Raw genomic sequence first — 288,358 nt, 5'->3', positions numbered from 1 at the left:
CATATCAATGTTTTTCTTGATGTTTTTCTCTCTCCCCTACCCCTCTTTCTCTCCCCCTTTCTTCCACTCTCTATTAAAAAAAAAAAATCAATAGAAAAATATCCTTGGGTGAGGATTAAAAAAATAAGATTAGGCATCTAAATCACTGAAACAGACCAAAGAGCCTGGCAATGGACTCACTCACAAATGGTCGACTGATTTTTGACAAAGGCACCAAGAAAGGTAATTTGGTGGGGAAAGAATAGCCTCTTCAACAAGTGATGTTGGAAAGTCTGGGTATCCACAGGGAAAGAAAGAAATCTTGACTCATACCTCACACCATACACAAAAATTATTTTGAAATGAATCATAGTCTAAATGTAAAAGCTAAAACTATATATATATAATTTCAAGAAGAAAAAAATAGGAGAAAACCTTTGTGAACAGGAAATACACAAAGATCCTTAGAACACACACAAAAAAAGCATAAACAATTAAAGAAGAAAACTGGTAAATTAGATTCCATCACATTTATGTTGCTAACAGTAAGAAGGAGGGGGTGTATAGGGAAAATCTTTCTATTAACTGAATTAGCACACACACAGGGTCTAAAGGATGTCTACCTTTGTCCTCAAGCTGCCTATTGGTCTTATCAAGGAGTGCTGCTCTCTTCTCTCCTTTCCCTACAGTACTCCTGGTCACTTATCAACCCCTCACTATGCCTCTTGTCCAGGATCTTCCTCAGCCTCTGGCTCAGGCTGAGTCATTCAGGTCTATCTGGTTTGCCCTGTGGTAGAGATTGGGGGTTGGGAATGGTAGTGAAGTGAAAAAGAGAAGGAACGCAGCCTTCCTGGTCCCACCTTAGTGGGGAACATATCAACACACCAACTTCTCAGGGCAGGACACTGAGAAATGGATTTGGTTTTCCCACTGCTTTTGCAAATGCCTCCTTCTACTGTCCTTAGGATAAGCCAAATTTCTTAGTACCACACCCACACCATGGGGAATGCATTCAAACTTCTGCTTGTTCTAAATCTGTCTTCCCCACAGTGGTTCTCAACCAGGGGAAGCAGCGCCCTCTGGAGGTACATGAAAACGTATGCTGGCATTATAGGCATCCTGCTTGGAAATGTATTGGGTCCCGGCCAGGGATGTTGCACAGCCAGCAATGAGCAGGACAGACCCACACAGTGAGGAACTGTCTGGTTTAAAATGTCAATAGCGCCTTCATTGAAAACACTGTGGATGCTGGGAGGCAGAGAGTGAGGCCTGTGACGTTCACAAGTATGTCCCCAACACCTAGCACAGGGCCTGGTACAAAGTGGAAGCTCCCTAAAAATACGTGGAGGGTGAAATAATGCATGTGTGAACGCAGTATTCTGTGGTACTAGCTCACAGGACTCAAGTGCTTTGAAAACCAGCATACTTTGAAAGCATACTTTGAAAACCAGGGTGTTAACTCATCAGTCAGAAACAGATTCAAAATCTGAAGAAAAAATATCCTCCCTTGCTAGACGTGAAATTTCTTTAGATGTAGGGGGAAAAAATTTCCTTTCTATCCCTGAGAAGATATTGAATCCTGCATCATCTCCCACTTAGGGATCTAAGTGAGGCTGAAGAATACAGTCAGAGTAAAAAACAAAACAAAACACAGAAATGCTCAGATATCACAAAGCAGCCAAAACCTTATGCACTTGAATCCTCCCTAATGACAGTGACCGTGAATGAAAATGGCAGGGCAAAATTTGCCAGAGCAGTTACATGGGCTTTCGAGAGGAAGTGAAGGGAGCTCTCAAGCCCATCTGACTAAGAGGAGAGCAGGCAACTAAGAGCTGAGCTCTAGATCAGAGGTCATGGGTTCAAACCTCAGCTTGACACCTAGTAGACACCTAGTAGACAAAGACTTTGGGTAAGTTGCCAAACTTCTCCATGCCTCAGTTTCTTCATCTATAAAACGAGGATGATGATACTTGCCCTAAAGGGTAAAGATTAAATGAGATGATGCAACTAAAGCACAAAGCATAGAACCTGGTACTAAATAAACACTTATCATTATTATTTGAAAAGCAACTCCAGACAAATTGCCAGTAATAAAAGCTACTGACCACTTGGGGAACAAGAATAGACACTCAGACATTTAACCCAAGGACACAAGCAGACAAACAGAACATCGTGTTCTTCGGAGACACGAATAAAGTAATTTTATTCTGCCTCTAAGTTATTTTGTTCCCTGGTTGAACAACACAGTGCTGTGACACATTAAATTATAATTGTGTTTCTATATTCTTCTGCTGATAAATATTTCATTTTTAGGCCTCTTTTGAAGGAGGGGGAAAAAAGGTCTTCCTAGCCAACTTATTCCTCACTCAAACTTGACAAATTCATTTTTATTCCTCCACCCTCATCATCCCAGGCCACTGCTGGCATCTTGCTGTACCAAGGATTAGATTTGTGTTTTATTCCAATAACTGAACATCAATAATCATGAAAATACTTGGCATCTGTTTTCTGTTGAAATGTGAAAGCTTCAGAGCAATATTTACAAAACCCACTTCCCCAACCACTACTCTCAGATTTAATTAAGTAACGGTAAAATATGACATTCCAAATCAGAGTTACAAGCTGTTCTTGGGCTGTGGCAGGCCAATCCTTTATGTTTTCAAATTTATGAGTATGCTACTTGAGAAACATCACTTACCCAGCTGATCCAACAAATGCTCTCTCCTCTCAATCACATGCAATACAGTTTGGGTTTTCCTGACTCAAATCCCAGTCAAAGCTCTTTTACACACGTTTTGGAGACTGGGAGTATTTCAATATGGGTAGTGTATAAACTGGGGCACATTCATGAGTTAATCACTTATTTAGTAAAGACAGTCTGGCATAAATAAATCAGAGCAGGAGCAGGAGCAAATTATTTTTTATAAGACTCAAGTCCCCATTCAGAAAGCTGAGAAAATTTTCCCTAGGAGAGCATGTGGACAGATAACAAATTTCACACATCCAATTACACAGCTACAGTATGCTATTTGAAGCAAACACACCATTAAATATTACTAGGTGAAGTAATATTTACACAAATAAAAAGGAAAATCACAATAGAGCCAAGAATTCAGCACGAGAAAGAATTTAATACAATCTTCCTTCTGTTCCCTTTACAGATCGGAAAGCTGAACAGAGGGGAGGCCAGATGCCATAAATCCATGTGCACAGCAGGAGGCAGAGCCAGGCCCAGGTTTTCTGAGCCTCACAGCTTTCTTACAGGGGGAAGTCATGTCTCTGGCCTGCTTAGGTACCCTTTCTAACTTTCTTAGAATGTTTCCAGTGGCTATTTTTAGTTAATTTAAATTAAATTAAATTTAGTCCTGGCCAGGTGGCTCAGTTGGTCGTAGTGTCATCCCGTACACTAAAAGGTTACAGGTTCGATTCCTGGTCAGAGCACATACTTAGGTTGCAGGTTTGATCCCTAGTCAGGGCATGTAAGGATGCTATCAACTGATGTTTCTTTCTCACATCAATGGTTTTCTCTCTCTTTCCTTACCTCTCTCTCTAAAATCAATAAAAGCATATCTTTGGATGAGGATTTTAAATAATTTAATTTGACTTAGTTTACAATTCAATCTAACTGGGGTGGTTCAATGGTTAAGCGTCTACCTATAAACCAGGAGGTCACGGTTTGATTCCTGTCAGAGCTCATGCCCAGCTTGTGGGTTTGATCCCAAGTGGGGGGAGTGCAGAAAGCACCCAATCAATGATTTTCTCTCATCATTGATGTTTCTATCTCTCTCCTTCTCCCTACCTCTCTGAAAGCAATAAAAATACAATCTTAAAAAAATATTTTTAATGAAACAAAATTAAAAATTCAGTCCCTCCGTAACATAGCCAAGAGTCCAACACGTATCTAGTGGCTACTGAATCACACAGCACAGATACATGAGCATTTCCATAATAGAAAGTCCTACTGGAAGTACTGGACACAATGCTGGGAAGCTTCCTTGTCTGGGCCCAAGAGCAGCAGAGGGCGGGGGTGCGGGGGAGGGGGGGGGGGGAGGAGAGAGAAGAACAAGAGAAAGGGGGCTAACACCCTTTCAAGCCCTCCCCAGACCCAGCCTCCAATAGTCTGTAGGACATTCAGCGTGTTCTGATGCCTCTTGGGATCCCAAGAGAAGTCTGAAAGTCCCTCTCTATTAAGTATCAACTAATGTCTGTATGGCTCTTTATAGTTCAAAAGTAATGTCATGGGGTTTCCTTTGATCCACATAACAACTGGTAAAACAAAGAGATCCCCATTTTACAACTGAGAAAAATAAGATTCAAAGAAGTAAGGTTTGCAGGGAAACCAAGATTCCAATGAAAAATTCGCACTTTAAAAATTGCCTTTCTTAACACCACCTTTTCTTCCTTTCTTATATACACATATGTCTCAGGCCTTCTTAAGGACACCGGTTGAGTCTTGCTTTATGTGTAGCCCAGGTGATATCTAGCAGTATTATCCTCACTCAATCAAATGGTCCTTAAAAACCTGGTTCTCACATCTCACTCGGTTCTCTAGTGGGGAGGTTGAGAGAACAAATCAAGTTCGAAGGAAACAAGACAAATATTTGGAATTGCACTTCTGAATGCTCAACTCCAGAAATATAGGAATTTTGTACAAATTCACTTCAGAGGATTGAAGTCCTTATTCTGACACAGGTGGTTATATATCATGATTGAGAAGGGGTTTTAAAGGCAGACAAGAGGCATTTGTCTTCATATGGCCATATTCTTAAGTTTCTAATGGTTTTCTAACACACATACATAGGATTCTATGGATATTCACAGTATCCCAAGAACATAATTTAAATCTCACCACATGTGAATGTAACCATTTAATTATAACCATAACTCTATGAAATGGGTACTATAATTAGTCCCTCACAGTTGAAGAAATTTAGGTTCTGAGACTTTAAGTAAATTTAAGTAAATCCTCCATCACCACAGTTCACAGGTGACAGTGTTGGGATATTTGAATATAATAAGTCTGTCTGACTCCAAACTCCTGACCATGCTAGTATTTTGACTCTCAACAAAATCTAAAATAGCCATTGTGGACTTATGTGATTTTGTTATGGAAAATAAGGACCTAAGACAAAAAAAAAAAAAAAAAAAAAAGCCTTCAAAACAGTTTTGAATAAGCTTCAATGTGGGCATATATATCATATTTTGAACATATTCCTATTCTGATCCCAGCATTTCTATTATCAACATTCATTTTTTAAGAAAGGCTGCCCTTTGTCTTTAGCAGAAGAACCCAGAGCCCTTTAGAGTCACAAAGACCAAAATAAACATGAAGCATTTAGGAATAAAACAACCAATAGTTCTGAGTCCTCTTCTTAGAAGAGTACATATTCATGACAAGTTATATTTCTAGATGAAATTGCTTTTTTACTCTAAGAATCTAGGACTCGCTTTCCAGCCAGCACCAAGCCATGGGTATCTCTCGGGACAACTGGCACAAGCGCAGTGAGAGCTAGGGCAAAAGAAAGCCCTACCACAAGAAGTGAAAATATGAGCTGGGACACCCTGCTGCAACACTAGGATTGGACCCCGCCGCATACACACAGTCTGAGTGCTGGGAGGCAACAAGAAGTACCGAGTCTTGAGGCTAGATATGGGCAACTTCTCCTGGGGCTCAGAGTGCTGTACACGCAAAACAGGGATTATTGATGGTTTCTATAATGCATCCAACAATGAACTGGTCCACACCAAGACCCCTGTGGAGAACTGTATCGTGCTCACTGACAGCACACCGTACTGACAGGGGTACAGTCCCACTGTGCACTGCCCTGGGCTGCAAGAAGGGGGCCAAGCTGACTCCTGAGGAGGAAGAGATTTTAAGCAAAAAAATATTTTTTTTTAAATTCTGAAGAAATACGATGAAAGGAAAAAGAATGCCAAAATCAGCAGTTTTCTCAAGGAGCAGTTCCAACAGGGCAAGCTTCTTGCATGCTTGCTTCAAGACCAAGCCAGTGTGGCCGAGCAGATGGCTATGTGCTCAAGGGCAAGGAGCTAGAGTTCTGAGGAAAATCAAGGCCCAGAAATCCCCTTCCCTCCTACCTTAGCTCAGGTAATAAAGGTGTTTATTCTAAACACACACACACACACACACACACAAAAAAAAAAAAAAAAAAAAAAAAAAAAACCCAAAAAACCTAAGACTCTTTAAAAAAAATTTATTATGGAAACTCTCAAATATTCATTAAAGAAGAGAGAAAAGTATTACACATCCTTATGAACCATTTTCAATAGATATCGGCTCACGGTCAATCTTGTTTCATCTAATCCCCCTACACTCATTTTGTTTGCTGGTATTTTAAAGTAAACCTCACATATCTATCACTACCCCTGTGAATAATTCAATAATACATCTTTAACAGATAAGGACACCTTTTTAAACATAATGGCAATGCCATATCACACGTAAACAAAATTACAGTAATCTCTTAACATCATCTGAAACCCAATCATACTCAAATTTCTCCAACTGTCCCAAATGTCTTTTTTCAGTTGGTTTATTCCCAATAGAATCCAACAAGATTCATACATTGCATTTGGTTCTTATGTACTTTAAGTCTCTTATTCTAGCACCACTCACAAAAATGAACACAAAACGAATTAAAACTTAAAGACCCAAAGCTGTAAAACTCCTAGGGGGAAAAAAATGTAAGGAAAAGCCTCCTGGACATTGGTCCTGGCAACCATTTTTTGCATATGACACCAAAAGTACAAACAGAAGCAAAAACAAGTGGGACTACACCAAACTTAACAGATTCTGCAAAGCAAAAGAAAAAAAAAATCAACAAAGTGAAAGGCAACGTACAGAATTGGAAAAAATATTTGCAGGCTATATGTCTGATAAGAGGTTAGTATCCAAAATATTGATATATAGTTGCAGGAATTCCTACATCTCAAGAACAATAAAACCCAGTTTTTAAAAGTGGGCAGAAGAACTGAATAAATATGTCTCCAAAGAAGACATACATATGGCCAATGGGTACATGAAAAAAATGCTCAACATCACGAACCATCAGAGAAATGCAAATGAAAATCACCATGAAGTATCATCTCACACCGGTTAAAACAGCTATCATAAAAATAAAAAATAAAAAATAAAAAGCCAAGAGATAAGTGTTGGCAAGGATGCAGAGAAAAGGGAACCTTTTGCACTGTTGGAATATTGGGAAATAGGTCTAAAGCTCTATACAAAATGCCTCACTTTCTGAGTTCTCTACCCTGCAAAGTTGAATAGGAGGCAAATATCCTAAGAATTTCAAAATGGTTTTGCTCTAGAGTTAAGATTTTGCTGTCATATTCAATATTACAATACTAGTGACCTGGCCCATGAAATCGTGCGGTCCCACCCACCCACCCATAGCTCCGCCCACCCATCCAATGCCCCGCCTTGACATCCTAACCTCTCCACCCAGAGCTTGAGCGAACCTGGCCCCATCCCCACCCCTTAGGCCTTCTCTGGTACCAGCTTCAAGCCCCGCCCTTGGTCCCATGAGTTGCCTCAGGCTGGTCCCGCCTCCTCTGGGTACCCCCCCCCCCCCCCACTTCTGCCCCAGAGCAACACAGCAGTTCTGCCCAGTCTTGGGGCCAGAGGAGAATGTGGAAGCCTCCAGCCTGCTGTGGAGGTCTGAGCTCCACTTCCTGGCAGCACGCACGCTGCACTCCTTCCTCTGGCAGGTGGGTGGCAGGCGTGCTGAGTGCAGGTGGGCAGTGAAGGACTGGTGAGGGGGCACTATGGGCTCTCACCCCTGCCCTCCCCATCATGGGATGGTCCCACCTCCTCCGGGCGCCTCCCCGCTTCCACCTCGCTTCCACCCTGTCTTCAGAATAACATGGTGGCTCCGCCCCACCAAGCATGCAGCCTCCTGCTGAATGGTTATTACCAGATGAGGGCATCATGACCATTAGCATATTAGCTCTTTATTATGTAGGATGTCCCATCAACACTACCTCGATATAACATATCACCAATAGGAACCATTCTCAAAAATTTCAGTACAAAAGCCATCTCAGGGAAGTGCTCTCAGGTTCCTATTACAAGTGACAACAAAAAAATTGAGAGAGAGAGAGAGAGAGAGAGAGAGAGAGAGAGAGAGAGAGAGAGAGAGAGAGAGAGAGAGAGAGAGAGAGAGAGAGAGAGAGAAATAGAGAGAAATCGCCAGGAGGAAAGTTTGCTTGCTCTAGAGAGAAAACTCTTATCTAGAGAAATTTCACTCTGATCACAGAGGGATGGGAAAAGTAGGTGAGAATGGAAACATTACCTAACCAAGTCATGATAGGACAATGGAAAGAAATGCAGACAGTCCTCACCTGTTGTTCAATGGTTAGAGCGTTGGCCCACACACCAAAGGGTCTTGGGTTCAATTTCTGGTCAAGGGTATGTATCTGGGTTGCAGGTTTGATCCCCTGCCAAGTTGAGATGCTTGCAGAAGGCAACCAATCATGTGTCTTTCACATTGATATTTCTCTCTCTCCCACCCAAATTCCCTCCCTTTCACATTCTCTAAAAATCAATGGGGAAAAAAATACCCTCAGGTGAGGATTAACAAAATAAAAAAAAAAAAGAAATTCAGATAGAGGGGCAATAGGATGAGTTTCTAGGGCCTAAGAGTCAGGCCCTTCCCTTTTCCTCATTCCATTATCTATACCCTTTAATCCCCCATTCCCGGTCCTGGGGCCCTGCCCAAATAGACCACCCCAAATGATTTGGTACATTCTACTAAGTTGTAGGCAGTGTTTGCAATACTCTTGGATGCACTCATAAAGAATAATATTGAGTGGGTCTTTGTGCCAGTTAATTTTCTAAAAGCTTTACATATATTATCTCAACTAATCCTCACAGCAAACCTATGTGATAAGTATTGATATTATCTGTCATTAACAGATTTAGAACCTGAGCTTAAAAAATTTTAAGTAACTAAAGTTGGGTTGAATTCATTGAACCATAACTATTCTTCACCCAACAGCCAGAGAGAACTTTATAAAATCTAGGATCCTTGTTGTGGCTCCCAAGGTCCCTGCCCACCTTCCTCCTCTCACCTCATTCCACTCTACCTCTTGCTCTCAATGCTCTGGCTCCACAGCATTTTCTCTTTCCCAAACTCCCTTCCTAGAAGGACCTAAAAAGGTAGGCAGGCCTCATATTGCCAAGGTCTTGCGTGTGCATATTATTCTTCAGGGATTAAGAACACCTGGAATATTCAGGGAGTAAGACATGAACAATAGTGTGCACTGGTGTTTCCCTGAAGCATTGAGATTTGTCTGGAGGAAGGCCAGAAAGGAGCAGGAGGAGAAGTTTTGAGAGGGACTTCGTGAGCTTCAGTTTAGCCTCACTACTCTTGATGGATATGATACACTGCTGCTAGTAGAGGTGGCACCCTATAGCAGTGAGAGAGGTGAGGACAGGAAGCTGAGACCAAGATGGGGTGGAAATTTTAAAAGAAAAGGACACAAAATAACGACCAACACCCAGCCCAAATTGCCTTTCCAGTCACAGCATCTTTTATGGCACACAAAGCTACCTCCTACTGATTATTTAGTGCTTAGGCCTGAGATAACAAGGATTCAGTGGTAAACAAAACAGTAAAGTAGTCCAACAACCTCATTTTAAAAATAAGAGTTGAGCCAAAACCGGTTTGGCTTAGTGGATAGAGCGTCAGTCTGCGGACTGAAAGGTCCCAGGTTCAATTCCGGTCAAGGGCACATCCCCGGCTGGGGGTGTGCAAGAGGCAGCTGGTCGATGTTTCTCTCTCATCGATGTTTCTAACTCTCTATCTCTCTCCCTTCCTCTCTGTAAAAAATCAATAAAATATATATTTTAAAATAAAAATAAAAAATAAGAGTTGAAATCCAGACTGAGCACCCTGTCAGAAGTCATACAGCTATGTAACAACTTACAGAAAACCCACACCCATTTTTGCAGGTCCCAACAGTTTTTGAGATGGCTATCAAGGTAATGTGATTATAAAGAAGAGGGTTGGGGGTGCCTGAGCTCTTGAACCCTGCTGCCAGGGCACAATTCCAACCATCCATAATGGCACAGGCAGGTGACATTTCTTTCCTAATCCACCTGGCATATGGTTATTCACTCCTCCACAAAATGACAAACCCCAGGAGGCTCTTGGAACTCCAGGAGTCCTCAGCTGCAGCTGCTCTGTCACACAAGTCACAACAGTATTGCTTTAGTGTACATCTTCTATTACAGGTGCTTTCAAATGTGGTACAAAACATTAGAGGTGGGAAAGGTGATCATCAGTGGGCAACTGACTTGATGATTTTTTAAAAATATTTTTTCATTGATTTTAGAGAGGGATAGTGTTAGAAACATCGACGAGAGATGAGAAACATTGATCAGCTGCCTCCTGCACACCCCCACCAGGGATGTGCCCGCAACTAAGAAACATGTCCCTGACCGGAATTGAACCTGGGATCCCTCAGTCTGCAGGCCGACGCTCTATCCACTGAGCCAAACTGGTTAGGGTGACTTGATGATTCTTTGCAGTTCCTTCTGCTCAGCAGTGGTGTGCCATGGGAGGCTGGAGTTAATTGCCAACTAAGGCACCTCTTCCCAACTACCCTTTCAGTGACAGAAGCTTGGTAGCATGAAGTCTGCCATGGAAGGAATATTTACAACATCGAAAATGGCAAATGCACCCTGGCCTGTGTGGTTCAGTGGGTTGGGTGTCATCCTGTGAACCAAAGGGTTGCTGGTTGATTTCAGGTCATGGCACTTGCCAGGAATGCAGGCTTGATCCCTGGTGGGGAACATGCAGGAGGCAGCTGATTGATGTTCTACTCTCACATAGAGAGTTTTTCTCTCTCCCTTCTTCTCTAAAAATCAATTTTTTAAAAATGGCAAATGCTACAAATTAGTGCCTTTATTTTTGAGAGCCATTCATTGAACATTGACTGGCATATCACTGGTGAACACAGTGCATCTGAGATTTTGGTCCTTAATTCTTTGTAGAATAAACAGCATTACATCCTACACAAATAGGCATTTACTGCTCTCAGAAAAGAATATTCTGCAGGCCTACCGGGCTTCAAGTTTTGTTTCTGTCTTCTAGAAAAAGCATTATCACTGTCACAATGGGCCCTGAATCTCATCCATTTCTGCATCCTCAAAGATTTCCCTCCAAAAATTAACCCCTCACACTTTCCTGGCATACTTTCAAAATACGGCCATTTCCAAATAGCACTCGCCATTTCCTTTTGATTTTATAAGACCTTCTCTCAATCCTACACTGTACTTCCCTCAGAGCCAAATCTTTTCAAATGTGCTTATATTCTCCAGCTCCCACCTACTCCTTACAACACCAAAGGCCTCTAAGGTCACAGAAGATAGCTCTGATGCAGTGACACTCCTACCTCTGTAACCCCCTTGGTAATCTGTGGCACCATTCATTGTGGTTTGCATTCTACCTCTATGTCTGCTCCTTCTCTGTGCCTGGGGCTCCCTCTCCTATCCTGATATACTAATGCAAATGCCCAGAAGCCCCACCCAACTGTCAATTATAGATACTTCTAGGAAATCGTGATACTGGGATATAAAGAAGGATGCCTTTTGCTCTGTAAATCTTATAAATTGTTTGACTGTTCCATAAAAATGTAGTACTTATATAATTTTAAAAATCAAGTGACCCAAAAAGCTTCATTCTGCTCTACAAAACTCTCACAGACCTCTAACGACACTGGCCAAGGGTTGTTAATTCTGATCTGCATGCTGCTGTCTCCTAAGTCTGTTCCAATTCAGGGGGCTCTAATAAGCTCCACCTCTGAGTACTCAAAAGAATAAAAGCCATCTCCACCCAGGTCATCCACTCACCTCAAACTAAGCACTTCACACCACACCTCCCCTATACCTGCTCCCATAAGGGCAGGGGAGGGCATCCTCAGCAGGAAAGCACAAATCAATCATGCAGATTTTATATTCCAACTAGTGGCCCAGTATACAGATTTGTGCACATTGAAAGGAAATTAATTAGAAGAAATATTTTAAGATCACTATTCGCCCTTTCTCTTTAATAGAAGTGTCAACCAAATTCACGATTGACAATGACAGATTGAAACACACAGGTGCAATTGGCACCAGCCAAGAGCTTTATATGTATCACGCATGCATGAGTCAACTTAGCCTTTTATATATATATTGTGTGTGTGTGTGTATATATATATATATATATATATATATATAATAAACTTGCTTAATTAGACCTGCTTTCTAATTTAGCTAAACTTTTTCCAGCCCAGTGAAGCAACCCAACCTCTCTTTCAGGTAATTGTCAGCAACAGAGCAGTAAATATCAACACAAAGTAGATTATTATTGTAGAGCATACAGGGAGAACAAAGGATAAGATATTTAATTGCAGCAGTGTTTGACTGCAGTGAGAAAACCTAAAGTCATTTTCAAGGTCCACCATTTCTTACTCCTTTTCAGTCAGGTCAAGTTTCTAAGCTTTCTAAGTATCTGTTTTCTAGCTAATGAAAAGAAAATAGGATTCCACCCAGTCTCCTATCTACCTACTCCAGGACTTCTGTGAGGATCAAATGAGATGAGGCACAGGAAAATGCTTCACAGACATTTGGTTAGTGTTTCCACCTGGCTATAAAGTGTGTTCCTGGGCTGAAGAAACTGCAAGGAGGCTAGTCGTCGCTAAGGAGAGAAAGCTGGGCTTTGCTGTGTGACATCATTACCCAAACAGAGGGAAGCACACTTAGCCTATTAGCCTTTTATATATATATATATATATATATATATATATATATATATATATATATATATATATATGTGTGTGTGTGTGTGTGTGTGTGTGTGTGTGTGTGTGTGTGTGTGTATGTGTGTGTGTGTATATATATGTATATATATATATATATATATATATATATATATATAGAGAGAGAGAGAGAGAGAGAGAGAGAGAGAGAGAGAGGCTCAGTGCACGAATTCGTGCATGGGTGGCATCTGGCCAGCCCAGCCCCAATTGAGGCAGATCAGGGCCAGGCCTGTTAGGAGAAGGAGGAGATGGTGGGAAGTTGGCCAGCCAGCCTGCCCCATCAGAGCCCAATCAGGGCCGGGGCAGCTGGGGGAGGGGCTGGGGGGGTAATTGCCTGGCAGGCCCCACCCCCAATTGGGGTGGGGGGACCGAATGAGGGAAGAGCTGGCTGTGGGGAGGGATTGTGGGTGGTCTCGCCTCCAAATGGGGTGGGGGAGTTGATAGGGGTCAGCAGCCAGGAGAGGGGCCATGGGAGACTGGCTGACCACCCCATCCCCAATTGGTGTGTATGGGGGGCCAATCGGGGGCAGAGCTAGCTGGGGAGAGAGGCCACAAGCCAATCAATGTGTTGGGGGGGGGGGGGGGGGAGCTGATCAGGGTTGAAGCCGGCCATGGAAAGGGACTGCGAGTGGTAAGCTGGTTGGTCCCACCCCGAATGGGGTGGGAGGGGGCTGATTGGAGGCCAGCAGCCTTGGGGAGGGGTCACGGGTGGTTGGCTGGCTGGCCGGCCCTGCCCCTGATGGGAGTGTGGGGGCTGATCATGGGCAGAGTTGGTTGGGAGAGGGGCCTCAGGTCTATGGGGTGGTAGGGTTCATCGAGGGTGGGGTTAGCCGGCCAACCTCCTGACCCCTCTCCCGGGCCAGCCCCGCCTCCTATTGGTATAGGGGGGAATCAAGAGCAGGGCCTGCTGTGGGAGGTTGGCCAGCCGGCCTCACCCCTTGATTGAAGGTAGGAGAGGCCAATCAGGGGTAGGGTGGCTGAGGGGAGGGGCCGAGGGAATTTGGCCAGCCAGCCCCACCTTGATTGAGCCGGTTCACTGGCCACAGTGGGCATCATATCAACCAGTCATTCTGGTCATTACTGCATACAGTTGCTGGCTATAGATAGATGATAGGTAGGTAAGTAGATAGGTAGATAGATAGATAGATAGATAGATAGATAGATAGATAGATAGATAGATAGATATAGATAGATATAGATATAGATATATATTCAACTAGTCACTGCTCTTGCTCCCCAAGACACACTTCTTTTAATTCATGCCCTAATTTTTCACCTAAATTAGGATAAAATCTAATTGGTCTCTGTGGGTGTAATCTCCAAACTGTTAGGAGCAAATATAGAATATTGGGGACCAGCTATGGTTATGGGAAATATTAATCATGCTCTATTAACGATGAGTGCCTTGCATTGGTTAAAGAAAGGACATTCTAACCTCACTGGCAGTTGACCCAGGGCTGTGGGAGTCAACCTTGGACCTGGGAGTCAACCTTGGAATGTGGTGCATTCTCATACAAGTGCCTATTATCATGGAAAGATTAACAACCTTGTTGCCCAAATAATGGAATCTCACCCCAACCCACATTGCCTATTCCCCATGTAATCTTTTTCCTACGCTATAAAAGCAGCTGGCTTACCGAAATCGGTTTGGTTCAGTGGATAGAGCGTCAGCCTGCGGATTGAAAGGTCCCGGGTTCGATTCTGGTCAAGGGCATGTACCTTGGCTGCAGGCACATCCCCAGTAGGGGGTGTGCAGGAGACAGCTGATCGATGTATCTCTCTCATTGATGTTTCTAACTCTCTATCCCTCTCTCTTCCTCTCTGTAAAAAAAAATATATATATATATTTTTTAAATAATTAAAAAAAATAAAAGCAGCTGGCTTATGTGGGGGCTGCAGAGCAGGTTTCTGTGAATGATCTGCTGCTCTCCCATACTGCCGGCATTATTGGAATAAATGCTCATATACGATTTCAACCCTGTCTCTGCTGAATTGGCTCAAGTAGTGAGAGGGAGCCCAGACCCAATGAATGTCCGGTTACAAAACTACAATCAGAAAATCTTACTACATATACAAGTTGAAACATATCCCTCTCCTAAGCCCCCTCTACAAATACAAATCATCATATTAAAATTTGCAACTGGTCACTTCAGCACTGAAGAAAAAATTCCAAAATTAAAAGACATTTCTGATCTTCTTCCACCAACAGTTCTCATATTCCAGTCATGCCTAATGACTTGATGTTCCCAGAATGTATTCCATTTTCACTTCATTTGTCAAAGGCCACCTGTGCTAAGTAGCTTTCTTGGCTTGGCTCCTTCTTCCTGAAGGCTGGGCCTGGGTGCCCTGTTTTCTCTGACACCTACCTAATCATGTCACTTACTACACTACTGTAATAGTCAACTTGTCAGTACGACAAGCTTCTAAGGACAAAATGTCTCATTTCTGTACCTGTACTGCCAGACATGGAGGGCGGGAGAAGGGAAAACACGACTGGATATTTGTAAACCTCCATCTTAAAAGTGACCTCAAAATAACTTCTGCTTCTTCCTCCAACCCTTCATCAAATATCTGTTATCCTGTGTAACCATTGTAGGCAGCAGAACAGCACCAGGTATCTGACCAGAAGTGGTCAGACTTATCCTGGGTTCAACAACCTCAGTACTTGGGTTCTTAGGAAAGAATTCAGAGCCAAGACCCAAATGATAAAAGAGCATTTATTTGGTAAGTCAGAGGTAGAACAAACAATTTCTAAAAGAAATGGACTTAGGAAACAAATTACAGAGGTAAAGGAAGGGCCCTTGGAGCAAACTGGGTCCTACATCCCAAGGGTTTTAAGGGTGGAAATTTTAGGGGAGGTTCCAGGGAAAGATCTCAATAGAATATTCAGCAATTTTCCAGGTGTGTCCTTTCAGGGTTGTGGTCTCCATTGATTGAATGGCTGGCACCAGGGCAGGGGTCATTATTCAATGCAGTGATCCTGAGGTCAGCCATGGGGTCACTGCTTTTCTGGACCTGGAGCTGGAATATTGCTGAGGCCTAGATATTATCTCTAGAGAGGAAAGGTCAGGGGTCCAAATCTCATGATCAGAGATATTCTAGGGGAAGAAAAGTCCCCATGGGGGTGAGGTCCCACCCTACAAGTGACCGTTGCTAGGCACTTGGGCTTTCCTGGTGATCTTCTGTACCTGGCCCATCATCCTTGCTCTGCTCATGTCTGTGTAACTACCTACCTTCCACATAACCCCTCACTAAATGAATGAATGTCTAGTCTCTTGAACACCTCTTGTGATATGGAAATCACTTATTCAACACTGACACCAACAAGGCCTCATGCTAAACACAAAGATTTCAATAGAAGGAGCTCATAGTTCAGTCAGTTGACAATTTATCTGACAAGATCAAGCCATGCTGTCATGTGGCTGGATGTTGCTGACTTTCAGATTCTCACAGGTCTCAGAAACACCAGGCAGAAAGAATGCTGCTAAAAAGTGAGTTTGGGAAGAAGAGCCCTGTACCCAGCAGGAGTAGGCATGTTGGCCTAAGGTTAATACCCAGGAGTTAACTGGCATCCAGATGGGCACATCCAACCAAACAAGAACCAAAGTCCACCAAGACTTCAATTCTAACTAGAAGTAATTTTATCAATGTTAAACACTTAATCTTTTAGAAAACAGCTCTTTTAAGAACAATGGAGTTGCAACATTTTCATATAGTTAACACAACTGGGAATTTTCCTCAATTTTTGCCTTAGCTTGTATCTTTTTTATTTGATGTTTTTATTTATTTCAGAAAGAGGAAGGAAGAGGGAGGGAGAAATACATACATTAATGAGAGGGGAAAATCTATTGGCTGCCTCCTGCATGTCCCCTACTGGGGATCTAGCCCAAAACCCAGGCATATGGCTTGACCTGGAACAAACCATGACTTCTGATACACAGGTTGACGCTTAACCACTGAGCCATAGCTTGTATCATCTATGTTTAAGCTCTAGAATTGCCATGTTGTCAAAAGGAAAAGTCTAATGGGACCATTTTTCTCTAATTCCAGGAGAGTCTAAAAGAACAGAGAAAATATGAGTAAAGTCAATTATTTTATTGAGCGTGATAAATTACTCAAATGTTAAATGGCTGTAGGCAAAGTAAAGAAACACATTAAAAGTCAGGTGTGTTGGTAAAGGAATCAGAGTACTAAAGGCTCTGCCCAACAAATATTCTGAATCCAGTGTTTCTCTATTTCTCCATGTCTCGATTTCTCATGGGTCACTTGCAATTCAAAAGATTCTGGAGACCAAATGAGATAGGATTCTTTTGGTTTATCAACCAAGAGTCTTCAGATCTTCTCTCAGCCAAGGTATCCAGTAATAATATAATTTATGTTTCAGATTCCTCTGGAGGATTTGAAAGTCTCTTTCGCATCGCATTGCCAAGCTCCCTGCTCTTGGTCCTCTTTTCCATGTACTGGAAAATAAAAGGAAGGGGGAGAAAAAAGTAGATTATATTACCATTTATATCAATTAAATAAAATATTTGCAGAATAAAAATGGTTTTGCTAACAAAGCTCTTGTCTTTTATTTCCCTGAATCTGAGATTGAAAACAGTGACTTTAGAGGCTATCTAGTACAAGTTCATTCACTACAGAACAGTATTCACATCCTAACAGATGCTTTAGTCTTTACTGAATTAATTTCCTCTCAAAATATGAATTCAGTAAATATTTAAGACAAATGGGTTTTGTCCCTATTCTCCAGAAACTCACAATCTAATTTCCAACCACTGGTTGAACACTTCTATTGTAGTTATAAGGAGCTTGCTATCTATTGTACTTAATTATTGTTCAAATAACTGTTCCCAAGTTTTTATGTTGAACCAGTAAATTATCCCGCTATCCTCATTTCTTCTTGCCTGTTACAGTCTTTCAAGTAACTGATTACAGATAACCCATTCACAATCTCTTTTGCAAGCTGAATACCACTGGTTTCTACAACTGTTCACAGAACATGGCTTCTGTTTTCTAATATCTTCTCTATAAAGCACCTTTTATGAAGTACTTTAATATCAATACTACTTAAAAAAAGTATCACAATCAGAATTAAATAAAGTGCTCTAGAAGTAGTCTGACAGATGTGAACTACAATGGGCCTACTAGTTATTATGACCTGAACACATTACATTTCTATAAATATTATCAAGGGTAACTGACTCACCTGGCCAGCGTGGCTCAGTGGTTAAGCGTCAACCTATGAACCAGGAGGTCACAGTTTGATTCCCAGTCAGGGCATATGCCTAGGTTGTGGATTCAATTCCCAGTAGGGGGCATGCAGGAGGCAGCTGATCAATGATTCATTGATGTTTCTATCTCTCTCTCCCTCTCCCTTCCTCTCTGAAATCAATAAACTATATATGTGTGTGTGTGTGTGTGTGTGTGTATATATATATATATATATTTTTTTTTAAGAGTAACTGGTACTTAGCAACCATATTATCCTATTGATTCATATAGAAACTTATAGTCAGCTGAATGTCCCAGGATTTTTTCATCATGAACAGTCATGAATCAAATCTCCCCAAATTCTGTTTCTGTAATCAGGTGGATCTAAATGCACTTTTAACCTTAAATGTTTTCAATCTAGTATTCTGATCTAGCTAGTAGGTTACAAATAACAGGACATACAGAGTGTAGCACTTTAAAAAGCATTTATTTAAAGCAGAGAAACTTGAATTTAAGTGTTCTTATATGTATATATGTAGAGGCTTATAATATACTACAGGCCCAGTCCATGAAAATTCATGCACTGAAAGGGGGGGCATCCCTCAGCCCAGCCTGCCCCCTTTCACAGTCCGGGAGTCCTCAGGGGCAGGAGGCAAACCAGTGATCAGAGGAAGGCGATACCCCCATCACACCTCTGCTGCTGCCACGTGTGGCAGCGCAAGCCTTGGCCAGCCCTGGTTAACTGAGCCTCGGGCAGCCCTGGGCAGCTGGCAACTGCCATCTGAGGCTTGTCTAGGCCCTGGGCTGGCCCTGGCCCTGGGCGGCTGGAGGGCTACGGGGACTAGGGGACTCTGGAGGCAGGCATGCGGAGCAGCCGGACCTCCCTGGTGGTAAGCCCAGCCGTGCCGTGTGCCTGCTGCCCTGACAGGTCTGAGGGGACTGGGTGCCGCCACCTTGTGGCTGAGGGTGCCAACATCTTTGAGGGCGTGGCAGTGATTAGCATAATCCCTCCTTATTGGCTGTGGGCAACGCTATCTTTGTGAGTGTGTGACAGTCAATTAGCATATTCCCTCCTTGTTAGATAGGATATACAAATACAGACATATTTTAAAGGTGAATGAAGAATACCTAGGCAGAGGGGAGAAAATTGAGTATATGTGAACTGTTGGACATCAAAATCTTTTAGGAAACAGAAATATGGAAAGAGGTCACAGAAACAAATGATTAGTGACAGAGTTAACCAAGACTTGATTGGATCCCCTCCCCTGACTCCTGGTGTGACTCAAGTAACCTCAAACATAAGGGGTTGGGTTAGATAACCTTTAAGAAGTTTTCTAAGTCCAAAGTTTTGATTGAAGGGTTCTAACATATCTCCTGGAGTGATAGTTTCAAACTTTTTTTCCTTTCCCATCAAAGGGCCTCTTCAAATTATAGATGAAACACCAGGTCCCTTTAATGAAAACCATTCCTTTTATCTGCCATAGATTAATTTTCCTCTTAACATTGTTAAGGGAAAAGTGTGTTTTATTGCTTTAAAAATTTTAAGGGTCCTGGCTGATGTGGCTCAGTGGTTGGGTGTCGACCTATGAACCAGGAGGTCACAGTTTGATGGGGAGCATGCTAGACTTTGGACTTGATCAAAAAAATATATAAAAATATATAAAAATACATTTAGGGGAGAAAAAAACTTCCAGAACATGGACAAATAGATATATGCTCTGAGAAAAATGCTTGATATTTTTAATCACATGTCTCTAACAATTAGGCTGAGAGAAGGGTCTTAAGAGTAAGTCTTCTGAAGATAATACTTTGTAGCAAATCAATAAAATAAGCATAGAGCAAATTATAATATAGTCTATATTAAAATATATGTTAAGATTATTGCCAAAGCGAGTCAAAATGGTTCCTGAATAAAAAAAGAGAGAAAAGGATGAATATAATGTTATTCACAAAACTCTACTGAATAACACAGATAGAATGGAAGGTCAATTAATCAAAAACCAAACAAAACACAAGTAAGAGGGACAAAAGAGAGCCTTCATTCTGTGCCACCACCTAGTGGTCAGCACACTCCCAAGGGGACAATTTGCAAATTAGCCTTTTATTGTAAGGCTAATGGGGGGGGGGGGGGGGGCGGCGCGGGGGATTTCAAAGATACAGAAAATTGGAAGGCAGATTTTTAGTAGTTATAGATTTTTAAAGGTTCTAGACATAAAATACCTGATGTTCGAGACAAAAATAATATTAAATTTATTTTCAAATATTTAAAATGCACTTTGCTTGGTTAGTAGTGCCTATAAAAATACAATGAATTAGGTATTTTGACTATGTGCCCAAATTCAAATCTTGGCCTAAAATTGGGTTCAGAAAATTTGTCTTTCCAAATAAGTCAAACTAGATCCCTATGGTTTATATATGCCATAATTATAAAGAAATTCAAAATTTTAAAGCTGTCAAGAGCCTAAGTCCAGCCTCACCATGTTATAAAGGAAACTGAGGTCCAGAGAGTTTTAGTTACCTGCTGTAGCCAAATGCTGACTGACATATCTTTTATTAAAAAACTAAATTATAGATCAAATTCCAATGAAGAGAATCCTCTTTTACCACTACATCTTTTTCTTTCAATTACAGTTTATATTCAATATTATTTTTTTATTAGTTTCAGGTATATAGCATAGACCAGTGTTTCCCAACCTTCTCTCATGATGAGAATCACCTGGTGGAGTTGTTAAAACACAGATTCCTGAATCCCAACTAAGAAGTGCTAAACTAGAATTTTTGGGAACATATAGGTAAAATTGCATACCTAACTTAGTGCTCTGTATATAAAATCTGTCTTAGAGCACTAGTTAAGTATACAATTTTACCTATATGTTCCCAAAAATTCTAGTTTAGCACTTCTTAGTTGGGATTCAGGAATCTGTGTTTTAACAACTCCACCAGGTGATTCTCATCATGAGAGAAGGTTGGGAAACACTGGCATAGACAATCATATAGCGTACAAAGGCAACTTCCTAAACTTTAAAATTCATCCAGAGGAATTACAAGGATTATAAAAAGGAGGTTGTTTCATTTATATGCATGCCAAACAACAGCAGTATTCTAAAATTGTCCCAGAAGAGGCTTCCATTTCTGCCCTAGGTTATAGATATACATATAAAGTCTATTTTACTATGTTATACTAAAATTGGGGGGGGAGGGGGAAGGGAGTTAATAACAGCGGTAATATATAATACTGTTTTAAAATGTTTTTTTCTATTGTTGAACGATTTCCATCCTTTTGACACTTTTCTTACCTCATTCTTCAAGCATTTTCTCATCTCCCGATCAAGGTCATTGCAATGACCAAAAAATTTCAGAATGCTGTGCTAAAAGGAAGAAAAGGGTTAAAATATTTCATCCCATAATAGGCTATGTTCTCTGGCACATAGAAATTAAATGCTTATTCTTAGCATTTAAATTCTATGGGTTTAATGTGTCACTTTGCTAATAATCAAATAATTAAATCCCAAGTATAAAATATACAAATAAACAAGTTTATCCTGGCCTTTCTTTAAAAAAGGGATAAATGCTCTAAGGTTTGAAACAAAAAACAAACTTTCCCTTGATAAACTGGAAGTCTATTTACTTGCCAAAATCTCAGTGACAGTATGTAAACAATTTTATTTCCTAATACCTCCTTCTTTAAAGGCATGTTAAAATCATATATAATCCATTCTCCATTACAGGGAGCAATGTCAAAGAGCAGTGTGGCCATATTAACACAATTTCCTTCACTAGCAAACACACTGTCATGTAGAAGAGCTACTAAATAAATGCTTGGTGCCAAAGTCATTTCCTCATTTGACTCCATTCAAAATGTTATCAAATCCAAAACACGGAACAGTTATTAGATGGCCTACATGGGCCACATAAATAAGTCACTAATTCACAATACATATAATGAAATCTATGTCTGAAGTTCAGTCTACTTGGTTTGAAAAGCAAAAATAAGTATCTCCTAGTGGGTTCAAGTCCTATAACTATTATCATGGCAAAAAGTATGTTCCAAAGCAGATTAAGATGAAGACTGAAGTCAAGAAGCTGAATTTTAGCAGGGCCATATCTAGTGTGCTTACATGTCATAATTTTTAAGGGTAGATTGGAGAACATGGTGATTTCCTATAATGCCATAAATAATAAGTACATCTTTTCCTTTTCTTTCTAATTAAGACTCTCATGAAAACCAGGCAACTCATAATTAGTAAGCTATGCCTCATGCTATTACTTTTTTTTCCTAATTCATTACCACTTTAAGTATGCTTTTCTGGTCCACATTGGAAAATGGTCAGTTTTTCTGGCAAGTATTTAAGATAGGCTAAGAGCTCCTACTGGCCACCTAATGACCTCTTCAGAATAAATATTTCCTGTGTATTTTACTTAAATACAAATAAGCAGGGACAATGCAGCTTCACACCCCTCTAGTCAAATAGAAATAACAGAAAGGATTAGACTTTTACAATGCAAGGCAATATTTCATAGTTCAGCTTATATTTATTCCATCCCATATACATACATCTTATTTTAAAAATCCAAGAAAAAAAACTAATTTATAATTTTGTTTTTACCTCAATATTAAGCCCAAATAAGAATTATACTCTTGTGACATTATGTGAAAAATCCAAAATGCCCAAGTGGAATTGGTAAAAGACATGTCCATGTACAATTGTCTTGTATACACATAGCATTTGCCTAATGTCTATTTCTAGAGAACTAAACCAGCTAAGTAACTGATTGAATAAGTAAATCAATCAGTCAATCAATCAATTTCTGGAAAACAATGTTCCAGGCACTAGAAGGATACAGTAGTAAGCAAGGTGAACCTGGGCCCTACTCTCATTGCACATAGTCAAAGGGAGGAGACAAATAATGAAGTGATTGTTATAAAGCAATGGTTTGTAAAGTATAGTCCAGGAATATCCAGGAGTTCCCAAGACCTTTCTAGGAGATGCATAAGGTAAAAACTATTTTCCTAATAATCAAAAATCTTATTTGTTTTGTTCACTTTTATTCTCTAACAAGGGTGCAGTGCAATTTTCCAGAGACTACAAGAAGTGTAACATCATCACAGATTGAATGTAGAAGCAGATATGAGAATCCAGCTCTATTCTACTAAGTCAGACATTAAAAAGAATTGTAAAAATGGAAAAGCAATGTCACTTTTTTTTAATTTCTAAATTAATTTGATATAGTCCATATAAACAAAGTTTTTGTGGTCCTTTGATAACAAAAGTGTTAAGGAGTCCTGAGAACAAAAAGTGTGAGAACAACTGCCATAAAGTAGGAAATGTATTATGTATGGTGTTATGGGAGTGCAGAGTGATTATCCCAAGAGAATCTAGGCCAGGAAAGAAGGAAGAGGAAATGATAAATTAATCTGAATAAAACCTAGAAGATAATAAGTGTGAAGTGAAGATTTCAAGAAAGGTTCTTAGTCAAGCAAAGGAAAAAGCAAGTGCAAAGGCTTATAAGACAGAAACATGTTCCAGTACAACTGCAGAAAGAACACACAGGAATGAGGGGGAGAATAGAGGAGCAGGACAGTGGTGAAGCCCACAAGATAAGTAGGGGCCAGTTTCATGAAAATCTTGCAACACAAACTAAGAAAGGAATATTTTATTCTACAGACAAAGGAAGCCTTTAAAGTGGAATAATGATTAAACTTAGATTTGAGAGATCACTCTAGATGCAACGTGGAAAGTGAATTAAGACAGAAAAGAATACAAAAGAGTCCAGGGACCACTCGGCCTCAGCAAAGACAACTTCGGAATTAACTGGTGTTAAGAATAGATATATACGTATATTTCAGTGGAACAGAACAGAGAGCCCAAGAAATAGACCCACTCACAAATGGTTGGCTGATTTTTACAAAGGCACCAAGAAAATTTAGTGGGGAAATAATAAATAAATAAATAAATAAGTTATGTTGGAATAATAGGGAAAGAAACTGACTCATACTTCACACCATACACAAAAATTAAAACATGATATAAATCACAAACCTAAATGTGAAACTTCCTCACACACAAAAAATAGAAAATCTTTGCAACCAGGAAATATATAAGACCCATAGAACATAAAAAAATACAAACAAAAGAAAAAACTGGTAAATTAGACTTCATCAAATTTACAAATTTCTCTCAGAAACACACTCAGGAAAATGAAAAAGGATGCTGCAGATGGAGAAAATATTCACAATACACTTATTAGACAAAAGATAAGTATGCTCAACAACAAAAGTAACTCTGGCAACTCAATAATTAGACAAAGAACTCAATTTTTTAAATACTGGTAGAAGATTTATATAAATGGCTAATCAGCAAAGGAAAAGATACTCAAAATCAATAGCCATTAGGGAAATATAATTTAAAACCAAAAGAGATAGTACTACCATGTGATAGTACATACAATGGCTAAAGTTAAGACTTACAATATCAATTATTGATTTAAATGAATGCCAAAAATAGTTTGCCTACTATTATCAACAAATTCTTTGAACCATTAAAAATACATGACTTCACAGGTCATGGATTTTACTTACTACCTTACTTTCAGTCTTAAAATTTTGCTCATTTAAATCACTTTTACTACTATTATAATTTGGTATGTCTATAGTTTAAAAATATCATGAGGAAAATAATGCATCATGCAAAGTTAAAAAATAACACAAATGACCCTTATAACTATCTCATGCATCAGATATATGGAAAAAGCTACATATTCAACATCTGTAAAAATATCAACTCAACTTAATGCATTCCAAAAATAGGTTTTCTATTTTGTTTTTAACCATGGAATTTTACTTACATTCCACTAACGAGTAAATTTGTCAAATTAGGCCAATCATAATTTAAATTAATATCTAATTATAAAAATGTTTCAATTTCCTTTAAACACAGAATGGTATACATCAAGGAACAGGAAATCTTAGATTAATTCCATTATAATCAGAAGAATCAGGGCTGAACATATTGTTCTAGTGCCCTGTAATTAGGAAAAGTATTTTATTGTAAGAATATGGATTCTAATTAATACATATCATTTCAAAAGATCTCTAACAAACTTTCATCCTTGATTTTTACTAATCATAAAAGAAAGTGTTTTATAAAAAAAAAATCATAGCATCAGTTGTTAGTCTTTACTAAGCTAAGACATTACTGTTCCCTTCCATTAGTGGATATAACATTTAAATTACATCAGTGTGTTGTACCTAAGCTTCATATGTACTTTAGGGTATTTTTTCTGAACTCTTACATTTTTGTGACATTCCTTAAGTAAGTTAATCAAGGCGTTGCATTCTTCAGTGTGCAAGTGTGGAGATAAGTCAGGATGCATCTTTAGGAGAAGGTGATGGAGGACAGCAGAGCAACCTGTGGATACAAGAGTGTCTTGAATGTCTGTGACTTTATTTGTTAATGTGACCTACAACTATTTTCACATTTTTAGTAAGAACCTTTATCAGAAAAGAATATTGACCTCAGGCAAATTATTAAACTTGAGCCTCAAGTTCCTTATCCAAAGGTTTAACAGATTCAGTAACTTATCAGTAGAGTTGAGAGAACATGCAGGTTCAGAAAAAAAGCAGGATTCCTCAATAGAACAGATCCTAGAAATAAGCACTCAAGCAGAAACAGCTTGCCTATGTTAATAAACCCCACATTCCAGAACTGATTACAACTCATTCTGTTCAGATGAAATTCTACCAATTAAAAAAACTGGCATATTAATCTTTTTAAAATGTGTATATATCTGAGAGTATTAAAGGGAAAATCAGTCATCTCACATTAGTGTGAATTTATATAGACTGCTTTCTTCCTAACATCTGGCTAGGAAAATCTAACTAAACAATGAAAAGAAACAACAAGCAGATGGGATATAATTTTTTTTAATTTAGTATATATACTCATAAAATGCTATTATTACAATGAAAACAAGAAGCTGAAATCTCTGAAATTGGTTTAACTGGTTCATTCACAAAAAAAATTAGCAGCAACAGTCAAAGGAAAAGCATTATATTGAGGTGTACTACAGTTATGTATCACTATATACCTATTGTCTTTTTTAAACCAATTCTTTTTAACTCGGGAAAGATTACAGAAAGGAAGAACCAATTAATTGTTTTAATCTTTTAAAAGTTCTAAGAAAGAAAACATAACAGAAAATTATGACCTTAGATTGGGCAAAGAGTTTTTACATACATAAAAAGCACAATCCATAAAAGAAAAAAACTCATCAAAATTAAAAAGTTTCTCAATTCGAAAACACCTTTAAGAAAATTAAAAAGCATGCCACAATTTAGATTCATCAACTGTAATAAACATATTAACTCTGATGGGGGATGTTGATAGTGAGGAAAGTTGTGTGTGGAGGCAAAAAGTATATGGGACCTCTCTACTTTTGCTCAATTTGGCTGCCAGCCTAAAACTCCTCTAAAAAATAAAATCTACTACAAGCCACAGACTAAGAAAAAATATTTGTAAATCATATAAGGAACTTATATCTAGAATAAAATAAAGAACGCTTACACACAATCCAATGTTTTAAATGGGTCCAATAATGGACAAAAGATTTGAATAGGTATTTCACTGAAGGTAGTATAGGACTAGTTAGTTAAGCACTTGAAAAGATGCTGAACACCATTCGTCATTAGGGAAAGGCAAATTAAAACCACAATGAGATATCACTATATATCTACCAAAATAACTACATCAAAAAGTCAGACAATACCAAGCACTGGTTAGAATGTGGGAAAAATGGATCTCATGCATTGCTCTGGAGAATGTAAAGCAGTACAGATAATTTGGAAGATAATTGGCAGTGTCTTAATAAGTTAAATGCAAACTAATCACATGACATGGAAATTACATTCCTAAGAATCTATTCAAAAGAAATTAAAACCCAATGTACAGAGTGGGGCAAAAGTAGGTTTACAGTTGTGAGTAACATGAAACACAGTTTATTCTTATACTATTTATTAATATATAACTGAAAACCTACTTTCGCCCCATCTTGTATATCCATACAAAGATATGTATGTGCATGTTCACAACATTATTTATAATAGCCAAGACTGGAAACAATCCAAATGTCCAATAACCAAGTAACTGGATAAACAAATATAGTATATTTACACAATAGAATGCTATTTCTCAATTAAAATAAATTAACTGACACAAGGGCCAACGTGGATGAACCTCAAAAGCACTAAGCTAAATGAAAAAAAAGCCAGACTGAAAACACTACACTGTTATGTCTAGTATCAGTTATCTGATTTCTGCTTCACTTATTTCTTCTCTCATCGATGTTTCTAACTCTCTATCACTCTCCCTTTCTCTCTGTAAAAAAAGTCAATAGAATATATCTTAAAAAAAAAAAAAGCACTATGTGCTAAGCACAAGTCTAATAACCCACCCAATAACTATAGGAAGTGCCTTTGAAAATTCAGTTGAATCTTAAGTAAATGCCTTTTTGTGGATCAAAATATACATTACCCACATTTCCATGGCAAAACTAAGCCCCAATTACAAAGTAAATAGCAGTTAATCTCTTATCACAACATATTTTTCCCACATTCAAAATAGAAAAGATATATCTTCCCAGGAGTTTGTGAATTAAATAAACTCAGAAAAACTACTATTTCCCAAATAGCCTTTTGGCTACAAGTTCAACAGGCACTAATTCTGGACCTAGTTTCCAAAGAAGTCAATATACTGGTAATATTATCCTGTATTATTAGAAATAAAGGGTCTGTCTACAACAAGAAAAAGAGTTACTCATCCTCTTATACTCATTCTCCTCAGCTATGTACAGAATATTTACAATTTGAATATTCCTGAGGAGAGTGCTCAGGATGGTGATGGTTCTGACACTGAATTTAAACAGAAAACCATGAGTGAAATTGGCAATATTTACCAATGTAGGGGAGTCCCCAACAGAGGAGACAGACTAAAGGTACAACTTGGTTAAGTTGGACAAACAATGGATTTGATGGAAGAAATCTTTTGAAAACAAAAATTGTGGACTCAGTTATTCACAAGTTATATAACTTTGTCTACTTGATATGAGACCTAAGTCTCTTCTTTCTTAAAAGGGAATCAACTCATAACCTATACCTCCGTGTTGTCATAAGGTTTAAAATGACATATACGAGACTCTCTGAAACAGTGAACAGTGTGTGTGACATATGTAAAGTATTATTTGTTTATCTGAAATGCCCTGTCACATAATAGAAAAGGTTAAACTGAATGTACTCTGAGGTGTTTCCAAGAACAGGACTATAAACCAAAAGGTGGAAATTACAGAGGCAGTCATCTTCATGGAGCTGTCCAACAATGAAGCTCTTGGTTATTGTCCAAACATGCCCAAAAGGGACTGGCTACATCAGTTAAGGATGCCATAGAGTATATTCTGGCATCACATTCTTAAGTTTCTTCTCAAATCTAAACTCACAATTAAATGACTTTAAGCCAATTCCAAAAACAAAATTTACACTCACATGACAAACACCTATTACTACTAAAATACAAAAAACAATTTCAAAAGGGTAGTGTCAAAGTACTTATGAACATCAGCTGCACCACTGGAATAAAGGGGAATGGAATATTCCTTTGTGATAAGCCTTCATGCATGGATGTTTGCAGTGACAAAGAGGGGGACTTCATTTAAAGAACAAAACCAGTCCCACTGGAATTTAGAGAACATTAGAAAGGTTAAACTTGTCACAGTTACAAAACTTCCCTCCCCATGCCAACTCCACCCACTTCCTTAACTTTAAACATTGATACCAAAATAGTCAGCTGAAATTTTAAAAATTGTTCAGCTGTGACAATTTGATGTTTTGATAACTTGCTAGTAGGCATATTAAAAAGCAATTTTAACTTTTATTTAGAGGTAACCTGGGCGGGCAGAAGCAGTAGGGTACTCTCACTGACAATATAAAAATTAGTCATATTATATGTACTCCTTTACCTTATTTTACCAAGACTTTTGAGGTAAAATATTCCTCATGAGTATTCTACGATAGAAGATTTTAACCACTAGATGGCACAATTTCAGGAAATAAACCAAGAGTAAAGCGATACATAACTAATAAAGAAAAGGGAGTAAGCCTCCTAATTACACCATTTAGCAGATCCATAATTACAAAGAGTTTGAAACCCCTTTATTTTAATGCCACTTTTGTTTTCTTTGGATTTTGCTATTGTGTGGCTGCACCAAAAATAAATTTACACTACAGTTGCAACTCCTAATGTCATTTTAAAACAAGCAGAAAGCAGGACCACAAGTCTCTGAAAAGACTGTTCTCCAGAAAAACCTGTAAACCAGTATTTAAAGATTTCTAAAACGTATTTTTTTAAAACCTCACATTTCAGGAGGAAAAAAAAAAAACTGGAATCAATTAAATTAGTACTTCTCCAACTATCATTTTAAATAATTCACCATATTTAGCAGAGGTAGCAGACATAGCAGATAACAGTAGACCACCTACCCTACCTATAATACTTATACCTATCACAGCTGTAAAGTGACCAAATCTAAACAAATGCTACTAAGTGACTGGGATGCCCAAAGTACAGACCGTGCCCCACTGCTACTGAGAGCAGCCCCTGGGCTGCAGGACCCCAACCTCCTCACATCCTCTCTTAAGGAATGGGTCAAGTTGTAGCTTCCCCTGAACACTTATCAGCACTTCCTAGAAGCTGAGCACTCTGCCTTGAATTTTCGGGGAGAAGTGGAGGTATTTAGTCCATACACCTCAAAGAACACACAGGCTAATGAGGGAATTATCCTTATACCTGCACATAGTAAACGCTCACTAACTGTCTGCTGAATGCTGAGATTAGGACTATCATAGATTTGAAAATTGGTTCAGACCTCAACCTTTCTTTAAGGATGAAAATAAGCTCATTTAAAATCAACTTAAACAAGTGCAAAGGCCTTGTATGTATAGGAAAGGAGAGACAAAGGGGGTCACAACAAAATTCCTTTACCAGCACAAACTTCTTTAATCCGTTTAAAAACTTAAGTAAAGATTTCCAGAACTCGGATTTACTTACAGCTCCTATTTGTGAAACCACAGGCACGGTCATCTTTAAACCCAAAAAAAGGGATATATAACATTCCTTGGGGGGAAAAAATGTACGGATGGGGAGTGTCTTACGGGACTGTCCCATCACAAGAAGGATCGGTGCCAACTTCACTGCAGCTGAGATGCGCCTTCACAGGCTTTTACCTTCTACATGCAAATTCTAAACTATTGCTATTCATCATCAATAGCAATGTATGGAGCGCTCACCGTGTCAAACACTGTGCTAAGGACTTCCCTTCTCACAGTCGATGCAATGGGTTTATACCCATTTTTCAGGCGTGGACGCCGAGGCTCAGGGAAGGGAGAAGTCCGCCCTGGGTCAGAAGGCTCCAGAGCGACGGGAGAGGCTGCCGGAGAGGGAAAGCTCGGGGCCATGCCTGCCCTCAGCTACTAGCAGGTCCTCAGCAAGAGCCCGCGGGCGGACAGCTCAGGACTCCCCTGCAGCCGCTCTGACAAAATCCCGGGCGCAAGGTGAGAAGGCCGCCCCGAGGAGCCGGCCTTCCAGGTCCCAACCTCCAAAGGCAACAGAAAGTCCCGACAGGACACGCGACACAGAGGGGCGCTCGAGAGCGGGGACAGGCGAGTGTCCCGCGGCCTCGCCGGGCGCCGCGGTCGGAGAGAGCGCGCTCTTCCGACTCCCCAAGACTCACCCGCCTCCTCGCGGCCACCCCAGAAGAGCTGCGGCGGAATTCACCGGCGAACACGCCTCACGCCAAGTTCGGCTGCCAGGGGCCCCGCTAGAGCCGGTTGGCTCTGCAAGAAGAACGCCCCTACTACACCCTCCACAGCTGACCCGCCGGGCCGGCCCCCGCCGCTCGCCACCTCTGAGGCGCATGCGCCGCCCGGCTTGGGCGGGCCCATTTGGGGAGGAATTGAAGGGGGAGCCAGCCCACAGAGGCACGGTAAATCCTAAAAATCAAGCTGAGCTAACAAGTCAGATGTCGTGGCTGAGTTTAACTTCATTTAAAACAATAGCCTCTGCTGAGAAAAATGCCGTGAGGGCTCGCTGAGTTTCACTTCTGCCGCTTCCCCCACGCGGGCCCCTCCCCTGGGGCTACAATCCAAATTTGCGCCCCCTCCCGAGGGGCGGGGCTTCTGGACGGCGGGAACTGCCATTGGTGGCTTTGAAGGCGCAGCGGGCGGGAATAGCTGAAAGAAGTGAGGCGGCTGGCGATGTGGACGGTAAGAGAGCCCCTAACGGCATGGAATCGGGCCGCAGGGGATGGGGGAGGCCTGAGATCCCACATCCCAAGCCTCTGAGGCAACTTTTTGTGACTGCCACAGGTCCCCAAGGCGAGGGACTGGCGCTTGCTCTCGACTGGAGGCCGAAGGGCTGGAACTACGGTTGGGGCTGGAAAGGGCTATGACGCTTGGTCGTGACCTCACATCCGCCCCTGTGGGGGGCGGGACTTACGAAGGTGTGCGTCATAGCTGAGCCGCTCCGAATGGTCACGTGATGGCCTGCTCGGCTAGCCCATCCTTAGATTGATGTTTTTGCCCAGTGTTGGGTGTTTTGATTTTTCGGTCTACCTTGGCTTCCATCCTCTTAGGTCCATGCAGCCTCCCGCGTTACTTCTTATGCTCCTTGTTGCAACTCTTCAGCGGTGCGGTTCTACAGGAAGATTACTTTAAAGGGCTGTGTTTTTTTTTTGTCGTGCGTTCACTCAACAAATATATCTTTGAGCACCTTCTCTAAGCCAGGCACTGAGCTGCATGCTAGGAAGTAAGAAATTAGGTCATCACAGGGAATCAGAGTTTACTCAAGAGTTTTCCAACTTTGTTAGATTAAGTGCGCTCGTTCTACCAAAATGCTTCAGAATGGCATTCAACAAACTTTACCCAAAATTTAGAATCTTCTGAAGTACTTGCAGAATCTCAAGCCCTACTTGGTGACAACCCTCCCCACCCCAGGTTAAAGCGAAAGGGCCCAGGAGTCTGTATTTTAATATGTGCGCTCGCGCTCGCGCCCTCTCCCTCTCCCTCTCCCTCCCCCTCTCCCCCTCTCCCCCTCTCCCCCTCTCCCCCTCTCCCCCTCTCCCCCTCCCTCTCTCCCTCTCTCCCTCTCTCCCATTGCTTTTGGCGTTTCATTGACTGTTGGACCCTAGTCCTTCCCAGGTTGTTTATCTCTTCAGCACACTGCTTAGGGGACGTAGTACTTCATTCCACAAGTGTTTGTCATTTAGGGTGATAGCCATGAATAAGACAAACATAGTTCCTACCCTAGTGGATATCCTACATAATCTTTGTTTAGAAGTCATGTTTTCTTGCCTTTTGTGTTATGTATTTTGAAAGAGAGAGAAAGATGCCCATTATGATCTCCAACTGAGGTAACAGTTGAAATCAGCTGTCATCCCTGGCCTATAGATTCTACTCTGAAAAAAGAGCTCAGATTCCCCCTTCTGTATGCCATTGTTTTAAGAGAGACACTGAATTATGTCGGGGAAGATCATTACCCTGTCTGTTGTGGAGGAAACTACACTCGATTTGGGGCTCAAAACCTTTTGAGCAGTTGGAAAACCTCACGTTCAGGCAAGAAGCAGGAAAAGTGAGGTAATGGCTCTATGTAATTGGCAGTGCATTAAAGGAGAAAGAGACCTCTTTCCTCTCCACTTCCAGCTCTTACTGTCTTGCTAGCTCAAAAAGCCAGCTGTTTATTCAGTTTCTTCCCTTAGAGTCTAATAATTAACCTTAAGATTTACATATTCTAGACAGAATTCTTGAGCTTTCGCTTTCTCCTCTGCCCCTACGAGTCTTTCCCATCTCAGGTAATAGCTTTTCTAGTCTTTCAGTTACCTTGGTATCTCCTACACCTTACATCTAATCCATAGGACTCTCTCTTAAAAGTGTATCCAGCCCTGACTGGTTTGGCTCAGTAGATAGAGGGTTGGACCATGGACTGAAAGGTCCCGGGTTCGATTCTGGCCAAGGGCATGTACCTTGGTTGCAGGCTCGATCCCCAGTGGGAGGCGTGCAGGAGGCAGCTGATTGATGTTTCTCTCTCATAGATGTTTCTAACTCTCTATCCCTCTCCCTTCCTCTCTGTTAAAAAAAAAAAAAATCAATACAAATATATTTTTTAAAAAGGTGTAAAGGTGTATTCAGAATCTGACCTTGGCTCACCACTTCTTTGGCCCACCATCATCTGTAACCTACATTATTGAGGTAGCTTCCTAGCTGGCCTCCTGCTTCCTCTGTCTCTCCTAGATTGCATTCTCAGTACAGTAGCCAAATTGATCTGGTAGAAAAACTAAGAGAGGGCATATTCTACCTCTTCTCAAAACCTTCAGCAGCTGGTTTCTGACAGTAAAGGCCATGATCTCTGACTTCACCTCTTCTTCTGTGCGCCTCTCTCTGTCCTCCCTGGAGGCCTCTTTTTCCTTGAAGGCCCCAAGGCTGTTCCCTCTGCCTAGAAAGCTCTTCCAATAACTGGCCACATGGCTCACTTTCCTCCAAGGATTGGTTCAAATGTCACCCTCTTTTGGAACCTACTCTGTCAACCCCCACCTCCACCTCACTCCCAGCCTGCTCCATTTTCACTAGTACAGGTTTCCTAACACTACTCCATTTGCTCTGAAGCATTTACCACTTTTTTTTTTTTATCCTCACCCAAGGACATGCTTAGAGAGAGGAAGGGAGAAAGAGAGAAAGAGAGACTGAGAGAGAGAAACATGGATCAGTTGCCCAACCAGGGATTGAACCAAAACCCAGGTAAATGCCCTGACTGGGAACCAAACTGGCAACCTTTTGGTGCAAAGGACGAAGCTCAACCAACTGAACCACCCTGGTTGGGCAGTGCTTACGTACTACTTCTAACACATTTTGTGATTTTCCTGTTGCCTGGCTCTCCCAAGTAGAAACAACACTCCACACTGGCAGGATTTGTGTCTTTTTGGTTAAGATGTATTTATGCTTAGTGCCTAGAAAAGTGTCTAGCATGCATAAGTGCTCCTTCATTTGTTACATGAATTAGTAAATGAATGAATGATTTCCATATTATTGCCATCAAAAGTTCACAAAATACTCTAGTCAAGAAAAGAGAGAGAACACTAATTTTTTAAAACTCTAAAACACTTTTAAATATACAGCTTAAGGAGAAAGTTATTAAGTCCTCTTGTGAAAACACTTTGCAGATTGCCTGAGAAACAGTAAATTAAACATTTGGGTCTTTGACCTACAAATCAAAATCTCAGGCTAAAAATATGATGTTTAAAAAAATTAACTATTAAGTTAAGCTTGTGCTGTTTTTGTTTTATTAAAGTGCCAAAGAAATGGATGAAATTGTTGCCGAGTTTGTCAAAAGGACCATCTTGAAAATCCCGATGGCTGAAATGACAACAATCCTGAAAGCCTGGGACTTTTTGTCTGAAAATCAACTGCAGACTATAAACTTCCGGAAGAGAAAGGAATCTCTTGTTCATGACTTGGTTATGCTTTGTGAGGTAACAATGTTCAAAATGATTAACTTGGAACTTTATGCTTTGTTTTTTTCTTTGTTCCCTTTGTCCAAAAGAGATTGAAGGCAGCTGCTAAGCTGTGAAGTGAGGAGGTTATGTTCTTCTCTGCCCCCTTATCTTCTATAGTGGAGACTACTATAGCAGAGAAGATACTAATTTTTAATTGGCTTTTCAACTTTCAAATCACTAAGAAAAAAGTGAATTCCATGAGAGAAACAAACCAGACAATCAATACAAGTAATGAGCAGTATTCTTTTTATACCTATCAGATTGTCAAAAATGAAAAGATAATAATACTCAGATGTGCTGGTCAAGTTGTGTAGAAAGAGACACTCTTTCACATGTATTTATTTATTTGCTTTTTGCTTTAAAAAGATTCCAGACTTTCAGAAAATTTGCTAGTACAAAGAATTCCCATATTTCAGTATACCTTTCCCTTAGTCATTTTTAAATAAATATACTTTATCACCCAGCAGTTCCATTTCTGGAAATTAATGTGGGTAAAATCATAAAAAAATAAATATATATAAATATAATTGATAAACATATGTATGTAGTTATAAATATGTAAATATATATAAATAAACGTTAACTAGCATTGTTTATAAAAACAAAAAATTGCAAACAAACAACTATACATAGAGATGATTATACTCCACATAAAATATTATTCAGCCATTAGAAAGAATAAATTAGAAGTTTGTGTGCACATTGAAAGAAACTATATGCTATGCATACATATAAATGTATAATGTATAGAATAGTGGTTCTCAGCTGGGATGAATTTTGTCTTCCGGAGGGTACAATGTCTGGAGAAATTTTTGATTGTCAAAACTATAGGAGTGGGGTGCTATTGGATTCCAGTGGTTAGAGACCAGGGCACTTCTTAATGTCTTACAACAGCTCTCCACAACATAGGATTATCTGACAGAAAACGTCAGTAGTGCCTAGTTAAGAAACCCTATTGTAGAGGAAGTTGAGAAAAACAAAAATTAAAAGTGATGAATGAAGAGTAGATTGTGGGAGAACAGGTGTGAGTACCTGTACTAAACATGAGTCAGAAGGTGTATTTGTTACTTAACAGGAGAGTGTAGATTGGAGACAAGCTGTGAGTAAAGTATTGAGAGGGTGCTCATAGTCTGTCCTAAGCAATTCTAAAATGTGCTGTGATTCTAGAGTAGAATCAAACCGATAGCCTTGTTTAATGAATATTTTACCTTTTCTTTCAGGAGAAGCATGCGAGTGTCAATGATGCTGCCCTTTTAGACATTATTTGTAAGTTCTAGTAATTTGTATTTATAGTGAACCAATACAGTTTCATCAGAGAGTCAATATTGTGTAGATAAGGGCTCAAGTTGACCTGGTGTGTAAAATCCCAGCTCTATCGCTTACCACTCCTGTGTCCTTTGCCAAGTCACATTGCCTTTCTGGGCCCCAGACTTCTACTAGTAAATAGAAACAATAATAGCACCTATTAATATAATAACATTATAATAATATAGCACAGAATCACTGTGAAGGTTAAATGTGCTTGAAAGGTTCTTAGCACAATGACTGGCATATATAAGTACATATTAATAGAATTGAAAATATATTTCTGAAAATTTGTTCTTATTATAGTAATTACATCTTGTAAGGGATGTAAGGATTAAAACTGACTGGACTTTGAACGTGGTGTGGTCTAGGGCAGCGGTCACCAACCTTTCAAACCTCAGGGATCACCGGTGGTCCATGGACCACCGGTTGGTGACCACTGGTCTAGGGGGACTGAGTGGGAGAAGCACACATGGCTCCAGGGATCTACAGGTGCAACTAGAAGGACAGTGGAGCCCTTTGCTAGTAAGATGGGAACACTAGAGGGGGAGCGAGTGTGTCACAAAGATCATGGGGTAGCCTGGGACGTGTTCTATTTGAGGAAATGTCTTCATGTGTTTAAGTCCTTGCCACTTACCATGAACTTTTGCGTGATATTTAATGGAATTATTACAACAAAAATTTTAATTTCTATTATTATAACAACCTTATTCAGAGATAAGTTAGCAGGCTATCTTAACTCTGAAATACAGAACCACGAAGAAAATACCAGAAAGGAACTAAAACACTTCAGATGCTGTCTTTTGGGCAGGCATCACATTGTGCCAGATTACACCTGTTTTAGACCAAGCTTAGGGAATCAAGAATTGTCAGGCCATTGCTATAAATGGGGTGAGAGAGAGATCTGGGGACAGCAGGCCCCAAATATAAAACAAAACAACAACAACAACAAAACAAAACAAAAAAAAAAACAACAACCACTAAACTGTAGGAAGGACAGGAAGTACAAAAAGCACAGTATAGGTTGGTGCCCTTGTGTGTTGGGGTCATCAGCCTTTTTTTTATGGGGTGCAGAGTACCTTGATCTTAGGTGCAAAGACACAGGGATGCAGATGGAGGTCAGAACAGGGACAGAGTAAAGGCGGGATGACAATGTGGTGGGACTGAACTTAATAACTTTCTAGGTCCATTTTTACTCCAAGACACTCCTAAGTTTATAATGTCTTCTATATCAAACATTCATTCATTCATCAGATATAATGTGGAGTGCCAGCCAGTGTCTAGATACTGAATACAACAGTGCACAAGACAAAGTCCTGTATTCCACAGGATTCTAGTTGGGGACACAAGCACTATACAAATGACCATCTAAATATATGATATGATATAGGATAATGATAAGTGCTATGAAGTAAACTAAAGCAGGGTGGGGTGGGTGGTCAGTTTGGGTACGGCGATCAGGGTAGGCCACTGCATAGGTGGCATTTTATTAGAGACTAGATGAAGTACAGGAGTGAAGTGTGCAACAAGCTAGAAGAAGACTGCTCCAGACAAAGGAACAGCCAGCTAATACACACACCATTTATGGGGAGCACACCATCCCTGGCATGCTCAATAAATGCTGCATTCTGTGTGGAAATAGAATAAATGATCTGACTTAAGAGTAAATGCTAAAGCTCTACTAGATTGAGTATTTCTTTATGATGTGTTTTATTTGTCTGGAGTTAATGTCATCCATGTAAAATTTATATTTGAATAAAAATGTATAACTGAATTGATAAATTACTATTTTCTCCACTTTCATGTTATTAAACATATGTATTCATAAGCACAGTACATAAAAGTTCTATGATATAATAGCAATAATTTCTTCCTTCCTCTCTCAGATACTCAATTTCATCAGCACCAGAAAATTTGGGATGTTTTTCAGATGACTAAAGAACCAGGTAAACATTTTAAAGTAAACATTTACGATAGCAGGCCAAAGGAGTTCATTGAGGGAAAAGTGGAACATATTTAATACTTTCAACAATGAAGATTTTTAAAAATAACTTGTCTAAAAAATAATAATAAAAAGTGAACATTTACATTTGATATTTTGGCTATTTAAAAATGAATAGCAGTATGTTCCTCTTAAATCACTTTTTTTTCAAAATGAGGTGATTATTACTCATTTATGGGAAAATGCAAAATATATTTCGCATTACTGTGTCAGAGTATCAGCAGCATCTCTGTGATTTAAATATTGCTCTTTGAGGTTATACAAATGCTTTGCCTCGGGGTCTTTGAAATATATTTATTGAAGACATTGCAGCTCCCTTAATTTTTTTTTTCACTTTGACAGGTGAAGATATTGACCTTTTTGATATGAAACAATTCAAAAGTTCATTTAAGAAAATTCTTCAGAGAGCCTTAAAAAATGTAAGATTAAAATCTTTCTGAACTTCAGTGAAATTTAATTCCATGCATCTGTGCTACTACCTTTTTTTATTTGTAAAAATTTCAATTAATAATATTCCATACTATTCTAGTCCATAACAAAAAAGAACTTATTCCATACTAATCTAGTTCATAATAAAAAAGAACTTTTTAATTATGCAAACTTTCCTTTCCGCTCACCTCTCTCTTTAAAAAAATTTTTTAATTGATTTTAGAGAGAGGACTGAAGATGGAGAGTGATATAGAAATATCAATGATGAGACAGAATCATTGATCGGCTGCCTCCTGCATGCCTCACACTGGGAATCAGCCCACAACCCGAACATGTGCTCTGACCCAGAATTGAACCGTGACCACCTGGTTCATAGGTCGACGCTCAACTGCTGAACCACATGGGCTGGGTTCCCCTCACCTCTCACTTCAAGGGCAAGTGCTTCTTTCTCAGTAGCAGCCCCATCCAATAGAACTCTGCAATGATGGGAATGTTGTATATCGTCACTGTCTAGTACACAAACCAATAGCCACAAGTGGCTACTGAGCACTGATATGTGGCTGGTGTGACTGAGTATCTAAAATGTTGACCTTATTTAACTTCATAAAATTTTACTTAAATAGCCATGGGTGCCTAGTGGCTCCTGTAATGGTCAATGGCACCCACAGAATCTTCCTGCCATTCCATTTCCACAAGCACCACCAATTGTGATAGGTTTGGACAATCTCTCCTTCATTCTCTTTCCACGTTATTCTGTCTTCGTCCTCACATATAAAAACATGCCAAAAAATCACATTTGCCATGCTAGGGCTGTCCTACTTAGAGTAGTAGTGTTCCCTCTTTTTTCATACACAATTCTTTGATCTTTCCATCTCTTTTCCTCATCCTTTGTAACTTGTCATTCTTTCTATGTATCCACTTGTCAGTGAACATATTTTCTCCTTTCTTATAATGACCCTTCTTCATGTGCTTTGAACCCATCTCCTACATCCTCATGGGGCCTACATCTTGGTTTCTCTCTATTCTTTCACATTCTCAACCCCTTCATCTACTGATGCCTACTCTAATGCTTATAAACATGCCCAAGTCCTCGCAAAAGTACATCTATTCTCCATGCTCATCCTTAATCATAAAACTCTTGGAAGGAAATATTTCTTGTCCCTTATGTAGGAGTCCCTTCATCACTATCCCTTCATGTTTCTCCAACAAAGCACTGACTTAACCTGAGTGAGAGAGCAGCCTGCAGGGGCACCTGTTCTGGTCTATGGCTCCAGGGCCCAGCTCTGCCCCCGCAAGGCAGGCCACCCGGAGTGATTCTGCCAGCAGCCACATGGGTTTTATTGTCCAGGGGGCCACTTGTCTGCAGATATGAGCCAGTCATATGAGTGTCTTGGTAATATGAGTTATATGCTGCCCTCCACCTGCCAACTCTTTGCCTTATTTCTTAGTTGTTCCAGAAGGATATTGCTCCCCTTCAAAGACCTCCCCAAAAAGTTGAACGGGTAATCCATCCTCACTGGTTTCATGATTAAGCCCCTTGCTCTCTGGCTACTGCCCTCAATGCCAGTTTAAAACTGAGTCGTTTTGTTTTATTTTTGTTGTTGTTTTTAGAGTGCATTAAAGCTTGGGACAGTGAACCAAGGAAGGGCTTCGAGTAGAAGCAGCAGGAGAGCCTAGACAGGCTGCTTTGGCTCACTGAAAAGTCAGAGAAAAAGGGGCCTTGGGGACAGGTTCAGGAGGTTAGCCCAGGATGGGCTGCCACTGCCCATTGCTCCCTTGGTTACAACTCTCTCAGGGTCCTTTAGAGTTTAAGAGCTGCATGCCTAAAAGGGAAGAAAAGTGGGGGTGTGCTCCCGGCAAGGAGAGTGCTGGGACTGAGTTTTGAAGGGCAGTGGTTCTCATAGTGTGATCCGAGACCAGCAGAATCAGCTTTGCCTGGGAATGTGGTAGACATGCAGCTACTTGGGCTCCATCCCAGACCTACAGACTCAGACACTGCGGGTGAGCCCAAGCCCTCTAGGCGATGCTGATGCCCGATGAATTTTGAGACCCTCCCTGTTGAAGGATACCAGTGATATTTATAACAAAATTCTGCAGCCTATTTGAACAGTCATACTGATTGCAAATACCTATGTGTGCTGGGCTCTGTTCTAAGCTCTTCCCAATTACTAAGTCATTGCATCCACCTAGGTGGGTTATGCAGCTGGAAATTGTAGAGCCAGGGTTTAAACCTGGGTGGGTAGCTTCCAAGCCAACCTCTTCATATCTACACTGGCAGGCTTTCTCAGCTTACTCTTTGCCAAGGTCCAGATGTTGGGGCTAAAAAGATGCACAACATCCATTTCTTGTCTCAAGGTCACACTCAGCCAGTTGAACCCTCTTGTTCTTGAACATCTGTCTTCTCCCGGTAGTCTTCCACTCATCCTAAACTCATGTGCCATCTTCATGATTCCTTTCCTTTACTTCTGCCCTTCACTAGAGCACCCCACAAGGTTTTTCATTCAGCCCTCCAACAATGGAGGGAATTTTGAAATTTGGGATTTCAAATACACTACAGGAATTTTCTTTAGTGGGAGAAAAGAGGGAGGTAGGAATAGAGTCGTTCATCATTTCCCTTTCAGAATCTAATTATTTTTCCCAACACTATTTGTTGACTAATTCAGCTTTTCCCACTGGTTTGTCATCATTGGAATCTTCAGATTCATTCATACTTTTACAGTCTATATTCTGCTCCTTGATCTGATTCTCCTCATGCTCTCCTGGATCCACTGCCTGCCTCCACAGGTGTCATCACCTGTACTCGACACTCCAGCCACACTGAACTAATCTTCTATGAGTTCTTGGATTTACCATAGGATGTTCCGTCTCCTTGGAACAACCTCCACCACCTGGCTTTTGCACAGCTTGTTGCTCCCTGTCCCTCTGACCTCCACTTAAATGGTGCTTCCCTGCCTGGACAGGTTGCTCCCCTGTCCTGTGCTACTATCACCATAATCTAACCATTTTCTGGTTTAACTGTTAGTTTTCCTCCCAACCTGTAGGCTCCCTGGCAGCAGAACTCTGACCATTCTGCTCCTCACTGATAAGAACAGCTGAATACTGGGGGAGCCCTGGCCAGTGTTGTTCAGTGGATAGAGCCCACGTACCAAAGGGCTGAGGGTTTAATTCCCAGTCAAGGGCATGTACTGGGTTGCACGTTCCATCCCCGGCCCTGGTTGGGTGAATGCAGGAGGCAACCAATTGATGTGTCTCTTTCACATTGAAGTTTCTCTCTCCCCTTTCCTATCCACTCTCACTTAAAAGAAAATTTTTTTTTAAATATCCTTGGGTGAGGATTAACAAATACTAGGAAATAAATGAATTGGGCATGTTCTGTGCAGACTCCCCTGTTCCTTTTATTGATATAGTTTTTTAAATATTGTAATAACTATTAAGGCAAGTCCACCTTGGCCCATCCCCAATAACTTTATCAAAAACATCCTGACCATTCTTCAAGATGAACCTTGATATCATAAAATCAGATTTATAAAACAAACAAAATCTTCAGCATTTTGAGTGGGGGAGGGGTCATCCATTTAATTTATAAATTAATTCAAGGATAATTGTGAGACAAAAGAAGGTATGTCTCCTTTTCCCCCCTCTTTTATGAATAAGTACTATTTTCTACCTTGTCCATAAGTTGTTATTTTTTACTAAATTATTTGAAAAATATTCTTTTTTTTTTTTTTTTAAATACTCTTACCATGAAATTATAAACTTTTCAGAGGTGAAAGGAGAGTCCTATCTGGCTGTGGCCCACACAGCATTGTTTTCTTTACAAAGACTTAATGGCAGAGTCCCTAGCCAGCCTTCCATAAATATTGTGGATTTATGGTTAAGACCCTCTTGGAACCAGCCTTTTTGTTAAGTTGAACATGACTGACTAACTTGTTTTTAAGAACCACTCTTGGCAACGTTCCCACACTACTTCACCCAAAACAAGAAACAGCCCAAGGGGCTTTTCTCTTGGCGCCAGTTCAGAATTTATCTGCTTCCTTTACAGTAGCCTCTCCTCATTCACCCGCCTAAATTAGACATACCTATTTTAGGCACCAGGAACTTCTGTTCTCTGAACCCCATGCCTCCTGCCCCCACCATTCCAGGAGAAAAGAGTCGAAAACGCTCATATTTCCTCCTACTTTAACGCCCACGTATTCCAGTTGTTAGATTTCTTCTCTTTTGATCACTGCCATTTTCCAAAAGCTTTTACCTCCTGAATGAACCTCAGATAGACTAGCAGGAGAGGCTGAGGGGAACAAAGGAGCTTTATTATGAGACATATCTGTACTATTTGTAAGGTCAGCTGGAGACTGATGTGCTGTGTACATGATGTTTTAGAAGAGAGGAGTGTACAAGTAAAGCTCCTGTGTCACCTTATCCATTGTTCCCCTGAGCTGGGTGACACGTCCTAACCACTTTTCTCAACTGACCAAGACTTCCAGCTGGTCTTCACTCTCCTCCTCATAACTTAGCCAGCGAATGGATAACCCCACTTTCCCAAAGGCTGATGGTGGTAATGTCATGCCAAGGAGCATCTCTTGGTTCTCAGGACTGAGGAGTGACTCACTTGCTGCTCTAGGACAGATATCTTAACTCTTATTGTGCCAAGGACCTCCTTTGGCTATTAGTAAAGCTTATAGACCACTTATCAGAAATGTTTTTAAATGCTATAAAATAAAAGACATAGAATTACAAGGGAAGCCAGTTATATTAACATACAGTTATTAAGGTATTAAAATACTAAATTGTGATATAGTACTGTATGTGTTTCTTTATTAACACAAATAGTCTTATGGTGGGTCTACAAACAACTAGTTTCAAAGTAGTAATGGGTGTAAATGATATTTTTGAGGCATCTACAATAATTGTAATGTGATAAAAAAAAATTGGAATTTCTGTGAACAACAAAGTAACTGGTTCTAAAGTTCTACTGTTTTGTTGCCTGCTTTCACAATTGAAGATGATAATTTTCAATTGAAATTAGTGCAAATAAAGATATAATCTCCACCACCACCACCACCAAGTTCATAGATTCCCTGAATTCTAACTATGGACTTCAGGTTAAGAATTCCTGTCCCTTGAGGGGGCAGAGGATGGGGTGGGAACCTGGTGGAGGGGGGAAGAAACGAGGAACCTGTGTAATAATATGAACAATAAAGATTGATTTAAAAAAAAAAAAAAAAAGAATTCCTGTCCTTGAATCAATTGGGTAGAAAAGCTGGTGTGAGAAGGCACAGGAACGCTAACTGGGGAGTGATGGACTGAGCCTGTGGTTTAGGGATTCAATCCAGGCCCAGAGAGAGAGAGAGAGAGAGAGAGAGAGAGAGGGAGGGAGGGAGGGGGAGGAAACTATTCAAACTTCTTGAAAAACTTACAAAAAAGATACAAACGAAATGTTTCTGTTATAAACATGTTTTCTTTCTTTATGCTTCTATATCATGTATAATAATCTGTTAAATATGTAGGAATTCTGTGTTGAATATTAAAGTTTATTATAATACTAGAGGCCCAGCACCCTCTCACAGACATCCCCCCTTAGGGGATGTCTGACTGCCAGCTTAGGCCCAGTCCTTGATCGGCTCTCGCCGTCCAGGACCCCTTGTTCCTTACCACTTACCTGCTTGGAGGCAGGAGAGGCTCCTTCCACCACTGCTGCGCTCACCAGCTGTGAGCTCAGCTTCTGGCTGAACAGCACAAGAGATGCCCTTTGGTGGTCAGTGCATTCCCACAGGGGAAGCGCCTCTCAGCCAGAAGCTGGGCTCACTGCTCCTTAGCATTGCCTCAGAGGCAGGAGAGGCTCCCGCCACCACTGTGATCACAAGCTATGAACCTGGCTTCTGGCTGAGCAGGGCTCCAGCTGGGGGAGCTCACTGACCACTTAGGGGCAGCTCCTGCATTAAGCGTCTGCCCCCTGGTGGTCATAGCGACCATTTGTTCTGCTGTTCAGTCTATTTGCATATTAGGGTTTTATTATGTAGCACTAGAGGCCCGGTGCATGAAATTGTGCATGGACAGTGTCCCTCAGCCCAGCCTGCACCCTCTGCAATCTGGGACATCCCTCTCACAATCTGGGACTGCTGGTTCCTAGCTGCTTCCTCACCTGCCTGCCTGCCTGATTATCCCTAACCACCTCTACCTGCTGACCTGATCACTGCCTAACTACCCTCCCTTGCCAGCCTCATAACCCACTACTACCCTACCCTACTGGCCTGATCTCCCCCCTAACTTCCCTCCCGTGCCAGCCTGATCACCCCCTAACTGCCCCTCCCCTGCCATCCTGATCACCCCCTGCTTGCTCCCCTATGCCGGCCTAATCGCCCCTAACCACCCGCCAACGTGGCTTTGTCCAGAAGGAAGTTGGACATCCAGAAGATGCCTGGTTGACCTGGTCTAATTGGCATATTACCCTTTTATTAGTATAGATTAGTATAGATGTTCAGTAGCTTGCAGGTGGTAGTCAGTAAATGACAGTTTACTAGAGGGTACATTCTCAGGTTAGCCAAACCACTTAGGATTGGTGACCTATCGATAGTTAAACTTGAGCATTATTAATCTGAGCTATCATTTGTGAAAAATGCTTTATCGTGGCTATAACAGGATGATAGCTATTGAGATATTTTCTTTGTAAAATAATATAGGTGTATATTTGGGCCCCACCTCTTCAGGTATCTGAGGATCTTGCTATAAGAATGTGAGATGGAACACCTGGAGGCCAGCTGTTCAGAATTATACTGATTCTCTGGGCATCTTTTTTTTTTTTTTTTTTCAGCCCATTGATTTTTTTTAAAAAAAAAAACCTTTTTTGGATCGTATATAGACCTTTATGAAAATTTTAATACGTGATGCAGCATGTCTCTCCAGAAAACATACACTTAGATTAAGGTGACCAGACATCCCGCTTTTGGCAGGACAGTCCCGATTTTTAACAATTTGTCCGGCGTCCCGAGACGTTTTAAAACAGTCCCAATTTTTGGGAAGAATCTTTTGGAAAGAATCTTTCCAAAAAAGTAGGAGAAAATACTGTGGAAGATTACAGTGACATCCTTCACCTCTAGATGCTACAAGATTTTACTTAGGAAACTTAAATTTTCTTTTTAATAAGGTATCAGTCACCTTCAGGGATACTGAGGAGAATGCAGTATGGATTCGAATTGCCTGGGGAACACAGTATAAAAAGCCAAACCAGTACAAACCTACTTACGTGGTGTACTATTCCCAGACTCCGTATGTCTTCATATCTTCTTCCAGGCTGAGGAGCAGCATTCCCCTTCTGGGTCAGGTATGGAACCAGTTACTACAGTATAACATTGTATTATCCTATTTCAGAGGTCTATGTAGGATTAAGCACTATATGTAAAATGCCACATGTAATTCTTGATTTCCTAAAATGAGGAAGTGTGGTTCTGTATATGGGAAAATGGTATAAGCATTGGTTCAGAGCTCATTGTCTTTTAATCTAAAAGTAATGCATATTTAATATTAAAAATTCAGTCAACACAGAGGTCTTTAAAGATCAGCCCTCAGTCTTTTAAAACTTCATATCCTTTTTCCCAATCCTATTTACCAAAATTATTACTGTTAACAGTTTTGTTATTTCCTTTCAGATGTTTCATTACTAAAAACAGAGTAGCATAGCATCTGTCATTTGCTTCTTTAACATTTCCATGTGTTTCCATATGATACACCTCACAACTTTCTTGTGACTGCATCATTTACCTATTAATGAACATCATTTTCATTTGTAATCATTTTTCTTACATTCTGTGCACAAGAAGGAGCCACTCCTCACAGCCTGCTTTTTGTTATTGCTCTGGCTTCCAAACATCTTTCCCCTGAATAAGCCATTCCTACACAGGCCTGGCAACTGCCGCTGTTTTCACTATATTAATATTCACATCCACAGTGGCACCTACGTTGGTGCCAGAGCTACCATTTAAGCTGGTTGTAGGTGAGCAGCTCCACCATCCAGACTCCATCAACCTTAGTAGAGTGAGCACTCCACAGTATGGAACTAAGAGCTACAGGATCCTAGTGGGCAGACTTGCTTGTCATTTAAATTCCTTGGCTGTTTACTGAAATGGCAGAAGGATTTCTACTGCTGCATGCTTCTACTTTCCTTTAACACAGCTCTGCTTCTTTATGTGCGGGATCTTTTCCTCCTTAATATATAGCCGTGGTTCATCCACTTACAACCAGGCTAGTCCACCCTGGCACAGCTAGTTTAAACACTGCCCCCCAAGCTAATGTTTATCTCCATTGTGAATCTTAAGGCAAACTTATCTCTATCCTCGAGTTCCAGGTAAATATTTTATTAATCCTGTTTCTGACTTCTAACTTGTTTTTCCAGATAATGGGAAGTTTTTATAAATTGCACTTAATGTATATTTTTTCTTCAGTATTTGTCCTAAAGCATACATATTTGCATTTTAGTGTGGCAGTATCATTGTAATATTAGATGATTGGTATTCTAAAATGGTAACATTTGAGTATTCATGTTTATTCCTGTCTGAACTTAATTTATTATAAGTCCTAACTTTAAATAAGAACACAGTTCTAAAAATGCTATAAAAGATTTTGCATTTATGAGAATTTTAATGCCATTAGCTTTTTTTTTTTCTCCTTTTTTTTTTTTTTTTTTTTTTTTTTTTTTTTTTTTTGTCTTTTAAAAAAGGTGAGTAACAGGACATGAGATTAAATTTTTTCTGGGTTTCTTTTCACTCTAAAGTAAAAAGTATTCACTTATTGCCACTCTTAATTTTACTTTTGACATGTATTGTAAATACAGGAATAGACACAGTAATCCTAATATTTTTCTAATTTTCACTTTAAGGCACTGACAGTTGCTAGCAAACACCATCGGATTGTGAAAATGGACTTCAGAAGCCGATATCTGGACTCTCTTAAGGCTATTGTGTTTAAACAGTATAATCAGGTGAGCCCATCAGTGACTGTTTAAAGTTAAGTCTCCGTTTTCTCTTTACAAGCCACTGACAGGTGGAAAAGTTCACCTGCAATAAAAGGAGATCCCTTCAGGTATTACTGAAGCAGAGAAAACTTTCAGTTAGTTTACAATAAAGAAAACAAAGTAATGAAATGCCTCACTATCACCTTTTTATAATCGTATTTTATGTTTTATACTGCTCATTAGTTATTGGAGTCTGTTAGATCCCAATTTCCAGATCAGCTATTCTAATTAGAGTTTATTTTCTCTTTAGAATAACTTAATGCCTGTTTAAGCTAATTACAAAAAAAGTAATTCTACTATTCTCTTCTATTATGCAAGAGAGAAGTAGAATTAATTTTTTGTCCCATCACTCCAGTAGGTGATACAGGGGTTAGAAGTAAAGGAAAAAGCATTGGTTTATTAATTCCCACAATGTATTTATTTGTTAAAATTATTTAAATGCATCGTTCCCTTTTAATTATAAGAATGGATCTGGCCGTAGTCACATGTTCAGTGTCATTTGCTCCTGTGCATGGTATCTGTGTGCTCATATGTTCAGACTCCTGTAGATGGGTCATTAATGCCCTATGTATATTTTTGAGCTCTTGATATATTACACAGGGTGGGACAAAAGTAGGTTTACAGTTGTTAACATGGAAAATAATACAATAATTAATAAATAACACAAGACTAAACTCTTGTGTTTTAATACAATTGTAAACCTATTTTTGCCCTACTCTATACTTATATATTTCATCTATTCTACATAGAAAGGAGTGATGGCTCTACAAGCCCTCTAAGGAAAACAAATTTAGCATAAAGAGGCTAGATAATGATTTTTCTCCCATAGCAGCCTCCTCCCCTCTTACCAGCCACATTCCCATCAAATTGCTATCAACTGTTCTGCTCTGACAGTTGCATTCTAAGGAAAATACACGTAGTCAAATACTTAATTATAAAAACAGTGACTTTAGTGGGGGAAGGTCAGAGAAGGGATTTGAGAAATTCAGACTTTTAGTAGGAAAATTATTTTTATAAAAAAACTCTCAGTGAGTTTCTTGTGGTTATAAAGACATAGCTTTATAATTAAATCTAAAACTTCACATTGCAAATTCTGCCCTGATTTTTCTAGCTTTTGTACTCACCACCTATTTCTTCCAGGTCCATTTTTATGATAACAAAGTATAGACAGAGCTCCTCAGGCAAAACAACTATGATGCTGGCCCTAGATGTCTCTGTCAATATCCTGTTCTAGGAGAAATGCTCCACTCGGCCTGGATATGGCCTTAAATCTCTTCTTGTTTGAAAAAATAAATACTATAAAATTTGAGCCCTGGCTGGTGTGGCTCATTGGTCATTGGCCCAAGCAACGAAGGGTCTCGGGTTCAATTCCCAGTCAGGGGCACATACCTAGGTTTCAGGTTTGTTCCTAGCCCCAGTCAGGGCGTGTACAGGAGGCAACCAATCGATGTGTTGCTTGCATGGGTGTTTCTTTCTCCTTTTCTGTTCCTTCTATTCTCTTTAAAAATCATTGAGGGTTGGGGGGAAATCCTTGGGTGAGGATTACAAAAAAATAGATAAAACTTGACATATTTTTATGTACTAAAACAAGTAATAGCTATACTTGAAGGTGTTAAAATCAGGAAAACATTAACTTTTTCTTTTTTCCCCCCCCTAGACTTTTGAAACTCACAACGCCTCTACACCTCTACAAGAAAGAAACCTTGAGCTAGATATAAACAGTATGTGTGTTTTAAAATAAAAACTGAAATTTGAAAGTATACTCTTAAAAATGAAAATTTTCCTATCTCTTAGCAATGAGTTGGCAATAAAATGAAATGGTACAGCCATTCTGAAACATTTTTATGGCTTTCCAATGGCATAGGAACTGCTATTGATTTCATGTTAAGTAGAGAGAGCAGAATAGAAAATTGTGTATATTTTATAATCCCAGTTTTAAAAATATACTTTTTATTCTCTGAAAAAGGGCTACACAGGAATATATAAAATGTTAACTGTACTTATTTCTGTATGGTAGAATTATGAGGGGCTTTTATTTTCTTTTTTATCAGTGCTTTCCAATTTTTCTACAGTAAAAAAATATTACAATCAAAAGAAGAACCAGTAAACATTATCTTTAAATTATACAAGCAAGTTGAAAGGTTAGGAATTAAAAGGGGATAATTTGGGGATGAAATATATTCCTAACAGCTCTTTTATTTGAAATCTTCCATCTATAGTGGATTCAAGGATCATTCATGAAAACATAATAGAAAAAGACAGAGTACAAAGAGTGACTCAAGAAATTTTCGGAGCCTATCCTCAACCAAGACTAGAATTTGCACAATATAAGGTAGGACATTGCTATAAACTGTCTACAGTTATCAATATTTTCTTAAGAGAACAAAACATCTAAGTGAACTGGTTCTAAGAAACTTTCTTATTCATTTGTCGCTTTTATTTTGTATAATCACTTTATGAGTTAAAATAGACTTCTCTATAATATTTAGTAAGTTCCTCTATTAATAAAGAAGACCTTTGGAAATTTTGAATTTACCTTTTTATTTCATCTTTCATATTAATTCCATTATATATAATTGGCTGTGATCTATATTTTTGAGGGGGAAAATTTCTAATCCATCCATACCTAGAACAATACTTACAATGCAGCGGGTGCTCATAAAGACTTGTTGAATAAAAGAGTGAATAAACAAGACATTATATAGTCCAGTTGGTATCACATGGAGAAAAAAACAGTAGCCTTGTTAGTTTTGTAAACCTAGCTCTTCTTAGAAGTGTACCACTGCCTACCAAGAAGACGATTGCCACCCTTACAAGAATTCAAGGTTTTGTCATGATCACTAATGTCATACTCATGCACATATAACACTCTCCTCCCCTTAAACATCTCATTAAAATTCTTTCTGCTTAGTGCGCCTACAGCTACAGGCCACACGCTTCAAATCTGCCGTAGATCTGCTCATTTAGGCATAATGCTTATTTGGTTTGTGTTTTTATTACGAATAGCTGATTAACACCTTTCAAGTTTGGTTTTCTGAATAGCAGGTTTTAATCCAATTCCTTTAGAAAGCTTGTACTGTGGGACACTGGTTCTCAAAGTGTCTTCGCTGGACCAGCGGTACCAGCATCACCTAGGAATAGATAAGAAATTCGGATTCTCGGCCCCACTTTAGTTCTACTGGATCAGAATTCCGGAGATGCCATCTGGTTTCACAAGCCCTCGAGCTAATTTTGCACGCTAAAGTTAGAGATCCACTGAAGGAGTATACAGAAGACTTAATCTACAAAATTTCCCTTTACATATATCTTAGAATGGCTCTATTCTATAAGTCAAGGTGCACATTGATGCATACCTGCCACTAATTTTTCCCCACTTCCTATTTTGAAAAATGTCAAACCTTCAGAAAACTTGCAAGAATATTACAGTGAATATCCACGCCCCTTTGCTTCAGTTCACCAATGGTAAACTTGCTTTCTTTCTTTATGCTGAACCATTTGAGTTAGTTGCAGGCATTACTCACTCTTCAGCTATTTCAACATACTGCCTCTAAACGCAAAGGATCGCTTTAAGTTTAAAAAAAAATTTGAAATTAGAATCTAAGAGCCAAGAACCTATTGAATTAGCAATACTTGGATATTTGATATTAAGTTTTTTTTTATGTGTGGTAATGTTAGGGGGTGAAAAGCATCCTTTTTAGGTGTTTTTAGATACATATTGAAATATTTACAGATGGAATACTATAATGTCCTGGGTTTGCTTCAGAATAATCCAATGTGGGTAGGCTGTAGGGAATGGGAAGAAAGGTAGTAAGTGAAAAAATACTGACCATAGTTGATTATTGTTTCAGCTCAGTGATATGCACATGGGACTCATTATACTGTGCACCTTACTTTTGTATGTTTTTTTTTTTAATCTTCCATAATGAGAAGTAAAGAAATCATGGTAGTGATTCAAAAGACATGCCATTTTTATATTGAAATAACAGGTTACCAAAGATAGTGCTAATTTTCCACTAAGAATGCAAAATATTCCCTAGCTGGTTTGGCTCGGTGGATAGATTGTTGGCATACAGACTGAAGGGTCCCAGACACGTGCCATGTTACAGACTCAATCCCCAGTAGGGGGCGTGCAAGAGGCAGCCAATATCTCTTATCATTGATGTTTCTATCTCCTCTCTTCCTCTCTGACATCAATAAAAATATATTTTTTTTAAAAAAAGAATGCAAAATAGAACACCTGTGGGTGAAACTGCCATCCAGAATCTCCTGTGTGTCAGGCACTGTGCACACTTAGCATTTTGTGTGTTCTATCGTTTGATATGCTGGTTGCCCTCTACATTTTCAGTTATCAAATTAATGCTTCTCTCATCCACTAATCCCTGTATTTCTTGATGATAATAATTAATGAAATGAGTAATCCATGCATTCCAACTGATATATTTAATAGTCATTTATTAAATATATTTGTTGACAGCTTGAAACGAAATTCAAAAGTGACTTAAATAGGGGCATCTTGGCAGAAAGAAAAGAACCTCTCCGGTGCCTAGTAAAGTTCTCTAGCCCGAATCTTCTGGAAGCATTGAAATCCTTAGCACCAGCAGGTAAGTAGTCAGTTTATTTTGCAAGCTAGAACAATTAACAGCATACTACATTGAAACCTCTCTTTGCTGACTAATTACCTCTGAGCTTTCTCATGACCAGTCTGGTATCCCATCATACTCTATATTGCATAGTCTGCTTCTGCAAATAATGGGGGTCCAGGATCTTGCCCATTTTTAAACTGACTCAAATCTTTACCCTGTGATTATTTTTATTGTCTCTTCTTTTTCTTTTTTTAATTTCAGGTATTGCAGATGCACCACTTTCTCCATTGCTCACTTGCATACCCCAAAAGAGAATGAATTATTTTAAAATTAAAGATAAATAAGACATACATGGTTTGTAAGCATCACATCTCCCTGACTGTATTTCATAAACATTTCACTTCATGGCTAGCTGTTTTAGACATGATCCCTTAATACTGACAATTTTAAAATGTTCAATATAATTGTTGGGAATGATTATTTCCTCTTCCACTGTGTGCTCCCTCTTTCTTGTATCCTGCAAAGCATAGCAGTTGTGGGTCTTTAAGTGTCAGGATGTCCTTTTTCTCACACCTGTCTCTCCTTTCCTAGAGAGGTCTGGTTCCAATTGCTGGTGTTTAGGAATTTTCTCTTAAGATTTGGATCACATAAAGAAATGCCAAGAAACTATACCCAATTCAAAACTTTATTGGAGAATCATAAACTTGGTATATTCAGAGGGTAGACTTGGGTCTATTAAGTTATTATTGCAGGAGGTAGTATATCAGATGATTTAATTACAATATATAAAATAATGGTTTCATTGTAAATATACTTTTCGTAATCTATTGTACATATGACATTCAAACTGACCAATTTTATACTGACTTGTGAATAAAGATATTTAAAAACTGATACATGTTACTTTTTTTTAAAATATATTTTATTGATTTTCCACAGAAAGGAAGGAAGAGGGACAGAGACCTAGAAACATCGATGAGAGAGAAACATTGACCAGCTGCCTCCTGCACACCCTCTACTGGGGATGTGCCCGCAGCCAATGTACATGCCCTTAACCGGAATCGAACCTGGGACCTTTCAGTCTGCAGACCAACCCTCTATCCACTGAGCCAAACCAGTTTCGGCCATAAGTTATTTTGATGAAATAAGAGGCTTATTGTAGAGATACATAAATACAATCAGAAAAAGGAGTTAAAGTATGCTTTATAATACAGTGGTATTTTCTACAGACTTTAGGTATTTTATGTGAAAAATATGTTTTTAGATTTAATTAGCAATAGCAAAGACATTTCGGTTATCTCAGAGTGAGGCACTGAGTCTGCAAGGACTTAAAGCTAATTTCCTTATGGATTACAGGGCAGGCACTTCTGCTCGGTGTCTGAATGGCTGTGTTAGGTCTGCACAGAGGTGCTGCATGTTCCTGGGTTGGCTTCTCACAGCTCACAGCCTTCCTTGGTGCTTGGCAAGGATGTGCAACTGAGACCGAATGAGAAGATGCTAATCATATTATCCAGTCTGTAGTGGAATCACCTGAGGCCCTCCCAGACAGAAGTACCTGCTTAAGGAAATGAGAATACAGGAAACTTACCTATTATGTGCTTGATGGTCCACATACACATACTGTGTTCAAATGTAGTCTTGAGAACAGATGGAGCAGTACATATACATCCAAGGACCTCTATAGTGAAGGTATTTACTGCCTAATGTAAAATTAGGGAAAAGAAATTGCTTCAGAATAATGCAGTGGGATTTTTGAATTTTTTCTAATTAGGAATTTATTTAATTTTACATTAGGTAGAATCTCTAAAAATGAATACTAGCTAAAATTAATCAAGCCCTTAAATATATGCAAACACTGCTAACTATTTTATATGCATTGTTTTATTTTCATAACAATCCTTTAAGGCAGGCAGCATTACTAGTCTTATCCTACTTAAGTGAATAACAAACCTTCATCTAGCAAATAAGTGGCTGAGCCCACATTACTAGTTAACTACAGGCAGTCAGACTTCAGAGCCTGTACTCTTAGACTCCACTCGAAAAAGAACAATAGTCCATGGATCCTGTCCCACACATAGATATGCGTGTTTTGTTTTTTGGGTTTTGTTTTTGTTTTTTTTTTGCCCCACGATACTTTTTAAACCATAGTTCCTTTGGTGGGCAGAATAATACCCCCTGTTCAAAGATGCCCTGGAATCTGTATATTACCTTACAAGCAAAGGGACTTTGCAAATGAGGAGAGTTCGTGAATGGGCCCAATGTAATTATTAGGGTACTCAAAAATGGAAGAGAAGAGAGCAAAAGGTGATATGACTACTGAAGAAATCAGAGTGACATGACGATTCAGCTCACCATTACTGACTTTGAGAAGCTGGAAGAGGCAAGTAAACAGCTACTTCCACAGAGCCTCCAGAAGAAATGCAGCCCTGCCAACTCCTCAATCCTAGTCTAATCTCCCGAACTCTAAGATAATGAAGAAAGAGAGAAGATGGGGAATATATAAGATGAGTCATTTTAGCTAAGCTACTAAAAATTAACATGAATTTGAGGCATGAAAGATTCCATTCTTGTTCCAACTAACCTGGGACCATAAACTTTTTTTTTTTAACCTTTCTAGTCCTGTGTCAATGCTTGGATTTACAAATGGACTTCTAGATAACCCTCTATCCCTAAAGGACTCACGTATACATCCACCTGATATCCGTTATCCAGATCAAAGGATGTGACCAAACCTCCTGGCATCCATCACCCCGCCTGCCCTGACACATGACTGATAATCATCCTGGGTCAGTTGTAAGGTTAAGAATGCAGGACTGATAATTCTCAAGAATGTACTTTTTATTATAAGAACTTAACTTTTCTTCCTGCTTTGGAACACATTTTTGCCTTGCTGTGTTCCCAGCTTGCAAACTCCAAGACCCTTGAATAAGTCCTTTCATTTATTTCCAGCCAATGCCTCCAGGCTCTTTGAGTTTCTTCAACAATAACAAATCTGTGTTTTAAGCCACTAGTTTGTGGATATTTGTTATTGCAGCATAGAACACTAATACATATGCTAATATATAAATGTTGAATGTTTTCACATAAATATATTGAAAAACAAATCCAGTGATATCAGAGATGCAGCTGCTCCCCTTTAAACAAAGATTTATTTCTCATTTCACTACAGTCCTTACCCCTTCCTTTTGTCTATACCTGACCTACTGGTCTCACCTACCAGACCTACCTAGTCCCTCTAGGTACTTAGGTTTTAGAACCCTGCCCTGAACTCTACTGTCTCCCAAATAGTAATGGAATCTTATCCTTTAAAATATAAGCAAGTAAACCCAGCCTCCCTAAAATGATTAGTTCTGCCAATTATAACGTCCTTTTGTTTGTATAATGTGACCTAGGGCTAATTAGTTACTTCTCTGCAAAACTTATAGTGCATACCCACTATGGCTGTTTTGAAGACACTAAATGACAAGTGCTTTCTCCAGTGTCTGGCACATGGTAAACAGTAAATGAAATACAGCTGTAATTAACATCTAGTTGTCTGTCCTGCTGTTGAACACTTGAGTTGTTTCTAATCTTTGGGAAGTAAAACTTCTGAACGCGTCACTTTTTCTTCTCCAATTATTGCCTGATGTCAAGTTTCTTGGAAGCACAAACAATACCCTCTACCTGTTCATAGGAATCCTAATGAAGTCTTGCAGTCCTCCCGCCTCACCTGGCAGCAGCTCCCCGCTGGCCTGCAGGGGGCGCCGCGTCCAGCTCAATCTGACCGGATGCTAATAAGCCTGGAGGCCCCGCCCCCTGCCGGAAGTGCAGTGTTAAGAGGCGGGGCCTGCGAGCTGGGTCCGACTGCTGTGCGGGAGCCATGGCGGCCTCTGAGGCGGCGGCGGCGGTGGGACCCGCGGCTCCGGCCTCGGGCGCCCCGGCCGTCCCGGCGGCCGCGAGGGGGGCCGCCGCCGCCGCCGCCGCCTCGGGCTTGTGGAGACCCCCCGGGCGGCTGAGGGGCAGCCGGCCTCGGCCCGCGGCGGCGAAGCAGCTGCCCGCGGGTCCGGCGCCGCCGGCCGGGGAGCTGATCCAGCCGTCGGTGAGCGAGCTGTCCCGGGCCGCGCAGACCAACATCCTGTGCACCGTGCGCGGGTGCGGCAAGATCCTGCCCAACAGCCCCGCGCTCAACATGCACCTGGTCAAGAGCCACCGCCTGCAGGTGAGCCCGCCGCCGCCCGCCCCACGGCGCCGCCCCAGGCCTGGCGCCCGCACGGCGCCGCGCTGGGGGCGTGGGCGCGGGTGCTGCTCCCCGGGGTCTGGAGGGCGCCGTGTGAGTCAGAGGGGGCTTCCGAGTACACAGGACGGGCCAGGCCGAGGGGGGCGTCCCGGCCGGGGAAGGAGGGAGCGAGGACGCGGGAACACGTACTGATAAGGAAATACTGTGTCATGCCGGTCGGACCCGCCGGGACTGCCGGCCTCTAACTTCGCAGCCCGGGCGTGGATCTCTCTCGGCAGTTCTCTCGGCAACTTGGTGTGAGGTACGGACCTCCCGGTCTCATTCCATCGATGAGAAACGGGTTACGGAACCCGAGTGGTGCTGGGATTTAAACCTAGTCTCCGGTCCCGGAGCCCGAGTGCTTCCCACCACGCCCACCGCGCCTCGGGGGGGTCCCGCCCGCGGGGAGAGGGAGCCGGCTGCAGGCCCGGCTCAGCGCCGCGGGGACCAGCTTGAGACCCGAGAGGAATGTCTCCCGTCTGAACATCCCTTCTACCCTATATAAAATATAATGCACATCTGTGGAAGGCTTCTTAAAAATCCAGATGATCAGCCGAAACCTGTTTGGCTCAGTGGATAGAGCATCGGCCTGCGGACTGAAAGATCCCCGATTCGATTCCGGTCAAGGGCATGTACCTTGGTTGCGGGCGCATCCCCAGTAGGGGGTGTGCAAGAGGCAGCTGATGGATGATTCTCTCTCATCGATGTTTCTAACTCTATCCCTCTCTCTTCCTCTCTATAAAAAACCAATAAGATATATTTTTTTTAAAAAAAAATCCAGATGTTCAGTCCCACCCAGACCTGTGAAATCATAATTTCTCAGTCATTATAATTGGAAGTTTCCTCCCACCACTTAGAGCCCTTCTTGGCCAACAGCGACATAATTTGAAACCTTCAGTCACTGAAAGCAGTTTTTGTGAGTATGTAGCTTTTGACAGTCTGAATTGGTTAAGGAGGAAGCTTAAATTACCTGGCATATTGCATGTTTCTCCTTGGAAACGTCCTTAGAATCAGGCTTCTGATAAGGATTTAACAGCAGAAAGTCTAATAGCTATGGCAGCTGTGTTGCCCATGAAGAGTAATCTTTTCATAGGCACCAACTGAACAGAAAAGCAGCTGCCTTCCCACAGGAGGACTAGGAACCCCGAATAGGAACCGTACAGGGAAGTGTGCTGAGGAAGACCCTGCAGGTGGGGCTATGATTCTCCTCCCAGGAGTGTGGGGTTTCGGCAAGAACACACGTGAAGTAACTCTGGGAATGGGCTTCTCTTTCATGCTAACTTTTAACTAAATCCTTCCTTTTCTTTTCATCGTATTTATTTTCCTTAACTGTATTTTAACTGGAGTGGATGAGTATACACTTGTAGGAATTCTACAGCCTAATCCCTTGGTTCTCTTTAGCTCATAGACCATCGCCATCACCCACCTTCATCCCACAGCTACGGCAGACTTTATATCTCTGAGCACAAGTAAAGCTGCCAGTCTAACGAGGACGTGTTGGCTGAACAGCACTCTAGGAAGCGCGTCTTAACGCTTTACATTGTTCTTTTCTTTGGAATTGCTGTCTGGAGCTCTACAACTCTCAAGACTTTACGCAGCATCTGTTTAGCATGAAGAGAGCACTTACTCTCCATGGTAGTGCTAGTATGTATATAATAGGTTTATTTCTAATTGTGTTTATAAGATGTAAAGTTCAGAATTGTAAAGATACCAATACAGAAGATATAATAGACCTAAGGAGGAAAAATATATTTCAGGAAAATACAAACTGACAGATCTTTACTTGGACTTCAGCCTTTCAGAGTATACATCTCCCTTGCTTAGAACACGTGTAATGTCATTCTTCAGTTCTAGTCAGATTCATTTTTCAGGTTTTTCTGAAGACAGCACTCGAGATCCCTTTCTAAATTAAAAGTGTTGAACAATAAAAATGGACTTTTCTGAGTTTCCTTCCAAAGTCACCAGGGAGACCTGTTTCAGTGGGAATTAAAGAAACCTCGCTGAGAACCATCATTGTGTTTTTTTTCCTTGTCAAACAGGCTCACTTTCTTGACTTATTCTGCCTTTCTAACCATGGTACAGCAGTCTCTGAACATCTGATGTCTTGGTGGAAGGGGAGGAGGTCCACTTTCTTTAATAAAAGTGACCTATGTGCCGAAACCAGTTTGGCTCAGTGGATAGAGTGTCAGCCTGCGGACTGAAAGGTCCCAGGTTCAGTTCCGGTCAAGGGCATGTACCTTGGTTGCGGGCATATCCCCAGTAGGAGATGTGCAAGAGGCAGCTGGTTGATGATTCTCTCTCATCGATGTTTCTAATTCTCTATCCCTCTCTCTTCCTCTCTGTAAAAAAATCAATAAAATATATATTTTTTAAAAGTGACCTATGTGACAAAATAACCATATCCATATGGTAATGCCTCAGAGAGGCAAGTCTGTATTCTTAGTCTGAATCCGTAATAGAGGAATTCAAACATTACTTTTGATACTTGATGTTCTCAAAGTATTGGGAGAAGGCCTGATAAGGGCTGATGGGAGTTCCCCAGGGTTTTAAAAGCAGTCTGTGTTTAGACCAGAGACTTCACTATCAGCCAAGTTCAGTTCTGAAGCTAATCTTGAGTATATTTGGTTGGCACTTTGCATAACATTTAGTGAAAAATGTCCCTTTCATTCTCTTGGTTGCAGCTACTTGCATATTTCTAGTTCCTCTCCTAATTTTTATTTTTTCAAAATATAATTTTTATTCCTTTCCCTGTTAGTTGCTGTATGGTTCCAGTTCTATTCTAATCTTTCTTCATAGGATACCCTGCCCCTAACCAAATATTCCTTAACATAAATGATTAACAAACCCTTCTGAAAGATGATGGATAAGAGTGGGATTGTAAGGTAAAGGGTACATGCTGCATTTTGGTTTTATGTGGGTTCTTAAGATATATGTCTATATTTCATATCCAATAAGAAAATATGGAAATATCCTAGTGCAGCCTTGCCGAGGGGGATCCATGCAGAAATGAAAACTGATGATTCAGTGAAAGGAATAATTAGAGTAAATGGACATTTCTTGATGGTTAAAAATTCTTTTATTCATTGTGATTGAAAGCAGTGAAAAGGACAGGAGAACCCTTAGAGAACTTTTTATCCAGCAACGTTTATATTTTTAAAACATGACTTAGAGGCCTGGCTGGTGTGGCTCAGTGGTTGACTCAGGAACCAAAAGGTCACTGGTTTGATTCCTGTCCAGGTCACATGCCTGAGTTGTGGGCTCAATCCCCAATAGGGGTGTGCAGGAGGCAGCCAATCAATGATTCTCATTATTTTTTCCCATTAGAAAATATTCACATCAAAGTTTCCGGAGATGTTAACAACTTGAGGTTTAGCAGTAAACTGGCTCATACTTGCACGTTCTCTCCTTTGTCACCTGAGAGAGCCATGACTGATGATACAGGTATCAGCATGAAAGGGTTGTTGAGAAACAAAATTTTGTTCAACAATTGAGACATTTTTTCATGAAAAATTTGGTCAAGAACTGAATTGTTCGAGATGGGAGACATTCAAGAACTGAGGTTTGACTTTGAAAACGTTTAGCCAAAATCTCAATCACATTTAATAATAAGGGATTATTAGGATTATGTACGAGTTAATGTATATAAAGTGCTTAGAAGAGTTCCTAACACTAGTAAAAGCTTTGTTAGTACTGGCCTGTATAATAATCATTAAATTTCAAACATAGTATGCTATATAAAAGTTATGTCAACTAGCTTTAGCTACTTTAGGGGCAGTGTGATAATCAGAGAAAGTCAGTGCTTTTTATCAGGAAGGCCAATATCATAGTCAAGGGAGGCTTTTTTAGGAGTTCATACTAAGACCCTGGGCATGAGAGAAAAGGGAAAGGAAGACTTAAGGATGATATAGAAATCTTGAGCCTGATAAACTGTAAATATACCACTTTGCAAGTAAGTGGCTTCAAGTTGTTGACTTGAAGAACCTGTAGAAAATTTTTACGAGTTTTTAAGAGTTTATGTGCCCCAAACAGAAGACATGTCTAGAAGCAAAATCTCAACAGAGAGAATGTTTTCCAGAATGACAAGTTTACAGTTGCTTTTATATATTTGGAATTAAGGAGGGAAGTAAAGAAGATTACATGAAAATGGGAGAATTTAAGGCAGGGAAATATTTATGATTAGATCTGAGGGATGAAAAGCAGCATTTTACAGGAATGTTAACCTACATGCACATAAATAATGCACAGGGCTTGCAAAGAGAAACTTCTAGGGAAGTGACAGACCTGAGGCACGACTATCCATGACCTGCCCAGTTAGGAATGTCTAATCAGATCACCCTGGGAAATTACTTTGTTAGATTTGTTACAGAACCCCTCTTTCATCCACAAAGGGAAGAAATTGTAGATTTAGAATGGATAAAGAAATAGATAGAATTTGAAACAACACGGTTTGAGCTGTAGTTCATACATCATAAAGTTTACCTAATTTAAGTGAATAATTCATTTATTTTAGCATTGTGCAACCATCACCACAATTCAGTTTTAGAATATTTTAATCTTTTAAATAAGATCCCTTGTTCCTGTCTTTAGTCATTCCTTGTTTTTACTCCCAGTCTGTTGTATTGATTTTTTTTTAAATAATTATTTAAAATAATTTTTCTTTTTCAGGATGGCATAGTAAATCCAACAATAAGAAAAGATTTGAAAACTGTACCAAAATTCTACTGTTGTCCAATTGAAGGATGCCCCAGAGGTCCTCACAGGCCATTTTCTCAATTTTATCTCGTAAAACAGGTATTTTACTTAAGTATACTTCTCTGAGGATGAAATGCAAATGGTATAAACCTAGTGTGCATTCTAATTACTTAACCAAACATAAGTAGAGAAATGAGCGGAAAATTGTGTGAGGATATCCACCTGAAAGTATTCCAGTTGGAAAAGGTGAGTAAGGTATAATGCACATGAAGGAGACGTGCCTTGTTCTGGAGGGAAAGATGTCCAGAAGTGGATTCAGAGAGAAAGAGAAAATGGTTAATTCAAAGAATGAGAACATGTGTACTTCGTATCTCTTGTGTGAATCTGTGCCTCCAAGGTTCGACAAGCAAAGGCACAAAGAAAGGAAATGTTCTCCCAAAGGAGTAAGATAAGGCAGAATTTCAGAAACGGCTATATTAAGGGGAGGAAGGGGGCCCAGCAACTGGGAAAGGAGGTGATTCAGGACTGGAAGAAATTGGCAGCTGAACTACTTCCCAGAGGGTTTGCTGGAGGGGGTCCTATAGAAAGTACTGCAGACTTCTTATTCTGCCTGCAGCACTTGTTTATAGATCAGAACCTAAATGCTGGGTACTACGGATTGTTTCCAAAACTGTCTCCACACTTTTCACAAAGTAGAAGTGCTAGGGAGAAGAGGTATATGATAAACTGCCAATTTGCCGGCTTCTATTTTCTTTGATTTGGACTGCTGTGTTTTATCGTGTAAAATCATTGTTAATTTGGGTATGTTGATGGTTTTTGAAATGTTTTGAGCAGTTGCAGTTTTTCATTCTGGTTCCTTTGTGTTCTTCCTAGCACTTTATGAAAATGCACGCTGAAAAGAAGCATAAATGTAGTAAGTGCAGCAATTCATATGGCACTAAATGGGACTTGAAGAGACATGCAGAGGATTGTGGCAAGACCTTCCAGTGCACATGTGGCTGTCCGTATGCAAGTAGAACTGCATTACAGTCCCACATCTACCGAACTGGCCATGAGATCCCTGCGGAGCACAGGTAAAGGGGAAGAAATGGTGGCCCCAAAGTCAATAGTTGTGGGAAGAGTTTCAAATGAAACTTCCTAGAAAACTGTTAGTGTAGGAAGAAAGGAAGAATAATGGGGAAAAGGTAAGACATGGAAGAAAGGAACTTTCAGAAATGGTAGCAGTACTAACAAAGGATCCATGTCTACTTAACCCAGTTCTTTCTTATTTCTGCCAACTCCTTTTGAGGGTCCCTTAACATGAAACTATACTTCATTTTATTTATTTACTTATTTATGCTCGCTCAAGGATTTATTCATTGATTCCAGAGAGAGGAAGGGAGAGAGAGAAACATCAATTGGTTGCCTCCTGTATGCACTCCAACTGGGGATTGAACCCACAACGTAACTATGTGCCCTGACTGGGAATCAAACCCTGCAACCTTTTGGTATACAGGAAGATACTCCAACCAGCTGAGCCATCCAGCCATGGCTATACTTCATCTTAAAGGCCAGATTTATATTTGGGGTAGCTTTGTATTTCTAAAGCTTCCTACTTTAGAAATGATAAAAGTTGCATTATTTAATCTGTTAGCATTCGTATGCTTGCAAATCTAATTTAAGTTCTAGTACTTAGAGCTGTGTCTCCCCTGCCCTCCACAAAAAAAGGTACGCTTTCTCCTTTCCTCTTTGCATATTCCTGAACTTCTGCCTGCCATACAGCAGGCTCAGTTCTCCAAGAGGTGTAAAAGAAGGGACTTCTCTTCACTGGGTTGATTCTGACCTCTTTTTACTCTATCATTTTCAGGGACCCACCTGTTAAGAAAAGAAAAATGGAAAGCTGCCTGCAAAACCAGAAGTTGTCCAATAAAACTGTTGAATCTTTGAGCAACCAACCAATCCCAAGACCAGACACTCAAAAATTAGAAACTTCAGAAATAAAGCTAGCTGCATCTTTTGAAGATTCTTGTGGCTCTAATGCCAGAAAGCAGACTCTTACAACAACTCCAAAATATCCTCAGAAATTGCTTTTACCAAAGCCCAAAGTGGCTTTGGTTAAACTACCTGTTATGCAGTTTTCTCCTATGCCTGTCTTTGTGCCTACAGCTGACTCCTCAGCCCAGCCTGTAGTGTTAGGTGTTGATCATCAGGGCTCTGCCTCCAGTGCTGTGCACTTACTACCCTTGTCAGTAGGAACTCTGATTCTTGGCCTTGATTCAGAAGCCTGCTCTCTTAAGGAGAGCCTTCCTCTTTCAAAGATTATAAATCCTGTTGCTGTTGAGCCGATTAGTACAGGTGTTCAAGTGAACTTGAGTAAAAATTCATCTAGTCCTTCACAAGAACTAGGGAATGCATGTCAAAAGAACAGCATTTCTTCAATCAATGTACAGACAGATCTGTCTTACGCCACACAACACTTTATACCTTCTGCACAGTGGGTCAGCCCTGATTCCTCTGTATCGTCTTGTTCTCAAACTGATTTGACTTTTGGTTCTCAAGTTTCCCTCCCCATTAGTGTTCATACTCAGACATTTTTGCCCAGTTCTAAAGTAACTTCATCTAGAGCTGCTCAGACTGATGCGTTTTTAGATGCCTCTTTCCAGGCAGGTGGAATCTCCAGAGAAACTCAAACCAGTGGAATGGGAAATCCAACAGATGACCGAGTACAAATGGACCAAGCTGTAATGTGCAGAGACATTTTTGAGGGTGTCCATTCATCGTACGGTATCACTACAGACAATATTATAAGCAGCAGCTTAGTAGGAGAGACTGTTACTCATGCTTTGTTACCTCAGAACCACTCTAAAGCTTTAAGTCAAGATACTGAGAAATCTGTACCAGTTATAAACTTTAGTGCACAGAACAGTATGCTTCCTTCACAGAACATGACAGATAATCAGACCCAAACTATGGATTTATTAAGTGATTTAGAAAACATCTTGTCTAGTAATCTGCCTGGTCAGACACTGGACAATCGTAGTCTTCTGTCTGACACGAACACTGGACCTGATAGCCAGCTCCCATCTGGTTCAACCCAGAATCCCACAATTGATTTTGATATCGAAGAGTTCTTTTCGGCCTCTAATATTCAGACTCAAACTGAAGAGAGTGGGCTTAGCAGCATGACCACTGAGCCGGTCTTAGAATCACTGGACATAGAGACCCAAACTGACTTCCTACTTGCAGACACCTCTGCCCAGCCCTACAGTTATAGGGGAAATTCTAATTTCTTAGGCCTTGAAATGTTTGACACACAGACACAGACAGATTTGAACTTCTTTTTAGACAGTAGTCCTCATCTGCCTCTGGGAAGTATTCTGAAACACTCCAGCTTTTCCATGAGTACTGATTCGTCTGACACCGAGACCCAAACTGAAGGGATCTCCGCTGCTAAAAACCTATCTGCTCTAGAAAGCAAGGTTCAGTTAAATAGTACGGAAACGCAGACCATGCATTCTGGCTTTGAAACCCTGGGGAGCTTGTTCTGCACCAGCAATGAAACGCAAACAGCAATGGATGACTTTCTTCTTGCCGATTTGGCCTGGAACACGATGGAATCTCAGTTCAGCTCTGTAGAAACCCAGACATGTGCAGAACCACACACAGTTTCCAACTTCTAAAAGTGAAGTCCATGTGGGAATGGCATTTACAATTTCCTTTATTTAAAAAATGGGGAGTGGAGACCACAGTATTAACTCTGTTGAATGTAGTTAATATGCAGTTCTTCCGTTCTTTGAGTTTCTTTGCCTTTTGTACTTGTAAACGTGTATAAATGTGAGTGTATTATAAAGTGAAGATGTTGATTTAAAATTGATTGTATTGTGTTGCCTTTCACAGCTAGTCTTTCCATCTTAAAAAAAAGGGTGGTGGGTGGGGAGGGACTTCACACTTTTAAAACCCTTCAAGTCATTTAGCTAAAGCCAAGCTTACCAGGTACCAGGGTACAGACTTTTCAAATCTCCAAAATATTTTAATCAAAGTATGACTTGCTTAAATCGCCTCTAAAATATTTTTGACAGTGCTTGTTAGAAATTCCTTTTCCTGATAGTAAGACCTAAAGAAATTTGATGCTGCACCATCAGGTTTAAGCACCTATGCATGAGTGGTTTGAGGCTCCTACTGTCTGTAGCTTCAGCTGCTTGACATATATATCTTTTCTGAATTGTAGACACAAAAGAAAACTACATCTGCCTTTAGCTTTTCAGACAGTTTTCATGTAGTCATTGTCATCCCTTCTCTACATGAACTATTATTGATACCAATGTAAGTGTACAGGCGTGTTGTAAAATTACTGCTTAAAGTAGTAGTGGCAAGTACTTAGTGTAAATAGTGATCCTTCTAATCGTGGAATCATGCCTATTAGCCCATACCAAGTGTGCCCTACAAACATCCCCCCATTCTCTACAGTAGGCCAGGGTGGTGCTCCAGAGCTGTTTGGCTCTTTGTCAAATTGCACAGGCTGCATCTGAGTTTTGTCACTCTAAACATTTATTAATTATATATATATATATATTGTGTGTGTGTATATATATATATATATATATATATATATATATATGACATTCCCCCTAAATTTCAATTCATAGCATCTTGAGAGAGAAGAGTGCAATCAACAATTACACTAGAATGGCTCTTCATCCACCTCTCATCTTTTCCTTGAACAAGGAAAGACATTGACTAGGAGGTATTATTTGTGCCTTGAGGATAGCAATTACATAATAGATCCAGCTTCTGTGTTTTGTTGCTTTATTTGTTTAGAAAAGGTAATACCAGACAGTCTTCAAAGAAAACTGAGTTGAAGACTGATTGCTTCAATAATCCTCTATTTTGAGATGGGAGCATGGTCAAGGATGCTTTGGGGATTTTCTATATTTAGGAGATCCTGAATTCTTGATTGTTGGCCAACTTTCAGGCAAATAAAAATCAGTGCAGCCTGTAGGTTTTCTAACTTCACCAAAAAAAAAAAAATGCTCTGTTCCTTCTGTGGCACATGCTTGTGCCGCTGAAAGTTAAATCCTCAAGATAAAACCTAAGGAGGGGACTAATAAGTTGTGTTGCTAATTCCTATTTCATAGAATTTTTGTTTGTCATGGTTAAAGAACATATCTTGAACTCCACCTGGTTTATAAATGTTTGCTTTGGTCACAGTTGCCTATGAATATGGATTTTGAAACAAAAACATAAGCCTTAATTAACATTTCATTGTTTTAGAATCATCTCTGCCTTAATGTTCAAACACCTATTTAAGTCCTAGTAAAGGAGAAATGCATGTTTGTTTATGGCTTTTGTAAATATAAATGCAATGATATATGGCTTTAAATTTTTTGTTTTGTTTTTGTGACAGTATTTGTTAATTCAGCCAATAGAGTTATTTATAGAAAATGGAGCATGTAATAGTTCATGTGTAAGTAAGCACTATTTCCCCAAAACTTCAGTTACCTGACTTGTTCTAAGAATTGTTTGTAAAAACTCAAATTTAGTGATTAAACAAAAGTAAGAATTCTTCCTTTTTTCTGTGAATTCTTCGACCTACTCATAATGTGACTTATGTTGTTGCCTTAATTTTTCAAAGTTGTTGTCTTCTGAAAGTCACATGATAAAATGATTGTGCCTAGTTATTTTCATTATTTTACTTATTATCATAAAAACATGCTAACAGTTTTCGTAATAGAAAATGAAAAGACACTCCATTCTAACGTTTCTATTTTGATGTAAAGTTTTTATTTTTATAAAACTATATAAGCTTTTGGAAAATTTATTTAAAGGAAATTACTTCACTTAATACATTTGCCAAATGTGACCATTTTATACTGTGACAACTTTTTGTAAATAATATAATTCTGGCTTAAGAGCAAAAAAAGGGTTAGAATATAAGTAGTTCTTTGCTTGGCCACTAATTTACAGGAAAATTAAATCACTGCTTTTAATTTCCTTGACATGAAATGTAAAGGTAGAAAAAAAATTTGTAGATTTACCTGAAAGGTTTGAAGCTACTTTTGATGGGAAGAAATGTATCAGTGCCAATCTAGTGAAGTTGTGTTATTTTATTTGTAGTGGCAAATGACAGGTTGATATTTACATGTCATCCTTTATGGCCTTAATTTTTAATCCTCACCAAAGGATATGTTTTTTCATTGATTCTAGAGGGAGGTAGGCAGAAAGAGAGAGAAACATCAATGGGAGAGAGAAACATCCATTGACTACCTTATGCACACATGTGTATGTGCCTTGACTGGAACAGGAACTAAACCCACAATGTTTCGGTGCACAGGATGGCGCCTTAACCACTGAACACACAGGCCAAAGCCTATGGCCTTAATTTTAGAATGTCTATCTTAATTCCAATAGAAAACCGAACCACTGAGCCTGTCATCTAATATTGACTGTGAAAAGAACTTACTGTCTAGTATTTCTAGATTAGTGCTTTTCAAATTTGTCCTCAGAAGGCTCAAGTAAATAGGGGGAGGGAGTGGATTTAGGGATGAAGCCTTTGAAGTCCCAAATATTATGCAGTTCATTTTCCTTATATTTCACAGTGTATGTGTGTGTTTTCTCATCTGAAGTGTGTTAATCTACCACTGATTAGATTTGACATGGGAAAAGACAGGTCTATCCTTGGTTTATACATAATCCAGCATCTAAAATACTTTGTTCAATGACATGAATTTTAATCCAGTTATTTAAGCAAGATGTTGGCTATTATAATGTTCTTTTTTTATTTTTATTTTATCATTTAAAGTATTAAAAATAGTAGTACATATGTATCCTTTTTTCCCCCATGACCTTCCCCCGGCCTCCACTACCCGCCCCCAGGCACATGCCCTCCCCCCCACCCCCAGTGTCTTGCACCCATTGGTTATGCTTATAATGCATGCATTCAAGTCCTTTGGTTGATTTCTTATCTCCCTCCCAACCCTCCCTAGCCTTCCTGCTGTAATTTGACAGTCTGTTCAATGCTTCTCTGCCTCTGTATATATCTTTTTGTTCATCAGGTTATAATGTTCTTTATTGTCCATAAATAAGTGAGATCATGTGGTACTTTTTTTTTCATTGACTGGCTTATTTCACTTAGTATAATGCTCTTCAGTTCCATCCATGCTGCTGCAAATGGTAAGAATACTTCCTTTTTTCCGCAGCATAGTATTCCATTGTGTAGATGTACCATAGTTTTCTAATCCACTCATCTGCTGATAGGCATTTAGTCTGTTTCCAAAGCTTAGCTATTGTAAATTGTGCTGCTATGAACGTAGGGGTGCATATATCCTTTCTGATTGGTGTTTCTGTTTTCATGTGATATATTCCTAGAAGTGGTATTACTGGGTCAAATGGCAGTTCCGTTTTTTAAAATTTTGAGGAAACGCCATACTGTTTTCCACAGTGACTGCACCAGTCTGCATTCCCACCAGCAGTGAAGGAGGGTTCCTTTTTTTCTGCATTCTCTCTAGCACATATCATTTATTGATTTATTGATGATAGTCATTCTGACAGGTGTGAGATGGTACCTCGTTGTTTTGATTTGCATCTCTCGGATGATTAGTGACTTTGAGCATGTTTTCATATGTCTCTTGGCTTTTTTAATGTCCTCTTTCAATAAGTGTCTATTTAGGACCTTTGCCCATTTTTTTTATTGGATTCTTTTCCTTTTGTTAAGTTGTATGAGTTCCCTGTAAATGTTGGAGATTAAACCTTTGTCAGAGATAACATTGGCAAATATGTTCTCCCACATAGTGGGCTTTTTTGTTGTTTTGTTGATGGTTTCTTTTGCTGTGCAGAAGCTTTTTTATTTTTATGTAATCCCATTTGTTTATTTTCTCCTTAGTCTCTCTTGTCCTAGGATCTGTGTCTGTAAAGATATTGCTACGACATATGTCTGCAATTTTGCTGCCTAGGAATAAACTTAAGGATGTAGGATTTTTATGGTTTCCTCTCTTACATTCAAGTCCTTTAGCCATTTTGAGTTTGTTTTTGTGTATGGTATAAGTTGGTGATCTAGTTTCATTTTTTTGCATGTATCTGACCAAATTTCCCAGCACCATTTATTAAAGAGACTGTTTTGACTCCATTGTATGCTCTTACCTCCTTTATCAAATGTTAATTAAGTATAATGGCTTGGGTCAATTATGGGTTCTCTATTCTGTTCCATTGGTCTCTATGTCTGTTCTTGTGCCAGTACCAGGTAGTTTTGAGAACGATGGCTTGGTAATATAGCTTGATATCTGGTATTATGATCCCTCCAACTTTGTTCTTCTTTCTCAGGATAGCTGTGGCTATTTGGGGTCTTTTTTTATTCCAGATGAATTTTTGGAGAGTTTGTTCTAGATCTTTGAAATATGCCATTGGTATTTTAATAGATATTGCATTGAATCTGTAGATTGCTTTAGGAAGTATGGACATTTTAATGATGTTGATTCTACCAATCCATGAACATGCTATGTTCTTCCATTTGTTTATGTCTTCCTCTATCTCTTTTTTCAATGTCCTGTAGTTTTCCGAATACAGGTCTTTTACATCCTTAGTTAAGTTTATTCCTAGGTATCTTTTTTTTGTGTGTGTGTGCAATAGTAAATGGAATTGTTGTTTTTTTTTGTTGTTGTTGTGTGTTTTTTTGTGTGTGTGTGTGTGTATGTGTGTTTTTTTTAATTTTATTTCTCTTTCTGTGAGTTCATTATTGGCATATAAGAAGGCCATAGATTTCTGGGTGTTAATTTTGTATTCGGTTACATTACCAAATTCATTTATTAGGTCTAGTAGTTTTTTTATTGAGTCTTTGGGGTTTTCTATGTATAGTATCATGGCATCTGCGATTAAGGACAGTTTTACTTCTTCTTTCCCATTTTGGATACCTTTTATTTCTTCTTGTCTGATCGCTATGGTTAGTACTTCTAGTACTATTATTATAATGTTCTTATGGCCTAGAAGATAGTCTGCTAAATACTATTGTTTTTCAATGTTTACATCCAAAGTATTCAGTCATGTGAACTGTATTTATTAGCAGATACACTGACACATTATTTACCTATCAAGAGAGGTAGGCTAAAGAGCAAATGCAGAGGATTCTTAAGTTGTCAGTGTTCTAAAACATTAATGAATGTGAGGGTACTCATTTAAAAACATGCATGTTTGATCTGGTTGGTGTTGCTCAGTAATTAGCATTGGCCCACATACCCAAGGGTCCAGGGTTCAATTCCCAGCCAAAGCAGGTACCTGGGTTGCAGGTTGGATCCCCAGCCCATGTTGGAGTGTGTGCAGGAGGCAAATAATATTGTCTCACATTTATGTTTCTCCCTCCCCCTTTCTCTCTCTTTCTCTCTCCCTCTTCCTCCCTTCCACTCTCTTTAAAAAGCAATGGGAAAAATATCCTTGGATGAGGATTAACAAATATATATATATGTTTGAAAGGAGCAAGTGCCCAAATGATGTGAATGAATAAAAGCATTTCCTATAATTCTTGAACTGGAAGAATACCAATATTCATTCAGTTCTTTCAACCAACTTTTCAAGAACTCCAAATTTTATCTTACTAATAAGTACATTTGTAATTTTATTCTAAATCCACAATTTCAAAAATAGTCAAGCATAGGAAAAACTATCGCCAAGGCTTTTCTATTAATTGTTGATACTTTACTCTCAAGCAAGTTAATTATTACAGAACATAAGGCTGGAAAAACAAATAACAAAATTGAAACAAGTGATTCTCTTTTTTAGCTTATCAGTAAAATTTCAGAAAATGAAAAAATTTTTGAAAAAATATATCTCCATGGCAACTTTGTCATTCTCAAAAGAATGTATGTTATCTCAATGTGAAAAACTTTTTTTCCCTAAAGGAGTGAGATTAATAACATGGTATGTGTCAGTTTGACCTGTTCCAGTCCTGGCATTTTTTTACTGCTTCTGCTTGCGGCTTTTTACTCTATGCTTTCTGATGATCCACTGCATTTTCCATGCCCTGGGTGAAATACTTGGTTTTATGATTGCATCTCAAACATGTTGCTGCTTAGGGCTGAATTTGATACTGATCCCTCTCCTACTTTATCTCATTTTTCCTGTGCTGTAACGAGAAATTTAGTGACTTCAAAAAAAATCTAGAGTTCATGCTTCATTAAAAATGTGGCAGAAGTCTGTGCATCTGAATTAACTTATCCCAAAAGAATATTTATCCTTAAAAAGAATATTTACCCTTAAAATGCTTCTCAAAAACTTTTCCCTATTTAAAAAGTGAGTCTTCAAAAATTAAGATTTTTATATTACCCTTTTGAGAAACCAAACTTTGGCAAGTTACACTTTAGGAATTATTTATTTTGTCTATTTCAGTTCATGATAATTTTTAATATATTTTATTGATTTTTTACAGAGAGGAAGAGAGAGGGCTAGAGAGTTAGAAACATCAATGAGAGAGAAACATCGATTAGCTGCCTCTTGCACACCCCCTACTGGGGATGTGCCTGCAACCAAGGTACATGCCCTTGGCCAGAATCGAACCCAGGACCTTTCAGTCCCCAGGCTGACACTCTATCCACTGAACCAAACCGGTTTCGGCAGTTCATGATAATTTTTGTTTAGCTATACTGAAGTCTGATATTGATGAATTATATAGAGATATAGTATCAATTTTTTCTCTTTTTCACTCTTTAGTTAAGATGTGGTATATTTTTAAACCACTTAAATCACTATTCTCTAACAAGGTATATATCTGACTAGTAGGTCTTCAGATTTACAGTTCTCTAAATAGCTACCATAATGACAATATCTCTCTAACATTCCATTTTCCTGAAATTACATTAGAGAAATCAGTCAAGGAGATCTGGGTGAATTGCCACAGAAATTGCACCTAGAGTATCAGGATCAGTGGTATTTGTCCCGAGTTAAATGTTTTATTCAGAGATTACGAATTTTCTTCACAGCATCATGCAGATTAGAACAAATGAAATTGCTAGCAGCCCTTTCACATTGAGGGCTTGGTTAATAGTCATAACCTTCCAGTGGTACTAAAAATAAGACTAGTTTATAGAATATTTTCAAGTTTTCTGTGTTTTTTGTTGTTTTTGTTTTTTGGTTTTTGTTTTTTTTTTTTAATAGATTTCAGAGATGAGGGAAGAGAGATAAAGAAACAACAATGTTGAGAGAGAATCATTGATTGGCTGCCACCTGCTTGCTCCCTGCTGGGGGTTGAGCCTGCAACCTGGGCATGTACCCTGATTGGGAATGAAACGGTGATCTCCTGGTTCTGGGTCAACATTCAACCACTGGGCTACACAGGCCAGGCAAAGTTTTAATAAGCAGATAAACAGGAAAGAAGTGTCTGAAGTTTGAACTGGGAGAAAAAGTCATTTTTATTTGTATTTGTGAAGTATCCATGTTTAAACAGAGATTTCCTAATAATGTGGCATTAAATGGAAATACATTAATAATGATGCATGTTCTCCTGAAAGAGCCAATAGCTCTTCCTGGTGATGCCTAATATGCCCTGTGTTGCTATGAGAGATTGTCTTAAGAGAAAAGCAGGCTTGTCCTCACCTTCTTTTGGAGGGGACCTGGGCAGGAGGCTCCAGAAGACCCTGAAGGACCAGAGGAGTACCTATGCTTCCCAGGATGAAGCAAGTAGATCTCCCACATTTCTTTCACCTCTGTGCCTAGGTTTCTGCATACTCTGTAAGTAAACTGTCAAAGAAGCTGCAAATGAAGGCTTGGTTTCTAGGATTATTAAATCCCTAAAGCAGTGGTTCTCAACTGGGCCAATTTTGCTCTCCTGGTACTTGGGAACATCTGGAGACATTCTTGGTGGTCATAACTGGCGTTAATATTGGCATCTGGTGGGTAGAGACCAGGCATGTTGCTGAGCATCCCACCATGCACAAAACTGCCCCCACCATAAAGAATTACCCAGCCCTGAATGCCAACAGTTCCAAGGTTGAAAACCCCCACCCTAGCAATAGGTCAGTTGGTGAGGTGGAACTTCAGGCATTGCAATAGATGCAATGTGAAGCTGGGCTCTTGGTTCTCTTAAGAAGCATGTTTTTGTTTGTTTGTTTGTTTGTTTGTTTAAGTATGTGTTATTAGAGAAGATTGAGTCCCCATAGTCTTATGTAAAAAAAAATTTTTTTTAATCTCTAGGATTTTTACTATCAGGAACTTTTGAAATACATAAATTGAAACTTGCTTAGATTTTTTTCTTTTAAATTTCATAGTACAAAGATCAGGATCCAGAGCAAACATCGCAAATCTGTGACAGAAGGAATTATTCAACATTTTGAGTCTCTTATAATGGTTGTAGGCAAGTTAATTAGGCTAAAATGACAGATGAGGATTAATTCCCTTGTTTCATAGGCCAGTGGTCGGCAAACTCATCTGTCAACAAAGCCAAATGTCAACAGTACAACGATTGAAATTTCTTTTGAGAGCCGAAAACCGACTTCTACACATGGGCCTTGAAGTTTCAACCTCACTGTAGGGGCGCACCCGCATGTGGTATTTTGTGGAAGAGCTTTGCTCAAGGGGCCAAATAGCCTCATGTAGCTCGTGAGTCGCATTTTGCCGACCAATGTCATAGGGCAAAGGCAGCAATGCCCAGTGGCAAAGCTGGAGTATTGAAAAAGAAAAAAAAGAAGAAAAAAAAAAGGGCCTCATTAGGTAGCTGAGTTGGTTAGAACATTGTCCCTTTACATGAAGGTTATAGGTTCAATCCCTGGTCAGAGCACTTATAAGATTCAACCAATGAATGCATAAATAAGTGAAACAATGAATCCATGTTTCTCTTTCTCTAAAAAAAATCAATAATAATAAAAAGCAAGTCTCCTAATGCTTCATTCTTAGCTCCTAGGACAAAAGGGAAGATGTTCTATTTTTACTTATTTCACTGGACACTGGAATTAAGAAGATGTACAGCAGCTTTAACCTGGGAGATTGAACTTGACAAGTAAGTTTTTTCTGTTAACACCTCAGCAGATGATACAAAATCAGTATGGGAAGCATGTACTCTACAGAGTGGTGATGTTTATTTTATTATTAATTTTTTAATTTTTTTATTGATTTCAGAGAGGAAGGGAGAAACATCAGTGATAAGAGAGAATGAATCATTGATCAGCTGCCTCCTGCATGCCTCCTACTTAGGATGGAGCCTGCAATCCAGGAATGAGCCCTGACTGGGAATCAAACCCGGGACCTCTTGGTCTATGGGACAATGCTCAATCCACTGAGCCACTACAGCCAGGCACCAGAATGCTGGTGTCTAGACTGGTGCAGGGAAAATTCAGGCAAAACAGGATGAAGAAAAGAATCAGGGAATGAAGATAGCCCATGGATTGATTAACAGGGTCCCAAGCAAAGAGCCTTAGTTCAACAAGTTACAAAGCTGAGTTGTGCGGACTATTAAAGATTGAAGACCCTTCAAGGTCCAAAAAACAACTCATTATGCCCACAGGATTTCTGTACAACTTTGAAGTCATTATCCACGAAGGGAAATAAATGATCCAGCTATTTTATATTTGATCTGATTAGTACATTCAGGGAAAACCACAAATATCTGTTGCTGTTCTAAATACCTCATCATCCTCACCACATCCTGTGTGTGAAATTGTTCCCATCTTACAGGAAGGAATGACATTCTCCAGCCCTCCTTCCTGCCTTATGTGGTATTTTCCACCCAGCGCTCCAACTGCCCCCCAGCTGGGAGACATATAGGAGCCTACCTGGCCTGATTAAACGCAATCTCTCTGATTGGATTCTCCTTGGGTTATAGAAGAAAATGATCCTGCACATGCATATGCTCAGGATAGAAAAGAGATAATGTTCCAAAGGAGGTTTGAACTTTTAGAAGCAACAATGCCTTGAAAACAAGTGAAATTGTTGTATCCTGTGACTAGCTAATAGATTAGCCTGGGCAGCAAGAGCATAACCTTGAGCCTCTCATGGCTTCCAGATAGCCCTAGCAGACAGCAGAAAAGTGTTCTCCGTGGGACCAGCATCTGCGTTGGTCTTTCCTCTGTCATGGCCACAGGGGTCTCTCTGTTTCTTCCTTTCCCACCTTGCTTCTCAGGAGCCCCTAGTCCAGATACCCCAAAAAAACCCAGATGTGAGGCCTCCAGCTGTGCAGTTTGGTCTGCTTGGCCAGCTAGGGGCACCCATGGGGAGATGGGCTGGGCTTCTGTGGTCTCTCTGGTTCCTGAGGCTCCTATACTTAGAGGGGGGGGGAGGGGGGAGGATTGAAAGCAAATTTGATTTTGGATTCAAATCACTTTATAGCATGATTTTTGAAGTATAGGTAAATTCCACAATAGAGGCAAAGTCCAGAATAAAAAGAGAGTAAAACTAAAAATTAGGGAAAGTATCCCTGAGTAGCCAAAGTCCTATGTTCTTGTCCAAATGTATGTAGCCAGGTCTAGAATCAGAATAGATTTAAAATCTCCCCCTTGTCCTTCAAGCATGTCACCCCTCATCTCTCTGTCAGGCTGATATTCTATCTGTCCAACATCTCCTGCCCCTCTGGCCCTTTCTTTGCCTCACCTAGACCCTCAGCAGCATTCCCAGACCTCAATCCAGCCTCACCCAATAGGTGACCTCAGGTCCTGTGTCGGATGCTACCACAATTCCGCTTCATGACTTTTAAGTTTACAAGAAAAATGGGAGTTTGTAAGGTTTAACTCACGAGACATCCAAAAATAATAGAATGAGGGATAAAACAGTGTGTTCTTCATACTTGGTTTGGAAAGAAATAAAGGAACCAAAACCTAATTGAGATCATCTCCTTGAGATAGTAAGAAGGCCATTGGGACCTGTGTTATAACATGCTTGACTCCTTATTTCCCCTGTGAGTTTTCTTAGTGACCTAGAATGCTGATGGATGGGGCCTGCATTCCAGTAAACATTTAGCCTTTATCTAGTCTTGGACATCAAAGACCAGTTTAGGTGTCCCAATTTTCTGAATAGAAATTGGGACAAGGTCTACAATGACTTTATCCACAGAGAAACAAACTAAACCTGGACCAATGCAAATAGTATCTCTAAAGGGAATTCATCAGGTACATGAATAATTGCCTAACAAAGGGATCCCAAAAGAACATTTCTATTTATTCACAGGGCAATGTTCTACTCAATATTTTGTTGACCAAATTAATTTGCCCCAAAAGAAGGATACTGTGAATCTTCAGTATATTAGCCCATTTTTTGTTCAGACTGGCCTTCCTGTAAACTCTAAATTATTTCTATACTAGGGGTCCAGTGCATGAATTCGTGCACCTTGAAAGGAACTGTGGGCCATGAGGCTGCGGTGGGCACATGAGTGGGTCTTGGCCCATCCTCTGCACCCCTGCCCAGCCCTTCCTATTGCACCCCCCCCCTCCCCAGTTCCCTATCTGCCAGCAGTCCTGCACCTGCTGCTGCTGTTCCCACGTTCTGATGGCACCTGCTGACACTCCTGGTGGTCAGCACACATCATAGCAACCAGTTGTTCAGTTGTCCCACTGTTTGGTCTATTTGCATATTAGCCTTTTATTATATAGGATAGGATGCTTACCCCGAAATCTGTAAAATTTATAATTCCATCTCATCAAAAGAATTTTTCATAAGAAAGAAATATTAAGTTGTAACTTATATCAATGTTTTTAAACTGCCTCAAGAACTCAAAAATAGTTGGGCCAGTGTGGTTCAGTTGTTTGAGCATTGTCTCATGCACTGAAAGGTTACCAGTTCAATTCCCAGTCAGGGCACATGCCCAAGTTGCAGGTTCTGTCCCTAGTTGGGTTGCATGCAAGAGGCAACTGATGGATGTTTCTCTCTCACATTAATGTTTCTTTGTCTCCCCTTTCACTCTCTCTGAAATCAATAAAAACATATATTTTTAAAAATATCTCAAAAGTAAATATATCTAGGCTAAGTAGGTTGGGCTCCATTGCTCACTCATGCTGGCCAATACCCTTCCCTCCCAAATACTTTGAACTCTTTTGCATATTGAACTTATTATTCTGCTGTTTGTAAAGGGGGCTTGAAAACCACTGACATTGGTGGGCAGGCTGCCATTGATAGATTGTCCTCACACAGTACCAGCTCCAACACCCCCACTGGCAAGAAACAGTGGGAAATCTGGGTCTTTCTTGATGATGGAATCCAGATGTTTCCTTCATTCAGGGAAGAAGGGATGGATGGAACCTACAAATTGCTTCTAGACTTTAAAGAAGTGTCCAACTTAAGTAGGCAAAATATATCTTTTAATGAATGCTGTACTATAACCATTCCTGCATTCTGGTGTTTAAAAAAAAAAAACACACACACACACAAAACACAAACAAACCAACAAAACAAAACCCTAAAGAGCAATTATGGAAAGCAGATGTTTACAAATGCAGTCATCAGGAATGGAAAGTACAGAGTTCAAGTACAACCTACTTAAAGGAAATTCAAACTGTAATTACAGAGCAGCTAAATGGTTATTCAGATTACGAAGAGTTATTTTCCCCCCAGAGCATTTCTCTACTTAGCACTGTCACTTGGCTTTTAAAATAGAACTCATTTACAAACAATGTTTAATTTATATACAACTTCAGGAAATATGCATGGGAGTAAAATGAGTGGGGAGAAGGATCAGAAAGGAAAATGTAACAGCCCCATCTGTGTCTGTCGGAAGTTGTAGAGTTCCCAAATATTGATGCAAAGTAAGGCAAGAGGAAGCCTGTGGGGTGACAATAATCACAGTGACCTTTCCCCCCCTCAAATAATGATTCTTAGCCTGTTTTCCAAGCAGATTTTTTAGAACTATGGCTAAAATTTCCCAGACACAGAGATTAGCAAGAGGCTACAATACAAAGATATATCACTTTGGACACGTGGGATACAATAAATATGGTAAAGTCATGGATTTATGTCATTTTGGACATAGAGGATACAACGGATATGGTATCCTCATGGATATAATGCAAGGATATATCACCTGAACACAAGTATAGTCATTTAGACACAGGTTGGAGTTTTTTATTCAAATAATGTTTCAAATCTTTGTTGCAAGAAAAAAAAAATGAGGCAACAGACAGATATCTTCCTGTTTTAAAATATCAGGAAACCCTGGCCAGTGTGGCTCAGTTGGTTGGGCATAGTCCCATGCACCGAAGGGTTGCCAGTTTGATTCCCAGTCAGGGCATATACCCAGGTTGCAGGCTCGATCCCTGTGGGGGGCGTGTGGGAGGCAGATCTGTTTCACTCGCACATGAATCTCTCTCTCTCCCTACAAAAATCAATTTTAAAATCTTTAAAAAAATCTTAAAATTACAAAGACAAGAAATAATTTGGTCCAAAAGAGGCCAGTACACTTAGCTTCAGGCACTGGGGTAGAGCAGAAAGAGCCCTTTCCAGTGGGTTCAAGGGTGATATTGGGGCATCACCAAGAGAGAGACCCTCTTCAGATTCCCCACCATCCACTTGGCTTCCAGTGGGAGAGAGATATAAAGCAAGCAGAGGCTGAGACTGGCATTACTAATTTGCATTTTATAAATGACTAAGCAACTGAAGCAGGTAACACATAAATATGGGTGTTTTGAGAATAAATCATATCCATACAATGAGTTTATTTCCTCTGGTTCTACTACCAAAAAAAAAAAAAAAAATGGACAGAGAAGAAGGCAAAAAGGGAGAGAAGAGGATGGAAAAGAAAAGGGGAAGGGAGGGGAGAGAAAGGAAGAAACCAGAAGAGAATGGGGTGGGGGCAGGGGAGAGAGAGGATGAATGAGTTTCCAAAGGTACTTAATTCCCAGGAAATTATATTGTGGCAATTCAGAGGAATCTGTGAGTGGAGACGGGAATACCAACTCTGCTCACTTTGAGGGATGGCAAGAAAGGTCTTGGGAACACATTGGTCTCCATTGGATGGGGCCTGTTTTCCTGCTTGGCTTCCTTGAAAATGCACTTTTGGGTGTTCATGGGAGGCCTCAGCTTCCTGGCTTTGAATTTGGCTTTGTAGCTTTGCCCTCTCTGTTTTTGCAAAAGCTGCACAGTGCTGAGACATTGAACACTATTGGGATTGGGAGGGCACATCAGGTTTTTCTTGGGCAGGAGGGACCAGTGCAGGCAGCCCAGCTCTGGATTGGCCAGCAGGGATGTCCCAACCCTTGGTGGAGGAGAAGGCTGCATGCAGTTGAACTTAAGGTGCTTGGCCAGCTCAAAGGGTCTCTTTCCATCTTTCCCTCCAACTATTTTCAATCCATATGCACAAGCCACACACTCATCCTTTTCCACACTCAGCACCTTCTCTTCTGGCAGCGAGAGAGAGCTCTTACTCTTCTTACCCTGAGCATACAAGCCATTTGGGGCTGAAGAATTCAGAGGAGGGAGAACTAAAAGGGCCTTGGATTTCAATGAGTTTGAGATGGAGGGACTTTGGTCAGTACTGCTGTTGGAGTCTTGGCCCCTAACAGTCCCGGGGACGGCACACTCTTCCATGCACCAAATAAACTCCTTTATTTGCAGACCTTTTTTATCTCCCTGACTGTGGGAGGGAAAGCACATCTTGCTAATATTCCTGGAGGCAGTGGTGGGGCAGCCAGTGGGGCCACCTCGATCGCCCTCTGAGCCTGCCTCAGCCAGAGCCCTTGACTCCAACTTTCCAGCCTCGGTCTCAGGCCCAGTCTCGGGGATCCCTTGGGAGAGACTGACACAGAGTAAGCAGCCTCTGACACTTTCTCCCACTTTCGCCTTTTTGCCTTTCTTTCTGGACAAAAGGCAAGCAGTTGGAGAAGTCTTTCCCCAGCCTCGAACCTGGAAATAAAGCAGTGTATTACTCTCAGCTGATTGGCCGCCCCAATTTTGGTCCCATTCCCATTTTGGACATTTGAACTAATATTTTTCTTTAAACAAATGTCTTTTTTTTTTTTTTAATCTTTCAATACCTATTTTAGCCTCATATACATAGTATTTTAAAATCTGAAATACGAGCAATAGGATTTTTAAAATACTAAGCAATAGGATCTGTAATTGCCTACCTTGATGTGATGACTATATATTTTTTCAGATCTACATTAAATAAAAATCAATTCAAAACTACTTGTCCTTGTCCCCCCACCAGGCTTTCTTGTCCTTCCAGGCTCTGTTTACCATACTCAGGAGACTGCTGCATGGGGGGTAGGGAGAGGTGGGGTGGGAGAGGTGGCTGGAGAGAGAGGATGAGCAGAGGCAGGTCCATGTCAACAGCCCTTGGATGTATATTTCAAAAGTTACCTTCAATAGTAAACTGAACCATCTAAACTTAGAAAGTTTTAAATTCGTAAATAGGACAGCCTATTGCCCTGACTTATCTGGCACAGGAACGTGTGTTTGGAAGGTTAGAACTGCGGTGGGGGCAGTCCAGCAGAGATAGCATTAGAGGAGGGCTCTTGAAGACACGATTCTCTCAACTGTCAGTGGACTTGGGTGAATCACTCTGCCTTGTCCTGCCATTAGTTTCCACATTTATAAAATAAACCGAGTAGTTGAGGGATTCTCAACCTTGGCACGACTAATGTTTGGGGCTTGTTACGAACTGTATGTTTGTGTTTCTCCTAAAGTCCCATGTTTAAACCCTAATCTCCAATGTGATAGTATTTGGAGGTGCAGCATTTTAGTGATTAGGATTAGATGAGGTCAAAAGGATGGGGGCCCTCATGATGGGATCAGTGTCCTAATACAAAAAGGAGGAGTCAAGGGATCTCTCTCTCTCTCTCTCTCTCTCTCTCTCTCTCTCTCTCTCTCTCTCTCTCTCTCTCTCTCTCTCTCTCTCTCTCTCTCTCTCTTCTGTACAGAACAAAGGTGGCCATGTGAGGAAAAACCAGGAAAAGGGCCCTCACCAAGAACCCAACCATGCTGACACCTGATCTTAAATGTCCACCCTCTACAACAGAAGAAATAACTGTCTATTGCTTAAGCCACCCTGTCTATGGTGCTCAGGTATTACAGCCTGAACCACACAGAGCTGGCTTATTCCTTGTCTGGGTGCTGTCTGGGGCTGGTAGGAGCAGCACTCCTGGCCTCCACCCATCAGAGGCCAGTAGCATCTCCTCCCCTCACCCCTTGTTGTGACATTACCAAGTGTCACCTGAAAAACAGTAGATCAAATTTCTTTTTCATTCTAAATTTAGGATGCTATTCTTGATTCTGAGAATACTTTACGGTTAAACCCACGGGGTTCTGAGTAGAATCACTGGGACAGAAATCTCAGGCCTCTTGGGGGAATTTAGTACAGTAGTTAAGGAACTCAGGTTCTCAAGTCCAGAAGAATTTGGCCACTGGCTGGGTGATCTTCAGCACATTATTTCACCCATTGGGTGCCTTAGTATCCTTGTCCAAAAGTAGGCTGTTCATAATACCTGCTACATAGGACTAATGTTAGGTTGAATGAAGCATTTAATACTGTAGTTGCACCAAAACTGGTTTGGCTCAGTGGATAGCTTAGTTGGTTAGTGTGTCATCCTGATATACCAAGGTTGTGGGTTCATCCCTAGTCAGGGCACATACAAGAATGAACCAAAAGCCCTGACCAGTTAGGCTCAGTGGATAGAGCATCAGCCTGCAGACTGAAGGGTCCCAGGTTCGATTCCAGTCAAGGACATGTACCTTGGTTATGGGCACATCCCCAGTAGGCAGTGTGCAGGAGGCAGCTGATAGATGTTTCTCTCTCATCGATGTTTCTAACTCTCTATCCTTCTCTCTTCCTCTCTGTAAAAAAAATCAATAAAATATAATTTAAAAAAAAAGAATGAACCAATGCCTGCATAAATGAGTGGAGCAACAAATTCATGTTTCTCTCTCCTTCTCTCTCTCTCTCTCTCTCTCTCTCTCTCTCTCTCTCTCTCTCTCTCTCTCTCTCCAATAAAAATTAAAAAAAAAAAACACACTTTATAAAACAACAACCAAAACACTATTGTGCAAGAGACCTAACTCAAGAAGATACTTACTGCTTCTTCCCATCCAGTTCCAATAACAAACTTTTTGGCTTTTTCATCTTGTTCAAACGTGATGTCACTGATATTGAGAAGACAACAAACATGATTCTTTTCCTTTCTTTCATCTGAATAAGTACACTTTAATTCAGTTTCTTCTGTGCTTGGAATTTCATTATTTTCACTATTTTCTAACTCCGTCTCATTTTTCTGACAGAGATCCATAACTGTGATTACTCTGATGGTTGCTTAAAGTTTTTAACATCTTCTTCCTGCAGTTTGAAATGTGGATTGAACTCAGTTTTAATTTTCTTTTTAAAGCATACTAGTAATCAGGTGATACATTTTCAACACATTCAGGAGTAGACTCAGAAGAAATATTACAAAACCATCCATTGCCAACTATTGACAATATAAAAGATAACTTTAATTATAGACTAATGGATTTAAAGATCAAAGTTGAGAGTGAAGACGAGAAGATGTTTAACAAGGCCCTATCCCTCATGATGGAGTACAGACTACAGTAAGCAATGTAGCGTCACTACCCTCCACTCCCAAAAGCCCAGATAATATTGTGCTAATAAGAGAACTGTAGTGGATGTGTGTGACTTATGCACACAGGCCTTCTCCTCTTTCTCTTCCCAACAACTATGGATATCAGCTTGGGGATCCTTAGGCTTCTGAGGAAACTGGTAGAGCATATGGTCTAAGCTAGTCAATCAGTTTACCCTCCTCCACCATATACGACTGGTATCTTTATTAAGAGGGGAAATTTGGACACAGACTTGCACAGAGGGAAGATAATATGAAGAGACACAGGGAGAAGATGGCCATCTACTAGCGAAGGAGAGTGGCCTGGACCAGATCCTTCCTCATAATCGCCAGAAGGAATCAGCCCTGCCAATACCTTGACTTTGGACGGTGAGCCTCTAGAACGGACAGGCTCTGTTTATGTCACCCAGTCTGTGGCCCTTTGGGGTGGCAGCCCTAGAGAACTAATACAGTAGATGATGGTGATAGTGTGATGGTGGTGGAAGTGATGACGATGATGATGTTATCCATTTTTAATTGATGCTTTTCCCAAGTTGAAAATGGGACTTGACATTTATAATCCAGTCAAAGGGTTAGAAAATTTATATCCTAATTTTGAGCACAGATTTGAGTGCCAAACAAAACTAGCTGTGTAAGGCTTAGATAAGTTACTTTTCTGGGTCTGTTTGCTCATATGAAAAGGGCATGATTACAACACTTTCCCACAGACAGATGTTCCTCCTGGGGTCTGCAAAAGCTGCATTGATGAACTCTTAATGCCTAAGCAGCTGAGTGCTAATGAACAGCCAGTGGAAGTCCTTGAGGAAGTCCTTGCTTGTAATGAAATAAAGTCCACTGGGGACCACACATCTTGCTTTCTATCACCCCTACATGATCCCTGCCAAAAACCCACATTTTTTTCCTTTTCTGTTGAAGTAGAGACAAGTAACTTCTTATAACAGTATCTGTTCAATTACCATTTCAGCTTATTTATTTAGGCTTAAAATGGCATTTAGATGGCAATAAAATTCCATTTACCAATGAAAGGTCAAATATCTCTGGACATCCTAATCTTTCCAGTATGACATCAGAGGAAATGAATGAGATCTGGAAGAAAAAACATATTACAAGTGACTAAAAACTAGAGGTGCTATTTTATTTACAAACAGCATGACAGAGGACCTGACAGGATGTGCAAACCAGCTGGATCCTCTCCTATTGTGAAATTCCACTTCAATCCCTGTCCAGGCCAAAGAAGCTCCTATAAATGCATTCTGACCTTGTTCTCTTCTAAACTACATATACATTTGAACCAGTAGAGATATTTTAAGCAAAAATAAACATTCTTCTTATTGATTCAAGCATTCTAGCACTACTTAATCAAGTAGATATTATTTAGGAGAGATTAAGTAGTGCTAGAATGCTTGAATCAATAAGAAGAATGTTTATTTTTGCTTAAAATATCTCTACTGACAAGGCGTTTACTATTTAGAGAATCTTCTCAAATGGCAAAGTAATTTACTGGTTTCCAAACTTAGCTGCACCTTGGAATCATCTGGGGAGCTTTATCCTATATAATAAAGAGGGAATATGCTAATTGACCCTCACACCATTACAAAGATGGCAATACCCACAGCCAATAAAGAGGGAGTATGCTAATTGACTAATGCCCTCAAAGATGGCGGTACTCACAGCCAATAAGGAGGGAATTTGCTAAATGACTGCCCCACCCTCAAAGATGGTGGTGCCCACAGCCAATGAGGAGGGACTATGCTAATTGATTGCCATGCCCTCAAAGATGGCAGCACCCACAGTCACAAAATGGCAGTTGCCCAACCTCCCAGAGCTGCCTGAGGCTCAGGTAACCAGGGCTGGCCGAGGTTTGCGCTGCTAGCAGTGGCAGCAGCAGAGGTGTGAAGGGGGCCCTGAACATGGGCCCCTAAAGGCTCTAGGACTGTGAGAGGGGGTGGGCTGGGCTGGGGAACTCCATTTCCAATGCATGAATTTTCATGTACTGGGCCTCTAGTATAAAATAAAAATGCCCAGACCCCACCCACAGAGATTCTGATTATAATTGGACTAGGCACAACTTGGCCATCAGGAATTTTTTTAATGTGAATTATTTTTAAAATATATTTTTGTTGATTTCAGAGAGAAAGGGAGAGCTAGGAAAAGAGAGATAGAAACATCAATGATAAGAGAGAATCGTTGATCAGATGCCCGCTGCACACCCTCTACCAGGTATGGAGCCAGTAACCCCAGGCATGTGCCCTGATCAGGAACTGAACTGTGACCTCCTGATTCCTAGATCAATGCTCAACCACTGAGCCATATCCAATCAGGCAGGATTTCTTAAATCACCTGAGATGATTCTAAAATCCAGCAAAATTGGAGAACTAGTGCTCTGTTAAAAAGCTCTTTCTTATATTGAACCAACACTGGTTTTCCTGCTTCGCTCCCTGGTCCTAGCTTTGCCCTCCAGAGCAAGGCTCTGTGCCCATTCTTGGATGAGGTAAAGAAAGTCTATGTTAGAGTCAGCCTTCAGACTGAAAGGTCCTGGGTTTAATTCCAGTCAAGGGCACATGCCCCAGTTGTGGGCTCCATCCCAAATATGGAGCATGCAGAAGGAAGCTGATCAATGATTCTCTGTCATCACTGACGTTTCTATCTCTCTCTCCCTCTCCCTTCCTCTCTGAAATCAACAAAAATATGTTTAGAAAGAAAAAAAGAAAGAAAGAAAGAAAGAAAGAAAGAAAGAAAGAAAGAAAGAAAGAAAGAAAGAAAGAAAGAGAGGGAGGGAGGGAGGGAGGGAGGGAGGGAGAGGGAGGGAGGGAGAGAAAAGAAAAGAAAGAAAAGAAAAGAAAAGAAAAGAAAGAAGAAGAAAGAAGAAAGAAAAGAAAGAAAGAAAGAAAGAAAGAAAGAAAGAAAGAAAACAAGCCAGCCTGGCCAGTGTCGTTCAGTGGTTGAGCATTGACCCATGAACCAAGAGGTCCGTGGTTCAGTTCCCAGTCAGGGCACATGCCCAGGATGCAGGCTCAATCCCCAGTAGGGGTATGCAGGAGGCAGCTGATCCATGTTTCTCTCTTATCCATGTTTCCATCTCTCTATCCTTCTCCCTTCCTCTCTCTCTAAAAAATAAATAAAAACATATCTTTAAAAATCAAAAGTCTATGCCTCTGAAGATGCTCAATGTGTTTTTTCAGAGAAGGGCCTGTATCTGAGTTACAAAGCAGTCTGCTACTACAAAAGATTGGTGGGAGTAATTACCCGGGGAACTTATATGTATACTAGAGGCTGATGCACGAAATTCGTGTAAGGGCCTTGGCCCTGGCCCTGGCCCTGGCCCCTGCCCACCACCATGGCCGGGGGCCTCTGCCACCTCTGCCATGGTCTCCACCCTTTGCGGTCTTGTCCAGAAGAAAGGAATTCCAGAAGGATGTCTAGTCTAATTAATATATTATGCTTTTATTATTATAGATATGCATAGCCCATGGACCCAGACAATGAAGTGGTGAAGGCCTGGGAGGGGCAGGGTCAGGGTGGCAGGGGTTAATGGGAAAAAATAAACAAACAAACAAATGAAGGGATATCTGTAATACTTTAAAAAAATAAGGATAATTAAAAAAAATTTTGAAATGTTCTCAAATCAAGACATCTGCATGCCTGAAAATTTTGCTTCTCACTTCCTGGCATTCCTCCCAAAAGCAACACATGACAATGCTGAAAATATCTGAAGACAGTTCTCACTTCTTCAGACAAGAATCTCAAATTCCCACATCTTAAGAATGCACAGCCAAAACCGGTTTGGCTCAGTGGATAGAGCGTTGGCCTGCGGACTGGAAGGTCCCAGGTTCTATGCCGGTCAAGGGCATGTACCTTGGTTGCGGGCACATCCCCAGTAGGTGTGCAGGAGGCAGCTGAATAGATGTTTCTAGCTCTCTATCCCTCTCCCTTCCTCTTTGTGAAAAATCAATAAAATATATTTAAAAAAAAGAAAAGAAAGAAAAGACTTGGCCACTATGGAAAAGAGTTCTGTGATTGATTACTGAAGTCTGTCAGGGAACAAATAAGGGCAGTGGTAGCACATTTGCCATTGCCTGTCTACATAGGCAGACTACAAATGTGTTAGCCTAGATTCCTACACCTGGTTGACACATTCCTAATCAATTAACAGTGGGTGTAATGTTGATGGGTCAGAAGTGAAAAGCCCACATGGTTTTTAAGTCAAAAGCAAGCAGTAATCTCTCAAAACTCCTTACCAGTTCCCTGGCTCTCCACCATGTCTCCACACCTACCCTCATCTTCCTAGAAGTTTTAGGTTTAAAGGAATCTTGAGTGCAGGTCAGAATTTCAGAGAGGGAAAGATGGGTTTCTGTCAGTTTCACTTGGAATTCTAAATGGATGTTCCTGTGGACCTTATCATTATGTGTTGAAGAAATCAATAAATAGAAACAGACATGGTGGGAGTTCTTTTTTTCTTTTTTGTTTTGTTAATCTTCACCTGAGGATATTTTTCCATTGAGATACTTTTTTGAGTGAAAGTGGAAGGGAGAGAGAGAAACATAGAAATATCAATTGATTGCCTCCCACATGAGCCTCAACCAGGGCCAGGGATCTGGGGATTGAGCCTGCAATCAACCTACCTTTGACTGGAATCAAAGCTGGGACCCTTCAGTCTACAGCTGATGTTCTAACCACTGAGAAAAACCAGCCAGGGCTAGTTAAGTTTCTTAGTACAGAGCTAAGCTTCACCTATATAAACTGGTCTTGAAGATTGGTCTGGGCATGCTGATCACTGTAATATAGTCTCTAAAGGAAACTGTCATTGGCACTTTCAATCTGATTTATAATTTTGAAACACAAATTTGTAAGGAGTTGAAATTTTGCCTCAAAGTTAAACATATACCCCACCCAATTAGAGTAAATTGTTTACACTTTTAAGAGTATAAATCTTATCTCCCTATGCTAATTACTTGTGCCTTATGTTTATTATGTGCGCATAGAGCACAGCAGCTTTGATTGTTCATAGGAGAGCAGTTCCTACAATGATCTGAGCTCGGATCAGACCATTTTTTATTCCCATCGCAGTCTCCACCTCTTCCATCTTTCCCATTCACTCAGTGCCTAGAACCGGGGATAAAGTGTGAAGCAATGCCCAGCTCTCATACAGCTTACAGTCTACCTGAAAATACAAGTCATCAAACACAGACCCCACCTGTCTCACCTCAAAGAAAGGCTCTTCTTCCCTTTAACAGTCCTTTAATGGTCGTTCCCTTCCCTCAGGAAACCCTACTTCTTCCAAGATCCTTCCTTCTTCCTCATCTACCTCCGCCCCTTCCAACAGCAGTTCCTACCCTGCCACACAAGACGCCTTCCTTCTCTTCTTTCAAGAAAGAGCTAACCACTCCAGCAAAACGTCCCCATTGGCCGCACCAAGCCCCACCCCTTCCTCAACTGGCTCCTCCCTGATAGGGACCCGCCCTTTCAATGGCCCCGCCCACTCCCACCCACACCAGTCCCCGCCCCTAACCCCAGTGATGATACCTCTCCCTTTTGCATCCCCGCCTCAGAGGGCAGCCGCTTCTCTTACTGGGCAGGGCTCCCGCTCTGCGGCGCGAGAAGTGGGATGGGGCCTTGCTCTCGGGGCGGGGAAGCGGCCAGGGAAGCGGCCGCGGCCACTCACACCCTCACATGTGGGGCCAGTGCGGTGGAAAGCCCCCCGGCAGCTTAGTCTTCGCCGGCGGCGGGCGAGGGCGACAGTTGCCCTGGGTTACGACGCACTGGAAGGGGGTGGTGGGCGGGCCCACGGGGGGGGGCGGTGTTCGTAGCGGAAGTGACGCAGGGTCCGTCTCGCGCAACAAACTGAGCGCGTGAGGCGACGCGCAACGCGGGCTGTCACTGTGAGCGCGTGCTCCCAGCAGGCTCCGCGCGGCCGCACGCCCTCCAGGGCGGGAGAAGCTGCCCCGACGCCTGGCCGGCTGCTCTAGCCGGAGGCGGCGGCGTGGCGTGGGTTTTACCTTAAACGCCAGCCAGGGAAGTAAGCGAGGGACTGGATGCCCGCAGGACCCCAAGGGCCCTTTCCACAGACTTCTTGCTCCGCAGAGACCCAGGGCCTCTCAGCAGACAGTCTAGCTTCGGGGCCGAATTTTTCTGAGGTGAGGCCGCCGTCCGTGTTCATGGCAGGATGGTTAGTAGCATCCAAAATGTCCTCAACTTTGCCAGCTGACCACTAGTCTCTCTTCCCCCAAGAGAACGTTGGTGCTAGGGCGATGAGGCCAAAAATGGAATAGTGCATTCCATTGGTACTTTAACTTTTCAGCGCCTGCATGGCAGTACAACCAACACTTACTGAACTTGTGTAGCAGTACAGCTCTGTGAAGTGGGCATGGGGAGATTTTATTATTTTTTTTAAACAAATTAAAAGGAGTCTCATGCCCTTACGTCAACTGAGGAACTCGTTGAAGACAATGCAAGGCTGTCCCTTATGCCATCCCACCTGTGGTGCACCTATGTCCAGGCATTAGGTGGTAGAGCATCGACCCAACTCAAGTTTGATTCTGGTTTTTAGAAAAGTGAATATTTCTGTCAAAAAATATTAGAATGTAAGTCCTTTAGAGCACTGGTTAAAAGGCATTTGGAAAAGTAGCTACTCCTGCCCTAGCTGGTTTGGTTCAGTGGCTGAAGGGTCCCGGGTTTGAGCCCAGTTAAGGTCACATGCCAAGTTGCAGGCTGGTCCCCAGTAGGGGGAGTGCAGAAGGCAGCTGATTAATGATTCTCTCTCATCATTGATGTTTCTAACTCTCCCTTCCCCTTCCTCTCTGAAATCAATAAAAAAAAAATATTCTTAAAGATAGCTACTCCTGCTTTTTTAAAAGTCCATGCAAAGACGATCTTATATAATGTCTTCAAATATCACAATATTCTATGATGTTAGAACAAAGTACTTTTATAGAATCTGACTTTTTAAGTTGATCATTTCTTTGCCTAAAATATACATATTTGGATCATTTGGCTTTCACAACCTGGAAGGAATGGTATGCCTGCACGCTTCTAAAAAGAATTGTAGACAAAACTCATACCCCATTGCAATTATTTTTTGTTAAAACATAAAAATGTATACTTAAATATAAATAGTAGCCAAAGATGTAATATGCAGAGCATTATGAAAGCATGCATTAAGTGCTACATTACTCATTTAAGAGTATTGAAAGAAATCTAAATTTAATGACAATCTGATACCTATCAAAATTTATTTTAAAATACATAAAATATGGAAATTTTTTTTTCTTTTTCTCCTTAAGTTCGTAATTTTATTCTGCTTCCTCCACAGAATTTTATTATAATATCCAGGTTTTTCATAGTTGTAAGCTTAGATACCTTGTTCATATGAAGATGCACATGAAAGCGGTTTTGTTATAGCAGTCTCTTAACTTTTTAAAAAACTCCTTTCCACACCAGAAATCACATGGTGATCAACAAGAAAAAAACTTAATAATCAGCTGACAGTTTGGTTGGGTCCTCCTTTAGTTCTATTGAAAACAGAAAATTTGAAAACATCTGTTTAGCAGAATGTTATCCACTCATTAAACCTACTTTCTCAATTTCTGGGAAGTATATAAGTCTTAACTAAGATTCACTAAATGATTAAACTTGATGGAAAGTACATTTTCTTAAGTACATGTGAAAGTTGGAAGATCTGATTACTGATTTCCTTCACACTCATCAGGCTTGAATGTTTTAAATGTACTAGTAATCACTAATGAAATCTAGCAGGTAAAAGCCTGCTAGCATGATTGAGTAGAACCTTAAGGGATGAGTGTGTTTGGCTAGTTGTTTATAAAAAGCTAATATAGATTGAATCAAGATATCAGCAGTTCTAGTACAGTATCTCAGAGTTGGCAAAGGGATGTTTCCAAAACAGAGAAAGATGGGGTCAGGAGGTATATGGAAACTATACCTTGTGCTCAATTTTGAGCCTAAATCTGCTCTTAAAAACTTGTCTATTTAGAGGGGAAAAATACTGATGAGGGTAGTCAGTACTAAAGCCATGTTGCAGGAAAAATATTTTAATCTTGATGTAAAGTGAGGGCCTTTTCTGAGGAAGGGAAATGTGTGATTGAATCTGAAATAATAGATTATAGAGCAATAATGAAGGCAGTTATAGTTAGCATGACCTTCTTTACATTTTATCAACGTGGCGCGTCTCCCCCCCCCCCCTCCCAAATTGGGGAAATTTAGAAAAATAAAAAATTTCTAATTTGCTGAGTTGATCTGAAATACCATCCTCATTTTCACGTTAGCATGCCTATGCAGAGCCCTCTAGTGGTTTTTCATTAAAAATACTGTCAACTAGCCCTAGACTTTTGGCTTAGTGGATGGAATGTCTGCCCAGGGACTAAAAGGTCCTGGGTTTGATTTTGGTCAAGGGCATGTACTGGGTTGCAGACAAGCTGGATCCCCACCCCTGGTTGGGGCGCCTGTGGAAGGCAACCAATCAATATGTTTCTCTCACATTGATATTTCTCTCTGTGTCTCTTCCCCCTCATTTCTATTCTCTGTAGAAATCAATGGGAAAATATCCTTGGGTGAAGATTAACAAACAAAAAATCCTGGGAGATGACATAAAAATCTTTCAGACTACAATCACTGATGTACTCTCACTTTAGAAAGGCCATTTCTGTTTTCCACCTTTAAAACATTCATACTCCCCCACCCCCCAGTTCCATTTAAGTATTTTTTAGTAGTAACATTTGCTTTAAAATAATTATAAAGAGGGAACCAGAAAATGTGAAAATCCTAACTATGACTGCACAACTTTTTAACAATCTCTTATTCTCTCCATCACCTTATCTGTAAAATGGTGGTAGCTATCTACCTCTGGTTATTATTGTGAGCATTAAAGAATATATGAGAGCACCTTCAAAACGGAAAAAATAAATTGTATATAATTACCCCTTTTTATTTCCAGATAGTCAAATTAATTCCCTGAATAATAATTACACAAATAGGAAGACAATTATGTGGGGTATCTTGGATAACTTCTTGCTAAGAGTGCAATGATACAACTCAACAGTGATATGGCCATTGGCACAGTCTTGGAAAGAATGGTTTGTCTGCTGAGGAACAGGAAAGATTTGTTATTTATCTCCCTTCTCCCTCTGGAATCTTATTTGCTGTTTATTCACCATCAGAAGGTATTAGTCAGAATACTTTCCTTTTCCTCTAGTAATAAGTAAAATGATGGAGGAGTCTGTGTGCTCTTGCTGTGTGAGTAGACATATATACCAGGTGTACCAATTAATAATGCAAATTTTGTAATTAAAGAAAACACGATAATTGCAAGAGAAACATCAAAAATGCTTTATTCAAAGTAATGTCCACCGCTAGCTACACATTTCCCCATCTTTCAGGTAATTTGTGGATAACATCCCAATAGAACTTTTCTTTGTTTTAAGGCAAACCATTCACAGACCCAATTTTCCACTTCTTTGTATGTTTTGAAGTGCTGCTCAGAAAGTGCATGTGCCATGGATTAGAACAAGTGGTAATCTGAAGGAGCAAGGTCTGGTGAATACAGAGTGGGTTAATAATTTCCAGGCAAGATCTTTTAATGTGTCTTTAACTGGTTTTGAAGTGTGTGATGGTGCGTCATCATGAAGCAATATTACTTTCCCATGTCTTCTGGAACATTCTGGTCCTTTCACGATCAAAGTGTGGTTCAAATTAATTATTTATTGTCGGTAGGAGATCAGTATTAACTGTTTCACCTGGTTTTAGAAGCTCATAATACACCACACCTTCCTGATCCCACCAAACGCAGAGCATTGTCTTCTTCCTGAAGCGATTTGGCCTTGCAAGTTGATGTTGATGGTTGACCTAGATCAACCCATGATTTTATGCATTTAGGATTCTCAAAATAATCCACTTTTCATCACCAGTCACAGTTCAATGCAAAAAAACTCTCTTTCGTGCCGTTGAAGCAACATTTTACTGATGACTTTTCGGTTTTCCATTTGTCTTTTGTTCAGTTGATGTGGCACCCATTTTCCTTCGTTTAAAATCTTTCCCATTGCTTATAAAACGATCGGAAATTGTTTGCTGAGTAATGTTAATCTTTTTGCAAGTCATTTTTGAGTTTGACATTCATCTTCATCCAATAAACACTTGTAATTGTTGGTCTTCAAACTTTTTCGGTTAACCTGGACGTTATTTTGTCTTTCACATAGAAATCATCACTTTTAAAGTGTTTAGACCAGTGTTCACAAGTATCTTGAGATGAAGCATGTTCACGATAAGCTTCCCAAAGTATTCAGAAGCACTTTTCTTCAAAATAATTAAAACTTCCTAAAAATGCTTTTTTTTGGCACAAAATTCAACATTTCTAAGCGTAAAAATATCTATGATGTTAACACCTTTAGCAAATTTGACATATGACGTTTTGAAGCTTGTTGTCAAAACAATAAAATAGCATACATATCAAATCGCATATGTATCAACATATGTGTAACTCCATCTATTGAAAAAAACCCTCATTATAAACTGGTACACCTAGTATTTATATTTACCTGTGTGTATATAATATCTCTCCCAGAAATATCCACATATTACAGTTGGCTGAATTAAAATATCATTTGGGACTAAATATGCTTACACTATAAAGCACATTCATTGTCTAAGTCAGTGTCTGAGCTTAAAAAGTTTCACTTCTATTCCGATTATGTAAGTGAAAACCTGAATGATTTAACCTTCTTAAGGATGTCATCCATGTGCCTTACTGATCAAGCTTTCATCTTTCCTTGTTTTTTCTCTTCTCTTTTCTAAGTTAGCATGACAGAAAAACAGTATCCAGTGATTTCTTTTTCATGATATTAAAGGTGACCAAAAGGTAATTAATATTATCAGACAATTAGATTTTTGCTTAAGAAAAATCACATTTATGAATGACTAAAAGGAAACATTTTCTTGGAACCTTTCATTGTTATGGCTTCAATTACCTTAAAACAAAAACTTTCAGTAAGTTAAAATTCACATCTTCACAAATACTGGCATAATCACAAAATGATATATTAACAGCAAAACAAAAAACATTAAGGAAGTTGAATGTTTTATTATTAAACTTTCTTATTTTCCTGCGAGGCTGCTACTTCAGGGTATAAAAATAGCACCAGCAAACTCAGTATATTGCTAGATTAAGACAGTGTTGTTCATCATCTGACATCATAACAACAACTTTTCTCTACTGCCTGTTATTTCCAATGGAAAGATCATTAAGTATTTTGACCCAAATCCAAAGACCAATGTAAGCAAGTTACAGTATTACATAGGCTTAAGATAACAATGTTATCCTTGAAACATATAATTTTTATTACTAGATTTTACCATAGATAATTTCAGAAATTCTGAATTTTATAACTGTAGCCTAGCCTAAAAACCATATGGTGTTATGGAAAGATGCACATTGTATTTATCTGCCATCATTAGATGGTTAAGGGGTATTTTCATCCAGTAGCATTGTTGTAGTTTCTTTTTTCATTGGAATTATTAAATCTTTTATCCACCACTAATTTAAGACAACTATGCTAGATAAGTTGTTTCAGACTACTTTATTTAGGTGGGTTCCATTTTCACTCCTCAATAGATTTTATGTATTTCTCATATGCTTCTTCACTCATTAGTTCATCTAGTTCTGAAGGGTTACTCAGTGTCATCTTGATCAGCCAACCTGCAACCAAAGAAAAGTATCTTATATTCCAAATTTCCTTTTTAAAGAGTTAAAGTAAATTCATTAAAAAATGTAAAATGGTTTTATTTTGAATTAGCTTATATTTAATATTATTTTTTATTTGTTTTAGATGCACAGCATAGTGGTTAGACAATCATATGCTTTATATAGGGAACTCGCCCCGATGTTTCAAGTACCCACCTTACATATACACAATTATTACAATATTATTAACGATATTTTCTATGTTGACTGTTTTGTAACCACTAATTAGTATTTCTTTTTCTCTTTACTTTCCCACCCAACTCTCCAAATGCCTCTCTTCATCAGTATGTTCCCTGTATCTATGAGTTGGTTTCTATTTGTTCACTTATTTTATTAGTTAATTCTACAATACATATAAGTAAAATCATATAGTATTTGTCTTTCTTTGCCTGACTTATTTCACTTAACATAATACCCTCTAGGTCCATCAATGCTGTCACAAATAATAAGATTTCTTTTCTTTTTTTTTAATGGCAGAGTAATGTATATGTGTACCACAGCTTTTTTATCCACTCATCTATTGATGGACACTTGTGTAAATAATGTACAATGAACATAGGGGTGCATATATTCTTTTGAATTAGTATTTTGGGTTTCTTCAGCTATATATCCAGAAGTGCAATTGTTGGGTCATAAGGTAGTTCCATTTTTAATTTTTTGAGGAACCTCTATACTGTTTTCCATGGTGGCTGCTCCAATCTGCATTCCCACAAACACTGCAATAGGATTCCCATTTCTCCACATCCTTACCAACACTTGTTTTAAAATAAATTCTTTAGTGCCTCAAAATTAATGTAGTACTATTTACCTCAGTGACCCATTTGTTCAAGGAATTTTAAGTTTTAGCATTTAGAATTAAATTAATATCCTTGTATATCATTATCGAAAAGATTAAAACTAGAATAGATTCCACTATAGTGGATTAAGAACTGTTAGATTGTAATTAGCATCAACAAATGACACTGAAGACTTTACATAGGCATCCAAGTATAAAGAGACCAGGTATATCTTTCATTAGCAAGAGGAACACCAACATTGTTTACTACTGATGTGAAGGACATAGAAAGTAGAGAGTTAGAAGGGCTTGGTGACAGGCAACAGAGAACTACAACCTAATCCTAATTTTACCATTTATGGATGTGTGACTTTAACAGATTATACCTGTCTGGCCCTTATTTCCTCTACAAAATGGAGAAAATTGTTGCTAGCCTACCTCACTGGGTAACTGTAAAGATGAATATGTGAGAAAACAGAAAGTTAATGAAATAAGTATTATTCTGTCATCACCTACATCATAATATAGATACTTTATGCTTAAAGAAGTAAATACTTTGCAAGTGTTTGCTACTGAGAACCCTGTAAAATAAGGATATGCTTTATTTTATCAACAAAGATCTTAATAAACATAACCTTAGATATTCAGCTAACCTGTGCTTTCTTTATTAAAAGCAGAACATCTCTATTTAGTACCAAAAAGTGCAAAGATACAGTCACAATCTGCTAAATTTTGCTTTTAACTCTAGATTAACAACTTACCGTCTTCATAACAAGATTTGTTGACAAGTCCTGGATTTTCTACAAGAGCTGTATTAATTTCAGTTACTTCACCTGACAGAGGAGAATAGAGTTCACTAGCAGCTTTCACACTTTCCAAAGCACCAAACTCATCTAAATTAAGAAAACATTAAATGTTAAAAGTTAATGACCTGAACATGCCAATATAGGAAATTTCAAGTACAATCATGATAAAATTCCAAGTATCTTTATTTAAAAATAAAATTGTAGATTTTGTCATGTTTGTATTATCTATGAGAAGGGTATCAAATATTCTCAATAAAGCAGACCTATTTCTTTTAGACAGAGTAAACAAATGGTGATGTATCCAAATACCAGAAGTGCTTGAGTTCACTAAAACTAAACCTTCTTTCAATTTACTATGGCTCAGAAAAAAATAAAAATAAAAATTCAGAATATTCCAGTAGCAGTAAAGTACCTCAGATCAATCTTTCTACAGATACACCAAAAAAACAAATATGTGAAGGATCTGTAGGATAATCAAAAGGAGAGTCAATGATTGGGGGAGAGGGGAGAGAAAGGGACCCAAACTGAGATCTTCTTTTATACAATGCATACACTGATAACACCACGCTATCCAAAGACCACAGTGTAATTAGAACACAAGTAGAAAACCAGTTTTATTTCTTTGAAGGATCAAAGGATGAAGTATGGGGCTGCCAATGTTGCTGGAAAATGAGGGTTTCCTAGAAAGATAGGAGGATGGAAAAGAGAAAAAGTAGTCAGCAGAAAGATCCCCAAATGACCCACAGATCCACCTGATGGAATTACCAGAGAACCTATAAATAGCTATTATGAGCATATTTAAAGGCTTTTTTAAAAAGATCATAATAAGTGAACATATGGAGGAATACTTATAAATAAATAGAAATTTTTAATTGGACTTTTTAGAACTGAAAGTAAACTATGTAAAATACAATATTCGCTCAATGGCATAAACAGCACACTGGATATAGTAAAACAAAGGATCAGTGAACGTGAAGAATGATAATCTGAAACTAACCAATCTAAAGTACAGTTTAAAAAAAAAAAAAAAAAAAGCTGGCTCTAGCAGGTTTGGCTCAGTGGATAAAGCGTCAGGCCTGCAGACTGAAGGGTCCAGGTCCCATTCCTATGAAGGGCATGTGCCCAGGTTGCAAGGTTGATCTCCAGTAGGGGTATGCAAGAGATAGCCAATTAATGATTCTCATCATTGATGTTTCAATCTCTCTCCCTCTATCTTCCTCTCTGAAATCAATAAAAATATATCCTTTAAAAAAGGCTGAAAAATTAATAGAGCCTTAGACACCTATAAGACAATATCCAGTGATTTGAAGTGAATGATGAGAATACATACCAAATATTTGGGATACTAGAGGCCCGGTGAATGAAATTCATACACGGTTAGGGCTCTAGACCTGGCCAATGATCAGGGCCAATCAGGGCCTTCCAGCTGCTGGCTGGGGCCTTCCTTCTGCACTGCCCCCTGGTGGTCAGTGTACATCATAGTGAGAGGTTGAACTTCTGATCAGTTGAACTCCCAAGGGGACAATTTGCATATTAGCTTTTTATTATATAGGATAGCTAAAATGGTGCTTAGGAGGAGATTAATGTCTTTAGCTTTTGTTTAAAAAGAACATCTTAACTATACAATCAGTCTGCAGGCAGAGGTGGGTCTCTGGAGGCTTTGAGTCTTTGCCTAATGAATTTGTCAGAAACAGCTTTATACACTGCTCTGCAATGAAGACTGGGAGGCGTAACAGATCTACCTAATACATAGTCACAAACCCAAACAGGCAGCCAAAATAGGGAGACAAAAAAAAGAAAGGAAAAAAAAGCTCCAAGTGAAAGAATAAGAGAATTCTCCAGAGGAAGAGCTAAATGAAATGGAGAAAATAAATTAGACATAGAGTTGAGAATAATGATGGCAAAGATGCTTAACAGCATGAGAAAACATATGAAGAATGACACAGCACTAGTAAAGAACAGGGAAGGAACACACAGTAGATTAGGGGAGGCCAAGGATTGGATCAGTAAATTAGAAGACAGTATAGAAAAAAAATCACTCAGAGAACCAAAAAAACAAAGAACAGGACAGCTGTGGGACAACATCATATGTAATTATATCCACATAATAAATATACCAGAAGGGGAAGAAAGGGAGCAAGGGATAGAGAATGTGTTTGAAAAAAAATAATGGTAGAAAACTTCCCTAAAATGGTGAAAGAAAAGATCATACAAGTTCAGGAAGCACAGAGTCCCAAACAAGAGGAACCCAAACAGGCCCATGCCCAGACACATCTTAATTAAAATGCCAAAAATTAAAGACAAAGAGAAAATCTTAAAGGCAGCAAGAGTAAAGCAACCATAAGGCTGTCAGATGTTTTCTCATCAGAAACTCTACAGGCCAGAAGGGAATGACATGAAGTATTCAAAGTAATGAAAAGCAAGGATTTGAAACCAAGTTCATTTCTGATCAAGGGCACATGCCTGGGTTGTGGGCTTGACCCCCAGTCGAGCAGAAGGCAGGTGATCAATGATTTTCTCTCATCATGGATGTTTCTATCTCATTCTCCCTCTTCCTTCCTCTCTGAAATCAATAAAAATACAATTTACAAAAATAGATGGTGAAATAAAGAGCTTCCCAGACAAAAAAAAGGCAAAAGGAGTTTATTACCACCAAACCAGCACTGCCTGAAATGCTAAAGGGCCTGCTTTAATAAGAAGAATAAAGACACAGTGAAACATAGGCATAAATAATTAAGATGGCAACAAATATATAAATACCCATCTATATATATATATGAGCTAAAGCGACTGTCTGACCAATAACTATTATGTGCAATGACCACCAGGGGGAAGAAGCTTCAACTGGTAGCTATGACACACACTGACCACATGGGGGCAGTCGCTCAATGCAAGAGCTGCTGAGCGACAGCAACTTTGCAGAGTGCCCTCTTGCACTCCAGAACCCCTTGGGGGATGTCAGACTTCCAATTTTGGCCCAATCCCTGCAGGCCAGGCTGAGGGACCACGCTCACTCCTCAGACACCCTTCCAGCCCCAGCACCATTCCAGGTGTCACCGGTGGGGAGGGGGCCTCAGGAGGTTGGCTCCAGGGCATGTCTGGCCCGTCTCACCCAATCCCCCTGCCGGCCACCTTCTAATTAATTTCTTTTCAATGTGCAAAAATCCATTCACCAGACCTCTAGTCAATAATAACCTTAATGTAAATGGATTAAATGCTCCAATAAAAAAACAGAGGATAGCTGAATGGATACAAAAACATGACCCAATTATGCTGCCTACAAGAGACCCACCTCAAAACAAAAACTCAGGATGAGAGTGAAGGAATGGAAATTTTCCATGCAAATGGAAACGAGCAAGCCACTACAAGAGACTATCTAAGTCACTACTTAAAACTAAAGGTATCAGTCCATCAAGAGGATTTAACCCTGATAAACATGCACCCAACATAGGAGCATCTAAATACTTAAACAAACAAACAAACAAACAAAAAAAAAACCTTCTGGAAGACTTTAAGGGAGATATCAACAGCAATATAGTAATAGTAGGGGACTTTCACATCCCAATGACTACTGGATAGATTTTTAGACAAAAAAAAATTAACAAGGAAATAGTAACTTTAAAGGATACACTGGATCAGATGGATTTAACTGACATTTATAGAATATTTCACCCCAAAACTGCAGAATATACACTCTACTCAAGTGCATATGGGTGATGCACATTCTCAAAGATAGACCATAGGACACAAAAAAAGTCTATACAAATTCAAGAAGATTGAAATCACATCAAGCATCTTCTCAGATCATAATGGAATGAAATTAGAAATCAACTACAGTAAAAACACTAAAAAACTTTCAAATATTGTACATGGAGGCTAACATTTATTAAACAATGAATGGGATACCAATGAGAGCAAGAAAGAAATTAAAAACTTCCTGGAAACAAATTAAAACGAACGTACAACAATGCAAAATTTCTGGGACATAACAAAAGCAGCCCTGAGAGGGAAGTTCATAGCATTCTAGGTCTATTTCAAAAAACAACAAAAATTAATAATAAACTATCTACAGCTTAAAGAATTAGAAAGAACAACCAGAAAAGCCCAGAGTAAGTAGAAGGAAGGAAATAATAAAGTTTAGAGCAGAAATAAATGGCATAGAGACTGGAAAAATAACAGAAAAGAACAATGAAACTAAGAGCTGGTTCTTTGAAAGGATATACAAGATTGATGTTACCTTTAGCCAGGCTCATCAAGAAACAGAGGACCCAAATAAGTAAAATCAGAAATGAAAGCAGTGAAGTAACAATTGGCACCAGAGAAATATTAATAGAAAGGATTGTAAGAAAATACTATGCGCCGAGACTGGTTTGGCTCAATGGATAGAGTGTCGGCTTGGGGACTGAAGGGTCCCGGGTTCGATTCCGGCCAAGGGCATGTACATGAGTTGCGGGCACATCCCCGGTAGGGGGTGTGCAGGAGGCAGCTGATCGATGATTCTCTCTCATCGATGTTTCTAACTCTGTATTCCTTTCTCTCTTCCTCTCTGTAAAAAATCAATAAAATATATTTTAAAAAAAAGAAAAGAAAATACTATGAACAACTATATGCCAACAAATTGGATGATATGGATGACATGGACAACTTCCCCAAAAAACAGTCTTCCAAAACCGAATCAGGAAGAATCAGAAAACGTGAAAAGGCCAATAACAACTGATGAATAGAAGCAGTAATCAGAACACTCCCAGCATGGCACAGTGGTTGAGCATCGACCTATGAACCGGGAGGTCACATTCCTGGGCTGCAGGCTCAATCCCCAGTAAAGGGCATGCAGGAGGCAGCTGATCAATGATTCTCTCTTATCCTTGATATTTCTATCTCTCTCCCTTCCTCTCTAAAACTAATAAAAAATATATTTTAAAAAACTTTTTCATGAAAAATAAATAAATGAAAAGGTAAAACCACAAGCTATGGCAAAATATTTACAAAATATATATCTGGTAAAGAATTTGTATCTAGAATATATAAAGAATGCCTAGCTCTGGCCAGTGTTGCTCAGTGGTTAGAATTGTTAAAGATCTCAGGTTCGATTCCTGGCTCCAATTGGGGCACATGCAGTAGGCTATCAAGTGATGTTTCTCTCACATCAATGCTTTTGTCTCTGCCTCTTTCTCTCCTTCCCACCCTCCCTCCCATTCTCTCTAAAATAAATGGAAAAATATCCTCCTATGAGGATAAACAAACAAACAAAAAGAATGCCTAAAAGTCAATAGTAAACACACACACACACACACACACAAAAAAAAAAACCAAACACCACGAATTGGTAAAAGACTTGACTAGAGATTTCACAAATAAAGATGTCAGTAAAGCCAAAACCGGTTTGGCTCAGTGGATAGAGCGTCGGCCTGCGGACTGAAAGGTACCAGGTTCGATTCCTGTCAAGGGCATGTATGTTGGTTGTGGGCATATCCCCAGTAGGGGGTGTGCAAGAGGCAGTTGATCGATGATTCTCTCATTGATGTTTCTAACTCTCTATCCCTCTCTCTTCCTCTCTGTAAAAAATCAATAAAATATATTAAAATAAAATAAAAAAGATGTTAGTAAAAAGCACAAAGTTGCTCAACGATAATGTTCCTAAGGAAATTCAAGTTTAAACCACAATAAGATCTATAGCTTCTGGAAAACTGAGTCTCATATTGTTGATGAGAATGTAAAATGGTACAAACACAGAAAACTGCTTGGCAGTTTCTTATTAAGTTAAACATATACCTACACTATGGGCCAGAAATACTACTCCTGTATGTACTTACCCAAGAGAAGTGAGGACATATATTCACAAAAAGAGACTTATACAAAACAGTTTATAGTAGCTTTATTCATAGCAACTCCCAACTAGAAATAACACAAAAATCCATCAACAGGAAAAAGGATAAAAATGTGGCTATTCATACAGTGAGTCACTCTTTAGCAACTAAAAATTGAACTACTGCCCAGCTGGAGTAGCTGAGTGGTTGAGCGTCAACCTTTGAACCAGAAGGTTACTATTCAATTCTCAGTCAGGGCACATGTCATGTTGAGGGTTTGATCCCCAGTGGGTGGTACATAGGTGGCAGCCAATCAGTGATTCTCTCTCATCATTGACGTTTCTCTCTCTCTCTCTCTCCCTTCCTCTCTGAAATCAATAAAAAAACAACAACAACTGATCAACATGAATGAATATCAAAAATCATGACATTGGATAAAAGAAATCAGACATAATACATACTGTGTGATTCCTTTTAAAAAGTTGAAGAATGGGCAAAACTTATCTATGGGGACATAAATTAGAAGAGGTTGTCTACTGAGAAGGGTTTCAATTGGGAAGATTCATGCAGTATGTCATTGGATTGTATACTTAAGATCTATGTATTTTCACTATATCAATTTAAAAATACATTTTGTAGAAAGTTTAAAGAAGGAATTTTTAAGTTTAAGGATATTACCAGCATATTTATATAAATTGAATTTTTAATGCACAAAAAGGCTCATGACACACACTATAAAGAGATGTTCAAAAAAATTTATGGTCTGCTTGAGTAGCAGAGTGGGTACACAATAAATAAAAGAAGTTGAGAAAATGAGAACTATGTGTTGATATATAGAAAAAAAAGATTATTAATCAAACTGAGGGTTTTATTATGACATCAGAAATGGTTTCTAGGGCCGAAACCGGTTTGGCTCAGTAGTAGAGCGTCGGTCTGCGGACTGAAAGGTCCCAGGTTCGATTCCGGTCAGGGGCATGTACATCGGTTTCGGGCATATCCCCGGTAGGGGGTGTGCAAGAGGCAGCTGGGCGATGTTTCTCTCTCATCGACGTTTCTAGCTCTCTATCTCTCTCCCTTCCTCTCTGTAAAAAAATCAATAAAAGATATTAAAAAAAAAAAAAGAAAAGAAATGGTTTCTAGGAAGATCTTCAAAAAGAGGGATATGACCAACCAGGATGTTGAGAGACAGGAAGCAGAAAAATATCGAACAAGATAAATGATGGGGAAAGTTTAAGCAGAAAAAAAGATGGCCAGTACTGTCAAAGATACTTACATTATGCTAGATTTCATTTAATCCTTATAACTCTATGAAATAGATATTATTATTATTACCCTAACTCACAGATGAGACCTAGATTATGTATGTTACTCAAAATCACACATCGATTATGTTGTGAGACCAGGCTTGAAAACCAGGTTCTGACCCCTTTTAGCTCATATGCTTTACTACCTCAAAGAAAAGCAGATTTTTTAAAAAATGTATATTTTATTGATGTTTTACAGAGAGGAAGAGAGAGGGATAGAGAGTTAGAAACACTGATCAGCTGCCTCCAGCACACCTCCCAGTGCCCGCAACCAAGGTACATGCCTTTGATCAGAATCGAACCTGGGACCCTTCAGTCCGCAGGCCGACGTTCTATCCACTGAGCCAAATTGGTTTTGGCGGAAAAGCAGATTTTACTTTTTAAACTTAGTAGGCCTCAATATGAATATGTGGAGTGGAGAGCAAAGAGACTAACACCCATTTCCCTCTACTTCTTCCTATCTTCAATTAAATGTCTAAAAATGCTCATTATTCTCTTTGCCATCATCCTTACAACTAGGAGTGGCAAATATAACTCACATCTGGCTAATGAGATGTAAGAGAATAAAAATGAAAGCCTGTCCGTCTCTTCCTGCCTTTGGACATTGTCATTTGAAAATGTGACAGTGTCTAAGATTTTGCTGCGATGTTGTGAACTGTGACACACAGAGGCAGAAAAAAATACTGAAAGAGGTCATGCCCTTCACTGAGCCACTCCACCAATCCTCTCTTCATCTATGTCCAGACTATTTGTATTAGTATAAGATATAAATTCTTAGCCCTGGTCTGTGTGGCTTTGTTGGTCCCACGCTCCAAAGGTTTCCAGTTCAACTCCCAGTCAGGGCACATGCCAAGGTTGCATGTTTGATCCTCAGTTAGTGGAGATGTGTGTATGGGAGGCAACCAATAGCTATTTCTCTCCCTCTCCCTTCCTCATTCTTTTAAATGTTCTGTTACTTGAATGAAAAGCACTCTTATTGATCCTGGGTGCATAAAAGTTATTCAAGCCCTGGCCAGTGGTGCATATGAGAGGCAACTGATAAATCTCTTTCTCTCTGTCTCTCTCTCCCTCCTCCCTCTTCTTTCCTCCTTCCCTCCCTCTTACCACCTACTATCCCCCTTCCTATCTCTCTGAAATCAGTAGAAATATCCTCTGGTGAGGATTTTTTTAAAAAGTTATTATTCAAGGTAAAGGTTAAAGAAAATTCATGGCATGAATGATGACAAACCAAGGTAAGAAAAATACTCACCTTGCTTGTTCAATTTTGTCCCAATTTCAGGCAGACTACAATAAACAACATCTCCCAAAGCTTCCTAAAAACAAACAAAAAAACTCTAAGAAATAAAATTAACCTCCTAATAAATAGGAGCAAGCCAAACACTGAATCCCCTGGAATTTCAGATAGTAGTACAAATTTTACATTTGATAGGCTATATTTTTTTGTGTTTTTTTTTTCCTTACAACCCTTTAAAACACAAAATTATTCTTAGCTCAGGACCTGCAAGTAAACAGGCCACTAGCTGGACTTCCCACAAGAGATCCACCTTAAAACAAATCGTATGTCCTCCAAAAGATTACAATCTCCTCTGAGAAGAATTACACTTTGCATTTTCTTTTACACAATATTTCAAATATGAGATCAGTGGGAATAGGGGAGTTAATAGAGAAATTGATAGGCTAAATAAAAGGTTTTCCTCTGCGTAATCTGTGCCAATCTAGGTTTTTCCCTCTTCATCTCCCCTGGCCATGTGTGTTTCACTGTATCCACAAAACACTATCAACACTCTACCCTTTTGCTGCTTCTTTTCTTAACTACCCCAATATGAAACACACACATTTCTTTCTTGAATAAGGATTGTTTCCGACCTTCCATTTTAAATGTTAACCTTTCAATATCTCTAACACTACCTACTCCCCTAACCAGATTGTTTTTTCACTTATTTCACTTATTGGTATTTCTCTATGGGCCTATAAAGGGCCCAAAATACTAAGGGCAGAATAAACAAATTTTAAAAGACAGAGCCAACCCAATTTAGGTAACAGAGGACTATTTTAACTATTTCGAGACAATCCAATACCTGTGCAAAATTGCTGATTCCCACTGTTCCAATACCATTTTCTGTTGTTATCCATTCATGTTTCTCTGTGAATTTACGCACTAAAATAGAAGACCAATATTTCAGAAAAGCAGTAGCATCACTTCTTATAATGCATTTTTTATATTAATGCTGTCAAAAGACAAAACTTTTCCAGTATTTGGTCTGACTTATTGACATTGCCTTTCAATAGTACATGCCCTGGAAGAAATGATCGCTACTAGATGGTACATCTTAACAGTGCTATCACTTAGACAAAGATAGCTTGATGTGAACACCTTACGCATCTTTTGGAGATTTGATTATCTGCTCTAACCTTACTTGGTCTAAATCAAGCACAAGAAATCTGAGGATATTTCAAATGTATCATTATCTACTAATTGATCTGTCTTGCGGAAAAGTCTGTCCTTCTGAAGACAGATTTGGAGTGATGAAGTTTTGGAATGATCACAGACTACTCATAAATTATTTAAGATAAAAAATAACGTGCCTTTTTAGAGTTGACCTATGACAGCTTCCCTGCAACTTGGTTGCTTGCAGGCAAAGTGGAATCTTATAGGAATGAAATTGACATAATAAATTACAACTTAAAAAAGTTCTTAAAATTCCATTTTAATGGAATTCAGGCCTGTGTGAAAGAAATAAGCTAACATCATTTAAAGAAGCAAACTATAAGAAAACTCAACAGTTACCTCAGAGCCTTGAACAGTTGGAAAATCAAGTTTTATTGATCTTTCATTGAACAGGTTAGCCCTTGGCTTTCTTTTTTTTTTTTAAATACATTTTTATTGATTTCAAAGAGGAAGGAAGAGGAAGAGAGAGATGGACCATTCGGTCCACAGGTTGATTCTCTATACACTGAGCCAAACCATTTAGGGCTTGGCTTTCTTTATGAGTTTCTCTTCAAAGATATGGTCGCCCTAGCTGGTTTGGCTCAGTGGATAGAGTGTTGGCCTGTGGACTGAAGGGTACTGTGTTCGATTCTGGTCAAGGACACATGTCAGGTTTGCAGGCTCGATCCCCAGTGTGGAGGGTGCAGAAAGCAGCCAATCAATGATTCTCTCTCATCCTCAATGTTTCAATCTTTCTATCCCTCTCCCTTCCTCTGGAAAATCAATTTAAAAAGTTTATTAAAAAAAAAAAAAAAGATATGGTCATATATTCAACAATTCCTGGAAGAAAGTCTGACCAAAATTTAAGAGATATGAAAAAAAATTATTTAGGGTTTAATGTTAAAAGTACTTGCTTTAAGAAATAAGTAATTTTTTTTAATATATATTTTATTGATTTTTCACAGAGAGGAAGGGAGAGAGACAGAGAGCCAGAAACGTCGATGAGAGAGAAACATCCACCAGCTGCCTCCTGCACACCCCCCACTGGGGATGTGCCCGCAACCAAGGTACATGCCCTTGACCGGAATCGAACCTGGGACCTTTCAGTCCGCAGACCGACGCTCTACAACTGAGCCAAACCGGCTTCGGCAAGAAATAAGTAATTTTTTAAAAAGTATATACTAACTTACATATATATTACTTTCCAAAATGAAGTATTTTTTCCAAAAATAATATATCAGAAGTGAATTGGGAAATGGTTCATTAATTCTAATATTATTTTAAAGTAAGCCATGCTGGTTCACTCTTCCCCTTACCCAAATACACCTCTGAAGTGCAACAGAATCTAAAAAAAGTATAGCTTATTCCTTTCTTTTCCCCTTAGCATTAAAAAACTTTTATTTTGTATTCTTCAGTGGGAAAAGTTGCAAAATCTGTGACAAAGGAATTTGCTTTGCTTTGTTCCACTTCAAATAACTGAATGCTTTTAGATCAATCTAATCCTTCTATTTAAAAGCTTAAGATTTGGCCTATTGATGTTGCTACCGTGTTTCCCAGAAAATAAGACATCCTCTGAAAATAAGACCTACTTACAGGTTTCTTTCTGAGTGAAATATAAGGCATCCCCCCCAAAACTAAGGCCCCCCTAGGCTAAACATGAGAGATTTGGTCCACTGATTCTGAAAGAAATGGAGTCACAAGAAATTCACGAGGAAATTCAGGAATTGGATTGTTATGATGATGTTCCAGAAGATGATGACATGATTGTCATTGAATAAATGAGTAAATTCTTGATACTGTAGGATTCAGTTTGTCTGGTTTGTGTTGACAACTATCTTACTACCGTACCGTATACAGGTAATAACTTTCCTTTATTTTTATTTAACAACAAATGTGTACTGTATTCTTCATGGAAAAATAAGACATCCCCTGAAAATAAGACCTAGCGCATCTTTGGGAACAAAAATTAATATAAGACACTGTCTTATTTTCGGGGAAACAGGGTAGGTAGGTAGAGCGTTGGCCCACTGATTGAAGGGTCTTGGGTTCGCTTCTCAGTTAAGGGCACGTACCTCAGTTGCAGGTTCAATACCTGGCCCCAGTAGGAGCTTGAGTTTGGGAGGCAGCCAATGGATGTCTCTTTCTCCCTGCCATCCCTTCCACTCTCTGTAATAGTCAATGGAAAAAATATCTTCATTCCTTCAGTGAGGATTTTTTTAAAAAGTTTAAGGTTTATACTTGATGTTCTGACTGCAACACTGTCCCCACCTTTCACTTTTTTCTTGAGTATTTCATAGTTCAGTTTGGAAGCTCTTTCCTGCCACAAGCCTAGTCTAGCCCTTTAAGACTGGGCTCCTGGGCCCATCCTGCACGTTCCTATAGCACTCTGCACTATTCTCCTCCCTCCATATCCCTAAACACATTCACAGAACATAACATACTACAGACATAAGCCCACTTACCAATTTTCCCCAGGAAGATAAATTATAAGTACAAAACAAGCAAGTACAGCGTTTATTTTATTTGTACTCTCATTTCTAAACAATTTAGTAAACTCTTAAAAGTTGGAGCTAAGACATTTTTAAAAATTTAAGTAAAAGGGATTTTAAGCAAAGTATCTAGTATGTAATTATTTGGCTACAACACTGAGTTCTCCCTATCATTCTCTTACAACCTTAGAACGGGTTGTTTAAAACTAACATACTTTTTAAAAGGCGAAAGATTTGTACGATCTGAAGAGAAACCAGAGTATAAAAAACTAACATACTTTTTAAAAGGCTGTAGAACTATAAATATGCCTTCTCTGAGACCATTGTCCTGGTTTTGGCCTTGCCATCTTACCTATTGTAAAGATAATCTTAAGATGGCTCTCACATTCAATTTAGTAACTTGAACAAGCAAAAGTTTAGAGGAAGAGGCAGCCGCATTGCGAAGCTAAATAAATGTGCCAACGTCCACTTGACTTTAAGTCCATTTAAGCCTTTTTTCTAGACCAGGCCATTTAGGTTCAATGATTAGTACAATTCTTTAACCCTTGGCACCACAGGAAAAAAGTGGACAGGAGATTATGTAAATAATTACTTTCTTACTGAGCTTTGAGCCTCACATAATTAGGTGTTTTGAGTAATCTAAGTAAGGTTTGTATTTCCCTTCTTTCAAAGTCACTAGGCAGACAAAATACATTAATATCGGTCCATTTTTTGCTTTTTGATCCTATGAACTAAAATGTAATAACATCAAGTACTTACTATGTGCCAGGCATTATGTACAACAGTTATATTACTATTATTTCACCCTCCTAACAACTCTGTGAAGTAAGACTATCATTTCCATTTTCCTGATGAGGGAAACTGACTCAAAGTTTTGCTTGCTATAACTAGTAAAAATCTAGATCCAGTGCTTTCACTTCAATAAGTGCTCTTGCTTTGCCTTTACTTAGAGTTCTCATTGATATGATCCGTGGAGCAAACTAAACGCCTATTATTTGTCTCCACTTTTAGGGTCCACAAGTGAGTGATAACCTAAGGTCACGAAGAAGCTTAGGGCCACTAGCCTGATTCTCCAGGAGCTAGCGGCAGACTCCCGGCCAGGACGGGGTGATCTAGCGGGCTCCAACACCCCGCACCCCCCCACCCCCACCCCCCTAACCTGCAGGACAAAGGCTGCGGCGTCGGCCGCGCCACTTAGGGAGGGGAGGAGGGGCTGCACAGTTAGAGATCCCAGCGATAAAATAAGTGCAAGTCGCTCGGCTCGACCCGTGAGATCAGCACCCGGAACTTGATGTAAGGATCAGGGCGGGGAAGGGAGGCGTCCCGGCTCAACCCCACCCCGAAGCAGCCCCGCTTAACCCACGTGCCCACTCGTGCTTACCCAACAGCAGACTGGGACCGGTGCGCAGCGTCCGGATGGCGCCCGCCCTCAGGCCCCAGGGCCGCGGCGGGCAGGGCGTAGCGGGCGCCCACGCGGCGCGCAGGCTGCAGGCCGCGGCCCGCACGGTCCGTGCGGCTCGGAGCGCCATGTTCGCTGGAGGACTCGCAGCGCAGCTCCAAGGCCGCCCCAGCGGGTGGAGGCGGGAGCAGGGGCAGCCCAGGAGCGAAGGTGGCCAGCACGCGGGGGCGGAGCCTGCAAGTGCAGGGGGCGGGGCCTGGAATTGCAGGGGGCGGGGTTTGGATAGGGTGACGCGCAGGGCGTGAACTTGCTGAAGGTCCTCTAGCCTGGAAGGGGCAGCAGGGGAGGGAAGAGTACAAGTGCGAAGGGGCGGGGACCAGCTGGGCCAGCTGCTGGGCTGTGGAGCGGGGACCACCCCAGCAGGCGTGGGGCTCCACCTCTGGACCTTGCTTCCAGGCGAGTTAAAGTGATAGATCAGCAAATCCCTTTTCCGCAACTCACGTGGGTCCTGGGCGCATAGGCGGGTTGTAGGCATCCCCTAACTGTTGGGCCCAAGAGACCCAGGGAATGCAGGGTACACCCAGTCCTGTTAAAGGATGCGGTCCTGCCCTCCTTATGGAGGTTGGAGGGCAGGCAGAGTTGAATTCAGACAAGTCCAAACAGAATCATTACAGGAGAAGATGGTTGTTGGGCATTGGCCAAGTGCTTGCTGACATAACTATAGTTTTTAAATCAAATTTATTGGAGTGACATTGGTTAATAAGGTCACATAGATTTCTAGGGTATCCTATATAATAAAAGGCTAATATGCAAATTGACTGGATGGCAAATGACTGGTTCCTATGATGTGCACTGACCACCAGGGGTCAGAAGCTCAATGCAGAAGCTGCCCCCTGGTGGTCAGTCTGCTCCCACAGGGGGAGCCCCTCAACCCAAAGCCCTGAGCCTCTCCAGCCTCCTCAGCAGCACTAAGGATGTTGGACATCCCCTGAGGGCTCCCAGGCTGCCAGAGGAGGCAGGCTGGCTGAGGGGACCTCCCTCCTCTATTCCCCCCCGCTCCCCACGAATTTCTAGTCACAGCTGTTTGTCAGCTGTGCCCAATCAGTTGCTCAGACTTGTGGTCAACACAACCCTTTTTCTTAAAGTCCTCAGTCCCTCCCCCACTGATCTGTGACCTCCCAGCCTGTCTGTTTTTGGAATTTCCTGGCAGCCTGCCCCCATTTCCAGGAATTTATTTGGTCGTGCTGGTATTCAGCCCTCCTGAATATCAAAGTCCATTGGCCTTCCAATGTCTCTTCTGCACTTTTATGCTAACTGCCCTTTGCTTTAGCCTCCGGCACATCATTGATGCTTCTATCTCTCTCTTCCTCTTTAAAATCATTAAAACATATATTTAAAATAAAATAAAATAAAACTTTCTTAAAATTTTAAACCCTGGCAAAATTGTCCAACTTATTTTACCAAAAGATCATATATCATTACTATTATTATAAAACAGTATTACACTATTCATTCAAAGTGACAAAAAATATTAAACAAACATACGTAGGCTAGTAAAACTTTAATTCCCCCAGTTAAGAAGATGGCTTTTTATTTATTTTTTTAAATATATTTTATTGATTTTTTACAGAGAGGAAGAGAGAGTGATAGAGCAAAACATCGATGAGAGAGAATCATCGACCAGCTGCCTCCTGCACACCCCCTACTGGGGACGTGTCTGCAACCAAGGTACATGCCCTTGACCGGAATCGAACCCGGGACCCTTCAGTCTGCAGGCCAACACTCTATCTATTGAGCCAAACTGGTTTCGGCAGAAGATGGCTTTTTAAAGTAATCTAGTGTTAACATAAGAAACATTCAAACCTGTAAATAATTTTTATTTGAGCCAAATTGTCAACAATTGCCAGGAAGCAAAATCTCAAAGCACTGAGGGTGATGCTCCTGAGAATGATGGTTTTTTCCATCTTGTTTTATACATTACAATCAGAAGAGAAGACTCCAAGGTCCTGGGGGCAAGGTTGACTCCCAGGTTGGCGTGGGGTGGGGCTACAACTCCCAGCCAGGTTAGAATGTGGTTAGAACTTTCCTCCCTTCTTTGAGCAGACTGGGGTGGTTTGTATGGATGGTGGCTTCCTCCTTTGGCTCCTGCAGCACCGGCACCTTGTCTCTTCTCTCCCTCCTTTCTCCCGCTCACACACCTTTTAAAATACCCAACCTTCGCTCGTGTCATCTAATTGTTCATATATGTGGAAATAATAACCATGTAAGCCCTCCTTTGTGATGGCAATTAGTTCTAATTAACGCAGTGGGCTCAAACTCATCTACATTTTAGGAAAAACAAAACAAAACAACAAAACAGGAAAATATTAAAAATACTGTACTGGGACTCTGTCCCCAGACATCCTGATTTAGTAGGCCTGGACATCAGGGTTGAATCATTCCCCTGAGTGATTCTGGTGAAGAGCTAGGCCTGAGAACCATTGGGTTAAAGGGAGACTATGAATTTGAAGCATATAATTTGGTCTTAAAAAGTACTTTTAAAATTTAGGACCTAACTACAAAATGGTTTATCTATTTCAACAAGTAAACAAAATTTGCAAGTTTCTGAAATAAACACAAACTTTGGTTATTTGACTAATCAAAATACAACGGAGGGTTTCCTATAATGCCAAACTTAACTATACTCAGGTTTCTATCAAAAGTGGCAGATTTCTTTTGTTTTCTGACACTCCATATAAAAAGAGTACTTTCTTGTTGTAAAATTGTTTTATTAATCATCTAAGCAAGAAACCAGTCTGTGTGGATGTAAAAACAAAACAAAACAAAACAAAAAAACATGTTTAGATAATTGTAAGGAATCATAAAGCATGGCTAGCGTGGGGACAGTGTTGGTACAACAGTCACACTGGCTGCCAATGATCTCAGTCACGTGCGACCTAAAACAGACTCACCATTTTCTCTTCCTAGAACTCAGGCTTTGTTCTCTAAGCACAACTAGACAGACTTTTAATGTAAAAGGCCAGATGGCACATATTTGAGGCCCTGTGGGCCAGTTTCCGTCCCAGTGACTTAACCTGGTTTAGCAGGAAAGCAGCCATAGATAACACATAAGGGGATGAATGAGGTGGTGTTCCAATAAACGTAACTTACAAAAGCAGGTGGAGGGCTGCATTTAGCTCCCGTGTCATCTTTTACAGACCCCTTCAAGAGCTAAACCATCTTTAAGTTTTTTAAATAACTGTTCTGCATAAGGTTTACAATCAACTTAAATAAAAATAAAAGTACTTTGATAATTTTTGAGCTCAAAGAATTCTATTGATACTGAGACATTTTTATGGACAGGGGCTTTTAGAGACAGTAGAGTTTTTGTCATATATTTGGTGTGGCAGGACTGAGCCCCAGTTATCCACACGGAAACCACTCATCACCCCACTTTCCGTTGGCTTTCTTCTCTCCCCCTGCACTTTCCTCTTCCCTACCAATGATCCCTATGATCCACCTCCCAAACCAACTATATATACCCAAACCCGCTGTGGGGAACACAGACTAAGAAATACATATAGGCTTTAAAGCTTTTGGTCAGAGGAAGCCTATCTGAAGATATAATAGTCTTTGGGCTGAAAATGAAAGAATAAGAGGACTTAGCCAGAGGAAAAGGTAGGGAAGAGGGATAAGCACATTCCAGCAGACTAGGTGGAATAGTCTGGGCAAAGGCCTGGGGTTGGGAGTGGGCACGGTGTCCCAGGAGCTATAGAATCCTGTGTCACTGGAACTCAGGGTACAAGGGGCTGAGAGACGTGACCTTCTATGGATGGAGCCACAGTGGAGAGTTTGATCCGAAGGGCCAATGAAAAAATTTTAAGTGTCGGGCAGAAGCTGGAGTGAGCTAAAATCTTGGAAAAATGTCCAAGGTGCAGTGTGGGGCTCATCAGAGGTTGCAAAGTTCCTTTTCAAGACTGTGTTGAGAACCAACCAAGTGGAAATATTGCTCATGGGTAATCTTGGCTGCCTACCCAAGATTTCTCTGATTAGAGCAAACACTTTCTGTTCCTTGAGGTAGGTGGTTTTCTTCTTCTCAATGTTGGCAGCCAGAGGTGGCTGGTAGATATCCTTTCTGCTGTTTCTTCGTACTTGGAACAGGGCAGAGGGGTCTGTGAAAGCAAGAACACAAGGATAGTTACCCCATGGGCAGTAGATTCAGGCTGTACATTTGCAACCAGGTACAGCTAGGATTCACAATTCCTCCCTTGTAGGAGCCATTACCCAACACTGCCCTCCATGCTCTACCCATGCTATTCCAGGGCCCAGAACTCCATTCTTTTTTCTTCATGTGGGGAATTGCCCTGGTACTGAAAATGAATACCTTTCCTCTTTGAAGATGGCATCTCACTCCTGGATGCCATCTTCCTTGCACTCCTGGAAAGATCCAAACACTTTCCTAAGATGGATCATAACACTTTCAAAAGGATGGAAGAATGAGGGTAAATAGTATTTCAAAGTCCTGTCATGTCTAATTCCAGTATCTTTTTTTTTTTTTAGACAACATTATTGAGATATAATTTTCATAAATTCACCCATTGGAAATCTACAATTCAATGATTTTAGTACATTTTAAACAATCCAATTTTAGAACATTTTCATCACTCTCGGAAGGATCTCTCATGTCCCATTGAAATCAGTCCTTACTCTCACTCTATTCCCACTCTCAGCCCCATTCATTTGCTTTCTGCCTCTATAGCTTTTCCTTTTCAAGATATTTCTTTTTTTCTTTTTTAATAAATTTTTATTGTTCATATTATTACAAATGTTCTTTTTCTCCCCCCCTCCATTGCTCTCCTCCACCAGGTTCCCACCCCACCCTCTGCCTTTTCCCCACCCCCCATTGTCCTCATCCATAGGTGCACAGTTTATGTTCAGTCTCTTCCCACATCCCCCTCTTCCCTTTTCCCCACCCCCCATTGTCCTCATCCATAGGTGCACAGTTTATGTTCAGTCTCTTCCCACATCCCCCTCTTCCCTTTTCCCCAAGAATTGTCAGTTCACTCCCCTTCCATACCTCTGATTCTATTATATTCAACAGTTAATATTGTTCATCAGATTTTTTCTTAATTTCCTTGGTTTTTAGATTCACTTGTTGACAGTTACGTATTTGTTGTTTATAATTTTTATCTTTATTTACTTTCTCTTCCTAAAGAACCCCCTTCAGCAATTCATATAATTCTGGTTTGGTGGTGATGAACTCCTTTAGCTTCTTTTTTATTAGTGAAGCTCTTTATCTGGCCTTCGATTCTGAGTGATAGCTTTGCTGGGTAGATTATCTTTGGCTGTAGGTTCTTACTATTCATCACCTTGAATATTTCTTGCCATTCCCGTCTGGCCTGCATGGTTTCTGTTGAGAAATCAGCTGACAACCGTATAGGTACTCCTTTATAGGTAACTACCTGCTTTGCTCTTGCTGCTTTTAATATTCTCTCTTTGTCTTTTGCTCTTGGAATTTTAATTATGATTTGTCTTGGTGTAGTCCTCTTTGGATTCCTTTTGTTTGGAGTTCTGTGTGCTTCCTGGACTTATAAGTCTAATTCTTTCACCAGGTAGGGGAAGTTTCCTGTCACTATTTCTTTCAGTATGTTTTCGATATCTTGCTCTCTCTCATCTTCTGGGACCCCCATAATTCTGATGTTGGTTCGCTTGAAGTTGTCCCAGAGGTTTCTTACGTTATCTTCAATTTTCTGGATTCTCTTGCATTCTAGCTTCTGCAGAGAAGTGTCTTCTGGCTCTTTATGTTCCAAATCTTTGACTTGATTCTTGCGATCTTCCATTCTGTTTTTAGGACTCTGTATAATATATTTTATTTCAGACAATGTATTCTTTATTTCTTATTGATCTTTTATCATTTCTTATTGATTCCTTATTAATTTTAGTTGATCCCTTTTCATATCCTCATAGGTCTTATCGACCTTTTCTAGGAAATTCTTGAAAAACCTTATAAGCGTAGATTTGAACTCTATATCCAGTCACTTTTTGTCCTCCATTTCTTTCGTTTGTGATCTATTTCATTGTCTCAGCATTTTCGCAGCTTCCCTGATGGGGCGGGGTTTCAGGATGGAGCCTACAGCCTTGGCTTCTGTCAGCCCCGCCCTATGCGGTTCCTGAGTCTCAGTAATCCCCAGGGTCTCAGAATCCCCAGTCTTCAGTACTCGTTGCAAGCACCTCTGAGAGAAAGGTGCCCTCGATTTTCGCCTGCTACCAAACAGTGTAGGCCAGGGGTCTGCAACCTTTAAGACATAAAGAGCCACTTGGACCTGTTTCCGAAGGAAACACCTGGGAGGGAGCCACAAAATCATTGCGACATTTAAAACAAATATAACACTGCATATATTGTTTCTTACCTTAATGCTATATACTGGATCGTGCAGTTAGCTGTCAATCTGATGAAAAAAAGGCCTTTTTCACTTAACAATGTAAAATATATTTTTGCAAATTAATAGCTAATTAAAATATTTAATTTACCTGGTTAATGGGATTTTTGCTCCTGAACCTCAGTGCACAGTGTCTGCACATCAGGGCTGTAAGACATTACCTTCATTTTCACACAGGCTTGCAAGTTGTCATCTGTGAGGCATGACCAATATAGTCATGTTGGAGAAGACCTGCTCACATACATATGTGGAGCTGAAGATCGACAGGACTCCAAATGCGTTCTTTTTCATGTTTATATAAGTGTTGGGGATGGCATTCCATGTTTCGAATACAAGTTTGTTCTGTTTGGGAAGGTTTTCAATATCACTCCATTTATGATTCTGAGCCAGAATGGCCTTCTGACGGGCAACATCCTCAATAGTAGCAGTCAAGCACTTGAACTTGGACACCCATATATCTTTGTCGGCTATATCGGCCAGTTCCATCTCAAGATCAGGTTGACTTACACCTGCAAATGCAGTCATATTCAATAGGGATGGATCAATCGCCAGGGGAGTGACAGGGAAGGATAATGTGGTTTTTTCCTCTCTGAACTCACAGAATCGTTCCCCAAACGAACTTTGCATTGTGGTGATTGCAGACTTCAAATATTCCAAATTTATCATATCATGACTTTGTTTGAACTCTCTCAAAGAGGGAAAGTGACAGTGTACCTCTCTGTAAATCTTTGACAAACACTGTCAACTTGTGCTCGAATGCCAAAACCTCCTCCAGCATGTGCAGGGTTGTGCCTCCTTTCCCCTGAAGGGTTGTATTTAGTGTGTTTAGATGTGCTGTCATGTCTACCAAAAAATGTAATTTTTCCAGCCACTCTGGTTGTTCCAGCTCAGCAAAGGTGAGCTCTTTGCTGGCCAGGAAAGTTTTTACTTCTTCCAAACATGCGACAAAGCGTTTTAGCACCTCACCTCTGGACAACCACTGGACCTTGTTGTGGAGCGGAGGTCAGAATATATGCTTTCCACCTCATCCAATAGCAAACGGAACTGGCAGTGGTTTAAACCCTCTGCCATTATCTTATTAACAATCTGAATGACCACATCCACCACTTTTGTGCATTCCGGGGGAAATGTTTGAGCACACAATACCTCTTGGTGCAGGATGCAATGAAATGACAGCAGCGTTATACCCAGAGCTTTCTGCAGTAGAGCCACAAAGCCTTTCTGTGCTCCTCTCATGCTCGGTGCCCCATCAGTAGCCACTGAGACCAGGTGGTTGGTGTTTATTTTTTCAGCACTTAAATAGTCCAGGACAGCCTTACAGATATCCTCACCCCTTGTTTGGTCTTTTAGTGGTATCAGCTCAATCAGTTCTTCCTGTGGCCCAAAAGAGATCACATATCAGCAGAACAGCGCTATTTGTACAATATCACCTTTATCTTTGGACTTATCACAGGCGATGGAGTACGCCACAGGTGAATTGATGTCTTGAATTTGCTGTTTGCTAATGTTTTCTGCCATTTTTAGGGTTCTGTCTTTGACAGTCTTCGCAGAAAGAGGCATGTCTTTAATTTTCTGCACAATTTCATTCTTGTTTTTGAAGTCCTTGTATAGATGTTCTGAAACCTTAATGAATGCTTCTTTTGTATACTCTCCATCTGTGAATGGATTCCCGTGCTTGACTATTTTCTGAGTGGCCACAAAACTAGCATATGTTGTGGAATTTGCAGACTTCACCCACTTCTTGAAATTATTTTTGCTCCTATCAACCTTCCTCATAAGTTCTGCAACGGCTTTTCATCTCTCATCTCCATCTGGATATTTTTCAGCAAAGGCTGTGTGTTTATTCTGGAAATGTCTTGCAACATTCAACTTTTTGTGGTTTGCAAATTTCTCACCACATATTAAGCATACTGATAAACCAGTCTCGTCAGTAGAGAAAGCAAATGATTCAGTCCATGTATCATTAAACACTCTGTTTTCTTCAGAAAATTTTCTCTTCTCGCCTTTATCCATGGCTGGCCTACTAGGGGGTCGAAAACAGGGACGTAATAAGAAATCACAAAATTAATCAGGGCCCCAGTGTACCATAAATCATAATCAGTGCCTGATGTAAATAATAATTAATAATGAGGGCCCAATGTCATCCTCATCATTATAAAAATAACTTTTTTGTCACTTTTTGGTAATAATTTCTTTTCCTGACCCCCTTAAGAAGCTCTCCTCATCATAAAAATATTTTTTCTCACCTTTTTACTATTATTTCTTTTCCCGAACCCCTCAGAATTACTCTTCCTCATCATAAAAATAATTTTTGTCACTTTTTTTTTTTATCATTTCTTTGTTTGACCCCCTCAGAATTACTCCTCCTCATAGAAATAAACATTAAATTAACAAGTCACCTTTAAAAAAAAATTCATCAGGCCCCCCAATATTCTATAAATTAAATTAAATTAATTAAATAAAAAATGTAAATAATAATTTTATTTATTTATTTATTTAAAAAATAATTTTTTATATAATAGCCACAAATTTCCTACAGTGTACACCTTACAAAAGGACCTGTCTCCCATGCTTAACCAACAACAAAAATTAGTATCTGTTAATTTTTTTTTTACCTGGCTGCTGTTTTTTCTCTTTCAGGCTCTTGTTCTCCACTCACTGTACAGGCCCGACTCCCAGTGACAATCACACTGCAAGCCCTCTCTTTCTCTTTCTTCAGTCCTCTCTGTCCTCTCTGTCTTCTTCTTTTTCCTTCTCCCTTTTTTTCTCTTTATTGCTTTTTTTCTTCTTATTATTTTTCAGTGTCCCCTCTGTCAGCACCTCTCTTTCCCCTTGCAGCAGTCTCCTCCTCCCCAGCACAGAGGTGCACGCTCAGCGTGCCCTCAGTGACATCACACGCTGTGATGTGAGGGAGGAGGCTGGGCTAGGACAGGGACGCTGTGGTTGCCTAGTGAGGCTAAGTCGCCGGCAACCTGTCACACAGAGTGCTGGCGGAGGTAAGTGATACAGCTCCCTCCCACCCCCCACTATCGGCCCTGCTGTCAGAGCCGCAGCAAAGCTTCAAAAGAGCTGCACGTAGGTTGCCGATACCTGGTCTAGGCTCTCCCCCAATGAGCCCGGAACTGGGGTTCAGTTCAGTTGGAAGTGGAGTTGGAGGTGGCGTTCAGAGCAGTCTGGAGCTTTTGTCTCCTTCCTGCCAGGGCAATCCCGCGGCACAGCCAACCGTCCCTTCTCTGCGCGCAATGTGCGCGCCTCCGGGACCTCCTTTCGCCACTCCCCCGCAGTTCCGCCTTACAGCCCAGCTCCCTATGGATGAGCCTGGGTCCCCGGGGTCTGGCCTAAAACTGGGGTTCAGAACAGTCGGAACTGGGGCCCAGCACAGTCAAAGCTTTTATCTCCTTCCCGCCAGGGAACACCAGCCAGGCACTCAGCCGCCCCTCCTCTCCTGCTCCGTCCTCTCAGCACCCACTGCGTGTCTCCATACCTTAGGCTTTTACAGCTCCTCCGCTCTTCCTTCTGGTTTTTTCCTTGCTTCTCATTGTAGAATTTCCAGTCAGTTGACTTTCCTGTAGTTCTGGGTAATGTCCATTTTATATTTTAGTTGTATTTTATTGAAATTGTTGTGTGCGGCTGCCACTAGGTGTTTACCTGTGTAGCCATCTTGGATTCTTCAAGATATTTCATATAAATGAAATCATATGTATATGTTTCTTGTATCTGGCATATTTCAGTTAGCATGTTTTGGAATTCATCCATGTTGTTGTATATATTAGTAGTTCGTTTATTTTTTTATTGTTAAGTAGTATTCCATTGAATGGATATATACTGCCTTTATTTTTCCATTCACCCATTGATGAATATTAAGATTGTTTCTAGTTTTGGCTAATATGAATAATGCTGCTATGAACATTCAAGTACAGGTGTTTATGTGGACATATATTTTCATTTCTCTTGGGTAGATTCTTAGGAGTGGCCAAATATCTTTTTGCTATTTTAAATGAAGCCTCTGTGAAAATTTGGGCACAGGTTCCTATGTGAATATAAGTCTTTGTTTCTCAGGGATAAATGCCTAAGAGTTCAATTGCTGACGCATATGATAAGTCTGTTTTTAGATTTTAAAGGAACTGCCAAACTGTTTTCCAGAGTAGCTGTATCATTTTATATTACCACCAGCAATGTATGAATGCTCCAGTTTCTCTTCATCCTTGTCAGCCTTTAGTTCTACCACTTTCTTTCACTTTAGCCATTTGGTAGGGGTGTATTAACCCAACTATTTAAAAAAAAAATCCATTCTCTTTGTTCACCATCACTGTCATCTCTTGTCCGGACCATTTTGATATTCTTCCTACTGGCCTCCCCACTTCCACTTTTAACATAATACCTCTATTTTCCAAGAGTAGCCACAGTAATTTTTCTAAAATCACAAATAGGCCATGCTGCTCTCCTATTTAAAACACTTTGAAACCCTCACATTGACCCAGATCCTACAAGGCCCTTGCATGACCTGCTCCCCACTCACCTCCCTGCCTTCATGTTGAACAATTCCCCACTTCCCCAATCCCAGATGATTCATCTACACTGTCAGCAATTGCTGTGAAATGATAAGCTGCATATCACCTCAGGGCCTTTGCACATTTCCAGTGTGTAATCCCTCCTTGGCCCCATCCTCTAGGAGCCAGCTTAGGTACCACCTCAGTGGAGAGGCCCGCAGTCTCTTATTCTCCCACACCTAGTTCTCATCACAATTCACACTTATATGTCTACTTGTGCATTTAATTATTTAATGTGTCTCTCCACATGGGCTGTTCATTGAGAGGGCAGAACCTGTTCCATCTTGTCAATACTGTGTTCTCTGGGTCTGGGGTGGGAGCAGAGATTGACTTCAAATGGGCAAGAGGTAATCTGGGGTGATGAAGCTTTTCTAAGTCTTAATTGTGGTGATGATTGCACAACTCTATAAATTACTATACATTACAAGTAGATTTCATATAAATTATGCTCCCAGGCCACCGCACTGTCTGGCACACAGCAAGCACTCCCTGAATAATTGCCAAAGGAATGACTTAATGAATATTTAATTAGTCTGGAGGGTGGCCTCTCCTTGAAGAAAAATTATTCTTGTCTTAGGAAGAAGATTTTAATGGACCTTTGGATTTTCAAAGCCAAAACCCTAATTTAGAATGGAAGAATACAGGCCCATATGGTTAAGAACAATACTACATACTGTTGTAGATACACGGACTTTTGTTAGTTCCTGTTTTATTTTCCCTGAAGTTCAAAGTAACTGCATGGACTATAAGAGCGTTGATTCTGTTCTGTTTGCTTTTTTAATTATTTTATTATCAGCACCTTCAGAAGTTTCTATTGGGAAGTGAGAAATCAGGATGGAGGAAAGAGTCTGGTCATGGGCTCCTCCAATATGGCTCATCTTGACTATGTTCTAGTAAAACTACAAAAATAGACATTGGGCTAGATTCAGGCCCCTGGCTATAAGTTAGAACTCTAACTTATAGCAATCTTTGCAGTCCATCCACATGCTTGTGTGTGTGTGTGTGTGTGTGTGTGTGTGTGTGTGTGTGTGTATGTTTCCATTCTAAAGACCAGGGAACTGAGCCTTGGAAAAGAAAACTGATTGATTGAAATTACAATCAAGGGTGAGGGCCAGAGAATGATGGCACAGAGCATGGCCCCAGAGGCGCCTCTAATGGCCAAGGAGTCATGCTTAGGTGTCGGATAGAAAGGCCCAGAAGAGAAGGAATAAAATTGCTCAAGTGACATTGGAGTCACTTATTCTGGATGGTTCACCAGTCAGGGGTAAAGAGCCGATGGGAAGCAAAAATCTAAGGCCTGGACCACTCACCCAGTGGTTGAGCTCTCTAGGGCTTTCTCAGCTTTGTCAGATTCCAGGCCCCTGCCTGCACCATTACCTAGGCTGGACAAGTGTTCCGGGAGAGAGGCCATAGGTTCCTCCTCTTCCTCCATGCTCTCTAAGGCCAGCGCAAAGAAGGCAGCAAACCCCATCACTTGGAAAATACCCAGGGTGAACACCAAACCCAAGTTGGAAACTATCAACTACTGGTCTGAGAGAGGGTAGGACTGGGGCCACTTTTATGTTCTTGTCTCAGGAGCCATACTCTGGATAAGTCGGGTAGGGACTACCCCATCCTCTGTAGAGAGGGCTCATGTTTATGAAGGGTGAGGGCCAGGGCTTGCATGCACCTGGCTCATACTCCAGTGTGTGGTGAGTTAAGCTTCCCTCCTTCCTTTCTTCCTGTATTAAGTGATTAGCCCTTATACTGTCTCTGATGTAAGGGTTCAGAACAGGCCTCTCCAGTAAGTTTCTTTGGCATGTGAATTATTTTGAGTTGAGGGAATCAAGGCCCTGCAAGCTCATGAGCAATTTTTACCTCTCTCTTAAGTAATTTAAATTAGGGACCTTGCCTATAGTAAGAGTTATTACAGTTTTTATGACATATTTGTAGGGAAGGGTAAACTTCTAATTGCTGAACACCTGCTACTATCATCCCAAGGTGATTCTTAGCTCAGAGTGCCATATATATCTCATTTTCCTTCTCTGTCTTTGAACCTCTCATGTATGTGGGTTCTCTGCTCCTTCATATATATCAGGTTCTCACTCATATGTGTGTATTAAATTTGTTAATCTGTCTCATGTAGATTTAACTATTAGACCAGCTGAATGAATCTTGAGGGTAGATGAAACTTTATTCCTCCCCAACAGTACCTACAGTACACAAGTATAATAGGATTCTGTGGTTTGGGAACAGAAAGGCCCAGGACTCTGTTCTTAAAATTCTCAGACTAGATTGGGGGAGGTGTCAGGAACTGTTGAAATCTTCTGACAAAGGCTGTTCATGACAAGGCAGAGGGCCAAAGGGAAGAAATGGAGGAGCAGATTTGGTGAGTCTCATAGGCCTAAAGATTCACTGAAAATGTCCCCTCCTTTCTTTAGCTTCCCCTAACTCACACACACAGTACTCCTACCACCTGATTTTTTTCCCAGGGAAAGCTGTGACCTCGAACTCCAGGCCTGGGCTCAATATTTCTTCTACTCTGACAGTAACTTTACATTTCAGAAATAGAATTGCATCTTCTAATAGTTGTACACATTAAATGACTTGGATGTTTTATCTGAAGGTCGAATTCCTGTAAATTGCTGGACTGTCTTATAATTAAAAGCATCTTAGAATTGAGGAAATTTGGTGATATTCCTATTTATATGTGTAGTCTAGGGCAGGATGCTTATGATCTAAACTGCTTCTTCTTTTTCTTTTCCTTCTTTTTTAGGGCTTTTATGATTTCACAGAGAGGAAAGGAGAGGGAGAGATAGAAACTTCAACGAGAGAGAATCATTGATCAGCTGCCTCCTGTACCTCTCTCCCCCCAACTAGAGATTAAGCCCGCAACCTAGGCATGTGCCATGACTAGAAATCAAACCATGACCTTTTGGTTCATAAGTTGACACCTAAAAATTGAACCACACTGGCTGGGTGACCTTACCTTCTTCTTCTTTTTAAAAATATCCTTTCTATGATATTTTATGTTTTTGTTAATCCTCACCTGAGGATATTTTTTCATTGATTTTTAGGATGAGTGGAAAAGAGGGAAAGACAGAGAGAAATATCGATGTGAGAGAAACATATTGATTGATTGGTTGCCTTCTGCATGAGCCCTGACAAGGGTCTGGACCAGGGAGGAACCTGCAACCAAGGTACATGCCCTTGACTGGAATTGAACCTGGTCTGCCGGCTGACGCTCTATCCACTGAACCATACCAGCTATGGCTGACCTTAACTTCTTAACTTCAGGTTTTCTCATCTACAAAATGGAGGCAAGATCCTTTCTGAGGGTGATTATGATGATGAAATGCCAGCATCTCAGTAAACCACTAAGCCTGGCCTAGAGTGAGTGGCCAAAAGCTTGGGTCATCATGGTACTCATCTTCATTATTGTTCCTGCCCTGGGACCTGCACAGAGGTGGTGTTCCATGCAGTTTTGTACATGTACACATACACACATTTATAAATGTTTACACACATGCATACATATACAAACCAGTAGGGGGTGTGCAGGAGGCAGCTGATCGAAGTTTCTCTCTCATCAAATGTTTCTAACTCTCTATCCCTCTCCCTTCCTCTCTGTAAAAAATCAATACAATATATTTAAACAAAAAGAAAGGTAAGCGTAAAAATTACATGAATAGAGGAATTTCTATGGATGTTAGTAGGCTAAGAAAGGCATTTCTATAAAGGCAAATAAGCTAACACAGTGCTGATAATTCTAAAGAATCTTTTTAATTTTCATGCCAATAACCATAATGTCTGCTTTCCTGTTTGCTTTGCAAACAGTTGCTTGGAATACAGTGTTGCTTTAGGCCTAACCCAAAGGTTATTTTGCCCTGTTTTAACATTCCAAAGGGTAGAGGAGTAGGATGTGCAAGGCGGTTCCTCTGGGATGGTACTCTGACTCCATTTTGAAGTGGTTCTGCTTGTATTATTTTTACAATATGTATACTGTATAGACTAGCCCTTTGAAGCAGGTACAAGATATAGAGAAAATTGAAGGTCTAAGAAGTCAGGGAGCTTGGCTAAGGTCAACAAGCTTGGCCAAGGTCACTCAGCTGATGAGGTAGAGTTAGATTTTAACTTGAACCTCAGTGGGTGGTGTCACCCTGATTATATCCACTTTCCATTATAGCTCCCTGAGATCAAGCAAGCCCCCTCAAGGCCTGCCCTGGTGGTGTGTCCTGGTGGGCTGGCTCCTGGTGGCTGCCACCAGCGGTGTGGTAGCCTTCTTCACCATGCTATATGGCTTGCACTATGGGAGGACCAGCTCTCTCAAGTGGCTCATCTCCTTGGCCATCTCCTTTGTAGAGAATGTGTTTGTGACCCAGCCCCTGAAGGTCAGGACCCCTTACTTTCTCTCCTGCCAGCTGCCTTGTCCTAACTTCAGCTGTTCCATCCTCCAGGGGCAGTGGGTAAGGGGGTTGGACTGGGAGACCTCCTGTCACATTTCCTAGTTCCGCTCCTTAGTGATCCGAGGTCGGATGTTTTGAAAGATCTGAACAATCAGGAGGTTGATGGGGAACATGAGGAGAGAGCTCTCCAGCCCAATCATCACTTCTTGCCAAGTGAATTCAATTTTACCTGAGACAGAGGAAGGAAAAAGTAAGTGGGAGAGTCTTTTCCTCTTCCAGGAGGTGGCAATGCAGTAAAGATTAAACTTGCCCAAGGAGGGATCTGGCCCTTAAGTGGCTCCTACGAGGTGACCTCTTAAGCCCTTGGGTTGTCCTGCTAGTAGGCACAACTTTGTTTACCTGGGATCTTGGGCCACACTGTGTAGTCTATGCTAACAGAGTGATTTATGGTGAGGACCTTGGCCACATGATATTTCCTCAACCTCTGGAGGAACTGGAGGATAAGGCTAGTCATGCAGGGGAGCAGCCATGTCTATGTGAACAAGTCCCAATAAAAACTTTGGACAGCAAGACTTGGATGAGCATTCTGGTTGCAATACTTTATGTGTTTTGTCACATGTCATTATCAGGAGGAATGAGCACTGTTCACAACTCCACTGGGAGGAAACAATTAGATGCTCCCGGTTGGTCTCTCTTGGACCCTGCACCATGTGCCTCTTCCCTTTCCTGGTCTTAATCTGTGTTGTTGTTGTTGTTGTTGTTGTTGTTTTTAAAAATATGTAATAAGTATGAGGATAATTGTACAGTATTTCTGACTTCTGTGAGTCCTTCAAGTGAATTATTGAAATTGAGATGGTTTGGAGAGCTCTGGAACTGGGTGGCATTTCTGGAGCAGTGATAGCTCATCTTTACCAGCCACTCATCTTCACCTGACTGCCAAGACAGTGGGAATTACCCAAATCCACTTTTTGCTCAGCTAGGTCCTTGGAAACACCCCAAAACATGATGCTGGTCAGCATGGTGCAGAGGAGCAGAGAAGCAGCAGGACACCCTCTGGACGTGGGTGAAGTTTCTCCGAGCTGAGCAGCTGAGGATGGAATACCAAACGTGTCTGTCCTGGAAGCCCAGGGAGGTCTTCATGAAGAACAGGTGGCTGTGGACAGGCAGGGAGAGAGGGACAGCCATTAAAGGAGATAGGATGGGAGAAGACTGGTCTCTTTGGAATAATATTGGGATGAGAAGGTGGGGTTTGTTTCTAAGATTTACCACCTATTTTTCGATTGTAAAAGAAATACATCTAAGTGGCAGCATCACTTAGAGTTAATGACGGGGACTCTGGACAGAGTGGGCTGGAATCCTAGACTGCCCTCCTACTAGTGTGACCTCAGGCAGGTCGCTTTACTCTTTGCATCTCAACTCACACATCTGTAAAATGAGGGTAATAACAGAACCTGCCTCACCAGATTGTCAAAAAGATTAAAAGTGATAATTCTTATAAAGCATTTGGCAAAGGAGCTGGCAATATGGTGAATGTTCATCAGTGTGAACAATTATTACTTTTATTATAATTTTAAGGTAATAACAGAACTATAATATTATTGGATTTGTTATAATTAGAGCACTAAAAGATAGCAGTTAAAATTCCAGGCTCTGAGTTCAGACTCAGTTTGAGAGACTTAAAATTGACACGTAGGATCTCTGAAAATGGTACCACATTCTTCTTAATTCATATTATTTCTCTGTGAATACAATGTAGTTTAACCACAGAAGCTCTCAAGGGCCCAGAGTGTGCAGAGCTGATAATCTCAGCTGGCTCCATTCTTATTGGTCAATGCCAGCACTCTCCAGGGTTGTGTAATACTTGGATGCCACCCTGGGGTATGTGGGTGGCTTGGACTCAGAGTAAAGGTGTATAAAGAAAGAGGTCAGTTGCCAACAACAGCAATTTTCCAAATGGTGGTTCTACTCATTCAACACATATTTGATGATCCTAGCGCTTTTGGGCCAGTGCTCCACTGAGCACCATGGATGCATGGACTAATGACACGCTCCTGCCTGTAGAAAGCACCTTGTCTAGTTTTTAGGCATCACATGTTTTGATAAAATTGGAGGATGGTATCTGCTCCTGCAATTGGGAACTTACTCTGAGCCACTCACTGTGCTAAGCCTTGTACCTGCATCATTTCATGGGACCTGCATAGGTCCCTTTTGAGGTAGGTACAATGAACAACTAAGTTTTCAGATGTGGAAGCTGCGACCTGGAGAGGTGAGGGACTTATTCAAGGTCATGCAGGAAGTCAATAGCAGGCATGTGGGACTTTGTGGTCCATCTCATGTCTTATTATACCTCTTTTTGGGTTTCAAGTCTCTCTAATTCAGACTTTTTCTCCCTTGGAGGCTGAGCTGCTGCTCACAGTAGCAGCTGGGAGGAAAAGTCACATTTCAGTAAATGCACTGGAAACAGACTTTAAAAATACAACAACAAACCTAACTCAAAAGACATTTAAGCCCTGGCCAGTATAGATCAGTAGTTAAAGTGTCAGCCTGTGTACCAAAGTGTCTCAGGTTTAATTCCTGGTCAAGGGCACGTACCTAGGTTGTGGGTTGATCCCTGGCCCTGGTCAGATACATGGGGGAGGCAACCAATTGATGAGTCTCTCTCACATGGATGTTTTTCTTTCTCTTCCCCATCCTTTTCTCCCTCTCACTCTCTCTCTCTAAAAAAAAGAGAGGGGTGGTGGTGGAGGGAAAGCAATGGGAAAATATTCTGGGGTGAGATTTTTTTTTTTTTAAAAAAAAGCCCTTTCAAGTACAGGTCACAAACCCAAGTGCTCAAGGGGCCCAGGTAGATGTAAATAAGTCAAATGAGTGAAGTGGGTTGGAAGTAGTGTAATAGGGAGTGTGAGGACTGTGGTAAACTGGAGAGCTTATGGTCCCTGTAAGAGGAAGGCTGAGATTCGCCTCCAGCACATTGGTGCCATGCAGGAATGCTGCTTCTGCATTCCCATACTTGCCATTTTTTTTGTGTGTGAAGTCTCTTGATTTTTAAATATTGGGAAGAGGCTTAATGTTCACTGATAAAGAGAATGGTTGAATGAGTTGTGGGTCATTCATTCTACGGAACATTATGCAGCTGATAAGGAAAGGTTTTACCTAAACATACTGTTGTATCGTTTTGAGTAACAACATTTTTAAAAGAGATAAGATAAACAACGTTTTATAGTGTTATATGTATGTGTACATTTTAATCTGCTTTTTGTGTTTGGAGAGAGATGTGGGAGGAAGAAAAAAAGCAAAGTGAAACAAATGCTGGTGTAAAAAAAAACATGTAGAAGCCCCAAATGAGCAGATACTGAGTCACCATTCAAATCAGTCTGTCCCCTTATAAAAATATTATTCTGTGACATTCATAAGGAAATACGCATAATTGTTTCAACCTTAACTATTTTCACCACTTTGAAGAAGTGTCCTTGAAGGGTCCTTGTCCCCCCAGGGCAGTGGTTCTCAACCTTTCTAATGCTGCGACCCTTTAATACAGTTCCTTATGTTGGGGTGACCCCCAACCATAAAATTATTTTTGTTGCTACTTCATAACTGTAATTTTGCTACTGTTATGAATTGTAATGTAAATATCTCTGTTTTCCAATGATCTTAGGCTCTACAGCAGTGGTTCTCAACCTGTGGGTAGCAAACTTACAGTTAAGAAGTAGCAACGAAAGTAATTTTATGGTCGGGGGTCACCACAACATGAGGAACTATATTAAAGGGTCGAGGCATTAGAAAGGTTGAGAGCCAATGCCCCAGAGCCTTTCATTCTCAACAAGAAAAACTGATTGGTCATTAATGTTACACACTCAAAGCTACCCAGGCCTGATAGCTGAAATGTGTTTTTATTTGGCTGCGCCTGGATTGTGATACTTGTTCCGTAGCAATGAAAGAAGAAAGTAAAGAGCATGTGCTTAAAAAGAGGGGGGGAAAGTACCTGAATTGTTTCCTGTCCTGCTCTGTGGCCACTGGAAATACTTTGTCAAGGACACAGTCTGCAACATCGATGGACAGCCACGAGTTGCAGAGGAAATACCACTTTCTGCCCATCGCCAGGTCATGCACCAACACCCAGCTCACGTACCTGGAGAAAGGACCCACACTTTTGAGGACAAGGTCTGGGGGGAAAAACTTTTTTGAACACCTTTGCAAACTTGAGCCCAAGAACAAGAGCTCCTGTAAAGAGAGATTTAAATTTTTTTTCTTCACTGTTCTCAATGCCTCGATCAAAATGCCCTGATCAGTAGGTGAATTTGGCCTAACATGGGGCGTTCAACTAGGGTAGAGAGCCAGCTGTTGAAGGCCGCCATGTTTTCACAGTTATGATGCTAGAAACCGTTAACCCCAACACAGGGCAGCAAGAACAAGGAAAGAGAGGTTATCTAAATGTGTGAATTCAGGGAGGTGCAGACACAAAATTTGAACCTCCCACAGGCTTCCTTCCACCCAGAGAATGAGCCTGCTATCTATCTTGGACTCGGGACTTTGCAAGTATCATCTAACCTGAGTTAGAAGAAATGAAATCATATCACCTCTGCTGTAATGTCAGATCCAACAGCAGCCAATTTCTCTGTTGCCTTACAACCAATAAGAATAGTAATAATATCAGTAGCCACTCCTTACTGAGCATTCACTGCCATAATGGAGACTAAACTAAGAAGTTCTTTTTTTTAAAAAAGATTTTTTTAAATTGATTTCAGAGAGAAAGGGAGAAGGAGAGAGGCAGAAACACCAATGATGAGAGAGAATCATTGATCGGCTGCCTCTTGCAGGAGATGGGGCCTGTAACCCCAGGCATGTGACTGACCAGGAATCAAACTGTGACCTCCAGGTTGATAGGTCGATGCTCAACCACTAAGCCATGCTGGCCAGCTAAATTAAGTTCTTTACATGCATTTTCTCCTTTCTGGGAGTCCAGTCCTGTCAGGCATGCCAGAGCCATGTCTGCTGAGGTCACACAGCCTGCTGGGGAGGCTGACATCCAGTGACTGGTGGATGCAGTGCCCGGGCATGATCAAGACCTAGGCATCTCAACACAAGTCAGGACAGCTCCAGAACTCCATGAAAGGTGGCAGGGAGCGAGGGGGTCAACCGAGCTGTTACTGGGTTGCATCAAAACTTCTCTCTCTGCTCATCCTGCTTCCTTCCCTTCCCAGAGGTGACCCCAGATACTCCTTAATAAACACCCTGCATGCTCAACTCCATCTCAGACTCTGCTTCATGGGAACCAACTACAACTGAAGCACTTAAAGTATTAATGTTTAATCCCTTAGGTAAATCAAAGGCAGCAACATAAATGCTGTGTTTTTCTAAAGCTGCTGGCTGCTGGTGGATAGTCAGGCTGGAAACCATTCATTTTGATCACTAGCTTTGACCTCAAACAGAGTGGGGAGGCGTCTTGGCCTTGAACTTGCCAGCTGTGTGACTTTGGGCAAGTCAATTGTCTTCCTTAAGCTTAGGTTTTCCTCCTGTAAAATGAGGATATTACCAGTACTTGTCCCTGAAGGTCATTTGAAGATGACCTTAGCTTAGTGCTCAGCAGCAGCTTCTTCTACCAGAGAATCAGCTCATTGTCCTCTTTTGGTCAGGATTTGTCTTCATGATTGGTATCTGTCCCCATTTTACAGATGCTGAAACAAAGAGCTAAATGATAGATTGATGCTTCAAAAGTGCTAAGGGTGGAACTAGAACCTATCAGAATATTTTTAAAAATCCCTTAGAGCCACAATATGGTTATCAAATGCTACAACAAATTATATATAAACAGAGTTTGTATCATTCACCAGATAAAACATTATTAGCTTAATAATACCAAGTTCATTTCCAATCTGACTACTTTGGGTCTTATTTAATAAAAAATGCATTTTGTACTTTTTATTTAAAAATATTTTCATTTATTTCAGAGAGGAAGGGAGAGGGAGAGAGAGATTGAAACAACAGTGATGAGAGAGAATCATTGGTCGGCTGCCTCCTGCACACCCCCTACTGGGGATTGAGCCCACAATCCGGTCATGTGCCCTTAATTGGAATCAAACCAAAGACCCTTCAGTCCGCAGGCCTTAGCTCTGTCCGCTGAGCCAAACCAGCTAGGGCTAAGGGATTTTAAAAGGAATGAATGTTAAGGTGATTAAGCAAAAAATAAAAATATTTTTAAAAGCTGTGATGAGCTGCTCAGATCTGTCAAGGGAAAACTTGTTACTCCAGTTGTTGAGGTGCTTTTGTCAGGGATGCAAGAGCCACCTCTGTTGAGGTCATGCACCCCTTGGGAAGGCCAACATCCAATGGCAGATTCATGTGGTGCCCAGGTGTGATCAAGACTTGGGCATCTCAACCCAATTCTGGAGAGCTCTGGAGTTCTCTCTGGATTGGTGGGGCAGTCAGTGGGCTGAAGTTCAGCTCAGCTTCTCCCTCTACTCATCTTGTCTCCTTCCCTGCTTTCCCATGGGCTGATAAACACTCTGCACGCTAAACTCCATCTCAGACTCTGCCTTGTGGGAATCAAACTACAGCTAAGCATTTAAAGTATTAACGTTTAATCTCTTGAGTGAATCAAAGATAGCAGTATAAACGCTGCAGCTATTTATCTTAAGTGCCATATCATCTTAACACCCAAGAGGTGTTGCTATGTGGGGAGAGGGCAGAGAATGGAAATGTTTCAGAGCTTTGTGCCTGCATACTAGCGTTCATTTATGTGCTCACTCACTCACAGATATTTATTGGAGGCTCACTATGTGTCAGACATGGAGCATATATTGGAAAAATAGTAAGAACTTTGTTGTAATTTCTTGCACAATGTGTTGTTTGATCTTGTTTCTATCCTCAGACCTGTCTTATTATCAGTGTTCAAGGTTTGAATTCTGCCTCCCAGGAGGGTGGCTTTTGACCAGTTAATTGTGTTCTGTGATCCCTGGTGGCCTCCTCTGTAAGATGATAGAGGTATTGTGCAGTAAAGGGTGAACTCAGCAAGCTTGGGTTTTCCAAACCCTGCACATTTTAAAGAAAGGACTGGCTCTTGTCTCGATCCTGAAAGATAATCTATAACTCCCCAGAAGATCCAGTATTATAAGTATGTCCTTGAATACCTGGGGCTATGGGCCACAGCCGGTAGTCTATGCTAAAAATGTGATTTATGGTGCAGGCTCTGAGCCATGCTGTATCAATTTGACCCTGGGCAGGAATGGGGTGGTTTGTTGGAGACTATATAAGGAAAGTCAGTCATGTGTGCACTCAATACCTATGTGACTGACCCCCAATTAAACCTTAGACCCCAAAGTTTAAGTGAGCTTTTCTTGATGGTAATACTTTCCTACGAGAATTAAATCTGTCCATACGATTCCATCGGGAAAGGGCAACTAGAAACTATCACCTGATCTCCCAGAGACCCCTTCCCTTTACTGATTTTAATCTGTATCCTTTCACTGTATACACATAATCATGAGTATAACAGCTTTTCTGAGGTTCTGTGAATCCTACTAGCAAATCATTGAACTTGAGGGTGGTCTTGGGGACGTATTTTCTTCTTAGGGCTATTGTATTAAATGGGGTAATGCCTAGCATAGAGTAAATCCTCAATAAATGATCAGATATGTACACAGATAATAATTTAATTTTAAAAATGTAAAAAAAAAAATGATCAGTATCATAATCCTGGTGATAATTTTATGAAAAGAACATTGTTACAGATAAAGAGGCTGGGGGCTGGCTTGCCTGAGACGATTACAGGGGTCAAGACCTAGATTTGCATCTAGCCTCTTGGTTCCCCATCTGGGCTCCATTCCCTGGAGCTCTTGCAAGGGTTCACACCTGCTTCTCCCTCCCATTCCCCAGGACCATACAATCTCACCTTGGCCTGATCCTGAGCATCCTTCCTCCTTGCCCAGATCGCCACCAGCATGTGGGCCACGAAGAGACAGCCCACAGTGGTGACAATGACTGGATTGTTTTTCAAAAGTGCCAAAGAGCTCTCTGGTCTGGCAGACATCAATGGCATTGGGCATCACCAAGAATGTGCTTCCAAAGAAGGTAAGATGGCTGCAGAGGCAGTGTGTTTGGGAGCCCATGGTTCATGGCCCCACCTGAAACCACAAAGAGGCCCTGGTAGCAATGTGGGTACATCCTTGAATGGCTCAAACCCAAGGGAAAGCAATGAGAAGTGGACACTCTCCTGGAGAGAGGCTAGGGAGCCTATGGGAAGACCAGTTTCAGGATTCTTTTGGTTTTTTTTTAATTTTAATTAAAAAATAATTTTACTAAAAAATAATTTTAAAATGAAGAGAACATTACCTTTAACAAACATCTTTGTATCCATCACTCTCAATGTGCAACTGTCCACCTTGTCAGTCTGCTTTGCCTTTTGTAGATAAGTATTGCAGGGCAAGCTGAAGTCCCTTCTGTCCCTCACCCTCCACAACCAACCATTTTCACACTTTGATGTGCATCATTCCAGTCCATTCTCTCACCTGATGCTCATTTATTGTACAGATATTTGTTGAATGTTAATACTAGGCCAGGCAGTGGGCTAGGTGCTGAGAGGACATCCAGGATGACCAATGCTGGGGACTTTCCTGCCTTTCAAACTGAACATCTTCAGTTGGCCATTTTACACTGAACAGCAAAGGAAGACCAAGACTGGGAGAACCATGCTAGGAAAAGGGAAGGGCAAATATTTCATTCTAAGCTGGTGTCTCAGCACCAGGAAAGTATTCCCTAAACTTGACCCCCCCCTCCTTAGCTCTAGGCACCTGGAGCCCTTGTCCCGGGCTTCTCTTTAGAAGGGCCCCATTCTAGCTGTCCTTGGGCTGTGCCCCTCTACACAGGATTAGGCATTGGGGCCAAGGAGACACTCCCACCACAGCACATACCACTCACCTAGGACTAGAGCAAGGCCGTGGGTGACCCTGAAAATAAGTCCTCCCTAAATTTTGCTCTCCTCGTGCCTCACTTGACTTCTCCTACCCTTTCACTTTTATTTTATTTTTTTTTAAATATATATTTTATTGATTTTGTACAGAGAGGAAGGGAGAGAGATACAGAGTTAGAAACATCGATGAGAGAGAGTCATCGATCAGCCGCCTCTTGCACACCCCCTACTGGGGATATGCCCGCAACCAAGGTACATGCCCTTGACCGGAATCGAACCCGGGACCTTTCAGTCCCCAAGCCGACGCTCTATCCATTGAGCCAAACCGGTTTCGGCGTACCCTTTCACTTTTAAACTGAGGCTTGGGGACCTGGAACCTCAGTATTCCTTGCTTCTAGGGCCCTCACTAACCTATTCCTCAGGATCATCAGCCTGAGTAGGCAGGGCATATGGGGGGAGCTTGGAACACTGACAATGAGGTTGGGGACAGGGAGACAGGAATGGGCGAGGTCTTAATGTGCTCTTAATGTGTACCCTGCACTTAGAAGCAAGCCTTCCCTAAAGCCCTCAACCAGTTTGAATTCCCCCCCCCAGGGCCATTTGGTGGGTAAAGAGGATTTAATTCAACCCCACAACCCAGAACCACCCTTTCATTTCAGAGTCCACCACAAGGTGAAGGAAGGAGGAAACAGGAAACACTGGCATGTGGAAAGTACTCTGCTCAATGCCTGGTAAAGAAGAACCTGCCATATCCCAAGCATGTCCCCTTTTCCTTAAGTGAGTCACCCAGCAAAGGCATGGCACCAACTGTTCATGGATGGATTTCACACGGGTCTTAGCCCCTTGTGTATTCTGTTGTTTTTCTTGCTGTTTCCCAATTCTGGCCAGACCATTTGGCATAGAGCTGTGAGGCTTATGGGAACACTTGGCACACCCAGAAGGGGTGGGGCTAGTTTCAGAGAAGAAACCCAAGCAGGTGCCAGTAACAAGACCATCTCAGTGCTGGGAGCCCTGGGGCCAGATCTGATTTATGTCTAAGATCTTTGCCCCTCTGGGTTTTTCACAAGACTCCCAGGGAGAGGAAGAAAAAGCCGCTTTCTCAACCTTTTCTAGCGTGAGGACCTCTTTGAAAATTTGAATTAATCTGTGCATCCCCTTGCAACAGTAGTTGTGCCTTTAGTATGGCTCTCAGACCCCTTCCAATATTTCTGCCTTTACTCCATGACAAGGTCTGTAGTTCATAGATTTGGAAACTTCTTTAGCTATTTAGAGGATTCATTGGTGGTTTTCCATGCAAACTTGATGATCCCATTTACTTATTTATGGTCCTCAATGACCTCGACATATCTGTATCTATCTATCTATCTATCTATCTATCTATCTATATCTATATCTATATCTATATCTATATCTATATCTATATATAATGAGCAGCAAGTACACAATATTGGGTACTTTTGGTCTATGACACACTTTCACATATGACTTTTGTACAACCACATTCATGTATGTATGCATTAGTAAATGTATATATATATTATTTTTATTGATTTCAGAGAGAAAGGGAGAGGGAGAGAGAGATAGAAACATCAATGATGAGAGAGAATCATTGATTGGCTGCCTCCTACATGCCCCACACTGGGGATCGGACCTGAAACCTAGGCATATGCCCTTGACCAGAATTGAACCTGAGACCCTTCATTCAGCAGGCCAACGTTCTATTCACAGAGCCAAACCAGCTAGGGCAGTAAGTGTATATTTTTAATAACACAATAAGCACCCAAACACCCACAACTCAAAAGCTAGGAATTTCAATAACTTACTTTTAGTGAAGTGCTCCTTTCCCAACCTGTTCTCATGCTTCTTCTCACCTACCCACCATACTGAATCCCATGTTCATTGTCTCCTGGATTTCTATTTTATGTACAGTTTTGTCTTTTCTATGTTCTGATTGGCTAACATAGCCATTTCTTTAATCTATGGAGCACTCACTGTGTGTCAGATACCACACTAAGTACTTTATACCCCTAATCTCATCTAGGTTCCCACCTCCAACTACAAGTATTTTTGTCTCATTTCCAGATGGGAAAGCTCAAAGAGGCGGTGACTCGTCCCAGGTCACCTTGCTAGAATTGATGAAGTGGGATTGGACCGAAGTCTGTCTAATGGTGGAGTCATTGCTGCCAGCCCTGACACTTTCTGAGCCTAGGGGCATCTGAGGGCAGCCTGTAGTAGCACTCTGCCAGCAACATGGCGATCAAACAGCCTCTAGAAGCAAGGACTCAAGATGTCACAACACAATCAGGGTATTGTTCATAAGGAACAAAGGCCTGTGCTGCAAGTGGGGGGACCTGCTGTGCCTTGGACATCTCAGTGCCCCTTCATCTCTTCCTGGTGCTCTGAGAACTCCCCGTGTGTGGCAGCTGGAAGCCAGGGAAGGAGTTGCCATGGCAGCAGAAAAGGACCTGGAAGGAGCTCACTCTAAGTTCCCTTCTGTGACTCTGTTGCAACCTCTTACACTACTGTAACTTGCGTCATTTGATATGGCATGTGCTATAGGTTTCTTGTCTGTGTCCTCTGCTAAACTGAAAGCTTACTGGTTTTTCTCACCATTATGTTTCACCAGTTGGCCAGGCACCTGGTAACTATTTGTAGAATAAATGAAATAAGGCACTTATGGTCTCGTAGGTGGAGACAGATAAATCTGAGCTAGAAATGGAGGCTGCTGTTCTTGGAAAAGGTATGGAGTGCTGTGGAAATCCAACAAAGGGAGACTCAGACATCTGAGAAGCTCCTTGAAGAAGGTGGCAGTGGTGGGAGATTGAAGGGTGAATAGGTATTGTAGGTAAGGAGGGCATACCAGGGAAGAGAATAGCATATACAATAGCTTAGAAGGGGGAAGGGGGATACTGATACCACAGCAATGGCATCAAAGACATTATCTGCTACCAACACACTTGCCTCCTTGGAAGCAGAGCTGAACTGACCTGAGACAGGGCTTTAATTGCAGTTAATAGAGCCATGTGCCATCGAGGGGCTTAGTGAGACTGGCCTGGGCTCCAGAGAAACTGCCTCATAACACTAAGGCTTATTCTCTGGAGGCAGACAGACCTGAGTTTGAGTCCCAGCTCTTCTACCTACTAGTTGAGAGATTCGAGGCTAGTTAGTTGAATTTCCTGAGCCTTTGTTTTACCATCTGTAGAATGTGAATACCAACTATCTTAGAAGGTTATTGTGAAGATTTGATGAGATAACACAAGAAAGCAGAAAACATAGTACCATGGCATAGAATAAAGGACTCCTTGGACATGACTCTCTGGCCTCTTTCGGCAACCAAGTCAGCAGGGCTTCCCAGCCATTTGTCCATTTGTTTGGTGATCATTTGTTCCTAACAGCGAGCAAAGCACATTGTTCCTGTCTCACGTGACTCCCAGTGCACTGAGGGTACAGACATGGTTCAGTGATCTGAGAGGATGTGAGCTACTACTCTGTTTAGTCCATGGAGGAGACGGGCCTGTGTGCTCTAAATGTTCACAGTAGGAAATCTGAGCTAAACAGGGCATTGAGAAGTTTCTGGAGGAAGTGACATTTCAGGTGGAATGTGATGGAGAAGTTAACTTTATTTATTATTTATTTATTTTAAATATATTTCATTGATTTTTTACAGAGAGTAAGGGAGAGGGACAGAGAGTTAGAAACATCTATGAGAGAGAAACACCGATCAGCTGCCTCCTGCACACACACACACACCCCTCCCCCCACTGGGGATGTGCCCACAACCAAGGTACATGCCCTTGACCGGAATTGAATCTGGGACCCCTCAGTCCTCAGGCCAATGCTTTATCCACTAAGCCAAACTGGTTTTGGCAGAAGTTGTTAACTTTATTGAATGGGGGTTCAGGGTATATTCCCAGGCACACATGGAAAGGCCTCAAGGAGGGGCTGATGGTATATCAGAGGCACTAAAACAGGACCCTAAATGAGCAGGACGCACCCCACCAAACTGTTCTGTCTTCTTCACTTCCTCCTCCTTACCTGGCACCCAGAATTATCCAAAGTTTCCTGGATGTCATCCTAAAGCACACAATGGGAAAGGAATGTGTTGATGCCAACTGTGAGGTCTCTGCTAGGGGTCAGCTCCAGGTCAGACTTGGGGATCACAGTCAGATAGTAGACACCTTCTCCAAAGTGCAGGTCTTCTGGGCTCAGGATTCATCTGCAGGAAATGGGGCTTAGGGTCACCCTGAAGCCTTGTGGAGACTTGGTTAACATCATAGAAAAGGGGGACTGAGGTAATTTGCCAGGAAAGCTGACCCTGATGGTCTCCCCAATGTGCTAGCAGTACCATCTCCTCCTGAGACCAGGAGCTTACATGAGGCACTCCCAGTTAGTGTGCAGGGCATGGCTGTCAAGTCAAACAGACAAAGGTTCAAATTCTCACTCTGTTCTTTTTGGATGTGTGACTTTGGACCAGTTGCTTAACCTCTCTGCTCTTACCTGGAAAGTGGAGATTTCAAAAGCCCCCGTTCCTGAAGGCTGTGAGGATTGCAATGAGGTCAGTTCTGTGAGTGCTTGTCAGCTTTTTTAGGGCATATAGTAAGTGCTCACCTAATAATGCTGAATAATAACAACAATAATAATTATTACACCAACAACAAAAATAAGCTCTTAATGTAGCAAGTTTTTTTTTTTCTTTCTTTCTTTTCTTTTTCCCCTTTGGCTTCTGATGCTCAAGTTTTGAGCTGGTCACACTTCCAGGAAGCAGCTTGAGAAACTGGTCTGATGATGTGACTTCCTGGAACAGCCATTGGTGGAAAGTGAGCTTTGGCATCGTAGCTGTAAGTCTTGGCAGCCCTGTGACTTGAGGAACCTTTGACCTGGGCTGGGGTGAGTTGTTAGCCACCCACTGTGGAGGTATGTGTCCCATGGCCTGGCTCAGTAGGGGAGAACTACTCACCTGGGCCAAGGGCATGAGCTCCTCACTGCGATGGGACACCTCTCTCAGCACCTTGACCAGCCCCTGCACCCTCTGCATGTCCCCCAGGGTGGTGGTGATTGCAGACAGCGACCCCAGCACATGCTCTCTGACCCTGGCACAGAGGGAAGAAGGTAAGGAGAGGAAATGTAATGGCTTGCTGAAACCATTTTAGAAAGATTTGGGGTCAGAGCAAGTGACCAGGCTCCTTTGGGGTTTTTCAAAGCCTATAGACCTTTGTTTTCCTAATAGGATATGTGGTAGACAGAATAATGGCTTCTCAAAGGTGTCCACATCCTAATCCCCAAAACCTGTGAATATGGCAAAAGGGACCAGCAAATCACTTTGGAGATTTAAGTTAAGGGTTCTGAGACGAATGTTCCAGATTAACCAGGTGAAACTAATGTCATCATAGTGGTCTTTGTAAGAGGGAGGGAGGGGGGTCAGAGGCAGAGGAGAGGATAGAGGAAGATGATAGAGGCAGAGGGTAGTGGGTGGGAGGGAGAGGGAGAAGGAGTGGGACAAGAAGAGGAGAAAGGAGGGGAGGAAGTAGGGGAAGGATTTGAAGGTTTGGGATAAACCCAGGAGTGTGCATTCTATATTAGTACCCCAGGTTATCCCAGTGTGGATGGTCTATGAGCCACTTTGAGAAATACTGAGTCAAAGGAATCCATCCAGAAGAAGAATTCTCGCCCTCAGTATTTATCTTTTTGATAATCTACATTGCCCTGTGCGTTGAGCTTGTTTTAACTAAAAAAGTGCTGAATCGTCCTGACAAGACATGCAGGCTGCACGACCCCAGGATGATCTGCTTGCACCGCAGGTGCTGTCTCATCTAACCTGCACCATACAATTAGGAGGCAGGTGATTTTAGTACACCTCCTTTACATGTGTGGAAACTGAGGCACAGAGAGGTTAAATCCCTTATTTGAGGCCTCCAAGCTAGAAAGCGGTGGTCGATGGGATTCACACCAGAGCCTGAGATTCTATATGTCAGGCTTCTGGGTTTGTCTTGGCTCATTTTCTGCAACAGACTGAATCCATGACAAGAGACTGAGGGAGGCCTTCCCACCTGTGACTCGGATGCCGCTGGCCTGGCCCCAGGCCTGCAGCAAGGAGCTGTTGAGCAGCAGGGTGGAGGTGTTGCCCTGGAGGAGGATTAAAGATCTCAGCCAAAATTCTCGGAGTCTACAGGCTGCCGGGAGGGGCTGGGTTTGAAAGAGAGCACAGTCCAGAGCCCCTGAGGTTACAGTCAGGCCAGTAGACCTCAGCAGGGCACTGGTTTCTGACCATGGGAGGCCTTTCAGATTTATTCTGATGGATGAGTAGCAGGCGCTGCGTGCTTCCTGCGGTCAACCCAGATGTGCAGTCTCCAGCCTGGTTAGGGTATTGTCCAAGGTCAAGTTCCCTAGAAGCACAGCCTGAGATAAGGATTCACCTGGTTTATTGAGGTTTATTGAGGGAGGGCTCTTAGGGAAAACCAGTAGGGGAGGGAGGGAAGCAGAATAGGGTGAAGAATGAAACTAGACAAATAAGTGGTCTCAGCCTCAGAGGGTGTCCAGCCTCAGCCTGATCCCACGGAGCTCTGGAGCACATAAGCTGCACAGTTACCAGCCACAGGGCTGGAGCACTAACAGCACCTGTGGTGGTGTTTCCCCATTGTTTTTGCTCCCAGGCACCCATGCTTTCTCTGACCAATGCCCTGGTTTTCCTTTGGGGAATGTGCCCCACCTCTTTATCCCCCTCCACCAGCTCTGAATGGAGTTGACCCACCCCAGCTTAGTCCTAGACGTATGAGAAGTCAAAGTGGGGAAACTTTCCCATTTTTGAGTGGTTGCCAGTGTCCTCACCTTCTCTAGTGGAGTGTCATCTAAATACCAGCTGGGGTTTAAGGTGCCAAGGCAAGAGGTTTTGAGTTTTATTATCAGGCCATCGGAGATCGCTGGGGTTGAATTCTGCTATAGCCTCATTCCAGGTCAAGCCCTATGAGCATGAGCCGTTTAACAGGTCCTTCCAGAATTGACCCCAGGAACACATTGCATGCTGGCTGATCCCTCTTCCTAGAATCCACATGCTCTCCATTGTGGCCAGCTCACCTTCACTCCTCTTCACAGAAGCTCTCTTTGGGTCTAGTTCTCTGTGCTGGCTGTCTGCTTTATAGAGGTAACAGCTCAGTGTCCTCATCTGCACTAGACAAAAGAGGAAACACATCACTAGTTTCTCTCATTTGACCCACAGCAAACCTGGGAATAAGATGCTATCAAACCCTTGAAGGGACGGAAGCTGAGAGGCTTTAAATACTGGCCAGAGGTCCCAGGGTCAATGATCCAGTCTGAGATCTTGCTGCCCCAAGGCCTACATTCTTAACTTAACACCCCCCTCTCCTGTATTCTCATAATCTCCTGGGCCCCTCTCCTGTAGCAGTTAGCACTGTGTGTTTTAATCATCAGCTTCCTTATCTGTCTTCCCTACTAAATGGAAGGACAGAGGCCTGGTCTATATTCTTATTTGTCTAGGCATCGATCCCAGGGCCTGGCTAGAGCAGGTACTGATAATGCAGTTGAACACATGGTGGACCTTTAGCACTGAGCCCACAGTGCAACTAAAGTTACTTACGTACCCAGTGATCATCCCAAGGGGAACTAGGCAGATTTGACAAGGTGTCTTCATTCCACACCTTGGCACGATTGCTTTGAGGTAGAGAGTGTGATGCTAACTGTGGAGAAGTGTCTTACAAACCAGCTGCTTTTTCTGCAGAGAGATAAAGGGGATGTGGAGGTCTAAGTGGAACCTAGTCAGTATGTGGATCATTTCACATATAAGAACTGAGACCATCTGGCATTGACTTGGAGCAGGGCTTACAGTGGTGGTCAAAACCAGACCTTAGACCCCATGTGATCTGACCTCTGTTCATTTCTTTGTTATCTCCTACATCCTTCCCCTCCTCCACATAGGCCTCAGAGCCCTCTAATCCATGCACCCACAAAGCTCTTGTTCTACTTTCCAACAGGTTCCCCCTTATATGTCACCTCTTAAGACTCCTTATCTGGGGTGGGAACACTGGGGAAAGGCCAATGGGGGGAAAGGAGACATATGTAATACTTTAAACAATAAAGAATTTTTTAAAGAAGTCCTTGTCTGATCACATTTGCTAGATTACCCTCTGTTAGTTGCTTTCATTGCACCCTATTGGTTCTAGTTAGACATATAAAAATTCCTAATTATATGTTAATTCGTTTGTTAATCTGACCCAGTAAGGTTCATGAAGGCAGGGATCATGTCTTTTTATTCACCATTGTATCTCCAGCCCCTGATACTAAGCCTTGAACATTGTAGATGCAAATTAAGTCTTTATTATTGAATAAATGCATGCATGAGCAATGTCAACAGCAGGGAGTCAAAGGCTTAGTCTTGCTATAAAAACCATCACACTACCTATGTATGCACTTTTATCATGGAATTGGGACCAACCAGTAGTACTTTAGTTATAATAGCTAATGAGAAAAGAGAGGCAGATCTAATCTCAAAATGTTAACTGAAGATGAAATATCACAGCTCTGTAAGAAGCAAGTCTATTTTCTGATATATATATTAAAAGAAATAAATTTGCCTTTGAGCACAGTCTTGGTTGCATCCCACAGATTTGGGTAGGTTGTATTGTAATTGTCACTTAGAAATATATTTAAGTTTCCTATGTGATTTTTTTCCTTTACCCATTAATATATTTTTAGAAGTGTGGTTTCAATTTCCAAGATGGCTAAAAGATATGTATGTATCATAGATATCTTACTATTAATTTATAACACAAAAAGAGAACATGCTTTGTTTAATTTCAATCCTTCTGAGTTTCTCTTTAAGCAGAAGAAATATCGGTGATTCCTAGTGTTTTGAAAAACCAGAACAAAATAAAACAAAAACCCAGAGTTCTTAGATATTTTTTTCTTGTGAGGTTAAGAGTTTTAAAAAAAATACTCATATTCTTTTCTTCAGTGTTTGTTCCACATGGTTCTTGGAGACTGGAAGGAGCTGTGAACACAATGGGAACAGGTGTCAGACTGGTGGTATTGATAAAGTTGCCAAAGAACAAAGTCACAAGGTATGCTGAAGATCCTGGGGAATCTGCCTGTCTTTGGAAATGGTTTAGGGATCATAGCAAAAATTCAGGTCATAGGGAAATGGTCAAAAGCAAACCATATGTTTGCCAGTGGGCTAAAGACACCTCTTTGGTAGTAAAGAAAGAGACATGTGAAAGGATGTGGCCAGCTGAAGGAGAGATGGCACCCAGCCCTGGAGCAGAGAGGCCCAGTCCGGGGCCTTGAGAGCCCAGAGAAGCTCTTACAGAGATGGTTGTAAATATGTTCTGGGTCCTGAGAACAAGGTCAGCCAGGACTAGGCCAGCCCCTCCAAGTGAGAGCCTTCCTGCCCTACCTGTTCCCTTGTCTTCCTTCTCATCTCCTTCATCACTGGAGTCATCCAAGTCTATTTTTCTTGTGGGGAGAAGACTGCTTACCATCTAAGACAGAGGTGGGGAACCTTTTTTACTGCCATTGGATATTTATAACATTATTTGTTGGCCATACAAAATTATCAACTTGAAAATTAGCCTGCTACCCTAGCTGGTTTGGCTCACTGCTAGAGTGAATTGAAGGGCCTGATGTTTGATTCTGATCAAGGGCATGTACCTGGGTTCCAGGCTTGATACCCAGTCCCAGTTGGGGTGCATATTGAGGCAATTAATCAATGTGTCTCTCTTATATAGATGTTTCTCTCTCTCTGTTTCTCACCCTCCCTTCCACTCTCTCTAAGAATCAATGGAAAAATATCTGCAGACAAGGATTAACAACAACAAAATTAGCCTGCTATCTTTGGTCAAACATTTGATTAGCTTACCCCTAATGCCTTGGCAGGGCCAGACCAAATGATTTTGCGGACCTTATATGGCCAGTGGGCTGGGTGTTATCCACCCCTGATCTAAGAGTAAGTCATAAAGTCACAGGACATGCTGAAATTTTATCTCTTATCCCCTGAGTAACTTTTATAGGAGACAAAAATTAATTTGCATTTAAATTATAGTCTATATATTATATATAGTTACCATCATCATTTCATTTCATTTTAGCTTCTTCCTGTTCCAAACTGGACTTTTGTTATCTGGCATAGTTCCAATGTTTTTCTTCTTGAATCCATTGTCCTTTCTGTCATCTCTTTTGCCAAATCCTTTGCTGACAGCATGGTAGGCCTACACCTGCCTAGTTATTACCCTCTATTTTGCACACATCTGAGACAGAGAGCAGAGGATGCTGTAGGGGTCCTGGGTGAGCTGGAGACTCTGGAACCTCATTACATTCCTGCCTGCTAACCTGACTACACTGCCCTCAAGGACTCTGTTCTTTTTATATTAAATGCAAATGTATGTGTGATCTCCTCCCCTAGCTGGTGCCAGCCAGTCTGTCCCCCAGCCAGTCAGTTGCCCTATCTCTATTCCAGTAAGAATTATGATACTTCTTCTCTTGTTCCTCTTCCCACTCTTCAGTTTTTACCTCACTTGCCCTTAAGGGTATGGGCTGCAGTTTCCCAAACACGTTATTTTCTAGAAATGATGGAAGAAATTGGAATACTCCTGCTCTTTCCCAATAGTTCTCAGTGAGGGTGATTTTGTTCCCCAGGGGACAGTTGGCTTTGTCTGGAGATGTTTTTGGTTGCCAAGACTTGGGAGGCTGGTGCTACTGGCATCTAAAGGATAGAAGCTAGAGATGCTACTAAATATCTTACAATGCAAAGAACAGCCTCCACAACAAAGAATGATACAGTCCAAAATATCAGAAGTGCCGAAGTTGAGAACCCCTGTGACAATATGCTGCACGAGGACAGATAATATCTGTCTCTGTCTTATTTGATGCTCTTAACCACCATGTTTGTGACCAAGATACCCTGGAAACTGGCTGAAAGGATCCTGGATTCTAGTTAGGAAGGGAAGAGGAGGGAGTTTTGGAAGGGGGCTACCAATCCCAAGTACCTTCAAGAGGAACTGTTACATGGTAAATCCAAGTTGGCTGCCCAAGGCTCTCTTCCTCATGGGAGAAGGATGCATTGAGTCCTGCTACCTCAAAGGTCAGCTTTTCTGGGATGCCATGAGCCACTGAGATGTTGACCAGTAGTTCCTGTCAAATGGCCTCAGAAGCCCAGGAGGCCTAAGCCCTGGCAGAGGTATCATGAAGTGGACTGTGATGTTTGTGGAGGGTGCAGAGGTGATGGTGTTGCTGGTGGCTCGGATCTCCAAGTGGTGCACCCCTGGGCCCATCTCCTGCTGGTCTGCTCTGTCCAGGGTGAGGTTGTAGGGAAGCAGGGCCCGCTGTGTGGTAAACTCAGCCAGGGTTATCTTATCTGATAGCACAGTATAAGTCATCTCCATTTCTAAGTGGGGCAAGAAACATTTAGGAATGTGATAACAACCATGTAGTTGATTATACTAAGATAGTTCAGACTCAAGCTCTGAAATGAGATTCTGACATGGATAACAGCATCTAATTTATTCTGATTGATCACAGTACCCATGAATATAGCTATAAAGACATAAGTAAGGATATACCCTGCCCCTGAATACTAACCGTGATTATCTCTGAGTATTGGATTCATGAGTTTTAGGTCCTCTCTGCTCATTTGTATATTCTACTTTATTTATACTATGCATGTGTTCCCTAAAAACTTAAAAGTTTGTAATAAAAGTATTAGATTATTTGTTAACATATTTTTGTAAGGAGGAAGGCTAAAAAGGGAAGGCTAAGGGTATAGCTGAGATATATGCATTAGGATTAGCCTTAAGTTTTGTTTCAGGAAGGGCAGGTGAAGCCATTTCCCTCTACTCCCACAGCTAACTGCCAGAAACCCTGTCCACAGGAAAACTCAGCTTGTTGACATCGCAATGGTACTCCCTTACAGGTTGGGGTTGGTTGTCCTTACTGAATGCTAAATATTGTGGTTGACTCTTAAAATAGGATATAAACCAACAAATTAGGATTATTTCCCAAAGAAATTAGGCTAGTGTGTTTCTTATTTGAGTGATGACAATGATAATGATAAAGATGACGATGACAAAGACCATGATGATGATGACGACGATGATGATAATTATGATGTAAGCCCTCAAGACAAGAGCAGGAATCCTGACTTTCAGGTTTACTGCTGCCTTTCCCATACCTGGCAAAGAGTATGCTCTCAGTTATATTTGTAGAATGCATAAATACATGAAGGATTATTTTAAGCTTCTCCAATTACACACAGCCACCGTCTTCAGCCAACAAACACACCATACAGAAAGGAGTCTCAAGGACCAGTACTGTATGTAAAGCTTGGTTAAAGTTCCTGTAAGTCGCTGCTCTGAATGAGGCTTCAGGTAGTGTGAAGTCACGTGAGGTCATGCCCTCACCTCTACAGCTCTGTGCTGCACAGTTTACATTAACAAGTCTCTATCTAGCTCTCACATTGGACCTGTGCCTTGAGAAAAGATGCTGGCTTTGGTGAGGATGGGTCTTAGTTGGGAGGGTCTCTACTGAGAGAAGGGGTGGTTTTCAAAATATTTAACATTGAAACTTGCATGAGTACGAACCGATTTGAATGAGTGTTCTGATAAATCAGAATGGATACTGTGACCAATCAGAATGGGTACTGTGACCAATCAGAATAGATGAGATTCTGTTACCAGTCACAATGAACACTGTGACCAATCAGAATGGATGCTATGACCAATCAGAATGGACATTATGACCAATGAGAAATGTTGCTATAACCAATCAGAATGGACACTTTGACTAATCAGAATGGACATAATTAGAATGGCCTCTGTGACCAATCAGAAAAGAAACTGTGACCAATGAGAATGGACACCAGTCACAACAGCTGCTATGGCTGTAGCAGAGTGTGCAGCCGAATATGAGCCCTGACTTGGGACAACATAATTGGACCAAATTGGTCAATTCTGGCTGCATTGAGATGGTCCTGGGCCCAGCTGGAAAGACTCACAGTCCTATTTAAATACCCCAGCAAGGAGCGTCTTATAAGTTCAATTCTTGAGACAGGACTATGGGCATGCAAAGAAGGACCTTCGGAAAGCTGGAAGCTCTCACTGGCTTAATAGTCTGAGACTTTGAACCTTTGATTCTGAACCTTTCCTCCATTTCTTCATCTGGAAAATGGAGATAATAATACTATACTGGGTGGGCCAGTAAATATAAAATACTTAGATCAGTTCCTGGCACACATGAGGTGCTAAACAAATGAGTAATTAAATAACTAACTGATAAGTGATTGCTGTTAGTATTTATTAAAACCTGGGAGTTGGATGGATAAATTTCGAGATATCAAGATTGCCTTGACCTTGACCATTTCTGCAGTTTCACCTCCATTGAGCTCTACCTGAATCCACATAGTATCCCCAAAGACAACCTGGCAGAGAGGGCTGGCTCCTTATTTGGACAAGCCAGAGCACCCAGTCACACTGAGACTCTTCATCTTGTCTTGAATTGTCACTTGCTTCTGAGCTGTCACATGCCACTCACTAGTTGTACACTCAGCAAACACAGTGAATTCCCCAGGTGATGTGAATTGATGGATCACTTGGCTGGACAAACTGTCTGAAACAGAAACGTTACCAGTGTTGGGAATATGCAAACACATGCATTCACACGTGTGTGCACAACTGCAGTCACCCACCCCACACCTTTTCTGCACTGCAAAGATAAACAGGTGAAGAAAAAGATGCTAAAAACTACATGCTCAGTGCTTGCAAAGGTGACAAGGAGACATCTTGGAGCAAATGAGAGTGGAAGAAATAGCACTGACCAACCAGGGAGTTGAATATTTAGCTACAAGTCAGTTTTCTGCCATTTATTTCTTCTGTGGCTCACATAAATCTCTTTTCTGGGTCTTCTTGCTTCATCTGTAAAATACTGTGCCCTCGCCTACTTTTCTGAGCCTTATTTCCCCCATCTGTGAAATGGGATTCAATTCCAAACATAAGAATTATGGGTTTGTTTTGCTTTTTCCCAAGGAGACTAATTAAAAATCTCGAAGATTGTCTGCAAAGATGCACATGACCTCCTTTCCTGACCATCTCCCCATCTTTTGTCACACTCCTCTAACTGTATGTTCACTGAGACCGCCTTTTCAGTTTCTAGAACATGCCACCTCTTGCTCATCCCAAGGCCTGCAAGTGTGCTGGTCTTTGCTCACACTGCTGTTCCTCCTTTGGTTCTCAGTTTGAACATTACTTCCTCAGGAAAGCCTTCCTTAGATTCCCTTTACTGCCGTAGCTTTGCTGCTTCTCCAAGTGATACTCATACCTTGTGTGCTTGCTTATTCTCTGTCATTCTTCTTTGCTAGGCTGTAAGCACAGTGTCTGTCTAGCTCTCTCTTATATACCTGGCACCTAGCACATAGTTAGTGCTTGAGAAGTTGTTGACAAATGAATATATTTGTGAAAAAGCTTAGAGAACAGTAACCTGATTCTTGGTGCCAGCCAAAATGGAGTAAGCCCACCATAGCATATTTTCCCTATTGATCACAACTACATACCTGGACAAAACTAAAAAAGAAACTACCTGAGGACTCAAAAGTAAAAAACAAACAAACAAAAAACAAAAAACAGAAATAGCAGGCAGATTGGCATTTCTCCCATGAAGATGGGAGTTTCCTGTTTTGTGTCTTTTTAAAAAATCTCCTTTATCTCTTGGCTTTGTCCCCAGAGTCATGGAACTGCACAGTGAGTGAATAAAACAAAAACCCCAAAAGAAATCTCCTCTGTTTAGCTAGAGAACCAAGAAAAGGGATCCAGCCAGTGAGCCTGAGAATCCAGAGGAAATGCCCATTTTTGTTTTGTGCTGTTTCTCTCTCTTTTTTAAATTTATCTTTTTTTGTGCTGCTTCTCTTTTATTTTCTTCTCCTGGCCCTGCACCAGGCTCTGCTCTCTTGAAGCTACACACACCATGTGGGGTGATGCAGACATCTAAAGCCCTACTAAAACATTCATAGCAGAAGAGAGACCACAGAGGAAAAAGTCTGTGAACCTAATGACAGAACAGGAGAAATCCAATCTGACGAACAGAGAAGAAAAAGATTGAAATTTTAAAATGAACAGAGCCTCAATAATCTGTGTAATAATACAAAAATGGAAAACGTGTCATTTGAGCACCACTGAGAAGGGAGATTGCTGTAGAAAAATGTATTTGAAGAAATAATAACTGAAAATTTCTCAAATGTGGAAAAATACATAGAGATTCAAAAAGCACCATGACTCCCTAAAAGGGAAAAACAAAACAAAACTCATTAAAACCATACCCACCCCTAGATGGCTTTGCTCAATGGTTAGAGTGTCAGCCTATGAACTGAAGGGTCCTGGGTTTAATTCCACTCAAGAGCACATGCTTGGGTTACAGGCTTGATCCCCAGTAGGGCACGTTCAGGAGGCAGCCAATCAAAGATTCTCATAATTGATGTTTCTATTTTTCTTTCCCTCTCCCTTACTCTCTGAAATCAATAAAGATATATTTTTAAACGAATAAAAATAAAACCATACCCACACACATAATAACCAAACTGCTTAAAATAAAAAATCTTAATATCAGCGTGAACATTACATATGGAGAAACTGATGATTTAAATGACTATAGCTTTCTCCTCAGAAACCATGGAAGTAAGAAGACAGTGAACAAAATCTTTAGAGTGTTGAAAGAAAAGAATTGTCAACACATAATTCTATATCCAGCAAAAATATCTTCTAGGAATTATAGCAAAATAAAGATATTCTCAGCAGTAAAGAAACTCTCTAAGAATTTATTGCCAGGAAATTGACTTAAAAGAAATGGTGAAGGAAAAATATCTTCAGTTGAGGATTAACAACAACAAAAAGTTTTTCCAGTTAAAGGGAAATTATACCAGGGAAACTTGGGACTTCAGGAATGAAGGGAGAGCACAAGGAATGGCCATCTTGGTAACTGCATAGACTTTTTTCCTCCTAAGTTCTTTATTATATGTATGATTGTTGAAAGGAGTTTCAATGTATGTAGTTGTCCTACATATGACAATTATAATGTAAACTTAGGCAAGGAAATGGACCTATATACTTGTAAGTCTTCAACATTTTACTTGAAGTGGTATAATAGCAACTCTAAGTAGACTGTGAAAGGTTAAACATGTATCCAGAAATTCCCAAAGTATCTACTAAAAAAAGTAATACAGAGAGATACAACAGAAAACAAAAACACACAAACACAATGGTAAGATATGTACACAGATAATAATTTAATTTAAAAAAAAGAAATTCAGGGAGCAAAAAACAAAACAAAACAAAACAAACAAACAACAACAACAAAAAACACACACACAAACAACCAGTAGTTAGGTTTAAATGGAATACTAAAAATATTCAGTAATCAAAAAGCAGTCAGGAAAGAAGAGGAACCAGGGGTGGGGAATAAACAGAGGGGGAAAACAGAAAACAAATACCAAAACAATAGATCTAAATTCAACTAAATCAATAATTACATTAATTGTAAATGCTCTAAACATACCATATGACATTAAAAACCCAAGATTCAGCCATATACTATCTATAAGATACCCACTATAAATATAATTATATAAATAGGTTAAAAAAAATAAAAGGATGGAAGAAAGATCTACCAGCCAACACTAATCAGAAGATTGCTGCAGTGGGCACTGTAAATATCAGATAATGCAGATTTTAGAACAAGAAAATGCTAACTCTTTGTGGATATGTGAAGGATGTTTTTTTTTTTTAAATATATTTTTTTGATTTTTTACAGAGAGGAAGGGAGAGAGATAGAGAGCTAGAAACGTCGATGAGAGAGAAACATCGACCAGTTGCCTCTTGCACACCCCCTACCAGGGATGTGCTGGCAACCAAGGTACATGCCCTTGACCGGAATCGAACCTGGGATCTTTCAGTCTGCAGACTGACGCTCTACCACTGAGCCAAACCGGTTTTGGCTGAAGGATGGTTTTGAATAACAAAATCCAGCCAGTTTTTCAGTGATCTGTCTGGAAAAGTTAAGTTTTAAAACTCTGGTACCAACTAAAATTGTCCAGGACTAAAAAGCAGAGAAATTGATTTTTTCTCTGATTTCTCTCCCAGTGGTCTCACCTAAAGGAGAACCTTACAAAGTGGTTGTAGAAACTGCTGCAGCATATGGAAGATATGCTTGGAATACAAAGAGATGGAGACAAAACTCAAAAATTCGTGTTATAACCCTATGGATTTGTGCAATTCCACTCTTATGTAAGCATAAACCCAACAGAAATGTGTCTGATGTGCACCAAAGACAAGCACTACTACAATGTTCATGGCTGCACAATTTATAATACTCCAAGTGGGAAATCACTCAAAATGCCTACCAGTGCTAGAATGGACAGGTAAATTGAGATATATTCACACAATGAGATGCTATCCAGCAATAAAAATAAAAATAAATCCTAATTATACACAACAGTAAGGATAAATATCAAAAAACACACTACTAAAGTGAAGTCAGACACAAAAGAGAATATACAATCTTTTATAAGATTTCATTTATATAAGTTTCAAATACAGGTCACACTATTCGATTATGTTAGAATCCTTGGAGGGCATGGTGGGGGCGGTTTCTGAGAGACTGGCCATGTTTTATTTCTTTTTAAAAAATATGTTTTATTGATATTTTACAGAGAGAAAGAAAGAGGGATAGAGAACTAGAAACATCAATGAGAGAGAAACATCAATCAGCTGCCTCCTGCACACCCCCTTCTGGGGATGTGCCCACAACCAAGGTACATGCCCTTGACCAGAATCGAAGCTGGGACCTTTCAGTCCGCAGGCTGATGCTCTCTCCACTGAGCCAAACCGGTTTCGACTGTTTCTTTAAAAAAAAAAAAAACAAACATATTTTACTGATTTTTTTATAAAGGGGAAGGGAGAGGGATAGAGAGTTAGAAACATCGATGAGAGAGAATCATCGATCAGCTGCCTCCTGCACACCCCCCATCAGGGATGTGCCCACAACCAAGATACATGCCCTTGACTGGAATCAAACCTGGGACCCTTGAGTCCACAGGCCGACACTCTATCCACTGAGCCAAACCGGTTTCGGCATATTTTGTTTCTGATCTAGGTGCTGGTTCATTGTGTAAAAATTAATTGTTCCATATCTTTTGGGGCATTTTCCTTTATATGTATTATTCTTTAATATAATGTTTAAAAATTGGTTCAAGACTCTGAGATTTGTATATACTGCTTTGATAGTTGATGTTAATGGGATGCAACTTAAAAAGAAAGTGAAGAAGAAAGCTCACATTTTTGGTCTTTTCTTATGATTCCCAATTGTCATTTTATTTATGTCACTCACAAATTGCCAGCCAGCTTGGTGGATGAGGCCATCTGACCAAATCGGGCAGTGGGATGGAATGGAAAGGGTAGGAAACTAGAAATGAGATCTCCAAGTGCTCCTAGGGTTACCTGTAAAGCCTAATGACTCAATTAACCTCTCTGAGCCTCAGTGACCTTGTCCATAAAATGAGGTAAGAGCTATTCCTGGCTGGGTTAAAAGTTCAAATGAGGCCATGGGCTGAATAAGTATCTGGCATGTAATCGTCTCATATATTGTAGCTTTTTGTAATATAATAGGATGACATTTATGCACTTAGCCTATTAAATAAAATTAGTACGGTATATACTTTCATGTAATACTAATATAATAGTAACAATTACCTGCTTTTTAGAATCAACTCTGTACCAGTTATTCTTTGTAGTCTCATTTACTACTTAAAGTTACCCAGTGAGTATTAGTTGACACTAGCAATACTAGTAATCACAGAGCTTTCAACTCCATGGCCAGAGATTCCTGTGTATCCTTTGTAGTGGATGTGGTGGTGTGTCACCCAGATTCCACCCTTCAAGACCGAGGCCTGCACCACCACCAACCCTGCCCAGCATCCTGGCGTGATAGCAGCTGAGGGCTCACAGCTGAACCACCTCCAGGAATTCTTAGCCAAAGTGAGCTGCCTGTCCCAAGGTGACATCCCCTCCCCAGGGACATCTTGAATCCAGTAGTTGTTCAATGTCAGTTGGGCCTGTGCTGATACTGCATTTTACCCAGCCCTGTTTTAGTATCCCCCAGGAAACCTGCACTCCAAATCAGAGCCTGTGTCCTGGTGCTTAGCCTGCATACGCTCCTAAAAACAATGTCTCTATACTGGCAGGTATCAAGGCTCTTCACCACTAGGCCTCTTCGAGTTCTCCATCTTTCATTTTCCCCACGTACCCCTGAACTCCCAGTATAGTGAGGTGCTCACAGCTACCCTCCAAATCCATGACTTCCCTTGCTCTACATTCTCTGCTCCTGCCTCCTATTTCTGGCCCCCCACCAAGGACTTCGGCTCTACAGTCCTTTCTGACCTGGCTTTCACAAAGTTCTCTCTTCTGTGCCTCCCAACAGCCTGTGTACATCCCAGTCACTCTCAGGCTTATCCTGGCTTCTGAATGATCCATTTCCAGGGACATCCCCCTCCAGACTTGGCCTTGTGGCTCTGAATAGACTAAGAAGAACGGCGATCCATGGATCTGTCAGTAGGTGGCGCTGAGTTACCTAATGCTAGACTTGGACAAATTTCACCTTATGCAAATTGTTCCATAAGGAACATAATTTCAGAAATGTAGAAAGTTTTCCATTGCAGAGAAACAAAACAGCCTGCCATGCAGATGTGCACAAGACATGGGGACTGCAAGGCGAGAAGGAGCTTCTCAAGGAGCAATTGTTTGACTTTCATTATGCCTTTTTTATTGGAGGCTGTATTCTCCCCATTGGCTCATGTTATTTCTCTACGATGGAAATGGAGCCTCCATTTTAAGCAGAAGTAGGAGTCTAAACAAACACATAAAAGAAAAACACAGTCTACACAAAATATGTGACTTAAAATTCATGCCATTTTTCATTGTAAATTCAGTTCTGAGGCTGCTAAGACTGATTAGAAAACACCAGATATATATTACCCAATCTTAAAAAATATAATAGAAGAAGGTGGATGAGTAGTTTCGAAGTCTAACAAGTCTTTAAAGAAGAGGAAATTTGAGTATTTGGGTGGAGTGATGGCAAAGAATATTATCATCTATTTCTTTTGAAAGGGGGAAAAAATGACAGTCGCTTTCACTTATAGTTAATGCCCAATGGATTGCAAATGTAAAGCATCACTCATTGTTGTTTGATTTAGATTATGAAAAAATCTAATCGCCCACAGAATTCAGAGAGTAGTATGACAAACACCCAGACTCTCTATCCAGAGTAGACAAATATTTGCATTTTATTCCATTTGCTCCAGTTTTTAACTAGTTTGTTTATTGCTAGAAGGTCCTTGTGCAACTGAAAGTCTTAACAGGGCTACAGACAGTGCATTTTGACTTATGCCAAATTCAAATCCTATAAAATGTGGGGATTAGGAATGTATAACTTAGCATTTGTTCTTTTATTGGTGAAATACTAGCAAATGGGGGAAAAAAACCTACAGAAAATACCATAGTATTTGTATTACTTAAACATTTTTTCCCTAAGCATCTTCATGTGTAATTCCTCATTTTACTCCAATTAAGGCAACCATCAATATAAATGTGACGCAAACTTTCTTACTTTATTGAAGTCTTTATTTCCAGTGCCATCACCTCTAATCTCAGAGTGGGCATTCCTTTTTATGTACCATTCCTGTGACCAACCTTAAAACAAAACAAAACAAAACTGATCCTGGATTCCTTCCTTTCTTTCATGTAGCTGAGCTGAGCTCCATTCAAGGCCAGACAGTCCTGGGATTCCACCATAGACAGTCACCTGTTACTGTTTGACACAATGTTTGGATTATAGTGGTTGTCCAATAAATGTTTAGTGGATGAAACAAAAGGTAAATACCTGGACACTTTGAACAGTGTCCAGGTGATCTGTAGGGTCTATGTAGATTTGTGTATTTTTCATGTAAATATTTCCTTTTTTTTTTCTTTCTTTATTCATTGTAGTTTTAGAGTAATGGAAAGGTCATAGACTTTATAGTAAAACCAATTTAATCCCCCTCCTGGCTGGGATATTACTATGGGATTTGGAGCTACTATGGGATAGTGCAAACATAATTTTATATTTAATCCTATAGGTTTGGAAATAGATATTGTAAGGAGTGTGACCGGAGGGTTATACAGTGGGTATTAGAAGCAGGAATTCAAATTCAGATTTTTCTGGTTTTACAACCTGTGTTCTTTTTATACCACCCATTTTAATTGTTATCTTGATTTGTTCCTTTTTCTGTCATATATATAGTATATATACTAGAGGCCTGGTGCACGAATTCATGCATGGATGGGGTCCAGCTGGCCTGCCCCAATGGGGGCCAATGGGAGCTGGGCTGGTGGAGGGGGTTCTGCAGGAGGTTTGCTAGCTGGCCCTGCTTCCAATTAGGGCCTGATCGAGGGCCAACCCAGCCAGAGGGGATCTACAGGAGGTTGACTGGCCCTACCCCTGATGGGGAGGCCGGTCAGAGGCAGGGCTGGCATGGGGGGCCGTGGAAGGTTGGCTGGCCACAGTGAGCATCACAGCGACTGGTTGTTCTAGTCATTCCTGTTGTTCTAGTGTTCCAGTTGCTGGCTTCATATATATGTGTGTGTGTATACATATACATACACACACACACACACACACACACACACACACACACACACACACACGGCTAACATGTAAAGTGTCTCCTTGGGAGTTGGATTGGGAGACTGGCAGTTTATCACTCACTGAGACATGCACTGACCACCAGGGGGCAGCATGGAATGAAGGAAGGCCCCAGCCAGCAACCTGAAGGCTTGATTGGCCCTGATTGACAGCCAGGCCTAGGGACCCTACCTGTGCCGGGCAGAGAGAGAGAGAGAGAGAGAAAGAGAGAGAGAGAGAGAGAGAGAGAGAGAGAGAGAGAGAGAGAGAGAGAGAGAGAGAGAGAGAGAGAGAGAGGGAGAGAGGGAGAGAGGGAGAGAGGGAGAGAGGGAGAGAGAGAGAGAGAGAGAGAGAGAGAGAGAGAGAGAGAGAGAGAGAGAGAGAAAGAGAATGTATAACAGTGAAGGAAACAGAAACCCAAGGCTGGGGATTATTTCTGGATCTGACATATTAGCAGTGCCTGGGATTAGAACCTCAGCCTTGGACACCACTGTGTTGGCACAAGGCCTGAGACCTCAAAGCATTGCTGAATTTGAGACTTGCACTCACTGAAGCAGCTTTGGGCTGTGGACAGGGCTGGTACCCTATTTGCCTCACTGCAACCAGTGCTTTTAGGAATGCTGGCACCCACGGGGCCAGAATTGGGGATTAGAAGAGAGGCGTTTGGGCCTCTGTGCTTTCCCAGGGAATCCATGTTGAACTGAGGTCCCTGTAAGGAGCCTCAGAATCCAAAGAGCACCTAGATTTTCTGAAACAGTCTGGGGCACCCTCCTGCTGGGGCATCGGAGCTTACCAGGTAGGACTTTGAAATACTATGAGTTTGGTCTAGCTACTATCAGGTTGGGGTGGTAACTGTTTCCTAGAGGATGTGTGTGTGTGAGTTGGGGGGGGGGGGGTAAACCGGGGGGGGGGGGGGTAGTGCTCTCAGGCCCAGATACTATGCACTGTATAACCCACCAGGGACCTCGGAGGCTGACCTCCGTTCAAGGCTCAACAGTCCTGGTTGCATCATGGTGTTGTGTGGCTTGGTCAACACCACTGTAACTTTGTTAAAACAAGATAATGATTATCTAGCTCAGCATCATTCAATACAAATAGTATGAGCCACATGTGTTTACATTTTTTAATAGCCACACTGAAAAAGGTAAGAAACAGGTGAAATTAACTTTAATGTATTTTCTTTAACCCAATATATCTAAAGTACTATCATTTTAATGTGTAATCAATGTAAAAATTATTAGTGAGAAAAAAATTTTAGTGAAATATTTACATTCTTTTTTTGGGGGTGAGGGGTAGGGGACTCAGTCTTAAAAATCCCATGTGTACTTTACATATATAGCATATCTTAACTGAGAACAGCCACATTTCAAGTGCTCAATAGCTCACATGGTGAGTGGCTGTAACACTAGACAGCACAGCTCTAGTGAGATTATGTGTGAAAGCAGCTTGGCTGGACTATTATTAATATTGTTACTATTATTTTTATAATCCTTGCCAATAAAAAGCATTCCCAGGTGAGCATCTTCTTTACACCGTTACTGACTCCTCAAACAGTGACCCTGGAGAGATTCTACATAGCACCAAGTCAAAAGGACCAGCTCTCCACGCCTGTTCATGTGGCTTCCATAATAAGAAATAGGTGAGCATTCATTTCTCCCACTTCCATATGTATGCCCCTTTGTTCTATGGCTCTGCCATTTCTTCCCTCAACAGGTATTGACTGTTTCTCTACCTGTTGAATCTGGGTGCGGCCATGAAACCTGCTTTGGGTTTAAAAAATGTGACACAAGTAGATTTGAAATATGCTTGCACATTGGGCCTTGCTCTCACTTTCTGCTAGGAACTCTTCTGCCTCCACCTGAATGAGCCTGGGCTGGCTGGCTTTAATGGGGGATGAGCAACACATACCCCTAACTTCGTGGTCAGCAAACTGTGGCTCAAGAGCCATATTCGGCTCTTTGGCCCCTTGAGTGTGGCTCTTCCACAAAATACCATGGCCTGGGCTAGTCTATTTTGAAGAAGTGGTGTTAGAAGAAGTTTAAGTTTAAAAAATGTGGCTCCAAAAAGAAATTTCAATTGTACTGTTGATATTTGGCTCTGTTGACTAATGAGTTTGCCAACCACTGCCATAACTGATAATATCCTGAATCAAGCCTCAGAGGTTTCTCCTCCGGGAGAGGGTGGGAGGGTTATAGGGATCAAAAGTGTGGCCATTCCCTGTGATAATGATATAGTGTAGGGAGAGAGGAGCCACATCAGGGAGATGGTGACATTATCAAAGATGAAACTCATTGGACCCTGTCAGCTGCAGGCCTGCAGGTGAAAACTCAAAGGGCCGGGTGCCATTGCAGAGAAAATTCCATGCTTAAAACTGACTCTCTCCTACCCACCTGTCCTGCATCTTTAGGGGAGACTTTTAAAGTTTTCAAAATTTTAGTTTTACTTTTTAAAGTTCTTTTGAATTTTATTTTTTGTTCTTAGGTAATATATGATTAATAATCTAAAATGTACAACCCCCTTCCACTGCCATACCTCAGCCCCACCTCCACCCCCATTCTGCTCTTCAGAGGCAACCACTGTTATCAATATCCCGTTTCACCTTCTAGAGATAGATATTCACAACCCGTACGTACTTTTCTATTTATACAAATGGTGCATACTACATTCATTATTTGACACCTTCCATTTTTTTTTCACTTAGTATATCTTGGAGGTTGTTCTATATAAATTCAGTTAGAGCTGCCCTGTTCTTTTTAATAACTACACAATGTACCTTAATTTATTTGCCAGGATTCTATTGATTGTCCAAATGCATTTTATAATGTTTAAAAAGAACAAAGGCTAAGCACCTTTAAGAAAAATCTACTTGGCTAAGGTGGCCGATGATTCATTGTAAGCCATTTAATGCACATTAAATTTTACAAAACCTTGAGCTTCCAAAGTTGGCATAGAGGATGGGGTGAAGGGAAGAATTTGCTGGGTCTTCACACAGCTCTGGGCTAATTTGTCCAGCATAATCTTTGTTTCTGTGCACAAATGGGAAGGGAAGAAAAAAAAAGACTGACTGCAAATAAAAAGTACTTTGAGGAGGTCTTGGTTCTCAGCTACCTGAGGAAAGTCACATGCAACTGGGCATAATCGGGGTGGGATGTCCGGATAAAGTCTCCTTTCACAAATCAGAAGCTGATAATGATCAGAACACACCGATTCACAATGGGAGAGGATATTTTAAACAAAGTTGGGGCAGAAAATCTGGACCACATAGTTGCTAGATCCAGCTTGCCCCCTGCTCCGAGCTACACATTTGTCCACTGACAGCAGCACCGGGCCTGGCAGATCAAAACCACCAAATGGAAGGTGTTGCCAAAACATGTGGCCTCTTTTCCCCAGAAATAGAATTGAGACACCTTTTGCTCACTGTTTATCTACCCAAGCATGTCCAGCAGGCTAATGTCTCTGGTAGAACGTGTCTTCCATGCCACCCTCCTATTTCGGTGCCCTCTCCTCCATGTTGCCCTCCCTTTTCCTAGACCCACGGGCCCTGCTCTCCTGGATAGCCCCTGGGAACCCCAACATTCACTGACTCATCTTTTCCCTTCAGAGCTCCTTGCATCATTATACACGCCCTTAATAGGAGTAGCTGTTCCGACTGATTAATGTGTTGGAAAATGGCATAATGTGGTTTCAGAGCCATAGGGGATACTGGCACCCTCATGCACTGTTAGCCGAAATATAAATCGATACAGCGATTTTGAAGGGTAATTGGGCAGTATCTATTAACATTTAAAGTGCACAGACTCCCCATGGACACAGACAATAATGTGGTGAAGGCCTGGGGAGGGGGTAGAAGTAGGAAAGAGATGGGTCAATGGGGGGAAGGTTAGGGTGGTCTTCGGTAATATTTTTAATAAGAAAGATAAAGTTAAAATAAAATAAAATGCACAGACCCTGTGACCCAGCATTTCCACTACTAGGGATCTCTCTTTTAAAAATAAGCCCAGGCACATGTCAAGATATATGCACAAGAATGTACAAGAAAGCACTGCAGAGTGATATGTAACAACAAAAGACCGGAAGCAACTTAAATGTTTATCAACAGGGTAACTGATTAAATACATTTTGACATAATCTTATACTAAGATATTATGGAGTTATTAAAAGAATAAGCTAGTGACTTGGAGAGATGTCCAGTATATATATACATACATATCCTATCTAATAAAAGGCTAATGCAAATTGACCATCACTCCAACACACAAGATGGCTGCCCCCATGTGGACATAAGATGGCTGCCACAAGATGACCAGTAGGGGAGGGCAGTTGGGAGGGACCAGGCCTGCAGAGGAGGGCAGATGGGGGTGATCAGGCCAGCAGGGGAGGGCAGTTAGAGGCAATCAGTCTGGCAGGGGAACAATTAGGCATCAATTAGGCTGGCAGGGGAGTGGTTAGGGAGTGATCAGGCTGGCAAGCAGAAGTGGTTAGGGGCAATCAGGAAGGTAGGTAGATGAGCAGTTGGGAGCCAGCAGTCCTGGATTGTGAGAGGGATGTCCGACTGCCCATTTAGGCCTGAATAGGCCTAAATGGGCAGTCGGACATCCCTCAAGGGGTCCCAGATTAGAGAGGGTGCAGGCAGCTTGAGAATTTCCTTCTAACAAGCTCCCAAGTAATGTTAACACTGCTGGCCCAGGAACCCCACTTTGAGAACCACTGGTGCAGTAGCATCTAGTCAAATGGCCTAAAGTGAATCGTTGCCAGGGGGCAAAGGCAGCTCAGAGGCAGAATTAATCTAATTTTGTAAAAACAGGTCCTAGAGAAATTCTCCCATGTGAACAAGAGATGCCACCAGAAACACTTGTTTAGCATTATTCACAATACCAAGGATTAAGACCCAACCCATACACTCTTAACAGAGAAAGAGACAAATTCTGGCACATACAATAGATGAAACAGATAAGCTAATATAGCATGTATCAAGATGGATAATACTTTGAATAAAAAAATAAAATAAAGAAGGAAAAGAGAAAAAAAGCACTTCACAGAATGACATAGGATATGATACAATTTTTATAAACACTAAAACCTGCAAAGCAATACTACATGTTGCTTACAGTTGCACACATAGAAGGCAACAATACAAAACCATCCATGCTATTAACAAGTGCTGACTTTATGACAGGAGCAGACCAGGGAGGGCTTCACAGAAGTGTTGGCTATATATCCGATGTTGGGTTTGATTCCTTCATGATGGAATTTTAAACAAATATAATTTGACAATGTTGGGCAGTGGGTCTGTGGATGTTCATTGAAGTATTTTTTTTTTATTCTTGTCTATGTATTTCAAGTATTTTTTTAAAAATTTAAAATTAAATTAAAAAAGAAAAGTGATGTTTCTTGCACTCAAGCTGGGTGGGAAGCAAAAGTGAAGGGATGAGCCGAGACCGGTTTGGTGCAGTGGATAGAGCGTCTGTCTGCGGACTAAAAGGTCCCGGGTTCGATTCCGGGCAAGGGCATGTACCTTGGTTGCGGGCACATCTCCAGTAGGGGGTGTGTAAGAGGCAGCTGATCGATGATTCTCTCTCATCAATGTTTCTAACTCTCTATCCCTCTCTCTTCCTCTCTGTGAAAAATCAATAAAATATATTATATATATAAAAAAAAGTGAAGGGATGAGTTGTAGCTCCCTTGCTTCCCAGCTCAGTGCTGTGGCAGACTGGCTAGTTTTCCCAATGGTGGAGGCTCAGGTCATAATATATGAGGATTGGTGGAGCCTTCTAGATACCAGGAACTGCCCTGAGCTCACAGGCAGAGCTGTGGAACCCTTAGGCCCTACCTGCAGCTTCGTCCTTGACACTGACCCAGCTGCATTCCTCTTCCAGGTCCAAGGGGCTTCCAGGGTCTGCCGCCCCGTAGAAAGCATCCTGAATCTGAATGATTTCCCCCAAGCCACAATGCATGGTGGCATTGTGATCCTTGCAGGCCAGACTCTAGCTGACACCTGTACAAAGGTAAGGTGATACATAGGAGGCCTATGGTCATGGATAGGCAAGTGCCTGGTTGATTGGAAGTGGAAGAGTCTTGGGGGTAAGGATTGTGAACTGCAAGGACACAGCAGAAGCAGACTCATCAGGGGTGAGAGTAACTCGGAGCCAGACTGCCCAAGGGCAGGTCCAGCCTAGCCACCCAGTGGCTGTGTGACCTCTGCAAATTACTCAGTTTCTCTATGCCTCCTCTGTGTAGAGGAGAGTCTATACCATACTCTATATGGCCATTAGGAGGATTAAATGAGTTTGTACACTCAGAGTATGGGCTATTCAAATAACAATGATTATTCTATCTATTTCAAGTACTTTCCTTGAGTCTTATTTGAAAACAATGCCCGGTATATGATATTTGCGAAACAAGCTTTTGTTGAATGAATGAGTTATTTCAATGAGTGATTCCAATCCTATGAGCTGAGCTATTATTCTCTCCATTAGAAACATGGGGCTCAGTGAGATCACTGTGCAAGATGCCCACACGAGCCCTGCTCTCTGGCACCTGCTCAGTGAACATTCGTTGCAAAAGAATAACCTGACTCAGGTGTGCACAACAGTAAGTGGGAAATGCTGAATTCACACTCAGGCCTGTTTGCCTGGTGGGAAGTCCACAGAGTAGCAGAGACCAAATCTGTGTTCATTTTCTATGGCTGCTGTAACAAATTATCACACATTTATAGTATTATAGTTAAGAAGGTCCGAAGTCCATAAATGGGTATCACTGAACTAATATCAAGGTTCTTTCTGAAGGCTCTAGGGGGGAATCTGTTTCTTCTGAGTCTCACTTTTTTTTTTTTTTTGCTTTATAATAGACCTACAATAGAATGATGGACGGACTTCTATTATGGTGAATAAATGTACATGAGTGTCTGGCTCAGTGCTGGAACTTCTGCTCCATACTCATTAGTTCTTCATAGTGTGACTTCATGCCAGGGCTCCAAGACCCTGGGTCTGACAGAGGCTGAGAGACAAGCTTGAAGTTGGGTGGCAGAGGGGGCAGGGACTTGGGGAGGCTGTGATAGAAAGAGGGAAGTTGCATAAGGCACAGACTAGGGAGGGCTTCACAGGAGCTTCCACATTTTCAGAAGTGCAGGGCGACATGCATCTATTTAAAGCTGGGGAAGGGGAAGAATGGAGCAGGAGCTCCTGTGAGTGTCTAACTCAGGGCAGGGCCTGGGACCCAGGAGCTTAGAGCCAGGGAGGAGACTGGACCCAGGAAACCCGGAAGGTTCTATCAAGTCTGGCTTGTGGGTCAGGGGGAACAGGAGGCTCAGCTCTAAGACCAGGCCCCAATCCCAGTCCCCACCTGGTCCATAGGACCTGGTGTGCATCCACATCCCACTCTGGCAGGGTTTCTTATACATAGTCCCCAGCACCTACATTGGGAGTCGGGCATGGGTAGCAGCCAGAAAGGGCACAAGAGAAGAATAGTTGGGAGCTGGTGGGATGTGGACTTGGGAACTCAGACTCAGGCTGACCAGGGAGCAAGGAGTTAAGGGTGAGTGGCATTTCCCCCTAGATGCAGATATGTGAGGAAGAAAGACCGAGAGAGACAAGCAAGACTAATAGGCAGGTAAATGGACAGGGAGAGTGAGGATGTGAGCTAGGGAGACGGTGGAACACACAGAGAGACTGAGCACATAGACAGAGGCAGATGGGCATTTAGAGAGACACACAGAGAGACAGAGACTGAGAGATAGAGACAGGATAGCAGAGATAGAGATAGAGAGACATGGAGCATCACACAGAGACAAGTGGGCATCTAGAGAGACACTGAGAGAAACAGAGAGACAGAGATAGAAGTAGAGAGACACACAGGAAAACAAGGAAACAGAGACAGGAAGAGACTGGGCAAAGGAAGTAGACTCTACAACAGAGGCTCACCAAACTCGCAGATGAAGGCGAACAGCTGTGAGCAGTTGTCTGAGGCAGCCCACCTGGCAGAAGGGTCTCTCCCGATGTAGCCCACAGGTGTCGGGAGCAGGAGAGGCCTGCCCTCCATGCCAGTGGCTATAGATTTGACTTGTCCAGCCAGATCCCCGGTCCTGGGAGGGAACACAACCACCAGGACTTTTTCTGATTCTTTTTATGTACAAGGCTTGTCCCAGCTCAGCTCTTTGTGTGCAGTAGGTACTCATTCAGTGCTGAAGGCCTCTCCCATGCCAGCAATGGAGCATTTTCTGCCCATTATCTTCCGACACTCAAACATAAGAACTCGACCTAAACGCTGGGAACCCACGTTGGAGAGCCTGTAGGAGTTGGTTTGACTAAATAAATGATGCTTTTGGCTCCATCTAACAGTAACCTAAAGAGCACAGAAGTGTGCCCCAGATGTTAAAAGGAATTTCACATAGAAACGGGGCTCCTGACAAACAGAAATGGGCACTGCTGAGCTGCAACAGGCACAATTTCCTTACTTCAGGACTCTGCAGAGCTTTGAACCCAAGGATGATGTGTGTGTGTGTGTGTGTGTGTGTGTGTGTGTGTGTGTGAGAGAGAGAGAGAGAGAGAGAGAGAGAGAGAGAGAGAGAGAGAATGAGAGAGAGAGAGATACAGAGGCATTTCAAGCACACTAGAGATCTAGAAAATACTATATAGAAAATATTTGCTATAAAGACTCAAAAATGTATTTATTAATTTTTAAAAATATGTATATTTTTATTTCAGAAAAGAAGGGAGGGAGGGAGGGAGAGAGAGAGAGAGAGAGAGAGAGAGAGAGAGAGAGAGAGAGAGATCAATGAGAGAGAAACATTGATCGGCCGCCTTCTGTACACCCCCTACTAGGGATTGAGTCTGCAACCTGGACATGTGCCCTTACCTGGAATCGAACCAGTGACCTCCTGGTTCATAGGCAAGTGCTCAACCACTGAGCTATGCTGGCTGGGCTATTTATTAATATTTTAAAGAAAAGAAATCCATACAAATGGTTAAAATTTTTTCAAGAGTAAAAAGTGAGTGAAATGAATCTTCCCTTTCCCAACCGATGGACCACTCCCATTATTGTTGTTTCTTGCAACTTGTTCCATGCTGCATTTTATCCATGTAGTGGCACCCATGAGTGCCTGAAATCTATTTACACAAATGCCATCATGTTGCACACAGCCTCTCAAATAACATTACATATTGAAAGCTGTTACATATCAGCTTACTCAGATCTACTTCATTTTCTGTAAAGCCATGCAGTATCCCCTGAATATTTTAAATAATCCGGACTCCTTTAAGTGCATACAAATGGAAATCTGCAAATTGCTGCATCTACAAAGAAAAAAAAAATCCAAGAGACACATTGCAGAAATTGTATCCCTTTGGCTGTGAGCTTCCTCAAATGAGCTTTCCATCTGTTCCTTTATTAAAGCATTTCCATTCTCTCTGGTATATTTCTCTAGGTACTTAGCACAGACCAAGTTTTTCTTTTCTAAATCCCAGTAGCTTCCACAGAGCAGTTTGAGATGGCGCGACACTGGCTCAAGACCTCACTGCCCTTCCCTAGATGTGTCTTCTTGAGCAAGGCAGTTCCTCTCTCTGGACTTGATTTTCCTCACCCATAAAATAAGAGTAGAAAGCCTACCTCAGGGGGCTGGTGTAAGGCTTAAATACGAAGGTTTATGTGTCCCTTCTTAGATATATATGGACACTGGAAGTGGGAGGGATTGGCCAGAATATGGTTCCTTCCTTTAAAGAGCTTATTATCTATAAGGGAAGACACCTAAATAACTAAAGTCATGCCAGGTGAATAGAGAAGGACTCAACTGGTTGTGCTGGGTTGGAGGAAGGAGCCCTCCCAGAGAAAGGATAAGTACGAGTTCCTGGGAGAACTATTAACATGAGACTATCCCATGTGAGCTGAACCATGCTAAGCACTGGACCTGCTGCAGTCTCAGGGAGGAAGACATGTGAAAGTGCTTTGAAAGTAGCTTAGTAATTATTTCCCGAGGCTCAGTTTTCCCACCTGTAAAATAGAGACAGCAATAATAACTATATTATCAGTTACTGTGAGGATTCAACATGATAATGGACATGACTCACTCAGGACAGTGCTGGACACTATTCTAACAAGAACCAAAGAATTCACAGATATTATGAATATTAGGCATATGCAAAGCTCTGTGTCAGCTCTGTGCCGGGTACTGTGCTAAATACTGTGCATGAGTTATTTTATCCACAAAACAACCAAAGAGGAGGGTTTGCTTACCATGAGAATGGGACATATAAATTTATTTTATGGAGCTCTGGGTAGAAAGCAATGGGAGAATTGCAGCCACTAGCTCCCATAAAACATAGCTATCACAGCACCTACCTTATGCAGTTCCATTCTGAGCTGAGTTCCCTGTGAGTCCAATTCACCATTCTCTGTCCTCAGCGACGTACTTCTGCAGAAGCTGCTGGGTGCCTTCATCATGAATAAAGACCAAATGGCCTCCTTGCTCCTCACACCAGTTCTGGACACCATAGAAAGAGCGGCCAAAAGGCAGAAATTAATAGCAAGAATCTCTAAAAGCCACTTTGCTCTTAGAGCAAACGCTGCCCTCCTCTGGCTTAGCAGGAGTGGCCATAAACCTCAGAGCAAGCCCCAGTAGGACCAGGCCTGTTGCACTCATCCTTGAACCAGCTGGAGAGTCTGGATGGAGCTGGCTGTCAGTCCTTCACATCCCGTTGACTTCACAGCCATCTGCCATCCATCTTACTTTTCACTTTGCGATTACCTCCTGTTTCAGAAACAATGACTCAGGATGAATGTGTCTGCTGTTTTGTTTTCCCCAGCTCTTTGTTTAATCCTAGTTCTAAATACAATTAATTTGCAGAATATTCTTCTGGAGAATGATAAAGCTGCTATATACCTGTCTTCTTGTCATTTGCTCAACTGTTAGCTTCCGATAAAAATTCCTGGCTATTGGTTTTATGTTGTCATCCTTAAAGACCAAATGCTTCATTAAAAGCCATCAGCATGTGGGAAAGATGTGATAAAAGAAAAATTACAGGAAAGTTAGAGTTATGGGATTGAAAAAAAAACCCCAAAAAACAGATTGCACTCATATCCAATCTTTTTGTCTAGAATGGCTGCTGTACCTAAATGATAATCGCATTGTCTCAAGCATGGCTTACATCCTAATGGAGATTCCCCCTCTCCCTCTCTGATTCATCACATTACCACTCATTGCCTGTTAGAGAATAAGAATTTCCTACAACATTTATTTGATGTTATCATGCAAATAAGCTTTAAAAACTTCAAACCTATCCATCTTTATCCAGTGTTTAAACCCTCCAGTGGGTGTCCATGGTCTATGGATCAAGTTCAAACTTCTTTGCTTAGTATACAAGGCTCTCTATGAACTGGTGATTGACATTATTTCCAAACATATTCCCCAAAAGGTGGGGAACCAGGCTCTTTCACCCATTGCCAATGGGAGAATAAATTGGTAAAATATCTATTATGAATAAATTGGTAAAACATCTATTATGGGCAGTGTTACAATATCTGTCAAAATTTAAGTCCCTCTCCCCAAATGCTAGTAAGATGCTGGGTTCTTCCTACGAAGCTAAGGCTGAGTTGGGGTGAGGTCTCACTCCATCCAGCAGCTAGCACCATGGCTGGCACCACTCACCTAGCACCCACCACACCATGGATTCAGTCTCAGAGCTTACCTGCATCTACATACCCATTAAAAAATGAACAAATTCCTTGTATACAAATATGGAATGATATCTAATATTTTTGTTACTAAGTATGAGGCATTGTTGATGGTCTAATGCATTTACATAAAAACATGTATGACCCTAGCTGGTTTGGCTCAGTGGATCAAGTATAGGCCCGAGGACCAAAGGGTCTTGGGTTCAATTCTGGTTAAGGGTTTGATTCTGGTCAAGGGCAGGTACCTCGGTTGTAGGCTCCTCCCTGCCTAGATGCTGGTTGAGGCATGTGCAGAAAGCAACCATCAATGTGTTTCTCTCACATTGATGTTTCTCTCTGTCTTTCCTCTTCATTCCACTCTCCCTAAAAATTAATGGAAAAATATCCTCCACCACATCCTCCACAAGCTCAAAGTTACAGCTCTTCCTTTCTTATTGGATTGCTGGAGACCTTTCCTCACACCGTGTGCTTCTGTGCTGTCCCCTCATCCAGGAGCCACTTTCTCCCTAGTCCTTCCCTGATCACCTTTAAGATTCAGCTCAAATCTCACTTCCTTTGTGAATTTTGTAGAACTTGCTTCATATAATATGCTTCTCTCCTCTGAATGTTTTTTTCTATTTTTTTCAATAGAAGCTTTACTAAGATATAATTCACATGCCATACAATTCACCTATTTAAACTATATAAGTCAATATTTTATATTTTTTATTTTTTTGTTAATCCTAAAATTAATGGAAAGATATCCTCCACCCCATCCTCCACAAGCTCAAAGTTACAGCTCTTGATTGATTGATTTTTATTTTTATTTTTTAGAGAAAGTAGAAGGGAGTGGGAGAGACAGAGAGAGAGAAACATTGATGTGAGAGAGTCACACTGATTGGTTGCCTTCCACATACATGAGGATTGAGGCTGCAATAGAAGTACATTCCCTTGACCGGAATTGAACCCTCAACACTTCAGTCCATGGGAGGACGCTCTAACTGGCTAAGGCAAGTCTATGATTTTTAGTATATTCATGAGGTTGTATTAGAACATTTTCATCCCACCAAAAGGAAATCTATTAGCATTCTCACCCCAATTCCTCCTTCCCCCAGCATCAGAAAAACACTCATCTACTTTCTGTCTCTGGATTTGCCTATTCCAGACATTTCAAGTACGTGGCATCATACAATATAATGATGACTTTTTTGTGACCCGTTTCTTTCACTTTAGCACAGTGTCTCCAAAGTTCATTCCATCTTGTAGCCTGTCAGTGCTTCATTCTTTTTTATGAATGAAGAATAATATCCTAATACATGAGTAAATCACAGTTTGTTCATCCATTCACCCACTGATGGACATTTGAGTTGACTTATTCTGTGAGTTTTTTAAAGGGAAGAAATAATGTCTCTTAAATTCTCTATCTATCCCACAGCTGGCACATAGTAGGACTCAATGAACATTTGTCACCCTGGTCCCTGGGGCTGACTCTTGTCCCCTTTTGGTTTCCCAGAAGCCTTTGCAAGCCCTGCCAGACAGAGCCCAAGGCAGGATTCGATGTCATTGCTGACTCACAGACTGGGCAGAACTGGTCTCTTATCTGTGGGAGCCAAGCTTCTAATGACTTCCATTAGAAAACTATGTGGAAGGCCTCACACAGAGATAATGTATCTTCTGGATAAAGGCTTAATTTATGTCGTGCTTGGAGACCTTTGATAAGGAACACAATCTGCAGGCTAAATTCCATTTTCACATTCTTTACATTCTGATAAATTGCAGACTCCTGGGCATGGAATCTGTCTTGATGATGTCAACTTCCAAAGTTCTCAGCCTCCATGTGTATAAAGAAAGGAAGCAGAACATGACTGAACACATGTGAACATGTTTCCAATGGTCTGAAGCAGCTGTCTGAGCCGCCAAATGCTGATTTTGGGGGATCAGCAAATGAAAACAGAAAGAGAAGTTTGGTTTAAATTGAACCATACAAAAAACCCTAAAGATGTTCATGCCCAATGGCCCAGATACCCCAGTCCTAGGAATAGACAAATTTTAGTTTGGGTTTCCCCAAAAGCTAATTGAGATAAGAATTCAAACACCAGCAGGAAACAGTGGCAGGGGAGTGTGGAGTACATTGACCTCTGTAAATTGGTGTTTTTAATTAGTCATAGTAAATCTTTGCCCTCTACTTGGCTGAAAAGACAACTTAGCAAAAGAATTCTCCTGGTCCCATCACCCTAATACATTTTTAATTCTTTGTGGTTTCCTTGAATGCTTCTTGCTTGAAGATGCATTCAAGGAAATGCACACAACCATAGTATAGCTATCATTAATTCACATTGCATCCTGCACTTCCCACTTAGCATCTGATGATAACTCTTTTCTATGCTGCTCAAAGGCTTTGAAAGCGGCATGGTGGTAGCTGTGCCTCCTTTCTTTAAATGGACACCACATTGCTAGATATTTTGTGTGGTTTTCATCATTTGTTTGCTATCTGTTCAGTTTTGCTATTCTAGTCAACACTGGACATCTTTTTGCATTTACTCTTTAGCCTGGGCTAAGTTCTCTCATGAGGGTTGTCATAGACACTTTCAATGTCCCACCTTAACCCATCACACTTACCAAGGCTTCTAAATGCTCTTTGCAACCAAGGCTCTTTGCCTTCCTCTGCATACAAAGGACAGCCTGGAAGTTAACGCTCGCAGAGGAAACTCTCACCCTTGACTGACTGGCACTGGTGGACCAGTCCCCCCGTCTCCCTCAAAATCACTTTGCAACAGGTTCACAGCATCTCCGAATCCCCCAGCCAGACAGCTTCAGTGTCCGTGATGGCAGCGACCTTGACAATGTACCTAGTGTCTTCTTTCCCTAGTGTTTTACTTTCCCATCTGCTGCTGGCCATTCCGGGTTCACCTCTCAAATAAACAACTTGCATTTGAATCCTCTCGCCTTGGGGTCAGCTTCTGGGAGAGCCCGCGCTCAGACAGATCTGTTCCCACTGAGTTTGTGGTTCTTTGTTATGGCAGCCCCAGGAAACTCTACAGCATGATGTAGCACAGTGAGGCCAGGAGCCAGGCACTGTGCTCAACTCTGGATTTTAAACGGGAGAGTGACAGGATCGGATGTGGATTTTAGCCAGGTCACATGGCGACAGCAAGGAAGGTCTATTGGAGGGGTTGGGACTGAAGTCAGGCACTCGGTGGTGAGGACAGTGGCTGGGGAGCTGGAGGAGGGAGGAAGAATCTGAAAGGTTAGTTAGGAATTAGAAATGTCAGAACTATAATCCAGGCTATAACCTAGGAGTTATTATTTAAATTGAATTTTTTTGTCCAGCCTCACTGATTGAGCCTGAGTATATGGTGGAAAATCTAAGTCTTCCAGCTCATTCATTAGAAGGCACTTCTTTTGCTAACAGCAATACCCATTGCATTTCAATCTCATCAATTCTACCTTCCAAGAGTGGTTTATTATTACTACTACTATTCCTTTCTCCCTTGTTAGTCTCTGAGTTCATTGAAGTCAAGGAGCTATGGTCCCCATCTTTTTTAAAAACCTCTAATACCCAATATGACACTAGTCTCTGCTGTCCAGTAGGACTTTGGAAATAATGAATGCTCTTTTAAAAAATATTTATTTTGGCTGAAACCGGTTTGGCTCAGTGGATAGAGTGTTGTCCTGCAGACTGAAGGGTCCCAGGTTCGATTCTGGTCAAGGGCATGTACCTTGGTTGCGGGCACATCCCCAGTAGGGGGTGTGCAGGAGGCAGCTGATTGATGATTCTCTCTCATCGATGTTTCTAACTCTCTATCCCTCTCTCTTCTTCTCTGTAAAAAAAATCAATAAAATATATTTAAAAAAAAATATATATATATATACATTTTATTGATTTTTTACAGAGAGAAAGGGAGAGGGATAGAGAGTTAGAAACACCAATGAGAGAAAAATATCAATCAGCCACCTCCTGCACACTCCCCACTGGGTATTTGCCGGCAACCAAGGTACATGCCCTTGACTGGAATCGAATCTGGGACCCTTGAGTCCGCAGACCTATGCTCTATCCACTAAACAGGTCAGGGCTAATGAATGCTCTAAAGTGTTAATTGCCTCTTGTGTGGTATTTCCTTTAGTGATGGTGTTCACTCCAGGAGTCCCAGGGCGGCTCCCCCACCACTCTCTCCCTCCGGAACAGGCCTGCGGAGAGCTGGGGTTTTCCGGAGCTCACCTCCAGTGCTTCTCCCTCAGGGAGGCAGCTGCACCTTTGCTGAGACTTTGCCTGTCACCTTCAACCTTGCTATCTAAGATTTCCACATTATCTGCTCAGCTCATCACCTTGGCTAATTAAAGGTATCATTTAGAAGCTAACTTAATTGGAAAACTGCAAAGTAATTTAGGTATGATAACATTATCTCTGAAAGGGAAATATTAACTCACTTTACGCAATAACTTTGTAATAGGAGCTACAGAATTGCAAAATAAGACTGCTGGGTTTTTTTTGTTGTTTGTTTGTTTTGTTTTTATGTAGCACAAAAATCTTTCTTTTTAAATTCTGCTTTCACTTTTTTACCTCAAGACTATTTTATGGACACCACACATACATGGAGTAAGTGGTCTCAGGGAAGGGGTAGCCTCCTGTTCCCAAATCCTTCCCCCAATTTATGAAGTAAGAGGATGCCACAATGCAAATCTTCCACCTTGTCACATGCTGTGTGATCTCTGGCCTAGGGGCACAAACTCACCAAGTTCCAGATACAAAGGGGTTAGTGATTGCCTGCCAGGCCTGTGCCAGGATTAGAAGATACGGTATGTACAAATCCAAAGCAGGGGGCACCCATGGGTGAACACCCTTCCTTCTCCCTCCTGAAGGGAGGAGACAAAGCCTTCAGCTCACCCAGTGAGCAATTCAGACTCTGCGAAGGTGGACTGAAACTATCTATAAGAGGAGTTACTTCCCTTCATGTGCCTATTGACCTGTTCTATTATGCACTGGCCAGTTTTCAACCCATGTGACACAGCGAATGCATTCTGTAAACATTGTGGAACAGCCAATTTTTCTCTCATATTTATTCATCAAGGATTTTCAAAAGGTGGGAGACACTACTGTGTAATAGGAAAGACAATGCACTGACCAGCTCTTGACCTTAATCCTCCGAGTTTCTGAGTCTATAAAAGATTGCTATTGGTTCTCTTGCAGGGATTGATAGGGATTAAAGAAAAGATTGCTAATAAGACACTTAGCATGGTACTTGGCACATGACAGGTGTCCAGTGAATGGCATTTATCAGAGGCTAGAGGATGGGCCAGGAGACTAACAAGTCCCATGTCCTACTCTTCCCATGTTAGTAAACGCCTCAAAGCAGTGATCAGGCTTCCTCAGGCTCAGAGCAGTGCCAGAGCTTCTTGGGGAAGAGCAGCTGCTGCTTGTTATCTCTGTTTATAAAGAAGAAGGATGGAGGGTCAGCAGGAAGGCAGACCCTAACCCCTCTGGGAAGTTCATGTCCTTTGGGTTATGCAAACTCGGCCCCAAACCAAAAGAACATAACGGGAGCCCCAAAAGGCAGAGACTGAGTCTCATGGATCACCCCTAGAATGTGGCATGTAGTCAGTGTGAATTCTAAGAAGGCACAGAATTAGTGTTTTATTCGCTACTGTATTTACAGCATGTAGTAGATACTCAGTAAATATATGTTGAATACGAATGATGTGAGAATGGATGAATACTGTACTTCCTATAGGTTGTCTATCCCAAGCCATTCTCTCCTTTTCTCCTTGGTAATGAAATCCTGATATCATTCAGGTGACAACCTGCTGCCTCCAGAAGAGACTCCTGATTTAAGGCAATCAGGGCACTCCAGTTCCTGCTCACCAGGGATTGGCCTGGGATATTCATGTGACTCAGTTCAGCCAATGAGACTAAGAAAAAAAAAAAATCAGGGCTTCTGGGAAAGATTTTCCTTTAGCTTTAAAGGAGAGATATGTGAAGAGAAAATACCTCTTTTGTCCCTGCTTTGGCATATTACTATGCCAGGATGGTTCCTGGAATGAAGGCAATCATTCATAGGCAAAACCGAACAACCCCACGGGTGAGAAACCACATCTCTGAAGATGGCAATGTATCAGATGGAATGGATCCTGATGAGATAACTCAGGTGAGCTTCTGAGCTACCCAGGACTCAACAGATGACATGATGTCCAAGATGAATGCACATTTTCAGGAGTTCAGCAGATATTCTTATTAATTTTAGCCAAAGCATCTTCCATTAGCTTGTTGAGCCTTCGTGATATTGTTATGGGCTAAATTGTGTCCCCTCCAAGATTCATATGTTAAAACCCAAACCTCTAGTACCTCAGAATGTGACTGATAGCACTTTTACTAGTATTTTATTTATTTATTTTTAATTATTGATTTTTTAAAATTTTTTATTTTTTAGAGAATGAGCATTCATTGGTTGGTTCTTACTAGTATATGTGCCCTGACTGGGAATCCAACTCGCAATGTTCTAACCAACTAAGCTACCCAGCTAGAGCTGATAGCAGTTTTAAAGGGATGATTAAGTTAAAATGAGTCCATTAGGTTAGGCCCTCATCCAATTTGACTAGTGTTTTTCTTCTTTTCTTTTAAAATATATTTTTTGTTGATTTCTGAGAAGGGAAGTGGAGAGAGAGAGAAAGAGAGAAACATCACTGATGAGAATCATTGATCAGCTGTCTCTTGCACGCCCCCTACTGAAGATCGAGTCTGAAACCTGGGCATGTGCCCTGACCAGGAATCGAACTGTGACCTCCTGCTTCATAGGTCGATGTTCAACCACTGTACTACCATAGCTGGGCCTGACTGGTGTCCTTATTAGAAGAGGAAATTTGGACACACAGAGACAGTAGAGATGCAGGCCCCCAGAAGGAAGGCCATATAAGGACACAGTGAGAAGAGGCTATCTGCATGCCAAGGAGAGCAGCCTCAGACGCCCTGCCAACATTTTGATCTTGGACTTCCCAGAAATGTAAGTAAATAAATTTCTGTTCTTTAAGCCACCCAACCTGTGGTACTTTGCTATGGTAACCCTACAAAACTAAGACAGATAGATATCTATCATTATGATCAATATATTATCACCATCTCTATATATAAAAAACCAGTGACTCGCTGAAACCGGTTTGGCTCAGTGTATAGAGCGTCGGCCTGCGGACTGAGAGGTCCCGGGTTCGAATTCAGTCAAGGACATGTACCTTGGCTGCGGGCACATCTTCAGTAGGGGGTGTGCAAGAGGCAGCTGATGGATGATTCTCTCTCATCAGTGTTTCTAACTCTTTATCCCTCTCTCTTCCTCTCTGTAAAAAATCAATAAAATATATATATTTTAAAAATAAATAAAATAACATAAAAAACCAGTGACTGTAATGCTGTAACAACTGAAATGACCAGTTGCTATGACTCCCACTGTGGCCGGTGAACCAGCCTGATTGGGGGTGGGGACAGCTGGCCAACCTCCTGAGGCCCCGCTCCACAGCAGCCCCTCCCATGACCAGCCTGCCCCACCCCAATCAGCCCTCAGCCCCTCCCCATGGCCAGCCCTGCCCCTGATTGCCCCCATCCCAACCACCTACAGCCCCTCCTCCAGCCAGCTCCACTCCCTTCCCCCCATCAGCCTCACACTCTAATCAGGGACAGGGCCGGCCACCAATCACCAATGGCCCCTCCCCAAGGCCACTGGCTTCTGCTGAGGCCCCCCCCCCCCCACAACCTACTGCCCACAGCCTCTGCCCACAGTCAGCCCCACTCCAAATCAGCCCCCTGCCACTGCCCCCCCCATTGACCCTCCTACCCCATTCTGGGGCAGGCCAGCCAGCCCACCACCTACAGCCCCGCCCCATAGCTGACCCCTCTCCCAACTGGCCAGCCCACCCTGATCAGGGCCCAATCAGGGCCAGGCCAGCTAGGGGGAAGGGCTGAGGACACTTGGCCGGCCTGGCCCTGATTGGGCCCTGATCAGGCTGGCCAGCCAACCCCCTGGCCTCTTCTCCTGACAGGCCGGGCCCCAATCTGCCCCAATTGGGGCCAGGCTGCTGGACCCCACCTGTGCACAAATTCATGCACTGGGCCTCTAGTTATTTTTTTTCCCCAGTTTATTTATTTATTTATCTATTTTTAAATATATTTTATTGATTTTTTTTTGCCCTCCTTCCTCCCATACATACCCTCCCTCCCCAGAGTTTTATGTCCATTGGTTGTACTTATATGCATGTATACAAGTCCTTCTGTTGATCTATTATCTCCCCCAAATCTCCCTCCCCTCCCCGCTGTAATTTGACAGTCTGCTTGTTGCTTTACTGTCTCTATATTTTATAATGTTCTTTATTATCCATAAATGAGTGAGGTCTCTAGTTATTTTTAAAAAAATCCTTATCTCCGAATCCTTGTTCCCAGGTTGCAGATGGGACCTAAATGAAGAGAGTTTGCCTTGGTGCCTCAGTATTATGTAACAAGGCAATGATATCAACTAAAGTCTGGCTCTCTGATGGTCCTCCACTTGTTAACATAACCACCTGATACTTCATTCAATAAAACTCTATCAAACATCCATCATGCACTGGGGCTGTGTGGAATTGTCACAGATTATGGTACACATTGAAGTCAGACTGCCTGGTTTAGCTTCCTAATTTGATCTCTTAATAGCTGTGTATCCTAAGGCAAGTTGGTTATCTTCCCTGAGCTTTCTCATCTCTAGAATGATGCTAAGAATACCCATCTCATACGATTATATAAGGCAAGAGCGAGCTGGTACATGTGAAGTGCTTTACAAAGCACTTGACTCAGAGAATGAGCTCAATAGTTGGGGGCATTGCTTTTCTGAAGACACAAAATGGACAAGAAAGGAGAACATATCAATTTTCATTTATATTTTTAATAAAGGAGAATATGTCATGTTTTCATTTATAATTTCAACACAGTCTTCCCAACAAACCTTGTAACAGAGGTATTGCCATCCTATTTTGCAAAGTGAGGTTCACAGGTATCATGTGGCAATGGTCACTGAGTTTTTAAATCGCAGGGTTGACCTCCCAAACCAGGTCTTCTGACTTCTAAGCCCTGAGCTCTTTTTTTCTGCACCAGAGCTGCTACCTCCGGTGGTGTGCTTTCCCCCCCCCCCCTGATCCCGCAGGGTATGCCACATATTCTCATTTAATCCTCACAAGGGTGCAGCTTTCACAACTGGGAATAAATAACCCTGACACAGATACACATGTTTAGACCAGATGGCAGAATAAACTGGCAAGTATTATGGGATTTAATGGAAAATGTAGGTAAAAGGGAAGTGTCTTCTGAGAGAATGGGGCAGAATAGGAAGGCAATAACATTGATGGATAACTGCTTGGGGCCAGGTGCTTTTGCCAGATCCTTGATCTACAATAACCTTGAGATTTTGATATCATTATGCCCCCACTTTACAGTTAAGGAAGTAGAGGTTCAAAGAGGATAAGACACACAGAAAGGGGAGGAATGTGAATCTGGTATCAACACAAGTTTGTACATCTGCCCCTGAATCTGGGCTTATTAAAGTCTGCTGCATATGAAGAATCATCTATTTTTTAAATTAATAATTAATTAATTAATTAATTTTAATTTTTTATTAAATTATTATTTGTGTACAAATACCATTGCCCCCCCTCCCTTACATGCTGTCCCTCCCCAGAGTTTTGTGTCCATTGGTTGTACTTATATGCATGTATACAAGTCCTTCGGTTGATCTATTATCTTCTCCAGATCTCCCTACCCTCCCCGCTGTAATTTGACAGTCTGCTTGTTGCTTTACTGTCTCTATATCTATCTTTTGGTTCATCAGTTTATAATGTTCTTTATTATCCATAAATGAGTGAGGTCATGTGGTGTTTCTCTTTCATTGACTGGCTTATTTCACTCAGCATGATGTTATCCTAGTCCATCCAGGTTGCTGCAAATGATGAGAATTCCTTCTTTTTTATGGCAGCAAAATATTCCATTGTGTAGATGTACCATAGTTTTTGGATCCAATCATCTGCTGATGGGCACCTAGGCTGTTTCCAAATCCTAGCTATTGTAAATTGTGCTGCTATGAACATAGGGGTGCATATATCCTTTCTGATTGGTGTTTCTAGTTTCTTGGGATATATTCCTAGGAGTGGGATTACTGGATCAAATGGGAGATCCATTTTCAGTTTTTTGAGGAAGCTCCATACTGTTCTCCACAGTGGTTGCACCAGTCTACATTCCCACCAGCAGTGCACGAGGGTTCCTTTTTCTCCACAACCTCGCCAACATTTGTCGTTTGTTGATTTGTTGATGTTGGCCATTCTGACAGGTGTGAGATGGTACAACATTATTGTTTTGATTTGCATCTCTCGGATAATTAGTGACTTTGAGCATGTTTTCATGTGCCTGTTGGCCTTCCTTCTGTCTTCTTTTGGAGAAGATTTTATTTAGATTCATTGCCCATTTTTTGATTGGGTCATTTATCTTCCTTTTATTAAGTTGTATAAGCTGTCTGTAGATTTTGGAGATTAAACCTTTATCAGTGATAACATTTGCAAATATGTTCTCCCATACAGTGGGCTTTCTTGTTGTTTTGTTGATGGTTTCTTTTGCTGTAAAAAAGCTTTTTATATTCAAATGGGACTACATCAAAATAAAAAGCTGGAGAATCATCTAGAGCTGTGGCTAGCAAACTATGGCTCATGAGCCACATGAAGCTCTTTGGTCCCTTCAGTGTGGCTCTTCCACAAAATACCACAGCCTGGGTGAGCCTATTTTGAAAAAGTGGCGTTAGAAGTTTACCCGTATTTTCTGGCGTATAAGACGACCCCCAAATTTTTACAGTTAAAACACAGGTTTAGGCCTATATTCGCTGTATAAGACTACCCCCCACTTCAAAGAAAAGACTTACTTTGCCGTCAAGATCTGCAGGTAATTTTTGTGCAATTTTGGTCTTTTGCCCCCGATTTTCGGTTGACTTTTTTTTCGTTTCAAAGGTTGTCTTATACGTCAGAAAATATGGTAAGTTTAAAAAATTTGGCTCTCAAAAGAAACATCATGTACTGTTGATATTTGGTTCTATTGACTAATGAGTTTGCCAACCACGATTCTAGAGACATTTTTAGGACATTAAATGGCTGGGTTCCATCTTCAGGGATTCTGATTCATGGGTCTGAAGCGGGGCCCAGCCAAGTGAAAGGAATGTGCAGCCAAGAGGGAAGCACAGCTCTGAGCTACTGGGACACAGTCTCTGCCCAGGCCTGAAACAGTAATTCCACTCAACAGCTGCACCACCCCCTTTCCTTAGAGAGGGCATGGCTGGTTCTTTCTGTAAGCAGCACAAGTAAGATGAGTTTACGAATTTATCACCCAACATTCTCAGTAACTGAATATAGATTTTAGGCAATGGCATTGCATCAAGATGCACAAATATAGGGAGACCCTAAAATCAAATTCAGGCATCGTTTCTCCCTCCTGATAAGCCTAGAAGTTGAGCTGAAGTTTGTTTTTGGTTTCCTTCATTTATTGTTTAAATGGGTATATAAAATATTTTGTGTTTACTTCTTCAAAAGAGAAATATGATTTAAGTTGCTCTTTATGTATGATTTGGGGAGTGGGGATGGGGAGTGGGGTAGGAGGCTCAGCAGCCTTTATTTAAAACCAAACTAAAATGTCTTTTCCCAACTCTGCAGAACTTCTCATGATGTGCAGAAGGAATTCACATGATTAGCATGCTCTTGGCACCCCCCTAATTCCAGGTGTCTTTTTTTCTCCTTCTTCAAGACAATCTGAGCACTCATCATTGATTCCAGGTGTCTTTGACCGTCCTGACAGCCTCTCTCCTGATTATAAACCAGCCCCACCTCCTGGTTGGATTATTTCAGACCCAAGCCAAATGGACTGCTAAATTATCTCTCCAATCTAAGCCCAGCAAAAAACTAGCTTTTCTCAGTTAAACCAAAAGTGGGACTGGAAAGTGAGAGAGAATAGGAGGGTTAAAGATAAACTAGGACAAATGGCTGGGGAATGGACCTTTGACCAAACTGAAGTAGCCAAGATGCAGCTTTCCCCTGATAGGTGAAGAGATACCAGGTCCTCAGTGAAAAAGCAAAGGGAGAAACAGGGCGTGCCAGGAGGGAAGCTGCTGGAGACCGTGAGGGAAAGGCAAGGAGGAGCCTGGGAGCAGTCGCCTTGAACACAGCAGTCGCCTGTTCACTGTCAGTGTCACTCTCCCTCGGGGCTCGTGAGATGGGTGTAGCATTTGGCAAAAATAAGAAAGAACAAGTGGAGCCTGTGAGGGCCAAAGTGACAGGTGAGTGTTTTGTATAAATGATTGGCTCCTCTTTAATGTTTAGATGTATGCTTTTTTTTTCTTCTGCTTATTATGAGTTATTTCTAAAAAACAGTATCTGGGAGAAAACAACCCATAATCCAGACACATTCTCTATGACAATCTAGGTGTGCTTTTATATTTTATAGCTCAGTTTCCAAGGAGAGGGAACTGTCCTCACTATTTCCAGGAGAAAAGTGCCAGGAATGCTGCATCTGGCATATATACAACGGGATTATTCTGCAAGATGTGGCCCATCCCAACTGAGTGCTGTATTTGTGCAAATGTGTGTACCCTGTATTAATTTCAAAGTGGTGCGAGAAGTGGGGTGAGTTCCCACTCCTGCCTGTGCTTACCAGAGGGCATGGAGAACCTGATGTGATGTCCTCTCAGATACCACAGGGGTGGTTTGGGCATGGAGTGCCTGCAGAGCCAAAAGGCCCATTCCTTGTGTCTCTGTTATTGCCCTGGGCTTTCTCCTCTTCTGCATTGCAGCTTGACTTTCTGGTATTGTTTTGTTTAGATTCTACATAATGACTGGATCTGAACTCTCAGGTCCCCAGCTGGTCGCTTGCTCTGTGTTCTGAGAACAGCATGTGGGGCAGCTCAGGCACATGGGCAGGTTCATCTCTGGCTGTTTTTCATGAGGAGAGGAAACAGTGAGCGTTCTTTATGAGGAAGGTCAGATTGGAGCTTTTCAGCTGAGGATTTGCCTTAGAAATTGCATAGTGCTCAGTAAATTTTATTCCTATTGTATGTCTATGACATTAACCCTATACTCTTAATTCACCTCTCACCTGCTCGTTCTCCTGTGTCCTGGGTCTCTGTGAATAGTCCCCCCAAGGGGGCTTAGTTTCCCAAGGAAAGAGACTTGTCTGGCTTTTCTTTCTTTCTTTTTTTTTATTCTCCTCTCCTTTCCTCAATATTTAGTCCAATCTTATCAGTTCTGTCATCCAAGTGTCTTTGCTGTCCATACTCCATACCACAGCCAGAGACAACTTTCAAAATCCCAAATCTGAATATATTTCATTGATATGAGATGTTCAGAAGAAGCAGATCCTAAAAGACAGCAAGTAGATCAGTGGTTACCCAGGGACTGGGCTGGGAAACGGGAATGATTAAAGGGTGGGTACAGAGCTTCTTTTGGGGGTGATGGAAATATTCTGGAATTAGATAGTGGTGGTGGTTGCACAATATTGGGAATATACTAAAAACCCCTGAATTATACACTTTAAAATGGTGGATCTTATGCTGTGTGAATTTTCTGAATAAAAATAAAAATTGCCCCCATTCAGCAGACAAGTGGATTAGAAAACTGGTATATCTACACAATGGAATTCTATGCTGCTGTAGAAAAGAAGGAATTCTTAACATTTGCAACAGCATGGACGGAACTAGAGAGCATTATGCTAAGCAAAATATGCCAGTCAGAGAAAGATAACTATCATGATGTCACTTATTTGTGGAATATAATGAAAACATAAACTGATGAACAAAAATAGAGCCAGAGACATAGAAGCATCGAACAGACTGTCCAACCTATGAGGAAAGGCGGGGGTCAGTGAGGAGGTAAGACATCAACCAAAGGACTTGTATGCATGTATATGAGCAAAACCAATTGATACAGATATTAGGGGGGTGAGGTCTTGTGCTTGGGGATGGGGGTGACAGGGGAGAAGTCAATGGGGAAAAAAGGAGACTCATGTAATACTTTAAGCAATAAAGAATTAAAAAAAAAAAAAATTGGAGCCCGGCCAGCATGCCTCAGTGGTTGAGTGGTGACCTGTGAATCAGAAGGTCAGGGTTCGATTCCAGGCTGGCATGTGCCCAGGTTGCAGGCTCAATCCCCAATGGGTGGTGTGCACAAGGCAAGGTGATCCATGTTTCTCTCTCATCTGTGTTTCCAACTCTCAATCACTCTCCCTTCCTCTCTTTCATTTTTTTTTTAAATAAATTTTTATTGTTCATATTATTACAAATGTTCCTTCCCCCCGCCACCATTGCTATCCTCCACCAGGTTCCCACCCCACCCTCTGCCCTTTCCCCACTCCCCATTGTCCTCATCCATAGGTGCACAGATTATGTTCAGTCTCTTCCCACATCCCCCTCCCCCTTTTTCCCCAAGAATCATCAGTTCACTCCCCTTCCATACCTCTGATTCTATTATATTCAACAGTTAATATTGTTCATCAGATTTTTTCTTAATTTCCTTGGTTTTTAGATTCACTTGTTGACAGTTACGTATTTGTTGTTCATAATTTTTATCTTTATTTACTTTCTCTTCCTAAAGAACCCCCTTCAGCAATTCATATAATTCTGGTTTGGTGGTGATGAACTCCTTTAGCTTCTTTTTATTAGTGAAGCTCTTTATCTGGCCTTCGATTCTGAGTGATAGCTTTGCTGGGTAGATTATCTTTGGCTGTAGGTTCTTACTATTCATCACCTTGAATATTTCTTGCCATTCCCGTCTGGCCTGCATGGTTTCTGTTGAGAAATCAGCTGACAATCGTATAGGTACTCCTTTATAGGTAACTACCTGCTTTGCTCTTGCTGCTTTTAATATTCTCTCTTTGTCTTTTGCTCTTGGAATTTTAATTATGATTTGTCTTGGTGTAGTCCTCTTTGGATTCCTTTTGTTTGGAGTTCTGTGTGCTTCCTGGACTTATAAGTCTAATTCTTTCACCAGGTAGGGGAAGTTTCCTGTCACTATTTCTTTCAGTATGTTTTCGATATCTTGCTCTCTCTCATCTTCTGGGACCCCCATAATTCTGATGTTGGTTCGCTTGAAGTTGTCCCAGAGGTTTCTTACGTTATCTTCAATTTTCTGGATTCTCTTGCATTCTAGCTTCTGCAGAGAAGTGTCTTCTGGCTCTTTATGTTCCAAATCTTTGACTTGATTCTTGCGATCTTCCATTCTGTTTTTAGGACTCTGTATAATATTTTTTATTTCAGACAATGTATTCTTTATTTCTTATTGATCCCTTATCATTTCTTATTGATTCCTTATTAATTTTAGTTGATCCCTTTTCATATCCTCATAGGTCTTATCGACCTTTTCTAGGAAATTCTTGAAAAACCTTATAAGCGTAGATTTGAACTCTATATCCAGTCACTTTTTGTCCTCCATTTCTTTCGTTTGTGATCCTATTGTTCCTTATTATAACTGTCAAAAGTGTCCCGTTCTTCTGAACATAAAATCAAAGCCCTTGGAGTATGGTGTTGTTGACCTTTGTCACTTGGCCCCTGCTTACCTCTCTAACCTCAATACTTGTGATGTTCTCACTCAAACATTACTGCAATATCTCACTCAACAGCTGGTACATCTCCAGGTCTTTGGACTCGTCTTTGACCTCCTGGTTTGGGTTCTTCCAGAGATAAGCATTCAGGTGTAAGTAGTTGATTCCAAGAAATACTGGGAGGTAAGCCAAAAAAAGGAGCTGGATCCTCTTGGAAACTATTTTCCAGGGACACTGACCTCAGGGAACTATAGGAGCTGCATCCTCTGGGTATAGTATAACTCTTGCCTCACATTGTCCCAGCTTAGGCCAAGGAAGTGGTGGCATTTGACCCCCAATCTCCACCCATTGATGCATGAGAACTGCCTCCAGGGACATTAGTTCTCCAAGGTGCTTCCAGCTTGTCTAGCACACGAGCAGAGCAGCTCCCTGGATGAGAACAAAGCCCTCAAGGGAGGTGGGTGGGGACCAACATCATCTGCTACAACACTCTCTCTTTGGAGCAGTACTGTCCAATAGAAATATAATGCATGCCACATGTGCAATTTTAAATTTAATAATATCCACATTCAGAATAGTAAAAAGAAACAGGTGAAATTAATTTTAGTAGTATATTTTATTTTACACACCAAACATATCCAAAATATGACCAGTTTGACATGTAATCAATATTTTAAAAATTGCTAATGCACTATTTTATATTTTTTCATAGTCCCTGAACCCAGTGTATATTTTATACTTAACAGCACATTTCAGTTTGGACTAGCCACATTTTAAGTATTTAATCACCACATGGGGCTGGAGGCTACCATACTGGATTTCACAGCTCTAAAATGTTATTTCCTCAGGCCTACTTTCCCTCAAGTCTCATCCAAGTTGCTTCCCCTAGGATGCAGCCCTCACTCTATTGCACTACCCTCACCCTCTGGCTGAATCTTGCATTGCCTTTAGCACAGTTTATTTGGACTGTCTGTTCATTCTTCTGCCTCTGTCTCTCAATGGATGGAGATCAATTTAGGACATGGGCGATGCCCATTCATCTTGGTATCCTCAGAGCTGGCACCACATCTGGCATATGATATACTTTCTGGAAATGACTGCTCTGTAAATGAATGGATGTAGTAAGTGGTATGGCTTCAGTTCCTTTTCGTGGCCATTTCTCCTAGCTCTTTGGTTTAGACATGAAAACTGGAAACTAAACATCCTTTCTCTTAACAGGCAAGATTCCAACCTGGTTACGGGGAACACTGCTTCGAAATGGGCCTGGGATGCACACTGTGGGAGAGACCAGCTACAACCATTGGTTTGATGGCCTTGCCTTGCTCCACAGCTTCACAATTAGAGATGGTAAAAGCACTATATTAGTTTTCTATATACTTTAACAAACGGCCATGAATTTATTAGCTTCAAATAATACAAATTAATTATTTTTTATAGTTTTGGAAGTTGGGAGTCTAAAATGGGTTCCACTGGGCTAAAATCAAGGTGTTGGCAGGGCTACATTTTTTCAGGGCTAAAGGAGATAATCCATTTTCTTAACTTATCCAGCTTCAGAAGCTACCAGTATTCCTTGGCTTGTGGCCCCATCTCCCTCTTCAAAGCCAGCTCTCTCTCTTTCTCTGTTTCTCTCTCTCTCTCTCTCTGATTCTATAATCACATATCCTTCTCTGACTCTAACCTTCTTTTTTTTTCTTTCTTTAAAAATATATTTTATTCATTTTTCACAGAGAGGAAGAGAGAGGGATAGAGAGTCAGAAACTTCGATGAGAGAGGATCATCGATCAGCTGCCTCCTGCACACCCCCCACTAGGGATGTGCCTGCAACCAAGGTACATGCCCTTGACCGGAATCGAACCCGGGACCCTTCAGTCCGCAGGCCGACGCTCTATCCACTGAACCAAACCAGTCCTGGCGACTCTAACCTTCTTATCTCCCTTTTATAAGAACTTTTGTGATGACATTGAGCACATCAGATAATCCAGGATCATCCTCCCTCTCAAGATCCTTACCTTAGTTATACATATGCAGTCTCTTTTGCCCTGTCAGGTAACATATTCACAGTTCCAGGGACTAGGACGTGGACATCTTGGGGAGGTGATTATTCAGCCCACCATAATCATAAACCTCTCTGGAAAGGTGGCCAAAGTTCTTTTTTCAAAGAATTCAACTTGCAAACTATGTAATATGTATTCTCAATAAGTTGGGCAACCACAGGCAAAAGATTACATGTTTTGGAATTAAATATGTATCAAATCAAAATAGGGGAGTAACAGAGCTGAAAGGATAAAAGTCAAATGCTCAGGAAAGCCATGTCACTCAAGTAATACATTCAGTAACTCTCTCTGAGTGGACTCAGAATATAGGGCAGAAAATAGAGAGTGCCACAGATAAGGCAAAATTCTGAGTTCAGGATACTGGCTCAAGAAGTGGATTATAATCCTGGCTGGTTGGCTCAGTAGATACAGCATCCACCCACAGACTGCAGGGTCCTGGGTTCAATTCCCATAAGGGCACATACCTCCGTTTCAGGCTTGATCCATCCCCTGCCCTGGTTGGAGAGCGTGTGTGGAGGCAGCCAATCAATGTGTCTCTCTCACATCCATGTTTCTCTCTGTGTGTTTCTTCTTCTCCCACTCTCTTAAAAATCAATGGGAAAATATCCTCAGGTGAGGATTAACAACAATAAAAAGTGAAATGTGAACTCTTTGCTATTGGCCACTGGCTGGTTTATGTCACAGCAGCACGAGCTGAGTTCTTCAAGAGGTCCAGGATGGCTTGCGTGAGGCTTTAACAGGCTCAAGGGCACATGGTGGGGAAATTCATGTTCAAGAACTTCAGCTTGGTGACTTTTTTTTTTTTTTTTTAACCCTGTGTCTTAGCCTGGGCAATAGTCTGTGGTCACTCACCTCCCTTGGCCTCATCAGTGAAAAGAGCATAATCATCCTCTCTGGAGAATTGTTGTGATGCTTAGAAGTATAGATGATTAACAAGAGCCTGACACCTGGGAGACGCTCAGTAGATTAAAAACCATCAGCACTATTTCTGGGTTTGAATCCCAGCTCCACCATCCTAGCTTACATGCACCTATGTTGTGTGACCTTGGCCAAATTACTGACCCTCTCTGTGTCTCAGTCTCCCATCAGCAAAATGGAGATATAGCAATAGCATATCTCATAGACTTGCTGTGGAATTTAAAGGCATTAATATGTGTAAGGAGCTTTGTATAATGTCCAGCATATAATATGTGCTTAATAAGCATTAACGATTACTTTTGCATAACTATTATTTCTTCCAAGCCAGTCAGCAATTATTGACTCTATGCCAGCAACTTGCTCAAACATTTCATAGTAATGTGTGAAAACCATGAGGTCTGTTTGCAAAAACTTAGACATTATGCTCAGACTCAGCTGCAGAGAGGGTGGCTCCATATTTCCTGATAGCTCCAAACTCTAACAATCTCCTCCTTTTTTGGACAGAAGTCACCAATGATTCCAGGGGAAATAAATGCTGTGCTGGATGAGGTGCATAAAAAGCGGCTTCCTTTCTGTGAGGCTCTGCCTCACCAGACTGCCAGGTCCTCTGTGGCCATATGTGGTGCTCATGTTGATGCTGTAGGAGGTGTTCTGATTCCCTCTTTGCAGGTGTAGAAATGGAAACTTTAGAGAGGTTGAATGACTTTTCCAAGGTCAGGCTTGTGTTGTCTGGAATTTAGTTTGCAGCCCTCTCTCTCTCTCTCTCTCTCTCTCTCACACACACACACCCCTCTCTCCCCCCCTCCCCCACATCTCTACCTGAGAAATAGCAGATTGCTTAAGTGGCCCCCTCACAGCTTACTAAGCAGTAGCTCTGGCATCCTTCCTTAGAGACACCCCCCCCTTCCAGGGACAAGGGAACCAGCAGAGAGTGGCCGAGCCATGGCTAGCTTATGGAAGCATGGGATAAATAGGAGGCCAATGACCAAAGTTATCCCATGCTGTTTATAATTTCTAAAAGCTTCTAGTAGGTTTTCAAACTAAAAATTCATTGTCAAAGGTAAGAAGTTATTTGGTATCCTTTTATGAGATGTCCAGACAGGTGTGACTACAAGAAGAGACACAGAGAGGCTCAAGAAATAAAGGTGATTTTACTTACAGGCACAGTACATCATGCAAGGCCACAAGGGAAAACACCAGGGTGGCCAAGAGGCAGAAGACAGGACAGGGCATATGCTTAGGCCACAGCCTTTATTGAAAGACAGGAGGCTCTATCTGACTCAAAACCCCAATATATATATAAGTCACATGACATATATATATATATATATATATATATATATATATACACACACACACATAAGTATCTATATATATCTATATATATCTAGATATATCTATATATATATAGATATATATATATAGATATATATAGATATAGCCATTCTCCTCCCCCCAAACCAGACCTTATTCTAGAAGATTCCAAGCAGGAGACTGTTTATTTGTTTTCCTTTAGAAGGAATGTGGCTAATTGGACTCTTCCAGGAGCGGGGTTGGGTGTGTGTGTGGGGTGGGGGGGGGTTAGGGGGGGGTGTGACTCCTTCTTTAATTTCAGCCTTGAGCAATCCCAGAGACACATTTCCTGTTGTCCCAAGTGCTGTGTGCTCTGGGGCTGGTTGTGTACAATAAAATGGGCTGCCTGGGTTGGGTGTTTACATTTTAAGCAAACAGATTTCAACATTTTGAGTAAAGCACCACAGGGCCCAAAGCACCTTAGCCAGTGCCTGTGGGTGGTGACTCTCAGAGAGAGGCCAGGAAAGAACAGGCCAGCTCAAGGGGAGACCAGGATGTTCCTAGAGCAGAGTCTGTACAGCATTTGGTTGAAGATCAGTGTGTGTAGCCTCACCAAGCCCTACCTGATCTTTCTGCCTCCAGGATTTTGTTGGACAATCCAGAATTTCAGCAGCCATCAGTTATCAATATGTGACAATGGCCCAAAGTCTTGCCTACTCTGCTCTGCATCTCAATAGCATAGGTAGCTTTTATTGAGCACCTACTGTATGTCAAGTGCTAAACAGGCCTTAAATGCCACAGTAATTCTGTGAGAAATGTATTATGATCCTCATGTCACAGTGAAGGGGACTAAGCCTGCATATGACACAAGGTCAAGTGCATGGCTGGTAGATGATGGAGCAAGGATTCATATCCATGTGGAGACTTGAATCTCCTCAGGGGTAAAGCTCATGCCTGTCCTGCTCACCCTAATATCCCTCAGTAAAACCCCTGGAATGGCTGAAATTGATGTGAAGACCCATTGAAGGTGTCAGCCTGCGATGATTCTGCTTCTTCTCTTTCAGGCGAAGTCTATTACAGGAGCAGATACCTGAGAAGTGACAGCTACAATGCCAATATGGAGGCAAACAGGATTGTGGTATCAGAGTTTGGAACAATGGCCTATCCAGACCCCAGCAAAAACATATTTTCCAAGTAACTGTCCATTTTGAATCAGGTCATGCTTTCTGATATTCTTGATGGTCAAAACAACCAGTGTTTGCTGGTCTGACAATGGTCTTTAGGGGAGATGAAAGTGTCATGTGACTAGCCTTGGCCTATCTTTGCTATGCCATTTTCGGTCACTGACAGCAAGAGAGGCAAAGAGCATCATTATTAAGTATTCTCCCACATGACTGGTGGGAGGGCAATTTGGAAGTATCTATCAGAATTGCAAATGCACATTCCATACTTGTTCCTGCTGAAATGACAAACGTACAAGGTTAATCATGGCTGCATTAACTTGTTATGATGAGGAATTAAAAATAACTCAAATGTTCATCAACAGAGGAATGGTTAGATGGTAACAGTAAAACTACAAAAAAAAAAAAAAAAAAAAAAAAAAAAAAGAAAAGAAAAAAAAAGAAAAGTACCAGGTAGAAGTAAAAAAGAGGATATTTTTGATGTACAGAATGGGAGGATTTCTAAGATATATTAAGTTAAAAAAGATAAAGCTATATAAATAGCAAATAAGTCCTGGCCAGGTAGTTTGTTTGATTAGAGCGTCATTCAGTATTCCAAGGTTATGGGTTTGATCCCCGGCCAGGGCACATATAAGAATCAACCAATGAATGCATAAATAAGTGGAACCACAAATTGATGGGTTTTTTTTCTCTCTCTCTCCCCTTCCTCCTTCTCCCCTCTCTTCCTTTCTCTGAAATCAATAAATAAAAATTTAAAGAGCAAATAATATGCTATATTTTGTGTAAAAAGGCAGGAAGAAATATAGATTTGTTTTTGCTTGTACATGCAAAAAGAAACTGGAAAGATGCAAAAAAGAGGTGGTAAACTGGCAAATGGGAGAAAAGGATAGGAGAAGATCTTTAGTTGTATATATTTTAAATCATTTGGGTTATGACGCATATGAATGTATTACATATTTAACAAATTAAATTCTTGGCCACGGAATCGGGCTTGCTGTCAGTATCCCCTTCCTCGTACTCTTTATATATACAAGAATTATGAAATGTGTTAGGGCTGGAGGGTCCCAGAGATGGATGATTGCTTCTGCTTTTCCAGAATTGCTTGAAACTCACATTTGCAGGTGGGAGAAGAGGAAGCAAAGAAGGGAGGGTGGGGGGTGGGGGTAATCCTTGCTGTTATATTACTTGCCAGTAGAGGGAGCACTAACCAATACAGGAATCCAGGATCCTTTTTTCCTGCTTTGGGTTTGCCTTTTTGATTTTTGGTGGTTTTTTTTTGTTTTGTTTGTTTTTTGTTTTTTAAATTTATTGGGATGATGTTGATGAATAAAAGTATATGTTTCAGGTATACAATTCTATAATACATCATCTGTATGTAGTATGTTTATCACCCCAAGTCAAGTCTCTATCCCTTTAACTTTCTATCCCCTTAACTTTCTTGAGTTTGCCTTCTGACCAAATTAGTTATGGGTTCTTAACTTAAAGTTAGTTTGCTTTATTTAAAACAAACAAATAAACAAACAAACAAATTCATTTCCTGGACAAATTTGAGGTAACTGGTGTGGATTCACATTCCTGCCAAAAGATTAGTTGTTTTGCTAGTCTTTAGGAACCATTATGGGTACATGTATGGCTTCTATAGAACTTCTTAAAAATCTTCAGAATAACCCACTAGTTCTTTCTGGCTTTGGTGCAGAAGACCTTTGGATTTTTGAGAGCCCAGGGCTCAGTTGGTGGCCATGTTGTCCAGCTGATTGTCATTCCATAGTTTATTCATTATGGTAGTACCTTTGGTCACTTGATATCTGAGTCCTCTAGTGACATTTTGGGACCCAACACTTTTTCTTCCTTAAGTTGAAGTAGTACATTTTAAGTGTTAGGAAAACTAAAACCATCTCAAGCAGAATTTTCCAGCTGGTAGACCCAGCCATTGACCCATAGATTTGCTTTTTCCCCCCAGAGCTTTTACCTACTTGTCCCAGACCATCCCAGATTTCACAGACAACTGCCTGATTAACTTCATGAAGTGTGGAGAAGACTTCTATGCGGTCACGGAGACCAATTACATCAGGAAAATCAACCCACAGACTCTGGAAACTCTGGAAAAGGTATCAGTGAATTTATAATCAGCATCAGTTTTTTACTCAAGACAGGAACCCCTTAAGGGGAGGCCATGTGGCCTGCAGGAACTCATGGCACTTACACTAGGTTCTAAGCTCCTTTAGGGCTGGGACTGAGTTTTTTTTTCATTTTTGTGACTGTTTTCATTCCTAGGGTTATCATAGCAAGCACCACAAACAGGGTGGCTTACAACGATAGAAATTTGATCTCTCACAGTTCCGAGGGCTGAGAGTCTGAAATCAAGATATTATAGGGCCATGTTCTCTCTGAAGGAGGACAGTGTTCTCTAGGGTAGTATCATTCCTTGCCTCTTCCACCTCCTGGTGGTTGCCAGCAATCCCTGGTGTTCCTTTACTGATAGATAGGATGCATCACCCCAGTCCCTTCTAAGGATATAGATCATTGGATAAAGGCCACCTGATCTAGCATGACTTCATTTTAACTTAATTACATCTAAAAGACCCCATTTCTAAAAATAGGTACCAGGAGTTAGGGCTTCAGCGTATCCTTTTGGAAGACCACAACTCAACCTTTAGTAGAGTCTAAAATTCTTGGCTCTGAGTGGTAGCTCAATGAATGTCTAAGTGAATGGCTATGCTGGACCTCCCATGATTCACAGTGGCCCTACCTCGTATTGACCTGAAGAGGGAGGCATTAGGCAGAGAGCAGGAGTACAAAAATAAATGCCCAATCAGATACCTTTCCTGGGCAGAATCAAGTCAACATTTTTGTCAAAATCAATAGACCCACTTTCAATTTTTTTTTTCCAGCTGGCCATTCTAAGCTTTGATGACTTCACCATACATTTTAATGATCTGTTAAAAGGAGTGCTTTTTTTAGCTGTGGAATTATATCCAGCTCTTTTTAAGCTAGGTGGCTTAGGTCTAACTGATGTACAAGTTGCACAAAGTAGCTGGGGGGCTGTGCTGTTGTGGGGAGGAAGGGCTTATAGCAGGTTCCCAGGCCATTGCATTGTTCTACAGTTGTGGCTTGTTCAAAGTGGGCCATTATTGAGGTTGCTAGTTGAATTTTACTTTGATCAAAAAAATTTTTTGTCTTATGTGTGTATTTTTTGTTACTCCTCACTCAAAGATATTTTTTTCCATTGATTTTTAGAGAGAATGAGTGGGGATGGGAAGAAGGCAGGAAGGGAAGGAAGGAGTAAGGGAGGGAGGGAGGGAGAGAGAGAGAGAGAGAGAGAGAGAGAGAGAGAGAGAGAGAGAGAGAGAGAGAGAGAGAGAGAGAGAGAGAGAGAGAGAGAGAGAGAGAGAGAGGTGAGACACACACATGGATTGGTTGTCTCCTGCCACCCTTTGATACACAGATTGACACTCATCACTTCGCCACACTGGCCATGGCTGAACAAATGTTTTTGTAACCTCTCCATTCCCAGAATAATCAAATAATCCTATGAGAGAGAGGCCTGGAGATTTCTGCCTCTGTGGAATGCAAAAGGAGATGGTTTAAATGACTTCAGCAGAATGACACAGAGCAGTGGCCAAAATTAGCACTATGGCTGCCTCTCTGCACAGGTCATTGCTTAGAGTTCTCTGTGGTGAGGTGTCCTGAATTCATTCTGAGGACCTCCGACAGGGCCAGGAAGCAGGATCTGAAAAACTGCCACAGAAAATGCACAGCTTACTAATCCCCTGCAATTTATTTGCTGTAGAGCCCCCCATGAGGTTATTATCAGTTCACAAGAATAAACCTTCTCTTGAAAAGTGAAGTCTGCCTTATTTTCAGATCAGACAATGTGCAGAAATAGCCTTCACCTCTTTGACCCTAGAATCAGTCAGCTATTCATAGGATTTTAACTTCTCTCCTTTTTAAAGCCAGGTGCCTGTCATATTTTTCAGGTTGATTATAGAAAGTATGTGACTGTACATCTGGCAACAGCACATCCTCATTATGATTCGGCTGGAAATGTTCTCAACCTAGGCATATCCATTGTGGACAAGGGGAAGACAAAATATGTGATCTTTAAGATCCCTGCCACAGCACCAGGTAGGTCGTCCTGGGGATACAAGAAGCACGGATGGCAGGTGACTCTCTCTGAAGAATTCTGACTTTTGTTCATGATACAGACTCAATCTGACACTCTCCCTCCCAGACGGTCCAGATGACCATGAGCTCATTTCCCTTCCTTAGGAGAAAAGAGATGTTGCTGGGCTTCCCATCCATCCACCCATTCATCATCCACACATTCATCCATATATTTCTCATCTGCACATTTCCCTTTTTTTCCTCTCTCCCTCCCCACCCTCCCTCCCTTCCTTCCTGACATTTTTTCAGTCTTCTGACCAACTTTTGTATGTCAGAGCTGTGCCACCCACTTTCATGCCAGCCCCTGAAGCCAGGTTCCCAGAATTGTTCAGGGAGCTCAGCCCTGCTGGGATCAACTCCAGTTCCCCACCCTGATCTGCAGGCCTTCTGGACCTTCTCCACTTAGCACAGGGATCCTGGAGGGAAGCCCGGGCCAATTGCGATTGCATGCTTCTGAGGGGCAGGAAGGTGGGGCTCATGGCCTTATTTTGTCCAGGACCCACCTGGGCACCTCAGCCAGGAGACCAGGCCTCCCGTGGTGGCTGGAGATAGGGAAGAACTATAAGGGTTCCTCTTGGTTTAGGAAAACTGGTTTCCATCTTTCCTCCCTGCTGCTCCCCCTCCCCACAGTCCTGTAGGACCTCCTAAGCAAGCTACCAGGCTCTGCTGGCAGAGGTGAGCAAGCCCCTGAAGTCAGAAGGTACTATGAGTATTCTTGTTAAATGGAACTCCTATTAATTAAACCAAGAAAGGGATCTAGGGTCTAGCTTAGAATCCTAGAATGTCAGACGTGGGGATGGTCTAGGCATTTGAGTTTACCACCTCATATTACAGAGGACTGTGAGGCCCAGGGGATCAGGTGACATGCCCACGGTCACAGCTTACAGCAATGTCATGCAAGCAGCTCCTCTGAGCGCCTGCTCCCTGCAGGTGGCTTACCCTAGGATCACGCCCATCTCCTGCCTGCCAGGCCAGGGTGCTTTTCATTTCGGTTTGCTTTGTGCTTCATTTGTTTTGTGTAAAAAAGAACGAACCCACAACCTACAGCCTCCCTCCCACCAGCCAGCTGTTCACAATGTGCACAGGTGGCCACCAGGAAGGGAGAGACGCTTGCAGATAGCTCATTAGAAACCAGCCCCAGGCCTGGGAGGGGAGTCCTTTTGGCCAGTGGGTGACTCATGCTTGCAGAAGAATAAGAAAACTGAACATGCACTGAGTACCTTCCGTGTTTGGGCACTGGGCGAGGTACTTGGACTACTCCATTATCTCACTTTTCTCTTCCTTCACGCTGTGAATGTTATGAGCCCTAACACATAGCAGAGGAGGTAGCCAGGCTAAAGGGCTGTCTTCTTGGCTTACCGTGTAACTTTGGCCATAATGATATAGATCATTCCACCAAGTCTTGGGCTCCCATCTGTAAAATGCGAATCATACAGCCTACTGTGGTGATCACAATATATGTAAAAAGCCCCTCGTCACCATCGGTACTTATTCTCTCCCAGTGTTTCAGAATGGGCAATGGCAAAAGAAATTCATGAAACCCTCTGAAATACATGTCTGTATTAGAAAAACTCCAGTTTCCCTACCTTTGTATCTCCTTCACTTTGACACTCCATTCACAACACTTCTGACCCTGGCTGGGGGTGAGAGGTTCCCCACACCAAGAAGTTCTCTGTGATGCCCGCTGGTGTCCTGTGATTTATTTCACTCAATCCTAAGGCTATCTACTTGATCATGACAACCCCATAGGTTAAGGACTCAGTCCCACAAGACTGCTTCTACCCCATTTCAGATGCCAATCAAGTAGTAGGTCCCCAGGTTATCCACAGCTTCTATTCGACTTGGCTACAAATCAAGGGTTCTCCCCTCCGTGCTCCCCCATCCCCCCTGGTTTCAATTAATTTGCTAGAGCATCTCATAAAACTCAGGGAAACACGTTTGCCATTTTATTAAAGGCCACAATAGAGTATACACATGAATATACAGATGAAGAGATGCAGAGGGTAAGGTCTGAGAGGTTCTGGGGCTCAGGAATGCCTGTCTCATGGAGTTGGGGGTGCTTCGGGCTCCCAGTGTGCATGTGTTTGCCTATCTGTAAGTTCTTTGAACCCCATGCTGTTGGGTTTTATAGAGGCTTTCTTAGGTAGGCATGATGGATGCCTCTCTCTCCTCTCTGGAGGATGAGGGATGGAGTTGAAAAAATTCTAAGCTGTAATTATGACTTGGTCTTTCTGGGGACCAGCCCCCATCCCGGAGCCCACCCAGAGTCATCTCAAAAGGTGCTCCTCATGCTCTTATCACTTGGGAGTTTACACAGCTTTCAGGAGGCCTGGGTCACGGACGGGGTCAAAGACCAAGCATTAGAATAAGAGATGTTCCTCTTGCTATGCAGGTTTTAGGAGCCCCGTGCCAGGGTCTGGGGAAAGATGCCAAAATATATATTTTTCTATTAATTCACAATGTCAAATGAGGGTCCTCAGCAAAATATCCAAGCACTTGCCCGGGAGCTGGCCCCTCCCCTGGGCCAGCTTGATGGAGCCTCAGGCCCAGCCCTCCTGCTGAGCCAAACTCCACGTTTCATCCCACTCCTCAGCCGATCCATATGCACATGAGAGTTTGAGTGCATTGCTCCAGAACAGGGGCTGACAAACCTTTTCTGTACATATTCAGGATAGTCAATATTTGAGGCTTTGCAGACATGTAGTCTCTGTTGCAAGTACTCAATAATGCTGCTGTGGCTCAAAAGCAAAAGCAGCCGTGGCCCCTGCATAGAGGAGGAAGCATGCTGGGTTTCAAATAAACCTTCATCCAAAAGCAGGTGGAGCCGGGTTAAACCTCGGGTTGTGGTTGTGGAACCCTGGCCCAGAGGTCTGATTGTGGTTCACTGTCTTCAGCTTGCAGAAGCAGGTCTCCGAGTGGGGTGGGCTTGTGCCCCGCATCAGCGAGGCAGCACCCCCTTCACCTGCTTTCCTCGCTTTGAGGAGCTCTGCTATAGGTGATGGTGCTGTGGTCCGGGCAGCCAGGCCCTGCTTGGCGCCTGAGGCTTGCTTTTCTCCAGACAGGACAAAGAGGATGAGCCCCCTGGAGCACACGGAGGTCATCTGCTCCATCCCCTCCCGCTCCCTCTTCTCCCCGAGCTACTGCCACAGCTTCAGTGTCACCGAGAACTACATCATTTTCCTCGAGCAGCCCTTCAAGCTGGATATTCTCAAGATGGCAACTGCGTACATCCGGGGAATGAGCTGGGCTTCTTGCCTGGTTTTCCACGGGGAGGACAAGGTAAGCCCTGGCTGGGCCTGAGGACAGGCAGCATGAGGACGGCCAGAGCGAGGTGTCCCTGGACACTGAGACAAAGGTCAGCTCTGAGGAGGCTTCTTAGGAAAGAAAGAAGTAAGCCACCGTACAACATTTCCGGGGGGCATCAGCCAACCTTCCAGAGAGTTCTGAACTTAGGGTGGTCCTTCAGAGAGGTCCTGAGTTAGGGCAAGGGTGCCAGGCTTTTATAGCCCCATATCAATAAGTCAGTAGAGAAGACTGTCCTGAAAGGGTGTGTGACCTTGGACAAGGTAGCCTCCTTGCAGTCCCCACTCACCTCAGTCCTAACCAATATCTGGGCTCCTTCAGCCTCCGCTGTTATTGACAAGGCCTTTTCAGCACCCCTGCAGCCACTGTGCAATGTCAGGGGAGAGGGGCCATAGATTGTTCAGACATCATAATGACAGGGTTCTGCCAGAACAACAGAAACGCCTTCCGGGTAGAGACACCTGGGTGCACAAAGTATGTATATGTGAATGCATGTGTGTGTGTCCATGTAGGTATGATGTGTATACATGTCTTCACATGTGTATACGTGTATGCATGTGTGTATGTCTATATGTATGCATGTACATGTGGGGGGGGTTTTTTGCTGCTGTTACTTGTGAAATATATCAAGTGGTTCCATGTCATTCAAATAATATAGAAGTATAAAAACCAACCTATCAGGCCCCTTCCCACATCGTCCCCACTCCTCCCCCCAACCATTGCCCTTTCCAGAGAGAACTACCATATCCATTTGACATCCTTCTGCTCCTCTTTCCACATACCACACACATCTTTATGTACATATACAAACATGTGTGTCCCCATCTCTTTAAGGCCCATCGCTCTTCTTGGGGAAGAGAGTGGGGTGTTCAAAGGAACAAAGGGCTTAGGTGTGGTCCCTCCTCTACTAAGACCTTCCAGTAATTTTCCATATTCCTTGGAGTAAGATCCAAATGCCTCACTCTTTGGCCTGTAACACCCTTTATATCTCATCCCAACCCGTGGCTCCCTTGCTCACTCCACCTCCTCCTGTATCTCAAACCAGCCACACACATTCTTGCCTCAGCACCTTTGGGTTTTCTATCCCCTGGAATATTCTTCCCCCCATGGCTTCCTCCTGAAAAAAAAACTACTCCAGGTCTTAGCTCCAGCCCTCTGACCTCAAGGTCTTCCTTGGTGAACTCGTCTACAACAGACCCTTCCCCAGGCTTCTCCATCCCTGGGCCGGCTTCACTTTTCTCAGTAGCACTCATCATCAAACCCCCCTGACAGAGGATATATTTGATCATGGGCTGCTGGCCTCACTCCAACTGAAATATAAACTGCAGGAAAGCAGGGGCTTGGTTTTATTCTGTCTCTCTAGTTCCTGATAAATTGTCTATAAATATTTGTGGGATGAGTGAGTGAGGCAAGGGGCCGGCAGAGGAGCCAGTTAAATCCCTAGGCACTTCTTGGAAATGGCAAAGTTAGGCCACATTGTTTACTCATAGGTTGCATCACAGGTAGTCTCTTGAGTGCATTCCATTGTTCTGCCTCCCCATGTCTCTGACTTTCTCCTAGGATGTCAATTAAAAAGGGGCTTAGCTTTTTGTCAACCTTTGTTGACAGTGTTGTCTGCAGTGACTTTCATTTATGAGTTTACTCTCTTAAAATGCAAATGAAGACTGCTTCCTTAGAGGGTGCTCATACCAAAAATAAAAAAATCCTCAAACACCTGAGGAGCATCCCACTGGCAGGAGCTGCAGGGCCCTTTGTGCCTCCACCCTGAGGCCCCAGGGGATCCCCTTGCCCTGGATGGCAGGCTGAGAGCCCTGGGAGAACTTTGGAATACATTTAGAAGAGAACTTTCTGAAAGACCCAGGGATTGGGTTACCCCTGTACTCATTCTCCTACTGACTCCCACCACCATGCTATCAAAGCTTTCCTCCTCTGCACCCTGCCCAACATTTAAAGCTTGGTTCTGAGAAAGGTGAGAGACAAGCAAACAAGCAGGGAGGAGGTGGTGAAAAATCAGCCCAGAGTGGTCCCTCCCTCCTTTTCAGGAGGAGGGTGATTGGGCCAGAGCTGCCAAAAGATAGAACCACCACCCCCTTCCCTTTGGATTAGGTAACTGGGGCTACAGATATGGCTAATTACCACCCAGGGTGACACCGCCTCGTGACACCCAGAGTGTGTGCAGCAGCCTCATGAGCAGCTACCCATGTGGGATCCTTAGCTAGAACCAGGTCACTCAGCCCTCCAGGGCAGGGGTGTTGCTGTGGCAACCACATCCCTGTAACAGGCTCTGTGGTGCAGATTGGAGAGGGTACCCAAAAGGGAAGGTGTGGTTTCAGAGTGTTAGGGGCTCTGGCTGTGGATGAAGGCTGGAAAGCCCTGGAGGTCTGGCACCTCGCCAGTTCTCTCCAACTCAGCCATTTCCAGGGAGCTGCCATGTTGCCGCCCACCTGGAATCACAACCAAGTGAAGGAGGGGAAACAGTGCACCCTCTGGGGCCTCCCACACACACTGTCCTGGGGATACAGAAGCCTTGGCCCACAAACTTCCTCTCTGTGGGAAAGAAATGATCCTAGACATGCAAGTGACAGCCCCACATACTCAGTGCTTCTGCAAGGCTGGCACTCTGGAGTGGGACACAAGGCTGGAAGGGGGAAGGGACACTCAGAGTATGAGCCAGTAGATGGCAGGGCTGGGTCTTGTCCCGTACCTGATGCCACCGCGCTGGGCCAGCAGAGGGGGAGCTGACCACTGGGTCTGTCTCTTCTTTCAGACTTACATTAACATTGTCAACCAAAGGACTGGGAAGCCTGTGTCCATCAAGTTTTACACGGACCCTATGGTGGTCTTTCATCACGTCAACGCCTACGAAGAGGACGGCTGCCTTCTGTTTGATGTCATAGCCTATGAGGACAATAGCCTGTACCAGTGGTTCTACTTGAGCAACCTGAAAGAAGGCTTAGAAGGGAACGCCAAGATCATCCCTTTCCCCACCCTCAAGAGGTTCGCCGTGCCCCTCTACATGGACAAGGTAATGGCTTGAAGGAAGGCCGTTTTATTCCTGGGAAAACATGAGTACCAGGTAGGAAGCTAAGTTGGTTGACACTGAAATCTAAAATGAGCTGTTCTTAAAGAGAGACAGAAAAAGGTTTTCCTTATTTCCCCATAGTTAGTAGATAGTCATAGTAGAAACTAGAAAATATAGATTAAGTAAAAAGGAAAGAAATCCCCCATAAACCCCTTGTAGATATATTTGTATTGTCCCTTCAAGTCCCCTCCTCTCTCTCTTTCCATAGCTAACTAGCTATATAGACAGACACATTGATTGATATATATGTGTGTACATAATTGATATATGTATATTATATATACTATATACATATTGATATATCATGATCAAGTGATTAAAATTATGTACAGTGTGATTTAATTTTACAAAAGGAAATCACACTGTACATACTTTTATCTGCTTTATTTATTTGTTTGTTTATTTTAAATATTTTTTTTATTGATTTCAGAGAAGACAGAGAGAAAGATAGAAACATCAATGATGAGAGAGAATCATTGATTGGCTGCCTTCTGTATGCCCCACAATGGAATTGAGCCTGACATTCAGTCATGTTCCCTTGACCAGAATTGAACCTGGGACCCTTTAGTCCACAGGCTGTTGCTCTATCCACTGAGCTAAACCAGCTAGGGTTAATTGCTTTATTGAGATATAATTCACATGCCATATAATTTACCCATTTTCACCCATTTAAACTGTATAATTCAATGGCATTTAGTATATTCACAGAGTTGTTCAACTATTACAACAATCAATTTTAAAACATGTTTATTACTCCCAGAAGAAATCTCATACCCCTTAATCATAACACCTCTCAAATCTCTCCATCCCCCTGCCCTAGGCAACCACTAATCTACTTCCTATCTCTGAGGATGTGTTTCTCAGACATTTCATAGAAATGGATCATACAGGGGTGGTTTCCTGTGACTGGCTTCTTTCACTCAGCATCATGTTTTCAAGGTTCATCTGTGTTGTAGTATGTGTCCATACATGGCTGAATATGTACATTCTCTTTTGTGTACCGCTTTTCCCACCTATTTGTATATCTAAATATCTTTCCATGACATTAAATGTTCTTCTACAACATCGTTTTGCTATTTTTCTGTCAGCCTATGGCAGGGATTCAACATTGTTTGCCTACCCAGTGCCCTGCTGTTGAATGGTACTGTTCTTGCATTAAAAATGGCCACTAGATCAGATGTTAGCCTTAATTAGGGTGATGCTGCCAGAGTTCTGGACTTGATTTGGAGGCTACAGAGGCTTCTGGCTCCAGAACTCACTGACTTCATGACTTAATTAATTTAAATGAAGCCAAATTCATTTCAATTCAATTTTGATGGCTCATATTTACTAGCTGCACTCCATATGCCAGGTACTTTGCTAAGCGTTTTCTTTTTCCTTACCTCACTTAGTGATCCAAACAACTTGTGGAAGAGGTCCTTATGTTAGACTCATTTAATTGATGAGGAAGCTGAGGCTCAGAGATGTTAAAGAATGTGCCCAAGGTCACAGAGCCAAGGTTGTTATCTGCACCAGCCTGTCTCTAAACCCCATCCTTATGGCCGGTAAGGGGTACAACTGGAAAGAACCCCCGATGGGGCCCCCTGATGCCTCTTGGGGCTCTGCAGGCCTGAGGAGTAGAGGACACTCCCACAGCACCCAGGGAACCTGTCCCACTCTTACTGCCAGGCTCCTCAGTGCTGGAGTTTAGGCAGCTCCCAACCAGGGAGCAGGGCCTGCATTTAAACACCAGGTATGTTTGTTGTTCCTGTCTCCATCTGCATATCTCTGTTGTGATGTTGTGATTTATACCCTATTTCCTATCACCTCTATTTAACATATACAAGTCACCTGTTTGTTTAAATCATCCACTGTTGAAAGAAAAACCTATCACTACCCAATGGAAAGCCACCTTCCTTGCTGCAAATAGCAGGTGATCTTGAGCATTAAAAAAAAAAAAAAAAAAAAAAAAAAAAAAAAAAAAAGGAAATAAAGCAGAGGTCTTATGCACTAACCAGAAATTGTTGCTTGCCAAGACTTACTGCCTTCATTAATAAGAAAGTTCCAACATGTATCACCTGTTAAAGACTTAGTGGCACCTAACTTGCTCCTTGACCTGTCAGAAAGCTTGAAAGAGAAAAAGGATGTAGCTTTCTCCCCGGGGATATTGAATGAACTGGCTGTGTCCCACATATTCTTCACATGAGCCACCGCCCTCTGTGCCCCTTGCTCTGGGCAGGGCCTCGGTGCAGGGCCTCAAACCGCAGCTCCTGGTTCCAGGAAGCAATGGGGGGGGGGGGGTGTCACAAAGCTCACAGGTGGCAAGTCCCGAGGCCCCGCCCCCACCTCATGTTGGCCTCAGTCTGGGGAAAAGACAGAAAGGAAAGACTCCCTCCCACTGCCCACACACCACAGTATTTTATGACCTTTTATCACGCTCGAAAATGATTTGCTTCCTTGGAACCAAGCTAAGAAGTTTAGCATGTGTATTTTTAAAAGGCGCCGAGTGAGCCATCTGCTGCTATGAAACTTGCAAAGAAGAGTGAGTCTGGGATGGGTAGCTCTGGCCACGCTTTCTAATTGCTATTTATTGTCCCTTAAAAAATGTCTTCTTGCTTCACTTTCAAGTCGCCCCGCCTGCGTATTGTGATCTGGAAATCAAGCAGGAGCACGTGGCCTTCATGCCCAGATCCAGCAGCTCTAATTCCATCCCATCCAAAGGCTTATTAGGGAAGAACTGCAGGCGATGCCACTCTTTCTCTAATGCCCTTCATTCTGGGGCCTTCTCACATCCCTGTCCCTTCTGCCTGCAACCCCATTCTCTTCCCATCAGATCTCCACTCCAGTCTTGGCTGCAGGTCGGACTTACCTAGGGGCTCTGAGACCACATCCACTCCTGCTGGGCCTCAGCCCAGACCCTCCAGAAGTGGGGTCCAGGGGTAGGCATGGTCTCAGAGCCCACAGTGGATACTAATTTGCATCTGGGAAGCAAATTCCTGGTCTTCCTGCAGGTGTCAGGGTCCTTATTCCCCTCAGATGAGTTTGTACACTCAGATGGCACCTGCAGCTCTTTGTAATGAACTTGTTCAGTCACCTCTTCCTGTTGAAGCTCTAAGAGAGCCAGGACTCTGTTTTGTCAGCAGTTTATCCCATTAAAGTTTTTGGCATTCAGAGAGTTCTCATTAAGCCCTTAAATATTTTTTAATGAATGAATGAAAACATGAATCAAGGTCTTCCTTTAGCACTTGGGACATTTCCTTGTAGAATGGGAATGGTGAAATATTCAGAAATCTGGGACCTCCTAGCTGCCCTAGATTCTCTTGTATTTGGGCCTGCTGGGGTCAAAGGAAGGGGAGGCCTGTTTATGTAGAGTGGCGTGGGGATTGTGAAAGGCAGGGCTGGCCCGGGAGGGGTGTGGGCGTGTGCAGACAGTCCCTGCAGGTGCCCTGCCCTTGTCCTGCAGATGGATTCGTAAACACTGACTTCCCTCCTGGCAGTCATCCACACACAGGGGCCATCACGGGCAGGGGGTGGGAGGAGGGTAGATGTCTTGGACCTAGAAAGAGTGGTTCAGTTGGTTTGTTTATTGTTGTTGTTTTTTTCTCCAAATGCAAAAATGACCCAGTATTATAAGACAGCCACCACTGAGTTCACTGTATACTAAGCCCTGTGTTATGATGACTTTTCTGCTCTTAGACCTCAGCAAGAGGGAACCCTACTCTGGCCTGGGCAGTTTGGGGGGCCCTGATCTGGCCTTTCTCCAGCAGTTTCCTTTCTCCCCACTCCCCAGTGTGAGGAATTAAAGGGTTGTGGAGTTTTGCCCACCCAGAGGGACCCTCCCCCACCCAAACCATGAACTGGCTACCCTTGATCCCTGAATTTCCTGCCCCAATAGCCCCAGCCTGCTTGCAGCACCTGCTCCAGTCCTCCTCAGGCCCACACAGTGGCCAGGGCTGGCTGCTGGCTTGGTTGTGCTGGCTGGGGCATCCATGCAGTGGGAAGAAAAGGGGCAGAGGCAGAGAACCCAGGCCTAGAAGCTGGCCCTTGTTCCGCTACCCTACTCCAGCTCCGAATGCCAGGAGTTCTTAGAATTCTAAATTCAGGACCAGCACCCTGCAATGGAACCTGCTACAGTGAAGGAACACTTATTTGTCCACCCAACGCAGTAGCCACTAGCCACTAGCCACATGTGCTATTGAAATGTGGCCAGTGCAGCTGAGGAACTGAATTTAATTTTTTTTTAAATTTCAATTAAACATTAAATGTAAAGAGCCACATGGGTAGCTAGTTATTGCCGTATTGGACAGCACCAGTCCACAACATTGTGAAGGTTCGTGTGCCAAGGCAGAGGAAAAAATGGTCTTTTACTTAACCATTTGCTATGTGTAGACCTGGGGTTGGTGGGCCTCATTCTCATTGGGGTCCTGCAGTTTTAGGGGTGGTTACATGCTTTGCATGCCTCTCACCTCATCTTGATGACAGCCCTCCGAGTGATTCATTATCCCATGACTACAGATGAGAGCCACCTGCCTGACATCGCAGAATTGTCAGTGGGATTTGAATGCATGTCTGCCTGGCTCCCAGTTACTAATTATGATAGGTCTGGCCCTGGACCAGGTATTTTTATAACCATTATTTAACTTAATCCTAGCCATTATCCTCAGACACATGTCAAAAGAACCAGTCCAAAAAAATTACGAGTGGTTCTCCCCCTCTTCCCCCCCAATTTTACAAACGAGGAAGTGAAGCGAGGAAGCGGGCTCAGGGAGGCTGAGAAAGTTCACAGAGAAAGCTGTGGAGTCACGTTTCACACCCAGGGCTGCTGAACTCCAAAGTCAGCGATTGGGGGAATTACTGAGATGACTTCTTCTCCCCCTTGAATGTAGGGATTTCAAAGTAAGCTCGCAGAATTTTGTTGCATTCTGGCTGGAAAGCCATTTCTTCCCAAAGCTGAGCATGTTGGCCACCGAAAGCAGCCGAGTCATGTTCATTAGTGCTGTGTGTGGAAAAATTCAGTTTATCCCTCAACCAGTCTGACCAGTTTCAGGCTGGAGTTCTAAGACGGCTCTGCAGATCAACTCCCTAAGAATCAAGCCCAGGACATGCACAAGAGGCCTATTGCTGTCATGTGACTAGCAAGTCACCAGGAGGGGCCTCCCACCAATTTGTTGTGCATCACAGGTGGAGGCATCCAGAGCTTTTGTTTCTAAGAAACCGTAGATGTGCTGGATGCTAAGTGACTTTTTAATACACTTTATCACATTTCATTCTTACAACCATTCAGCAAAGCACGTTTTGCCCCTTGATAGTTAAAAGGAAAGCTTTCTGAGTCATGTATTCACTCATTTATTCAGCAGTTACTCCCTAGGAGGTATGTGCCATGCACTGACCAAAATCTGGTCCAGGTCTTCATAGGGAAAGATCATAAAAGAAGAAAGCAGCTCCCTAAAGAGATAATTGCAGGTTGGGACACACACCTCAGAGACACTGCAGATTGAGTTGTTGGGGAAGAGACGTTGAATTGAGACCTGCAGGATGGGAACGGGCCAGCCTCTGGGCCTTTGCACCTGCTTTGTCCTCTGCCTGCAGTGCTCTTGCTTCTGAGTAGAAGAATCGCCAGATAAAGGTCTGGGCTCAGGCCCTGCTTCTCGCTGTGTGACCTTGGACAAACCACTTTCCTTTTCTGGGCCACAGTTTGGTCTTCTGTAAATTAAGGGATTGAACTAAAAATGTCTTGAAGGGCCCCTGCATTTTAATAGCTAGGATGCAGTAAATTTTCTCTCCTTCCCAGCCAAAAGCAGCTATTGTTCAAATAGGTTTGTTTTCACTATAAAAGCCCATTTTGGAAAATTTGGAAAGTAGAGAAAAGTTTAAATGAAAAGTCAACCATAATAATAATTTTCCCCAGTAAACTCTGTCAACCATAATAATAATTTTCCCCAGTAAACAAGGCAGGGGCTTGTTTCTCATTCTCTCCCAGTGGTAATGGTATTAATGTAGTAGTAGGAGTAATCTATACTAATAAAAGCCTGGGTGGTCGTCACGCTGTCACAATTCATCACCAGGGTGGGCGGGGCTTAATGCTGTGTGCAGGGCTTGGGGGCAGGTCCTGACAGCTGCTCCACAGGGCTTCTGCCAGGAGTCCCACAGCCTCATGCTTGCCTCAGAGGCGGGACCCCGGTTCCAGCCTACTGCTTTGGGTCAATCCCCATCGAGGAGGCCTACCTCTTTGGGGTGATAGATTGCAGAGCTCCCACATTGTGATTGGGTATAGGCCTGTGGGGGACACCTCTTCTCAAGTGCATGAATTTTGTGCACCGGGCCACTAGTATTGGTAATAATACAACAGTCATATAATCATTAGCAGCTAATTATCTAGCACTTTCTGCCAACCAGGCTCTCTTTAAATTATTTGCATGGATTATTTAATCTGCACAATAATTCGGAGACACATATACCATTCCTATAATGCGTATTCCTACTACATTATATAAGTGAAAACACTGAATTTCAGAGATACTAAGTAACTTACTCAAGGTCCCATAACTAGTATGTGGAGAAACAGGGAGTGGTAAATGCTCAATAAATATTCAATCAATTGTGTTAAATCCCTCTCCTGGGTTACAAATATGGCAGTAAAGCACTGATTAAAGTCTGATTGAAACCTGAGACCAAGGAATGTCCTTGATTGATATCTTTTTCCCCAAGTAAATTTTATTGCATGTTTATTTTATTTTCAGCCATGATACATTTTCACAGGAGAATATACTAAAGATATAGATAAACATGGAAAAAGAAATTAAGGTCTCCATACTGTCACTGCCTGCTATATTGTTAATATTTGGTCTATTTCTCCCCAGGCTCTTTTCAAGGTAATTATTTTAGCTGGCTGAGGTCACGCTGCGTATGCAATTTACTCTGCTGCTCTTTTCACTCAGTATTCTATCATGAGCACTTCCCATGTTATTATGAACTCTTTATAAACAATCTTTTAATGACTGATGCAGCCTTTTACAGGTGAATCATCCAGTGTTTAAAAAGTACATTAATTTCACCTGTGAGGGATAAGGTGGCCCACGGTAGAAAAAAAGAGCCATGGTTTTAGTGGCCCCCGCCCTACCACCTACCAGTTATCCGATCTTGGAGGAGTCACTTACAATCGCCAATCCGTATTTTTAACTGAGAATACCTGTTTATGCCATAGCTGCTTCCTGTGAGTAATGTGAGGACATAGTAAGATGACATACACAGAAGCATTTTTTTTACATTTTTTATTAAATTATTATCTGTGTACATATTTTAACATTGCCCCCCTTCCCATACATACCCTCCCTCCCCAGAGTTTTGTGTCCATTGGTTGTACTTATATGCATGTATACAAGTCCTTCGGTTGATCTACTATCTCCCCCAGATCTCCCTACCCTCCCTGCTGTAGTTTGACAGTCTAGAAGCATTTTTTTTTAATGTACACAGTAAAACAAATGCTTCCTTGTTCCTGATTAACAAGTTTTTATTTTTGTTGGAAAATTGATTCTTTCAGAATGCGGAAGTGGGCTCAAATTTAATCAAACTGTCAACTACAACAGCAAGAGCCCTGAAGGAGAAAGATGACCAAGTCTACTGCGAACCAGAGCTGCTCTGTGAAGGTAAGCTACATCCTCTATCCCTGTGTTTAGGGGAGAGCAGAATTTCATAAAGCCCCACAGGCCTCTTTGGGTAATAAATACCTCCTTCTGATTCTGAGATGCTATGCACAGACAAGAGACAAAGAGGAAGGCTCTTTGGGATGCCCCAGTGCAAAGCATTTGGGGACAGTTGTCTTTCATGTGTCCTCAAACCCCACCCAGGAAGGCCCTGCGTGGTCACTGGACCTGGTAACTTTCATGACTGCCCCCCACAAATGCTGTGCTATACTGAACGCGGACTAACAGGCACGGCACATTTGGATCCCTACCTCTACACATTCACGATACCCCACATAACAGGTACTGTCAGCATGTCACAGAGGAGCCAACCAGGCCTCAGAAAAAGGTTGAGCTATACACACAACAAAAACCCCTTGAATAGAAGTCACACCCACTAGAGCAGGACTCCTCCACCTGGCACTCCTGATACTTGGGGCTGGTCATTCTTTGTGGTGGGGCCATCTTGAGCATTGTAGGATGTTGAGCCACATCCCAAGCCTTGACCTACCAGATGCCAGTAGGACCCCCACCCTGAAATGGAACAAGCATAAACATGCCCGGACATTGCCAGTCTCCATTGGGGGGCGGGGGGCACCATGGTCCTGATTGAGAACCTCTGCCCTGGGATATAACAAGTCCATGGAGTGGGGACAATGCTTTTGTGCTCAGTGTTATCACCATGTGACAAAAGTCTGGGTCTAAGCTCAATACTTGAGTTCGTAGTGAATGGGCTTGCCCAGGATACTCTGGGTGTGGCAAGGCCTGGCTCCCCAGGTGGCTGCCCCATGCCAAGTCCAAGCTCTGTAAGAGTGCCAGCCTGGGGACTCTCCTAGGATGACCTCAAATTTGACCACTAACAATCAGTTTTGTAAACAGTGTCCCATGGATCCAACAACCAGTTCTGTGTGGCACCCCAGACTCTTAGAGTCTTTAAAAGTGAAAATACAGATCTCATTTTCTAATTCTTTAAAAAATATATTTTAAATCCTCACCAAAAAATGAAGATATTTTCTTCCCCATTGATTTTTGGAGAGAGTGAAAGGGAAGGATGAGGGAAGCAGAGAGAAAGAAAGTATATATATAGAGAGAAAAACAGTGATGTGAGAGAGACACATTGATTGGTTGCCTCCCGCTCATGCCCCAACCAGGGCCAGTGTTGAACCAACTGCCCTTGATGGGGAATTGAACCCATGACCCTTCCATCCACAAGTTAACACTCTAACCATTGAGAAAATTGGCCAGGGCCATTTCTAATTCTTTTTAAAAAGTACATATTTTTATTGATTTCAGAGGAAGGGAGAGGGAAAAATAGATAGAAACATCAATAATGAGAGAGAATCATTGATAAGCTGCCTCCACCATACCCCGCACTGGGGCTTAAGCCTGCAACCCGGACATGTGCTCTTAACCAGAATCAAACCCAGGACCCTTCAGTCTGCAGTCTGACACTCTATCCACAGATCCAAACCAGCTAGGGCCTATTTCTAATTCTTAAGGCACCAACTTCCATTTCTTCTCATCCACCATGTGATGTGGGAGATGGAGACTTAAAACATTATAGTTCTTTTGTTTCTGAGAATTCCTGTTTATTGTAGCAACTGTGGGCAATACTGAAAAGTATGACAATAAATAAATCCCTCATAATCCAGTTGTCTCTCTTGTGTAAGGACTGCTTGGCGGATGCCAGGCCCTCTTCTAGGAGCTGCTCAGCTGTTCTTTCATCCCAGTACTTCATCCTGTTGTCATCCACATTCAATGGGTTCATACATGAGGGGCTGAGAGTCAGAGAGATGTAGCCGTTATTATTAGAACAACTCCAGCACATCCTCTCCTCCTTTTAGAACTGTGGATAGCAAAGCTGAGGACAACATGGTAACAGGCAGCAAAGCCAGGATCTGCACCCAGGTTTCTTTGACTCTTAACCTCTGCATTTATACTTTCAGGAATGTGTACTATACTATACTATCTGGAATGTTCTGAAATGGCTTCTTCTTAAAAAACGTGGCTTTAATAGCCATGCAGAATTTACTGGGATGAGTCAGACTTTACTTAACCAAGTGCCTGCGGTTGGCCATTTACAGTGTGGGGGAATGGAGTCCCAGATAAGGATTGAGGGGCGCAGGAGCATGATGGGAAGTTTCAGGCTTACTTTAGGGTTGACTATGATTATATATATATATATATATATATATATATATATATATATATATATATGTGTGTGTGTGTGTCCCTGTGCACAAAATTTGGGCACAGGGCAGGGGCAGGGGGCAGTGCACTCTTTCCAATCTCAGCCCAGTCTGCACCCTCTCCAATCTGGGACTCCTTGAGGGATGTCCGACTGCCCATTTAAGCCCAATCCCATGGGACGGGGCCTAAATGGGCAATTGAACATCCCTCTCACAATCCAGGACTGCTGGCTCCAAACTGCTCACCTGCCTCTGCCTGATTGCTCCTAACTGCTTCTGCCTGCCAGTTTGATCACCCCCTAACCACTCCACTGCCAGCCTGATCGACACCTAACTGCTCCCCGGCTGGCCCAATTGCCCCTAACTGCCCTCTCCTGCCATCCTGGTCACCTCTAATTGCCTTTCCCTACCAGTCTGGTCACTCCTAACTGTCCTCTCCTGCAGTGGTCCCCCCAGCTGTTCTTCGCTGCAGGTCTGGTCTCTCCCAGCTGCCCTCCTCTGCTGTTCCAGTCACCCCTAACTGCCCTCTGTGCTGGCCTGATCGCCCACACTGCCCTCCCCTGCAGGCCTAGCCCTCCCCCCCCCACTGCCCTCTCCTACAGACCTGGGTCCCTCCCAATTGTCCTTCCCTGCAGGCCTGGCCCTCCCAAACTGACCTTCTGCAGGCCTAATCCCCTCAACTGCCCTCCCTTGCAGGCCTGGGTCCCCCCACAATGGTCCTCTCTTGCTGGCCTGGTCTCCCCAATGGTCATCCTCTGCAACCTGGTCACCTCCAACTGCCCACAACTGCCCTCCCCTGCCAGCCATCTTGTGGTGGCCATCTGTGTCCACATGGGGCCAGCCATCTTTGACCACATGGAGTGGCCATCTTGTGTCTTGGAGTGATGGTCAATTTGCATATTACTCTTTTATTAGATAGGATATATATATACTAGAGGCCTGGTGCATGAAAATTCATGCACTTGGTGGGGAGTCCCTGAGCCTGGCCTTCACACTTTCACAATCTGGGACCTCTTGGGTAGGGTCCCTAGGCTTGGCCTGAGATCAGGGTCTATCTGGGCTTTCCTTCCCTGGGCTGCAGGCAGCTGGCCCCACCCCCACCACTGCCACTACTTGCCATTGGTACAGCACTGCCCCCATCCCCTGCCACCAGTGGCCTCCCTCTGCAGGCGACAGGCTGGGGTGCAATGGCTTGGCTGGCCTGAGACTCCTTCTTTCTTTGCTGGGGGGCAGGGCTAGCCCTGTAAGGGGCCATCTGCCTATCTTATTGTCCCTAACTGCTTGCCTGATCACCCCTAACCTCTGGTCTGCCTACCTGATTACCCTGAACCACTCTGCCTGCCTGCCTGATTGCCGCTAACCACTTGCTTGGGGGCAAGGCCAGCCCTGTGAGGGGCTGTCTGCCTACCTGATCTCTCCTAACCACTTGCCTGCCTACCTGATCACCCCTAACTGTTGGTCTGCCTACCTGATTACCCTTAACCGCTTGCTTGAGGGCGGGTCCAGCACTGAATTCTGGTTGGTCAGCCTCCGGTAGTTACTAGGTTCTTATATTGATTTTTATTGATTTCATAGAGGAAGATAGAGGGAGAGAGAAATAGAAACATCGATAATGCGAGAGTATCATTGATCGGCTGCTTCCTGCATGCCACCTTCTAGGGAATCAAGCCTGCAACCCAGGCATATGCCCTGACGGGGAATTGAACCATGACCTCCTGGTACAGAGGTTGATGCTCAATCACTGAGCCACACCAGCTGGGCTTTGGACATCTTTTTCTGATTTAAGTGTGTGAGGGGTCCCTCCTCCTCGCGTTCATCATGACCTGTCTCTTGGAAGTTTCATGGTTACTCGCCTGTAAGATTATACATCTTCCCTCCTCAGGAATCCATTCCTTTTACTCCTCAGTGAGCCTGAGAAGCATTTATGCCTTGGTCCTTCTCAGGAGGCCTTTCTGTGGCAGCTGTGCCCATGCCTGCTTCCTCTTTTCTTGGACATTATATTTCCATCAGCAGTTGGCTCCAACTACCTGGCATATTTCATCAGAGGGGAACTTTCATTTTTGTATACAGCCTTGGAAATTTAATTTGACACCACAGGCATATATCAATATACATTTACATAGACAACATTTTAAGGGTGTTTTTTTTAATTATAAAAGCAATAAGTACAATGAAAATTTCACAAAATGAGAAACCTAGTGTACAATATGAAACATAAACTAGAAGGAAGTTATCACCCCAGCAATGCTTCTAAACTTTTCTCTTTATTTTTTAGCATAGTGGATATAATTCTATAATCAGCCTTTTACACTAATCTTATGATATGGACACTTTCCCATGTTATTAAAATTATTTGTAGATATTATCTTAACATAAGGTTCTTATATGAATTTGACAGATTTATTTAATTATTCCCCATTGACACTCCTTTACACAGATTCAGAAGTTTCTTTTCACACCCACACACACGTGTGCGCACACATGAGTACTTTTTTTTTATAAGAGCTTTAAAAAATTGCAGTGGCTTCTGATTTTAATCATGTAATTATTTTGATTTCTATCTTGGATAATTAAAGATTTTTATATACTTAAGTACCTTGCTCCTGAATCTTCTACTAGAGCCAGGATAATTATCAGAGGTTCCTTGCCCCTGCCTGGTGACTATCCTGATCCAATCCAGGGTCTGAATGGAGTTCAGGGATGCTGGCCTGGGAGACGTTTTTGTAAAGAGGGTGCCCAGCCCTGCACAAAAGGCGATGCTCCAGCTCTCAGAATGGTCCTTTGTAAGCTGTGTCATTCTTTCTAGGCTTAGAACTGCCTCAGATCAATTACGCTGCTCACAACGGGAAGCCATATCGGTATATCTTTGGTTTTGACGTTCAAAGGACTCTCAACCCAAACAAGGTACTGATTCCTGGTCAATCACCGCTTGCAACAGTCCTATCTGTCTACAAAGCTGAGTTCTCAGGTTCTCAGACTGGGTGACCTTGATTAGAAAATGGAGGGCAAGAGGGAGGTCCCCTGTGGGATAGGAGGTAGGTCAGAGAGTAGGTCAGTTTGGAACCAAATACATTTGAAGCAATGATGAGCCCGTGGAGAAAGCCATACCTAGTGGGCTGAAGCTCAGGAAAGAGGCCATGGCTGCAGTTTATCCATTGATTTCTTTATTCCAGGCGTGTTTTTTGAATGCCAACTATGTGTTACAAGGTAGTAGGCAATAAGGATTAGGAAGTATACAGGGTCTCTCAAGCAAGGAGGGTATAGCTAAAACTTGGAAGATTTAGTTGTGTGTTTTTTCAAACTGCTATTTGTGAAATAGGTTAAGTGCTGTACAGATACCACTTTTATCTTCTTTTTAAACAATAAATGGGAAGTCTTTGAAAAAATGTACACATAGAAAAGTACACACTAAGAAAATTAATTTTCCACACACATGTACAACCCCCCACCACCACCATCAATCACTCCCCACTAACCCCATACCATAAGGGAAACTGGCCTCTTGGTGATTAAAAGTCCAGTGATCTGTACTTTTAAAACAACAAAAGAATTGTATTATACTTTATTTTATTTTTTAAAAATATTTTTTTATTGATTTTCAGAAAGAGAGGAAAAGTTGAGGGGGAGAGAGAGAAAAACATTGGTCAGCTGCCTCCTGCAAGCCCCACTAGGGATCAAGCCCACAGCACGAGCATGTGCCCTGACCAGGAATTGAACTAGTAATCTTTCAGTACCAAGGGTGATGCCCAACTAACTGAGCCACACCAGCCAGGGCTGTATTATACTTTAAAATGTTTGCATTAGAGCCCTGGCTCATTTGGCTTAGTGGATAGAGTGTTGGCCTGTGGACTCAAGGGTCCCAGGTTTAATTCTGTCAAGGGCACATGCCCAGGTTGCTGACTAGATCCCTAGTAGGGGGGCATGCAAGAGGCAGCCAATCAATGATTCTCTCTCATCATTGATGTTTCTACCTCTCTCTTCCTCTCCCTTCCTCTCTAAAATCAATGAAATGTTTGCATTGGATATGTTAACTTATTTAACTATAGGAAAATTGCAATGTGATACCAAACACCAGATAAATTCAGGATTTTTGTTTTGAAAAGAATTCCGTGTGTAGTGTCAGCTATGTGGTGGCAGGAGGACCGTTGCTTCAAGTTGGAGGAGGAAGCTCATTGCTTTCATGACTCCAAGATGTCATTTTGGAGTCTACATGGGAGGGGCTTAATCCTTTCTCTGTGGGGCTCCCATGCTTTCTTTCTCTGTACTATAAGCATGCTTTCCAACAAGTTATCTCCATGTTTTCCTCTTTGGATATGCAGATAATAAAATATGACATTCTCACAAAGTCATCCTTAAGATGGGGAGAGGATCACTACTGGCCATCGGAACCCGTGTTTCTGGCCACACCAGATGCCAAAGAGGAGGATGACGGTAAGACTCGGGGAAGGGAAGCCCGCCCATTGTACTCTGCTTGTGATCACATCCTCAGACAGAGACATCATTTGGGGACAGTGGCCCCACCCACATCACACAACTCGGGGAGCTGTGCTTTGAAACCCCAGCCTGTATGAATCTAAAACAGCACGGTTAGGGAGTCCTCAAGACCACCCATATCTCTGACATCAACTTCAAGTTTTGTGGTCCCCAAGTCCATCTTTGGTTTCAATAGAAGGAATCACAGAACACACTGAAAATTGTTACTCTCATGGTTATGGTTTATCTCAGCGAAAGGATGCAGATTGAAAGAGAAGAGGTGTATGGGGCCACGTCCAGGAGAGTTCTATGCGTAGAGCTTCAGTTGTTCTCTCTGGAAAGTCATGGATGCCACCTTCTGCCAACAATACTTATGGAGTATCACCCACCAGGGACACTCCCCGGAGCCTTGGTGTCAGAGCCTGTGGGGAAGTGTGGGAGGGGGTTGGCCATATAACTGTGGTCTTCAGCCCCTCTGGAGGTCAAGCTGACTCTGGCTTAAAGCTCCCATATAAGTCCCTTGGTGAGGGTCTGTTATCTGGTTGGCCCCAGGTTAGCAGTCACCTCCTAGCATTGAGTTATTTGCTGCACAAAAGCCCACTTCCCAGTGAGCAGCACCATGCTTTCCCAGAGTGTAGAACCTTGGTTTTAAAATTCACTTTCACGGCAGGGTCAGAGTTCTTCATGTAACTTTCTGGGGAGGAGCACCTAGAAATGTGTGTTTGAGGCCCACCTTGCTTTGCTGGATTTCCACATGACAGATGGTCCTTTCCCTCCTTGATTCTGACTTTGACCCAGAAATGCCCTGCCTATACCCATGAGGGTGCCAAAGAGAGTAACAAAGAACCCTGGGTGGGGCTGCCCCATGGAGCCTGCCAGCTGCTTCCCTCAGGTGAGAAGGGAGAGGTTTTCTACCTACTGATCATGCATGGCATGGTGCCCAGCTGGGGACCCCGTGTCACTGTCATCTCTGAGGTTGGGGGTTGAGGGTACCACCTCCTGCTGAGGCTATGAGAGTGTGTCCCATGCATTTTCCCCATGGGCAGGAAGTAGCATTGTCTTCATTTCACCAAAGGAGAGGCCAAGAGAATGAAGTAACTTGCCCACAGTCACACGCCCAATGCCTATAGAGATAGGATTTGAGACCAAGCCGATCTGACTTCAATTATGGCTCTGAAACCTGAGAGGCCCTGGGACGAAGTACGAATGTTTGCTGGAAGTTTATGTTATGTGCATTATTTTTAACCCTCTGTTCCTTGAGAATGAGTGCTTAAAATGTTCTCATTGTACAGAGGGGGAAACTGAGGCTGCGTTGAGGTGGATTGGGCTCATTCATATGGATTTGAGTGTAACTAGTCTGAATTTAGCCAAGTGACGCATGTTAGCCTAAATGCAACATCGAAACCAATTCTCTATAGTCAGTTTCTAAATAGTAGGGAAATAGCCATTCTGCAACACCTGCAGTAATTTACAAAGTGCTTTTATAATTCATCATGCAAGCGATCCTCTTAAGCAAGCCTGTTGGGGCAGGGACATTATCTCACTCTACCAATGAAGAGACTGAGGTTCAGAGAGGTAAAGGGACTAGCCTACCCAGGGTTGGAAGCAGGTCTCCTGAGTCCTAGTTCTTTCTCTTCTGCTCACACAGAATATAAAATTCACTTTCCTTCTGTTTTGATAGATACTGACATTCATAGAGGATGGGAAGACATAGCTGAGAAGCTCGTCCCTCCAACTGGAGGAGATTCAAGGCTGCACTTTTACTAAGTGTCTCTTTTTGTTTCCCCAAAGGAATTCTCCTAATGACCATGGTCTCTTCTGATCCCCAAAAGCTGCCTTTTCTGCTTATTTTGGATGCCAAAAATTTTGCAGAACTAGCTCGCGCATATGTTGATGTGGACATGCACCTGGATCTCCACGGGTTATTCATCCCGGACACAGACTGGGACACAAGGAAGCAGGCCCTTCCCAAAGAAGTTCAGGACAGGGCTTCAGACTGCCCCGTGGCCTCGCAGACAGGACAGGCGTGAGCAGCCCCATGGGTAGGCTCCAAGGGACACAGGTGTGATTCCCCCTCTGGGTGAAGGGTCGGTCCTTCCTTTCATTTGGTGTTTATTCTTTCAGTCTTTGCTTTGAGACAAAGGTTTGGAGGTAGAGCTCATCAGTATCTTTCTTTCATTTCATTTTGGCCATGAAAACCATGTTTGAGCATTGATCAAATATTTATTGATAGCTCTAGCACTTCTAAGAAAGCCCCTTTTCGTCCTAGCCAGTTTGGCTCAGTAGATAGAAAGGTCCCAGGTTTGACTGCAGACAAGGGCACATACCTTGGTTGCAGACTCCTCCTTGGCCCAGGAGCTGGTCGGTGTGTGCAGGAGGCAACCAATCAATGTGTTTCTCTCACATTGACATTTCTCTCTATCTTTCCCTCTTTCTTCCATTCTCTGTAAAAATGAATGGAAAAATATCCTTGGGTGAGGATTAAAAAAGAAAAAAAGAAAAGAAAAGGAAAGGAAAGCTCCTTTCCTATAAAGACCATGACCTTGAATCAGTAATTATGTTGTCATGTATTCATCGCTCTTAGAATGACAGAGAAGAGATAAACATTTATCTTCTTAGTCCATCCCCTTCTCTCCCTTACCTCCCTCTGTTCTTTCCAGTGAACTAGATTGTACGCCTGGGAGTTCTAGCCTTCTCACCATGCCCAGATAGTAAATTATGTTGCCAGGAAGGCATGTTGCTTTGTTGTCATTCCATGCAAGGCATGGCATAATATAAAATAATAAAAACTTTAAAGTCTCTTCAGACCTTATTTTATTTTTACATGGCTTCTTTCCTCTGAAGTTCTTCTAAGGCAATAAAATACAGTGGCAGGGCTAGATGGTTGGTAGCAAGCTTGCTGGCTCATTGTACAGCCAAAGCTTCAACAAATGGGTGTGGGAATCGCCTTTTACAGGAGGTGGTTAAGGGTCTGGACACTGACCCGACTGGCCATAGCTAAGGGGCCAAGATCCAGGACTGAGTCCCAGGCCAGGGCTGGCTTGAGGAGCACTTGCCCGATGCTGAGAACCAGGGCAGCAAGCCACACCCGTGTGTACAGGAAAGAAGGTTCTCCAAGGTGAATGTGCTGTTAGGACAGACCAAGCATTTGGGGCAGAGGTGGAAGGAGTGTGGTGGGGATGTAGAAAAGTATGAGCAAGCCAAGCACGGTCCCATGTGAGTCCTGGGAGTCCAGGGCCATGTCTGGTACCTGGTTTAGAGAACCAAAGGCAGGCCTGATAGTTCCCAGATACCTATGGCAGAGAGTCAGGGAGGCCTGGCATTCCACCCTTAGTATTGCATCTGCCTACTCCTGAGTCTAGATTTCATTCAGTCACCAGAGGGGATTCGTGACATGTTGCAAGGATGGGATGGAATCTCCCTGACAGTGCATAAATATGCCAAAGGGGGAGGCAGGCAGATGGTCTTGGCTTTTGCCCTGCAGCTACCCTGAAGCCATACTTAGTTTCTACTCAAATGTTGGCACCATCAGGTAAGGGACATTTTTTAAATTTAAACTTTTATTGGAATAATTATTGATTCGTGTGCAGTTTGAAGAAATGATAATGGGAGATTCTACATGAACTTGAATGTTTCCCCCAATGGTAACATTTTAGTACAATATCACAACCAGACTATTGACATAGGCCAATCCACAGATATTATTTGGATTTTCCCAGTTTTACCTGGGGGTGGTGGTAGGGTGGGGCGTGTGAGTGTAGTTCTATACAATTTTATCACATGTGTAAGTTCCTGCATCCAACACTACAGTCAAGATATTGAATAGTACATTGACACAAGGATGTCTCAGGTTGCTTTTCTATCACCACACCTATCTCTCTCTTACCACCACCTCCCATATCTCACCCCTGGTAACCATTATTTCTAAAAGTTTATCATTTGAAAATGTTATGTAAATGGAAAAATAGAATCACACAATATTAACCTTTGGGGATTTAGCTGTTCTCACACACAGCAGAATTCCTTGAAGATTCATCCAATCTGTTCCCTTGTTGGGTATGTTTTACTCACTACTTTATCCTCAGCATCTAGAATACTGCAGGCAGGTTCAGGTTCTCAATGACTAGCTGTTGAATGAATAAATGAATTCCCTCAACAAACAGATTCAACTCGATAATGTACCAACAAGAAATGAGTATTTATTTTACTAAGGATCTCCTGGGAAAATAAGGAAGACTGTTCACATGGACCCCCAACACACAAAATTCCCATGCAGGTTCCTGCCATCACTCTTCCCCTATAGGTCCCTCAAAACCTCTTCTGTCCTCCCAGAATTTCCATTTCATGCAAAGCTTACAGATCTCATTAAAAAACCGGACTGTAAAGACGACAGAATGAAGACCATCCCATCTTCCTCAGACTCTCTCCCAGAGGTCTCAGCACCTCCAGTCTTGACAGGGTGCATCAGGAAATGCCACCTGTGGTGGCCGAAGAAAAGGGTGACTGAGGTCAGTATTCAGGTGGCAGGAGTGGAAAAGGGTTGTGACAGTGATCATCACTCACCTACTCGTTATTCTACTTTAAATATTTGAGAAGAGGGTGGGATGAAAAAATGCCTCCCCACCTCCATTCTACTCAATTCCCATTGCCAAACAGCACCCAGACCTAATCATGAAAAAGGGTGCAGTTCTGCGGGGAAGAAAAATATGTCCACGGTGGTTTGTTTACCTTGTTTAAAATGAGAGGTGAAATACCAGACTGATGAGGAAGCTTGGCACAACAAATCTTTTTTTCTCAGTTTCAAAAGCACCAAAGGTCAGTTCCCATGATATCTGACCTTTTTTGTACCTTAATTCCATCGCATTTCATACACAGGCAAGGGTAATGAGCTCAAAATGCTGTAGTTAGCTAAGATGCATGCGTCTTTCTTCAAGGCACCACAAGACAATCCATCCTGTCTTCGAGCCTTCCTTGTTATGCTGCAGGTGGGTGGAGTACGTGATCAGGAAGCTCTACAGGAAAAATCACTCAGCTCTGTTTATTGCTCTGGGAAAGCCACAACATCTCACAAGTGCTCTAAGATGGAAGCGCAGGTACACGGTAAGCTCTCAAGTGTTTGCTGACACACTCCCCTTTTCCTTCAAGGGTTTCTCTTAAGTTGATTCCAATTCAGGAACAATCTGGATCTATATACCCAGACAACTCAACTCACGGAAAATCTAAGTGCATTCGAGCTACATCAGCAGTATTGGTTCGTGTTCATTTCTTCCCAACCAAAGTTACCAAGCGTCAGGCTGACTCCATTAAGAAGGTTGCTTGTCCAGGTTAAATACAAACACCTTTGATCACTTCTTAAGTTGTTTGAAGATTGTTTGGGTGGTTTTTAAATGAGAAGTCTTTCCCATGGCAAATCAGGACATGCAAACAGAAAAGTCATTGCCACCTTCCTCATTATTCAGCAATAATGGTGAGACCATGGCCTCACCACCAACTTCCTTCTGGGGGGTCATTTTTTTATTTTTTAAAATTAAATTGATTGGGGTGGCATTGGTCAACATGAACATACAGGTTTCAGGTGTGAGTTTCTATGTTACAAAATCTGTATATTGTACTCTGTGCCCACCATCCTAAGTAAAGTCTTCTGTCACCCCATATTAGGACCTCCTTCACCTCCCACCCCCTCCCCCTTGGCAACCACCACACTGTGTTTCTGTTCATGAGTTTCCATTTTACATCCCACATATGAGTGAAATCTTACGGTTCTTAGCTTTTTCTGTCTGACTTATTTCACTTAGCATAGTGTTTGTTCTTAAGGTCCATCCATGTTGTTACAAATGGCGCTATTTAATCCTTTCTAATGGCTGAGTAGAATTCCATTGATTACATGAACCACACCTTCCTTATCCAGTCCTCTATCACAGGACACTTTGGTTGTTTCCATGTCTTGGTCACCGTGAGCAATGCTGCAATGAACATAGGGGTGCATATATCTTTGTGAATATATGTTTTCGGGTACATGCCCAGGAGAGGGATTGCTGGGTCATATGTTAGCTCTATTCTCAATATTCTGAGGAATTGCCAGACTGCTTTCCATAGTGGTTAGGGGTGTAGACTCATCAGCCAGGTGCAGAGACACACAGGCCTGGCTGCACCAGCTGCTGGGCTGCATCAGGAAATGGTCTCTTGAGGTCAAGAAGCTGGAGATTACCTCAGACAAGGGGAGCAAAGGGATATGTGGTGGCATTGTGGGGCCCTAGCCAGCCTTTTTCTCCTTCTGGTGATCAGGAAAGGCTTCCTAGAAGTGGCGGGAGGAAGCACCCAGCAAAGTCCTTGTAGGCTAAGGGTACAGTTCAGGATGAGGATTTACAGGTGGATGTGGGTTAACTGAGCGAAGCAGGTGGAGAGTAAATTTCCTAGGAAACAGCAGTGGAGTGAGAGAACTGGAGGATTTCCCCCCCTCTGGTTATTAAAGTTGTATATGGTCATTGTAGAACACCTGGATACATTAAGAAAAGGAAATGAAGGTGTGGCTCAGTTGCACCAAAAGGTCACCTGTTCGATTCCTGACAATGGGGCTTCATCCCAAGTAGGGGGCATTGCAAGAGGCAGCTGATCTGATGTTTCTCACATTGATATTTTTCTCACATTGATATTTTTCTCTTTCTTGGTCTCCCCCCCCCCTTCCTCTCTAAAGTCAATAAAAAACATATTTAAAAAAAAATGAGGAAGACACCCTTTGTCCAACCACAAAAAGGAAACCCCTCAATCATTCAGGTGTGGGTATTTTTTTCCTCAGTTTAAGATTTTTTTTTTTGTGTGCACAGTTTGCATATTAGCAATCACTTTCTAATATACTAGCCCATTAATAACCTGTTGTCATTTTTTCACAACAAATGATTCACGCGTTTTCCCAGGTCACTAAATCCTTCTAATGGGTATATATTACTTCATCTTTGGGACGTAACATGATGTGCACTGCCCTGCTGCTGGACATTTAATTTGTTTGTGTGTTTTGGCTATTGTAAGTAATACCCATGTAGTAACTTTGTGCCTGGGTTTCAAGAGCTCACTCTCTCCCTGGCTCTGTATTCAGGCGCTTGTTGTTTTCTTTGGCTAGATTCCCAATTTTGGATTTCTGAGCCAAAGTTAGAATAACAAGGTTTAGGGTGTTCTTTGAAAGGCCAATAGGTTTGGTTTGATTTATAGGAATACAAGTACTAGCCATTCTAGAATCTGAGAGACTGAAATGATCAACATGGCTGTAGGGCTAAGGAATCCTTATTTCTCAGAAAAGAAAAAAGCTGGGTATGGGTACATGCTAATATGACTTTAGTCCAAATCTCCCCTTCTTCCATTTCCTTATTCTTTCTTATTCTCTGTATCTTTCCACTCAATACATATACTTGGTCTTTTTCAGGCATATGTTCATTTTACTTCATTCATTCATCTATTCATTCATTCATTTCATGTTGGCATGTAATGGTAAGCAAAACCAGCATCTCAACTGTCCTCAGGGAGCAAATGGCACAGTATAGGACACAGTACCAAGGAAACAAACCAACACAATTCAATGGAATGGGGTTAAGAAAATGCTGTGTTGGGAGCCAGGGATGGCTGACATGTGAAGGATAGTACCAGGTAGGTAGGTGATATGGGTGATCCAGATAAATGGGCAGTGCCTCCATCTGGAATCAGGAGACAGCATGGGAAACTTGAAAAAGGTGGACCATAGAAAAGACAAGTTCCAACCAGATCCCCAATTTATCTGTTCTCAAGTGACATGGAATTGGCATTAACTAAAGAGAAGTCTCCAGTGAGTTCTTCAAGGATAGACAGTCATTTATGAAAATAATACATTTTTTGAGACCTAATTCATATACCATAAAAATCCACTCATTTAAAGTGTACAATTTTATGGTTTTAGTATATTTTAAATTGTGCAACTATTGCCACTAATTTTAGAACATTTTCATCACCTCCTGAAAGGAACCCCCATTAGCAGTCACCCCTTATTCGGCACCCCTCTTCCCCAGTTCTAGGCAACCACAAACCTTCCTTCTACTTTATATGGATCTGCCTATTCTGGGCATTTCATATACATTGAATCATACAATGTTTAGGTTCTTTGTGACTGGCTGCTTCCACCTGGCATAATGTTTTCAAATTTCTTTAGGTTGTTGCATGAACTAGTACTTCATTCCTTTTTTGGCTAAGTAACATTCCACTGTATGAATAGGCCATATTTTGCTTACCCATTTGTCAGCTGACAGATATTTGGGTTGTTTCCTCTTTGGGACTATCATGATTAAGGCTGCTGTGAACATTCATGTGTAAACTTTTTATGTGAACATACGTTTTTACTTCTCTTTGAGTATATTCCTAGGAGTGAAATTGCTGTGTCATATGATAACTCTGTGTTTAACATTTTGAGAAACTCCCAAACTGGTTTTCAAAGTGGCTACACCATTTTACAATTCTACCAGCAATGTATGAGAGTTTCAGTGTGTCTACATCCTCCCTCATTTGTTATTGTCTGCTGTTTTTATTTTAGTCGTCCTAGATACAATGGAGTCTCATTGTGGTTTTGATTTGCATTTCCGTAGTAACTAATGCTGTTGAACATCTCACATGTGTTTATTTGTCATTCATACATTGTCTTTGGGGTAATATCCACTCAAATCCTCTGCCATTTTTTATTTTTTAATATATATTTTTATTGTTGATAGTATTACAGATGTCCCATTTTTCTCTCCTTTGCCCTCCTCCACCCAGCTCCTACTCCACCCAGACTTTCACCACACTATTGTCTGTGTCCATGGGCTGTGCAGATAAGTATTTAAATTCTTTGGTTAATCTCTTAATCCTTTGCCATTTTTAAACTGAGGTATTTGTGTTTTCATTGTTGAGTTGTAAGAGTTCTTTATATATTATTGATTTAAGTCTCTTATAAACATAAGATTTGCAATATTTTCACCTATTCTGTGTGTAGTCTTTTCACTTTCTTAATGGTGCCCTTTGAAGTATATCCTTTTTTTAAATTTTTATGAAGTCCAATTTATCTAATTTTTCTTTCATCTTTTCTGCTTTTGGTGTCAAATCTAAGAAACCGTTGCTCAGGTTATAGTCCCAAAGACTTACTTCTATTAATTTTATAATTTTAGCACTTACATTTAGCACTTCGATCCATTTCAAGTTAATTTTTATATACAGTATGAGGCATATGGATATCTAGTTGTCCCAGCACAAAAGTCACATTTTAGGGATTATAAATCTTCCAGGAAGGGAAAAAAATGTAGCCCCTATTTCTCCATCATTCCCTAGAAGATGTTTCCTTCAACCAGCAAGAATCAACTCTGGGCCAGTTCTCTACTGGTCCCAGCAAAGCCTTGGTTCACAGCCCTGGAGACCAAGACAGAATCCTCTATCAGTGGTGGTTGCCATGGCTCCTTCTGCAATGGAGATTTAGAACTCGTCCTCATCTCCATCACAGGGTCCTGGTGGAGCACCAGGTTAAGTCCAGTATATAAGAGCTCAAGTCAGAGTCATACACTCTGGTGGGATTTTCTAGAATTTTCTTTCTTTTTTTAAAACATATTTTTATTGATTTCAGAAAGGAAGGGAGAGGGAGAGAGAGAGACATCGATGATGAGAGAGTATCATTGATCGGCTGCCTCCTGCACACACCCCAACTGGGGACCAAGCCTATAACCCAGGCATATGCCCCAACCGGGAATCAAACTGAGACCTCCTGGTTCACAGATCGACACTCAATCACTGAGCCACGCTGGCCAGGCTTAAAGTACATCCACTATGTTCCAAGAGGATTGAAAGTGACCAATGTTCCTAGATCTCCTACTCTATTCCAAGTGTCTTCGGGACAGGTGAAAATCATGGATGGGTTCCCCGATTTCCCCTTCAGTCTGACATTTGGGTTGAGCAAACAAGAGGTTTTACCCTAGTTCAGCGTTCTCTAAATTACCATTATAATTAATGTCTACGTTGTTGGTGCATTCTTCTCTATTTAAGGCCAGAAACTGAGCTTTCTTATAATAATAATAGCAATAATATGACAACAGCTAATGTGCATTGACAATTCACATTGTGTTTAAGTACTTCACATGCTGGTTCTCATGTAATCCTCACAACAACCCTGAGGTAGGTCCTTGTACCTTTCCCATTTTATGGATGAGAAAACTGAGTATCAGAACAGTTAAGTAACTTATCCAAGATCAAACAGATGGTTCCTGCAACTCCAAAATCCATTTCTTTGGGAGGGAGTGGGGGGGGGGATATTTTCTTATTTAAAATTTCAATTATAGTCAACATGTATAATATTATGTTAGTTTCAGGTATACAATACCATCATTAGACATATTTATAACCTAGGAAGTGATCACCCCAGTGAGTCTAGTACAAAGTTCACCTTCTTAACCGTTTACTTTTATTGACTTAATCTTATTCACGTCTTCATCTTAGGGGCTTGGTTCAGTTCCTGGCACAAAGTGGGTGCTTAGTTAAATGACAGCACAATAGGTGAGAATGGATTACAGGTTCACAGCCTGGGCTTTATCCTCTTTGTCCTCAGTTTCATCATCCATAAAATAGACATAGTCCTTTTCTCTCATTCAAAGAGTTGTTCTGAAGCTTAAATGGAGATTATCTGACACATAGTAGATGCTCAATAAAATTTAATTTTTATTAACAAGCCTTAAAAGCAGTTAAGAGGTTGAATCTTGGCTCCCAAACCTTACTACTCATATGACCTTTGACACGTCATTTAATCTCTCTGTGTCTGTATTTTCTCATCTGTGAAATGGGGAGAATACTAGAATCCACCTTATAGGGCTAAATTTATGTTCTTAAAGTTCATAGAAGAAGTGCCTGCCACATAGTCCCACCTCTGAGTCAGCTAAGATAATGTGGGCAATTCACAGAGGACGCTATTCATATAACCTTGAATGAAGAATGTCATCTTTCTTTTGGGAAGAGCTTTACTCCTGGTGTGGTGAGAGAGGAAGGGGTTAGTTTCCTTGGCATCCAGAGTGTCCAATGGCATTGGAGATGACATGAACAAATCGAGCAACAAACCCAGTCTAATCGAGCATGACATAGCCTCATGTAACAACCATCTCCTAGAACTGGTGTGCAAAGGGATTCTGTGTATTCAGGGCACAGAACACGTGGTCAGGGATAGGACATCACACGGCAGGGATTTTTTTCACTTTGGTGCATTACTATGTCCTTGTCTACAAATAACACTTGTAGTAATTTGCTTCAACAAATCTCCACACATGTGGAGGTGTAAAGCAGCACAAGTGTATGCTTACAGTTCTGGAAGTCAGCAGTCCAAAGTGAGTTCTATGGGAATAACATGAAAGCGTCAGAAGGAAAGCTTCCTTCTGGAGACTCTAGGGAAGAGATTGTTTGCGTGACTTTACCAGCTTCCTCATTCCTTGGCGGATGGCTTCACATCACATCACCCTTCTCCCTCTTCTTCTATAGTCACATCACTTTCTTCTCTTCTATAGTCAAGTCTCCCTCTGCTTCCCACTTATAAGGCCCTCCCCTAATGCATACATTTAGGGTTTGCCGGAAAATCCTGGATAATATCACTATCATAAAATCCTTACCTTGCCCAACCCGGTGTGGCTCAGTTGGTTGAGCATTGTCCCATGCACCAAGAGGTTGCCAGTTCAATTCCTGGTCAGGGCACATGCCTGGTTGTGAGCTTGATCCTCAGTAGGGGGCATGCATGCAGAAGGCAGCCAATCAATGGTTCTCTGTGATCCATGTTTCTCTCTCTCTCTATCTCAAATCATTAAAAAACATTTTAAAATAAATTTTTTTTAAATCCTTAACTTTATGATATCTGCAAAGTCCCTTTTGCCCTAAAGGTGACATTCACGGGTTCCAGGAATTAGGGCCTGGGTATGTTTGGGGGCTATTATTCAGCCACCTCAAGCAGCTCTTAATGCACCCAATAAATACTTGTAAGTGAATGCGTGAATATTAGTCATTTAGTATTGTTATTGGCATCTTCTTGGCAGCCTCCTCATCTTCAAACCTCACCCAAATCTTACCTTCAGTGAAGATTTCCTTAACCTTATTGTAAGATTGCAACTTGCTTCCTCCATCACACACCCCTAATCCCTTTATCCTCATTGACTTCCTTTCTTTCCCCTCCCACCAGCACTTTTTGCCTTCTGACATACTGTACAATTTATTTATTACACTAAGGGGTATTTGGTCATCTTCCACTCTAGACTATAAGCTCAATGATTATATGTGAGATGAGGATTTTTCTCTGTTTTAGTCTGTTTATCCTAGGGGTCTAGTACAGTGCCTAGCACATAGTAGCTGCTTAATACACAAGTGTTGAATAAGTGTGTGAATGACCTTAACAAGTTTCCTTCCAGCAGCAAGTCTGGTTCTTTATCCTTCACTCCCAATCTTGGCTTACATGACAGCGAAGGTATTGCCCGTGGTGAAGCCAGTTGATTCTAGATAACTATGTATTATCCTATTCACGAGTCTCCACCCTGTTCCATTAAAACGCTGGCAATTTTCATCTCTACAACACAGGTGACCTCGATTTTGATTTCCACCAAAATTTTCCAAAAGCTGGTAGGGAAAAGGATGGCTTGGCTTTGGATATTTATTGAAAGATAAACTTTTCAGAATTGAGATGATTGCAGAGTTGGGAGTGGTGTAGGCTGTCCCTGGCTGAAGTTGCTGAGGTTTGCTACTTTGGATGTACTGTTTCTACTCCTCTGCTTGGAGCTAGTGAGTTTGTGGTTTCTGCAGTTGATCAGGCTCAGGATGTCTGCTGTAGAAGGGTCTTGAGCCCCTGAGGGGGCATGGTAGAGGGTCTTCAGGGTCCCCATGGGCTTCCTGGAGTTGCATGTGAATTTATGTGTGTATGTATTGATATGTTAGGAGAGTCGAGTCCACAGCTTGTATCAGTTTCCCAACAGGGAAAGTAAAGAACTTCTGCCCTGCCCCAGCTGTGTGGATTCTGGAATTTTTATGACCCATGACATGTAGCTCAATTAGCAGGCTGCACACAGCTCAGAGAGGAAAGGCAGTAATTTGAAAGGTATGTCCCCTTCCCCTCATCCTCAACCCCTAACAAGACCCCAAGTTATTGTGTTAAAGATGCTGAACCAGGTGCAGTTTCAAGTTGACCAATCTCAGTTTTGGCAAGGTTCTGGAACATTTCTTGAGGCCTCATTTTTTTCCTCAGAGGCAAATTTGAGATGGTTCTATTTTTTTTTATTTTTGTGTGAATACGAAAGTGCTTCAAGGATACAAAATGACATAGAATTGCCAAGTATTAATGACCAAGGGAATATGTGTGTTTTTTGTTTTGTCTTGTCTTTTTTTTTTTTTTTTTTTTTTTTTTTGCTATGGCAACAGACTGGCTTGATCTCTACTCCATCCATCTGTCCATCCATCCATCCATCCATTCGTCCCATGAACATTCATTTCTTCACATCATGCATAAAAGCTACTGTGTATATGACAAAAGCTTTATGTAAAACACTGCTTCTCATAAACCTCATAAAATCACAAATACTAGTAAACTCATGTTCAGAGAATTCAGGCTACTTGTTCAAACTCACATAACTGGAAAGTGATTGAAAACCTAATTCTGACTGATTTCCAATAGTCATGCTTATCATCACCCTCCAAAACACTCCTAAAGACAGAAGAGAGAGAGCCACCTAGCCTGGGGGAGGGAGGAGGAAGAAGGGTCTACCAAATATAGTACCTTGAACTTTGTTTTACCTAAAATGCATGCGTATAAACAGCTGTTATGTTATGGAATTGTAACATGCCCACACTTGCAATAAATTCCTCAGCAATCTTTTTTTTTTTTTTTTTTTTTTTGACTTTAGAGAGGAAAGGAGGAGAGATAGAAGTATCAATGATGAGAATCATTGATTGGCTGCTTTCTGCACACTCCTCCCTGGAAATGGAGCTCACAACCTGGGCATGTGCCCTCACTGAGAAACTAACTGTGACTTCCTGGTTTATAGGTCGAGGCTCAACCACTGAGCCATGCCAGCCAGGCATCCCCCAGCAATCTTGATGTACAAGTGATGCTTTGAGATGGGGATGTACCCCAATGTAGCTCTCTGCTGCAATCCTCACCACACACCCCCATTTCCCATATCAAATGTTTGTTGCTTATGTTTGAGTCTTATCTTCTGGGTTGGACTAGAAGCTCATGGAGGGCAAGATCTGAATCTGCTTCCTCCTTACTCCCTCCCAAGGCCTAGCCCAGTACCCAGCATGAAACAAGTAAACAGACAATTATTGAATTCCTGCCTAACCAAGTCAGGTGGCCTGGGAGACACAGACAAGTATGATGTAGACCTAGCTCTCAAGACATTTACAATTGGGCTGGAGAGGTCAAGGTTCTAGAATCTGTTTGAAAACAATCTTCCTACAACTCCTGGTTGGGATTGTGACACAGCAATAGAAGAAATGGCCTGTCATTAGACAACGAAGTTTCATTAAATAGGGCAAATTTTGTGAAAAGTGACAACCTGTTCCTCTGGAAAGGTAGCATTGTGTCAATTAAAGAGCACACCTTGAAGTCACAAAGTATAAATTATTGATGATGAAACCGCCATTTCCCAAGAGGGAAAAGTGGAGAGCACCTTGCTCTAGATGCTATCTGTTTGCCGGGAGGGTCTCAGCCTCTGGTTGCTTGGCCTTTGATGGTCACATTCGAGTCTTTAGCAGTGCAGATAAGCCGGTGCTCCTTTTACCAAACTTAGGTAGCTTCTGGGTTTATTAGACTCCATTCTAGTCATCAAATACAAGCTCACTGTGATGTGATGAAATATGTAATTAGTAGCTCACAAACTTTGCAATGAAGCAGGGAGTCAAAATCCTGGTTCCTCAACGAATCAGCTGAGGGACATGGGACAGAGTTTCAGCTGACCGAGCCTTGGTTTTTGAAACCAGAGCCTGGAGATCCTAGTCCTTACCTTGTAAGTTGCTGTAAAAATTCATTGGGGTAATGGACATAAAGCTCCCTGCACAGTTAACTACACTAGGACCTCCATAGGTGGGTACTAGTCTCAGTGGCAACTGTAAAAAAATTAAGGAAGTGATCTATAATTTAGCTGATGTCATTTGTATGATGGTTATAACTATTTTTTATTGTTTTTTTAAGCAAACAATTACTAAGCCCTTGCTATATGCCTGACATTGTGTTGAACAATTGCACCTGGATAATCTCATTTATTCTATGCAAAATCATCCATACCAGGATCCATAATTATTGCCACTGGAACCTGAGACTTGCTTGACCGTTTAGATAACACAACCAGGGTCACAGAGCTGGAAAGTGACAGAAGCAGTCTGGCTCCAGAGTAGAAAGGAGCTAGGAGAGGCTTCACAGTGGTGGTGCTGGAGCGATGAGCAGACTTTCAGACATCAGTGTCATGGGAGAAATCCAGGCGGAGGGAAAAGCAGAAACAAAGAGGGCAGGATGAACAGCTCGCTCTGCCCAGGCGTTTAGGTGTCTGTGCAGGGGCTGTGGGATGGAGGATGGAGGGGTCTAGAAGATGAGGACGGGGAGTGAGGAGGGGCCAGATGGTGGGACATCTCATGTACCAAGCACAGGGACTAGGACTTTTACCTGGAGGACGTGAGGGCCAATGAAGGACGAGAAAGACAGGATCACTGGCATGTAGGAAATGTAATCTCTCTGCCTGTGTTCAAAGAGAAAATGACTCTGGGAAGCATATTTGAATAATTAGGCCATCTCCTACTTTCCAGCTAAATTACTACTTTCTAAATGTTGTTTATGTGCAAGTCTCACCCTTTCCCCTGCTGGCCAGTAAGTGCCTTAAATGTCGACTCTAATTACTTTTGTTCTCCCACAAGTGCCTGATATGATAGGTGATTAAACATTCTGTCAAATGCATAAGTGATTTAAAAATGAATGAATAAATGAATGAGTCTCTGAAAAACTGAATTTTAAGTGTGTGTGTGTGTGTGTGTTGTTGTTGTTGTTTTAGAAAAGGATGCATTTGAGGCGGAGCATAGACCTAAATGGGAAAGAGAAAAGAAAACCTCCTAGAAGAAAGCATAGGAGGATAGTATCATGATCGCAAAGATTTCCAAACAGAACTCACCATAGAAGAGAAGGTTGAGCCCTGGCCAGTGTGGCACAGTTGGTTGAGCTTAGTCCCATCCACCAAAAGGCCACTAGTTTGATTCCCTATCAGAGCGCACGTCCGGGTTGCAGGCTCGATCCCCAGTATGGACATGAAGGAGGCTCGCTGCTCCAACACCACCTCTGTTTTTCTCTCTCTCCTTTCCCTGCTCTCTCTAAAATCAAGAAAACATATTTTAAAAAAGAGGTTGATAAGTCAAACTTCATTAAAATTAATTTGAAGGAATATCTGCATCCCTATATTCATTGGAGCGTTATTTACAATAGCCAAGGTTTGGAAGCAGCCCAAGCGCCCATCTGTAGATGAGTGGATAAAAAAGCTGTGGTACATTTACACAGTGGAATACTTCTCAGCCATAAGAATAAGACAGCATGGATGGACCTGGACAGTAGTATGCAAAGTGAAATAAGCCAGTCAGAGAAAAACAAATACCATACACTTCACTTATATGTGAAATCTAATGAACAAAATAAACTAATAAACAAAATAGAAACAGACTCATAGATACAGAGAACAGACTGACAGCTGTCAAAAGGAAATGTGGTTAGGAGGTTGACAGAAAAAGGTGAAGGGATTAAGCAAAAAATAAAATTCACTAACACAGACAACAGTATGGTGATTACTAGAGAAAAAGGGGATAGGGGAGTAGAAGAGGGAAAAGGAGATAAATGGCAATGGAAGGAGACCTGACCTGGGGTGGTGAACACACAATACAAAATACAGATGATGTGTTATAGAATTGTACAACTGAAACCTATATAATTTTATTAACCAATGTCACCCCAATAAATTCAATAATTGTTTTTAAAAAAGAAAAAAAAATAATCAAAGACATCATTAGAAGAGTGAAAAGGCAAGTCACAGAATTGGAGGAGAAATTTGTTTCCATATATACAATAAAGAACTCCTACTAAAAAATCAAATTAAAATTCAATTTTTTAAAATGATGCAAAACTTGAACAAATACTTTTTAAAAAGTTATTCAACTGGTCAAAAAGCATATAAAGTGGTGCTCAACATCATTATTCTCAGGGAGATTAAAATTAAAATAAGATATCACTTCACACACACCAGAATGGTAATTAAAAGACTGACACCACCAATTACTTAAGGATGTGGAGCAACTGGACCTCTCACATGTGACTGGTGGGAGTATAATTTGATACAGTCACTCTGGAAAACTGTTTGGCAGGATTTGCTAAAGCTGAACATATGTTCACCCTATGACCCAGCAACTGAACCTGGGCACAGCTACAAGAGAAAAAGAGCGCATACATCCACCTGATGACTTGTTTAAGGATGTTCGTACAGCTTTATTATAACAGCACCAAACTGGAAACAGTCCAAATTCCCATCAACAAAAAATAAATTGTGGCATATTTGCACAATGGTATAGTCCCAATAATAACATGGAAGAGTTTCAAAGACGCTATATTGAGTTGAGAAAAGCTAAATGCATAAGCAGCAAAGTGGAAGAATTTCAAAGACACTGTATTGAGTGAGAAAAGCTAAAAGAATAATAAAAACTAATCAATAGCAATATTGTCAGAGCAGTAGCTTCCTTTGGGAGGTATTGACTGGAAATAGACCTGACGGAACCTTCCTGGTTACTGGAAAAAAAAATTTTTTTATCTTGATCTGTGAATCACCTGGTGATTTTACAGGTGTATCCATAAGGAACAATTTACTGCATGATATATCTCAATAAATATATATTTTTTAAAGATTAAAAGAAATGGCCCTGGCCAGTGTGGCAACTTGGTTGAGCATTGTCCCATGAACCAAAAGGTTGCCAGTTCGATTCTCAGTCAGGGCATATGCCCAGGTTTTGGGTTCGGTCCCCAGTTGGGGTGCTGATGGGAGGCAACCGACCAATGTTTCTTTCCAACATTCATCTCTGTTAAATCATTTTTTTAATTAAAAATGTTAAAGTTAATTAGTTTCAAAGCTTGCTGGCTAAAGAGGTCTAACATATTTCAGAAAATATCACATGAATTTAAATGTTAAAAAATAAAATTAAAGGCTGGAACGTGAAAGGAGTCGAATGAAGTGTTTAAAGAACTGGAGTAGGAAATTTAAATGTCAGTTGGAATTAGAAAATAAATTAAGTTCACCTAAAGCCTAGCATTAATGTCAGGGAGAAACAAGAAGTGAGGTTGTAAACTCAGACCTGATGGTGCCCTGACTGTAGAGGTGAAGAAACTAGATTTTTTTTACTTGAAAGGAAACTAGAAGCTGGGCAAGAATGCCATTTAAAAACCAGGATGATGATTGATAATAAACATAACAACACTTCATTTATTGAGCACCTACTATATGCCAGACCCTTTTGTTAGCACTACTCCTATCCTCTCATTTAATCCTCACAACCACTCTCTAGAAGTTATTATGATTAACCCAGTGGTACAGAGGGAGAGACTGAAGAAGGGGAGTAACTTAAGCAGAGTCTCCAAGGATAGAAGAAAGAGGGGGTAGGCAGTGAGGAAAACCAATGAATTAAAGAAACTCAAATGACTTCACAGATGTTTAAACAGATCTAAATGTATCGGCTATAATTTTAGGGGGAGGACAAAAATTCACTATCTTTTACATGCTTTGGGGTATATAAACAACATCCAACACCCAAATCAAATTTACAGAGTACAAGTGCAAAGTGGTGTACCTTTAGGTAGTGAAATGAAGTTTCTTGCACTGGTCTTAGTTTGGAAGACATTATTGGGACAACCTATGCCCAGAGCTATTATACTGTAATCGTCTAAGGTTTGGAAGTTTCCCTTCAGGTCCTTTGAATCATTGTTGATAATTCATCTTCCTCTAAGTTTGCAATGTCAGGTTAGAAAGCAAGGGATGAAAAGGTGCAGTAAGCTTCTTCTTTCTCCCTCACCTTCCTCTCTTCCTTCTTCCCCAGTCCTCTGCTCTCTTCCTCCCTATGGAGAGAAAAATCTCAGTTCTCCTACCCATTAGCATTTATTCATTTGGCAAGTATTTACTGAGCACCTAACTATGTGTCAGGCACTGTGCTGGGTGCTAAGGAGTATAGCATCAACTTAAGACAGACATAGTCACTGCCTTCATTACAACTTAATTAGTTCACTGGTTTCTGAGACACTTCTCTGAATATTGTATAAATATAAGAAACAACTAAAGAGTTATAAATACTGAGATGTTCTCTGACTCAGCAATTTGGAAGAGCTTAGATTTTCGGAAAGAAATGGGCTATATATAGATTTGGATAAATGGCAGATTTACCCCAATAAAATATATGAAGACCGCCTTAAAATGAATCAGAAGAGACTGTCTCAACCAAATTAATGTTTAACAAGAGTGAACTTGGTGTAATGGAAAAGCTTATAGGGCTGGAAGGCAGAAGCTCAAGGCCTGTCTGTTCCGCCCGATGAGGTCACATGTATGACCTTGAACAAGCTGTTTGCTCATCTTAAGTTTTCTCTTCAATACAATGAATCCATTGGATTTGATGACTTGTAAAGAGCTTTCAAACTATTCGTTTTTTTCCTTTCATTGGATTCCCATTCCTATAACATTTATTAAAAAATAAAACCCCAAACCCCAGGGTGATTCTTTTCTTCTTTGGGGGATCATTTTTTCAAAGCAAAGCAAAACTGTTCTCTTTTCTTTTTGCAAGTGAAATTGTTTGTTTTTTTTTCTGATTGTAAAAAATGATACATGATCAGAAAAGCACAGAGTAAAAAACCTCTACAATGATACCACTGAGGTAACTATGTTTTCACCATCATTGTATCTGCAACATGTACCAGTAGGTGCTTAATATCTGTTGAATGACTCCTGTTAATATCTTGTGAACATCCTTTGGACCTAAAATAAAACAAGTCCTATTTCTGAGGGTTGTTTAGCCTCTAAACCAGAAGGGGACAGTTATAGTCACCAGAGACTGAAACTGCTGGGATGATATCGGATCTCTTTATTATATGTTTCACAATAGCTGGTGTCTTACATCTAAGGAATGTTGAGAGACAATAACACCAAATACACCTTTCTGATGGCCATACACAATATCAAAGCCAGTTCAGTTTAAGCAATATCAAGAAAGGCTGCAAAACATTGCCCAACCAGGAGTGGCTCCTATAGCAGATGGAAGGATAGGTTGTGCCCCTCTCTGCAAAATCCTTCTTCCTTTCCTACAACACTGGGATGAGTTTTCTTGGGGCACCTGAATTCGACTCAGCAATTTCTATTGAGAGCTTAGCATCTCTTTGATTGTTAATTCCCTTCTCAGTAAACCAAGATGGGTTTCTGATTACCTCTGGGAGTGAATTAAAACCCAATCCTGTCTGCAGACATATGCTGCATCTTTATTTCCCAAATTGAATTAGTGGCTAATGTTGAAAAAACTGGGACATTCAATATGTGAATGTGAATGTTCAGATCTCTTAAAAAGTTGCTGGATTTGGCACCACTGGGCATGTGCAATCAGCTGAGGAGCATCCTCCCACTTGAGGCGGGTGTGTGTCCTCAACTCCCTGTAATCCCACCTACCCCTATTGTGTTATATCCTGCTTCTCCTGCTCAATTACTAAACTTGCTACCTCTAACTAATTACCTAAAAGAATGAGGGGGCATCTACTAAGCACTCTGGAGAAGCACACAAACCAACTTATAAACCAGTTAATTACAGTGCAGTGAAGTCTATGCAACACAGAACATACGAACATGGCCTAGCATGGGGACTCTGCCATGAGAAGCTGGTTGGAGGTTCCCTGAAGGTCATTTTGAGCTGGATTTTGAAGAATGAATGTGAGTTATTCAGGAAAATGGGTTGTTGGGGAATACTGCAGTGAGGGTGGTATTGAAAGCATATACAAGTTCTTCTGCTCATTAGCTGCTCTCAAGCCACCAACTACCTTGTACCAGAGTGATGCTGGTCTGTCTACAATCCTTAACCAGGGCCTCTCATTCCTTCCTTCTGTCACAACATCAGAGAAGGTTCATCCTTACCAGGAAGGACCTGCCTGACTAATTCCCACTCACCTCTTCAATTAAGACAACACTCCCATTTCGGGATAACTGGTTACGTGAGGGTGATTCTGTTATTTGAGTTCTTTGTTTTGTTTTGGAACCTCTGGCATCTGAAGAGTAGACCAGCATTCCAAGCAATGAATCAATAAGAATTCATCAAATGTCTACATGGTATAGAGAACGCTCTCTGTCCTGAGTATCATTTTGACCTGAAAAACAACCCAGCTGAGAAAAAAATGACAAACACAAATAAACTAAAAATATAGAACATGATTCAGAAAACATTTATTGAGTGCCTGGTATTCACAGTTTTTTAGATTCCTCCATCTACCTGCCCTCGCCAGTGTGGCTCAGTTTGGTTGGAGCGTTGTCTCATGCACCAGAAGGTCTTGAGGTCGGGGATTCAATTCCAGGTCAGGGCACATATAGGAGGCAACCTACTGATGATGTCTCTTTCATATTAATATCTTATTTCTCTCTTTCTCCTCTCTCTCTCCCCTCACTTCCTCACTAAGATCAATTAAAAAATATTAATCCCTCCATCCAACATTCACTGAGCACTACTAGGCACCGTACTTGGCACTTGGAAACAGAGACATACAAGGTAGCAGGTGACATGAATAAACTCATTACAATAAGTTTCCTGCCAAAGCAATGTTCAAAACACAGCAACAACTTGGAGAACAGTGTTGTTTGCTTTCTGGGATACTGGGCAAGTATCACGGTGAAGAAAGTTGCTCATCTTGTTTTTTACTGCTTATGACATTTTACAACAAACTCAAATGTACAGAGACTAGTACAACAAATTTCCATGTACCATAACCCGGCTTTAACAACCAATCGCCACTTTTGATTCACTACACCCCCACCTGCTTCCCTGCATCCCTTCCTTTTGTTTTGAAGCGAATGCTAAACATTTTTTGTCATTTCACCCATAAATACTGAGCTGTGTTTGAAGAAGGGACTGTAAATTTCTAGACCTTTCACTGGTTGCATCCTTTTGCCAGTGACTCTAGTAGAGTCCTATACCCTGATTGCTAGCAGCAACTGCAAAGCCTTGGCTGATTCAGGATAAAGACCCAATACTTCATTGGAGCCTTTGGCTGAAAGAAAAGACTGAGTTGATCCCGTGAGAACCACATCTCGTCTTATCTGGATTGAGGATCACATTCTTCTGGTCCTTGGTCCTCATAAAATTGCTATTTCTTTAAAGCTTATTGAGCACCTGTTTGTACAAAATGGTGACTACATTCCACATTCCCAGTGCCCTTAGCAGCCTAAGGGCAAACCTCAGACAATATGAGGCTTGCCTTAAACGTCAAGCTGATCCAGAGTTGCTTCCTGTCATCAACGAATGTCTGGCCTCTCTCACTTCCCACCCCTTCAGCGTTCTCTCTCTCGCGCGCTCTCTCTCTCTCTCTCTCTCTCTCTCTCTCTCTCTCTCTCTCTCTCTCTCTCTCTCAAAGATCCCAACATCCCTGCAGGTACTCAACCCAGAACATTATCCTGGACTCCACTTCCCTCACAATTCTATCTACTCTTCTAAAGTCATCCACTACCGCCAACAGCCATCATCAGCCTTCCATCTAGGCCATCATTCTCTTCCCTCAAGTACTGCGATATATAAGCAACACACACACACACACACACACACACACACATTCTCCATGCAGCGGCTGAGTGATCTTTATAAAAAAAAAACAACTACAATCCTCTCAAAGCCTTTTCATATCTCCTAACACTTCCAGGAACCAAGACCAACTACCTTCCTTCCCACAGCCAAGGAGGCCCTGCAGAATGTAAGACCTGCCGCTTACTTCTCCAGCTTCATCAGCTACAATACATCCCCTCCCTAGGCCGCAACCAAAACGCTCTTTTCAGAGCCTGTTTTCTCGCGTCTCTGCTCTTACTTGAGAAGCGGCTTTTCTCTCAAACATAATAAAAACTACACCTACTGCGTCCTTGCTCACATGCTAGTCCACAACACTAAGAAGTCATCATCTTCCGGTTGCAGATGGAGCGGTGAGGAACGGGCACCGTGCCCACGGTCACACAGCTAGAGTGGAAGAGCCGAGACTCGGGGATCCAGAGGCCGCCGGCTCGACCACCGAGCCCCGGCCAGCCGCACAGCCCTCCTGCGCCGCAAAGATCCCTCCGGGTGGTGGACAGGCTCTGACAGCGCGGGGGCGGCAACCCGCGGGCCCTACAGGGGAACGACGCTTCTGATTGGCTGCCTCCAGCGATGGCGGGCGGGAGGGAGGGAGCGAGAGCGTGGGGGCGTCGCGGAGAAATGACGTAACGCAGCAGGTCCTTAAAGGTACCGGCCGCTCGCGCCGAGGATGGCGCAGGCGCGGTCCGAGGGCTCTCGCTAGTTCACGGATCACGGATAGTCGGATAGCCGGGCCGGACGGGCGCGCGCGCGCGCGGGCTGTGTAGACGGGAGCGCGCCGGACGCGGACAGCCCCAGGGGTCCGGCGAGGCGGCGTCCGGGGAACAGGACTGGCCGGCTGACCAGCGGGCGCCGCGATGGCCGAGGGGAGCGCCGTGTGCGACCCTCAGCACGCCGCGCGCCTGCTGCGAGCCCTCAGCTCTTTCCGCGAGGAGTCCCGCTTCTGCGACGCGCACCTGGTCCTCGACGGGGAGGAGATCCCGGTGCAGAAGAACATCCTGGCGGCGGCCAGCCCGTACATCAGGTGAGGAGGGGGCCGGGCGCGGCGGCGCTGCCGGAGCCCCGGGGGCGGGGCGGGGCCGGGCCGGCCGGGCGTGGCTCTGGAGTCCCTGTCCACCCACCTCTCCCCCCGCCCGCAGCCGCCTGGGTCCCTCCCGGCAAACTCCCCTGCTGGGCCCCCGGGACAGCTCCGGGGTCTTCGCCCACCCTCAGCCTGGGCCCCACGGGACCTTCGCCCCCCTGTCGATGACCGACGCCGGAACCGGGCCGCAGTCCGTCGGCCCTCCTCGGATTCCCACAGCCCCGCTCTCGTCCGGGCCTCCGAACCCCGCAGGCCACCCCCCCGACGCCGTCCCGGACCGTCCGGGGTCCCGGACCCGCAAGCAGAGCGGGGCCGCGCCCGCGAAGAGCCGCCCCTCGCCGGGCCCAGCACGCGGATCCCGGCTGAAGTTTGCGGGCGGCTCGCCTCCTAAGCGCCGCGCAGCCGGCGGGGCCCGTGGCTGGCAGCGCCGCTCCCGCCGAGAAGCCAAACAAGCTCCACGCCGGGTGTGGGCTCAGGGAAAACCCTCTGGTACTGGATCGTCTCCTCCGGTTGGCGATCCGACCGCCCAGCCTGAAGTTCTCTGTCCATTGTGCCTTTTCCACTTCCTTGTGGGAACTCCGTTTAAGAGAAGGGCTGTGCATTAATAGACACACACGTCCAAGTAAGCTATAGAGAATGTTAAAACTACTGCAGTTCTCAGGATGCAGTTAACAACTAGAGGACCGAGAAATGTTAACGACTCGGAAAGCATTTTAAAACTTTAGGAAAACAAAGCTTAACCTGATTTGCCATTCCAATTAACCTGGTTAAAGGTTGACGAGATAGTGATTAACCAAGTGTATCAGATCTTGTAGGGAAGGGGGGCTGTTAACTGTCTTACAGCAATTTTCTTGCAAACTGGGTTGCTCTTTTAATAAAAGAGGAAAAAATTGCTAAAAAGCTGGAGATACTTCCCAGTAAGCTGGTTAAAGATAGACTGATAGTAGAGAACTCACTAGAATTGACAAGTCAGAGTAAGCAAAATGATGCGAACGGCATTCTTAAGTGCCTTGCCTTAGCAGAACTCGGTACCCAAACTACACTTGAACCTTTACACGAGGAGACATTTGTTCCGAGTCACAAGCAGTTCAAATGCTCTTGTAACTTCTCAGGGCTCTTTTGTAAATAAATTTTTACTCTGTGATTTTATTTTATTTATTTTTAAAATATATTTTATTGGCTTTTTAGAGAGGAAGAGAGAGGGATAGAGAGTTAGAAACATCGATGAGAATCATCGATCAGCTGCCTCCTGCACACCCCCACCTGGGGATGTGCCCGCAACCAAGGTACATGCCCTTGGCCGGAATTGAACCCAGGACCCTTCAGTCCGCAGGCCGAAGCTCTATCCACTGAGCCAGACCAGTTTCGGTTCACTCTGTGATTTTGAAGGTGGGGTTGTGGTGGGAGTCTTTGTTAGTAGGGTGTTTAGATTGCTGATATGACAACTCATAGCTGGCATTTCAGAGGTGTGAGCAATCAATCTCAAATTGGAATCAGTGGCCAGAGTCTTCCCGGTATCCAAAGTGTTCCGGGGAAATCCTTAAGAAAACAACTCTAGATGCATTATTGTTGTAGTTCTTTATGTGGCATCCAGCCAGCTTAAAAGAAAATTTGCAAATCCTCAAACACATGCTCTCTACTCTCTTTTCATGTTTTGTTTTTCTCCATAGCACTTACCACTGTACTATAACCTATATTTTACTCATTTGCCTTGCTGCTCATGCCCAACCACAATGTAAGCTCAGTGAGGCCAGGCATTTTTCTTTTGTTCATTATCGTGTCTCTGGCAGCCAGAAAACAAGTGCCTAGTGGTTTAGCAAAGGTGAATGAGGGACTGCCTGCGTTTCTGCCACAGCCAATTGGACATTAGAAGGTGGCTCTGTTACATTTCCACGTCTGGTGCTCAGTTATCCCTGGCTGAGAAGGGCATGGGAGCTACTCTCCCCCTTCAGCTTTTACTTTTGCAGCCGTGCATTGTTGTAGATGGCTTGATCTTGACTTCAGCTCATTGGTCTGATAAGTGAGGGATAAAATCTGTCTTCAGCTGATTTAATCTTTGATCCATCCTATGAATGAATATGTAATAATGTGTTGAATATGTCACCGGTCTGTACATAAGTCTATAAAAGGTGGTAGGCCGAAACCGGTTTGGCTTAGTGGATAGAACGTCAGCCTGCCACTGAAAAGTCCCGGGTTCGATTCCGGTCAAGGACATGTAGGTTGCGGGCACATCCCCAGTAGGAGGTGTGCAAGAGACAGCTGATCGATGATTCTCTCTCATCGATGTTTCTAACTCTCTAGCCCTCTCTTTTCCTCTCTGTAAAAAAAAAAAAATCAATACACAATATATTAAAAAATAAATAAAAATAAAAGGTGGTAGTATTCTCTGCTATCTCTGCTGAATTACAAAAGCTGGGATATCCACTTGTGATGTGGTGGCACACAGTGAGAATATTTAGTTATGTGAAATGCTGTTTATTTAACATAGTAATTGAGGTATGAAATGTTACTAATCAAAGTAGCGAGCCAAAAAGGACTTCATTTCAATTCTGTTGCTTTCCACAAGAAAATGGGGCTCAGTGGGCATCAGTGACTTGTCTTACCATGAGGCTACTGGTACTTAATGGTTGAACTAAGATTAGATGCCAGGCTAATGACACCATGTCTCCTACTCATTTACTATACCAACTTAGAGCATTACTTGTATTTAATTATTCTTCGTGTATACTCTACTACTTACTGACATATGTTATGATTTCAAGTGCTTTTCAAGTACTTTCATATACTGTCTCATTTTGATTTTCTTTTTTTAAATACATTTTATTGATTTTTTTTACAGAGAGGAAGGAAAAGAGATAGAGAGTTAGAAACATCGATGAGAGAGAATTATCGATCAGCTGCCTCTTGTACACCCCCCACTGGGGATGTGCCCGTGACCAAGGTACATGCCCTTGACCGGAATCGAACCCGGGACCTTTCAGTCCTCAGGCTGACGCTCTACCCACTGAACCAAACCGGTTTCGACTTCTTTTTCTTTTTCTGAATTTTAGGAGTCATTTATGAAAGCTGGGGACAATGAAACAAGGAAGGACTGAGGAAATGAGACTAGGCTGCTCTGCTTTGGCTCATTAAGTCAGAGAAAAGGGGCCTTGGGATCAGGTTCAGAGAGTTTGTCTGGGACAAATTGCTGCTGCCCATCATTGGATCTTAAGAGTTTAGGAGACGCATACCTGTGGGGGGGGGGAAAGGATGAGGGGCAGCGTGGGCATGCTCTTGGGAGGAAGAGCTCACCTTGATTTTCATTTTCAGCCATCGTGTGCTGTAGGAAGGGCAGATGGGTATTTTTGAGGTTTTGCAGATAAACATTAGTCAGTCACTATGTGTATGTGTGTTTTAGTGACTAATTGCTCTAAGTTTATTTGGCTATTGAAGTGGTAGAATGTTCTTGGGGGTTCTTTTAAAATTATTAATCTCAAGGCCACTTAAAAGTAATTTGACTAATCTGTATTACTACAGTAGGTCCTCGGGTTACACCGGAGATCCATTTCTACTGTGTGATATAACGCAATTTTCGCTGTAAGTCAGAACCCACCTACATAAGCACCTATGTCAATCACATGGAGCACATACATAGTAGTAATGAAGTGAAATAGTAAAAATAATTTAAAAGAACAATTCCTGACCTTTACTTTTAGTAAATAAATAATAAAAAGCATAAAGCACATATGTACATACGTCAAAATGACAACTTTTTTTTTTTTAAATAAATATATAGGAGCCGAAACCGGTTTGGCTCAGTGGATAGAGCGTTCGCTTGCGGACTGAAAGGTCCCAGGTTCGATTCCGGTCAAGGGTGTGTACCTTGGTTTCGGGCACATCCCCAGTGGTGGGGGCAGGTGGGGGGGTGGTGCAAGGGGCAGCTGATAGATGTTTCTCTCACACATTGAGGTTTCTAACTCTTTATCTCTCTCCCTTCCTCTCTGTAAGAAATCAATTAAAAAAAATATATATATATATATATATATATATATATATATATACACACACACAGTATATATGGGAGATGGCGACGTAACCATGAAATGACATACATCGAGTCTGACGTAAACCAAGGACTGCTGTGCTTAGGAACAATGTGTTTAGTAATTTTTCAATATTAACAATATTGGGCTTTTATAATTTATTAGGGGGCCAGTGCACAAATTTGTGCACTTCGAAAAGAACTGTGGGCAGCAAGGCTACGGTGGGCACAAGGGTGGGACTCAGCCCATCCTCCATGCCCCCAAGTTGCCCCTCTGCCATACCCCCACCCGGCCCCTCCTTCCGCAGCCCCCGGATCCCTGTCTGACAGCAGTCCCCACCGCTGCTCCCATGTGCTGATGGCACTGGCCACGCTTGCACCACTGACAGCATGGAGTGATTGGAGCCAGCACCAGCAGTAGATGCAAGCGGGGCCAGTGCTGTCAGCGGATGCCAATGGTGGCTGCTGCCTCAATTGCCGCTTAGGAGCAGGAGGAGGTGGAGAAGCCCTCAGGGGAGATTGGGACCAGCAGCTGCCAGTGCTGGCAGCAGGTGTGAGTGAGGCCAGCACCAGCAGCAGGTGTGAGCATCAGGTGAGACTGCGGCTTGCAGGAGCAAAGAATTTTCAGTAACCACCAGAGGCTCACCCAGCCTTGGTCTGGCACCCTGATTACCTGTTCCACCATCCCACCATGGCCGATGCCCACCATGTTTGGGTGCTCTGCCACCTTCTGCTAATACCTGCCATGTTCCGCACGTGCCCCTTGGTGGTCAGCGCATGTCATAGTGACCAGTTGTTTGGTTGTTCTGCCATTTGGTCTATTTGCATATTAGGGTTTTATATATATAGATCTGTTTTGTTTGAACAGAACTTTAAAGAATTATATTGAAACAAAATGAATTTGTATATTCCAGAATTTGATGTTTCTTACTTTCCCTTTTGAACCTTAAGCATTTAGGTCTGTGATGTCATTAATGTATGGATTGGGTTTTCAAAAGCTTGCTAGTCTCCAAAGTTTTATAAAAATCTGAGTTTTGTTTAAAGTCTATAGTTAGCCTAGTTTTAATAACTGTCATAAGCTTCTGAAAATATATGGTTTGGAAACAATGTTGTATATTGCTTCTATATGCTCAACAAAAGGACCAATCCAACTTTGTAAACTAGGAATTAAAGCAACTCATTTGCATACTTCTACTTACTATAGAAAAGTCTTTTAACCAAACTTACTGGTTTAATCTTTTCCAGTGCTTTAAATTTGGTTTAGCATTTGTTTTTCCTCCTGATCGCCTTAACAATCAAACCACACTAGAAAGGCTTTTCAGTATAAAAGGAAAAAGCCAGAAAACTCAACTTTAGCAACAGAACCCAATTGATAACCTGAAAAGGGTTATGTAGAATATGTCATACAGCCCTAGGATACAGATGCTACGGAAGTCAGGCAGGACCTTGTGTGGTCCATCATGTAAGTGAGAAGCTGTTTTCCCAACATACCTTCTTCCCAGCTTTTCCTCATTCTGATCTCTGAATGACATTTCCCCTTTGATTTAATGGGAAAACTAAATCTAAACGTAGCTGATGACCTTTAAGAATGACGAAGTTGATTCGTGGACGTAACAACCCACAGAATCTTTCCATTCTCAGCAACTCTGAGACCTTCTGGGAAAGGCTCCCTGAGGCTTACAGGAAATTTCCCTTTCTTCTGAATATTGCAAAGTTTGCTTTGCTCATGTCCGAAGCTCTTCTGCTTCTGGCACAATCCCACAGATCTGATTTGTAGTCCAGACTCCTTTCTCTCATGAGCTGTGGTTCTTGGGCAGTAATGTATGTGAAAAGGATTTGAAAATGAATTGCTTTGTGATTCTGCAGTAACATAGTGGCTCTGTGCAGGTTCCATTCCCGTTTTTACTTTTGAGAATTTCAGTTTTTCTGGGGAATGTTTAGCTTTCAGTACTGGAAAGTAGAGGAGAGATCTCCTTTACTCCCAAGATCTTGGGATCCTTGATGAGTCAGCCAATAACAAGAATGGCAATTCCTTCCTGCCCCCTGCCTCAAGGTTTTTATAAAAAGCTGTTCTGATGAGGGTGGTGTGGAGACATTGGGCCTAGAATCCAGCCTAAGTCATATTGGACAACTTTTCTGAGACTTAGTTTCCTCAGATGCAGAGTGAGGTTGATTGGGCTACAGGAATAGCAAAGCCCCTATAAGTCTAAATTGTGTGGCTCTAGGCTATTTTTGTTGTGTTTTTTGTGTGTATGTTGTGTGGATGGGTCTGTTTCTGTTCATTTAAGTTTAGTTATAATGTATATTTAAGTTTTGTTATACATTGTCATTAAAGCATTTCCTTTGCCCTGCCATACAGGCCTTCTTGGTTGGGTTACTCTGCTATATAAACCCAGCCCTGAAGAGTTGTTTTATAACAAGCATTTATTTTATGCTGCTAATTTGGATGTGTTCCAGGGCCTAATTATTGATGAGCCTGTTTTGCTATTTAAAAATAAAGTTTGACTCATAGATGATGCTGATGAAACTATTTAAGGAGACTAATATGATCTCTCTAGGAGTCCAAGGTTCATAGTAACATAGAAATTATCATCCTTTCTTTGGGTACTTGAAATTTGCCCTGTAGTAGATGGGCACAAAGTCCATTGGTATTGTACGCTGTGTGCAAAGCATGCTGGTAGTCCCCAAGTCTTCTTTCTTCCACGTGTGCTTTGAGTTTATAGTCACCTGTGTAGATAGCAGCTCCTGAATGATTGTCATAGGAATTGTTTTTAACAGTGCTGAAGGCTTTTATTTATGTCTCTTACGCTTATCATGCCATGAATTCACAGGAAATGGGTTCCAGCAGCTCAGCTCCTTTCCACTGGTTCTCACAAAGTGTGCTTGTCTGGGTGGAGCAGTCTGGCGCTTCAGATGAACTCAGTTACCTTTCTCTTTGGCTTCCTTCTTTTCCTGATCTTTTCCTTCACATATTTCAGGAAATTATCTCAACTCTTAGAGGGCTTCATATGCTCAATAGGTACATTAATTCTCCAGATAAGAATCTTGCCCTTAACTTGTTCACAACAATGCCCACCACATGCCGAATGACATTGTGGTCTCTTCCCATTTTTCCATGGAAACATTTGTGAGCACTCCTTTTTGAATAGTGTCAGTTCCCTTGATGTCTACAAATATCACCTTTCTTTTAGATTCCCATGCATGTAGTCAAAGGAACAACTCCGTGTTTTTTAAAAGGCCTAAGTGAACATGTATGTAGTTGGTACCTCTCCTCTTTCTCCTTGTGTAGGTCATTTTGGTGAACTACTGGAAGATGGTGGTTCCAGCCCAAAGGTGATTGTCAAAAGGATTTTGAATAGCAATTGTAACTAAATTTCTTAGTGCTCAAGGGTTCAGGTTGAAGCTCCAGGTTCTGAGACCCTTGCATTTGACTGGATAAAGGACACACAACACAATATACAGATCATGTATCATAGAAACGTACACTAAAAACCTATATGATGTTATTCAGTGTCACCCCAATAAATTTAATAAAAAATAAAATAATAAAAGAAATGGACTATACCTATCTCTTGCTGTACTCTTACGGTGATGGGAAATAAGTGGGGTCTGATTGTCTTTTAAGGGATCTGGGCCTTGTTTGTTTTTTATCCACCTACTATTGTATAAGGCATCCATAACTGCTTAAAAAGAGGAAATCTATCCTGAAGGACTCACAGTCTCATGGTTGAAAATTTTTTCTCTTCCCCCCTCCTTATCTTCTTTTCCAGTATTTGCAGTTGTGTTTGATTAAACCCTGTTCTTATGTGGGTTTTTCAAAAGTGATATTAAAGTTCCATTTCAGAAGATCAAAAGTGTTTTCTCCGGCTTCTAAGGAAACAAAACACTTGTAAATTGGAGCTCTGAGTTACTCATTTCAGCTTTAAATTATTTGTTTGTTTACACAAGATTGTGGTGCCACTATTCATAGCAGCAAATGCTCTAATTCTGGATAGGTTTTTGGAAGGTTTCAAATGATGAAAGAGATAGGTATTATTTTTATCACATTATTATTACTCAAAACAATCCTCAGAAAAGTTCTATCAATACAATAAATTTAAATATTTAAATAATAAATTTATTAATTCTTGTTAGACTAGTGAATTTAACATAAAATGAAGTATTGAATTTTTAAATTTATTGTAGAACTTTTCTGAGGATTATTTTGAGTAATAATAATGTGATAAAAATAATACCTAGCTCTAATGAATACTAACTGGTAAGTCCTCATGCTTTTATCTACGCCTTTACACTTTTACCCCTTCTTGCATCTATATTTTCTCCTGCAAGTACTTTACATGTTCTTAGAGTCATTTTTATTATGTATTTTAGAGAGTCAAGCAAAATGGTTTTCCACATAGAAAACTGGTTCTTTGGGTTTAGATTTGTGTTGTGTAGACCAGCAGTCACCAACCGGTGGTCTGAGGACCAGTGCTGGTCTGAGTTCTGAAAGATTGGCGACCACTGATGTGGACTAAGCATCCAGGTTACATAACCACCTTATCCATTGCTTAAACTTTTTATCATTCAACTCATGATATCAAAGTGAGGCTTAAAATCTATTTATAATCCATAAAGAAAACATAATTAGCCGAAACCTGTTTGGCTCAGTGGATAGAGCGTCGGCCTGCAGACTCAAGTGTCCCGGGTTCGATTCCGGTCAAGGGCATGTACCTTGGTTGCGGGCACATCCCCAGTGGGGGGGGGGGGGGGGGTGTGCAGTGGGGTATGTGCAGGAGACAGCTGGTCAATGTTTCTCTCTCATTGATGTTTCTAACTCTATCCCTCTCCCTTCCTCGCTGTAAAAAAACAATAAAATATATATTTTTTTTTAAAAAGGAAACATAATTAAGACAAATAAGGAGTCATTTGGCTTATGAGTACCATGCTTAAGTCCTTTAGGAAGCTATATCAGCCTTCTGACGGACACGGGTCTGTCATTTTGTGTACTGAAGGTACAATAGAAATGAATAATTTTTAGTTAGAATTCTAGGTTAAGGGTGGAGATGTAGGGCTGAGAAGCGTGACAAATGGTAGGCTATGGTTGCAACCTTGAATTTGAGTGCTTCCCATGGTTTCTTTGCCTCCTAACACACGATGAGTCCAAAGAAGGAAGGACATCAAAGGCTCAGGTAAAGGTGATAGTTGTAACTCTATGGATGAGGGTAAAGGTCATGTGTCCACCTAAATGCCCTTCAAAGTTCAGGTGTGACTCTTGACCCTGTGCTCAGAAAAGCAAAGTGAAATCCTCTTAAGTATTTATTGCCAAAGAGTGACTTAGCCAAAAAATGATCTAATGTTTGCTGCTTCCATTTCTCTGTGGGAATACATTATAGTATGTCTTACTCTATTGAGAGATATTAGAAAAATAGAAGACTTACGAAAGATAAGATCTTGGTGAAATGTTTTGTTAGGTAAAAGTATTAGCCTTCAAGCAACAAAGCTTTGAGAAGCAGGGTATATCATAAATGGAAGATGGAAAGATTGGTTTTAAAAAAATAGACTTTGAATAAACCTTAAATGCATAATTTTGCTTATAGGCATTTTGTAATCCTCTCAACTATTAAGTATTTCTGTATCTTTTTAGGACAATTTTAAAAACCACTTGATGCTTGTGATTTTTTATCTTAACATAGTAATGCAAGCAGAAACATTGTGAAACATAGTTTTATTTCAATCATTCCCTGAATTGGAGGGAACCTCACATTTAGAATCTCTTCTAGCATGTAGAGCGCATCCTTTCACAGGGAGTAGCCAGAAGTTTGAGGAAAGTAGGATGGTGGAGTGGTGAGGGTCCTTCGAAAGAAAGTTCATTGATAATTATTTCCATCCTCCCCTTCCCATTGCCCACTTCTATGATATTTCAGGGGTGGAATTGAAGGCCAGTAGGACCCACATCTTCTTGTATAGCCTTTTATTTGGTTGGAAAAAGGAAGTTTCCCACCAACATCCAGCTTTCCCCCTACACCAAAGCTAGCATGGCAAGTGTAGACTTACCTTAGCAGATCAGGAACTTCCCTTTGGGTGTGGTTTGTTTATTTGTTTGCTTGCTTCTTATTTTCCTGCCTGGATTGTGTGAGCAGAGCCACCTACTTTGTCCCCTGTGTGGCTGGGAGGGAGTGAAATTATCTCTCTCTCTCTCTTTTTCTTTCTCTCTCTCTCTCTCTCTCTCTCTCTCTCTCTTTTTTTTTTTTTTTTTTTTTTTTTTTTTTTTTTTTTTTTTTTTTTTGTCACACCTGCAGTGGGGCAGGAACAGAGTATTTGTCTGCTTCCTTTGTTTACCATCTTCTCTCCGATTGATGAGGAAGGGGTTTATGAAAACACCCCCCACTGTCTCAGCTGATACTACATTCTTTAGAAATGTCATCACTGCACGTGGGAATGTGCTTACCATTAATAAATTACAGTTCAAGAATTGGCATTGTCACCAAAACCGGTTTGGCTCCGTGGTTAGAGCGTCGGCCTGCAGACTAAAGGGTCCCGAGTTCGATTCCAGTCAAGGGCAGGTACCTTGGTTGCGGGCACATCCTCAGTAGGGGGTATGCAGGAGTCAGCTGATTGATGTTTCTCTTTCATCAATGTTTCTAGCTTTCTATCCCTCTCTCTTCCTCTCTGTAAAAACTCAATAAAATATATATTTTTTAAATTAAAAAAAAGAATTGGCATTGTCTAAAAGTATTAAAGTGTGCTGTGTGTTAATTCATCACAGATGTACTTCTCAGTTAAGGTACCCTATATAATTAATGTTGACTGGGGGCTTGATTATAGATTTTTATTCAACAAGAGATACTCATTATCAGCAGCAGTAGGTCTAGGGAGACAGTGGTGACAAGTTTACATTTTAGTAGTTTTCGGAGAGTTATGACTTCATTTTTCTTTCTGTGTGCTGGCTGCCATTTGAATGTGTGTTCAAGTGGTCTCCCACCGACAGTGTCAGAACTGAGGCCGTGGAGACCTAAATCACTCAGCTTATTTCTTCTACCTCTGTGGAGCTAGGGAAAGAGATAAATATAAAGCTAGTGTTTTTTAAATTATTTTGATGTTCACTCAATTTTTCAATACTGTATGGCCTAGTGGTATGTAGTCATATCAGGTTTTCAATAATGGGGTAAGAAGAATAGATTAGGGTTAATTCCGGAATAGACACTCTTAAAGTCTGCTCTAAAAGTATATTTAAATGATTTATCTGATCGTTCACCACTACATTAGTAACCCCAACGAATCACATTTACAGAAACAACTTTAAAAAATATTTTTATTGATTTTTACAGAGAGGAGATGGAGAAAGAGAGAGAGACCAACATCCATTTGAGAGTGTAATGTCAGTCAGCTACCTCCTGCAGTTTGGGGATCCAGCCGTAGGCACGTGCCCTGAGTGGGAATCAAACTGGTCATCTTTTGATGCGCAGGATGGGGATAACACTCAGCCAACTGAGCCACACTGGCCAGTGCTATAGAAACAACTTTTTGAAAGTAGAGAACATAGATTTCTTGATTAAGGTTCTCTAATATGCTCATTTATTCACTAACCTTTTCTTGAGTGGTTATGTGTGGCACTGCCGTGCACTGGGTTTTCAGAAGAATATGTAGTCTTATTAGGAGGGTACTGCAGTCATTCGGACAGGAAATAAGAATGTCTTGGATGACGGTTTGTCAGTGGAGTTGGAGTGAAGTGACTGGATTATAGATGTTAGCAGTAGAACTTGTCAGTGAGAGGAAGGGAACAAACACCAAGCTCTTTATCACCAGTCAGCAATGCTTATTATCACTTACTGGGAGTGTTAAACTAGGGACCTTGTAAAAGATATTCTGTGAAGTCCAGAACCTGTTCTCAAAGTTCAGAGCTTAATTTTGAAAAAGCAAATTATGAAACAAAAGCTATTTTAATTGTATGGATAGTTCTAGCTATGAGAGTTCTGAGGAGGAAGAACTACTTGGGTGATTGCATATGCTTTCCTGGAGGAAACAATTTGAACGAGACCTTGAGAGGAAGAGTACTTGGTCGGGGGTAGATAAAGAGAAGGGCAAGGAGGATCATTCAGGTAGAACACAGGTATAAGTGCAGGATCATAGGTGTATGCGCTCAGGGCAGTAGGTACACTGGACTGGACTAGAGGCTTGGATAGGAATTGTGGGAAGTGTAGATGAACGGGCAGGTAAGAACAGCAGGTCTCCAACTGGTGGCCCATGGACCACTGGTGGTCCGTGAGGTCCAAAAGGTTGGCGACGCTGTTCTAGAGTGCCGAGTTCACTTAGATTTTTATTCAATTACTAAACAAAAGTGATAGTAATGTGAACAGAGCTCCATTTTAAGAGGTAACTTGTTTGTTCTCAGGACTGGGAGGAGATGAGACTGGAGTTGCTAATTCAGATTAGCAGAGCACGGCAAAGTCCGAAGTCTGATATCTGGGGTTAGGGAAGAAAGCCACTGTCTGCTATTTGCATATGAGGAAGGAGGAAGAGATAACAGGTTTTGAACCTGGCTGCTTAATTAAGAAAAGTGAGGAAGATAATCTGTCTTTGATGTATTAAACTTGAGGTGACAATTGCTGTATAAACACCTTAATTATACTCTCCTAGTTCTTGAAAATTCTACGCCGTACTTCATGTATTTATGAATATGTGTGTTTGTTTTTGCATGTTCTTCTTCTTCTCTGCCTTTCTTGACCTCCTGCTCTTTTCTGGCATATCAGTTTGTATTCATCCTTCAGGACCTTGTTCCAATAGCCCTTCCTTTGCCACATTTTTCCAGTTCTGTGAAACTATCACTCCTCCCACAGGCTCCTTGGATGGTTTTTGTACCTTCAGTGTGCCTTAGTGATCAGTCTTCTATTCAGGGAGGAGAAATAGAACTGACAGATGGTCTGGATGCTTTTAAAGCCCTCATCTTCTTATCTCTAGGGCCAGAGGCACCAAATCCATTAGTGGAAATTCTGTACATAAGAGAGTTGAGTTGACTGCAATCTGCAAGTACTGATGAAGTATAAGATCAGAGTTCAGGATGCTGTATGCATACTGCTTCTAAATAGGATCGGTCTTTTTGCGATAACATTTTAGTAGCTGAATATGTGTTGAGGGCTGGGGGAGAGGGACAAAACAAACCATCTATAATAATAAGAGAGTGTTCACTTTTGGACTATTTTAGATGGTACAGTCAGCTATACCAAGCCCATTTCTGGTGCCAAGAAACCAGGAGAAGAAGGGACCAAATTCTTTATTCAGAAGTAGTAGCTCCAGTGAGAGAGCTTTTGTTACAACACGACTAAAGAATTCATTGAGAAGCATTCATTCCCTTGACAACACTTTGGAAGGCACTTTTCAGCTGCAGGTTGTTTAGAGAAGTTTATGACAGTCGATTATAAATGAAGGAGTGCCAGAAGCACTGTGTATCTGGTGTTTTTCCTCAGATCTCTCACCACTGCCTTGTCACTTTTGCAAGTGGTTTTAAGATTGAGTTTAAAAATGCTAAAGTGAAGCTGACCCAGGAGCTGCTCTCACTTATTAAAGAGAACTGAAAGGGGTGTGCTTCAGCTGTAGTTTTTGTTCCCCCACCCCATTTGGAGGTTTTGTTTTTCCTACTCCCACCTCTTCTTTCTTAAAAAAAAAAACACAAAGAGATAGTTTCTTAACTTTCACTTAATACTTTGGCTTGAGCTGCTTTGAAAGGATAAATTCAAAGACAAAAAAAATTCGTGTAAATTCTTACTTTTTCTGTGAATTTATTCAGGAGCTCTACTTCCTCTGCTTGTGAAAGGGCCTGAACCTTTCTTATAACTCTTTACATTGGGAAAAGAATGGAAAATCCGTAGAAATATGGACCTATTTCTGAAATACGGAACTTCTGTAGTATTTAGTGCCATTTGTATATGAAGAACCAGGTCAGCTAGTTTTTAATTAGAAGACTTGTAGGAGTGCCCCCAAATCAAGGGGCTTACTTTTGAAATGATCCTTGCATGGGGTCTAAGTTTATAGAAGGAGCCTCCTTATAGCATCTGGGAAAAAAACATACCTAAGTAAAAAAGGCGGAACTGTATGACAGGTCGAGGCACGAATATCTTTCTTTTATGACTATTTCCAAAAGGTCAGGGTGTGACCAGAACAAGGAACCAGGCTTGTTTCATTCTAGAAGAATTTTCTACTTCACAAGTTGCTGCATCACGATTGTGTCTTTGAACTCATCTTAAAATTTTTAACATGCATTTTCAGACCTTGTCTTTCAAGGCATAAATTTTATAGACTGCTTTACTATAAAAATTACAAGAACTAGATTTAAATTTTAAGCATCTATTTTTTTACCAAAAAAAAAATTATGGGAAATCACAGGAGAGTTCAATTATTTATGTCACCCAATTAATTCTGGTTCTGAACAGAATATTTATATATTGTTAGAGTTATGATCTATATGCACATTATTTTTTCACTTGAAGTCATTTGATATCCCTCTTGTATCTCAATATAATGCCCATAATCATTTTAATAGCTCTTTATTATTACATCATATTGCTGTTCCATATAATTTGCTTCATCATTCCCCGATTTGACATTTTAATTTCCAGTTCTCTTTTCTTCTGAAACAAATCAGAAAAAAACTTTGGAGGTGTTTTCTTTGTATTTTGGTGGGTGCTAGGAAACTGACTTTGCAGTCTGTGTCCCAGGTACCTCTGTTTCTGAAGATAGAAACAAACTTCTCATGTGAAATCAGATTTTTATCTAGGAAGATACATTATCATATAAAGATTATAAGAAGATGAATGGCATCTAAAAAATCATATTATATCTGAGTAGAAAATCTGGAATTGGCAGTTGTATATCTGATGTTTTTCCTCAGATCTCTCACCACTGCCTTGTCACTTTGCAAATGGTTTCTCAAAGTAGTTATTTTGCACATCTGGATTTTAAAATGTGTGTTTGCCATTGTAGAAACATTTCGATCAGGGTTTGGCAAATTTATTCGGTAAAGAGTCAGATATATTTTAGGCTTTCCAGGCCTCTTGTTGTCTCTATCACACATTCTTTGTTTTGGTTTTAAAAACCTTTTATAAATATAAAAACCATTTTTAGCTGAAAGGTCATATAAAAACAGACTGTGGGTTGTAGTTTGTCTACCATTAATCTGGAGTATTAGATTTTAAAAATTTGGGTCTAAAAACTTTAACTCTGAAGATCAACTTTGATGCTGTTTAAATGTCATGTAATGACTTGCATGTCAGTCTTCTGTAGAACAGGAAGTCAGGGCTACTTCTTCCTGTCCCTTCTCCCACCCATGTTCTCCCTTTTCTTCTAGGATGTTGTTCTGTCATATATCCTCATCCTTCTCTTATGTTTTTTATTTTTTTCCCTTCTCTTTTGGCTCCTTTCTTGTAGCATAAAAGTATGCTTAAGTCTTTTCCAGTGCCTGGCATATAGAAAATGTGCAAATGTTGAATGAATGCATCTGTTACAAGCAAACAAACTCTGTGTCTCTCCTAAGTGCATGATTTCCTTCACTTTACCAGCAAGATTTTTGAAAGAAATGTTTATCTTGTCCACAAAGTCACCTTCTGTTTTTTCCTTCACTTTGTACTTAGACTTCTATCTTATTACTCCATTAAAACTGTTCTTTAAAAATTTGCTAGGTATAATCAGCAAATCAAGTGAAAACTTTTAAGTGTTTATCTTATTGGACCTGTCTACTATATTTGTCACTCTTGGTCATTTTCTTGACACTTGGACTCTCAGGGCTTCTCTGACCTTTTGACCCATTTCCCCTACAGTTTTTTTACTCTCTTCCTTATCTGTCCCTATACTCAGTGTGGCACAAGATTTTGTCCTTGCACTCTACTCTCCATGACAATCTCATACACTCCAAAGATGCCTCTACCTCCTCCTCTCTCCTGAGCCTTTATATTCAACTAGAGGCCTGATGCATGAAAATTCGTGCAAGAGTAGACCTTTCTTCCCCCTGCTGCTGGCAACACCTTCCCTCTGGGATCAGGGCTTTGCTCAGGCCTCCACTGGCAGGTGCCCAGGACCCGGGCTTCTTCACTCCAGCCCTGGCTTTGTCCGGAAGGATGTCCAGAATGATACCCAGAAGGACATTTGGTCTAATTAGAATACTGCCCTTTTATTATTATAGATAGCCCATTACACAGCCACTCTAAACTCAGGCAGGACAAGTTCCTTCTGCCCCTGAGAATATTGTTCTTCATTTATTGAGGAAGGTAATATGCTACCAGGCTCCCCAGGAGAAATGTGGGATCCTCGGGAATGTCACCTCTTCTTCCATGCCTCAGCATCTCACTGTTGTCAAGACCTATCATTCAACATCTCAACTCTCTGGAATCTGTCTCTTCTTCACATTGCCACTGCTCACAGTCTAGCTTTTATTAGTTCTGAATTATTATAGGATAATACTGGTTGGTCTGCCTCCATGCTGAGTTCAACCCTGATACTGCCAGAGTGATGTTTCAACAACGTAATTAGATCATGCTTAAAACTAATGTCTTTGGAGACATGGCTGCAGAAATACACCACAAACCTATAGTATTTGTGCCACAAAGGAAATGATCGAAAGAATATCAACATAGGAGCCAATCTGAAAGAACTCCCAGTGGCCATACCTGCAATAATTTGACCTAGAAAATGAGTATCAATAACATTGCAGCCTGGCCAGCATGGCTCAGTGGTTGTGTATCAACCTATGAGCCAGGAGGTCACAGTTTGATTCCCATTCAGGGCACATGCCTGGGTTGTGGGCTCAATCCCCAATGTGGTGCATGCAGAAGGCAGCCAGTCAGTGATTCTCTCTCATCATTGATGTTTCTATCTCTCTTCCTTCCTTTCTGAAATCAATAAATAAATACATATATAAAAATAATGCATTATAAGCCATAGAACAAAATAAACACCCATGTATCTAGGAATAAATAAATGAAAGATGAAATAAGGGGTTAAGAGACAGCTCTTACAGATGAATTTCAATTAATAAGTACAGAAAGAATAAGAGAACAGAAAATCATCCTTTGAACACCATAGTAATAATTATAGGCAAGATCTACCAATGGATACTAAAATTAGGGGGCCAGAGTATAAGGAGAAAAAGGACATTTGTATATTCTCAAATTATCTTTCACTATACTATTTATTTGTAGCAAAGGGGGAAATAGTAAATTTCACTTTGAAGTGAAGAAACCCAACAGGCATCACCATAGCCAAGTGGCTGAGGTTAGCATCACCAGTAATAATGCATATTGACATCATGTTCTCCCTGATATGATCTGGAGTAGGGCATGGTCACTTCGGTATTGTTTCTGCCAAAAATGCATCAGCTCAGTCTCATCATAAGAACCTGTCTGTGTGCTGTTATCATGTCCATACGTATTTATCAAGTGCTTATTCAATGCCAGAAGTGTATGGGGATAGAACAGTGAATAAAACAAAGTCTTTTTTCTGGTATGTTGACATTAAACAAATGTGGTTTCTTAGATGGTGATGAATTCTATGAAGAAGAATAAAGCAGAGAAGGGAGGATAGGTGTAATTTTATTTTTTTATTTTTTTAATATATTTTATTAATTTTTTTATTTTTTTTGCCCCCCTCCCTCCCTCCCATACATACCCCTCTCCCCAGAGTTTTATGTCCATTGGTTGTACTTATATGCATGTATACAAGTCGATAGGTGTAATTTTAGATAATGTGGCACCTGGGCTGCTCTTTTGAGGTGTTATTAGAGCATTCACCTGAAGTCAGGGAAGGGTTAAACCAGAAGATAGGGGAGTGGGAGGTGGAGAGAACATTCCAAGAGAAGAGAATGGATCAGAATTATCTAGGGAACTTTTTTTTTATTTATTTATTTATTTATTTATTTATTTATTTATTTATTTATTTTAAAACTTATATATTGATATATATATATTTTTAAATATTTTTATTGATTTTTTACAGAGAGGAGGAGAGGGGGATAGAGAGTTAGAAACATCGATGAGAGAGAGACATTAATCAGCTGCCTTTTGCACACCCCTCACTGGGGATGTGCCCGCAACCAAGGTACATGCCCTTGACTGGAATCGAACCCGGGACCTTTCAGTCCACAGGCCGATGCTTTATCCACTGAGCCAAACCGGTTTCTGCGCTAGGGAACTTTTTAAATATACACAGTCCTGAGCCTGACTTAGTTTGTCTGGGATGGGACTCAGATCTGGAAAAGCTCTCCAGAGCATTCTAGGAAGCCAGGCTGGGTAGCTACTCTTAAAACCCTTCCAACTTATGAGTCATTCTAGGACCTATCTGAGGGAAAGTTTTGATGGTAAAGAAGTGAAAACTGTAATCTCTCTAGGTAAAAAGAATTGGAGGCAGAGAGACATGAATAGAGGAAAATAAAAGAAAATAATGAAGGAAAAGAAATAGTACAGAATTTCCATTAGGGTTGTAAAAGGAGGAATATAGCCCCAGTTGTACCTTTTCTTGGCCACCTCATGATCTAAAGTGTATCAACGCTAGGCTTGCGGCAAACACAAATAGGTCACATAGTATAGTGCCTTAGCTTTCTTGTGGTTCCTTCTCCTCACTGCTCCCCTGGCTTTGGCTAGCCCTGTAGGAAGAGGGCCTCAATGATTAGTTACCCTGAATAGGTGAAGGTGCTATGGAAGGGGAGCTTTCCTAGAAGTCAGTCTGTAACACCTGGTCCATATCCCACAGTGCCTGGGGCTTCCTTGGGCCTTCCTCTATGGCCCCAATCATGTCTCATAGCCATATAAATGCTCTTCTTCATATAGATGGAGTTCTTGGGTGGCAGGAACTGTGAGATGGATGGAAAAAGCAGGCCATAAAAAGCCTTGACATGAGAGGATGCCATCTGTTGATGGAAATATTACCTGCAAATTTATATTTAAGTTGAATGGGGACTAAGGAAGTATACTTTTAAAATAGACTTTATTTTTAGAACAGTTTAAAGTTCACAGAAAAATTGAAAGGAAGGTACAGAGATTTCCCATATACTCCTGCCCCTCACATGTATAGCCTCCCCCATTATCAGCATTCCCCACCAGAGTGGTAGCATTGTTACAACTGATAAATCTACACTGATCCAACACTCACCCAAAGTCCATAGATTACATTAGGGTTCCTCTTGGTGTTGTGTATTTTATGGATTTGGGTAAATGTATAAAGACTTGTATCCACCACTATGGTATTATACAGAGGAGTTTCACTGCCCTAAAAATCCTCTGCCCTGAAGATCTTTTTTGTTGTTAATCCAGAGGATATTTTTTCCATTGATTTTGAGAGAGAGAGAGAGAGAGAGAGAGAGAGAGAGAGAGAGAGAGAGAGAGAGAGAGAGATATTAACGTGAGAGAGACTCATTTATTGGTTGCCTACCGCACGTACTCTGACCGAGGCCTGGGATTCAGCCTGAAACTGAGGTGTGTGCCCTTGACCAGGATCAAACCCAGAACCCTTCAGTCCAAGGGCCGACACTGTCCACTGAGCCAAACCAGCTGGGGCTTGAAGATCCTTTTTTGATACAGTTTTTAGGAGCTCATGAAGACAAAGGGAGGTGGGGCATCAGTAAAGGAACTTAGGCCTAACTGGGTAAATAAAGTAGTGGGCCCAACCCCCTCTGCACATATCTCAATGAGCCTGCTCTTGGTAACTACAGAGTTTGATGTGATAGGAGTCATTTGAAACTGAGTAATGTCACAAATCACCCTTGACTTTTTGAACATTACATTCTCTTTCACTATTTGATTGTTTCCTTGCTTTTATTGGAGACAAGCTTTTGCATCAGAGAGGAAGAAAAGTCACTTAGACTTATTCTTTCTTCACTGTTACATGAAATCCTATTCAGTAATGTCTAAAATGATTCTTGGAAGAGAACAACCAGGCCTGATTATCTGGGGTGTTTGTTATGGCATTTAGACACATGGAACTTTTTCAGTAATTAGAAGCCAGTAATAACAGGACTGTATATATAACCAACAGAGTACTTTGACTCTATTATATTTAAAAGTTGTAGACCTCATTCATGGATGTAAAACTTCAAATACTACCAGCTTTTTTACCAGCTAGTAGCTGACAACTTTTTTCTTACAAAACCACTTTTTAGTGTTGTCAAAAAAAGAAAGTTGATTTTGTTTCACCTCTGTTCGACTTTAATAGAAAATAGCCGGGACCGGAAAATAATAAACTTCTACCTCATCTCCGATAGAAGGCATAAATCCTAGGTAACTGATTGAGTTGGGTGGACCCTGTCCTCTAGGACTCAACAGGATATGTGTGCAGGGCAGACTCTGCAGTAAGTGCACACAGCTGGTTCCAGCAGGTTAATACAGAAATGTTCAGGGAGGAAGAGCTTAAATCACCTCATTTTACCTCTTCTTTTTACAAATGAGAAAACGGGCTGAGGGGAATGTCTTGCCCTAGAAACAGAAGAGTGGGGAAGAATGTGAAAGGCATGGATTTTTATTTATGTCTGAATACCTGAGGCCCAATTTTACCATACTCCTAATATTTCTCATTTTTTTTCAAAGAGGGTGTAAAATTCTGAAAGTGATATTTATGACTGCTGCATTTTTTAGGAGGGAGTTTGTAAATTGACAATCATATAATAAAATCAAAGACATTGTGCTATATACATATGACTATAGCTTGCTGGGGCAGAGATGGGAAAACATAGAAGAGTTAGCCTATATATATACACACACACACACACACACACACACACACACACATATATACACACACACACTTCCTGTTATATATAATATATGGGCTAACTTTAGAAACAAAGCTATCAGTTATTAATCCTTTAGCTTAGCTTTAAAAAAAAATTCATTAACTCAGTCAAATTTCATTTGAAATTTCAGTTATATTTGGCAGAGGAACTAGAGACAATATACAAAGTAAAAGCTATGGTGAGAATGTATTGGGCTAGAGGAGTGCTAAGGATAGCCAATTGGTAGATATTGGGGGAGAAATAGCATATAAAAATTAGGCTATTCACTAAAGAAATATAAACAGAATGGAACAAAAACTAAAGGGATGGGGGGAAAGTGAAGACAAAAAGGGAGGATAAAACAAGTTTATGAGGTTACTAAATAAGAAAGGCCTGGTGAATAAGAAATGAAGAAGGAAGTAACTGTGAATAACAATAGATATAAACCAAGACTCTCACAAATTTTTAAAAATATTTTTTTATTGATTTCAGACAGGAAGGGACAGGGAGAAAGAGATAGAAACATGAATGATGAGAGAGAATCCTTAATCGGTTCCCTCTTGCATGCCCCCTACCAGGGATTGAGCCTGTAATTCGGGTGTGTGCCCTGCCTGGGAAAGGAACCTCCACCTCTTGGTTCTTTTTTTTTTTTTTTTTTTTTTAATATATTTTATTGATTTTGTACAGAAAGGAAGGGAGAGAGACAGAGAGCTAGAAACATCAATGAGAGAGAGTCATCGATCAGCCGCCTCCTGCACACCCCCCACCGGGGATATGCCGCAACCAAGGTACATGCCCTTGACCAGAATCGAACCCGGGACCTCTCAGTCCCCAAGCCGACGCTCTATCCATTGAGCCAAACCGGTCTCGGCCACCTCTTGGTTCTTAAGTTGATGCTCAACCACCAAACAACACCAGCAGGGCTTTCATGATTGATTTGAGTGACTCTTATCATCTAAGATTGGAAAGGACTGCCCTAGCCTGTTTGGCTCAGTGGATAGAGTATTGGCCTATAGACCAAAGGGTTTTGGGTTTCTCTCACATCATTATGTCTCTCTGTTTTTCCCTCTCTAAAAATCAATGGAAAAATATCCTTGGGGGAGGATTTAAAAAAAAAAAGAATTATGAACTGCAACAGGAGATTGAAGTAATGAGGGATTGGCTAATAACAAGTAAAGAAAACTAGAAAATACAGGTATCCCTGATAAAAGAAGTAGCCACAATCCCCAGCTGAGATCTAGAATTTTTTGGACAGGCCCAGCCATGGCTCACTTCATGGCAGAGAAGCCACACTGGTGGGACTTGATTTAAACCAGCCCTCTGAAATCTGTCCTCTACTGTGCCTGGGAAAGCTCTTCTCGGAGAGGTATTGCACCAGAAACACTCTACTATTGAACTGCCTGAAGGAGATTCTAGGGAAAACCACTGGACACGGAGGGAGCTGTGTACTGCAGGAGCCTGATGCGGAAATGCAGACTATGTTGTAGCAGCCTACCTCCTAGTAGATGCAGTACCAGAGCCCAGAAGCCTAACTCTCCTCTAATGTCTTCCAGCATCCTCTCCTGAAAACCATAACATCTTGCCAGTTGACAAAAGGTCATTTTTAAAGGCTCAGATCCATTTTTTAAAAATACATTTTTTATTGATTTTTTTACAGAGAGGAAGAGAGAGGGATAGAAAGTTAGAAACATCTATGAGAGAGAAACATCTATCACCTGCCTCGTGCACACCCCCCACTGGGGATGTGCCCGCAACCAAGGTACATGCCCTTGACCAGAATCAAATGCAGGACCTTTCAGTCCATAGGCCAACGCTCTATCCACTGAGCCAAACCGGTTTTGGCTAAAAGCTCGGATCCATTTTAACAGAGCATGCAAAAAGGGTGAACTTGGTCCCTAGCTGGTTTGGCCCAGTGTACAGAATGTCAGCCTGCAGACCGAAGGGTCCTGTGTTTGATTCTGATCAAGGGCACCTATCTGAGTTTCAGGTTCCTCCCCAGTCAGGGCACATGCAGAAGACAACCAATTGGTGTGTTTCTCTCACATTGATATTTCTCTCTGTCTTTCCTTATCTCTTCCACTTTCTAAAAAAAAAAAAAAAAAAAAAAATGGAGCCGAAACCAGTTTGGCTCAGTGGATAGAGCGTCAGCCTGGGAAATGAAAGTAGCCAGGTTCGATTCCCGTCAAGGGCATGTACCTTGGTTGTGGGCACATCCCCAGTAGTGGGTGTGCAAGAGGCAGCTGATCGATGATTCTCTCCCATTGATGTTTCTAACTCTCTATCTCTCTCCTTTCCTCTCTGTAAAAAAATCAATAAAATATATTTTGGGGGGTAAAAAACAATGGAAAAATACCTTCAGGTGAAGTTTTAAATAAATAAATAAAGCCCTAACTTATTTGGTTCAGTGGATAGTGTTGGCTTATGGACTGCAAGGTCTCAGGTTTGATTCCAGTCAAGGACTCATGCCCAGGTTTCAGGCTCTATCCCCAGTGGGGAAGGGAGGTATGCAAGAGGCAGCCAATCAATGATTCTTCAACATTGATGTTTCTCTCTCTCACCCTCTCCCTTCGTCTCTGAAATCAATAAAAAATATTAAAAATAAAATTACATTTTCTACGAGTGATGTGACATGAAGAAGTTTCAGAAGTGCTGCTCCATATGTATTGGAAGCCCAAAGCCTGTAGGCTTATTGACTGTGGATTTCATTGTTGCATGATAAAGCTAGGTTATTTTCTAGGGGCAGATCTATGTCCATATCTTTAAGTCTTTCCTTTGATCAAATTGATCAAATTCTCCAAAAGATTCTTCCAGTTTTTGTGTTTGTTTTTTTTGGGTTTTTTTTGCATGGAGGCCATAGATCTGGCTTTCAGCATTTCAGGAGCGGAGGTGAGAAAAAGACTGGTAGTCTCAGCATTCAGTATGTAAACACTCTCTTAATTCAGTTTTTGACATGATACACCTACCTCAAATGAACCTAATATACCCTGCCCAGAGACCCACCCCCAGTTTTATATTTCAGAATATAAACACTTCTACTGGAACTGGGGAGAGCCTTACTGAACTGTGCAGGAGAGTTGTATGTATATGTGGAAGAAGGATCTGGGAATTCAACTCTTAAGACTTTGTCAGTCCATTGTATTTTTAGCTCATCTTTTACTCTTCTATTCACAGCTTCCTCATACTATCAATTCCGATCCTTTGGGGGATCTTAAGCGCAATTTAATTTAGACTGTGTCTTAGCTTTCCTCTGCTAAATTAGGAGTATCTTTTAGATCTTGGGTAAGGTACCAGTTTTTAAAACAAGACACAAAAAAGCATTGACCATGAAAAAGCTATTGCTCATCATGTTAAGTGTCAAGTCTGCCAAAGAATTAATATCAAGAATATAATAAAGGACTTCACCTTAATATGAGGAAGACTTTGTACTCAGTAAAAAAAAACTGAAGAAGAAATTGAAACTGAAGGAGTGTCCCACAGAAGAGGAAATACATGTGACCACAAACTTAAGAAATGTTCGGCATCTGGATTATGAGGGAAATGCAGATCATAATGCAATGAGAGATTATATTTCATTCACTATTATAGATTGGCAGAATTTAGGAATTATGACAGACTCAAGAGTCGTAGAATTTGTGGGTCCACAAGTTCTCATACACATACCTGATGAGGCTATAAACTGCTCTCTAACTACTTTGGAGAGTCATTTAGTATCATCTCATACTTTGGAGAATAACTAGCATAATGCTACTCCCAGAGATACTCTCAAGGGAAATTTATTTTGCCTAATACAAAAGAAGACATGTACAAGAATAGTCCTAGCAATACTCTTCACAATACTGAAAACCTGGAAATGGCCCAGAGCACATCAATAGGAAAGTGAAATATTATACAGTAGACAGAATAGAGAACCAGTGTGATATGCAGCAATATAAATGACTCTTAGCAATATAATACTAAGTGAAAAAAAGCCACAAAAGATTATAGATAACATGAAACTCTTTTATAAAATTAACAACTTAAAATTATATGTAGATGCATTTATTTACATATTATATGTTTTATGGATGTTTATATTATATTTCATGGATATAATAAATATGTATATATTATGTATTTAATAAATACAATTATATATTTAATGAACACAATAATATTGTGTCATATATAAAAAACCATAGAACAGACTGTCAAACTATAGCGGGAAGGCAAGAAAGGTTGGGGGCCGGGGGCTGTAAGAGATCAACCGAAGGACATATAAACATAACCAATGGATACAAGACATGGGGGAAGGGGGAGCAGGTGAAGGCGTATGCTGGGGTATAGGGGAGGCTGGGGGGAGGTCAAGGGGAAAAAAAGGAGATATAGTGTACTACTGTTTGTAATGCTTCAAACAATTAAAAAAAAATGAAAAAAAATCAATTGGTTAAAAAATATATATTGTGTCATATATATTTCATGGATGCAAAAAGAACGCAAGGGAAAATTGAACATAGGATTTAGGGTAATAGTTACTTGGGGTGGCAGAAGTAGAGTGGAGTGGTGAAGAGGAACATTGATTAGAAACAGGTTATTGTCAGCATCGTACATAACTTTTGTTTTGGTTGGTAGGTTTGTAGGGTCCTAGTTACTTTATTAAGAAATAATTGGATAATTAAATACATGGAAAAATGAGCCGAAAGACCTGAGATTCCCAAGGTGAAGTAATAGAGATCCTTTTTCACATGGATCTTATTTGGTTGTCTTGTCTGTTTGGTGGTTTGTTATTTTTTGTTTTTGTTGTGTGTGTTTGTGGGGGGGGGGGGGGGAGGGAGGTTTAAGAAGTAGCATTTTGAGTCCTGAAACAAATATTTAGGAGTTGAAAGTTATAAAAGATATATATATTGATCTAAAGTTAACAAACTGAATTTTCAAGGTGAGGTTCATATACTGGTATTATCATAAACTTTATAGAGTATTTAGTGCATAATTATTTATACCTATTTGTTCTTTCATAGAAATTTTACATTTTTTTTCCTTTCTTAGGACAAAGTTAAACTATAATCCTCCAAAAGATGATGGATCAACCTATAAGATTGAACTTGAAGGGATATCGGTAATGGTTATGAGAGAGATCCTGGATTACATCTTCAGTGGTCAGGTATGATGAGACACAAAGGAAGGAAGACTAAGTAGAGGCTTCTCAAGCTCAGGGTGAGGGTCTCCTTTCATCCATTCTGTGACCACTGTAACCTTCATCTTCATCTTCTGTCGCCATGTGCTTGACTGGTCTCTGCTCCTGTTAATGGCGCCCACATGTGTTCTTTTGGGGCTCTGCTCTTTACAGAAAGGCAGACTGAGCAAGATCTTCCCTGGTCCCAGTTTTTTATTTTACATCCTGAGCTCCACCTTCTAGTATGAAATGTGAAGAATGTGGAATGCTCCTTTCACTGCTGCTTTTTGTTTTTAAATCTTAATTCCAATTTTGCTCTTTTCCCATGCTGTTGAGGAACTCATTCTGTCTCCATCGCATGGAAATGGGAACTTCCTTGGGCAGGGGAGATATTTAGAAATAAAGAGTTCTAGACTCACAAATGACAGGCACTTGCATTGTATTCATGATGCCTTGATCCTGTTGCCTCAGTAGGACCAGTATCCACCACCCCTATTCTTTCTTTCTGGATTTCCCTTTATTCCCACTTACGTTTCCGGGGGTTTAATGAAACCTGGAGAGGAAAGTGATAAGTGAATAGACTTCTTTGCCCTCTTCTAACCCCCTGCCTGCTGTTGTGTAATTGAAAGTATAACATGAGAACTCGTAAGAAAAATCTTAGGTGTGAGCTAGGGCTCATTTTTTTTTTTTTTTTTTAAGGAAGAAGTTAGTGAGAATGCATTGTATCTTTACTCTTTTTGAGAGCTTGTTTCTGACTGTCTTTATTCCTTCTTCATCTTATGTTACTTTTCCTTTTTGTAAAGGCTGTGTCTCCTACATGTTTCTAAATATTCTGAGTTTGCTGCTTACTTTCTCTAAATATATTCGTTCTGTCTAGTCAAACTCGGTGAATGCCATCCTTTTTTGAAGTTTTTGGTGTAGTTTCATGATGTTATCTCCTTTTCTCTAAACACTAGGTGGTGGTGTGTGGATGTAAGGTTAGGTGTTGTATGATTGTTAAAAATAAATAAATTTAAATTAGTTTTAGGGCAGCCCTTAAAATTCTGGAGAAAACCAGGCTTAGCACCAATCTCTAATCTAACTTGTAAAATTGATTCAGTAGCAGTTGTAGCAAGTTATGAGCCAGTAAGAGCTTACTCATGTTAAGGCTTAGGTTTGAAACCTGAAGCCTTATTTACAGCTTTTGTTCCCAATTTAAATTAATTGTGGTTTTAAAATCATAGTTACAAGGTAAGTTATAGCCAACTTCTGATAACGGCAGTTTAGTTTTACTGAGATGGAATTTAGTGGGTTGTTTTTTTTGTGTGTGTGTGTGTGTTTTTTTACATGCCTACATTTGAATAGTCTACAGCTATCCACTGTCTTATGGCTAAATTTAATGTTATGTAAATGGGAAATTTCTCCATACTTGTACTAACTCCATACACTTCTTTCTACTTTTGTTGCTCATTTTCCAAAGTGGTTGGCAATTATACATTTTTTAAAAATCTGTGGTACAAATGTGTAAAATGTAGTAGTGTTTCTTGCTGTTCTATACTCTGAACCCTCTCCTCCCATTTTCGAATGGCGGGATGAATACCATTTTTGGGACCACATGTGCTCATGGCAATATCTTAGAGGCCTGTTTCTTTACGTCACTTTACTGTTGAATAGAAAAACTGTCAAGTGGGTGGAGGAAGAAGCATCGGCCAGAAAACTAAGAAAATTAAGGATAAGTAAATGTTCAGAATTATTACTAATGTCTTATAAAAGGGATTCTTTCCTGAAAGTAGCTTTGGGACCAAATTGTATTTGTTGCACCAAGTCGAGTACAGTGTTTGGTGTTCAGATGAATCTTCTAAGGCAGTATGGATCCCTTTTCTTAAAGGGCCTTACATTTAGTTTGCATATTTTTTGGCAAAGGCATGAACTTAATATATTGGAGGCAAGATTTCCCATAGTCCTGGTTCTACTATTTAAAGAAATCACCTTCAGTTTACCATAGAATACAGAACTTTCAGTTTCCTAAGCATTTCAATCATTTAAGGTTTTTCTCTAAATTGTAAGTCAACTGGACAGATCACCTTGAAGAGTTATTGGTAGTTAACACTGGTAAAGCAAGGGACATGGTAGGAAAAGTTAACCAGCCACTCACTGCTTATGTTGTTCAGAGGTTCCTTGGGACCCTCAGACTCTTCTTGGATAAAAGTACAATGTTAAGCCATATGAAATTGCCAATATTTTATCACCTTTGACCTACAAAAATGGAGCTTTTATGTGGTTCAGCCTAATAGATTCGTGGTTTGGGTTTTAAATATATATATTCAAATGTAAAATATTTATGAAATTCTGACAGATCCGGCTAAATGAAGATACCATCCAAGATGTTGTACAGGCAGCGGACCTGCTCCTGCTGACGGATCTTAAAACTCTGTGCTGCGAGTTTTTAGAAGGCTGCATTGCTGCTGAGAACTGTATTGGGATCCGTGACTTTGCACTTCACTACTGCCTGCACCATGTGCATTACCTTGCCACGGAATACCTGGAGACTCACTTTCGAGATGTCAGCAGCACAGAAGAATTCCTAGAACTGAGTCCTCAGAAACTTAAAGAAGTGATTTCTCTTGAGAAGTTAAACGTTGGCAATGAAAGATACGTATTTGAGGCAGTAATTCGATGGATAGCACATGATTCAGAAATGAGAAAGGTACTTGTAGTTTATAATGTTGTCTAACTTTGTCTTTTTACTTATTTCATTGATTTAGTTATTTTTAATCCAGGTTATCGATGTCTTTCCCCTTCAGCATGAAAGACTTGAAAAGTTATGTTCTAAAAGATATCTGTAAAACATCTTCCCATAGGATCATTAAAGCGGTTGATGTTTCAGAACATAATATCATCTGTATGTTGTTCTTTATGGAAAAATGCATTTCAAGGTTAAGAAATGCAGTGTCCTCAGACTCACTTTCATCATCCTAAGTCTTTGGGCATCCTAAACCTCTTCAGCAACTCTGATGCAGGCAGCAGGGCAAGGGGGGGGCACTTGGAGCTCTGGCACAGGGGTGAGGGCTGTGGGCTCTCCCTGGAGTGCTTGACACAACTGGGGAGAAAGCAGGAGAGCACTCTGAAGTTTTCATGACAATGCAGGTCCAAATAGGAAGGTTCTGGAAGTGAGCCTGGGAAGGAAGGGTCTTCAATAATATCAGGCTTTAGATCCAAATTGTTGGTATCTTGGGGGAGGGAGCAAAATCCAGTACTTATAAATTAGATGCTAGCTTTACTTACTATACTTACAATGAAAATTACATTAGGTTTTAGAATAGTTTTTGAAATGTACAATTGCATTATTAAGTTCTTGATAACCATTGACTTATGTTTTAATGATTATCGTATAATTATGTAAATTCTATAGGCCTATGAGTATGTCCAGAAACTATGCTTGTAGTCTCAGCATAGTTACACAGTTGATGTTTTATTTCCACATTCGTTGGGTAAGTTAGGGAAGGAGAAAGAACATTTTCCAGCTTGTGCCATTCACTGAGACCACTATCAGTAGTTTCTCCCTAACCCTTTTCTTAACTGAAAGTGATGATGATGCTAAGGTCATCTGACTGTTTTAGAAACAGTCAGGCAGTTTTTCATTTTTTGGTTAATCTGAACATGATGCTGTAAAAACTCTTGCCTATATATATATATTTTTTTAATATATTTTATTGATTTTTCACAGAGAGGAAGGGAGAGAGATAGAGAGCTAGAAATGTCAATGAGAGAGAAACATCGACCAGCTACCTCTTGCACACCCCCTACCGGGGATGTGCCTGCAACCAACGTACATGCCCCTGACCGGAATCGAACCTTTCAGTCCGCAGACCGACACTCTACCACTGAGCCAAACCGGTTTCGGCAACTCTTGCCTTTTAATACTCAGGGTACAGAAGAGTATACCTTAAAATTATTATTTCAAAATCAAGAAAGACTAGTCATTAAAGAGTGTCACCTTGGGTATATAGAATGCTATAATCATTTGGTTCAAATTTAATGATGGATCATGAAAAATATACAATTCATATTTACATGTTACATATGTTTAACAATAATTAGTTAAGAAATAATTATATACTAAGGATTTTTTTAAACTTTGTCTTTTCTAATTTTTTTCATGTAATATTAATGTTGAAACATTTTCATTAACTGGTTTACCATATTGTATCAAGCTATTACTGTATATAATTCTATAAATGTGATTTGATTCATAGCACATTCAAGCAAATTATAGCAGAGTTCTTGCAAGTTATCTTATTGCTATGGGAACCCTATAGGTTGTAAAGAAAGCTGCTTGAAACTTTGCAATGATAATTGAATATAAATATGAATTAATGACTTTTTTCAAATTAAACTTTTTAAAAAATCAAGACTATGAACCGGGACCGGTTTGGCTCAGTGGATAGAGCGTCGGCCTGCGGACTGAAGGGTCCCAGGTTCGATTCCGGTCAAGGGCATGTTCCTTGGTTGGGGGCACATCCCCAGTAGGGGGTGTGCAAGAGGCAGCTGATCGATGATTCTCTCTCATCGATGTTTCTAACTCTCTATCCCTCTCTCCTCCTCTCTGTGAAAAATCAATTTAAAAAAATATTTATAAAAAAAAATCAAAATCAAGATTATGGGAAATAGAAAGGAAAGGGGCTAGTAAGCATATTTATGGAGTACTAGCACTTATAACTTGCCTCTTGATAGTCTGACTATCAACAATTTCAGTGTTCTATGAGTTGGGAAATCCATATTCTAAAAGCTATGTATTGCATTCTCCATTTTTCCTCCCCATCCTCTCTGCCCTCTTCTGCAGGTCCACATGAAGGACGTTATGTCAGCACTGTGGGTTTCAGGATTAGACTCCAGCTACTTACGGGAACAAATGCTAAATGAACCATTAGTTCGAGAAATTGTCAAAGAGTGCAGCAATATACCACTGAGCCAGCCACAGCAAGGAGAGGCAATGCTGGCCAATTTCAAACCCCGGGGCTACTCAGAGTGCATCGTGACTGTTGGTGGAGAAGAAAGAGTGTAAGTATGGGTGTGTGTTGTTTGAAAATGGTATAAGGGAAGAGAGATCTCTGTGGGAACAAAAATTCATACTATTTTTCAGTATCTAAAGCATGGTAGCAGTAGATTTTTAAAAATCGTTTAAACACTTTTTAGAGCGGTAAAAGTAGTCATAGTTATTGTAGCAGAATTACATAAAACATATTAACTGCTAATGTATTTCCCTTTTTAGTTCACGGAAGCCAACAGCAGCAATGCGCTGCATGTGCCCTCTTTATGACCCTAATAGGCAGCTTTGGATTGAACTGGCCCCTTTAAGCATGCCAAGAATTAACCACGGAGTGCTCTCAGCAGGTACCGTTCTGTGGGAAATTTTACTTAAACACACAATCAAGTAATGTGTAATTTCTGGGTTGTACAGAACAACTCAGCCTTTTTTTTTTTAATTTATTTTTTGGTTAATCTTCACCCGAGTATATTTTTCCCATTGATTTCTAGAGAGAGTAAAGGGGATGCTGAGGCAGGGGTTGTCGGGGGAGAGAAAGTGAAATATGAATGTAAGAGAGACCCAGACACATCAGTTGGTTGCCTCCTGCATAACCCCAACTGGGGCCAGGGATTGAACCTGCAACCAAGGTAGATGCCCTTGACCCAGATTTGAACCCTCAACCCTTTGATCCTTCACTTCACTGGCTAATGTTCTAACTGCTGAACCACACCAACCAGGGCTGACAACCTTTTAAAGAGACAATTTTATTATCTCTCTGTGATAACATTTTCAACAATTTTTTAACTTTTAAGACTATGGAAAGAAGAGTGTCTTCTGTCTTTATTGTCCCCCAATTATAATACATAGCAATTTTTCAGACTTTAGTATTTTAATTGATGACCTAACTGATAGAAAAACAATGAGCTATGTGACCATACTTGGAACACAGAATTTTTTGGAGCTGTGAAAGTCCCATCATCTTTGAAATTCAATTTAGAATTACAACATATTAAATATAACTGTCTAAAATAAGAGTGTATTGTAAAAGCAGGCAATTCATATGAGATGTTAGAAAACATTACTTAGCAATGGCTAAAAGTTATTTTACCACAGAAAGGATGTTTTAGTTGACCTTTAGTTTGAAAGTATTCAAAGCTCTTACTCAAGGAAATGATAGAAAAAGATTGTTTTTGCTGCCTTACTCCAGTTGGCCTCCTTTCTCTTAATCTTGGATCTGCCTTTTGGGTTCACCCCACAACTACTATTTCACTTCATTCTCATTTTTGTCAGCAGTTCTAATGGGATCCTTATTTTATAATCTCTACTTGCCCACTAATGTTACCTTAAAAATTTTTAAAGCTATATCACACCATACCATGTTCTAGAAATGGCTAAATCTATACTATAGTGTAGAAATTGAATAATTTTCTGGGTGCCAGGTTAATTGAAACTATTGTCAAAAATAAGCAGCTGGATGGAGTGGTATAGCCAGCAGGATGTAGGGCTGATTTCTCTGTTCTATCTTTTCAGAATTTGCTTCCTTAAATTTTCACCCATAATGTATATACATATTTAGAATTTTCTCACATGCACACCTACCATAAAGGTTCCTATATCACTAATTTTCCAAAATTTCCTTGAGAGTTTGATATTTCAGAAACTTTAAGCCATGAAGAGAAGAATTATGTCCAGTTGTATGGACTGAGGTTGTAAAATGATTGAGTAGTTCCTATTTTGCCAAGCCTCTTCTGCATTTGTTCTTTTCTTACATTTTTTAATTGATTGACTTTTTTTGTCATTTATTCTTTCCCTTTATACTAGTTTAGAAGTTACATTCTTTGTGTATATTCCTTTGAAGGTTTCCTTAGAAACCAGAACCTATTATCAAAGCCTAAAGTTAACTAGTACTTTTATACTCTATTTTCATGTTTTCCAGTTTAGTAGTATTAAAATACATGATCATTTATAAGTATAATATTTTCCTATGTACATGTTTCATTAGCCTATGTTTTATATATGTAACTATAGGTAGATTGTGTAAACTTACCCACATGTTTACCACTTTGTTTTTCCTTCCTTGCTCCTCAGACCTTCCATCTAGGATCATTTTCCTTCTCTTTAAAGTTTATTCATTTGAATTTCCTTCATTGTGGTTCTCTTCAGATTTACTTGTCTGAAAATATCATTACTTTGCCTTCATTTTTTAAAGGGTATTTTTTCTAGGTACAGAATTTAAGGTTGGTATTTATTAATTTTCAGCATATTGCAGATATCTTTCTACTGACTTCTGGCTGTTATTGTTGTTAAGTTGTCAACCTAAAAATCTATCTTTTCTCAGGATTGTATTTAAAATATTTTTTCCTTAGTTTTCTGCCATTTCATTACGTGTGCTTACATGTACGTTTTATTTGACATTTTACCGGACTTGGGGATCATTGAGAATCTTGAATCTGTGGCTCAGCCTTTTAAATCTGGATCTTATTCATTATGTCTTCAAAATACTGCCTCTGCTGTGTTCTCCTTTCTCCCTTTGATTTTGGAAGTCAGATCAATCATGGCTAGACATTTTTACTCCATCCTCTGCCTCCTACCATTACTTTGTTTTTTATGTTTTTGCCACACTGTATTGCTTTCTTTATTATTTCTTTTTATTTATCTTCCATTTAATGAGTTATCTCTTTAACTATGATGGATCTGCCATTAAAAACCATTTATTGAACTTTTGATTTTATCTGTTCTCTATTTTTTATTTCTAGAAATTCTCTTAAAATCTTTTTCAAATCTGCTAGTCACTTCTATAGTCACATTTCCAAAGAGTTATATTCAAATTTGTCCATTATTTCTTAAACATAATAAGCACTGATGTTTAAGTCTTTTGATTATTTCAATATTTGAAATTTGAATTCTTTGCAAGACTACCTGCTATTGTCTGCTTCATATAATCTAGTTTCTTCTTATACCTGAGTACAGTATTAATTTGGAATTACTATTAATCAAATTCAAATATTGAGATTTCCTGGATAGGCAAGGAGATCTAAATCTGGTTTCTAGTTCTGGTTGGACTTCATCCTGAGGGTTCCACCATTTGCTGTGGGGCTGGGGTTTAGATTTGTCTTTTTCATTCCCTCAAAGCCTTTAAAAGAAATATTGAATAGTTTCCTAGAATAGAAGTCCTGAGATAACCCAGAGCTGCTTGTGGCTTGAGTGGGTGGTGTCTTCCTTTTATGCTGTAGGGTAGCGGGAATCCATTCAAACATATTGAGTGAAGTAAAATGGTCAGTGACTCAGACTTCCTCTCCCACCAAGGAAGGAATGGAATCTGATAAAGATCTCAAATATGTTGTTGTTATCAGAGAAGGTTTCTCCACACTCTCTGCAGCTATGGCATTTATATTCAACTGGAGGTGGATATTCAAGATATGTTTCAACTTTCTTGTGTGTCTCCTTTGATTTTTGCAGAAGGATTTTTGTTTGTATTTGGTGGCCAAGATGAAAATAAGCAGACCCTGAGCTCAGGAGAAAAGTATGATCCAGATGCAAATTCATGGACTGCATTGCCACCAATGAATGAGGTAAAACATTGCTTTTTCATTTGTTCGGTATGTGGGGTTTTTTTCCATTGGCACTTTTGTTTTGCATTTGAGTATAAGAAAAAATGTAGCAACCCTGCCAGGCCCCCTTGCCTAAGGCCAGTGCCTGCCCTCCCAGCTCTCTTCTCTGTGCCATCCCCTTGCTCAGTCTGATCTCCTCGCAGTCTCTCAGACCTAGAAATACTTCTGCTTCAGGATCTCTGCCAGATACCCATGTTCCTTGTTTCCTTCAATATTTGCCCATATAGCAACCTTCCCTCCGGCCCCTCAGTTTTCCTGTCTCCCCTACCCTACCTTCTTTCTTTTCATACCATGTAACACCTCACATACTGCAAAGTTCACACAAAATCTTTGTTGTTGTTGTTGTTAATCCTCACTTGAGGATATTTTTCCAATGATTTTTTTTTTTTTTTTTTTTTAGAGAGAGAGTGGAATAGAGAGAGAGAGAAACGTTGATGTGAGAGAGACACATTGATTGGTTGCCTCCCCCACACATGCCCCGACCAGGGCTGGGGATTGAGCCTGAAACTGAGATGCCTGCCCTTGCCTGGAATCGTACCCAGTACCCTTCAGTCTGCAGGCTGATCCTTCTTATCAACTGAGTCAAACCAACTAGAGCATTCACACAAACTCTTGATAGCAGGGATTTTGTCTGTGTTTGGCTAGCATTCTATCTTCAGTGCTAGAATAGTGCTGGGTGTATAGGGGACACTAAGAAAATATTGACAAGTGAATGTGAAATGCCTCAGGCTTCTGTCATTGCCCATAGCCTTCGCACAGACTTGTTTACCACACTGCTTCTCTGCTGCTGGCAGTCCTGTTACTGTGGTTTTTGTCTTTCACACATCAACTTGGAAACACTTGCACAGAGAATCTCACTGAACCAGAAGTTAATGTGTGTTTTTGTTGTTGTTGTTTTTTGTGAGCTCTTGTGAGTAAAAAGTACTGATTCTGACCGAGAATTTACCATGCAGGTAATTCCCTTGTTTTGAGAAATTCCTAGGCTTGGGTTCTCTATCTATTGTGATAGACAGAGTGAGCTGCTAGGGAAAGCAGAAATATTTGAGACAGAGGATTTTGAGCATGGACTTCTTTGCTGGAACATATCTGTAATTTTTATTAAATCCATAAACTGGCTTTTAGTATGACAGCTTTTTGTATACAAAGATCTTTGATGTCTTTTCAGGCAAGACATAACTTTGGAATTGTGGAGATAGATGGAATGCTCTATATTTTAGGAGGAGAAGATGGTGAAAAAGAGTTAATTTCCATGGAGTGTTATGATATTTATTCTAAAACCTGGACAAAGCAACCTGATTTGACCATGGTTAGAAAGGTAAGAACCATATCTTGTGATTACAAACTGGATTTTAAAGATGATTTTTTTTTATTTCCTGCATAAACCTTTTAATACAATTGATAATGTTACAGAATTCTGCCTCTGTTGGCAGCTTGCCTTTGTTATCATCAGCCATCCACCAAGGTGGGAAATGGAGGGTGTGTGAGCATTTATCCTAACAGTGGCTGTGTAGCACTGCTGTGTCCAAGGCCTACACTTGAGAAATGCTTTGTTAGTGCACTAACCTAGGAAGCAACCACATCTTCTAAACCTATGTTCATAATCATCAGGACTGGGGAGAACCATTAATTTTGAGGTAAAGAACTACCATTGCTCACTGGGTAGAATAAAAAACACACAAATGGTCACATTGGCTCTATTAGAGCATCTGTCTTTATTTATACTCTCTGGGATAACAGTGAGTTTGTCATCAAGCCAAGAGTTTTGTCCAGTGCAGTAGGTATATACACCTTTAAGTACTGACATATACTCATAATATGTTGTCTCACTGTCTGTGCCCTTTCAGCTAAATTATTTGGGCCGGAATTGAGTGATATCTTGCTCATGGAATCTAAATCTTGGAATCTTCAGTAGTGATGAAAAAATAGAGAGACTGGAAAGTTCCCTGAATAAGAGGGTTGTTAATTATCTTAGTGAAATAGTATTAGATGAAGTTAATTCTTTCCTGAGGATTAACAATATGTGTGGTACCTTTCTCTTCTTCTCCTTTTTAAATCATTTGTAATATTGGAAAACACCATAGTTTTACTATTAGAAGTCTTAGATAAGTGAATATTTATCTATAAACTTCAATAATAAATGTTGCTTCCCCACTGTTGCTTTCTTATTTCAGATTGGCTGCTATGCAGCTATGAAAAAGAAAATCTATGCCATGGGTGGAGGGTCATATGGAAAACTTTTTGAATCTGTGGAATGTTATGACCCAAGGACCCAGCAATGGACTGCTATATGTCCGCTGAAAGAGAGAAGGTGAAAGAATGTGCATATGGGCTTTCCCCTGATCCTGGCTTTTGCTCTTCCTTTCGTTTAAATGAACCTTTTATTTGGCTTGGAATTTAGTTTATATGAAATTAAATGAATAATCCATTTCCTGAAAAAGGAAGAACTGCATATTCACCAAACACTGAGTATTGCAGAGTTAAAACAAGCAGAAGAGGAATTAGGTCAGGAGTTGTAAATCAAATGCCTAATCAGCTCTGTGTGGCCTTTCAGATTTGGAGCTGTAGCCTGTGGAGTTGCCATGGAACTGTATGTATTTGGGGGAGTCAGAAGTCGTGAGGACATCCAAGGTAGTGAGATGGTAACGTGCAAGTCAGAATTCTACCATGATGAGTTTAAAAGGTAATTATGAATTGTTTCACGTAGTTTCTGCAACTTTTTCTTCCTTTCAAAGTTATGTTTCGCTGTATTTAGTTTTGTTTTCAATTCACTTCATTGAATTGCTATTGATGGGGTGTCCTCTGGTCTCCACCTGTTGATGGTGGAAGTAGGCTTCTTGTGATGTCACGAGAAAAGGAATTTTCTGAGACTCGAATAAGAGAATGAGTGATACTTATTTGCATGGAATTAAATCCCTGAATTTCCAAGGTCCCATCTCATTTTGTCCCACCAGGAAAAAGTCCAGCTGTATCTTAGCAGAGGTTACATATTTGCACAGTCCAGCATCAGGCTAGGTTAGCTTGTGTTTCCATTTGCAATCCATTGTGTGTGGGGTCTGCATGGCCTGGCACTTCCAGGGCCACCTGGCTATGGAGAGGGCATGGGCAAGTGCAAAGAAGCAGGAGCAAAGCCAGAGGAGCAAGAGAGAGAGAGAATCCTTTGTCTTTGGATTTTGTACTCCCAAATTTTCATGGGCTTGCTTTAGCTCTACCCAAAGCCAATGATCTTTGTTCCCAGGTTAGAGTAACAAGCAAGTATTTTCCTTATGTCACCTGAACTTGACTCTACATGCATCCATCTTCCCCTTTGTTGAGCCCCTTCCCAGTGTAAAGTTGCAGCTTCCTGGTGAAGCTGCCAGATAGCCATGCTTAAAATGTCTGGTCTTCCCTTGCTCCTTTCCTATTAGTAAGAAGCTAATTACAATGTTAACAGAATTATCTCATCTATTTAGGAACTTATGTCTAATGCATACTTGATATTTAACTCCTTAACAGCATATTTGGCCTTTTGTGGCTACTGTTTCTGCTACTGTTCAGCCGAGTACATTTTCTCCCAAACATATCATGATTAGTATCTCAGTTCTGTGCTTTTATACTATTCTTTTGCCTAAAATTTCCCTTCCCACATTTATCCAGTTAGTTTGGCCTGTTCCAAAACTCTACTTATTTATCACTCTCTAGAGGTCTGATTGGGTTCCTCAGTCTGTGATTTCATAACACTCTGTACATATCCTACTCTTGGATTGTAATTGTTCACCGTAGCTCCATCAGGGCATGGTCCAACTATGCCAACTTTAATCCTAGCTTCAGCTTTGCAACCGGCCTGTATTAGACACTCAGCAAAATGCTAATTAACTGAGTGAAGTGTTGTGTCAGAGACTACCTCTGACAGGCTGCATAAATGTCTTGTGGATCAAGTAGCATTCTCCCCCCTCTTCCCTTCTCTCACAGGGTTTTTATTTTTGTGGTATTTTTTTTGTTGTTGTTGTTATAACCACTAATCAGTATTCTTATTGCTGTAATATGTTCAAATCTTGCAGGGAAGCTGCCATGCTAAAATTAATCTTGTGATAGTGTTTTAGTCATATTACCAGAAGAGGGTGCCATAATATAATGTTTAATTTCATATTTTTTTAAAAAAGAATCTTTATTGATTTCTAGAGAGAGAAGAAGGGAGAGAGAGAGAGAGAAACATCAAGGTAAAAAGGAAACACTGATGGGCTGCCTCTTCCATGGCCCCTACCAGGGATCAAGCCTGCAACCCAGGCATGTGCCCTGACTGGGAATCAAACCAGTAAACTTTTGGTGCAGGGGATGTTGCTCAACCAACCAGCCAAGGCTCTTAATTTTAGATTAAGGCAAGCAATGAGCACTTCCCAAGATTTAATTGAGATATAAAAATATTACCTAACTTAATTTTTTTTAAAATTTAGGCTATTTGGATAGCCTCTTTCCCCCTTCAATTACAGGGGTAAACACATTAGCTTAGGAGAATTTATTAGACAAAGTGTGAGAGCAATTTAGAGGATGTTTGCTATGGTGGGGCTGAGGAGGCAAAATTTCAGACTTTTTTAGATTTCTCTTCCTTAACATACTACTACTATGAGGGTTGACTGTCCAAGGTGTGAAGTAATATATTAATTTCTTGCCCAAATGAATCTCAAGGTAGTCTGCCCAATTTTGTTAGTAAGCGGTGGTCAATGTGTTTGACTTCTGATATGAAGTATTGATACAAGTTTTGTTTTTTGTTTTTTTATGTAATGGCTGAATTACTGTTTACATAGTATGAGCTAGAGAGCTGTAATAATCATGGTTGGAATAATCAAGGTTGTTTATTATTTTACCATTTTCTGTCCCTGTTTTGAGTATATAGGACTTAAATTAGATTCAAAGTTTCTCAGTCTTATATTTCTATCAGGTTTCATATTTATAGTTGATAAGCTTTAAATGTCAGTGTTTTGCTTTCAGCTCATAATGGTTAAACAAAAGAGAATTGCTCCTTGCTATTTAAAAGCACTTTTAAATAAAATGCATGTGTCTTTAGCTTTCTTATTTCTAAGCTCTTAGTTAGTTCATAAATTGAAGAAAGCTGAATTTCTCTTGTTAATATAGCATACAGTTCACCCTTAGACAACATGGGTTTGAACTGTGTGGGTCCATTTAAATGCAGATTTTTCCCCAATAAATACATGCCATACTTATTTTTTCCAGTAAGTACATACAGTATTTCTCTAGTTTACTGTTAGAATACAGTTTATTATTAGAATGTGTTAATTGACAGCTTATGTTGTCAGTAAGGCTTCCAGTCAACAGTAAGCTGTTAATAGTTAAGTTTTGGGGAGTCAGAAGTTATACACAGATTTTTATCCGCAGGGGAGAGTTTGGGGGTCAGTTATATAGAATTCTTACTTGTTTAGATGACACTAAGCACATTTGTACCACTAAGCACCATGTATTAACTCATTGAACTCATTTAATCTTCACAACAACCCTCTGTGATATAGGTACTCGTTTTACTTTTTTTTTTTATTTATGAGGAAACCAAAACACACAAAGGTTAGGTATGTGCCCAAAGACACACGGATCGCAAGTGGTAGAACTTGCATTTGAACTCAGGCAGTCTGGCCCCAGAGTCAACCTTCTCAGCTCCCATACTATCTTGCCTTAAAAACATAGGCTTTCCCATAAATATCTATAGAAATAAAATAACATATTTTTTTTATTCCTTAAAAGATCAGATGTTTCCAAGTATGTTATATTTGCATTCTCTGGAAACTGTTGCCAGATGAACAATCTGTATAAAATCAGAGATCATTTATTGTTTTTAGATAATCTCTTGTCTTTCCTGCCTTTGTTCCCTATTTTTAGGTTAAAACTTTCCTGGAAAAAAGCCATCTTATTATTTTCTATGTTTCTGACTAAAAAACAAACTGAAAGAGAGCAAAGAAATTGCCATAAGTTAAACCCAGTCATAGGATCAACTTTGTCAGAATGGCAGTGTCTCTACTCCTGTTCCTTATGCCCCCATTCTTTTATTAATGCTACCTCCTCCCCGTTGTCCATACTCAAAAAGGTCATCTTTAGCCTGGCCAGTTTGGCTTAGTGGATAGAGCATCGCCCTGCAGACTCAAAGGTCCCGGGTTCGATTCTGGTCAGGAGCATGTACCTTGGTTGCAGGTACATCCCCCATAGGGGGATGTGCAGTAGGCAGCTGATCGATGTTTCTCTTCTCATCGATGTTTCTGGCTCTCTATCCCTCTCCCTCCCTGTAAAAAATCAATAAAATATATATATATATATTTTTTAAAAAGGTCATCTTTGATTCTCTCCCATACCTCACGTCTCATCAGTTGTCAAGTCTTATCTTCTTGTTTAAACTCTTGTATGTTTTACATCCACCACCTTTATTGCTCTGCTCCTACTCCAAGGCATTCTCATTCCTCCATGCAGCCTCATTAGCCTTCTAATCCGTCTTCTCTAATGCATCTCACCCACTTGTGCTTCTGAAAGAGTAATGTCAGTTTGATCTCTCATCTCCTGCTGAAGATTCTTCCTGTTTCCCCATTGCTTACCAATTCCAGCTAACCATGTTCAGCACCAGCACAGGCCTGCAGTCCCTCCAGCACCCTCTGTTGACAAAGCCTACCACTTCGTTTATCTTTCCAAGGAACCAGCTGTTGATGTTCATTTTCTCCGTGTGTTTTCCATTCCATTGGCTTCTGCTTCTGTGTTGTTCCTTTCCTTTTACTTTCCAAGGGTGTATTGTGCTCCTCCTTTCCTAGCTTCTTAGGTAGAGTTTTTAATTTTTTTTTTTTTTCTCTGCTGAAACCTCCTGTGTTTCATCATAAGCACATTTTCCTCTCCCTTACTGAGCAGAGGCCTAGTAGTTGCGTTCCAGTCCCTGCGTGATAATCTCAACATCTGAGTCATCGCAGAGTTGGCGTCTGTTGATTATTTATTCCCTTGAGAATGAGTTATTTTTCTGGCTCTTCTTTTGTTGAGTAATTTTGGATTGCATCCTGAACGCTGTGAACTGAACGTTGTCAAGGCCCTGAGGACTTTTATATTGCTTTAGAGTGCTGCTCTGAGATCTTTAGCAGGCAGAGGACTTGGTTAGACTCAGACTGCAGGCTGTCACACCCACAGTGGGCGGCTGCTCACCGTCTGTCCTTCAAGCCTTAGTTGCAAGCATTTGTGGTTCCGGGATCAGTCAAAGACTTGAGATGTGAGTACCCATAAATTTAGGGGTTCTTTTCTACCTCTCATTTTTCTGAGACACCAATCCCCACCCCTACCCCACCCTCCTCACACACACACTCTTCAGTGATTCTGGTTGCTCTGTCTACCCTGATTCCAATGGCCAGAAAGATAGCAGGGTTTTATCTCAGGGTTTCAGCTGCCCCAAGCCACTGCCCTCCGGTAAAGCTACCAAAGAATAGAAATACTCCATGTGAGATGCTTGTTCAATTTTCAGTGTCTTCCCAGATCTGCCTGCTTTTGCTCACACTCTAGGCCCTGAGGCAGTTGTTATATTTTGTCCAGAGCCTGTAGTAGCTCTTCCTTGCAGGAGGATCAGCTTGTTAAGAATTCCTTCCTGACTGGCCAGCATGGCCCAGTGGTTGAGCATCAACTTATGAACCAAGAGGTCATGGTTCGATTCCCGGTCAGGGCACATGCCTGGTTTGCAGTCTCAATCTCCAGTGTGAGGTATGCAGGAAGCAGCCGATAAATGATTCTCTCTCATTGATGTTTCTCCCTCTCCCTCTCCTTCTCCCTCTCCCTTTCTTTCAGAAATAAAAAATAAAATTTTTAAGTTCCTTCTTCCCTAAAAGCAGAAATCTCACTCACTACGTAAAGCTTCCTCTTCCTTCTTTTTTTTGTTTTTTGTTTTTTGTTTGTTTGTTTGTTAATCTTCACCCGAGGATATTTTTTCCTTTGATTTTTAGAAAGAGTAGGAGGGAGGGAGGGAGGAGGGAGGGAGGGAGGGAGGGAGGGAGGGAGGGAGGGAGGGAAGGAAAGAAAGAGAGAGACAAAGAAAAACATCGATGTGAGAAAGACACATCAAATGGATACCTCCCACATGCACCCTGACTAGGGTGAGGATCAAACCTGCAACCCAGGCATGTGCCCTTGCCTGGGAATCAAACCCGAGATACTTCCTTCAGTGCATGGGCTTATGGTCTAACCATGGAACCTCATCAGCCAGGATTCCCTCTTTCCTTCTCTCTCCTGAGTTGATTTCCCCTTCTTCCCCTTCTACACCCCTCCTTTCTTCTCTCTTCCCCTTAACTGTTTCCCCTCCTCTCTCTGAAGCTTGCTGCTATTGAGCCCTGCTGTATTTGAAAGCATTGTTCTCATGGAGCGTTCTTAATCCTGAGTTACCAGCAGACTCATCATTATAGCCTTCTCGTCCTAATAAGCCTGTGTTTAAAAGCCTTGTAACTAAAGGCATAACATTGTCTTGGTCATTATAAAAATCTACTACCACTTAATGATACCTGCTCTGCACTAGACACTATGCAAAGTGCTTTATGTTGGCAATTTCTTTTTAAAAATATATATATTTTGCCGGGACCGGTTTGGCTCAAGTGGATAGAGCGTCGGCCTGGAGACTGAAAGGTCCCGGGTTCGATTCCGGTCAAGGGCATGTACCTTGGTTGCGGGCGCATCCCCAGTAGGGGGTGTGCAGGAGGCAGCTGATCGATGGTTCTCTCTCATCGATGTTTCTAACTCTCTATTCCTCTCCCTTCCTCTCTGTGAAAAATCAATAATATATATATATTTTTTAAAAAAATATATTGATGAAAAATCAATAATATATATATATTTTTTAAAAATATATATATATATTTTATTGATTTTTCACAGAGAGGAAGAGAGAGGGATAGAGAGTTAGAAACATCGATGAGAGAGAACCATCGATCAGCTGCCTCCTGCACACCCCCTACTGGGGATGCGCCCGCAACCAAGGTACATGCCCTTGACCGGAATCGAACCTGGGACTTTCATTCCACAGGCTGACGCTCTATCCACTGAGCCAAACCAGTTTCAGCTATGTTGGCAATTTCATTTCATCTTCACAACAGTCACTTGAGGTTGGTGATGGTGTCTGGTGTCCCTACTTTACAGATGACAGAACAAGACTGGGTTAGCTAACGTGTCCTAGGTCAACGAGGTGACAGTTGGTAGAAAAAGAAATGGAAAACCATATGCCTTTCATATCTGTTTTATAAGCAACAGCAAGTATGTGCTCCAGTTAAGTTTTCGTGTTCATTTTAGTTAATTTGAAGCCTCAGCACTATGTAAAATAGATCAGGGTGACTTTTCTGAAACCCAGGAAGTCTGAATTATTTATCTGTTTTTGGTACATTATCCACATAGACCAGTTTCTTCAACATTACTTATTCTAGAGAAGGATTATGTTCTCAACTCTGTAAAATTATTCCAAAACATTGTTTCCTGATGTGCTTTTTCTGCAGATAATGTACTCATAATGTCTTAATTTAAAAGTGGCCATTGACCTGTTAGTCTGCTGTCTTTTAATGGGTTTGTTCAGAAAAGTGGGTGTGTGTCCACTGGGATTGGCCCTTCGGTGCATTTCAGCTGCTGACAAGGCATAGGGATTTTCTTTAGCTTGTTTGATTCAGAGCCTGGTGAAAAATTAAATGCCGGGGTTTAGATATTTATGTTTAGCCTGAAGACACAAATGTGAATAAGCCAGTTAGTTATTGAAGTTTGAGTTTTCCAAACTTTTTCTCTCAAAGGCCTATTCAAGTTTCTGTTTTCACTTTTCAGTGAAAGCTCTTAGATTTTTTCACTTTTCCAGTCCCAATCAACATTCAGGTGTTAGATGATTCAATGGTAGATGAAGTATTTAAAAATATGGCACCTCTTATTAGTTTTGCTTCTGACACATAGGATCTTGGACAAATCATTTTGCTTTCATGTTTCTTGAAATTCAAAATTATGAAAGTTACTCCTTTATAACAATCTGGAATACTAGCAGTATTCATTGAAATAAAGGTGCTGTTCTCAGTGAGATAGTTTTGTGTTTTTATTTAGCATTGAGATGCTCTCAACTACACCTCTGACTTATTAGACACTTCATAGAGAGTTAGAGATACCAGGAGCAATGCCAGTGCATCTGTATGCTCCAGCAATAGGTGTCAGCCTGGACTTTGGTAGTTCTCAATGGTTTAGATACATTCTCAAGGTCTGACTAATGTCTACTATGACTAGGTTGTGCCTTTAGCTATAAAGGGGAAATTGGTTAGATTACCTTGAGTGAACATCATTATTCAGCATTCTAGTTTGTGTGTGTGTGTGTGTGTGTGTGTGTGTGTGTGTGTGTGCGCGCGCATGTTTAAGCAAAAACAACAACAAAAAACAATAACAAACAAAAAACCCAAACTCAAACTTTTTTTTAAAATATATTTTATTGATTTTTTACAGAGTGGAAGGGAGAGAGATAGAGAGCTAGAAATGTCGATGAGAGAGAAACATCGACCAGCTGCCTCTTGCACACCCCCTACCGGGGATGTGCCCGCAACCAATGTACATGCCCTTGACCGGAATCGAACCTGGGACCTTTCAGTCCGCAGACCGATGCTCTACCGTTGAGCCAAACCGGTTTCGGCTTATTTTTTATTTTGGAATAATTTTAGACTTGTAGAAAAATTGCAAAAATAGAGGTCCCATAAGCTATTCACCCATCTTTTTCTTATGTTAACATCTTCTATAACTATAGTTCAGATATAAAAACCAGGGCATTAACATTGGTATAATATTATTATGTAAACTACAGACTTTATTTGAATTTGATCAGCTTGTCTACTGCTGTCTTTTTCCCGCTGCTCCAGAATCCAGCTCAGGATCTGACAGTACACTTGGTTGTTGCATTTCTTTAGTCTTCTTTCATGTGTGATGGTTCCCCAGTCTTCTGATCTTTCAGTCCTTTGGCCATTGGGGATCGGTCCCTGTGTCTCTCTGATACTCTTGAAGATTATTGGTCAGATTTTTAAAGGATGTCTCTTAATTTGGGTTTGTCTAATGATATCGTGTAATTTGGCTGTGTTAGGCATTTTGGGGCAGGAATATCACAGCAATGGTGCCATGTCCTTCTCTGCACCACACCAGATGTCAATACCAGTATGTAGTGTTACTGTACGGCTGGTGTGGCTCACAGTTGAGTATCGACCAAGAACCAGGAGGTCACAGTTCGATTCCTAGTCAAGGCACTTGTCCAGGTTGTAGACTTGATCCCCAGTAAAGCCTTATTAATGATTCTCTCTCATTATAATGTTTCTATCTCTCTCTTCCTCTCCCTATCTCTCTGAAATCAATTTTTAAAAAATTTACTATGTTTTAATACTGTGATTACCTGGTTAAAATGGTGTCTGTTGGGTTTCTTCACTATGAAGTTGCTATTTTTCCCTTTATAATTAATAAATATCTTAGAAGAAAGAATTTATCAGTATGCATGCACTGTTTTTCCTTAAACTTTCACCACTAATCTAGTACCCATCAATGGACTAGCCTGCAGTAGTTATTCCTGTGGTGTTTGCCTATGATGCTTTTTCTGTTACTCTCATTTTTTCTACATTTATTAACTGGAATTCCCTAAAGAAGACCTGTTCCTTCTTTCTGGTTTTTTTTTTTTGTTTGTTTTGTTTTTTTAATATATTCAATTATTTGTATTAGTGTGGATGTCTTGGTGTTTATTTTACTCTGAGTTATAAATCTGATATGAGCCTTATTTGGTTGTGCAGTTTGTTCCAGCTCTGGCCATTGGGAATCGGCCCCTAGGTCCCTCTGACACACCCCATCCTTACTTAAGCACTTCCTCTCTGCCAGCACAGGATGCTCCAGGCTCATCTTGTATTTTCTGTCTCAGCTGTGGAACCAACCACTTCTTCAGGGAGCCCAGATCCTTTTAGTGGTTATTAAATTGATTTTCAACAGAAGTGCCAAGGCCATTTAGAGAGGAAAGAAACATCTTTTCAGCAAATGATGCTGGAACAACTAGATACATATACAAAAAAGAAAAAGAACCATGACTCTTTCTTACCTCATACCATACACAAAAATGGACTTGAAATGTATCCTAAGACCTACGTGTAAAAATTGGCACCATGAAATTTCCAGAAAAGAGCACAGGAGGAAAATATTTGTAGCCTTGGAGTAGGCAGAGATTTACTAGAAGGACACAGAAAGCATGAACTATAACAGAAAAAAAAGGATGAACTGGAATGCATTAAAATGGAAACTTCTGTTCTTCAAAAGGCTCCATTAAGAAAATTAAGACAGTCTACATGCTGAGAAAATTTTTGCGATATAGTTATCTAATTAACAGACTTGTGTCCACAAACATAAAGAATATTGAAGTCAATAGGAGACAGAAAACCCAATTTTAGCATATCTTTGAACAGACATTTCACAAAAGAAGATATAAAATGGCCATTAAGCACATGCAGAGATGTTAAACGTCATTAGTCTGCAGAGCAGCGCATACCACTAATACAGATAAAATGACAAAGACTGGTGGTAATGCCAAACAGTTGTACTTCTTACACATTGCTAACTGGAATGCAAAGTGGCACAACATGCTGGAAAATAGTGAGGCATTTTTTTTTTTTATAGCAAAGGAGATTTATTGAACAAGTACAGACTCCCACCTGGGAAGAGAGAAAGAGTCCCACAGAATGGACTCCCACCTGGGGAGGGGGAAAGGGTCCCCGTGAGGCATTTTTTTTATCAAGTGAAATATACCTTTAAACATATAACCAGTCAAGTCCATAACATAGGCTCACAAAAAAAGATTTGCACTCTTAATGTCTAAAATAGCAACATTGCAATAACCAAAATTATACACTACCCAAATGAGCATTAGCAGTTGAGTATGTAAACACATGCTGGCATGTCCATATAATGGAATACTACTTGGAAATGAAAATAAATTATTAATGCAGGCGGCACATGGATGAATCTCAAAAACATTATGCCAAGCAAAAGAAGCAGATTGAAAAGTGCATATTCTTTATGATTCAATATATATGACATTCTAGGATAGGCAAAATTAATATCTACAGTGACAAAGCAAGTCGTGGCCAGGTGGCTCGGTTGGTGGAGTGTTGTCCCACACACCAAAAAATTGCAGGTTTGATTCTCAGGTTGCAGGTTCATTCTCCGGTCAGGTGCGTAAGGGAGGCACCTGATTGACGTTTCTCTCTCACATGGATGTTTCTCTTTCTCTCCCTCTTCCTTCCTCTCTAAGATCAATTAATCATATCCAGGTGAAGATTAAAAATAAAGAAGTAAAATAAAATAAAAAGACAGAAAATCAGTGGTTACCCAGAAGTAGGGTTGGGATTTACTAGTGTGATGCCTAGTACTGTTAGAGGCTTAACAAGTTTTATTGTCACTGGAGTCTTCTAGATGTGTGGTCATCTTTTGATTTCCTTAATTTTGTTCTTCTGTTTGTTTTCAGGTGGATCTATCTTAATGACCAGAATTTATGCATCCCTGCCAGTTCCTCTTTTGTTTATGGAGCTGTACCCATAGGAGCCAGTATTTATGTTATCGGAGATCTTGACACAGGTAAAAATGTTATGGTGATTTTTGTCAGGGCTGTTTCCTAGTGATTCTGAGGCATGTTCTCTCATCCCTGCTTATTCTGTGGTTTAGGTACCAATTACGACTACGTGCGTGAGTTTAAAAGGAGCACAGGAACCTGGCACCACACTAAACCACTCCTTCCATCTGACCTCCGCCGCACTGGGTGTGCAGCCTTACGTATTGCAAATTGCAAGCTTTTCCGCCTGCAGCTTCAACAAGGCTTATTCCGTATCCGTGTTCATTCACCTTGAAGAGGAAGCAGAGCTGAAGCAGCGCTCCTGACCAAGCACCGTAAGGTGGCGTTATGCGAGGGGGACAGAGATGACAGCCAAACCTTGCTCTGCGTGCCGGGCTTTGTGTGGTAACTCTGGTGGTTTTATAATGCTTAGACGCTTGAGCTTCAGCTCTTGTTTCGGAGAACATGTAACTGTTGAAAAACTGCTTGGGAGGAATTATTTCCTCCAGTTAGATGTGTCTATAGACAAATGGAGGCTAGTCGGTGTCAAAAGGAAGAGGGAAGTGAGAATTGGCATAATGGAAAATACTAAAGTTAAAATAAGGTGCATTTTCCCTGAAGGGAACTTGTATCTGACTACTGTGCACTTGGCTTTGGTAAACAAACAAACAAAAATCCGTATATGCAAATCAACATACCCAAATATACCAAGACTGCTTTCTTCTGCACTTGGAAGGAAATATTATGCCTAAACCTTGCCCAACAAATTAAGGATTGTGCCTAAAATGTTAGATTGGACTGTATGATGGCTAGTCTCCATTTACTATTAGTATTCTGTGCTAAGAATATTTTTTAAACTATATTATGATGAATTGAAACTAAGATAAAATTTCTGTTTGGTGACATTCTATCTTAGTAATGTAGACTCAATAAATGAATGAGTCAAGTTGCAGCCCTCATGTGACTTTAAAGGAAGTTGCTAACTTCTGTGTTAATTTAGATTAAGGTACGTCTTGCCATACTTTCTGGGGTGGAGTTGGGAAGGGTCTCACCAGTGCCACTCATCCTTCAGCTCATCAGAACTGTTTTATAAATTAGAAGCCATTAGAGAGTAGGAGATTTTATAAAAGAAAGGCCTGAGTCAGACAAATAATAAAGGTCTGCTGTGACTACGAAAACATACAAAAAAAAAAAAAATCTGTCCAGGCAAAATATAAAGGGATCAAAACTTTTTAAAAATCTGCCTGAAAGCACACACAGTCTTGTTTACCGCTGTTTAGGATTTGAAAACTTGTCTTAGAATGCGAACATGTGTTCAGAATCTCGTCTTTGTAGTAGGATTTTCTCAATGCCGTTAACTAGTAAGAGTTTTAGACAAATTACGATAAAGTTTGGCTGGTAGAATACACTACCTCAACCTAACTTCATTCTGTTCATAGTAGAGCAAATTCATCTTTTCCTCCTTTCCTATCTCTTACTCCCATGCCACTCTACCTGCTTCCTATGGGGGGAAAGTCTGTCATTAGTAGCACTTATCTTTAAAGGTACTTTGTTTCCCATTTAAATTACACCACTTGAGTGTGAAATCAGGGACTTCAAAGTGCTTGATTGCTTCATCATTTGAATTTTATGCAATACCAGGTTTCTAGCCAATTGAATATAGAATTCTTCATTTTTAATTGTTTTCTACAGCTTTTTCTCTCTCTTAGAATGTGGCTGTATGCACAGCATTTTGTTATAGAGATTAATGTGTAAATGTATCTATCCTCTGGTTGTAAATTTGAGACCAGGAATTTTTTTTTAGGAAACTGCTATATGGAACGTTTGTATGTTGTTAACATGCATATGAAATGTCGCTTGTGTTTTCCCACCATGCACAGAAAAAAGAGTGAGAGTTTTGTTATGTTTTTAATACCCATTAGAAGTCAACACAATACTATAAAAGTTGCTGAAAGGAGCCTTGCCCGTGGGGGTTTTAAAGAATGTTGTAAGTGGCACATTTACTCTCCAGTCTGGCAGGAGAGTTGGTAAAAGAAGGTATGAGGTTTTTATACAGTGTCAGGGCACGAGGCCAGGTTTGCCACACATTAATATAGCAGTCAAACTCAGTCTGTAAATCAAAGCCAGTCTTTTTTCTTTGTGTTGTGTACCAGTCAGCTGTTGTCCGCACACTTTTCCAATGATACTTTGGATATTTATTAATCAAAGCTCCCTGGCCACTGCAAAGAAAGAAAACTTGCTTTTTACAATTAGATATCAGTTTTAGGATTTGAAAACTTGTCTTAGAATGCAAAATTGCTGAAAAAATGAATTTTCTTTGGTAAAATATCTTGTACAGAACACAACTTTGACATTTGGAAGCTGCAGTTGAGGTACATTAAAGTGGTAATTGATATCTTATTAAAGCCATGACAATCAGCAGTTGTCTATTTTTTTTTTTTTTTTTAATTTCTGAAATTTAAAATTCTTCCCAGTCTATGCCAGGCTTTTTCCAAGGAGACAGTTCATTGTCCAGGTGTGAATGGGTCCCGGATGCAATATTTTCAGTGCCTGCATGACTTGGTCAATTAATTTTATAAAGTTTTTTTTTAATTCAGTTTGATGACACTATTGCTGCAGAAATTAGGGAATGTTTTATAAAATAAACTTGCTACATAATATGGGATGTAACAATTTAACAAAAGCTGTTAAGTGCCAAACTGTTTTTTACTATATAAATATAAAAATATTATGTTGGAGTGTAGGGATGTATTTAACTTTTTATTATGTTCCAAAATTAACCATGACTTTTTTTGTAAATTAGTTATTTCAGTATTGTAAAATAAATTTTAACTTATTTCATGCAGGTTTGTGTTTTAACATTCCACTTATGACTTGAAACATCTTTTCTTGATAAATTTTTTATACTTCTTTTTCCATATGGCACTTTTACCAGGCGTATGATGGAATTGGCGGCTAGGGGTAGATCTTAAAATTTTAAATATAATATCTTGGGGGAAAGTGCAATTTATTTTCATTATCCCACCAACAGAAGGAAAGTTGTCTCAGGTTCGAATAAGTTAATATTTAAAGGATCTCTCCTACCTATAGTCTAAAGTAGATTTTTTTTGTTTCTTTGTTTAACACATCCAAATGTAGATTTTTTCAAAGATTTTTAAGTGTTTAATTTACAGTGAAGTTTTGTGTGATTATTTTTGTGATAGTACTTATATCCTATGAGAGGAAAAATGTGAGAAGAGGGATGAAAGAGCGAAAGTGTGTGTGTGTGTGTGTGCGTGTGCGTGTGTGTGTGTGTGTGTGTGTGTGTGTTACGTGACTTGGTAAGTCTGTTTGTGTATGTTTCCTTTGAATTGTAGTCCAGACTATGTATATTACTGTCTCCTGGTGCTTCAGATAAATTCTGAGCCTGTGGCCCTTCAGTTTATACTACTGTGTTAAACTCATGTTGAGTGTAAATATTGATATATTTGCAGTTTTACTTGGTGTTTGCATTTCTTTCCTTTAATGGGATTAAAAACAATGTTTATCAACTAGTAGTTGATTTGCTAAAGATTTGGCCTAAGAAATTTCTAAATTCATTGTGTATTTCATTAATTCATTATTTCATTGCTGCGAGGAGTTAATAGCTAACAGTAGGCTTTTTTCAAACTATAACAACCAAAAAGGGACATTTGGGGGATGTTGGACAGTGTATTGTCTATATTGAAGTGTTCTATTATATTGCACTACCACTTTAA

The 288,358-nt window shown here is 41.2% G+C and overlaps 8 protein-coding genes, 4 long non-coding RNA genes and 1 pseudogene across 26 annotated transcripts; 5 read left to right on the top strand and 8 right to left on the bottom strand.

The window, feature by feature from the left end:
• Positions 1–5,251: 5,251 nt before the first annotated feature.
• On the top strand, positions 5,252–6,080 carry LOC118720868 (annotated as a pseudogene).
• A 10,798-nt stretch (positions 6,081–16,878) lies between these two features.
• CMC2 (C-X9-C motif containing 2) lies at positions 16,879–42,801 on the bottom strand. 7 transcript variants are annotated; one of them, XM_045582667.1, is made up of 6 exons: positions 42,797–42,801; positions 37,258–37,262; positions 33,322–33,331; positions 25,309–25,424; positions 21,312–21,383; positions 16,879–17,264 (listed from the first exon to the last, which is right to left on the bottom strand). In XM_045582667.1, coding segments are annotated over exons 1-6 (291 nt in total). In that variant the 5' UTR covers positions 42,798–42,801; the 3' UTR covers positions 16,879–17,177. The 7 variants fall into 7 exon arrangements, with proteins under 7 accessions (XP_045438623.1, XP_045438624.1, XP_036297252.2 ...); XM_045582668.1 differs by lacking the exons at positions 33,322–33,331; positions 37,258–37,262; positions 42,797–42,801 and adding an exon at positions 30,793–30,938; XM_036441359.2 differs by lacking the exons at positions 33,322–33,331; positions 37,258–37,262; positions 42,797–42,801 and adding an exon at positions 30,797–30,905.
• Positions 30,786–52,278, top strand: CENPN (centromere protein N). 3 transcript variants are annotated; one of them, XM_036441356.2, is made up of 11 exons: positions 30,786–31,324; positions 34,409–34,581; positions 35,826–35,871; positions 37,797–37,856; positions 38,255–38,331; positions 45,483–45,659; positions 47,211–47,312; positions 49,003–49,066; positions 49,565–49,677; positions 51,820–51,946; positions 52,190–52,278. In XM_036441356.2, the coding sequence occupies exons 2-11, from the start codon at positions 34,411–34,413 to the stop codon at positions 52,270–52,272; spliced, it is 1,020 nt and encodes a 339-aa protein (XP_036297249.1). In that variant the 5' UTR covers positions 30,786–31,324; positions 34,409–34,410; the 3' UTR covers positions 52,273–52,278. The 3 variants fall into 3 exon arrangements, with proteins under 3 accessions (XP_036297249.1, XP_036297248.1, XP_036297247.1); XM_036441355.2 differs by having other exon boundaries at positions 34,401–34,581; XM_036441354.2 differs by lacking the exon at positions 30,786–31,324 and adding an exon at positions 31,668–31,692 and having other exon boundaries at positions 34,401–34,581.
• LOC123652479 lies at positions 50,216–54,378 on the bottom strand. Its single transcript, XR_006741848.1, has 3 exons — positions 54,281–54,378; positions 53,517–53,628; positions 50,216–51,128 (listed from the first exon to the last, which is right to left on the bottom strand). It is a non-coding gene; the product is annotated as an uncharacterized LOC123652479 (long non-coding RNA).
• A 46-nt stretch (positions 54,379–54,424) lies between these two features.
• On the bottom strand, positions 54,425–75,617 carry LOC118720914. The gene is made up of 3 exons (XR_004988561.1): positions 75,607–75,617; positions 69,735–69,739; positions 54,425–54,792 (listed from the first exon to the last, which is right to left on the bottom strand). It is a non-coding gene; the product is annotated as an uncharacterized LOC118720914 (long non-coding RNA).
• On the top strand, positions 55,750–64,724 carry ATMIN (ATM interactor). 5 transcript variants are annotated; one of them, XM_036441350.2, is made up of 5 exons: positions 55,987–56,126; positions 59,508–59,742; positions 60,849–60,974; positions 61,749–61,948; positions 62,722–64,724. In XM_036441350.2, the coding sequence occupies exons 4-5, from the start codon at positions 61,755–61,757 to the stop codon at positions 64,532–64,534; spliced, it is 2,007 nt and encodes a 668-aa protein (XP_036297243.1). In that variant the 5' UTR covers positions 55,987–56,126; positions 59,508–59,742; positions 60,849–60,974; positions 61,749–61,754; the 3' UTR covers positions 64,535–64,724. The 5 variants fall into 5 exon arrangements, with proteins under 5 accessions (XP_036297239.1, XP_036297243.1, XP_036297241.1 ...); XM_036441348.2 differs by lacking the exon at positions 59,508–59,742 and adding an exon at positions 57,585–57,827 and having other exon boundaries at positions 55,998–56,126; XM_036441349.2 differs by lacking the exon at positions 55,987–56,126 and adding an exon at positions 56,968–57,827.
• Positions 58,211–58,996, bottom strand: LOC123652478. Its single transcript, XR_006741847.1, has 2 exons — positions 58,564–58,996; positions 58,211–58,330 (listed from the first exon to the last, which is right to left on the bottom strand). It is a non-coding gene; the product is annotated as an uncharacterized LOC123652478 (long non-coding RNA).
• Positions 75,618–78,152: 2,535 nt separating the features above from the next.
• On the bottom strand, positions 78,153–87,749 carry CUNH16orf46 (chromosome unknown C16orf46 homolog). 2 transcript variants are annotated; one of them, XM_045582663.1, is made up of 4 exons: positions 87,561–87,749; positions 83,341–83,443; positions 81,821–82,077; positions 78,153–79,649 (listed from the first exon to the last, which is right to left on the bottom strand). In XM_045582663.1, exons 3-4 carry the CDS (start codon positions 82,028–82,030, stop codon positions 78,669–78,671), a joined length of 1,191 nt encoding a protein of 396 aa, XP_045438619.1. In that variant the 5' UTR covers positions 82,031–82,077; positions 83,341–83,443; positions 87,561–87,749; the 3' UTR covers positions 78,153–78,668. The 2 variants fall into 2 exon arrangements, with proteins under 2 accessions (XP_045438619.1, XP_045438620.1); XM_045582664.1 differs by having other exon boundaries at positions 83,375–83,443.
• A 5,679-nt stretch (positions 87,750–93,428) lies between these two features.
• Positions 93,429–109,346, bottom strand: GCSH (glycine cleavage system protein H). The gene is made up of 5 exons (XM_036441357.2): positions 109,094–109,346; positions 104,874–104,953; positions 104,045–104,108; positions 95,640–95,771; positions 93,429–94,058 (listed from the first exon to the last, which is right to left on the bottom strand). Exons 1-5 carry the CDS (start codon positions 109,239–109,241, stop codon positions 93,961–93,963), a joined length of 522 nt encoding a protein of 173 aa, XP_036297250.1. The 5' UTR covers positions 109,242–109,346; the 3' UTR covers positions 93,429–93,960.
• Positions 109,347–112,969: 3,623 nt separating this feature from the next.
• PKD1L2 (polycystin 1 like 2) lies at positions 112,970–166,494 on the bottom strand. The gene is given in 25 exon segments (XM_045582898.1): positions 112,970–113,262; positions 121,452–121,553; positions 124,566–124,694; positions 125,421–125,500; positions 125,502–125,618; positions 128,448–128,628; positions 132,314–132,452; positions 132,454–132,585; positions 137,406–137,582; positions 138,328–138,460; positions 139,381–139,553; positions 139,909–139,914; positions 140,196–140,287; positions 140,442–140,534; positions 144,362–144,538; positions 144,541–144,751; positions 146,734–146,974; positions 157,250–157,298; positions 157,301–157,364; positions 157,989–158,092; positions 160,897–161,061; positions 162,986–163,067; positions 163,069–163,117; positions 163,119–163,146; positions 165,399–166,494. Coding segments are annotated over 25 exon segments (3,318 nt in total). The 5' UTR covers positions 165,700–166,494.
• Positions 166,495–178,547: 12,053 nt separating this feature from the next.
• Positions 178,548–214,788, top strand: BCO1 (beta-carotene oxygenase 1). The gene is made up of 11 exons (XM_036441575.2): positions 178,548–179,023; positions 183,496–183,624; positions 187,607–187,736; positions 189,684–189,831; positions 191,701–191,848; positions 194,946–195,166; positions 197,958–198,215; positions 205,792–205,897; positions 210,929–211,026; positions 212,442–212,553; positions 214,387–214,788. Exons 1-11 carry the CDS (start codon positions 178,960–178,962, stop codon positions 214,623–214,625), a joined length of 1,653 nt encoding a protein of 550 aa, XP_036297468.1. The 5' UTR covers positions 178,548–178,959; the 3' UTR covers positions 214,626–214,788.
• Positions 214,789–215,176: 388 nt separating this feature from the next.
• Positions 215,177–235,888, bottom strand: LOC118721003. Its single transcript, XR_006741846.1, has 3 exons — positions 235,742–235,888; positions 218,378–218,979; positions 215,177–217,607 (listed from the first exon to the last, which is right to left on the bottom strand). It is a non-coding gene; the product is annotated as an uncharacterized LOC118721003 (long non-coding RNA).
• A 242-nt stretch (positions 235,889–236,130) lies between these two features.
• GAN (gigaxonin) lies at positions 236,131–287,466 on the top strand. Of its 2 annotated transcripts, XM_036441573.2 has the most exons (11): positions 236,131–236,479; positions 262,309–262,423; positions 264,771–265,121; positions 267,258–267,475; positions 267,687–267,808; positions 270,903–271,015; positions 272,220–272,369; positions 273,226–273,362; positions 273,606–273,734; positions 284,538–284,647; positions 284,735–287,466. In XM_036441573.2, exons 1-11 carry the CDS (start codon positions 236,313–236,315, stop codon positions 284,914–284,916), a joined length of 1,794 nt encoding a protein of 597 aa, XP_036297466.1. In that variant the 5' UTR covers positions 236,131–236,312; the 3' UTR covers positions 284,917–287,466. The 2 variants fall into 2 exon arrangements, with proteins under 2 accessions (XP_036297466.1, XP_036297467.1); XM_036441574.2 differs by lacking the exon at positions 262,309–262,423 and having other exon boundaries at positions 236,357–236,479.
• The last annotated feature ends 892 nt before the right edge of the window (positions 287,467–288,358 follow it).

The sequence above is a fragment of the Pipistrellus kuhlii genome, unplaced genomic scaffold, assembly GCF_014108245.1.
Source record: "Pipistrellus kuhlii isolate mPipKuh1 unplaced genomic scaffold, mPipKuh1.p scaffold_m20_p_17, whole genome shotgun sequence".
NCBI lineage: Eukaryota > Metazoa > Chordata > Mammalia > Chiroptera > Vespertilionidae > Pipistrellus > Pipistrellus kuhlii.
This window is presented reverse-complemented; position numbering and strand designations above follow the sequence as displayed.

What these genes read in the sequence shown, in the direction of transcription:
- CMC2 (XM_045582665.1), bottom strand. Translation starts at nt 30,517, where the DNA reads ATGGCCCCGAGCTTTCCCTCTCCGGCAGCCTCTCCCGTCGCTCTGGAG. An exon ending in TTAGCACAGTGTTTGACACG is followed by an intron (nt 26,932 to 30,349) that starts GTGAGCGCTCCA and finishes TCTTTTGAATAG; the next exon opens with ATTCTTAGGAATGTAATTTC. An exon ending in TGTAATTTCCATGTCATGTG is followed by an intron (nt 25,425 to 26,900) that starts ATTAGTTTGCAT and finishes TTGTATCCACAG; the next exon opens with GTTGCTCTGCTGTCCTCCAT.
- CENPN (XM_036441356.2), top strand. Translation starts at nt 34,411, where the DNA reads ATGGATGAAATTGTTGCCGAGTTTGTCAAAAGGACCATCTTGAAAATC. An exon ending in TGTTTAAACAGTATAATCAG is followed by an intron (nt 47,313 to 49,002) that starts GTGAGCCCATCA and finishes TCCCCCCCCTAG; the next exon opens with ACTTTTGAAACTCACAACGC. An exon ending in GAAATCCTTAGCACCAGCAG is followed by an intron (nt 51,947 to 52,189) that starts GTAAGTAGTCAG and finishes TTTTAATTTCAG; the next exon opens with GTATTGCAGATGCACCACTT.
- ATMIN (XM_036441346.2), top strand. Translation starts at nt 55,788, where the DNA reads ATGGCGGCCTCTGAGGCGGCGGCGGCGGTGGGACCCGCGGCTCCGGCC. An exon ending in TCAAGAGCCACCGCCTGCAG is followed by an intron (nt 56,127 to 60,848) that starts GTGAGCCCGCCG and finishes TTTCTTTTTCAG; the next exon opens with GATGGCATAGTAAATCCAAC. An exon ending in AATTTTATCTCGTAAAACAG is followed by an intron (nt 60,975 to 61,748) that starts GTATTTTACTTA and finishes TGTTCTTCCTAG; the next exon opens with CACTTTATGAAAATGCACGC.
- CUNH16orf46 (XM_045582663.1), bottom strand. Translation starts at nt 82,030, where the DNA reads ATGGATCTCTGTCAGAAAAATGAGACGGAGTTAGAAAATAGTGAAAAT. An exon ending in GAACTGGATGGGAAGAAGCA is followed by an intron (nt 79,650 to 81,820) that starts GTAAGTATCTTC and finishes CTTTATTTCCAG; the next exon opens with GTTCGAGGCTGGGGAAAGAC.
- GCSH (XM_036441357.2), bottom strand. Translation starts at nt 109,241, where the DNA reads ATGGCGCTCCGAGCCGCACGGACCGTGCGGGCCGCGGCCTGCAGCCTG. An exon ending in CGGTCCCAGTCTGCTGTTGG is followed by an intron (nt 104,954 to 109,093) that starts GTAAGCACGAGT and finishes CTTCTATTTTAG; the next exon opens with TGCGTAAATTCACAGAGAAA. An exon ending in GACAAAATTGAACAAGCAAG is followed by an intron (nt 95,772 to 104,044) that starts GTGAGTATTTTT and finishes TTCTTAATTTAG; the next exon opens with ATGAGTTTGGTGCTTTGGAA.
- BCO1 (XM_036441575.2), top strand. Translation starts at nt 178,960, where the DNA reads ATGGGTGTAGCATTTGGCAAAAATAAGAAAGAACAAGTGGAGCCTGTG. An exon ending in TTTTCCACGGGGAGGACAAG is followed by an intron (nt 195,167 to 197,957) that starts GTAAGCCCTGGC and finishes CTCTTCTTTCAG; the next exon opens with ACTTACATTAACATTGTCAA. An exon ending in TGCCCCTCTACATGGACAAG is followed by an intron (nt 198,216 to 205,791) that starts GTAATGGCTTGA and finishes TGATTCTTTCAG; the next exon opens with AATGCGGAAGTGGGCTCAAA.
- GAN (XM_036441573.2), top strand. Translation starts at nt 236,313, where the DNA reads ATGGCCGAGGGGAGCGCCGTGTGCGACCCTCAGCACGCCGCGCGCCTG. An exon ending in ATGATTCAGAAATGAGAAAG is followed by an intron (nt 265,122 to 267,257) that starts GTACTTGTAGTT and finishes CCTCTTCTGCAG; the next exon opens with GTCCACATGAAGGACGTTAT. An exon ending in CATTGCCACCAATGAATGAG is followed by an intron (nt 271,016 to 272,219) that starts GTAAAACATTGC and finishes ATGTCTTTTCAG; the next exon opens with GCAAGACATAACTTTGGAAT.